The sequence below is a fragment of the Lepus europaeus genome, chromosome 7 (assembly GCF_033115175.1).
Source record: "Lepus europaeus isolate LE1 chromosome 7, mLepTim1.pri, whole genome shotgun sequence".
Taxonomy (NCBI): domain Eukaryota; kingdom Metazoa; phylum Chordata; class Mammalia; order Lagomorpha; family Leporidae; genus Lepus; species Lepus europaeus.
This window is the reverse complement of record NC_084833.1, coordinates 76,851,740-77,140,097: the sequence shown is the minus strand read 5'-3', so window position 1 is coordinate 77,140,097 and position 288,358 is coordinate 76,851,740. Positions and strand designations below refer to the sequence as shown.

General features: G+C 39.0%; 2 pseudogenes; both read right to left on the bottom strand.

Annotated features, from left to right (window-relative positions):
- Positions 1 to 46,254: 46,254 nt before the first annotated feature.
- Positions 46,255 to 46,776, bottom strand: LOC133764614 (small ribosomal subunit protein uS10-like; annotated as a pseudogene).
- A 236,729-nt stretch (positions 46,777 to 283,505) lies between these two features.
- On the bottom strand, positions 283,506 to 286,295 carry LOC133763855 (elongation factor 1-gamma-like; annotated as a pseudogene).
- Between the last annotated feature and the right edge of the window lie 2,063 nt (positions 286,296 to 288,358).

Here is a 288,358-nt window from a genome sequence, read left to right as displayed (position 1 = left end):
CTGCCCACTGCTCTCCTGCAACAAAACTAGCTCTGCTCATCTAGCTGATGGAGTCTCTTGGCAGATTCTTTTACCACCTATGACACCAACCTCAATTAATTGCTTCCCATGACATTTCGATTAACTGTTTGATCCTATGTTCAGAGACCTAAACTCCAGGAGTTGTGTTAAGGTTTATTGCCACACTACTATGGTTTACCTTAATCTAAAATTTAATATTTTGGGTTCTTGCCGTTTACTTAAATAAGAATTTTAAGCACTGGCCCACACGAGACAGACAACATGGTAAAGTTCAGGATTTATTTGGAAAGGTAGAGAAATGCACAGGAACACGAGGACCTTATTAAGGGAAAGCAGATCAAAAAGAGTAAATTGAGAGTTCCATACTGGCCTGTTCCAGGGAGCAGCCCAGAAACTGCAAGCGAGAACATTTGAGCTGGAGAGCAGGCACGAGAAGTGGCAACGTGGGCCAGCTCAGTGCGCTCCAGCCTCTTATCCACTTCCAAAAGGGTATGGTTACATAGTTTGATTGACAGGTAGATACTGGTGAGATCATGTAGAGGTCGGGGGTGTGGTCTCCAGCTCATGAGCCTACTTCTATCTCCCTGATTAGTCCCATATCAACACTAATACCACATGTAACATGCTGTCAGATGCTTCCTATGTATCTTTCTCTGCAATATTCATTCATTAATTCATTTAATATTATAATTTTATATTATTGGGTAAATACATACTGAGCATTTAATATTATCCAGCGCAGTTCCAGAAGCTGAGAATAAGGTAGTAAACAAGAGAGACAAAGATCCTTCCGATTTTAGTTCACTTGTGCTGCTAGAACAGAATAGCAGGCTTGGGTAATTTATAAATAATAGAAAGTTGTTTCTCACAGTTCAGGAGGCCAGGAAGTCGGAGATCAAGGCACTGGCAGTGGTGGTGTCTGGTGAGGGCCCTGGTCCCTGATTTCAAGATGCTGCTGTTTTGCTGACATTGTGTCCTCACATGGTAGAAGGGACAAGAACAAAGGGCCTAATTAGTTCCCACCAGACTTTTCTAAGGCATCAGCCCATTCATGAGAGCAGAGCCTTCATAAATCCCTGAAAGGCTACACATTCAACATGAATGTAAAGAACCCATTTGAACCATTGCCCCACCATTAAAATTAATATTCTGATGAAAAAAAAAACAAAAAAACACTTTGCCATGCTTATTTGAATATTTGATTAAATCTAAGTTTCCAGTGGGGCTTTTTGTTGTTGTTGTTGTTGTTAAAGATTTATTTATTTGTAAGGCAGAGTTACACAGAGAGAGAGGGAGAGAGAGAGAGAGATCATCCATCCACTGGTTCACCTCTCAAATGGCCACAAAGCCAGGGCTGGGTCAATCTGAAGCCAGGAGCCAGGGGCTTCTTCCAAGTCTTCCACATGTGTGCAGGGACACAAGCACCTGGGCTATCCTCTGCTACTTTCCCAGGAGCATTAGTAGGGAGCTGGATTGGAACTGGAGCCCATATGGGATGCCGGCGTCGCAGGCAGTGGCTTTATGTACTATGCCATAGTGCTGGGTCTGCCAGTGGTTTTAAAACACACTATTGGTTTATACATGACAACAAAAATGCTACCAATTAAAATAAGACTATATACATTGTGAGGAATTTTGAATTTTAGTATTTAAATTTAGTAGAATCTGAATTTTTGCATCTTTGAGTCAGTGAATTGAAAATTATATAATGCATATATTAACTCAGATAGTGAGAAATGCTAAGAATAAAATTAAGTTTGGAAAAACGATAAACAGAGCTGGAGATAAAGACTTCAATTTTAAACAGAGCTTTTAAGACATGTAGAAACTGTAGATATGGTATTTTAATTAACACTGAAGGAATCAAGGGAGTGAGTCTTTCAGTTCCCTAGATGTAAAGGTAGAACAACACACAGAGAAGTGAGTACAAAAGCCCTGAGGCAGGCATATTTGTTCATTCTCAAGAAACCATGAAGTGACCAGTATAGCTACAGGGGATTAAACTAGAAGATAAGTGGTACGATATAAGGTCAGGTCGAATTATGTAGAGTCCCTTAGGCTAACACAGGACTCTAACTTTTATGAATAAGATAGGAAGACATGGCAGGTTTCTTTAAAGTTATTTATTTATTTGAGAGGTAGGGAGAGATAAAGAGGAAGGAAGGAAGGAAGGAAAAAGGAAGGAAGGAAGGAAGGAGGGAGAGGAAGATTGCTCTTATCCTCTGGTTCACTCCTCAAATCTGTCATGTCTGGAGCTAGGCCAGACTGAAGACGGGGGTGAGGAGCGTCATCCAGGTCTCCCCATGGGTGACAGGACCTCCACTACCTGAGCCTTCTCTGCTGCCTTCAGGGTCTGCTTTGGCAGAGACCTAGAGTCAGGAGCAGGAGCCAGGAATTGAATCCAGATACACTGAGGTGGGGTGGGGGTGTCCCCGCCGGCACCGGCACCTTAACTGGCAGGCGAAATGCCTGCCTCTATTGTAGGGTTTTGCAGAGAGAAGCTAAATAAAGTAATTAAAAGGATGACTGTCTGCTTAGAGAAAAGAGAGAAGAGTGTAATAACAGGAGAATAGAAGCCATTTAGGAAGAGATTGCAAACATTTGGAGAATAATCTTTTTGCCTTGGACAAAAAGTGATTAAGAAGTAAGAGACTCTGAATAAATGTTGAAGATGGAACTTGCAGTATTTTCTGATGAACAAGATGAGAAACTAAGCAAGAAGCATCAAAATTGACTCATCCATTTTTGATGGAAGTGTGGTGTTACATTTTTGAGATGGATAGATAATAGGATATTAGATGGTGGGAGAAGCATGTTTGATAGGGAAGATTAGAAATTTTATCTTGGCTATGTTAAATTTGAGATTCTTTTCAGAGATCCAAGTAGTTAGAGCTCCTGACAGTGTTTACTTAGCACTGGATCTGTCATCAGATAAATCCAACCTGACATTTCCTTTTTTCTACCCAGACTTTCAAAACTGGCATTCAACCTCTAGGCTTTGCCTGTCTTGAATCACCCTAATTTTTTTCTTTTTAGTATAAAAATTAATGGCACCTTTGCTCAAAATTTCAATGCCTTCCAATTGCTAGTTTAATTTAATAAACTGTCCTTAGCCTGAATACTGATGAGTCTAAACAACTGTTAGTGCTGGCAAATGTACACAGGTGTGTAACCACTGACACAATTAACATGTTCAGTATTTCCATCATCCTAGAAAGTTCTCTCTTGTGTCAATCTCAATCTCCCACTCCAACCTCTGGCAAATACTGATCTGAATTTTGTACAAAATTTTGGCCTTTTCCAGAATGTCATACAAATAGTGTCATAGAGATATTTATGTCTGGAATTTTTCACTTAGCATTAAAGGTTTTGAGATCTACCCATTTTATTACATGTGTATAATGCAGTATCTGAACTTATTACATGCTCATCCTACCTTATTGCTGAGTAGTTAAGTGTTCCACAATTTTTATTCCTTCATAAATCAACGGATATTTGGGCTTCTACAGATCTTGGTGCTTGGAAGTTTGCTGTTTTAATGACTTTCTTTAAGGTTATGTAAGTTGTTATTTATTGATTTATTTCTATAGCTTTAGAAGAAGCTGTGTGTGTGTGTGTGTGTACTAAAGAAATAGAGAGGCTGGTTTGTGGCTGGCGCAGTGGTTTAAGCCACCACCTATGACTCTGGCATCCCATATAGAAGCACTGATTCAACTCCTGAATGCTCTGTTTCAGATACAGTTCCCTACTAATGTGGCTGAAAATGCAGTGGAAAGTGGTAGGTCCTGGGTCCCTGCCACTCATGTGGGAAACCTTGATGGAGTTCCTAGCTTCTGGCTTGGCCTGGCCTGGACCAACCCTGGCCATTGTGTCCATTTGGGTACTGAACCAGTAGATGGAAGATCTCTTTTCTGCTTTTCAAATAAATCAAAACTTTTTTGTTCAAAAGAGAAAGAAATAGTGGAATATTTAAAAAGAGTTACAGTGGTGGGGGTTTGGCCCCAGCAATTAACACACCAGTTGGAATGCTATGTCCTGTGTCTGAATGCCTGGGTTAGTGCTGTGGCTTGGCTCCTAATTTCAGATCTCCTTAATGCAGACCCTGGAAGGTGGCAGATGATGGTTCAAGTGGTAGAGTCCCTGATATTCACGTGAGAGACCTGGAATGAGTTTCCAGTTTCCATCTTCAGTATGAATACAACCCTATCTGTTGAGAGCATTTGGGGAATGAACCAGTAAATGGGAACTCTCTGTGTCTGTCTCTCTCTGTTCTTTTCAAGTAAATAAATGAGCCAATATATTTTTTAAAACTCAGAGCATATCTAGTAATATTATCCAAAGTATATATAACTCAATTACCAAGAGTATTTTACACAAACCCACACATAATTGGAATTGTGTTTACAACAAGAAAAGGGTCCACCTTCCCAGGCCGATATAATTGATCATGTGCTTTAACCACAGTTGAAATATTGAAATTTCAGCTGGCTGCGTTGTGGATTGTGGGATTTGAGTGTTTGGGAACAGGGTAATCCTAAGCATCTGCTGCTTTAAAGATTTATTTCTTTATTTATTTGAAAGACAGAGTTACAGAGAGGCAGAGGCAGAGAGAAAGCAAGAGAGAGAGGCGTTGTATCTGCTGGTTCACTCCCCTGATGGCTGCAACAGCTGGAGTTGCACCGATCCTAAGCCAGGAGCCTGGAGCTTCTTTCAGGTCTCCCAGGCAGGTGCAGGGGCCCAAGTCTTGCATCACCTTCTACTGCTTTCCCAGGACATAGCAGACAGCTGGATTGGAAGTGGAGCAGCTGCGACTCGAACTGGTACCCATATGGCTTTACCCACAGTGCCTGCCCAACATTTCCTTTTTTATTTTACTTGATGAGAAGTGGGGAGAGCATTGCCATTTGAAGTTAGTCCCAAATCTTAACTCTGATGCCCTACTTCTCTATTTTGCAGATTCCACAAAAATAAAATGTTAAAAAAAAGCATCTCTGAGGATGAAAAGAAATAACAGGCAAAAAGCAGCAAGTTTAATGTCATCCCACTTTAAGTCTCAGTATTACTTTCCCTTGTTTTACATGATTTTAATAGAGGAGTCATAATGGTATATTAGAATTAATGTAGCTCTAGAATTTGAAAGAGGCTTAAATCCCAGCTTTGTTACTCATGAGGCTATGTGATATTAGGAAGTTATTTAAATTCTCCAGAGTTGTGTTTTTTTCATTTGCTAACAGAGTGTAATATATATTTTAGAATATTATGAAAATTAAACAGTATAAATTATTTTTAATAAGATTTATTTATTTATTCAAAAGTCAGAGTTACACAGAGAGAGGAGAGGCAGAGAGAGAGAGAGAGGTCTTACATCCGATGGTTCACTCCCCAGCTGGCTGCAACGGCCGGAGCTGCGCCGATCTGAAGCCAGGAGCCAAGAGCTTCTTCTGGGTCTCCCACTCGGGTGCAGGGGCCCAAGGACTTGGGCCATCTTCTACTGCTTTCCCAGGCCATAGCAGAGAGGTGGATCGGAAGTGGAGCAGCTGGGTCTTGAACCTGCGCCCATATGGAATGCTCGCGCTTCAGGCCAGGGCGTTAACCCGTTGTGCCACAGCAACGGTCCCAACAGTATAAATTATTGGCATCAATAAGGGGCCTTCAAAAAGTTCATGGAAATGTATATTATGAAAAATTGTGCATGTATTTCATTTTATGCTCCAAAATAATGCATACTAACTTGTTACAACCTATCTAACCAGGATCTCATTTGAGGAATATAAAGGAAAAGACATCATTTGGAAAGATCAAAAAATCTGCACAAATTGAAGCAAGAACAAACAACAAGTTTATGGTGAAGTTTAGGTGGAAGAATGGAGACATTAATGCTTTATGAAGTTTATGACAACAATGCCCTCAAAGAAATCAACAGTTTACAAATGACTAACTCATTTTTAAGAAAGAATGAGACAATGTTAAAGATAAAGCATGCAATGACAGATCATTTTATTGGAACTCTAATTGAAGAGGCCCAATGATTAACCCCAGAAAAAAATAGCCATCATCAAAAACATCTGGACTGGTTCAGTTTACACAATTTTTACTGAAAAATTAAAATGGAGTAAACTGTGAAGAAGCTATAGCTTCACTACAGCATCCATCTCTACCATGATGATGCTGCTAATAACTTCTCTGAGCAAACAAAGGCAATTCTGTGAAAGTTTCAAAGCCACTTTTGATTTGTCTCCTTCTAATTTCTTTTTGTTTCTTACATTTTTAAAAAAAGAACGGGGCCATCAAAGAAGGAGGTACCTTTCTCTGAACGGAGGAGAGAACTTCCACTTTGACTATGACCCTATCGGAATAAGATCAAAGTCAGCGAACTCTAAATGCTTCCATAGCCCTGGCAACTTATGACTAGAGCCTAGGGAAATTACTGATACCATGAACAGGAGTGTCAAATTGTTAAGTCAGCAACAGAAGTCACTGTGTACTTACATCCCATGCGGGATCTGTCCTTAATGTGTTGTCTAATGTGCAGTGATGCTATAACTAGTACTGAAACATTATTTTTACACTTTGTGTTTCTGTGTGGGTACAAACTGATGAGATCTTTACTAATTATATACTGAATCGATCTTCTGTATATAAAGATAATTGGAAAGGAAAAAAAAAACCAACCTGGTGTTAAATTGGAAATGGCATAGAAAATTAATTAATTTTAAAAAAGAATTATGTAGGATCTCTGTCTTTAATGTCCTGTACACTCTTATTTAATGCTATAACTAGTACTCCAACAGTAGTTTTTTTTCACTTTGTGTTGCTATATGGGGGCAAACTGTTGAAATCTTTACCTAATATATACTAAACTGATCTTCTGTATATAAAGAGAATTGAAAATGAGTCTTGATGTGAATGGAAGGGGAGAGGGAGCGGGAAAGGGGAGGGTTATGGATGGGAGGGAAGTTTTGGGAGGGGGAAACCATTGTAACCCATAAGCTGTACTTTGGAAATTTATATTCATTAAATAAAAGTTTAATAAAAAAAAAAGAGGAACCATCTTTTTTTCATAGAATAATATGAAAAAGACTGCATTAACATTGTTAAATCCCTAGGACTCTCAATTACTTATTTTTTTAAGATCTAATTATTTGAAAGGCAGAGTTATAGGAGGAGAGAGAGACAGAGAAAGATCTTCCATCCATTGTTTCACTTTCCAAATAGCCACAGTGGCCCGGGAGCCCAGACTGAAGCCAGGAGCCTGAAGCCCCATCCAGGTTTCCCACATGCATACAGGGGCTTGAGGACTTGGGTTGTCTTCTGCTGCTTTCCTGGGAGTTGGATCAGGAGTGGCGCAGCCAAGACTTGAACCAATGCCAAAAATACTTATTAGGTATCCATTGAGCAAACATCTGAGAAAAACAGGGATGCTGGTGTTGCAGGCAGTGGCTTAACCCCTGCCCCACAATGCTGGCCCCTGACTCTCAGTTCTTTAGAGATGGACTAAATGACTAAATCATTACTTAAAAAACTGTTTTGAACTTAATGGACCTTATGCTGATAAATATAATTTGTATGTTTCATTTTTATCTTTTAGTTCTGTTTTCCCCAACTTTTTGAAGTCCCTCTTCATCAAGAAGGCATCAGTGATTGTTAAACAAAATATTCTCCTTTTAACCTTCTGCTTCTAGTTTTTCTCTTCTCATTTCTTATTTTTTATTTGCAGATAATTCTCTGTCAATTTGTGCTTTACTTCACATTCTCTTCTAGTGCTTGCTGTGCCTCTGCTCTCCCATTGGTAACTATGGAGCTAAATTAATAATAATGATTTGTATACTCTGCTGAGTACTTACCAGATACCAAGAAATATCCTAAGTATTTTAAGCACATTGCTTCACTTAAGGTCATATGTTCTTTAAAGGGAAACTAATTTTTACTAAAATAGATTAGAACAATGATTGTTTTTGGAATGAGATTGGCAAGGAATGACTGGGAAAGGGCTCCAAGGAACTTTCAGAGATCAGGAAATCTATTGTATCTTGCTTGATACAGGCTTGCAAGTATTTTAGAAATTCACTGAACTATACACACAAAATGTGGATATTTTACTGTTGATAAATTATATCTCAAGGAGGGGTTTAGAGGAAAAACTAATCTTTTTTTAATTTTTTAATTTTTTTTTTTTAATTTTTGACAGGCAGAGTGGACAGTGAGAGAGAGAGACAGAGAGAAAGGTGTTCCTTTTGCCGTTGGTTCACCCTCCAATGGCCGCCGCGGCTGGCGCGCTGCGGCCGGCGCACCACGCTGTTCCGATGGCAGGAGCCAGGTGCTTCTCCTGGTCTCCCATGGGGTGCAGAGCCCAAACACTTGGGCCATCCTCCACTGCACTCCCTGGCCACAGCAGAGAGCTGGCCTGGAAGAGGGGCAACCGGGACAGGATCGGTGCCCCGACCGGGACTAGAACCCGGTGTGCCGGCGCCGCAAGGCGGAGGATTAGCCTGTTGAGCCAGGGCGCCGGCCATGGAAAAACTAATCTTAAAAGTATTCAATGGGATGCAACGTTTTCATGTCTAATTTTAAAATCAGAAAATGAAGGACCTGGATATTTGGGTAATGTATTCAAGTTCACACTTACTGGAAGCTGTGCTAGAATCAAATCCAGTTGCATTTTAGTGTATGGCCTACTCACTTACTGGGTTCCACTGTCCCTAGTGAGACTGGTGCATCCCATGTTCTAAAATGCATATTGCGTTAGCAGGTGTCTGCTTTAATGTTTTAGATGTTGCAACCCATATCAGAATCCCTGGGTTCAAGTACCAGCTCTACTCCAATTTTAGCATTTTTCTAATGCATAAAAAATGATGGTTCAAATAGTTGGGTCCTTATGACTCTTGTGGGATACCCGGATTGAATTCCTGACTCCTGGCTTTGGCCTGACCGATCCCTGGCTGTTGTCATTTGGGGAGCGAAGTAGTGGATGGGAGAGCTTTCTCTCATACATTCTTTTTCTTCTAAAAAAACATCATTCATGTTTTTAAAAAAGTACATACTGTGTTCTTTTAGACTTAGCAACTGTATTAAACAAACTGAGGCAGGACAACATATTCTGAAATATCTTGACTTATTGATGATAGGAAGTTGCACATTTTGGACAAAATTATGTCAAAAAAATACCTGTCCAAAATATTTAGCTAGGATGATGAAACCCAGAATACATAAGTGGAATGAGTATGGATCTCTAAGAACTTTGGAAGGCTTTGAAGGTAATGTTTCTGTTATAATAACCTCAGGCAGTATATTCAAACAGCAGTTCAATAAGTCCTCTGGTAGCAAAACTGCCGCTGATGTCTGCAGTGCAGTGAACCAGCAAGGAGTCAGGAGAATCTCTAAGACAGAGATTTAGCACTCAGGTGAACCTGTTATCTACCTAACCCTTCCTTACACAGCATGTATTTAAGTTCCAAATGAAACGTGTTAGCAAAGGTCCTTTGCTGTTTTGATGATTACAAACAAAGCAGTCTGCATTCCTTTTGTAGTGATGCAGCCACTTCAGGATTATTTCTTGTTTAAATGAGGCTGCAATTTCTAAATTTAACAATGCACTTGCCCAATATGCCCAAGGTTCCATCAAATTGTTTGTATCTATACAGAAAACTGAATCTGAAATGCAAATTTTAAAAAGAACATTTGATAAAATCAAAAGGACATTTTCCTCTGCCATGATGAACATTACCGAGAAATGTCTTATTGTGCTAAAAACTATGAGTTCATTCTCTGAATTCCAATATTAATATTAAGTATTTCATTTACTCACTGAATCATCACAGCAACCTCAGGAGAATTTCTTTATGAATATACTCATTTGTAGATTCAGAAGATATGTTATCTTGGTTAATTAATTTTCCCAAGGGTATACATCACACAATTTTTAGTAGAAGAGCCAAGATTCAGGCCTCTTTAGTTATCTCTGTCCTCCTACCACCAAATACTCTATCCATTCTGCCTCAAGCAATATACTATTGCTATGCTTGATTCTGGACTTGATATAGTGAGCTGAGTCAGCCAACTTTGGAATTAGTGCTAGGCATTTTCTCTGTCCCTTTCAGTACTTTCTCACAACAGCTTTTTTTTTTTTTTAAAGGTTAGAATCTCAGGACATTGCAAACTGAAGAAAGTGTAATAAATTGGGCATAAGGCAGGAAGAGCATCAGGAATGCTTGATGCTAGGACATGCTGCCGGTGTATCATGTTCTGCATTCATCAAAGATTTGTAAGTAAAATCTTAGTTTCTAGTGAAATTGCAGAGCTTTCTCATGTGGCGTTAGAGGAGAGTCCATGTTTGTAAAGCGAGCCTAACTCTGAGCATCACACATGGCACTGGAAGAAAAGCTTGCCCTTCAGATCCTGATCTGAAAGGGAAATGCTGCAAGGCTGTTGATGGCTGGCCTTGACTGGCCCAAATAAAAATCACTGAAGAGATGGTAAACAGGAAATCAAGAATCGTGGGGTTCAGATATTGATTATATAGCATGAGGCCAGAGACTTTTTCTCAGAGACTTCAACAAATCTCTGAAAACGTTTGTTTAAAAGAACCAGAAAAATGTTCCAATGGATTGGAAGCACCAGATGGCCAGGAGCATTGTTTGTTCCCCCAAAATTGTGAGTATTAGCAAATAGCAAGAATTCAAAAATACTCATTAGGTATCCATTGAGCAAACATCTGAGAAAAACAGGGCAGGAATGTGTACAAAGAATTCTCCAATGTATGAAGTACAAAGATAATCTCAATTGTACAGTAATTTAAAATATGTGATATTTTTATGTTTTTCCTAATAAAGTCACTTGAAGTGTATACTTTCATCTCAAAAGTGAATCTAAGGTAATTAATGTTAGCTGCTTAAACAAACAGGTCTAAATATCAGTGACTTCCAGTATAAGATCTATTTCTCATGTATGTTACATTCTGATATGAGTAATAGTGCTTCTCTTTCCCAATTAGCACTAGGGATACAAACTACTTTTTTTTAAAGAAACATTTATTTATTTGAAAGTCAGAGTTACACAGAGAGAGGAGAGGCAGAGAGAGAGGTCTTACATGTGATGGTTCACTCCCCAACTGGCCGCAACAGCGGAGCTGTGCTGATCTGAAGCCAGGAGCCAGGAGCTTCTTCTGGGTCTCCCACGTGAGTGCAGGGGCCCAAGGACTTGGGCCATCTTCTACTGCTTTCCCAGACCACAGCAGAGAGCTGGAGCTGAAGTGGAGCAGCCGGGTCTCTAACTGGCGCCCATATGGGATGCGGGCACTTCAGGCCAGGGGGTTAACCTGCTGTGCCCTGCGATACAGGACTGGCCCCAGGCTACTTTTATCTTAGAGTATTATAATCCACTTGCAGTAGCAAGAGTGAATGAGAGGCTGACGCTGTGGCAAGCAGGTGGAGCCGCTGCCTGCAGTGCCGGCATCCCACATGGACACCGGTTCGAATCCTGACTGCTCCACTTCCGATCCAGCTCTCTGCTGTGGCCTGGGAAAGCAGTGGAAGATGGACCCCTGCACCCATGTGGGAGACCCAGAGGAAGCTCCTGGCTCCTGACTTCGGATCAGCACAGCTCCGGCCATTGTGGCCATCTTGGGAGTGAACCAGTAGATGGAAGACCTCTCTCTCTCTCTGCCTCTCCTTCTCTCTCTGTGTAATTCTGACTTACAAATAAATAAATAAATGTTTAAAAAACCAAATAATGAATGAGAGGACACATAGAGGCTCACATGGTAATAGCAAGCCAGTCCTGGAAAGGGCATTCAGTACTTTCTCCCATTTGCTGTTGGGCAGAGGTGGGTCACATAGTTCCAGCTTCCTAGACAAGGGATTGGTAAGGTTATCTTCCTGTTTGCTTGGTAACAAATGGAACTTGTAAACATATAGCCACTCGCTGCTACATTCCATCTTTTTGAATAGCAATTTTTTATTATAATCTTTCTCTTACACATAAAATACATTCACATATCCATAAAATGGTAACCCAAAGTCCCATTTAGTCCTTATTGTACTGTGTCCATTTCAAAGTTTAGGATCTCCATTAATGAGAGTTCTGTCTCTGGGTCCCTGGCATGGCTTCTTATAGTTTTCTGAATACCAGTACAGACATTTGCAATGGTAGAATATGCTCAGAATAAATGAAACAAACAGTCTCATTTCAAAAGGGATATAGAAGTCACTGGTCCATAGCAATCATGAAATCCCACTAGGCGTGTGTTTTGGATGGCCCCTCTCCTAGTATAGGGGAAGGTCCTGGTTTTGGCTTAGGACAGGATCTCTCTTCCATTGCCCACGAAGGGTCTCTGTGGCTCTGCTGAAGGGAGGTTCCTCTTTATACATTTTTCTCCTTGACCATTTTCAATAGAGTTTAGGAAGGGTACTCTCATTGAGGGCTGCAGAAAGTTCAAAACCATCTTTCAACCAAAATTTGGGTATCTAAGGGTAATTTCAAAGCTTAGACAGTGTTGTGTTTATGTGAGGTAGAGAGAAATAAGATTGAGAAATGGTTTCTATGTCAATACCAATACCTCAAAAACCTAGTAGGTTCCTATCTATTTGGCTCCAATATTTTCTATCTGCTTCTACACACACACACACACACACAGATAGATAGATATATGATAGATAGATATAGATAGAATGATAAAATCTGCCTATTTTTTCTTTCCACCCCCCACTATGACCTTTTCTTTTGATATAAGTGGAACCACCTTTAGGCATTGGATAAAAAGATATATCCCATGAAACAGTTTATTCGATTGAGATATTTCACCAGAAAATCATCTTTTAAAATCTTTAAAATTATAAAGGAAAATGTTCACCATATTTAAAAAGAATAGAATGCATAATTAACCTTCCTAATCGCCTTACTTATGTTCAACAATCAAGACAAACACTCACTCACTAGCCCTACAATTCAGCACTATTGTTTTGAAGGAAAGTTTATATAAAAGCTCATTTGTAGGATGCACAATTTAATCTTTAGACCTTATAAAAGAGATGGCTAACATTTTTCTGCAATAGCATAGCCAAAATAAGAAATCAAATAATAATCTCATAGCTAGATTCACTTCGCCACCAGCGAAGTATACAGTAAGTAGAAAAAACCTCCCTTTCAGACCAAAGGGAAAGAAAGTTTTAAAGTGAGAATATAATTTTCCTCATGGGCATTGTCTACCTTAGAAAAACTACTACAGAACATGCCTGTGACTATAGACTTGTAGTTCAGGCCACCGAAGATTAGAGATGGGAAACGGGCACTCCCTTGACTTGCATCCTCTGGTCTGCTTTAACACAAACCAGGAGGAAAAGAAAGCTCGGCATCAGAAGCAATGGGTGGCAGGCCTATTAATGGCTGATCTGTACAGTGATCTGCCCTCAAGGAGACCCAACAGGCCAGTCCACTGCAGTGGCTTTCAATGTGGTAAGCCTGGGCTTCAGCAGAAGTCAGCTTGTGAAGAGCCCTGGCAGCTCTGCCAAGAGTTGGATCACTGGAAATGGACCTGCCCTGGAGTCGAAGGATGCCCAGGTCAGAGCCACAGATCTTATTGGCTCTAAGCTGAAAAGCCCTTCACTCAGCCCAACTTCCAAAGTGACCACTGCAGCTGAGGGGATGGTCAAGTAGGGTCAGCAACATTGCAGGCAGAACTGTAAATTTCTTGTTAGAGATGTCACCTGCCTTTACCTGGCCAGCTCTCCTCCCAGGCCAGCCAAGTAATGAAAGTCAACAGAGTGCCTTCCCCTAGGAGGTTCACACCTCCCTTAGGATATACCCCATGTGAAGAGATAGATAGGTCTGGGCCTCTTAACTTACAAGGCCTAAAGCCCACCAGATTATTATCAAGCCCCTTCTATCAGGTTCTATTTGCCTCTCAATCAGAAAACTTAATTGTAGCTTAGACAGCACCTTTCTTAGCTCCTCTAATAATGACTCTGTCCTTTGTTCTAGGCCCTGTCTAGTGCACTTGGGCCTCATTCCTTTGTAATCATAACCTCTACTCTACCACCAATGGCTCTACTCCCAACATGTGTGTACTGATGGTCCTCTTCCCCACTTAATGCTGTATAATTGTTCAAACCTGGTAAATGCCACTCTTAGGATCATTGGTTACTATCCTCACTCTGTCTTTTATGACCTTGTCTAAATATGATCAGAGTCGGCAAACTTGGAAGGCTTCCATAGCCTTGGCAACTCATGACGACAGCCTAGGATGGTTACTGGCGCCATAAACTAGAGTGTCAATTTGTTGGGTCAACAACAGGAGCCACTGTGCACTTGCTCCTCATGTGGGATCTCTGTCCTTAATGTGCTGTACATTGTGATTTAATGCTATAACTAGTACTCCAACAGTATGTTTCACTTTGTGTTTCTATGTGGGTGCAAACTGTTGAAATCTTTATACTAAATTGATCTTCTGTATATAAAGAGAATTGAAAATGAATCTTGATGCAAATGGAAGGGGAGAGGGAGCGGGAGAGGGGAGGGTTGCGGGTGGGAGGGAAGTTATGGGGGGGGGAGCCATTGTAATCCATAAGCTGTACACTGGAAATTTATATTCATTAAATAAAAGTTAAAAAAAAAAAAAGAAAAAAAAAAGAAAAAAAAAAAAAAAAAAAAGCTCATTTGTCCACAGGTATTTCCAGATGCATCATGAAGAGAACAATCCTTTAAAAAGTACAACCAAAGACATTCTATGTATTTTAAAAGCAGCTTCTTCTTGATCTTATCAAATACCCGATTAAGTGGAATTGTTTTTCCATTCGTTTAATTCAAGATCTAAATGAAGTCTATTCATTGTAACTGGTTAATATGACTCTTGAGACTGTTCTCCGACCTTTCATTTTCCTTTTACTCTGCGCAATTAATTGAGAACAAAAGGCAATTGGTTCTGTAGAGTTTCTTAAATAGTCAAAAGTTTGCTGTTTGCAAAACATTTTTTTATTTTATTTTTTTAAATTTTATTTAAGTTATACAAATGTCATGTATTTTGTATATACAGATTTAGGAACATAGTGATATTTCCTACATTTTTTAATATGCTTTCCTGTTACCTGCATGTCTGTAATTGGTAATTGTAGATCTAGAGAACTGATCAAGTTCTAGTTCTCTGGAAGGAACACACAGTGGAAAATCCCTAAAGTGATCCCCAATAATTCTCACCTCTTAAGTATATGCAGGGTTTGTAATCTGCTTCAAATCAATAGAATGTAACAGAGGTGACGAGAAGTCATTTGTGTAATCAGGTGACATTGTGTACAAATCTGTTTTGTAACCAACTGGAGTGAATTAAGCACACATGTAGAGAAAGTTTGTGTTGCAATAAATGACAAGTGGCTTCCAGTTGGCTATAGCTAGCCTGTAGGTTCCCAAAGGCAAACTCCACTCAAAAGCTGATCCATACGGCCACAGGAAAATAAATTTGTCAGCAATCTGAATGATCTTGGAAGTGAATGCTTTCCAAATCAAAACCTCCAGATAAAAATACAATGCAGTTGACATTAGGATCATAGTGTTGTGAGGAACTGAGCAGAGGATTTAACGAAGCCACATGTGATCCTGAATCCCAGAAGTGGTTAGACAATGAAATATGCATTGTTTTAAGCCACTATGATGCAGAATTCTTTTATACAGCATAGAAAACTAGTACAGGGTATTTCACAGGGTGTACTGTTTACTATCACCAGAAGTAAAAACTGTCTGGTTGTCTTGATATAGAACACCCCTAAAATTGGTTAAAGAAGTTATTATAGAACCTCCAAAACTGGGTCGATTTCTCTGACATGCAGAAAACCAGTCATTGATATCAGGGTGGTTGAAGGAAGGTTATGTTTCCTGCAGAGCACAGAACAAGGAGTCAGACAGCTGAAGCTTGATTGCCAGGCTCTCTGAGGGGTTAGGGCTGAAGTGTCTCATAGATGAGTGCTGGGGCTGTGGAGTACAGGCCAGGTCATGTCCAAGCTCCTGGCTGGTCAGTGGTGCTGCTTGTGGCCTTCCTTTGATTAGTTAGCGATGCCATGCTTTTCTGGGAATTTTTATCATGGCTAAGTGGGCTTCAGTCAGCCAGGGGCTATATGCAAGTGGAAGCTACTTACTGCCCAGGACCTGAAATCCCCCTAAACAAAATCCTTTGAGATAATACTGGTCATGAAGATGCTGTCTGTTGAAGAATAAATGATTTCATGAGTCCAGTGATTAGGACCTGGAAGGCCCATCTGTGCCACTCCATCAATTCAGTGAGTTAATTTTAGTGCTATCAAAAGGCAAGGAAAGGACACTTCACGCTAAGGCGGGAGGGCAGTAGACTGGTGGTCTGATGGTATCCAGCACATCTGCATTCAAGGCCCTGCATAGCAGTTTGGTGTCAGCCTCCCTTTCCATGAAGCCAGTAGCCAGAAACAGTTTTGAATAATAAAATGAAATGTACTTTAAAGAGTCTAAGACGATCTCTGGTTACTTTTTCAGAAATGTGTGCTCATAACAACATTATTGATATCAAGGAAAAATAACAGATCTACATCATTCTCCAAAGCATTTCTTTCCAATAAATGAATTTCCAACAAATTATTGAAATTGATGCACTCTTAATTTCCTTATCTATTTCCTCTCACTCTCCTCACCAGAAGCACTGAGATATTAATGAATCACTAATAATCATTAATTTAAATTTTCTACCCCAGAGACTCCACTAACAGCTTACTTCTCCCTAGAATGCTAAACTTCAGGTATGATAATAATGCAAACTCTAAAAAAAAAAACCCTGAAGAAAAATGTACTGTTTTCAGATGTTCTAGGAGTCTAAATGGAAATATATTTAAAATTAATGAAAAATTTAATCTTCAAAGAATTCGTGGATAATGCGTTTCATTTTAAATTTTGCATGGATTCCTAAAAAAAAATCTTTGCACCACAATAAACATTTAAAAAATTTTAGATTATGGAAATGAGAGAGAGAGAGATGGTTTTTCCATTTGTCAGTTTGCTGCCTAAATACTCGCAGTGGCTGAATCTAGGAGCCAGGTACACAGTCCACATGGATGACAGCAACCAACAATTTGAGCCATCATCACTGCCTCCCAGAGTTTGCATTAGCAGGAAGCTGGAATCAGGAGCCAGAGCTGGGAGCAAATCTAGGCACTCTGAATCAGGTTACAGGTGTCCTACCAGCATCTTAACTGATGGGCCAAATGCTGGACTCCAAACCTATCTTTTAATTCCATCTCTTCAGCACTGATGGTGAGGCCAAGGCAACTTCGGCTGGCTGACAAGGTCATAGCAGAAGGTCTGTCTCAGCAAGGCTTGAGAAAGACAGCTGAGGGTCTCTTGGTGGTTTTAGGTTTGTTGGTAACTACACTCTGCATAACAAAGCCGGAGCTTCCTGGTGGTCCCCCTAATGATTGCTGTATTCCTAATTTTAGGGAAGAACAACGCTTAGTCTCATTATCCCCCAAATGTCCATTACTTTGTAAAATTCTAATCAAAGCAAATGTTAGTGTAGGAGAAAGGGTTAGTGCTTTATGCAAGGTTGAGCTGTTTGTGGAAAAGAATTAAAAAGCAACAGGCTCCCTGGTATATACTTCCCACCAAAATAAAGACACATGTTAATAAAGCTTCAATTCAATATATGCTACAAATACTACAATGGTTAGGATGTCAAAACTGTAGAATAGATCTAAGTGAACCTCTAAAGAAGAACAATAAAGAAATTAAAGAATTACAGAAAGAACTACAAAGAGAGGATACATTTTAAAAAGGGTCTGCTTTGACCTTGGGGCTTCTAGTAAAGATTAGATAAGGAAGGTACAATTCTAGCTTGTGTAGCCAATTTCTACATAGTTAGCAGCATGCCAGGCCTTGGCTTGTGTGGGCAGCCCGTTATCTCACACCTGTCTGTGATTGTAACCCATGCTCTGAATATGCCCTTGAAAATCAAAGAAATTGTAATTAGAAAAAATGGACAACAGATTTGTTATTGTGAAGAAAAAAAAAAGAATCATTATCTGACTTATGATATAAAAATAAAGTCTGGTGCTCTAGAGCCAGAGTATTCCATCAGCCTTGCTGTGAGTGTGTCTCTCATTTCTTCGAGTGCCAACACCTTTCACACCTTGGGGCCCCTGGACTGGCTGGAGCTTGTCTCCGACAGGGTTACAGGTGTCCTAACCAGCGTCTTAACTGATGGGCCAAGTGCTGGACCCCAAACCTATCTTTTAATTCCATTTTCCAGCACTGATTTGACGTCCCTTCATACTAGATGGGAAGTTTGCCACCCACAAACTTTTCAATAATACTATTGGCACTGCTGCTGCTATCAGAACACTTGTTGGACATATTATATGTAAAATATTTAAGCCATATGGCGATGCTATGAGGTACGAGTTATTATTCTCACTGGATAGCAGTTGAGAAAACTGAAGTTATTCGAGTTTCAATAAAGTTCAACAGCTATGATTTGATCAAACTTAGTGACTACCTGGTGCTTACACTACTGTTGACTTAGGGAGAATAGATTGTGCATGGGGTTGTGAATTGAGGAGGATGTGATAGAGAGAAGCTGAGTGACTTGCTGAAGAGTACAAAAATAGTCTGTCAGAAGCCTGGAACTAAAAACTGTAGTCTCTAGATTTGTGGTCTAATATTTCTTTCACATTTTTTTTTTTTTGCATCATTCAGGTTAATTAAGGGGAGGGAGAATACTTTAAGCAGCTACTTTAAGTTTACCAATTATTAAGTGTTACCTTCCATATGGAGCTTCTAGAGTAATGAGACTTACAAAACAGAAATAATTACAAACTAGATAAGTTACAGAACTTCAGAATTAGCATATTATTATCAAATTGATTCTTACAAATTTTTTTTTATTTAACTTCTCTCCCCTTATGTGTTATGTTTAGAAAGGGAAAAATGTCCTCAAAAAGTTCATGGGGGCAGATTTTGTGACTCAGTGGGTTAAAACACTGCTTGGGAAGCTTTTGAGAGTGCCTTGTTAAAATCCTGGATACTCTGCACTTCTGATCCAGCTTCCTGCTAATGTGCCTGGGAGGCAGTAGATGAGGACTCAAGTACTTGGGTGCCTGCCACCCATGTAGGAGACCCATAATAAGTTTCAGACTCCTGGCTTCATCCTTACCTAGCCCTGGCTCTTGCAGGCACTTGGGAAGTGACACAGTAGGTGGAAGATACCTCTCCCTCTCTCTCTCTTTCTTTTTCTCTCTTTCTCTATCTCTCCCTTTCTCTCTCTTCCCCCTTCTCTGCCACCCTGTCTTTTAAATAAATAAACCTTTTAGAAATCTTTTGAAAATGTAAGTTATTGGGAGGGGCTTCTGGTAAATTTCTTTAAAAAAGAAAACAATTCATGGAGAATGCAGTTAGATGATAAATTTATTTTGTTGTAAAAGGTCTTTGAAATCCATACATAGAATTTTCATAATATGTACTTTCCATGAACATTTTGAAGACCTCTTATTTATCTGAAAATTTCAAGGAGGTTTCAGTCTGAAATGAAAAATAATTTCCAGAATAGCAAAATCAAAGATTGCATTAAAGAGAACAAAAGACTTTGTTTACAGGGTGGATTGAACCAAGTCTTCTTGCATACAGTCAAGTAAAGACTTGCAGCCATTTGAAGATAATGGCAACATAGGCCTGATCATATAATCTGCTAGTGACACCTCTGCTTGGTGTCATATGGGCTCCCAGAGAGGCAGATTGGCCCATCTTGTTGGCCTGCTGCGAGCTGATCTCATAAGAGGAAATCAGGTTTCATACTAGTTCTAAATCATATTCCAGGCAATTCTCTGGGGCCTATGGGGAAAAATATATATGTCATTTGAGTTTCTTTTCCTATGGACAATTAAGGTTACGACATGTTTTTTTTTTTTTTTGTTTTTTTTTTGTTTTTTTTTTGTTTTTTTTTTTTGCAATGTCTCAATATTCTTAATATTCTCTAGTATATGTCACTGGTTAGAATAAACCCTTTGTTCTTGAGGCAAATGCATACTGCAGTTTGATTCTTAAATGATCATTAAACAAAGTGATGTGCTCATTTATGATATATAAACAGGCTAATGTCTCCAGACATCTGGGAGGCCTTTTCCAAATATGTATGATTAATTTTCTCATTTCGCTCAGCACTGAAACTCATGCCTAATTTGCTATTTCACTTTATTTCTGAGGCTTTTGCCAACTGCTTACTCTTGGGTCTTTTGCAACATATGTGACCATCCACCATTTGTTATACCCTGAATACTGGTTGGAACAAGACAGAAATAAATGCCTATCTTGGCCTTTTCTCTTCACAGCTATATCATTTTAGGAAGACTATTTCTCTCAGATGCAATTTGCTCTTTGTAAAATCAGAAAAATAGCGTCAATCTTGTAACATTTTTGTTGGGGCTGGCAATGTGGGGTAGTAGGCTAAGCCTCTGCCTGCTGCATCGGCATCCCGTACGGGTGCCAGTTCATGTCTTGGCTGTTACTGTTCCAATCCAGCTTTCTGCTAATGGCCTGGGAAAGCAGTGGAGGATGGCCCAAATGCTTGGGTCCTTGCATCAGCGTGAGAGACCTGGAAGAAGCTCCTGGCTTCTGGCTTTGGATTGGCTCAGCTCTGGTCAATAAGGCCATTTTGGGAGCCAACCAGAGGGTGGAACACCTCTTTTTCTGTCTCCCCATCTCTTTGCCTGTAGCTCTACCTCTCAAATAAATAAATAAAAATCTTTAAAAATATTGTTTTCAAAACTGTGATGATTACTAGTCACATTATCATCACATCATTATAAAGGATTCACAATGTTGGTCAGATCAGTGTACTGACAATAGTTCTTTAATAGTTATCTACCTTGATAAAGTAAATTATTGTCCCTACAAGTAATCTCAATGTCTTTTTCCTCACTGCAGTCTTTTTATTATGTTTCTATTTTTTAAATATTTATTTAGTTAGTTAGTTAGTTGAAAGGCTCAGTTACACAAAGAGAAGGTTAGATAAAGAAAGGGAACAAGATCGTCCACCTGCTGGTTCTTCCCCCCAAATGGCTATAATGGTGGGGGCTGGGCCAGCATGAAGCCAAAAACCTGGAACTCTATTGAGATCTCCCACATTGGTGCCCAAGAACTTGGGCCATCTTCTGCTGTTTTCCCTGGGTCATTAGCAGGGAATTGGTCAGAAGTGGGGCAGCTGGGACTTGAACTAGTGCTCAAATAGGACGCTGGAGTAATAGGTGATGGCTTAATGAGCTGCACCACAATGTCAGCTCATTCATTAAGCAAGTTTCTAAAGGTAGACTGTTTCATATACCTTTGCATCAACACTGTCTCTAACATATTGTCTTAAACAATTCGATATTCCCATAATTTTTCAGAATGATTGACTACTTTAGTAATCTGAGAGATGATTCCCACCAGTCTGGCAGAGAGCAGTAATTTTTAATGGAGGGGCTTTTGGAAACATCTGATGAAAATTTTACCTGTCACAACTTGGAAATGGTGCTGACATATGGTTGGAATAGATCAGGGATACTGTGAAACATGCTAATATGTGTGACATATAGAAACAACAATGAATCATCTGATCTGATCTGTTAGTAGTGATGAGACTCAATAACTCTAGCATAGGGGAAACTGTGGATCTGAAGTCATGCTGAAATTCTACCCTTAACACAATTGTTCACTTGCTTTGTGATCTTGAGCAATGTCTTGAGTTTTCTATATCTCAGTTTTCACCTGTATAAAATAAAGCTATTTCTTCCTTTATTTTTAGAATTAAATCAAATAATCATACAATAGTTCACTGCTTGATCCCTAGAAGGTACTCAAATATATATGGATTTTCCTTGTACTCCCAAAGTTCTGTCAGACATAATATATTACAAGAATCTAGACACACAGAAGTAGATGAAAGCAGGGATTCTTGTCTTCATTAGACCAAAGGATCATGGATTTTAATAAGATTCACACTGTTCTCTGGAGATACTGAGGGATAGGGCCTGACCGAAACTGTGCCTACAAAGTAAAAGCAAAAATAAATCTGTGCCTTCTCCTATTTCTAGCCACCCTGAGCCACTTTTGTCTCCCAAACACAAACCACATTAAGAAAAACTGAAGCATGCCCAAGCACTAACAGAGATGTCAATTGCATTTACTTTCTGAGCTCAGTAAAATTGAATGTTTGCTTAATCGATTTCATAGAATCGCAAAGGCTTACTTTTACCAAGATTGTTGGGTGAGGCCAGAGACTTCTGTGAGCATCCAGAGAATTGAGAGCCCTCAGAAAATTATGAAAAACACACAGTAGGTGGACAAGCATGTCTGCACCCACTGCAGCTAACAGATCCATCTTCAGCCTTAGCCCAGGGCTGAAAAGGAGCTAGACTAGGATCTTGGGATACTAAGATTGTTGACACTCCTTGTTGAAGGGTCTGATAGATAGGAGCCCCAGGAGCTCAGGGTTGGGGAGCTATCCTGAGGCTGTGCAAGCAGATATGGTCTTGTTTATTATAACAGGTACAGGACAAAACACAGTGATTACTGAATAGTTACACCGATATCCTGAAACAGAATCCAAGAAGCACTTGGGTAACATGTGAATCTGATTCTCGAGGGAAGTCCTCTGGGCAGTCTCAGCTCCTGCAACAGACATGAGGCATGTGTGGTGGTCTTTAAGTTGCATGAGTCATAACGATTTTAGAAGCACTCCTGGAGGATAACGCCTTCTCTAAGGAGTGAGGCCAGTCACCTTACACAAAAAGAGTTATCAATCTGGAATCAAAGTGGACTCCATCCCTCGAGGTATAGCAGAAGAACTGAAGGAAACCCCTTGTAGGAGATGTATGCAGATTTCAAGCCAGAGTGAAGTATAACCACAATGAATTGAATGAAATAACTACTTAGTTATTTCCCTTTAAAAATCTATGATAATAACTAATATTTACTACTTGTTTTAGCATGTCCCTCACACTAAGCTAAGTACTTCCACACCTTTTCTCATTTTATGCTCACAACACCTATGATATAAATCCTAATGTTATTACCATTCTATAGAGCAGAAAATTGAAGCTTAGAGAGGTTAAGTGATTTTCCCAAGGTCACAGAATTAATAGCAGTTATGTCCATTTGACTCCAGAACCTGGATCCTTAATCACGAAGCAATATTGCTGGTATGCAGCTCAGTCAGACACAGATGCTTGGTACATATCAAATGACTCCCAGAAAACAATATTTGTGAACAGTTGTCTGAAGATTATGCTGTCCATTTCTTCCTCTAGGTGCTACAAAATCTGTCTGTAGATTGCAAATGACCAGCAGGAATGTTTCGAGATTTTATGGTTATGGCCTTTTCGCTGTATGCTGTATTTACAGCAAGGATGCTCTTGCAGGCATTGTTAATTAAATTAAACAGTGTCCTCTGTGTTAGGCCCCAGAGAAATAATTCTTTGGTTTTAATACCAGAGATAATTGTCCTTCCCTAATGCCTTTTGTTTGCCTTTTTCTATTATACCCTGAATCATGTAAACATTCACATTGCCTTCTTTATTTTGGCTGCCAAAATATATGACCATTCACTTGCAAATTTATTGGACCTGGCATTGAAGGTGAGCACTTCTGGCAGAGGAAGAAATTTGCTAAGCAATATTTTTCATTTGAGAGGATGCTCCAAGGAATTCCCTCAGGCTGCTGCTGTGGCATAGCAAGTTAAGCTGCCATCTGCAGCACCAGCATCACATATTGGCGCTGGTTCGAGTCCCAGCTGCTCTGCTTCTGATCTAGCTCCCTGCTAATGTGCCTAAGAAAGAAGTAGAAGATGGCCCAAAGGTTGGACCCTTGCTGCAAGGTGGGAGATGCAGAAGAAGCTCCAGGCTCCTAGCTTTGGAATGGCCCAGCTCTGGCCATTGAGACCATTTGGGAGTGAACCAGAAGATAGAAGACTTCACTCTTTCTGCCTCTGTCTCTCCCTTTCTGTAATTTTGCCTTTTGAATAGATGAATAAATCTTTTTTTAAAGTAATTCCCTAACCTATTGTTTTCATCTCCTGCTAACAAGAAATTCTCTAAAATCCGGTTGTTCCAATATGATGTTTGGATGCAAGGCTTTTGAGGAAGTAATTAGATTGGGTTAGGTTATTACGGTGGGGTCCTATGGTTGACATCATTGTGCCTTTCTAAGGACAGACAGAGACATGTGCTCCCTCTTGCCATGTGCAATTCTGTGCTACAACAGGACATGGCCAACAAGAACACCATTACCAGATGCTGAGCCAGTGGAGTCTGCTGATCTTCGGCTGTGAACCTCTGAGATTGTGAGCAAAAATGGACCTCTCTTTCCTTCATAAGTATCTTAGGTATTTCATTACAGGGATGAGAAGCTGACTAAAACCATGTTCATCAAATATTTTGAATGAAAAAATCATATCCACCATTTAGAAATGTATTTAGTTAAAGAAAATTTCCCTGAGAATCCTCACGCTGACCGACTCTCGCTTCAAATCAAACACAAAATTTCTGCCACATAATCCTTAAAATATCCTACATTTCCTAACAGAGCAGCTATTAACATTCCTGGAATTGCCTCCCCAGCTGGTAACTTCCCTAGCTCCTCTGTGAGCATCCTGAAGACAGAGGGTATGACTTTCTCAGTCACTCTTGTGTGTCAATAGCACCTAGCCTGAAATAAACTAGGGTTGATTGGCAAATGGAGCAAAGACTTGATTTATCAACTAATAAAATATTTTAGTTGTCCTTGATCATCTTTTTTAATCAGTTGATTTGTAAGTGTTTGCAGGGGAATCATAATCTATAAGAGAACCAAGAATATACTTGGAAATATTCTTAAAGAAAATTATTACATAAAAGCTGCCCAACCCCATACACACACACATACACACACAGAAAAGAAAATAACAAGAGTTCTTTTTTTTTTTTTTTTTGACAGGCAGAGTGGACAGTGAGAGAGAGAGACAGAGAGAAAGGTGTTCCTTTTGCCGTTGGTTCACCCTCCAATGGCCGCCGCAGTGGCAGGAGCCAGGTGCTTCTCCTGGTCTCCCATGGGGTGCAGGGCCCAAGCACTTGGGCCATCCTCCACTGCACTCCCTGGCCACAGCAGAGAGCTGGCCTGGAAGAGGGGCAACCGGGACAGGATCGGTGCCCCGACCGGGACTAGAACCCGGTGTGCCTGCGCCGCAAGGCTGAGGATTAGCCTAGTGAGCCGCGGCGCCGGCCTATAACAAGAGTTCTAATGTGTTACCTATGCAGCAGGATGGGGGCTGTCACTAGGAAAACAAAACAAAAAAGTTTTGCACTCTCATCAGGAACTCCTTCAATTGTCACGATGAATTAACTTCTTTCTGAACTTCTGGAGCTTCCTGCTCAGAGCTCTTGTAGTCTAAATGTTGAATTCCTCATGCTGAAGATGTTCTACCTTGTTAAGCTTTCACTTTTCTTCATTCTTCTTGGGAAGGTGAAGGATTTTTACCTCTTATCATTCATAATCCTTTGGCCCATTTCCACCCACCCCTACAATTTGTGGTGTATGTCAATCCAAACTTTAATTTTTTTAAAGTAAACCACTTATTCACTCTCTTAATCTTTTTTGCATTTTCTATCATAATACCTCTTTTGTACTGGAATTTTTACCCCATATTTTGAAGATTGAAAACCATAAGATAATTGCTTTTCTCTTCTTAGTCACTAAACATTCTGGAAATGATTCAATAATCTTTAGTCTTTTCATACTTATATCAGCTTCTAGAACATTTTAGTAGTAGACATATGTTGCATACTAACATATTCCAGGGAACTGTGTAACTATTGCTTTATAAATATTGTTATTTAAGATTGATCTAAATTGATGATTTATAAATTATCATATTTAAAATAACATCTATAATGATGATTAACATCCATAAAGGTTTACAGTTTAAAGAATATTTTCATATAAGTAAATCCTCACAACAGCCATGTGAAATTGTGTTGATCTTTAACCATCTCATAGACAAGGAAATCAATGTTCAGAGTGGTTCATCCAGAATCCAGCAATAAGCATAGGAATTTTGTCTACACATTATTCCCTATAATATACCACCTTGGTGAAATTTAGAACCAGATAATCCTGACTTCAGAAAAAAATGATTCTTGCCCAAGTGTTTGTTCTGGGACTAGGGTACGCTTAAGGAGATCTCTTGATAACATAATGTAATTACTTAGTTCTGTCCAAGTATACATTATTCTTATTTTCTGGAAAAATCTGTTCCCACCTACTATCTGCAAAACCCTGTATATCTTTGTGTTAAGACTCCACTTTTCTTTTTGTTTATCCTGAGCAAACTTAATAACTTCATTAATATTCCTGACATTTTTGCATATATTTTCATTACTGGATTTCTCACACTGTTGGGATGGTGGGGTGACCACGTTCTTTGACAAGAAGCACCAGAGAAAAGTTTTGGTGAACTTGTCCATTTATTAACAGTTAGGCACAGACTTTTAAAGGGTAGGCAAGGAGGAGTAGCTAGTTCATGGTGGCAACATTAATTCTAGAATAAAGCAGATACTGGTGCCCTCAATCAGCTTGAAGGTCATGTAGCCTACATAGCCTTATGGCCTGGGCCACACCCGGGAACGTTTACCTAACTGGCAATTACAAGGCCCTTCAACAGGAATCGGGGGTGGGGCCTGTGTCTCCTGCCACCTGCCAGCATTAAGGTCATGTGTGGCTCAGTGTGCTGAACCCCCTGACCAGGGTCCCGGGAGGCAAGGTGTGCCATGCCCTCTTAACCTCCTGAATGGGCTAGGCAGGCAGTCTCCCAGCCAGGCACAGGATCACCCACAACTGGAATGTCCAGTGATGCTTCCGTCTCCACTGATATGCTTAACATAGATGCCAGATATCATGTCATGTCCAATAGATGCTCAGTAAATCCTAGCTGAGTTGACTTTTCCATGGGGATTTTAGTATTAATATCAAGTTTGGAACACTTGTAGATAATATTTAACATCCCCTTTTGCTTTATTCTACAATTAACACTGATGCTCTAGGTTATCTAATTGCTTCACTAGGGTGTTTGAAAGCTAGGAGTTTGAATGAAGTATTATGTTTCATGTTTCCATTTTAAAGATTAATCTTAAATACCTGAAAGGTAGAGTTACAGAGAGAGGAAAAGACACAGAGATAGGGATCTTCCATCCGCTGGTTCACTCCTCAAACTGCTGCGATGGCTGCAATTGCCAAGGCTGGGCCAGGCCAAAGCCAGGAGCCTGGAGCTTCTTCCAGCTCTCCCATGTGGGTGATGGTGTTCAAGGACTTCAGTCATCTTCCACTGCTTTCCCAGGCACATTAACAGGGAACTGGATTGGAAGTGGAACATTTGGGACTTGAACTGGCATCCATATGGGATGCTGTTTTCGCAGGTGGCTACTTAACCCACTCTACCACAATGTTAGGCTCACATTTCTCCATGTAACACATAAAGCTCAAGGCTGCAGAAAGTTACACAGATATGTGACCAACTCAAAGAGCCCTGAGTTCATCTTAACCTGGTTCTTCAAGCATCACAACTAAAAATTAAGATGGAAATCCTTTAAATGAGAGGACAATTACTCCATGTGCAGGAAACATGGGTATGTGTTTTAAATGCATTTGTCCATACCATAGTCATATAATGCAGGCATGGTATGTTCATTCTTGATGTTTATGAAAGTGAGATGAAGACAGGTTTAGTGACTTACCAGTTGATGTGAGATTTGTAAAGAATTCTGATTTTTGAGTTGGTGCTCTTTATTCTATATCCTCTTTATTCTCTATCATATGATAATTTTTATTGAATGACATAAATTACAATGCATCCCTTCCTCAGCTTTGTGTTTCTCTCTCTCTGTCTCTGTCTCTCTCTCTCTCTCTCTCTCTCTCTCTGTCTCTGTGTGTGTGTGTGTGTGTGTATTGTTCTTACCAGTAGCTTTGTGGAAAGAAAATGCTTAAATCCTCTTCTCTAATAGTGCACCTTGATGAAAACTAAAGTGATTATTTGTTCTTGGCAAACCTCTATGTAGTTAAGACTTTTGATAAAACTAATTTAAATTCTCCACCTTGATCTCATGGCTGTAACTTCTAGATAGCATTTGATTTTAACTTTTTTTCCCTATTTGTAAGTGAAACTCCTACTGTTTTTTATAAGTGCATCTTTGTCACTGAATACACAACTTTCTGATGACTTTCCAGTTTGTTTGATGGTCTTTGAAGGACAGGAATAGATTATGTGTGTGTATATATATATATATATATATCACATACATATATATGCACAGTATATATATATAGATAGATAGATAGATAGATAGATAGATAGATATAGATACACACATTTGTAATTTTTTCTCCAGTCCTTTGAAGAAGTAATGAGAGTTATATAAAATTCACATTAACCTCTGTCCCACTATTTCTTTTCAGCCAAATAATCAGTAGAAAAGAGACCCTACAAACTGAAAAACTCCATGCTTATTTTGAAAGATGGCCTCAATTTCTTCTAGGTCACTGGAGGTTTTCATCTACTAAAAAATATGACTTTGGGGGAAATTTACAGGAACTTAGCATGTCACATGTATAGTTCAGTGACAAAAACTTTTGGGAATAGAGGAAATTATGGAGCCAAATAACACACTTGACATTTAAAAACAAAAAATATCTGTCTGGTAAGATTCAAATGCAGACCTAGGGAAGCATATGAACAGGCCTTAAATAACTTTTGAATAAAAAAATACCTAGAATTGAAATCTGGCTCTGTTGTCACTCATTTTTAATGGTGGTTATATAATTCAGTACATGCATTAAAATTCATAGAACTGTACACTGTGTAATTTGGAAAAATTTCAGCCTTTATTTCTTCAACATTTTTTTCTTAGTACCAAAGACTTTCTGACATTTTCTGGTCACTCTAACAGCACAAATACTAGACTTCGTTTATTTCCTACTGGTCTGAGAGTTTTTTTTTCCAATCTCACTGTTCAGACTGGATAATTTCAATGCATATGTACACAAGTTTCCTGAAATTTTCTCCATTCATCTCGGTTCCATCATTAAACCTAACCAGTGAGTTCTTTATATTAGTATTTGCATTTTTAGATACCAGATGTCCACTTGAGTCCTCCTTTTTAAAAAATGTTATTTATTTATTTGATTGAGAGAGAGAGGGAGAGGGAGAGGGAGGGAGGGAGAGAGAGGGAGGGGGAGAGAGAGAGAGAGAGAGAGAGAGAGAGAGAGAGAGAGAGAGAATCTTCTATTTGCTAGTTCATTCCCCAAATGGCCAAAATGTCCAGAGCTGGTCGAGACTGAAGCCAGGAGCCTGGAATTCCAATGGGTCTCCCACCTGGGTGTCAGGGTGTCAGGGACCCAAGAACTTGGGTCATCTTCGGCTTCCTTTTCATGCACATTAGCAAGGAGCTGGAATAGAATTGGAGCAGCCAGGACTTGAAAAAGTACCAGATATGGGATGCTGTCGTGGCAGGAGACAGCTGAGCTTGTGCCAAAATGATGGCCCCTATTTCAGTATTCCTTACGTCTTTCAGTTATTTGTTTTAACTTCCTATTTTTTTAAGAGTGCCAAAAATTACTTCGTGCAGTAAAATTTCAGTAGTCACTTTCAAGATTTTGTCAGGTATTCACCACATCAGTGTCATCTTGATCTTGGCATCGACTGATTGTCTTTTCCCATGTGATTTGAGGTGTTTCTTCTGACTAATTTTGAATTGCATACTGCTTAAATACCAGGTAAAACACTCGTGTTTGTTTTTTTGTTAGGTTAAAATGTAAATTTAATGTCATCTCCTATGATATTGCATTTGGTTCCCATGTCAGTTCAGCTCTCAAAGCCTTCCCTTATACTTGTGCTCCACTAAGATCCAGTCTATAACATAGGTGGTGGTGTACCTATTGACTCCGTTGTCAGAGATTTGAGATTGCTGATTAAAATCAGATTCATGTATGTGTAGTTCAGAGATTATTGTATAATTTTCAAAGAGTCATGTCTGCAAACTGCACTCTAACCATAGAAGACTGTTCTTAAATTGCTAAGGAGGGGCCGGTGCTGTGGTGCAGCGGGTTAAAGTACTGGCCTGCAGTGCCAGCATCCCATATGGGCGCCGGTTCTAGTCCCAGCTACTCCACTTCCAATCCAGCTCTCTGCTATGACCTGGGAAAACAGTAGAAGATGGCCCAAGTCCTTGGGCCCCTGCACCCACGTGGGAGACCCAGAAGAAGTTCCTGGCTCCTGGCTTCAGATCGGCACAGCTTTGGCCATTGCAGCCATCTGGGGAGTGAACCAGTGGATGGAAAACCTGTATCTCTCTATCTCTACCTCTCTCTGTAACTCTGACTTTCAAATAAATAAAATAAATCTTTAAAAAAAGGATTTTTAAAAAATGTTGCTAAGGAAGTAGATGAGAAATGAGAGATTGGCAAGGAAAGTGAATTCTAGGAAAACAAATAAACTGCATACAAAAATATTCTGTCACATTTTTCTTCATTTCAAACCTTTGTATCCTTGAAAATAAAATTCACTGTTCAAGAATTATACAATATATTTCTTTCCTTCATATTCTAGGAAAAAGTGCATGTGTAGGCATGTTGGGGGAGGGGGAGCACAGTTGAGCACTCATGACCCAGAGGCACAGAGGCAGGAAGAAGGGGCTTATATAATGATGTTGGAGTCTTAGATAAGTAGGGGTTCTCTCATGTCTTCAAAATTAGTGAAACAAAAAGATATTATAATTGTGGACTTATGAGTTCCCATGCTGGCTTTCTTCTTTCTTACTTGTTTTGGGGAAATTATGACTGGAAAATATCAGTGGTACAGTACTTGCTAGCACTGACCATGTCACAGTTTTTCCTATCTATAGAGAAGAAATATGTGTACACCAGGGATAGATGATTGTCATTAACTAAAGTGGTTCAAGTTCAGTGCTCCAATCCTTTAACTATCTGCACAGCTACTTTGGAAATGACTGAAAAACATATTTGAATGGTCTATTTAAAGACTTTGTTTGAGATTTCTGCTCCTTTGTTTCTAGGTCCAGAAAAATTTTTTTTAATTTGAACATAGCCAACTTTAGCCAGAAGGTTGTAAAAAGCAGGGCAGAATACATCTAAATACTGTTTGACTATTGGATATGATGGGAGAATAAGAGTTGCGGACAGAAATAATTGACTACTTTTCAGCTTGTGGTCCTTGAACCTTTGTATTCATCACAAAGAAAAAAATAAATTAACCTATATTTTGGCCTAAAGAGTGAACTTCTTTATAATTCTGGAAACTCTTAAAATATCCCTTATCTACTCTTCCTCCCTATCACTTTCTCTGCCTCCTTCCTGTCATTGTCTCTGCCCCTTATTTCTTTCCTTTCCAGAAACACTAAATTAGCACCTTCCTCTACCTACCACTTTGCTGGATCCCACTGACCATACAGAATAAGATGGGATAAATAATGACTCAGCTGGGATCAGTGTCCTCTATTTGAGAAAATGGTCATGATCACATGGAAGGGTTGAAACAAGCCCGGGACAATGTTCATTGAAGGGTCGAAATATCTCAGAGAGTTGGTCCTTCTATTATTTCTAATCTCTTTAGAGCTAGTCAGCATTTAAAAAGAAATAACGTATATCCCAGTATGTGTGTGTGTGTGAGAAAAGGGGTCTTTTATTTAAATTGTATATGTAACATGGGTGTCAAGTGCATGTTGATATCTGCAAACTTAGGTGTTGCTTTATTTAAAGTAGGGGGGCTCTTGTCACACCACTACCTTCTTTTCCTTATTAGAATGTAATTATTTTATTTATTTGTTTATTTAAAAAGCAGAGTGATAGAAAGACAGAGACAGACAGACATACATACTCAGACAAAAACACACACAGAGATACGGAGAGAGAGGAAAATTTTTCATCTGCTCTTCAGCTCCCAGTCAAGACTGGGCCAAACATAAGCCAGGAGCCAAAAACTCCATCCTAGTTTCTCACATGGGTGGCAGGGGCCCATACAGGTGGTTATCATTCACTGCATTCCCAGGCATTCCCTTCTGATGTGGAACGCTGGCATTGCAAGTGGAGGCTCAACACACTACAACACAATGCCAGCCCTTCAGCTATGGCTTTAACAATTTGAATTTTCTCAGATTACTCTTTGTAAAGACATTTCTGTTATTAGTGTCTGAGCCAAGTCAAGTGCCAACTACTGAACGTTTGCTAAGTCTTGAGCTCTGTGTCAAACATTCCGAGAGCCGCAGAAGACGGCTAAATCAGTGTTTTAGTTTTCTGAGTGCTTGCTTCCTCCCAGGCAAAGCTTACCAGTGGGTTCAGTGCTTTCCTCCAGCTTTATCTCCAGAGGTAATGCTGTAGGCAACCCTCAGTCCCTCAGGTCTGCCAATTTGGACAGCTTCTGTCCACTTGCTGGGACCACAGAGCTGCTGTAGATCTACCTAGGAATTGCCAGTCTCCATTGCACTCTCCCTGACTCCCTCAGGCACTGTGCCTAGGAATTTGCCACCCATTTTATCATCCAGCAGGGAGAGTGTCCCAGGATGCCATCCTCTGGCATGACTGAGTTGGGGTCCTTGAAGAGACCTGGAGGCAGACAGTGCCAGAGAGAATGAGCACAGGAAGACAGCCCCCAGGAGTCAACTGAAATGCTGCCAGACTTCTCCCAGCACAGCTTCTAAACACATCCCAGGGAAGCAATTAAAACTGGGAGGTGGTACTGGAGAAAGGCTGTGCAAAGAAACTGGTGCCCAAGTTAGTGGGGGAGATATCTGGGGGCTATCTCCTAAGCTGAGCTAGCTATAACTGGGAGAATATTTTTGCCTAGGGAAAAATTGGCTTCTGCTTTCTTTGTTAGAGACAACTTTTTTTCCTGTGAGAAGAGAGAGTTTAGTTAATCACAGATTTTGAGAAGGTGTATAATGAAATGGACTTAAAAATTTGACAAGCTGGCTTGACCTTTCAGTTTGTATGAAGGGGTTTATCTCATATCTCCCTAAAGCATCCCTTCTTTCCTTGAGTTAGGGGTTTTGTGGTTTTGGCTTTCAGAGCCCAGTTCCCCCACATTCAATAGGAAAGAATGAAAGCCCCTGGCACCCTGTGGCTTGTAATAACTTCCTGCAGCATCAGGGAGAGCCAGAGCTGTCAGGTGTCCACTGAAGGCTGTGCTCATGTGCCCTGGAGCCTGTCAGCTGCAGAAGAAAGGCAGAGGCATCACAAAAGTCTCAGTAGGAGAAATAGTTTTCAGAAAACACACACCTTCCCCTTATCTACATGTTGCTTCTGTGCCTGAAACAGGGCTCAGAAATATATCATTTTCAGAGTCATTCAATAGCAATTTTTTCTCAATTTCATGGGATAAGCATGTGTGGCCAAGCAGTGTTTTCACCAATCCAATAATCCACACATTAATCATTCATCTTATAAAACTAACTTGAGCTAATATCATTCTATATGCCAAGCTCTAGACACTGAATCCTCAAAGGTTCATACTTGATATGTAAGGTATTCTGGATCCTTTGTGTAAAACAGCAAATATAAACTATAATTTTAATGTGATATAGGGTGGGTTGTATCAGAGGCATTATTCAATGATGCATGAATATAAATGAGGGATCACAAGCCAGATGGTAGAAGGCAAGGCCATTGTAGGCAAAGAGAGGAGCACCTGGGAGGGAAAAGAGATGTGTGAGTTCAAATGACACACACAGATCACTATTGCGAAAGACCAGGGCAGCAAGTGGAACTAGAAAGGCCGGTAAGGGAAGATAATCAAGGAATATGTCATATGAGGGATGTGCACTTCATTTTGAAGCTGACATTCATATAACACTGCTAAGCACCTGTAAATGGTGTGATTTACTTTGTCAGCTTGGGACGCAGGCAAAAGTATAAGACAAGAATAAAAAACGTTTATAGCAACATTTGTAGAATAAACGCTGATAACTTCTGTGGAGGGACAGACATGGGTGGAAATGCAGAGGGGTGCATAGGGACCATCAACGGTGTCTGCTCTACTTATTACTCTTTATCTGTAGGAAGTTGGCATAGCATCAGATTTGATGCAACTGGTGATGGGTTAAGATTTGACAATAATATCACCTTTATGTATAGTAAGGTCTATATCTTTTCAGTGTTTAAATCCCCAAAATCTTCATTTGTGCAACATAGTGCTAGCTATGGGCTAATTTTTTTCTCCCCATCCAAAATTCAATTTTTGAATTCCTAACCCCTACTATCTCAAAGTGAGATGGTATTTAGAGATAGGCTCTCATTTATAATGAAGTTGAAATGAATTCATTAGAATGAGCCTTAATCCAGTATGACTTATGTCCTTATAGGGAGAGGAGATGAGAATACATACCATGCCGCTTGTGTTTTCCCTTCCTTCTTGGAATCTACCCCTCAGGTCACTTCTCACTCAATGGGTTTGTGGAACCTACAGGGAGCAGGTGGTTATCTACCAGTGAAGGAGAGAGGCTGCAGAGTAAAGTCTGATCCCAGTCTTCCAGCTCCTAGAACTGAGAGAAAATAAATCCCTATTGTTTAAGACATGCAGTCAATGGACTTTGTTATGGTAATGGTAATCTTAGCAAACACAAGAAAAAATTTTGAGTCTTCTGACAGTTAAAAAAAAAAAAAATCCAGGGGAATTACTCAGTATAGAGCAGCCAGAACTGCTTCTAGGTTAAGAACTCAAGAACATCAGATCTGGCCACAAGCAGGTGCTAATTTTTTGACTACCTTGCTCCTTTTACTGCCAAGAGATATAATTTTGGGCTGGTGCTACACTGTTGAATTCATCATGATGGATCACAGAAAAGATAGCTTTGTTGTGCTGGGTTCACACTCATGAACATTCTTTTCATTGAAAGATGTCCAAGGTTGGATAAGGAGAGGTTTTCAGTCACAGGCCCATTCTCATTTTTATTTAAGTTTACTGTTTGGTCTAGCATGGCAGTAAGATCTTTCCCTTTCCATTTGGTACTTCCCTGTCAGATCCTTCCTCAGTCAGTAGGTCTTTGTGGCACTCAGTCAATTCACAAGTAAAACAGAGATAGCTTTGAACCCCTAAGAAAGGATTTGATATATTAATCCTTTTCCCTCCAGGGACCCTTAAATCTTTGTGCACATTTTTCCACATTCTCCACATGCCACAGTTCTACTTTTCTAGGTTATTAAGGTGCCTATTTGATTTATATTTGCCTAAGGGATCTGTTAAGTAAGTCTCTACAGAATAAAGAGACCTGATTTATGATGTTTTTCTGTCCCACCCTAAAAAAGAAGCTGAAATTTTTCCAATGGCAACTTTTCTTGCTTCTATGCCAAATAATCAGTATAATCACAGAGGAAATAGCAAAGTGATAGAGACTTTCTTGTTGCAAGCAGACTCTAAAGCACTAACATTATCTTTTAAAAATAAAAATAATGGCCAACTCTCTCTCCCATGGCCCACAGGAAATAATTCAAAGTATTCCTCAACCTAGCTCCAACCAAAAACAAAGGAGACACAATAAATAAACAAATTTCTACTCCTCCTTCAAGGCTCAGATCAAATACTCACTATCATTTATGCTTTCCCATATAAATTGATGATTGTTTCTTTTATTCCTTATTATTTTTCTTAAGTTTGTCTATACTACTTATAAAAGAAGAACCATAGGCTCTTTGTTTTTCATTTTAACAATCACAAAGCAAAACAGATTTCCAGTACATAGTAAATAAATAAATAAGAAAACAAACAAATGGAACAGATTTTTTGAAAGCATTACTGATTACAATGTAGAGTATGTCTTAGAAGTGCTTAAAAATTTCACCTCTTCAAAAGCAGATAAACAAAGCAAAAATAATGAATAATTCAAGAAATAAATGGTATGTCTGCACTAAATAAATAATAAGAAGGGATAAATACAGATTTTAGGGATAAAGAAAGGGCTTGTTTTTGATTGTTTTAATGCATAGGAGAGGAAACTGATTCCCAAAATGTTTACAGGAAAAATTGATTAGTGTCTTATAATTTAGAGTGCTCAGATTTTTTTCATACCTACTAAGTGTGAGGAAATATGTTTTGCCAACAGAATTCCCAAGTGAGTTGAGAATCAAAACACACATCTAAATTGACAAAGAAAATTGTGAAATGATTTAGAAAAAGATATCAAATCCATAAACAATGATAGATGAATATTATAGGGAAAAATATACCACATACTTCTAGGAAGAAAATAAGAATCAACATTGTAATTGCTTTGAGGTCTGGAACCAACTACTCCACTGCTTTGAACTTGGGGTCCAAACTAGCTACAGATATTTTTGTTGAGTTGACATCTTGACACCAGGAAAGGAGTTAATAGATATACTTAAGCTCACCAGGCACTATCCAGGATTATTTCTTCAAGACAAAATCTCAGACCATACTGGTTTTTGCATAGGGAGAAATTTCTTGAGTCATGTAAATAAAAAAGACCAGAAGTAGTGAGAGATTTTGTGTATTTTTATGATTTTTTATTTTTGTGAATGAAGTATTCTTACAATATGATAAAAAGACAATTAAGGGGCCAGTGGTGTTGTGTAGCCAGAAAAGTCACTGCCTGCAGTGCTGACACCCCAGATGGGCGCCGGTTTGAGTTCTGGCTGCTCCCCTTCCCATCCAGCTCTCTGCTATGGCCTGGGAAAGCAATAGAGAATGACCCAAGTCCTTGGGTCACTGTACCTGCATGGGAGACCTGGAAGAAGTTCCTGGCTCCTGGCTTAGGATTGGTGCAGCTCTGGCCATTGCGGCCAGTTGGGGGGAGTGAACCAGCGGATGGAAGTGCTCTCTTTCTCTGCCTCTCCTGCTCTCTCAGTGTAACTCTGACTTTCAAATAAATAAGTAAATAAATCTTTTTTTTTTTAAAAGACAATCAAGCAACAAGAGCAAAATACATTTTTAAATGTCAACTTAGTCATTTTATTTATTTGAAGGAGAAAGAGAGATCTTCCATTCACTATTGACTCCTCAAATACCTGCAAATGCTGAGGCAGGGCCAAGCCCAAGCCAGGAGCCAACAGCTTCATACAGGTCTCCTATATGGGTGGCAGGCAATCCTGTTCTTGAGCCATCCCCAGAGGCGGGACTCCATCTCAGGCACCCAATATGGGATGGAGGTGGTCCAAGTGACAGCCTAACCCACTGCCCCACACTAACCCCAAGAGCAAAATATTGAAATGAGCACTTGAGAGAGAAAATACATATGACATAATGACAAGAACATATACAAATTATTTCATCTCTACAATGGAATACAGAGAAACAACAAGAAATGAAGTACTTAAAGAAACAAGAATTTAGACAACTATCAGAATAATACAATGTCTTTAAATAAAAAAAGGCAGATAAATAAGACTATAGACTGTATGATTTTATTTGTATGACATTCTAAGATAGGCAAAACTAGCTTGTAGTGATGAGTGCAGATTATTGCTTTCCTGTGGACAGGAGTGGTGATAAGGTTTTATTGCAAGCATGCATAAAAGAGTTTTTGTGGAGGTGAAAATGCTTTTTATCTTAATTATGATGCAGTTTCAAAATTACGTTCTCAATGGTCTCAAACTGTACATTAGAATATATGTTCTGGGGCCAGCGCTGTGGCTTAGTAGGTAATGTTGTCTCCTGTGGCACCAGCATCCCATATGGGCACCCAGCTGCTCCATTTCAATCCAGCTCCCTGCTAGTGTGCCTGGGAAAGCAGCAGAAGATAGCCCAAATGCTTGGGCCCCTGCACTGAAGTGAAAGACCTAGATGAAGCTCCTAGATCCTGCCTTTGGGTTGCCCTAGTTCTAGTCATTGCGGCCATTTGGAGAGTGAACCAGCAGATGGAAGATCTCTCTCTCGCTCACTCTGTCTCACCCTCTATCTCTGTAACTCTGCCTCTCAAATAAATAAATAAACCTTTTCTTTAAAAAATACCTCTGTCTCTCCTTCTCTTTCTCTTTAACTCTGCCTTTCAAGTAAATAAATAAATATTAAAAACAATTGGTATTCTTTATTGTATTTACATTATTAATCAAAAAAGTCATATTTAAAAGTCAAAGTAATAAAATTATTTTTCTTTGGGAAAACTACAAAATAATAAAACCACTATTATGTAACTATTCAAAGCATAAAGGGTGAAAGCATATCTAAATATATACAAAATGAGAAACTATAGATAGGGAGCAATCTATAGTTTTTAAAAAGGCTGAATGAGCAATAAAATCATGACTTTTTTTCCAAATCAAAACACAATTTATCATAATTGACCCTAGGTGTCATAGAATACTTAATTAGATTGCTTACCATATAAAAAGATAAATAACTTAAAGAGTAACCTGCTCAGCCGGCGCCGGGGCTCAACAGGCTAATCCTCCACCTAGCTGTGCCAGCACACCGGGTTCTAGTCCCGGTCGGGGTGCCGGATTCTGTCCTGGTTGCCCCTCTTCCAGGCCAGCTCTCTGCTATGGCCAGGGAGTGCAGTGGAGGATGGCCCAAGTCCTTGGGCCCTGCACCCGCATGGGAGACCAGGAGAAGCACCTGGCTCCTGCCTTTGGATCAGCGGGGTGCGCTGGCCGCAGCGGCCATTGGAGGGTGAACCAATGGCAAAGGAAGACCTTTCTCTCTCTCTCTCTCTCTCTCTCTCTCTCTCACTGTCCACTCTGCCTGTCAAAAAAAAAAAGAGTAACCTGCTCAAAAATCACCCTGTGGGGAAATTCAGCACACGAGGCAATTCAAAGATGGCACCCAGAGGAAGTAAGGTGGGTGGAATCCAATGTTGTTTACCACCAAAGCTAACTGGCCACACAACATCAGGGGAAGTGAGGACAACTGATGACGAGTGTATAGACATATGGCTAGTCCTATAAAAATCGCCCCTTAAAATGACCTTTTCAATGATTGGTTGGTCTTTATGCACTGCCCCAATGACCCTGCAGTTTTGTACTTTAAAAGGCTTTGCTACACGCGAAATAAATGAGTTCTTGCTTGACTTGGCTCCCCGCTGCATCTGATTGTCTCCGGGATCCGGAGGCGAGCAGCGCGCTTATCTTTCTTGGGCCCAGTCCATCCTCATACAGGTGGACTAAGACCCTGCATCACCCAAACTAAGTGCTTGAATAGAGAATTCTATGAATTTTTTAAGGGCTATTCCTACCTAAATTGTTTCAGAACACAGAGCAAAATGAATTTTTCTTAAAAGCTGTATTTCTCTGAATCAGAAGGAATATTTAAAATCCAACATGATAAAGGTGATAAAAAAATAGGAGTCGGAAAACATTTTCCCTTAAGAATATTGATTCAAGAATCCTACTAAAGTATTTGCAAACTCATTAGCAACAAATTTAGGTGGATCTAGACTCCATCTCAATTGTATACCAATTGTCCAAATTTGGATTGATTTGCTGATTAAATAACAGTGCTTTTGGCTTTAGGCTATGAAGCAGTAATTTTATTTTTCTTTATTTTGGTCTTTATTTATTTATCTATTTATTTGAAAGGGAGAGAGAGAGAGAGAGAGATGCTCCATCCACTGGTTCACTCTCTAAATGCCGTCCAAAGCCGGCAACCCAAAACTGAATCCAGTTCTCCGATGTAGGCAGCAGGGACACAAGTATACGAGCTTTCCAGGGCTCATTAGCAGGGAGCTCGGATCAGAAGTGAAGCTGGGACTGAAACCCATGCACTCCAGTATGGGATGTGGGTGTCCCAAACAGCACTTTAACTGACCCTAACATCTACCCTGATGGAGTAGTTTTACTTCTGGTTAGTTTTCCAACTGAAAGCAAGTATAAGACCTAGACTTTAAAAAAAAAAAAAAAAATAGTGGTTTGAGATGATCAGAGAGAAATCAGGGAAAATAGAATTTGAGGAGTCACACCTAACAAAACAAAATATGCATTGAGATGAGTCCTGGATCATCATCATTACCATTTTTCCCTTGAGAAATTTGCCATTTTGCCTCTTAACGCGTAAAACAGCAACGAAAGTTGCAGCAGTCTTGCTAGATTGGGACAAAAATAACCATGGAGTTCAGGACTCCTTGTCAGACAAGATCAAGGTGTCACTATCCTGGAAAAAGAAAATTACAAAAAATGAACACAGGAAAGTATCCACATTCATTTATAGGCATTTTCTGAATGCTGGTCCATGTGTACATTCTCAGTGGGAAAAACCAAGAAACCAAGCAAAAAGCAGATGTCAAGGGACATAAATATGATCAGAAATGTCTGCCATCTCACAAAATTTGGAAGACAAAATTGGAATTCAGAGAACACCCAATATGAGAAGCCCTAGAAAAATCCCTGGCGTTCATTTAAGATCTCTAAAACCTATGTTTTGGGTATAAATGCAAACCATAAATAGACCAACTGAAAAAAACAAAAACAAAAACTCTGAGACCAAAACAAATTTAATGTACGATTTCATCAGGGTTATATGAACATATTCTAACTGCCTATTATAAAGAAATTAACTTTTTTTCTCACAAAATAAAACATAATCCAGAACCTTTCACATTTTTTTTTTTTCTGAACAATATGTGATATTCAGTCAAAAGCTACCAGGTTTGCCAGCAAACAAGACCAGTGGATGAATACCCTGGACAAAGACAAATTATTAGAAATTTTCTCAGAAGTTATTCAGATATCAGACAAAATTTTTCAATAAAAATTGCTTTATTTATTTGTGAGATAGAGATAGAGACGATAGAGATAGAGACAGAGATAGAGATAGAGATGAGAGAGAGAGAGAAAGAGAGAGAGAGAGAGACAGAGAGAGAGAGATCATGATGCCATCCACTGGTTTACTCCTAAATGTCTGTAACCTCTGGTGTTAGGCCATACCAAAGCCAGGATATGGGAACTGAGAACCCATCCAGGTTTCCCATGTGGGTGGCAGGGACCCAACTGCTTGAGTCATCACCAGCGAACTCCCAGGGTGCACATTAGTAAGGAAGCTGTCATCAGGAGTGGAGCCAGAACTCAAACGCAGACACTCTGATGTGGGATGCAGGCGTCCCAATCAGCACCTTGACCACTAGGCCAAACACTGACCTCTGGATAGGATTTTAATAGATCACGATTAATTTATTTAAAATTGTAAAAAGTGTTGGAAACATCATCAGATTATTGAAGTTTTTATAAAAGAATCAAATGAAAATTCTAGAAATATAATCTAAGATTAAAAATGCAGTGAATATGTTTAATAATAGATTAAATGCAGAAGAGAAAGGGTTATTAAAATTGAAAAATAGGTCATTAAAATATAGATTAGAACACTGAAATAAAAATGAATGAAAATGCAGAGAAGATAGTTAAGGACATTGTATAAGTGATGCAAAAGTTCTAAAATATATGAAGCTGGAATCGTGAGAGGTGAGAATAAAATGAAAAATATTTGAGGCACAGTAACTGAGAAATTCCCGAAGCTAGCAATCTGTATCAAGTGACAGATTCTATAAACATTACAAACCTTAAGTAGAAAAAGTAAAAAGAAAAAAATACCTCAGCACATCACACTAAAAATGCTGGAAACCAATGGGGAAAAGAAAATGTTAATGATTGTCAGAGTAAAAACTCATAAATTTCAAAGAAGCAAAAATAGGACTGACTGCACAGAAAACACATTAATGATATAAAAAGAGATTAATAAATTTTTCTTCCTTAAAATTTAAATAAATTGTTTATTTAAAGACATTCTGAAAAGTACAAAGAGGCAAGCCAGAGAATGGAAAAAATATTCACATTTTTTAATGAAATTGGACAAAAGATTTTAAGAAGCAATTTAAAAGAGGCCGTCCGATTGGCCAAACAAGATGAAAATGTCCTCAATGTTATTTATCATTGGAGAAATGAAAATTAAAACTTAATGAGATACCATTGCACTTCTATTGTGCCACATTTTACAAAGATGATGTTAACTAGTGTTTTCAAGTTTTCATATGCGCTGATAAAAGCACAAAGTTGGTAAACCACTTTGAAAGTATTTTTTAATATTTATGAATGCTAAAACATCTGCATGTCTATGACTCACAATCATACTCTTAGATGTATACTAAGAAATTGTAAACTTATACACATCAGGGACATGAATAAGAACATTCATAGCAGGTTCTGGCGCTGTGGCGTAGTAGGTAAAGCTGCTGCCTGCAGTGCTGGCATCCAATGTGGGCGCCGGTTTGAGACTCCACTGCTCCACTTCCGATCCAGAGCTCTGCTATGGCCTGGGAAAGCAGTAGAAGATGGCCCAAGTCCTTGGGCCCCTGTACCCAAATGGGAGACCAAGAAGAAGCTCCTGGCTCCTGGCTTTGGATCAGCGCAGCTCTGGACGTTGCCGCCATCTGGGGAGTGAACCAGTGGAGGAAGACTTCTCTCTCTCTCTCTCTCTCTCTCTCTCTCTCTCTCTCTCTCTCTCCTCTCTCTAACTGTGACTTTCAAGCAAAATAAATAAATATTTTTTTAAAAAAAGTACATTCATAGCAGTTTGAGGAAAAATTTTCTCACACCAGAAATAACCTAACACTGTAAAACAGACAAATCATTTCTTGTGTGAAAGATAATCATATAATGCTACAGTTAGTGACATGGATGAAACTCGGAGCCTTGCTTTAATGATTAAGTTCAGACACAAAACAATAGATATTTTATTACTCTACCACATTAAAAATGAGCAGAAATAATTTATTCTGATAGAAATCAGGATAGTGGTTACCTTTTGTTGCAGGGATGATGGAGCAGTAAAGAATGGGTAACGACAAGCTCTCTGGAGGGCTGATAATAATATTATCATTATTTAGATTATTTAGATTATTTATATAATTTAGATGGTAATTACTGGGCTGTGCATAATTCGTAAAATATTCTTTACCTTATAAACTTGTCTTCTAACTCCATTTCCCATGAACTTTATGAAGCACTCTCAAATGTTATTGTATTTGATTTGCAGTTGTAAGAATAATACAAGGATCTTGTGTATATTTTTCCCAGCTTCCCTTGATGGGAAATTGACATTAATATAATTCTTCAATTTTATTCTGTTTTCCAGTTTTATATATACTGAGGTGTATGTGTGTGTGTGTGTTTGCCTTTAGTGCTATGCAATTTTAGCAATTTGCGTTTGTATATTCATCATTACAGTGAAGACAGTTCTATTACCACAAGGCTCTCTTGTGTTGCTTTTTCTAATCCTGGAAGCCTCCCCCATCCCCTAACTCCTGGCAACCACTGTAACTATGGTCCCTCCTAGTTCTATTTTTGCCATTTCAATAACATTATAAAATTGGAATCATACCACATGTAACATTTTGGGATAAGGTTTTTCACAGAGTATGTTTTCCTTTCCATTGCTGAGTGACAGTCCATGATAAGAATGTTATCATTTTCTATTTAGCTATTGTCTGTTACTGGGTTGAGCCAGTTTTTAGCTATTACACCTAAGTGTTATGAATATTTATGTCTGAGTTTTTGTGTAAACAAAAATTTTCAACCTAAGGGATGAATTCCCAGGAGTGCAGTTGCTGGACTATATAGCAGTTGTTTGTTTGATCTTAAAAGAAATTACCAAACTGGTTTCAAGGAAGGTTGTAACATTTCACACTCTCAACAGCACAGTTTGAGTAATTCAAATTTTTCTACATTCTTGTATACTTAATGGTATTATTTGAAAATTTTAAGCCATTATGGTGGATATGCAGTGATACTTTATTGTGGTTTCATTTGCATTCGCTAATGGCTAATGATGTTGAACAGTCTCATGTGCTCAGTTGCCATATGGATATCCTCTTTGGTGTAATGTCTCTGTTAATGTCTTTTTGTTGTTGTTGTTGTTGAGTTTTGGGAGTTTTAGATACATGTCTGTTCTTACATCTGTGTGGTTTGTAAATATTTTCTCCCAGTATGTGGCTTTTCTTTTCATCCTCTAAACTATGTGAATCCTGACATCATTTTTTTTTCATTTTTATGAATCATGCTCTTGGTGTCAGGTAGAAAAGTGGTTGAAAACTCTATGTACGTGTATCCTGGAATGATTGAGAATAATGATTATAAAGAACCTAGCTCATGCTTGGAATGGAATAGACACTCAGAAAATATCAAGTTTTCTTGTAAGATCATTATAATTGAGTAACAATAAGATCAAGCAAATAACCACTATGCAGCCTAGCAACTGCACTCTTGGGAATTCATAGGTTTGAATTGTGGGCCCTTCTTCTAAAGAAGCTGAATAAGCTGGAGAAGGTGAAATAAAGAAAGGAAATAGAAAACAAGTGCCTAGTAAGGAAGGAGGCACCCTGGAGCAATGTATTGTCCCTCTAGAAGTGAAAGTGTCTGACAACTGGGAATCACCGGTTATGAACATTTTGCTTTTCAGTGAAATAATATAGGAGTGATAATTCACTCCCGTGCCTGGTTTCTGCTGGGGAGAGAGGCCTGCCTGGGGTAGCAGCAAATGAGGAATGAAAGTGAAGAAATGGAGGCAACGAATGTCCACAACTCTTTCTGGAAAATTTGTTTAAATGGGAATAGAGAAATGGGGTGGTTAGAGAAGAGAGGTGTGAGGATAGAGAGAAGTTTTCTTTTACCACCAGAGATGTTTCACTTTGTTTGAATGGTAGTGGGAGAGATCCAGTATAAAGAGAAAAAACATGATGATATGGGTAAAAGAATGGACAATGCAAGAGCAATATTTGAAAGTGTGTGTGGTGGGGATAGGACATGGTTTCCAGTGCTAAGATGTAAGAATTACCTGTAGATAATAACAAGAAGGCTGGCAGAGTTAATGTGTCCAGATGCAAGTAGGCTAAGGGCATATGGAGGAAAAGATTGGAAAATTCTCTTCTGAGTGCCTGCATTTTCTCAGTGAAATAAGCAGCAAGACTATCAACTGAGAATGGTGAAGGTTTGTGAAAGAGGAAACATGTGGGGTTGTCATCTTCCTGTTATTTACACACAATTAAAAATTATCAGATAATTTGCTTTAATATAGAAATAAAAAAAATAGAGAGAGACACAGTTGAAACTGCTGAAAACATTTGGAAACAGAGATCATGGAACAAATGCAGATTTCAAGATTTACAAGGGAGCCAACATAAATGAGAATATGTAATAGTTAATAGATTATGAATAACTCCATAATAAGAAAAGGATTGAAGGCAGATACTCTTGAGACACATATACAGTAGTTGTACATTTATTATATTACACATTTTATATGAAAAATAATAAATTTTTAAAAATCACAGGTAAATACCATGGAGTGACAGAGTTGGTTATAAGAACTAGGAGATTACATAGCACCCTTGTCTCACATGTTTCACCCTTACAGTAAATAATTTAAGAATATGATGCAATTAATGAGTGGATTTTCTCCACAAAAGAATGCATATATGGACAAATGTACAATACTATCTATCAACACTCCTACCCCCAAATATATCCTGAGCTGTCTGACCTTTCCTCTCTTACGTCCCCAGTTGTGTATTTTATCCTCTGCCTGCAATGCCTATCTTTGTTTTTCATCTACACAGCTGCTGCTGGCCCTTCAAATTAGAGCTTAAGCTTTGCCTTGCCTGGGAAGCTTTTCTGATTCTTAAACCTTAAGGACAACTTCCTCCAAGCTCCTGTACATTCCATAGTGTAACTTGGTTTGCAAATCTGCTAACACATCATGCTGTGGATCCTTTGAAGAAAGGGAATTATCTTTTCAGTTCTCATCTTCATTACTTAGACTAGTGCCCGCCAAGTTTAGACTAAGTTTTACAACTAATTGAAAATGAGATCTAGAAGTAGTAAGGTGATTTACTCCAGCAGGTTAGTGGCCGTGCAAAGACAAGCCCACGGTGTTTTTCCTGCTCAGTTGACATTTCTCTTTATTCATCTGGCGTCTATCTGCTTTTAGAGAAGAAAGCATTCTTTCACCACCAGAAGGTTGGCAGGGCAGGAAGGGAGCTCCAGTGCACGTCCAGTGCATGTCCCAAGGCCCTCCATAAGGGTGAAGGCTCCCCCTTGTGGTATCCCTGGGAAGTGTAGGTGAAAATGACCACATCAACAGCAAGGCCTGTTAGAAAGCAAGATCATCTTATTCCGATAGGCTCATAGTCAAAGTGGAAGTTCTCTCCTCCCTTCAGAGAAAGGTACCTCCATCTTTGCTGGCCCCATTCTTTCCACTGGGATCTCACTCGCAGAGAATTTTTTTTTTTTTTTTTTTTTTTTTTTTTTTTTTTTAACAAGTGGTAGTCAATTTATTAAGACAGTCGGTTGGCTTAGGCATCTGCAGTGGTGACTTCAACTTCTACTCCCGGCTCAATGCTGATGGAAGTGATCTGTTTCACAATCTCAGAAGGGCTGTGCAGGTCAATGAGCCGTTTGTGGATTCTCATCTGGAACCGGTCCCATGTCTCAGAACCTTCACCACAGGGGGTTTTTCTTGTAGTGATTCGCAGTGTCTTGGTAGCATCCGAACAGGTCCTTTCACTTTCAGATTCTTCTCCTTTGCTCCTCTGATCAAGGCAGCACACACCTTCTCCAGGGACTTGACGTTGCGCTGGTCAGGGTGATCCTAATTTGGTGAATGGCCGCCTCTGGTTCCACGGGCGTCTTTCCGGTGTCTTTAAAAGCCATGGCTGCGGCGCGGCTTCCTGACCGACTTGTTCCTCGGCGAGAGCGAACAGTGGTGAGTCAGGAGCAGGAGCAGGCGCAAACACGCTCCACACCTAGGGCTACCACGTCATCTTCAGAAAGATCGAAGTCGGCGAACCCTAAAGCCTTCCATAGCCTTGGCAACTCATGACTGGAGCCTAGGGAGATTTCTGACGCCATAAACAAGAGTGTCAAATTGTTAAGTCAACAACAGGAGTCACTGTGTACTTACATCCCATGTGGTATCTGTCCTTAATGTGTTGTCCAATGTGCAGTGATGCTATAACTAGTACTAAAACAGTATTTTTACACTTTGTGTTTCTGTGTGGGTGCAAACTGATGAAATCTTTACTTAGTATGACTGAATTGATCTTCTGTATATAAAGATAATTGAAAATGAGAAAAAAAACCTGGTGTTAAATTGGAAATTGCATAGAAAATTAATTTTTAAAAAATATCATGTAGGATCTCTGTCTTTAATGTGCTGTACACTGTTATTTAATGCTATAACTAGTACTCCAACAGTATTTTTCACTTTGTGTTGCTATGTGGGAGCAAACTGTTGAAATCTTTGCTTAATATATACTGAACTGATCTTCTGTATATAAAGAGAATTGAAAATGAATCTTGATGTGAATGGAAGGGGAGAGGGAGCGGGAAAGGGGAGGATTGCGGTGGGGAGGGAAGTTATGGGGGGGAAGCCATTGTAACCCATAAGCTGTACTTTGGAAATTTATATTCATTAAATAAAAGTTAAAAAAAAAAGAAAGCAAGATCATCAGCCTTTGGCTGGGATGAACAATTGTGCCCAGAATTGTGTTACTGCAGGAGCAAGTTAATGAAAACATGTCTCTTTTCACTATGAACAAAAATATCTTCATATATAATCTTTAAGCATGTAATTAGATTTCATAGGCATCTGAGTGGGTTTTTTTGGCAAATATACTCACTAGTGTTATTCAACATAAGCCTTCACTGCAGCCTTGTTGAAACAGCTTTTCTCATCCTAATATTACAGATGAGACAACGGAGGTTCCTAAAGTAGGTTATCTCTGGAGTGCACAACCTGGATCACTGGTCTTTGAACAGCTGTTTGTGTGTACTTTCCATTACATTCTGCTGCCCAATTAGACGGTGAAAGTTTGGGTAGCTGCCTGTTAGCTACTTCATAAGCCAAAGAAGCTGGCACTAGCTGACAGCACAGGTGCAGAAATAAATGCTGCTTTCCCCTTTATAGATATTCCAAGGGGTCAAAATATAAGTTCAATCATAGCAGGTACATGGAAAGGAGGGCTGAAATTTATAAGGATTTTTCTCTCTGACCTACAAGCCCAGACCTCCTAAATATTAGCCAGAATAGTACTAATACTTGGCTTAGAATAGAGATTGCAGAGAGAGAAGTCCTTCAGTCACACACAATAGCCCCAAAGCCTGACCTGAAGACTTTCTTCTCCAAGAATCCAGACATTCTTTTATAGAAGCCAATAACTTGAGAAAAGGCAGCCGCTCATAAGGGACCTTTTAGGAGTACTGGATAATACCATCTACACTGGAAGAAACAGTGCTAGTTTCAATTTGACTAATGCTTTTCCCTTATTCTCCCTATATAGATCTAATAAACATCCAAATCACCACATGATTAAAATTTCCATGTCCTGATCCTCCTGGAAGGCAATAATCAAAATAACAGCCGATACCTGTATACCTGTTGGCCAGTTATTATGTGATAAGTGCCTTATCTGTGAGATCATCTCACTTAATCCTCATAGCAAACCAGTGAGTATTGTATTGACCAAAAGAGGCTCAGAAAGTTTGATTGACCTTCCCAAGGCCACAGAATGAAAAAAATAAAAAAGTGATGTTCCTAAGTTTCTAAGGAACTAAGTCTCTGCTCACATGGCCTTCCCCTACTCAGCACGTAGCAAAAATGCAGTAGAAAGAAAAAAGCTGAAGCTTCCCTTACCTCATCTTATATAACTCGTGGGGTGGCTCAGGACTGCCCATGATCAAACCAATTATATGTTCTGTCAGAAAATAATGACCATTGAAATTCCCATGAAAAGCTGACAGTGTAGAGATATTTTATATCTTATATAATTTGTAAAGAAATACAGGTAACTGTGTACAGCTTGGTATTTTAATTTTTTTTTATTTGATAGGTAGATATATAGATAGTGAGAGAGAAAGTCAGCGAGAAAGGTCTTCCTTTCTTAGTTCACACCCCAAATGGCCTCTATGGCCGGCGCTGCACCGATCTGAAGCCAGGAGCCAGATACTTCTTCCTGGTCTCCCATGCGGGTGCAGGGGCCATCCTCCACTGCCCTCCCGGGCCACAACAGAGAGCTGGACTGCAAGAAGAGCAACTGGGACTAGAACCCAGTGCTTATATGGGATGCTGGCGCCACAGGCAGAGGATTAACAAAGTGAGCCACAGCGCCGGCCCCCTGTATTTTAATTTTAAGGTTGATCTATTATTATTGATTAATAATTTACATTGATTTTCAATTCCACCTTCAGGAATCCCTGAATGTTGCCTCTCCAGAATTTTCTAGTGATTGCCATACCTGTCTTCATTCCCACATAATACCAACTTCTTTACTAATCATTGCTAGCTCTGACAATATTTGCCAAGTTGGCCCAAAGGGCTGTGTCCTGGTCTCTGGATCCTGGCTCCATCTGTTGTGGATAGAGTAGGAGAGGCTCCCAATTGTCCCTGTTACCCTCACTCCAGCCAATATGTATGCAACAAGGGCCAATAGGAAGAAGGATTGAACTGGCGTCCTTCCTGAGCCGGGAGACTGTCAGGCTACAAAACAAACTTTGCCAGAAGGCTAGGCAAGAATGGTAGAAAACAGTGGGTTTGACCACCAATGCTGACAGAGCTTGTTAGAACCAGAAGGTGGATATTGTGAATACCATTGAGAACAGCTTTGAGGTTTTTGAAGACAGCTTTGTCCTCCCATCAGATCTGCCACTTCTAAAATGTGTGGACTTGCACATTTTCTGAAATGAGCAGAACTTAAACTTCTGAGGATAATAATACCCACCAAATAGCATGGTATATGGTAAAACAAGTAATGGACTGGCATCATTCCAATTCGTGTGATTTTTAGGATGTAAAAATTAAGGATGCAGGAGGCATATTGGTGGGGTAAGGCATACCTGGTTTTGCATTCTAATTTGCACCACTTAGCAATGGTGTACTTGCAGATGATTCTCAACTCCCTGACCCTCAGTCTCCTCATCTGCAGCATGGAGTAGAAGCTGTCCACCACATGGAATATCAGGATAAGACAGCATGGATAAGCCACTGTTGTGGGGCCTGCTATGCATATTCTAAATCTCTTCTTTTCTCCTACTAAATCTCCCATTATTTTTGACTATTTGATTTGGAAAGCAAGATGGGGAAAGGAGATTATCTCTAGTAGTTTGCTGTCTTCTATCTCCCACTCAATAATAAGGTAACAAAGCAACTACTATTACAATTGCCACTCCTGATTGTTTTTACTGCAGCAGATGCTGCTATTCTTATATTACTTGTTATGCATTAACTATGTAGTGATATGTAAAGGGTACTGTGATATACACTTTCCCAGCATTATTGATTTCACTCTCAATATGCCTGTTTTCAATCAAGTTTTTATTGAATGACCTTGGAAACTAGCTTTTGCACTTCAGCCCAGTTTCTTTCAGGCCAGTGTTACTGCATGAGGCCCTCATTAGTAAACCATACACTCTGGGGCTCATGCTCTCTCTCTGATTTCACATTCTGCCACCATAACTGTTCTGGGCTCCTTCCTTAGTTTTTCACTGCAGCATTTTGCAGGTAGATGTAAATCTCCAAATCTCCAGGTTTTGAATCAGGTAGAAAAAAATCTCAGCATTGCTTTTCATACTGCTAGTCATTCTCAAACGGTTCTGTTCCTTTTGTTCCAGTCATCACAATGCTGAAAAAAAAAAAAAAGAAACAAACAAAAAAGTAATCATAAGGCTACATCCCTTAGAGTTATTAGTAGAAAAATAAAGCAACATTCATTTTTATTCTATAGAACAAGTACTCTCTCTAAACAAAAGAAATTAATGAATTAAAGCAAATAAAGTACATTTTTCTCAACCCTGCTTTAGACAGATAAGCAAGGAGAATGAACATCAACACTGTTATTTCCTGGTTCTAATTTTCTATCCCAGATCCTAATTGACATTTTCTCAGGTATATAAGATTGGATGACTATCTATGGTTCTCTTCTCGATATTTTTTGTTTTTAACAAAAGTTGATTACCCACAGGTGAATGAACTCCAAAGACAGTAGCCTGTTTTATTCTGTTAGTACTCTTATTCCAATAATATTTCCCAAGCAAATCAACAGAATCATGAAAACCCTCCCAACATCATTTCTCACATAGTCCAACTCCTCAAGTAACCTCTTACTGAATTTTGTATTCTAATGTCATAAACTGTATCAGTTGCCATCTATGCCTTCCATATAGCTTCTATGCAGGAGAAGTGGGAAACTCACCCTGGCACTTCTCTCCAACATCATCTTTGTGTCTACTTAGAAATTGCTCTGTAAATAATCATGGAATTTCTGAATAAAGACAACTATTTTACTTCTTACATTTTTCTTTGTTTTTTTCTTCCTTCAAGTACTGTTGAGTAGAAAGGGGAGTGAAAACAAAAGTTGCTTTTTTCATGCTCTTTGGTGGACAACGTTCAATATTTTACCATTAAGTATGATATTCCTTGTAGATTTTTAATACTTGTACTTTATCATATTGAATAAATTTTCTCATATTTCTAGTTTTCTGATTTTTTTCTCATGGATTTCATCCATAAAAAGCTTTTCTGTGTGCGCTCACTTGCTCTCCTTTATTCTGTTAATGTGGTGAATGACATCGACTGACTCAGTATCAAACTCGTGTTTTTAGGAAAAATCTCACATGGTCATGGTATAGCATTCTTTTTTAATCTTGCTATACTCAATTTGGTATTTTAATAAAGACTTTCTTCATCTATAGTCATAAAGGATGCATGTTTCTAATTTTTTGTAAAATCTAAATCAGGCAACTGCTTTATAAGAAATGTCTGTATAGTTGATAAATAAAGGTTTTGCTAGCTTCATAGAATAAATAGAAAACTTTTTCCATTCTTTATTTTCTGAGAGAGGTTATATACATGTGATGTTTGTTTTCTTCTTTAAATGTTTGATACGGGGGCATGTGTTGTGACACAATGGGTTATGCTGCCACTTGGGGAACCCATATGTAACATCAGAGTGCCTGGTTTGAGACCCGGGTGCTCTGTGCTTTTGATCTAGTTTCCTGCTAATGTGCCTGACAGATAGGGGTGCTGGTTCAAATGCTTGAATTCCTGATATCCAGGTTGGAGACTCAGATGTTGTTCCTGGCTCCTGGCTTCTGCCTGGTCCAGCTCCAGCTGTTTGTGCATCTGAGGAATGAACCAGTGGATGGTAGATTCTCTCTCTCTCTCTCTCCTCTCCCCTCCATTTCTCTCTCTCTCTTTCAAATAAAAATAAATGAGTTCATGAATAAAATTTAATAACAGATATTTTCCTTGCATTAATATAAGAAATATTAGCTTACTTTTATTAGGGAACTTAGCCTTTGCCATAACTAATAGAGGGGTTACAAGCTTGGAGAACAGTGTTCTAGGAAGTAAGTAGGAGATGGAACTAGGGTTTCCTCACTACTTGAATGCAAACTTCCACTAGTTTTCTCCTTTTTTTTCTTTTTCTTTTTTTGAAGATTTATTCACCTATTTGAAAGGCAGAGTTATAGGAAGGCAGAGGCCGAGAGAGAGAGAGATAGAGTGAAAGAGAGAGGTCTTCCATCAGCTAGTTCACTCCCCCAGTGGCCACAGTCCTAAGCCAGGAGCCAGGAGGTTCCTCTGGGTCTCCCATGCTGGTGCAGGGGCCCAAGGACTTGGGCTATCTTCCACTGCTTTCGCAGGCCACAGCAGAGGGCTGGATCTGAATTGGAGCAGCCAGGACCCGAACCGGTGCCCACAGGGGCCCACATGGGATGCTGGTCCCACCCACTATGCCACAGTGCTGGCCCCTTCCTCCTTTTCAATACCATGTTCAACTTTGAAACCAGCTGTGACTGGTAGATTCTCTTGGGTTCAAAGTCTCCAGAGGTCAAGCTCCCTGCATCTGGCAAATGTAGAGGAGGTATATGTGTGGATATTTGTAGGGAAGGCAAATATCTGAGGTGAGAAAGGAGGTTTAGGGTGCAGGGCACCTTAAACCGTTCCTTTGTTTTCATCGCTACCGTATTCCCTGGCCATCACAGACACCTGCCTCTGCCTATCACAATGGCACTGTGCAGCACTGGGATGAAGATCATCCTTATGGAGCTCCGCTGAAGGAAAGTTTCTGCTTCTGTGTGCTGCTAGGTCAACACCTAATTTTTAAAAATATTTACTTTTTTTTTTTTTGACAGGCAGAGTGGACAGTGAGAGAGAGAGACAGAGAGAAAGGTCTTCCTTTTGCCGTTGGTTCACCCTCCAATGGCCGCCGCGGTTGGCGCGCTGCGGCCGGCGCACTGCGCTGATCCGATGGCAGGAGCCAGGGGCTTATCCTGGTCTCCCATGGGGTGCAGGACCCAAACACTTGGGCCATCCTCCACTGCACTCCCTGGCCACAGCAGAGAGCTGGCCTGGAAGAGGAGCATCCGGGACAGGACCGGTGCCCCGACCGGGACTAGAACCCGGTGTGCCAGCGCCGCAAGACGGAGGATTAGCCTAGTGAGCCGCAAAAATATTTACTTTATTTATTTCAAAGTTAGAGTTACCAGGTGGGAGCTGGGGGTATACAGAGATCTTCTATCTGCTGATTCACCTCCAAATGACCACAACAGCCAGGGCTGGGCCAGGCCAATGCCAGGAGCCAAGAGCTTCTTCTGGATCCCCCATGTGGGTGCAGAGGCCCAAAAGCTTGGACCATCTTCCACTGCTTTCTCAAATGCATTTGTAGGGAGATGGATCAGAAGTGGAAAAGCCAGGACTCATGCTAGTGCTGCTGGTGGCAGCTTTACCTGCTGGGCCACAATGTGGGCCCCAGTCAACTATTCATTTAGCTACATTCTGCCAAAATCATGGGGTCAGTTCCGGTGGATCATTGCCTCCTTTTAAAATAGCTTTTCAGGAACATTTTACAGATATTGTAGTGTGATTTCAAGAGGACATGGCAATAAACTTGTGTTTCAGTTTATCATGTTCAGCCAGAATAATGCCATTTTTGAACAGAGTGAAAATAATGCTATTAGAGATAATAAAGGGAGGCTATCATAGGGTGGGCATTTGAAATTTTAAGTTCATTCTTCAACAGCATAATGTTTCCATCCTTTCTCCTTTGCCACTTAGAACCTGGTTGTGGCTCTGTTTTGTTTCACCCTCCCTTACCATCCATTCTTTGTCTTCTGAACATAAATAAGAAGCCAGCACCACCAATGGTGTTACATAAAAACAAAACAAAACAAAACAAAACAAAAAAACATTGTGTCCATGTTACTTGGTCATAAGGCCACAGTGGAAGCAGAAGGAGAGAAAAAGTACATAGGTGTGAAAAGAACACTGGTCACTTTCCCTGCACCTTCCCACCTGCATGTTAGTCCAGCCTGCCTCAATTTGAACAGACGCATTAGTGGCAGTCCTGTCATTTCCAAACCCGATTTGCAGGGCTCTCTCCTGCCTTTCCTGACTTTATTTCAACAAAATAAACCCATCTGGAAACACCCTTGAAGCAATGTTCTTCCTGCCTCATTACAGCTACACCAGCATATCAGCATTCTGGGAATGCCTGGGCCGCCTCTCCCTTCTCTGCAGGGGCATCACATAGCCAATTAAATCCACTATAGCTCAGCTCTGAGGCTAGTCCTTGCTCCCTTACTGCTTCTCAATAGCTTGAAATCTAGTCAGCTGCAGAGCCAAACCAATAACCAGACAGGAATCATCACTGGAGTGAGAAATTATTGAAGGACTTGGTGCAACGTTGAGGACTGCCCCCAGTGAAATAGCTCTACAAGTAAAATGAACCTTTTAAACACCACCAGAGAGCAGTCATGACTTCTTTCCCCGGGGTGCTTTGTTTATGTTTCAAATACTAGGGCTCACTAGTGACATTTAGCTGCTGTTTGGGGACACGTTCTATCCTTGCCATCACACACCAGAATTGTTTAAATGTTTTCTTCAGTGTCCAAAAGGAAAGGGAACCACCAAAGCCTACCATGTTGGGAGCTCGACGGTGGAATGTGCAGTTAGCTGACAAGTTTTGAGCCCCTTACTCTTCACTGGTCCAAGCTCTGCCTCCTCTGCAAGTTCCAGGTTGATTAACACGTGTAACCATGAAATGTCCCACCTGTCCCAGGCTCTGTCACCCCAGAGTCCTCTAACCACACTGTTCAGAGAGTGAATTTCAAAGGTGGAAAGAATGCCGGTGATCATAAATTCTGTCTTCCTTTTACAGAATTAAATAAAGAACAAGAAATGACTCCTACAAGATAGCTCTAGCTTAGGTAGGGATTTGAAGGAATTGGGCACAGCAAGGACTAGAGTGAGGTGAGTGAAGAACTCAGGCGCCAATATAAAAGAACTACATAATAAACCCAGTGGTCCTGAAAACCAGTGTTTTATCTATTTTTATAATTTATGTATGTATGTATGTATGTCTGACAAACACATTGATATGTGGACCACATTAGAGGATAGAACTTTCTCACAAACTTATTCATTTGAATGTATAAATATAAAATTATGCTTTCCATGTTTGTAATGTGAGAGATACTCCCCTCTGCATAATAACTTTTTGTAACAGGGCTTCAATAAAACTGCACAGAAAAACCTGAAGAACTCTTGATATACATATGTGAACAGATAGGCACATATATGTGTGTGTATTTATATGTATGTGTGTGCATGTTTATATGTGTGTGTGTGTGTTCTCATCAGTTTCATATTCAAGTATGAAAAAAGGGCAAGTTCAGCCATAGTGTTAGAGAAACTCGTTTAGATACACTTATGTCTACATGCAACACTTAGACTTGCATCCTCTTACATTCTGAGGTTAAAACACATCATGAAGTGTTTATGAGCTAATTCACATTACTGAAGAGAAGGTTCACAGATTCCACAGGTTGGTACAGTGTATGCAGAAAAAGTAGTGGAGAGCATCGCATGGAGGCTCTGGAAATTTTGTCTCTCAGTACCCACTACCCTCCCCCCAACCATGTCTCTGACTCCCAGAAATGAAACTCTGTGACACAGCACATTCTGATTATTTTTCCTTTTTTAACTTTTATTTAATAAATATAAATTTATAAAGTACAACTTTTGAATTATAGTGGCTTTCTCCCCCCATAACCTCCCTCCCACCAACAACCATCCCATCTCCCACTCCCTCTCCCATCCCATTCTTCATCAAGATTCATTTTCAATTATCTTTATATACAGAAGATAAACTTAGTATATACTAAGCAAAGGTTTCTACAGACTGCGCCCACACAACCGCACAAGATATAGAGTACTGTTCGACTAGTAGTGTTATCCTTAACTCTCATAGTAAAACATATTAAAGACAGAGATCCTACATGGCAAGTAAGTGCACAGTGACACCTGTTGTTGATTTAACAATTGACACTCTTATTTATGGTGTTAGTAATCACCCAAGGCTCTAGTCATGAGCTGCCAAGGCTATGGGAGCCTCCTGAGTTCACAAACTCCAACCTTGTTTAGACAAGGTCATAGTGGAAGTTCTTTCCTTTCAGAGAAAGGTACCTCCTTCTTTGATGGCCCATTCTTTCCAATGGGATCTCACTCACAAGGATCTTAAATTTAGGTCTTCTTCTTCTTCTTTTTTTTTTTTCCAGAGTGTCTTGGCTTTCCATTCCTGCAAAACTCTCATGGGCTTTTTAGTCAGATTCAAATGTCTTAAGGGCTGATTCTGAGGCCAGAGTGCTGTTTAGAGCATTTGTCATTCTATGAGTCTGCTGTGTATCCCGCTTCCTATGTAGGATCATTCTCTCTTCTTTAATCCTATAAGTTATTATTAGCAGACACTAGTCTTGTTTATGTGATCCCTTGACACTTAATCCTATCATTATGGTTAATTATGAACTAAAACTGATCACTTTGAATAGTGAAATGGCATTGGTACATGACACCTTAATGGGATTGAATTGGAATCCCCTGGCACGTTTCTAACTCCACCATTTGGGGCAAGTCAGCTTGAGCATGTCCCAAATTGTACATCTCCTCCCTCTCTTATTCCCACTCTTATATTTAACAGGGATCACTTTTCAGTGTGTGTTAATTAAAGAGTTCAACAAATGGTATTAAGTAGAACAAAATCTACTAAAAGGGATAAAATAGTAAGTTGTCCCTCAACAGTCAGGACAAAGGCTGATCAAGTCATTGTTTCACATAGTGTCCATTTCACTTCAAGAGGATTCCCTTTAGGTGCTCAGTTAGTTGTCACCGATTAGGGAAAACAAATGATATTTGTCCCTTTGGGACTGGCTTATTTCACTCAGCATGATGTGTTCCCGATTCTTCCATTTTGTTGCAAATAACCAGATTCATTTTTACTGCTGTATAGTATTCTATAGAGCACATATCCCATAATTTCTTTATCCACTCTTCTGTTGATGGAAATTTAGGTTGATTCCAGGTCTTAGCTATTGTGAATTGAGCTGCAATGTACATTGAGGTGCAGACAGCTCTTTTATTTGCCAGTTTAACTTCCTTTGGGTAAATTCCAAGGAGTGAGATGGCTGGGTTGTATGGTAGGGTTATGTTCAGGTTTCTGAGGAATCTCCAGACTGACTTCCATAGCGGCCTTACAAGTTTGCATTCCCACCAACAGTGGATTAGTGTCCCTTTTCCCCCACATCCTCACCAACATCTGTTGTTAGTTGATTTCTGTATGTAAGCCATTCTCACCGGGGTGAGGTGAAACCTCATTGTGGTTTTGATTTGCATTTCCCTGATTGTTAGTTATCCTGAACATTTTTTCATGTGTCTGATGGCCATTTGGATTTCCTCTTTTGAAAAGTGTCTATTGAGGTCCTTGGCCCATCTCTTAAGTGGTTTGTTTGTTCTGTTGTTGTGGAGTTTCTTGATCTCTTTGTTGATTCTGGCTTAATGCTTTATTGGTTACATAATTTGAAAATATTTTTTCCCATTCTGTTGGTTGCCTCTTTACTTTCCTGGCCATTTCTTTTGCAGTACAGAGACTTCTCAATTTGATGTAATCCCAGTTGTTAATTTGCCTTTGCCTGTTTCTCCAGGGTCTTTTTCAAGAAGTCTTTGCCTGTGCCTATATCTTGCAGGGTTTCTCCGATGTTCTCTAATAATTTGATGGTGTAGGGTCATAGATTTAGGTCTTTAATCCATGTTGAGTGGATTTTTGTGTAAGGTGTAACTTAAGGGTCTTCCTTCACGCTTCTACATGTGGAAATCCAGTTTTCCCAGCAGCATTTGTTCAATAGACTGTCCTTGCTACAGGAATTGGTTTTAGATCTTTGATCAAATATAAGTTGGCTGTAGATGTTTGGATTGCTTTCTGGTGTTTCTATTCTGTTCTATTGGTCTATCCATCTATTTCTGGACCAGTACCAGGCTGTTATGATTATAACTGCCCTGTAGTATGTCCTGAAATATGGTATTGCGATGTGTCCGGCTTTGTTTTTGTTGTACAATATTGCTTTAGCTATTCGAGGTCTCCTGTGTCTCCATATGAATTTCAGCATCATTTTTTTCAGATCTGAGAAGAATGTCTTTGGTATTTTGATTGGTATCACATTGAATCTATAAATTGCTTTTGGGAGAATGGACATTTTGATGATATTGATTCTTCCAATCCATGAGCATGGAAGATGTTGCCATTTTTGGTATCCACTTATATTTCTTTCTTTAAATTATTTTTCTTTTTTTTTGACAGGCAGAGTGGATAGTGAGAGAGAGACAGAGAGAAAGGTCTTCCTTTTTGCCGTTGGTTCACCCTCCCATGGCCGCTGCAGCCAGCGCATTGTGCTGATCTGAAGCAAGGAGCCAGGTGCTTCTCCTGGTCTCCCATGCGGGTGCAGGGCCCAAGCACTTGGGCCATCCTCCACTGCCTTCCCAGGCCAGAGCAGAGAGCTGGCCTGGAAGAGGGGCAACCGGGACAGAATCTGGGGCCCCAACCGGGACTAGAACCTGGTGTGCCGGAGCCGCAAGGTGGAGGATTAGCCTGTTAAGCCACGGCGCCGGACAATTTCTTTCTTTAAGATTTTGTAATTCTCAACCGACAGAATGAGAAAAAATATTTGCAAACTATACTACAGATAAAGGGTTGATAAACAGAATCTACAAAGAAATCAAGAAAATCCACAACAACAAAACAAACAACCCACTTAAGAGATGGGTCAAGGACCTCAATTGACACTTTTCAAAAGAGGAAATCCAAATGGCCAACAGACACATGAAAAAATGTTCAAGATCACTAGCAATCAGAGAAATGCAAATCAAAACCACAATGAGGTTTCACCTCACCCCGGTGAGAATGGCTCACATTCAGAAATCTACCAACAATAGATGCTGGAGAGGATGTGGGGAAAAAGGGACACTAACCCACTGTTGGTGGGAATGCAAACTGGTTAAGCCACTATGGAAGTCAGTCTGGAGATTCCTCAGAAACCTGAATATAACCCTACCATACAACCCAGCCATCCCACTCCTTGGAATTTACCCAAAGGAAATTAATTTGGCAAATAAAAAAGCCATCTGCACATTAATGTTTATTGCAGCTCAATTCACAATAGCTAAGACCTGGAACCAACCCAAATGCCCATCAACAGTAGACTGGATAAAGAAATTATGGGACATGTACTCCATGGAATACTATACAGCAGTAAGAAACAATGAAACCCAGTCATTTGCAACAAGATGGAGGAATCTGGAAAACATCATGCTGAGTGAATTAAGCCAGTCCCAAAGAGACAAATATCACTTGTTTTCCCTGATCGGTGACAACTGAGCACCAAAGGGGAAACCTGTTGAAGTGAAATGGACACTATAAGAAACAATGACTTGATCAGCTCTTTTCCTGACTCTAGATGTACAATGTAATACTTTATCCTTTTTAGTATTTTTTTTTGTTGTTGTTGTTGTTCTAGTACTAGTGGTTGAACTCTGTAATTAACACACAATTATTCTTAGGTGTTTAAATTTTAACTGAAAAGTGATCCCTGTTAAATATAAAAGTGGAAAAAGAGAGGGAGGAGATGTACAATTTGGGACATGCTCAATTGGACTTGCCCCAAATGGGGGAGTTAGAAATGTGCCAGGGGATTCCAATACAATCCCATCAAGGTGGCATGTACCAATGCCATCGCACTAGTCAAAGTGATCAATTTCAGTTAACAATTGATTGCTCTGATAGGTCTAAGAGTCAAAGGGATCACACAAACAAGACTAGTGTCTGCTAATACTAACTGATAGAATCAAAAAGGGAGAGAAGGATCCAACATGGGAAGCGGGATACACAGCAGACTCATAGAATGGCAGATGTCTTAAACAACACTCTGGCCTCAGAATCAGCCCTTAAGGCATTTGGATATGGCTGAAGAGCCCATGAGAGTATTGTAGGCATGGAAAGCCAAGACACCATAGAAACGAAAAAAAAGAAGAAGACCTAAATGAAAGATCTCTGTGAGTGATATCCCAGTGGAAAGAATGGGGCCATCAAAGAAGGAGGTACCTTTCTCTGAAGGGAGGAGAGAACTTCCACTTTGACTATGACCCTATCGGAATAAGATCAAAGTCAGCGAACTCTAAAGGCTTACATAGCCCTGGCAACTCATGACTAGAGCCTAGGGAGATTACTGACGCCATAAACAAGAGTGTCAAATTGTTAAGTCAGCAACAGAAGTCACTGTGTACTTACATCCCATGTGGGATCTGTCCTTAATGTGTTGTCTAATGTGAAGTGATGCTATAACTAGTACTGAAACAGTATTTTTATACTTTGTGTTTCTGTGTGGGTACAAACTGATGAAATCTTTACTAATTATATACTGAATCAATATTCTGTATATATATAATTGGAAATAAAAAAAAAACAACCTGGTGTTTAATTGGAAATGGCATAGAAAATTAATTAATTTTTTAAAAAAATATTATGTGGGATCTCTGTCTTTAATGTGCTGTACACTCTTATTTAATGCTATAACTAGTACTCCAACAGTATTTTTTTCACTTTATTTTGCTATATGGTGGCAAACTGTTGAAATCTTTACCTAATATATACTAAACTGATCTTCTGTATATAAAGAGAATTGAAAATGAATCTTGATGTGAATGGAAGGGGAGAGGGAGCGGGAAAGGGGAGGGTTGCGGGTGGGAGGGAAGTTATGCGAGGGGGGAAGCCATTGTAACCCATAAACTGTACTTTGGAAATTTATATTCATTAAATAATAGTTTAATAAATGAAAAAAAAGATTTTGTAATTCTCATCGTACAGATCTTTGACGTTCTTGGTTAAGTTTAATCCAAGGTATTTGACTGTTTTTTTGTAGCTATTGTGAATGGGATTGATCTTAGGAGTTCTTTCTCAGCCATGGCATTGCCTGTGTATACAAAGGCTGTTCATTTTCATGCACTGATTTTATATCCTGCTACTTTGCCAAGCTCTACCATGAGTTCCAATAGTCTCTTAGTAGAGTTCTTTGGATCCCATAAATAATCATATCATCTATAAAGAGGGAGAGTTTGAATTCTTCCTTCCCAATTTGTATTCCTTTAATTTCTTTTTCTTACCTAATGGCTCTGGCTAAAACTTCCAGTACTATATGGAATAACAATGGTGAGAGTGGGCATCCCTGTCTGGTACCAGATCTCATTGGAAATGCTTCTAACATTTCCCCATTCAATAGGATGCTGGCTGTGGATTTTTCATAAATTGCTTAGATTGTATTGAGTAATGTTCCTTCTATACCCAATTTGATTAGAGTTTTCAGCATGAATGGGTGTTGTATTTTATCGAATGCTTTCTCTGCATCTATTGAGATAATCATATGGTTTTTCTGCTGCAGTTTGTTAATGTGGTGTATCACATTGATTGGTTTGCAAACTTTGAACCATCCCTGTATACCTGGGATAAATCCCACTTGGTCGGGTGGATGATCTTTCTGATGTGTTGTTGCATTCTATTGGCCAGAATTTTATTGAGGATTTTTGCATCTATGTTGATCAGGGAATCTGGTCTGTAAATCTCTTTCTCTGAGGCATCTTTTTCAGGTTTAAGAATTAAGGTGATGGTGGCTTCATAGAAAGAATTTTGGAGGATTCCCTCTTTTTGATTGTTCTAATAGCTTGAGAAGAATTGGAGTTAGCTCTTCTTTAAATGTCTGCTAGAATTCAGCAGTGAATCCATCCTGTTCTGGGCTTTTCTTTGTTGGGAGGGCCTTTATTACTGATTCAAATTCTGACTCTGTTATGGATCTGTTTAGGTTTTCTATGTCTTCATGGTTCAAGTTATGTAGGTTGCATGTGTCCAGGAATCTATCCATTTCTGACAGATTTCCCTGTTTGCTTGTATACAATTCTTTGTAGTAATTTCTGATGACTCTTTTTATTTCTATGGAGTCTGTTGTTACATTGCCCTTTTCATCTCTGATTTTAGTGATTCGGGTCTTCTCTCTTCTTTTTTTAGTTAACTGGGCCAATGGGGTGTCAATTTTGTTTATTTTTAAAAAACACAGCTCTTTGTCTCTTCTTTTGTAATGATTTTTGGATTCAATTCTGTTGATTTCTTCTCTTATTTTAATTATTTCTCTTCTTCTACTAGATTTGGGTCTGGTTTGCTGCAGTTTTTCTAGATCCTTGAGATGCATTGGTAGCTCATTTATTTGGTGGCTTTCCAATTTCTTGATGTAGGCACCTGTTGCTATAAACTTTCCTCTTAACTCTGCTTTTGCTATATCCCAAAAGTTTTGATATGTTGTGTTGTTATCCTTATTTACTTTCAGAAAATTTTGCATTCTCTTTTGATTTCTTCTATGACCCAGTGTTCATTCAGGAGCATGTTGTTCAATCTCCATTTGTTGCATATGCTCTAGAGATTCCTGAGTTGCTAATTTCCAGCTTCATCCCACTGCGGTCTGAGAGGATGCATGGTATGATTTTGATTCTTTTGAATTTGCTGAGATTTGCTTTATGGCCTAGTATGTGGTCAATCCTAGAGTAGGTTCCATGTACTGTTGAGAAGAATGTATATTCTTTAAATGTAGGATGAAAAGTTCTGTAGATATCTATTAGATCTATTTGGTCTATAGTGTCGATTAAATCTGCTGTTTCCTTGTTGATCTCAGAGGATCTCCAATTAGACTCAAAGCAGACTTCTCATCATAAACCCTACAGGCTAGGAGGGAATGGCGAGATATAGCTGAAAGACTTATCTATACCCCCATGTTTGTTGAAGCTCAATTCACAATAGCTAAGATATGGAATCAACCCTGATGTCCATCAACTGATATTGTATATATAGAATACAGAATACTACTCAACCATAAAATGAGTGAAATTTTGTTATTTTTGCCACAAAAAATGGATGCAATTGGAAATCATTAGGCTTAATGAAATAAACTAGTCTCAAGAAGACAAATATCATTTGTTCTCTCTGATATGTGGCAGTTAGTATAGAATACAAAAAATTAAGGGGAATGAGATGGACACTTTGTGATTGATCGTGGTTTTTAGTCATTGTTTTTACTCCTGTGGAACTGTGGTCTTCCTACTTCTTACTTGTTGAGCATTATGATTAGTGGTGAATTAAGCCTATGATTATAGGGTAGATTCAATTGTATCTTTACACAAATTAATGAAGAGAGAGAAAGAGAGAGGTTGGGAGAGGGAGTGGGGGATGGAGAAAAGTATGGTTATCTCAATAAAACTGTACCTATGAGATAAATGAAATCTACCCTTTTCATATTAATAATAATAAAAAAAGAAGTGGAGCCACTTGGCCTCAACCTGGCATTTATGTGGGATACTGGCATCACACACAGTGGCTTAACCCACAGAACTACAATTCCAGACCCAAAGTTCGAAGAATTTTCTCTAAATTGAACCCTGTAAATTAATAAGAATATGCTCAAGCTGACTTGCCCCAAATGGGGGAGTTAGAAATGTGCCAGGGGATTCCAATTCAATCCCATCAAGGTGGCATGTATCAATGCCATCTCACTAGTCAAAGTGATCAATTTCAGTTCACTATTGATCATACTGAGAGGTCTAAGAGTCTAGTGTCTGCTAATACTAACTGATAGAATAAAAAAGGGAGAGAACCATCCAACATGGGAAGCGGGAGACACAGTAGACTCATAGAATGGCAGTTGTCCTAAACAGCACTCTGGCCTCAGAATCAGCCCTTAATGGCCAGCGCTGCGGCTCACTAGGCTAATCCTCCACCTTGCGGCACCGGCACACCAGGTTCTAGTCCTGGTCGGGGCGCCGGTTCTGTCCCGGCTGCCCCTCTTCCAGGCCAGCTCTCTGCTGTGGCCAGGGAGTGCAGTGGAGGATGGCCCAAGTGCTTAGGCCCTGCACCCCATGGGAGACCAGGAGAAGCACCTGGCTCCTGCCATCGGATCAGCGCAGTGCGCCGGCCGCAGCGCGCCAGCCGGGGCGGCCATTGGAGGGTGAACCAACGGCAAAGGAAGACCTTTCTTTCTGTCTCTCTCTCTCACTGTCCACTCTGCCTGTCAAAAAAAAAAAAACTAAAAAAAAAAAAAAAAAAAAAAGAATCAGCCCTTAAGGAATTTGGATATGGCTGAAGAGCCCATGAGAGTATTTTAGGCATGAAAAGCCAAGACACTCTGGAAAAAAAAAAAAGGAAAAAAGGACCTAAATGAAAGTTCTCTGTGAGTGATATCCCAGTAGAAAGAATGGGCCATCAAAGGAGGAGGTACCTTTCTCTGAAGGGAGGCGAGAACTTCCACTTTGACTTTGACCTTGTTTAGATAAGATTGAAGTCAGCGAACTCAAAAGGCTTCCATAACCTTGGCAACTCATGACAAGAGCCTAAGGAGATTACTGACACCATAAACAAGAATGTCAATTTGTTAAGTCAACAACAGGAGTCACTGTGTACTTACTCCTCATGTAGGATCTCTGTCCTTAATGTGTCGTTCAATGTGAATTTTTAATGCTATAACTAGTACTCAAACAGTATTTTGCACTTTGTGTTTCTGTGTGGGTGCAAACTGTTGAAATCTTTACTTAATATATACTAAATTGATCTTCTATATATAAAGATAATTGAAAATGAATCTCGATGTGAATGAAATGGGAGAAGGAGTGGGAGATGGGAGGGTTGCTGGTAGGAGGGAAGTTATGAGGGGGGAAGCCATTGTAATCCATAAACTGTACTTTGGAAATTTATATTTACTAAATAAAAGTTAAAAAATATGCTACTACTTCTCTGATTGTCTCTCCCTCTCTATCATTCTGCCTTTCAAATAAATAAATATAAGAAAAAAAATGAGACCTGTGGTGTGGTACAATGATGTGAGCCACCACCTGCAAGTCCTGATTGCTCGACTTCCATTCCGGCTCCCTGCTAATGTGTCTGCCAAAGCAGTGGACAATGACTCTAGTATCTGGGCCCCTGCCATCACATGGGTGACCCAGATCATTGATATCCTGGCCTCAGGATCACTCCTGGCCCAGCCCCAGGTATTTTAGCCATTTGGGGAATCAATCAGTGGATGGAAGATAGATATCTCTCCTCTCTTCCTCTTTCCTCCCTGTCATTCTGCTTTTCAAAATAAATAAATAAATAAATAAATAAATAAATAAATAAATAAATCTTTTACAAAAATAATCTGCAAGTAGGTTGGGCATTGTGGTGTGGCAGTTTAGGCCACCACTGGCCTTACCAGCATTTGCTACCACAGTGTCTGTTAGAGTGCTGGCTATTCCACTTCTGATCCAGCTTCTTGCTAATACACCTGGGAAGGAAAAAGATGGACCAAGTACTTGAGCCCCTGCCACCAGTGTGGGAGTCCCAGATTGAGTTTCTGGTTCCTGGCTTCAGCCAGGCCCAGCCCCAGCTGCTGCAGGCATTTGGAGAGTGAATCAGTGGATAGAAGATCTGTGCGTGTGTGTGTATGTGTGAGTGTGTCCTTCCTTGTCATTCTGCTTTTCAAATAAATAGCATATTGGGGCCGGCACTGTGGCGCAGTGGGTTAATGCCCTGGTCTGAAGTGCTGGCATACCATATGGGCACCGGTTCTAGTCCCAGCTGCTCCTCTTCTGATCCAGCTCTCTGCTGTGGCCTGGGATAGCAGTAGAAGATGGCCCAAGTCCTTGGGCCCCTGAACCCATGTGGGAGACCCAGAAGAAGCTCCTGGCTCCTGGCTTCGGATAGGCACAGCTCCAGCTGTTGCGGCCATCTGGGGAGTGAACCAGCGGATAGAAGACCCTTCTCTCTGTCTCTACCTCTCTCTGTAACTCTGTCTTTCAAATAAATAAAATAAATCTTTAAAAAAATAGTGTAAGTTTTTTTTTTTATTCATTTGACAGAGTTAGACAGTGAGAGAGACACACACAGAGAGAAAGGTCTTCCTTCTATTGGTTCAACCCATAAAAATGACCGCTATGGCCGGAGCTATGCCAATATGAAGCCAGGAGCCAAGCACTTCCTCCTGGTCTCCCATGTGGGTGCAGGGGTCCAAGCACTTGGGTCATCCTCCACTGCCCTCCCAGGCCAGCAGAGAGGTGGACTGGAAGAGGAGCAACTGGGACTAGAATCTGGTGCCCACATGGGATGCTGGCGCTGCAGGTAGAGGATTAACCAAGTGAGCCATGGCGCAGGCCCCAGTATAAGTATTTTTTTTAAACTTTTATTTAATAAATATAAATTTCCAGTGTACAGCTTATGGATTACAATGGCTTCCCCCTCCCATAACTTCCCTCCCACCCGCAACCCTCCCCTCTCCCGCTCCCTCTCCCCTTCCATTTGCATCAAGATTCATTTTCAATTCTCTTTATATACAGAAGATTAATTTAGTATAAAGATTTCAACAGTTTGCACCCACATAGAAAAACAAAGTGAAAAATACTGTTTGAGTACTAGTTATAGCATTAAATCAAAATGTACACCACATTAAGGACAGACATCCCACATGAGGAGCAAGTGCACAGTGGCTCCTGTTGTTGACCCAACAAATTGACACTCTAGTTTATGGTGCCAGTAACCACCCTAGGCTGTCGTCATGAGTTGCCAAGGCTATGGAGGCCTTCCAAGTTTGCCAACTCTGATCATATTTAGACAAGGTCATAAAAGACAGGGTGAGGATAGTAACCAATGATCCTAAGAGTGGCATTTACCAGGTTTGAACAATTATACAGCATTAAGTGGGGAAGAGGACCATCAGTACACACAGGTTGGGAGTAGAGCCATTGGTGGTAGAGTAGAGGTTATGATTACAAAGGAATGAGGCCCAAGTACGCTAGACAGGGTCTAGAAAAAAGGACAGAGTCATTATTAGAGGTGCTAATAAAGGTGATGTCTAAGCTACAAGTAATTTTTCTGATTGAGAGGCAAATAGAACCTGACAGAAGGGGCTCGATAATAATCTGGTGGGCTTTAGGCCTTGTAAGTTAAGAGGCCCAGACCTATCTATCTCTTCACATGGGGTATATCCTAAGGGAGGTGTGAACCTCCTAGGGGAAGGCACTCTGTTGACTTTCATTACTTGGCTGGCCTGGGAGGAGAGCTGGCCAGGTAAAGGCAGGGGGCATCTCTAACAAGAAATTTACAGTTCTGCCTGCAATGTTGCTGACCCTACTTGACCATCCCCTCAGCTGCAGTGGTCACTTTGGAAGTTGGGCTGAGTGAAGGGCTTTTCAGCTTAGAGCCAATAAGATCTGTGGCTCTGACCTGGGCATCCTTCGACTCCAGGGCAGGTCCATTACCAGTGATCCAACTCTTGGCAGAGCTGCCAGGGCTCTTCACAAGCTGACTTCTGCTGAAGCCCAGGCTTACCACATTGAAAGCCACTGCAGTGGACTGGCCTGTTGGGTCTCCTTGAGGGCAGATCACTGTACAGATCAGCCATTAATAGGCCTGCCACCCATTGCTTCTGATGCCGAGCTTTCTTTTCCTCCTGGTTTGTGTTAAAGCAGACCAGAGGATGCAAGTCAAGGGAGTGCCCGTGTCCCATCTCTAATCTTCGGTGGCCTGAACTACAAGTCTATAGTCACAGGCATGTTCTGTAGTAGTTTTTCTAAGGTAGACAATGCCCATGAGGAAAATTATATTATCACTTTAAAACTTTCTTTCCCTTTGGTCTGAAAGGGATGTTTTTTTCTACTTACTGTATACTTCGCTGATGGCGAAGTGAATCTAGCTATGAGATTATTATTTAAGTTCTTATTTTGACTATGCTATTACAGAAAAATGTTAGCCATCTCTTTTATAAGGTCTAAAGATTAAATTGTGCATCCTACAGATTCCCTCATAATAGAATTAGTTTCCTACCTTGAAGAGAATAGAGAAATGAAAGAATAAGTTGGGCTTAGAATAGCGAAATGAGGGAGCAAGTCGTAAATTGCTTGCTGACAATAGCAATATCACATGAATACTTAGCAAACCGTTTCAACCATTAGATAACAACTTAAGAAAACATTTACCAGAAGGTCCAATGCCTTCTATAAATTTTAAGAATCGTGTATTTGGAAACCCCTCTTAAATATCTAACATGGTGTAGTTTGTTTAACCAGTAAACTTAAGCACAACCATATAAAATGTTTTTAGTTTCTTTCTACCAACAAGTCTAAAACATATGATACACAGGTTCAGGTCCCACAAATTAAAATGTATCTTTGATTGATTTTAGCAGCTTAAATTTATGGACAATCTTATCTATAAGCCATTTAAAATAAAATTTCCCCATGTGGACATACAATATGTTCACACATATAACATAGCATAGTAGACCAATATAGCAATTTTAATAATAGCTTTTAAAATCTTTAACTCTTTTTGTAGATTGCCAATTGATTTGAATTGCTTTTTGTTTTTAGTAATCTCAGTTAACCATACTTTCTCTCAGTTGGTACTGTTAATACATTATTGGCTTCATCTGTTTACAGAGCCATCCCAAAGTACTGAATACAATAGAAGTAGCTGGAAAAAGTCCATAGGAACCTAGAGGAGGACAGCTAAACACAGAGCCAACAACGCTTTAGTTTTATGAGCAGCAAATCATATATAACTGTGGATGACAAAAGACTTTAAGTCACCATGTTTAAAATTATAAACTCATCAACCAACAAGAGGCACTTGCTTACTTCACAGTATTTTTGAAAGCACATGTAGGATTTTACAAGTATTTAACCCTTTAGGCCTCTGGGGCTTTCTCATTAAGATAACTATCATGTCTAGTAACACAAGATCATTAGACTTTTTAATTCTCAAACATTTGTATTAATAGCATTTTCCATTATAGAAACGTAAAGTTTGGTACCACATCACATCTTGACAGTACTTCTAATATTTTGAATGCCTGTCAAGAATGCCAAGAAGGCACAAAATCCAAAATATCTGGTTGAAATAAGATTCCTTAAAATCATGACATAATATAGACCAAATTTGATCATTGTTACAGGTGATTATTCAAATCTTTGAAAATAAGCACCTATTTAAATAACCCATAGCTCTTAATAAAAATTCAGCTGTTTTTGAACAATTAGAATTTAACAGATATCAAGAGAACATAATAGATTACTTTAACACATTGCTTTAACAGAGCATCAGAGTTTAATTCTATGTCAAAGAGAAATTGAGCTTCCTGTGATCTTTTGCTGTGAGGTTTCCTTCCTTTACCTTCTTTCATATTGGTGACCATGTTTCTGTGCTTCTGTGTGTAACACATCTTTAAGCATCTTTTGCAGGGCTGGATGAGTGGCAACAAATTCTTTCAGTTTCTGTTTGTTATGAAAAGTCTTAATTTCATCTTCATTCACAAATGAGAGCTTTGCAGGATATAATATTCTGGGCTGGCAGTTTTTCTCTCTTAGTACTTGGGCTATGTCTCGCCATTCCCTTCTAGCTTGTAGGGTTTCTGATGAGAAGTCAGCTGTGAGTCTAATTGGAGATCCTCTGAGAGTAATCTGACGTTTCTCTCTTGCACATTTTAGGATCTTTTCTTTATGTTTCACTGTGGTGAGTTTGATTACAACATGTCGTGGTGAGGCTCTCTTTTGGTCATATTTATTAGGGGTTCTATAAGCTTCCTGTACTAAGATGCCTCTGTCCTTCTCCAAACCTGGGAAATTTTCTGCTAGTATCTCACTGAAAATGCCTTCTAAACCTTTCTCCCTCTCCATGCCTTCAGGAACTCCTAGAACCCGAATGTTGGGTTTTTTAATAGTATCCTGTAGATTCCCGACAATATTTTTTAGATTTCTAATTTCTTCTTCTTTTCTTTGGTTTGCCTGTTTCCTTTCCTGTTCTCTGTCTTCTAAGTCTGATATTCTCTCTTCTGCTTCACCCATTCTGTTTTTAAGGCTCTCTAATGTGTTTGTCATTTGATCTATTGAATTCTTCATTTCATTATGATTTCTCGTCACTATCACAGTTTCTTGTTCTACTAGTTGTTTCATTTCATTTTGATTCCTCCTTAATATTTCATTTTCATGAGAGAGATTTTCTATCTTGTCCATTAAGGATTTCTGTAGTTCAAGAATTTGTTTTTGAGAACTTCTTAATGTTCTTATCAATTTTTTGAGATCCGCTTCTTGCATTTCTTCGATCTCATCATCTTCATAATCTTTAATTGGGGTGTCTTTTTCATTTGGGGGTGTCATAGTGTCTTCCTTGTTCTTGTTAGCTTGGTTTTTGCGTTTGTTGTTTGGCATGTTGGAGATATTTGGTTTCTTCACTGTGGTGTTTTTTCTTGTTACACTATGGCTCTATATTAAGTGGACTGTCTGCTTTCGGTGGAGCCTTAGAGGCTTGAAATGAGTGTGGACTGAGAGCTGTGTTTGGTTCCTCAGGGTTTAGGGTGTGTGAAAAATGACACTCCCAGGTTAGGTGTGGTAAATCTCTCTTTCTTTCTTTCTTTTTTTGATTCAAAAGGGAAGTAATTCCGCACAGCTGAACTTAATTGGAGGTAGTTAGACAAATGATATAGCCACAGGAGCCAGAGATTGGAAGCTCTCTCCCAAGGACCACACAGGGAATCTGTGCTGCCCTCAGTGTGGGCTCCAATTCTCCTGCAGTCTCCCACTGGGTTGCCAAGTTAGATGCTAATCTCCTGTTATTTCACCCCTCCCCCCAGAGTCAGGTTTTTCTGCTAGGCTCAGGGCCAGTGCAGACCTGAGGTCGCCCTGCTTATGACGTATGTCCAAAATGGCGCCTGCTCTTTGTCTTGCTTGCCTTTGTGGGGTGAGCGGAGAGAGAGAAACTCGTGTCCGTATCGGTCACTTTTTTTTTTCCTCTCTCTCTTCTAGTTAGCCTGGTGAACTTTTCCCCATGGAGTTCAAGCCTCGTTCCCTCTAGTCTCCTCTTTCCACTTGCCCGCTGGTGTCTTGGGCTATTGAGGTTCGGCTCACCTTGCGTTCCAGCGCTGGTGTGTTGAGTCTTCCGCTGGTGTCCCGAACTTGGGCTCCCACACTCTCCACGCAGGTCCACTGTGAATCACTAGTTCCGGAAGAGTTTCCTATGCTGTTTCTTCCCCTACTCTTCCTTGACCCTGCAGTATCTCCACTTTTATTAACCTGTCTCTCTCCCGGACTAATAGTGTGCTGCATTCCTATTCCGCCATCTTGCCGCTCTAGTCAGTATAAGTATTTTTTTAAGATTTATTTATTTAGGCCGGCACCGCGGCTCACTAGGCTAATCCTCCGCCTTGCGGCGCAGGCACACCTGGTTCTAGTCCCGGTCGGGGCACCGATCCTATCCCGGTTGCCCCTCTTCCAGGCCAGCTCTCTGCTGTGGCTAGGGAGTGCAGTGGAGGATGGCCCAAGTGCTTGGTCCCTGCACCCCATGGGAGACCAGGAGAAGCACCTGGCTTCTGCCATCGGAACAGCGCGGTGCGCTGGCCGCAGCACACTACCGCGGCGGCCATTGGAGGGTGAACCAACGGCAAAGGAAGACCTTTCTTTCTGTCTCTCTCTCTCACTGTCCACTCTGTCTGTCAAAAATTTAAAAAAAAAAGATTTATTTATTTATTTGAAACTCAGAGTTACACAGAGAGAGGAGAGGCAGAAAGAGAGAGAGAGAGAGAGAGAGAGAGAGAGAGAGAGAGAGAGAGAGCGCAACGTCTTCCATCTGCTGGTTTACTCCCCAAATGGCCACAATGGTCAGAGCTGCGCCCATCCAAAGCCAGGAGACAGGAACTTCTTCCAGGTGTCCCACGTGTGTGCAGGGGCCCAAGAACCTGGGCTATCTTCTACTGCTTTCCCTGGCCAAAGCAGAGAGTTGGATGGGAAGTGGAGCAGCCGGGATTCAAATTGGCGCTCATATGTGATGCTGGCACTGCAGACAGCGGTTTTATCCGCTATGCCACAGCGCCGTCCCCAAGTATTTTTCATAAAGGAAAAAAAAGACTGCTCCCCAAAATGTGTGAGTTTTTTTTTTAATTTTGAAATATGTTTTATATGTTTTTGTATTTTAGTTCACCTTCTCTTTTGGCAGAGAAAGAAAACAAACATATTGCAATATTAAAGTATTGCTTACTTTCCAACACCTTCTTGTGCTAGACTGGACTAAACTGATCTCTCTTGTTTTCTGCATTAGGGTAAGAGTGGGAAACCAGTCAGTCACGTCTCCCTTCTGGGTGCTTGCCTGCATCCTGTCCTTGTCCTCTACCCTCTGCCCCCTGTTTTAATTCAATATTTTTAAAAAGCAAAAATTAATATAAAATATCTCATGATGGACAAAATGTCATGATGGACAAAATGCCAAATTTTAAATAAAGAGAGGATCCAGCAGGGTCAGGATTGAAGTGAGCCAATTTAGGCAGAGACATTCAAATGCAGATTTGCACGCCGACTTTACTTAAATTTTTTGACACTGATCATCATGGGCTTATGATTTTTATTTAAAAAATATTATGTTACAGTATGATTTGTCTAGATTACAGACAATTTCTGCAACACCTTCAATTTCAGTCCCTTGTTGAATGCTTTGCTCCTTTGCCTTAGTCACATCACTGTCCCCGATCCTCAAACCTGTTCTCTCAATGAATCTGTATTACTTGCCTCTTCCTTGTCAATCTTCTCACATTGAATTACTTCACCTTCATTGGTCTGGAGCATCCAATCTTTCCATTGAACTCTGAATTGTTTGCTCATTTGAATAGATTTCTACATGCATTGACCATTGGCTTACTAAATCCTGGCTCTCCTGAGATCAAGGACTGTTTCTGCCTCCCTGAGCTTGACTGTATATGAGGTTGAAATTTCCAGCTCCACTGCAATGTTTCCATGGAAAGAAAATTTCCAGTTCTAAAAACAATCACCTTTCTGGCTGGATTGTGATAACTAATGGGATGGGCTAAAAACAAACAAAAAAAAAATGTAAAAAAAAGTGTGAGAAATGCATCTGTTCTTCACAAATATTCCAGTCTATTTTGGATAAATGTAATTTCCAGCATGGATTTGAAAATTTGAAGCTCTGAGGCCTTTCTCTAGGTCCAATGATCTTTGTTTGCATTATTTAACTTGCCTTTTAAGATGAGGGAATAGGCCGGCGCTGTGGCTTAACAGGCTAATCCTCCGCCTTGCGGCGCCAGCACACCGGGTTCTAGTCCCGGTTGGGGCGCTGGATTCTATCCCGGTTGCCCCTCTTCCAGGCCAGCTCTCTGCTATGGCCCGGGAAGGCAGTGGAGGATGGCCCAAGTCCTTGGGCCCTGCACCTGCATGGGAGACCAGGAGAAGCACCTGGCTCCTGGCTTCGGATCAGCGAGATGTGCTGGCCGCAGCGGCCATTGGTGGGTGAACCAACGGCAAAAGGAAGACCTTTCTCTCTGTCTCTCTCTCTCACTATACACTCTGCCTGTAAAAAAAAAAAAGATGAGGGAATAATGATAGCTTACTTATGAATTCAAGACTTTTTGAAATCATTTTTAATTGACTCTGAACCCTACCCTCCATGCCTACCATTATTTCAGATAGTTTAGCCATATGTCATGTGGCATTTGAAGAATAATTTTTATCTTATTTTTAATTTTTTTATTTTTGGATAACATATTTTCAATTTACATTATAGTCAAAGGCTTAATGCTCCTAAAAATGAAGAGCTCAACAAATAAAAAGAAAAAAGGCCATAGATGATCAGGAACATAGGCAATGGCCATAACCAATAATCAAAGGAAAAGATTTCAACTTTACCAAAATAAAGGAAATTTCAACATAGTCACAGATCATCAAAACTATAGTAGTATATAACACCTAACAATTTGCCTGACAAGGATTCAAAGCAAAGTTTGACAAAGCACAATATTTGCAGCAGAATTCACACACACAGGCATTTCTTTCTTCTTCTTGTTTTGCATTTTTAGAAATTCTAAGCTTCTATAATTAAGGGAAAACATGCAGAATTAGTCTCTCTGTGTCCAGCTTATTTCACTCAACTTGAAGTCTTCCAATTGTAACCACTTTGATGAAAATGATAGAATTTCATTATTCTTTTTAACAAAAAAATAAACCATTGTGTAAATGTGCCACATATTCTTCTCCCATTCATTTGATGATAGGCACCCTAGTTGGTTCCCTATTTTGGCTATTGTGTACAGTGCTGCTATAAACATCCTGCTGTAGGAATCTCTTTGACACAATGCATTCATGTCTTTTGGGTATATACCCCAAAATGGGATTGCTGGATCATAATGCGAGTCTTTTTCTATTATTTTAAGAAATATTGTAATGTTTTCCACAGTGAGTGCACTAATTTACATTCCCACCAGCAGTGTATAAGAGTTCCCTTTTCATGGCCAGTGTAATTTTATGTTGTGGCATAATACGTTAAACCAATGTCTGCAATGCTGGCATCCCACATGGGCACCAGTTAGAGTCCCAGCTGCTAACGTGCTTGGTAAAGTAGAAGAATATGGCCCAAGTACTTGGGCTCCTGCACTCATGTGGAAGACCTGGATGAAGCTTCTGGTTCCTGGTTTCTGCCTGGTCTTGCTGTTGCAGCCTTTTGGAGAGTGAACCAGCAGATGTAAGATCTCTCTCTTCCTCTCTTTGTATCTCTCTGCAACTCCATCTTTCAAATAAATAAAATAAATCTTTAAAAACAAAAAAGAGTTCCCCTTTCTCAACATCCTCATCAGTATTTGTTACTCTCTGTCTTTTGGATAATACCTTTGACAGGCATGAGGTAATATCTCGTTATAGTTTTCATTTGTATTTCCCTGATGGCTAGTTGGTCATTTGTACTTCTTGTTTTGGGAACTGTCCATCGAGGTCCTTTGTCCATTTATTAACTAGATTGATCTTTTTGTTGTTGTTGAATTTTGAGTGGTGGATATATTCTGGTTGTTAATTCTTTGTTGGATAGGTGGCACACATATTTTTTCCCATTCTTCTTGGATGTTTCTTCACTCCATTGGTTGTTTCTTTGCTGTGCAGAAGCTTCTGAGTTTGACATAATCCCATTTGTTTAGTTTTGCTTTGGTTTCCTGTGCTTTGAGGGGTCTTCTCCAGGAAGTCATCACTTATACCAATGCCTTGATGTGTTTCACCTACATTTCCTTCCAACAACTTCGGATATTATCTCAGGCCTTAAGTTGAGGTCTTTGATTCATCTTGAGTTGATTTTTGTATATGGTGAGAGGTTAGGATATAATTTAATTTTTCTACATATATCAATCATGTTTTGCCAGCACAATTTGTTTAACAGATTATCCTTTTCCAATGAATAATTTGGGTATTTTTGTCAGAAATCAGCTGACTGTATGTACATGAACATATTTCTGGGCTCTCTAGTATTTTCCAGTTGTGTTCCATTAATATGTGTGTCAGTTTTTATGCCAGTACCATGCTGTTTTAATTACTATAGCTTTGAAGAATGCTTTGAAATCAGGTATGGTGATGTCTCTAGCTTGAATCCCCCCCCCCACCCCTGCCATGATCACTTTGGCTATTATGGGTCTTTTGTGATTCCATATAAATTTTAGGATTGTTTTTCTAAGAATAAAATTTTTAGATTAAAGATTTTACTTTGAAAATTTCTGTTTTCATGAATGTTTGCCTTAGGGAGTGGCAGTTTCTCTTCACACACACACAGTGTGTGTTTGTGCATGTGTGTTAGAAACACAGAGAGAGGGAGAGAGAGAGCAGCTGTGCCAAAGGATGATGATGGATATGTAAGATTAGGATATTTTACTGCAACTGAATAATAACAAATAGAAAAGGCTTTCTCATCATAATTTTATATTGCTAATGTAGTCTGAATTTTGATCTTTATTTTGCAACAACTCATATCAAAGTTTATAGGAGAAAGAAAAATGAGAAGAAAATAGGGACTTAAATTACCTCTTCAGCACATTCTCTGAAATGCTGATGAAACACAGTCAGGTTTGTGGCTAACTTAGGAACAAAGTACAAAGTGTTGGGTTAATGGAAGAAGTGTGCTTTCCAGGAAGTACTGGTCAGGATATTTGTTCAGCTGCTTTAACAGAACTAAGTAACAGAGGGTTAAGCAAGTGAAAATGTACCCCACGTGCCTGTATTCTCCGGGAATTGGGTGCCTCTACCCTGTATGTTCTTCAGGGGACTCAGATTTCTTTAGTTTTGTTGCAATGCCATCTCCTCAGGCAATTCTTTGTTAGTGGCCTGCAATGGGGGTAAAGAACTTGCATTTATATGTAAACATACTAAGCACACTGCTTTGTCCAGCTGATAACTTTTCTTAGATGATCTCTCAACAAAGATAGCAATATTTTGAATGGCATTATGGTTCAAGCTCGTTATCTCCTTAGGCTTTGCAACTCTGAATAATGTTGCTGGAAGTATCTTTACCCCCATGCTTCAAGCTGGTTCATGACCACTATTTCTGTGTTTTGGTATACAGAAAAAAAGGAAGGAGATATTTATGGCAAACAGCTTCCTTCTAACGATATGCCCCAATGTTCCATATTAGCTTGCTCATATAGATCAAAATTTAATCACATTAGAACCAAGGGTGGTGTGGCCGGCGCCACAGCTCACTAGGCTAATCCTCTGCCTGTGGCGCCAGCACACCGGGTTCTAGTCCCGGTTGGGACGCTGGATTCTGTCCTGGTTGCTCTTCTTCCAGGCCAGCTCTCTGCTGTGGCCCAGGAGTGCAGTGGAGGATGGCCCAGGTCCTTGGGCCCTGCACCTGCATAGGAGACCAGGAGGAAGCACCTGGCTCCTGGCTTCGGATTGGCACAGCACGCTGGCTGCAACACGCCAGCCGTAGTGGCCATTTGGGGGGTAAACCAATGGAAAAGGAAGACCTTTCTGTCTGTCTCTCTCTCTCACTGTCTAACTATGCCTGTCAAAAAAAAAAAAAAAAAAAAGCAAGCAGCAAGGGTGGTAGGACAATATAGTCACGAGTTAGGTACCAGCCAAACCTGAAGAGCTCTAGTATTGAGGAAAGAGAATTGGATATTGGGAACAATCAATCATTTCTGACATACTACATTTCACACCTTTACTAGTAAGACATGGAATGGCTAAAATCAGCAAGGATCTGGGAGCCCCATTTATAATATTAAAAAATGAAGGGTGTCAGCCGGCGCCACAGCTCACTAGGCTAATCCTCCGCCTTGCGGCGCCGGCACACCGGGTTCTAGTCCCAGTCAGGGCACCGATCCTGTCCCGGTTGCCCCTCTTCCAGGCCAGCTCTCTGCTGTGGCCAGGGAGTGCAGTGGAGGATGGCCCAGGTGCTTGGGTCCTGCACCCCATGGGAGACCAGGATAAGCACCTGGCTCCTGCCATCGGATCTGCGCAGTGCGCTGGCCGCAGCGCGCCTACTGCAGCGGCCATTGGAGGGTGAACCAACGGCAAAAGGAAGACCTTTCTCTCTGTCTCTCTCTCACTGTCCACTCTGCCTGTCAAAAATAAAAAAAAAAAATGAAGGGTGTAAATGGGAAAAAGCAATGTTAGTTTTGGAAATATTAAGAAGATTCAGCAAATAGCATCTTTCTTTACATGTTTAAGTCTAGGCCATTGAAAAATAAGTTGTATTCAGGCAACCGTTAGATTATATATTTGCTTCACCAGTAAAAAAAAAAAAAAAAAAAGAAAAGAAAAAGAAAAAAAAAAACCTAGAAAATGTGCTTCAATTTCCAGTAAATGTGTTTTAAATTTAAAAACCTCAGGACTGGGCCGGCGCCGTGGCTCAACAGGCTAATCCTCCACCTTGCGGCGCCGGCACACTGGGTTCTAGTCCCGGTTGGGGCGCTGGATTCTATCCCGGTTGCCCCTCTTCCAGGCCAGCTCTCTGCTGTGGCCCAGGAGTGCAGTGGAGGATGGCCCAAGTGCTTGGGCCCTGCACCCGCATGAGAGACCAGGAGAAGCACCTGGCTCCTGGCTTTGGATCAGCGCGGTGCGCCGACCACAGCGGCCATTGGAGAGTGAACCAACAGCAAAAAGGAAGACCTTTCTCTCTGTCTCTCTCTCTCACTGTCCACTCTGCCTGTCAAAAAAATAAATAAAAATAATGACCAAAGGCGGCAAGATGGCGGAATAGGCAGGGAGCACACTTAGTCCGGGGCGAGAGAAAGTTTAATATAAGTGGAGATACTGCAGGGTCAAGGAAGAGTAGGGGATGAAACAGCAGAGGAAACTCTTCCGGAACTAGTGATTCACAGTGGACCTGCGTGGAGAGCGTGGGAGCCCAAGTTCGGGACACCAGCGGCAGACTCAACGCACCAGCGCTGGAACGCGAGGTGAGCCAAACCTCCATAGCCCGAGATACCAGCAGGCAAGCGGAAAGAGGAGGCTAGAGGGAACGAGGCTTGAAACTCCGTGGGGAAAAGTTCACCAGGCTAACTAGAAGAGAGAGAAAAAAAAATAAAAAAAGTGACTGATACGGACACAAGTTTCTCTCTCTCCACTCACCCCTCAAAGGCGAGCAAGACAAAGAGCAGGCGCCATTTTGGACATACGTCATAAGCAGGGCGACCTCAGGTCTGCACCAGCCCTGAGCCTAGCAGAAAAACCTGACTCTGGGGGGAGGGGTGAAATAACAGGAGATTAGCATCTAACTTGGCAACCCAGTGGGAGACTGCAGGAGAATTGGAGCTCACACTGAGGGCAGCAGAGATTCCCTGTGTGGTCCTTGGGAAAGAACTTCCGATCTCTGGCTCCTGTGGCTATATCATTTGCCTGCTAACTACCTCCAATTACGTTCAGCTGTGCGGAATTACTTCCCTTTTAAATCAAAAAAAGAAAGATTTACCACACCTAACCTGGGAGTGTCATCTTTGACACACCCTCAACCCCGAGGAACCAAACACAGCTCTCAGTCCACACTCATCTCAAGCCTCTAAGGCTCCACTGAAAGCAGACAGTCCACTTAATATAGAGCCATAGTGTAACAAGAAAAAGCACCACAGTGAAGAAACCAAATATCTCCAACATGCCAAACAACAAACGCAAAAACCGAGGTAACAAGAACAAGGAAGACACTATGACGCCCCCAAATGAAAAAGACACCCCAATTCAAGATTATGAAGATGATGAGATCGAAGAAATGCAAGAAGCGGATCTCAAAAAATTGATAAGAACATTAAGAAGTTCTCAAAAACAAATTCTTGAACTACAGAAATCCTTCATGGACAAGATAGAAAATCTCTCTCGTGAAAGTGAAATATTAAGGAGGAATCAAAATGAAATGAAACAACTAGTGGAACAAGAAACTCTGATAGTGACTAGAAATCATAATGAAATGAAGAGTTCAATAGATCAAATGACAAACACATTAGAGAGCCTTAAAAACAGAATGGGCGAAGCAGAAGAGAGAATATCAGACTTAGAAGACAGAGAACAGGAAAGGAAACAATCAAATCAAAGAAAAGAAGAAGAAATCAGAAATCTAAAAAATACTGTCAGGAATCTACAGGATACTCTTAAAAAACCCAACATTCGGGTTCTAGGAGTTCCTGAAGGCATGGAGAGGGAGAAAGGATTAGAAGGCATTTTCAGTGAGATACTAGCAGAAAATTTCCCAGGTTTGGAGAAGGACAGAGGCATCTTAGTACAGGAAGCTTATAGAACCCCTAATAAACATGACCAAAAGAGATCCTCACCACGACATGTTGTAATCAAACTCACCACAGTGAAACATAAAGAAAAGATCCTAAAATGTGCAAGAGAGAAACGTCAGATCACTCTTAGAGGATCTCCAATTAGACTCACAGCAGACTTCTCATCAGAAACCCTACAAGCTAGAAGGGAATGGCGAGACATAGCCCAGGTACTAAGAGAGAAAAACTGCCAGCCCAGAATACTATATCCTGCAAAGCTCTCATTTATGAATGAAGGTGAAATTAAGACTTTTCATAGCAAACAGAAACTGAAAGAATTTGTTGCCACTCATCCTGCCCTGCAAAAGATGCTTAAAGATGTCTTACACACAGAAACACAGAAACATGGTCACCAATATGGAAGAAGGTAAAGAAAGGAAACCTCACAGCAAAAGATCACAGGAAGCTCAATTTCTCTTTGACATAGAATTAAACTCTGATGCTCTGTTAAAGCAATGTGTTAAAGTAATCTATTATGTTCTCTTGATATCTGTTAAATTCTAATTGTTCAAAAACAGCTGAACTTTTATTAAGAGCTATGGGTTATTTAAATATGTGCTTTTTTCAAAAATTTGAATAATCACCTTGTAACAATGATCAAATTTGGTCTATGTTATGTCATGATTTTAAGAAATCTTATTTCAACCAGATATTTTGGATTTTGAGCCTTCTTGGCATTCTTGACAGGCATTCAAAAAATCAAAGTTTCAAACAATCTGGTCTCTAAAATTTCCAGTAAATCCTGGAATTTGGTTTTTCCAGTTTGGGCCCAACTGAAAAAATCGAAGGACCTATGTCTCTCATCTTATAGAGACACCAACTAATCAGTCTATTTGGAGTATATTAGAAGGACTGTCAAGATGTGATGTGGTACCAGACTTTAAGTTTCTATAATGGAAAATGCTATTAATACAAATGTTTGAGAATTAAAAAGTCTAATGATCTTGTGTTACTAGACATGATAGTTATCTTAATGAGAAAGCCCCAGAGGCTTAAAGGGTTAAATACTTGTAAAATCCTACAGGTGCTTTCAAAAATACTGTGAAGTAAGCAAGTGTCTCTTGTTGGTTGATGAGTTTATAATTTTAAACATGGCGACTTAAAGTCTTTTGTCATCCACAGTTATATATGATCTGCTGCTCATAAAACTAAAGCGGTGTTGGTTCTGTGTTTAGCTGTCCTCCTCTAGGTTCCTATGGACTTTTTCCAGCCACTTTTATTGTATTCAGTACTTTGGGATGGCTCTGTAAACAGATGAAGCCAATAATGTATTAACAGTACCAACTGAGAGAAAGTATGGTTAACTGAGGTTACTAAGAAGAAAAAGCAATTCAAATCAATTGGCAATCTACAAAAAGAGTTAAAGATTTTAAAAGCTATTATTAAAATTGCTATATTGGTCTATTATGCTATATTATATGTGTGTACATATTGTATGTCCACATGGGGAAATTTTATTAAGAGTTTTATTTTAAATGGCTTATAGATAAGATTGTCCACAAATTTAAGCTGCTAAAATCAATCAAAGATACATTTTAATTTGTGGGACCTGAATCTGTGTATCATATGTTTTAGACTTGTTGGTAGAAAGAAACTAAAAACATTTTAGATGGTTGTGCTTAAGTTTACTGGCTAAACAAACTACACCATGTTAGATATTTAAGAGGGGTTTCCAAATACATGATTCTTAAAATTTATAGAAGGCATTGGACCTTCTGGTAAATGTTTTCTTAAGTTGTTATCTAATGGTTGAAACGGTTTGCTAAGTATTCATGTGATATTGCTATTGTCAGCAAGCGATCTAGGACTTGCTCCCTCATTTCTCTATTCTAAGCCCAACTTGTTCTTTCATTTCTCTATTCTCTTCAAGGTAGGAAACTAATTCTATTATGAAGGAATCTGTAGGATGCACAATTTAATCTTTAGACCTTATAAAAGAGATGGCTAACATTTTTCTGCAATAGCATAGCCAAAATAAGAACTTAAATAATAATCTCATAGCTAGATTCACTTCACCATCAGCAAAGTATACAGTAAGTAGAAAAAACCTCCCTTTCAGACCAAAGGGAAAGAAAGTTTTAAAGTGAGAATATAATTTTCCTCATGGGCATTGTCTACCTTAGAAAAACTACTACAGAACATGCCTGTGACTATAGACTTGTAGTTCAGGCCACCAAAGATTAGAGATGGGAAACGGGCACTCCCTTGACTTGCATCCTCTGGTCTGCTTTAACACAAACCAGGAGGAAAAGAAAGCTCAGCATCAGAAGCAATGGGTGGCAGGCCTATTAATGGCTGATCTGTACAGTGATCTGCCCTCAAGGAGACCCAACAGGCCAGTACACTGCAGTGGCTTTCAATGTGGTAAGCCTGGGCTTCAGCAGAAGTCAGCTTATGAAGAGCCCTGGCAGCTCTGCCAAGAGTTGGATCACTGGAAATGGACCTGCCCTGGAGTCGAAGGATGCCCAGGTCAGAGCCACAGATCTTATTGGCTCTAAGCTGAAAAGCCCTTCACTCAGCCCAACTTCCAAAGTGACCACTGCAGCTGAGGGGATGGTCAAGTAGGGTCAGCAACATTGCAGGCAGAACTGTAAATTTCTTGTTAGAGATGCCCCCTGCCTTTACCTGGCCAGCTCTCCTCCCAGGCCAGCCAAGTAATGAAAGTCAACAGAGTGCCTTCCCCTAGGAGGTTCACACCTCCCTTAGGATATACCCCATGTGAAGAGATAGATAGGTCTGGGCCTCTGAATTTACAAGGCCTAAAGCCCACCAGATTATTATCAAGCCCCTTCTATCAGGTTCTATTTGCCTCTCAATCAGAAAACTTCATTGTAGCTTAGACAGCACCTTTCTTGGCTCCTCTAATGGTGACTCTGTCCTTTGTTCTAGGCCCTGTCTAGTGCACTTGGGCCTCATTTCTTTGTAATCATAACCTCTACTCTACCACCAATGGCTCTACTCCCAACCTGTGTGTACTGATGGTCCTCTTCCCCACTTAATGCTGTATAATTGTTCAAACCTGGTAAATGCCACTCTTAGGATCATTGGTTACTATCCTCACTCTGTCTTTTATGACCTTGTCTAAATATGATCAGAGTCGGCAAACTTGGAAGGCTTCCATAGCCTTGGCAACTCATGACGACAGCCTAGGATGGTTACTGGCGCCATAAACTAGAGTGTCAATTTGTTGGGTCAACAACAGGAGCCACTGTGCACTTGCTCCTCATGTGGGATCTCTGTCCTTAATGTGCTGTCCATTGTGATTTAATGCTATAACTAGTACTCAAACAGTATGTTTCACTTTGTGTTTCTATGTGGGTTGTTGAAATCTTTATACTAAATTGATCTTCTGTATATAAAGAGAATTGAAAATGAATCTTGATGCAAATGGAAGGGGAGAGGGAGCGGGAGAGGGGAGGGTTGCGGGTGGGAGGGAAGTTATGGGGGGGGGGGAAGCCATTGTAGTCCATAAGCTGTACACTGGAAATTTATATTCATTAAATAAAAGTTAAAAAAATAAATAAATAAAAAAAATAAAAAAAATAAAAAAAATAAAAAAAGAATACAACATAAAAAAAAATAAAAATAAAAAAAATAAAAACCTCAGGATAAGAAAAACCACTAATCCAATGAAAGGTGTGGTTGAACTGCCCATGCACCTTCTTTTCCCTCCCCCAAAAATTCTTCCTACCAGTGCTTTTCCAGTTTTTCCTGTTGAATGATTAAGATCACATCTGAAGATGTGATCATTCCCAAAGAGTAAGTGAAGTGAAAAGACTCACCTTTTCTTTGTGGAGGGCTGCTTGAGAGGAAGGAAGGCATCAGTAGTGTTACTTGAAGAGAACTCATCTCTACCTGAAAGGAATATCAGAAATGGAAAGGAGTATTCCACAGTCCTCACATTCCATGGGTTTTTGTTCTTTCAGTGTGTTAGGCTTAAGCTTTAAGCTGATGATCAACCTGTAGTATCACTGTATTCCTCTTGCATGCAGATCTGCCATCTCTCAAATCTCTCTCAGGGTTCTTATTTTCACTGTCATAAATATATCTTCAAATTAACAACCACTGATTCTTTGGAGGTCATCCTGGCACCAGTAGTGGACAATGTATCTTTTGACCCCATAAAGCTCTGACATTGGCCCAAACAAACACTGATTAATTTCATATCAAAGCACTTATTTCTCACTCCAATTTATTTGGGCATTTTGCCTACGATAATCAATCATAGTTTTTCTTTAAAATAAATGAGATAACAATATTATAATACCATAACAATAAAATGACAAGATAGCATTGGCACAAATTTAGTTAGAAATGATTCTTAAAAGACATGGGGATATTAAGAAGATTCAGTAAATAGCATCTTTTTTTACATGTTTAAGTCTAAGCCATTGAAAACTAAGTTGTATTCAGGCAAACGTTAGATTATATATTTGCTTCACCACTAAAAAAAAAAAAAGAAAAATAAAAGGAAAAGAAAAAAAAAACCTAGAAAATGTGCTTCAATAGGAAAATGAAGTTCAAAGCATAAATCTATTTGTAGTTTAAAGTTCAATGAATTCAATTTGAAAATCAGATTCTCTGGCCCACATCATTTCCTCTCGAGGTTCACAGAGGGGGCTTCAAGAAGTTCATGGAAATGGAATTAAAGATCATGTGATTTTCCCATGAACTTTTTGAAGCCCTTCATAGTGAACTTAACCTCAGCCAGGGAGTATTACCCATGCCTGGCTGGTAATAGGATTTCTTTAGTGGATAAGGCCCAAGTGGTCTTCTACTGGAATGGTTATGAGTCCTCAGGACAACAGAAAATTGTTCAATAAAAACTTCTGCTCCTACATGTTGAGAAATCTAAAGAGGTAACAGAACACATATGATCACCACAGCACTGCCCACCACCCAAAAAGTTTGAAATTGATCCAATACCTAGACTCCAGAGAAGTTATCCAAGATTAAATTATGCATTTAATGTTGCCAAAGATGCAGGGATGTGGTGGAATCTTTGTGAAAAAGGGAATATGAAGAAAAGTTTTTGTTTGCTTTAGCATGGACATAATGCCATTTTTCTGATTCTTTGTTCAGAATTCATGACCTGTGTTTTATAAATTCATCTGGGAAGTGAATGTTGGCATAATTAGGAAAGAGAAGGAACACCAGGACAAATTATGTCCCATTTATGTGTGGCATTGCTGCATTATTGCAAATTGAGAAATATGCATGCACAGGCACACCTGCCATAAAGGAAATGTCCTTCCCTCCCACCTGGCACCTGGAGAAACTCACTGCAGTTTCTCCTTCCACTCTAAGCCCTTTATTCCCACTTCGCAGTGCTGAAATGAGTATAGCTTATATTTAGTGTCACGGAATCAGTATATCTCCACATGCAATCACTCCTGGCAAGCCACGAATTCATAGTATAAAATTGCTTTGACCTAAAATCAAAAAATCACTTCTTCTAAGGAGGAGAGTTTTCCTTCGAGGTGTGACCTCCTTGCAGGGGCACACAGCTCACACCGTCATTAAATACTTGCTTTTCCTTAAAATGAGCAGGCCAATGCACTATTTCCTTACACTACATTTAATTGCCCATATAAAAGGATAGGCTGCTTGCTTGAAGTTAAAGCTATAATCTCCCATAATGGACAAAACCCCACTTTTATCTTCCTTAGGCGTAAGGTTTCTCTGGTTAAAGCAATTAAAAGTTAGACAAACAACTATAAAAATCAGCTGCATTCATCTCTGTAGCCCATTAAGTCATGTACTTTGGGCATATCAAAATGCCCAAGTACCCTCATTCCCAGTTCATTGCAGCACTATTCACAGTACCCAAGATATAAAATCAGCTGAGGTATCCATCAGTGGTTGAATGAATAAAAATAATGTGGTAAAAACACACACACATACACATACACATACACAAATATTATAGTCATAAAGGAAAAAAAATAGTCATAAAAGGAAGAAATTGTATCATTTGTGAAAAAATGGATGGAATTGGGAAACATTATATTAAGTAAAATAGGTATGATAGGCACAGAAAGGCAAATACTGCATGTCTTCTCTCTTATGTAGAAGATAAAAAGGTTGATCTCAGAAAAAGAATGTAGAGTAATGACTACTAGATGCTAGAAAGTGTAGCATGGAAGGGCATAGAGGAATGCTGGATAATAAGAACCAACATAGTTAGACAGAGGAACAAATTTTCATGTTCTACAGCACAGTAGCTCACTACAGTTTACAACTTCTTATGTATTCTATGAAGAAATGAAAGATGAGTTCACAGTTTCCCAACACAAAGAAATGAAAAATGTTTAAAGAGATGGATATGCTAATTATCCTGATATGTTCATTATATACATGTATCAAATGATCACTCTTTACCCCGTAAGTATATTACAATTATTGATTGTTAATGAAAAATTAATTTTTAAAACTGTTCAGGTAGTTTGCAAGTATTTTCCCCAAAACCAAATTTCACTTTCTATAACCCAATTTTCCTGGCCAGTGTCCTAGATTATAACAGTCCTTTATATTAACTTTCTCTACCCCTACCCTGCTCCACAGTGGTAGAATCTGACCCCATAAACCTTGAAAAGTGTGGTGGAGGAACGAATCAGAACACAAACAGTTTTCCCTTGAGGGACATATAAGTGGATAGGAGCCTGGGACACATGATCAGTCCTGCTCTCCAATTCAATCACTGTTGAAGAGCAATTGTGTGGGGAAAGGCCAAGGGAATCAAGGGCATTCCTTTTACATGCAAGGTAATATCCAGAGTGGAGAATTATCATCCTCAGCTTCTCAAGCAGTTATCATCTATTATCTTTATCATGAAACATCAACATATGATGTTGACATGAAATCTTGAAATTGACTAATAGCTGTGGCATAGATACAACAGGTAGTGGGTTCTATGCACTTTGGACCCTCTACGCTGGTGGATCTCAATTGGGATGACTGTACCTCCCCCAGGGGACACTGGCTTTTTGATTGTTACAAACTGGGGCAGGAGGTAGGTGGTGGGTGGTAGTGGTAGAGACAGGGATGCTGCTAAATATTCTACAATATTCAGTATAATTCCATGCAACAAAGAAATATTGGCTCCAAATGTAACTTCACCTATTTGTTTCTAAGCCAATAAAACATTGAAATGCAAGTGACAGGGATAGCTGTTAATATATGAAAATCTTCAAGCTTCCATGGAGATTTTCAGTAAAATAAATCATTTGGACATTTATAATATATAAATCCTTTCTAAATATTCTGCCACAACATATGTTTTTATAATCTGAATTAGTCCATGTGTTATTGTAAACAGAGGAATGATGCCAGGAAGATGAGGAAGAAATATTCTTTACATAAGTAATATTTTTCACATAGCCTGTTAGTATTTTATACCACCAAGTGGCCATAGTAGAATCAAGAAGGAGTAGGAATACAATAAAATACACAGGACCTATTTCTTAATGATATATTGGTTGCAAAGGAACCTATCCTCCATCACTTCTGATCCTGTATCCAAATCTTTTGCAAAGTTGCTTTGTATTTTGTAATGTCAGACATCATGAATGATCTGTAACCACACCCCTTGGATCTTGCATGGCTATGTGATTTATCTTGGACCATCAGTGGTGGCAGAAGTAATGGTGTGCCAGATCCAAATCTAGGCCCAAGATACCTTGCACAATTCTATTGTTTTCTTGGAACAATGTGACCATCATATGATAAGCTCCTGCAGAGAAACAAAAAAAAAAAAATCACCTGAATTAAAGATCTCATCTCAGGGGTGGTGCTGTGATGCAAGGGGTTAAATCTATGACCTGTAGCACAGGCATTCCATATGGGTACTGGTTTTGGTCCTGGCTGTTCCACTTCTGATCCAACTCTCTGTTAATGCACCTGGGAAAGCAGCAGAGGCTAGCCCAAATCATTGGACCCCTATACCCAGGAGAGAGATCAGGAAAAAGCTCCTGGCTTCTGGCTTCAGCTTGGCCCTGCCTGGTTATTGTGGCCATGTGAGAAGTAAACTATCATATGCAAGATCTTTCTGTACATGTCTCTTTCTCTCTCTGTAACTCCACCTTTCAAATAAATCTTTATTTTAAAAAATAAATATGTCATCTGAATTCTTTCTAGATTAGCCAGGCTACCACTGGCTGCCAACTGAACACTTATGCAAGAGTCCAGCAGAGATCAGTCAAGTCCAGACAAGGTCAGAGGTCAGGAAAACCCCACAGCTGACCTGAAGACACGCTAAAAATAAATGATTGTGGGAATCCCAAGATTCTGGAAGAGGGAATATTGAGCTAGGCTACAGATAAATACTTACAAAAAAATGGAGGAAGTACATTCTCAGGGGAGAGTTAGAAAACTGCAATGGGAATTCTATTGAAGGGAGAGGAACACTGTGGACCTGGTGCAAGGTGCAGATGTGCAGCACAAACATGGACACAACACATGACTTCAGCAGCTGAGAGTAGAGAAGGCACCAGCTTTGGAGACTGAGGTGAGACCAAACTGCAGCCCCCACCGCTGATACAGCCAGAGTGTGCTGTGAGTCCAGCCTGGAGCCCTAAGGGGAGAGGGTACTGCAAACCCAGTAAAACAAGGAGGTACCATTCTCTCACCCCATCTCCTCCCCCCACCAACAGTGGCCAGCAACCAGCTGAGAGAGGGCAGGAGCCATTTGTGTCATAAGCAGAAGCCACAGAAGCCCTTGTGTGTGTCCACAGCAACTGCTGAGACAAGACTCCATCTTCTCAGCATACTGCCAGCAGCAGCTCTGGGGCAACCAGCGGGGAGAAAGCAACATTCACCCAGTGGCTCTAGGGTACACCTGTGACCAGAAATTCCAGCAGAGGGAAAAAACCATGTTCCCCATTGACGTTGAGTCTGGCTAGGAAGATTGACAGGGGCTGGGCACCCACATAGGACTGTGAGGCACCGCCAGCCTCCCACCATGCCACAGGCTCCAGCGCTCAAATTGCCTAGGCGGGCACCCACAGGCGGGTTGCTCTGGAAATGTCTGCCTCTCTGTGGACCAGACAAGTTAGTGGGGCAGAGCAGATCTGTACCCTGTGACTGTGGGAACCTTGTGTAGAAGACTGTGGGGTCTCTGACTGCATGACAGGATGCAGGGTGTAGCTAGGTCTCTGGGCATGTACTACGTGGGGCTCCACATGCTTAGAGCTCTCGGATTACCTGGTGTGCATCATTGCAGAGGGATCCATGCTCACAGTGAGGACTGCATAGATCCTTCATTGTGTTCATACAGCTGTGTAGATGAGTATTGCATTCATTGAGGGCTAAGACCTGGACATTCATGATCTTGGAAGAGAGAAAGTGAAGGTGTGACCATACCAACAAAGGTGACCATACCCACCCTCTATTAACAAGAGAATATCTACCACACCCAACATGGGTGACATCTGGATAACCAGCCACTCCCAGCACATATCTCTGGGTGTTCACTGAAAGTGCAGACATTCCACTAAACCAAGAGGCATAGTCCAAGGAAAAAAGCCATCAGAGGAAAGACCAATTGTCTCCACAACTGTCTAAAAATAAATTCAGAAATTTAAGTAACAAAAATAAGGAAGACAACATGACACCCCCAAAATAATACAACACTTCAATATTAGAATGGGAAGATGAAGAAATTGATGAAATACCTGAAATGGAATTCAAAGGATTAATCATGGGGCCGATGCTGTGGCGCAGCGGGTAAAGCTGCCGCTTGCAGTGCCAGCATTCCATATGGGTGTCGGTTTGAGTCCCGGCACCTCCACTTCTGATCCAGCTCTCTGCTATGACCTGGGAAAGCAGTAGAAGATTGCCCAAGTCCTTGGGCCCCTGCACCCACCTGGGAGACCTGGAAGAAGCTCTTGGCTCCTGGCTCCTGGCTCCTGGCTTCAGATTGATGCAGCACCAGCCATTGCAGCCATGTGGGGAGTGAGCCAGAAGATGGAAGACCTCTCTCTCCCTTCTCTCCCTCTCTCTCTCTCTCTCTATCTGTCTGTCTCTCTATTTCTATTCTGCTTCTCTCTGTGTGTAACTCTGATTTCCAAATAAATAAATCTTTAAAAAACCAAAAGATTAATTGTAGGATTGCTCAGAAGTAATTAAAAGCAAACCCATGAATTAAAGAAATCCATATATGACATGAATGAAATTTTTTTCCATGAAATTGAGATTTTTAAAGAGAAATCAAAATGAAATTTTAGAAATAAAGAATTCAATAATTAAGAAAAACACATGTTATGGAAAGCCTTGCCAGCAAACTCGGTAAGGCAGAAGCAAGGGTATCTGAGCTAGAAGACAAATCTTTGGAAATTTTTCAGTCAGTACAAGGAAAAAAAGCAGCAGCAGCAGAAGAAGAAATTAGAAAAATTAAATACAGTGATGGAGATTTATGGGCTACTATCAAATGACCCAATTTAACAGATCTTAGGAGTTCCTGAAGGAATGGAAAAAGAAAATGGATTAGAAAGCCTATTTAGTGAAAACATTACAGAAAACTTCACCAATTTGTAGAAAGAAAAGGACATTCAAGTATAGGAAGTACATAGAACTTCTCCCAGACAGGATCAGAGAGGTCTTCTCCAAGACATGATATAGTCAAACTTTCCACAGTAAAACATAGAAAAGATTCTAAAATGTGCACGGGAGAAGTCAGAAGCAGCCCTTAAGGCATTTGGATCCGGCTGAAAAGCCCATGAGAGTTTTGCAGGCATGGAAAGCCAAGACACTGTGGCAAAAAAAAAAAAAAAAAAAAAAAAACTAAATGAAAGATCTTTGTGAGTGAGATCCCAGTGGAAAGAAGGGACCATCAAAGAAGGAGGTACCTTTCTCTGAAGGGAGGAGAGAACTTCCACTTTGACTATGGCCTTGTCTAAATAAGGTCGGAGTTTGTGAACTTAAGAGGCTTCCAAAGCCTTTGCAGCTCATGACAAGAGCTTTGGGTGACTAAGGACATCGTAAATAAGTGTCAATTATTAAATCAACAACAGGAGTCACTGTACACTTGCTCCCCATGGTAGGATCTCTGTTTTAATGTGTTGTACTATGTGAATTAATGGTAAAACTAGCACTCAAACAGTATTTATACTTTGTGTATCTGTGTGGGTGCAAACTGTTGAAATTTTACTTAGTAAATACTAAGTAGATCTTCGTTATATAAAGATAATTGAAAATGAATCTTGATGTGAATGGGATGGGAGAAGTAGTAGGAGATGGGATGATTGTGGGTGGAAGGGAGGTTATGAGGGGGAAACCTACTACAATCCAAAAGTTGTACTTTCAAAATTTATATTTATTAAATAAAAGTTTTAAAAAAAAGAAATCAGGGGCCGGTGCTATGGCACAGTGGGTTAATCCTTCGCCTAAGGCACTGGCATCCCATATGGGTGCCATTTCTAGTCCCAGCTGCTCCTCTTCCAATCCAGCTCTCTGCCATGGCCTGAGAAAGCAGTGGAAGATGGCCCAAGTGCTTGGGCCCCTGCACCCACGTGGGAGACTGGGAGGAAGCTCTTGGTTCCTGACTTTTGATCAGTGCAGCTCCGGCCATTGCAGCCATTTGGGGAGTGAACCGATAGAGGGAGGACCTTTCTCTCTGTGTCTTCCTCTCACTGTTTGTAACTCTACCTTTCAAATAAATAAATAAAATCTTTAAAGAAAAAGAAAAAGAAAGAGAAAAAGAAATCAAAAGGATACAAATTGGGAAGCCATAAGTCAAACTATCACTATTTGCAGATAACATGATTCTATGTACAGGGGAACCAAAAGATTCCACTAATAGACCACTGGAACTCATAAAGAGTTTGGTAATGTGGCAGGATATAAAATTAACATACAGAGATCAATATCCTTTGTATATACAGGTAATGCCATGGCTGAATCTGTACTTATAAGATGAATCTCATTCACAATATCTACAAAAATATTAAATACCTTGGAATAAATTTAACCAAGGATGTCAAAGATCTCTACAAAACATTTAAGAAAGAAGATGCTCCAAGTGCTTAGGCCCCTGTACCCATGTGGGAGACCCAGAAGAAGCTCCTCGCCTCTTGGCTTTGGATCAGCCCAGCACTACCTGTTAGGGCCATTTGGGGAAGGAACCAGTAGATGGAAGATCTCTCTCTCTCTCTCTCTCTCTCTCTGCCTCTGCCTCTCTGTAACTCTGTCCTTTAAATAAATAAATAAATCTTAGAAAGAAAAGAAATTGTGGACGATACAAAGAAATGGAAAAATCTTCCATGTTCATGGATTGGAAGAATCAATATCATCAAAATGTCCATACTACCAGAAGCAGTTTACAGATTCAGTGCAATCTCAATCAAAAGACCAAGGACATTTTCAGATCTTGAAAAAATGATGCCAAAATTCATATGGAAACACAAGAGCTCCCAAATAGCTGAAGCAATCTTATGTAACAAAACAAAGAGGCATCACAATAACAATTTTTAAGACATACAACAGGGAAGTTATCAAAACAGCCTGGTACTGGCACAAAACCAGATGTGAAGACCAGTGGAACAGAATAGAAACTCCAGAAATCAATCCACACATCTAGAATAAACTTATCTTTGACAAAGGAGCTAAATAGAATGCTTCAAATAAGGACAATCTGTTCAGCAAATGGTGCTGGGAAAACTGGATCTTCACATGAAACAACACCCCTACCTTCCACCCTACATGAAAATCCACTCAAAATGGATTAAATACCTATGACATGATACCATCAAATTACTAGAAAACATTGGAGAAATTCTACAAGACATTGGCATAGGCAAAGAGTTCTTGAAAAAGACCCTAGAAGCACAGGAAATCAAAGCCAAAACTCACACATTGGATTATATCAAGCTGAAAAGCTTCTGTACTACAGAAATACTCAGCGAGGTGAAGAGGCAACTGAAATATTTGTAAACTATGCAACTGATAAAGGATTAATATCCAGAATCTACAAGGAGCTCAAGAAATTCAACAACAACAAAATAAATAATCCAATTAAGAACTGGGCAAAGGGCTTGAATGGCATTTTTCAAGAGAGGAAATTCAAATGGCCAACAGACACTTGAAAAATTTCCAAGAATCATTCGACATCAGGGAAATACAAACCACAATGAGGTTTCATCTCACCCCAGTTAGAAAGGCTCTCATCAAATATCAACAAACAACAAATGCTGGCGGCGATGTAGGGTAAAGGTACCCTAATCCACTGTTGGTGGCAATGCAATCTGGTCCAGTCATTATGGAATACAGTATGTAGATACTTAGGAATCTGAATATAGACCCACCATATGACCTAGCAATCCCACTTCTTGGAATTTCCCAAATGAAAAGACATCAGCATATGAAAGAGTGATGTGTACCCTCATTTTTATAACAGCTAAGTCATACTAGCAAAGATATGTAATCAACCCAGATGTACGTCACCTCTTGACTACATAAAGAAACTATGATATAAATACACACACACACACACACACACACTATGGAGTGGTACTCAGCTTTATGAAAACAATGACATACTTTCTTTTGCAACAAAATGGAATCAACTGGAAACCATTATACTTAGTGAAATAAGCCAGTCCACAAAAAAGATAGATATCATATATTTTCCCTATCCGGGGTAACTAATACACTATCTAAAATTAATGTATTGGGGTAAAATGGGCATTTTGAGATTTTATGATTGTTTACAGACCTTGTCTCTACTTTGAGGAATAGTGTTTTTTTTCTTTATACTCTGTTGAACTCTTAGTGTAGGGTTAGCCTTATGAGAATAAAGAATACTGAAAATAGATCTTTGTAAAAATTAAGAGTTGGTATAAGATAGGGAGGAGGAAGAGGGTTGGAACATGGGCTGGAGGAAGGGGTACAATGGAAAGTATAATCATCTTTCTAAATTTGTATATATGAAAGACATGAAACTTGTATACCTTAAATAAAATTTTAAAAAAATAAAAATAAAAATAAAAAAAGCAATAATTGATTGTGTCTTGAGATTCTACAATTTGGGAGTGATGTGATATGTAACAATAGATAACTGATAGCTGTAACTTTTGTTTCTGCCACAAAGTCTATGTTAAAAGTATGTACTTCTCATTACCTCTGATTTGTGTTTGCTTGGTCCTTATCTCCAACTCAGTAGTCTCTACCTTCAATTAAGCATGCTTTCATCAAGTTACCTTTGTTATGGAAAACTAAAGTCTTATATTTAACAGCAGGATTTCTTTGCTTGTTAGAAATTGAACATGGTATTTTATCTCTGCTCATGAGATTATTAAAATTTTTAACATTATTTTTGCTAGTTCTTTTCTAGAAATGTTACATAAATCATGAGTGCTCTGCCTTACTCCTAGATTTCCTGTTGTCCTATTATTTTAGTACCTGATTTTGCAGAATGTAAGATTTCTTAATACTGTATTTGTTGTGTTACAGGCAACAGAAATGCCCATATATTTTGAGGGGAGTCAAATCACTGTGCCTTAAGCAAAATTTATTACAAATCACGCTTGTGACAAGGTAGAGACAACTGTTCAATTCACTCTGAGATAACAAAGAAACACTCAAACTCAGGGATTTGGGGATATGTATTTCTGTTGTGGGTATGCATCAACAAGCGAGTGGAAAGGAAATTCTGAGGGTTAATCCTTGATCACATTATAGTTATTATTGCATTTATATTCTCCCATGATCTCATAGGCTGTTTATATCAAATTATTCTAAATAGGTACAATAATACTGTGATTTACAAATACTATATTTGACCATAATTTTATCTTTATTCCTCTCTGGAAAGTCCTGAGAGATATTGTTTAAATTTTAAAAATTTTATTATAAATTGACACATTATATTTTTATAGGTAAAAAGTGATGCTAACATATCCCTCACCTCAAACACATTTTTGTTTGAAATGATCAATTTCAAAATCTAAAAATGTATATTATTATTAGCTATAGTTTCCATGCTGTGCAATATAGCTAAAAACTGGGTTTCTTCTTGTATGACAATTTGTGCCCTTTAATCAAAATCTCCCCATTCAATACTCCCTCAACCTTTCGACACCTGCCTTCTATTTTTGCTTCTGAGTTCAACTATATTGAGTTCTCCTTTTAATGGCAGTCATATGGTACTTATCTTTCTGTGCTGGCTAATTTCACTTAGCATAATGCTCCTAGGGTTCATCCATGTTGTAGGAAATGGCAAATTTTCCTTCTTTGAATTCCATTTTACAGATGAAGGGAGGAAGTGTGGATGATTTTAATGCTCCAAATACCTCAAGCCAAAATAAGGACTTGAAAAATGATTTTTTCTCTCCTACTCCTTCATATCAAGATAGTCAATTTTTTGAAGAAATGGGGCACAGCAAACTGCTATTAGATCTTTTAGGTGATTACACAGAGGGGACTGATAGAAAACCAGGTGAAAATAACAACAGAAGCCTTGTAGTAGATAAATTTGAAAGATTCTGCTCCATCCCCAAGATTCTGTCCTCTGTTTATCTAATCAAACATTAATCTAGTAATTGTTATGGATAAACTTTGCAGATATAATTAAAACTATGGGTCTTAAAATAGTGAGACTTTCCAGTATTACCTGGGTGGGTCCAATGTAACCACTTGAGCCCTCTAAAGGAGAAAAATTTCCCCTACTGGAATCAGAGAAGAATGATAAAAGAAGATCAAAGGGAGATGAGGCAGAAAGATTTGAAGAGAAGGACTCAGCCCACTATTGTTGGTTTTGAAGGAGATCACATGCTAAGCTGGTAATTTCTAGAAGCTAAGAATCACTCCTGGCCTTGAAAGAAATGGGAAGCACAGTCCTAAAACACATGAAACTTAATTTTCCCAATAACCCGAATGACCTTGGAATTGAGTTCTCTCCTAGATATTCCATAAAGTAACAAAGTCCTCTCAATACTTGGATTGCAGCCTTGTGGATCCTGTAGCAGAAAAACCAGCTGGGCTGATCCAGAATTTGTGATCTACACAACTGTGGGATAATACTGTAAGCCCCTAAATTTGTGGCAATTTGCAACTGCAACAGCAAACTAACGTATTTTGTGACAGGTATGAATGAGCTGACCAACTTTTAAGTGTATGCTAAAAGACATCAGAGTTAAGTATGGATAAGTATGGAATGGAGAGTGTATTTCTAAGAAATAGTGCAGACTCACAGAACTCTTCCTAAGGAGTGGCCTCATGACATCAGTAAGAACAAAGTGGAGAGGAACCAGTGCTGTGGCATAGCAGGTAAGCGTGCTGTCTACAGTGTCATCACCCCATATGGGTGCTGCTTTGTGTCCTGGCTGTTCCACTTCCCATCCAGTTCTCTGCTATGGCCAGGGAAAGCAGTAGAAGATGGCCTTGGGTCCTTGGGCCCCTGCATGCACGTGGGAGGCCAGGAAGAAGCTCCTAACTCCTGGCTTTGGGTCTGCGCAGCACCGGTTGTTGTGGCCATTTGGGGAGTGAACCAGTAGATGGAAGACCTCTCTTTCCCTCTCTCACTCTTTCTCTCTCTCCCCACCTCTGCCTCTCTGTAACTCTACCTTTCAAATAAGTAAATAAATAAAGTGGAGAAAGTTACATGGGGTGAGTTTCTGTAAAAATAAATAGATAAAGTGGAGAAAGTTACATGGGGTGAGTTTCTGTAAAGATTCTCCCTTAACAACACTTTCTTAATTAGTTTTCACCATAGAATAAGAGATATTAATTGAAATCTTCTTTTTCAGAGGGGAGAGATGGGGATAATAAATCAATTTATAAATAATTTACCTGTACTTTGTAATGCAACCCAATGAATAAACTTGTAAGATAAGAAATTACTTAACTTCTTACAGAAAAAGTAATGGACACCCAGATACCATTCCTGGCTAAGACAACTAGGACTAATATGTAAGTTTCTACATTGAACGATTGTTCTATCCGGATCCCCAAATTAAACCTTAACATTAACAAGTGCTTTGGCTTTCTACGATAAAATCATATCTATTTAGAGTTATCTTCAGTTTCTGATTTGGGTCTCAGATGGGTCTACTAGGATAATGATTTTGGGTGATGAATGCTGATTGAACCCAGCATGCAAATCGCCATGGTGGACACTTGAGTAGCTGTAACACTTTGTAGGAAATACTGTTACATACCCATATATCATCAAGCCAGCTTAGAACACATATTAATTACTTCATTTCAACACTACATGCATCACACAATTTCTCCTTAAACTTAATGATTTCTTGCGTTGGCTGAGGTCTTGAGTATCTCTATAATTAGTTAGTTACTTAATGGTTACTTAATCAGAACACTTCAAATTATCACACAAGACAAATCATTACTAAGTGAATTCTAGCATTGACTTGAATCAAAATATTCTCTACATTAGTGCTTGAGCCTAGTTGTTGTGACCAAAAGGAGAACCAGCCACAAATTGATGCTGGATTTTATCATTGTTGTTATTACTACAATCATTATCTAGTTCTTTATACCTTTAATTTCAGACATGTCCTGGGATTGTCTTAACTTACAAGACTTCATTGTTCTAACTGAAGTCCTATCTCCCACATGTTTTTCTGTCTACCTTCTCTGTGCAAGGAGAGAGCTGTCGATGCTACTCAAAATGTGGTCCCCACATAGACCATCTTTGAAATGTATGGGAGCTTGTAACAACTGCAAATCCTTAGGGTTGGCCCAACACATCCTTAACCCAAATCTCTAGAGGATGAACCCAGGAAGATAGGTTGTAATCATCTTTCTATGTGGATTTAATGTTTGCTAAACTTTGAGAAGCACTTTTATGTCAATTGCACAGTTTGATATTTGATGAAAAAGCTCTAAAAATCAAAGGATGATTTTAGTTCAAATCCTAGTGCCGCTGCTTACTGGTAATATGAGTCTTGGCAATTTTTTTTTCTCTTTGGCTCCAGTATTTCTTTCAGATGTGTACAAAGCTCTTTGAAGTTTTATTGTTCAGGTTGCAGGCTAAGTTACACCAATGCAGAAAACCCAAAATCTAGTGATTAAGTCAAGACACAGTAGAACGGTGGTAAGAGTGAGTTAGGGCTCTGTTCCACAAGATCATCCAAGGACTCTGGATCCTTGTGTGTGGACTCTGCCCTTTCCTGTGACATTGTTTCATCCACATAATTGACCTGAGCTCTGTGATGCTATGTTAGGGAAAGAGAGGGAGGAAACCAAGCAATTTTTTCTTAAGAAATTGATGCAAAAGTTGCACAAATTACTTCTGCTCATATTCTCTTATAAGAACCTGGACTCTGGCCACACCTACTGAAAAGCTGAAAAATCTCAATGAGCTGGTGATAAAGTATCTTTCCAAATTCAGGAGTTATGAATATTCCGACCCTAATAAAATCGAGACATACGGAAACGCACAGTAGAGATCCCAGCACATACAAAGCATTCCACACAGATGGGATGGGATAGCACAGAGTTGAAGAGTCAGATAGCATGAGTATGAATTCAAGCTCTGGATCCACATGTTATGTGACCTTGGGAATAGTTTTCTTCTTTAAAGTTCAATTTCCCCATTTTCTTAAGTAGAAATTATAGTGCTTTACCCCACTGTGTTGTTCTTAGGAAGCTGGGATGTTACCCAATTTAGGCTATCTCCAATCCTGGGTCAGAATGCAACTTGATTATTTTAATCACAAAGAGACAGGGAGTTTCCAAAATTAGTTAGATTATTTCACATGTCATTAATTCCTTATCAAATACATCTGTAAGCACCATGCGTCAATTACTGTGCAGCTTTTGGCCCTCACCCTCAGCCTGAAAGTAGGAATCTAAATCTTAGGGCTCATTTGATGGTCGGTGGGGTGTGCACAACAGAGCTTTCTCCAGCTGCCTAAAGCACAGCTTTCAGGTCCAAAGGAGGAGGAGGTGCTTCTGTCTTTGTATATTCTCTGGGGCAGAAATTGTAGGCCTGTGGTTAAATATAATTACAAGTCTCTTTTGTCTTATTTGGGGTATAAACAAACAAATTTGTCTCTAATCAATTTACAGAAACAATCAAAAAGATAATAAGCAGGTTTCAGAAAAAAAAGAGAGTATTAGACAGGATTTGCATATGCCATTTACTCTGCAGAGCAGAAATACAGCCTTGTCTTTACAACCAAGGCAAATGCATGCCCAGTCCTAGAATAATGCTCTTTATGGGAGGGAGTCCCAGTTGCTTTGACATCCAAAATCCTTTTTGATACCTATTTTTCTGCCAGCAGTTTTTCCATCTCTCTAAAAAGCAGTGATTTTAATCTTTCTAAAAAGCAAGTTAATAAGGTCAAAGACATCTTTACTTTCTCTGCTCTCTACATCCTTCACAAAATATATTAGAGACTGGAAATATTAGACTACAGTATTCTAAGTGTATCACAATGTTGTTATGAGGTTAGCTCTCTGGGGCTCATCTTCACTGATTGTTAAGGAACAATTCTAGCAGTGGGAAGATGGGAATGGCTATGAATGAAGCAGATCGAAGATTGTAGATCCTGGGACTGACTACAGCTTATCTGAAAGTTATTTGGGAAGTGACTTCCGGGAAGAGGAGTGGGGGTTTGGAGCTCAGAACAAGATACCCTGAGGAATAGCACCTTGGGATGAACACTGAATTAAGGAAATTGAAATGGCCTCATATGCAAAGAATCATTGGCCTTTCCTGCAATCCTTCCCTCCTTCCTTTCAAACTATCTCATGAATTCCTAGCTCCCACTTAGGTCTTTGAAACTGGAACTCCTCTCCCTTAATGGAAGTCATAAATCCTAGAAAGGTTACTCTTTGACTTACCTCCCCTGAAAGTAGATCCTAAGACCTCATACAGAAGGGCCCAGCCCCATACCCTGAGGAAAAGGAGGTTACACAGAGACTGAAAAAAATCTCAGTTAAAAGGAAGGCCTTGCTGAGAAGCCCCTCAATTTATTCACATTAGGTTGTACTATTTTGGTCCAGTCACACTTCTTCAAAATTATTTACTTATTTCCTCAGGCATAGCATAAAAAATACCTCATGTGGCCTTGTCTAAATAAGATCAGAGTTGGTGAACTCAAGAAGTTTCCATAGCCTTGGCAACTCATGACAAGAGCCTCGGGTGATTACTGACGTCATAAACAAGAGTGTCATTTGTTAAATCAACAACAGGAGTCACTGTGCACTTACTCCCCGTGTAGGACCTCTGTCCTTAATGTGTTGTACTATGAGAATTAACGGTAAAACTACTACTCAAACAGTACTTTATACTTTGTGTATCTGTGTGGGTGCAAATAGTTGAAATCTTTACTTAGTATATACTAAATTGATCTTCTGTATATAAAGAAAATTGAAAATGAATCTTGATGAAGAATGGAATGGGAGAGGGAGTGGGAGATGGGATGGTTGTGGGTGGGAGGGAGTTTATGGGGAAAAAGGCTGCTATAATTCAAAAGTTGTACTTTGGAAATTTATACTTATTAAATAAAAGTTGAAAAAAAACTTAGTTTTTCTTGGGTGTTCATTTCCAAAGCCTCCCATGTCATGTAAACATTCATCTGTTGTGCTTTTCTCTTGTTAATCTGTCATTTGCTATAAGAGTGCCAACTCTGACCCTTGTGATGGGGGAGGGGAAGGTACTGCCTTTCCCTCCCTACAAGGGTCAGGGAAGAGAAGGAAAGAGGGTAAAACCAAAGCAAAGATGCATTGTCCAGCTGTCTACAGCTGCAGGTGAATGAAGACTGATGCAGACAATTGAAGCTGAATTGTGTAGAGCTTCTGAGGAAACCTAGGACATGATTCTTGGAACTAACCACCTATAGCATAAGAGGGAAAATCAGTTTGTAGGGTGAAAAAATTAATATTCTTACCCATTGCAAGGTCCATGGCTGATTCCCCTGAAACAGCAGACAGATTAATAAGAGGAAAAAATTAATAAAGTTTTACATGATGTGAGAACCTTCAGACATGGGACAATGAAGGTAAAGCTGTATTTTTAAGCATAGATCAGATAAAATACGGCTGTTTAGTGTATAAATGTTATTGGACAAAAACAGAGCATGGTCAAATGGTAATAAACTGGAGGAATGCAGCAAGGCCTATTTATTCAGATTCTTCTTAGTCTCTCTGTGTAGCATTTCTTCCCACAAGTATGGGGCAGAAGCCTCTGAACAACAATCTTAGATTCATTTTCAGAGGTGATGGATCAGAGAATTCATTTCTGGCCATGTTTCATAGAGAAAGGTTTGGGGAGGTGAGACTGACCTTCCTGCTTCCACAGCTTTTTTGATTGTCAATGAACTATATTTGGGGTATCATGTTCTGAGTTCGCACAAATTACGTCTCAGTTCTCAGGCCACAGTATTCAGGATTGGACCTATGTGGATTAATTCCCATGTCTTGTGGTTCCTACAGGCTATAGCATCTGAGACAACACAGGGTAAGAGTGAAAGACAGTGGTACAGTTGGTCCAGGCCTGTGCCTAACAGCTCCCTATAGCAGAGGCTAGTACAAATGTGGGGCTGAGAACTTTTTGCATACAAGAGGTCTCTAAAGCTGGTACCTAAAGAACATTGTTTTTATCCATCACAATATTTTGATTCTAGACTTATGTTCAGTGTAATTTAGTAGTTATAATAAAAATCATCATAATGGCCATACTTTATCTTCTATTTGCTGGATGGTTTTCCAGGTACTTTTCAAACATGGTCTCACTTTATTTTTTGTTACAATCCTTTATGATGACTTTGCATTGCTTATATTTTATTTGTGAATCAAGAAGATTTAAATAATGTTCTATACTCACAAGGCATATACAGAGATCCAATTGTTTAAGTCATTTCTTTAGTTCAGAAAACATATTGTTTCTATTGTAGTATACAGGCCTTTAAATACTTTTAGTCAAGCACTTATTACATTAATAGGCATATAAAACTAAAGCAAGAGTTTTATAAAATGTATTTCCTCTTTTAACATATGTTGAACTTCAGTATTCTCTATTCTGTTCCACATGCTTGTATGACTAGTTGGTGAGTACACTAAATTGATTCCATCACTCACCAATGAGTTCTGAGTTAATAACACAGTACGAAAACAGGAATACAGATAACCAATCTTTTAAATAAAATACTCATTTTCAGATGACAGAGGCCATCTGTAGCCCCACAAATCTCCTAGTTCAATAGATGATTGAAAATGTATGGATATGCATATCAATTGGTTATTTATTGATAAATATAAATAGTTAAATATTGCGCTCTTTCTACTTGTACATTTCTATCTGGCTTATAATTAACCATGCCTTTATAAAAAGTTTTCTTCAAGAAGACATTGAAGGGAAAAGAGACCCATCTAGAAGTATATTATAAACTAAGCAATGTGCTAATATTTTTAACATAAGCTATGTGAGATTTTGACAATTATCCTTGCCTTGGACTGGAGAGTAAACATTTTCTGTACAATTTTTATATTCTGGACTAAATAATAAGAAAGGAGGTGATCCAAAAGATGAAAAAAAAATCCTGAAAGTGAGGAAAACTCTCCTGATGTGATGATGACAGAGTTCCCACGGGAGCTGGATCAGGGCACCAGTGCACAGATGGACAACATAGTCTGTGGCTCAGCAGCTCGCACTCCAGTCCTGTTCTCTTTTCTGCTGTGTCCCCCTCATAGTCACTTCTGACAAAAGGTGCTTCACCACACTCATTCCAACTTGCTACATAGAATGTATGATTCAATATCAATAATTTGCAGAAAAGTTTGTGATTTGTTACATCACTTTACAAATTGGGAAGCTACAGCTGACATCCACTTCAATTTATTTTTCCAAAAACACAGAACACTGCTTCCTACTTCAGGTGAGAGTGTGAAACTTCAGTGGAATCATATATATCACACAGTAGGTTCTGACACGTTAGCTAAAAGTTGCTTAACTTTTCTGTAATACTCCACATTTACTGTCTCCTGCTATAATGGGTGCAGTCTGTTTTCTATGGGTTCTTTATTATTCATATGCCCCAAGATCCCTGAGTAGACATTCCCTCTTGTAGTGCATTTCCTGAACACAAATGATGGCATTGTCACTACTCACAAGAAATTGAGGGATTCTTGTTCAGTTAAAGGTACAGAAGATTCTCAACAAAGTTGTTGCCTCTAAAGTGTGCATTTTTTAAAACAGGAAACTTAACCTTTAAAAAAAACATTTTAAATCAGAGTAATTTTTTTTAAATTATTTAAGTTATACATGTTTCACATATTTCAAATATTCAGATTTAGGAACAGAGTGGGATTTCCTCCCCAACTCTCCTCCCCCACACACACTCCAACCCTCCCTCTCCCCCTCGGATTCCCATTCTTAGTTTTTTTTTTTTTAGATTTTATTTATTTTATTTGAGAGTTATAGCTACAGACAGTGAGAGGGAGATACAGAGAGAGGTCTTCCATCTGCTGGCTCACTCCCCAAATGGCCACAACGGCTGGAGCTGCGCCGATCCAAAGCCAGGAGTCTGTCACTTCCTCATGGTTGCAGGGGCCTAAGGACTTGGGCCATCTTCTACTGCTTTCTCAGGATATAGCAGAGAGCTGGACCAGAAGTGGAGCAGCCAAGACTAGAATTGGAGCCCATATGGGATGCTGGCGCCACAGGCAGAGGATTAACCTACTGTGCCATGGCACCAGCTCTCCAATTCTTAATTTTTACCTTGATCTATTTTCAGTATGCTTAATGACCATATAGTTAACCCTACTTTAAGTAATGGAGTTCAACAAATAGTATGAAGAAAGAGAAAAGAAAGCAAAACTAAACAAAACACTGTTCCTCAATGGAAGAGACAAAGGCTATAAACAATCATTGAAAATCAAAATGTCTGTTTCAGTCCAATACATTACATTTCAGGTATTTTATTAGTTACTTAAGATCAGGGGAAATATATCTGTCTTTTTGGGGTTGGCTTATTTCACTAAGTATAATGAATTCAGGTAGGAAATATTGTTTTATGAAAGACAGGATTTCTTTCTTTCTTTTTTTTTTTTTACAGTTGAGTAGTACTCCATAGTATGTATATACCATAATTTCTTTATCCAGTGATCAGTTGATGGACATGTAGTTTGATACCATATCTTTGCTATTGTGATTGTGCTACAATGGACATGCGGGTACAGATAACTCATATACTGATTTCTTTTGGTTTGGATAAATTTCAAGGAGTGGATGGCTGGATCATATGAGAGGTCTGTATGAAAATTTCTGGGGTATCTTGACACTGTCTTCCACGGTGGTTGCACCAGTTTACATTCCCACTAACAGTGGATTGGGGTACCTTTTTCCTCATATCCTCACCAACGTTTGTTGTTTGTTGATTTCTGTAGGTGAGCCATTCTAACTAGAGTGCGACGAAACTTCATTGTGGTTTTGATTTGCATTTCCCTGATGGCTAATGATCCTGAGCTTTTTCACAAGTGTCTGTTGGCCATTTGAATTTCCTCTCTCAAAAAATATCTGTTTAGTTTTTTGTCCATTTCTTCACTGGATCATTTGTTTTGTTGTTAAATTTCTTTAGCTCTTTATGTATTCTGGATGTGAACCCTTTATCAGTTCTGTAGCTTGCAAATATTTTCTCCCATTATGTTGGTTGTCTCTTCACTTTGCTAAGTGTTTCTTTTGCAGTGCAGAAGCTTCTCAGCTTGAAATAATCCCATTTGTTAATTTTGGTTTTTACTTTCCAAGCCTTGGGATCTTTGCCAAAATGATTTTGCCTGTGCCAATGTGTTGTAGAGTTTTTCCCATATTCTCCAACGATTTGATAGTATCCAGATGTATATTTAGGTCTTTGATCCATTTTGAGTAGATTTTTTGTAAGGTGTAAGGTAGGGGTCTAGTTTTATACCTCTGCATGTGAAGATCCAGTTTTCCCAGCACCATTTATTAAAGAGACTGTCCTTGATCCATGGGTTGATTTTAGCTCCTTTATCAACGATAAGTTGGCTGTGGATGCTTGGATTGATTTCTGGCATTTCTATTCTGTTCCATTGATCTACAAGTCTGTTTTTGTACCAGTATCAGGCTGTTTTCATTATAAATGCCCCGTAGTATGTCTTGAAATCAAATATTGTGGTGCCTACAGTTTTGTTTTTGTTGGATGATGTCGATTCTTCCAATCCACAAACATTTTAGACTTTTCCAATTTTTAAATGTCTTGTTTTATTTCTTTCTTTAGTGTTTTGTAATTTATAACATAGAGATCTTTGACATCCTTAGTTAAATTTATTTCATTAAGTCAACAACAGGAGTCACTGTGCACTTACTCCTCATGTAGGATCTCTGTCCTTAATGTGCTGTACATTGTGATTTAATGCTGTAACTAGTACTCAAACAGTATTTTATACTTTGTGTTTCTGTGTGGGTGCAAACTGTTGAAATCTTTACTTAGTATATACTAAATTGATCTTCTGTGTATAAAAATAATTGAAAATGAAAAAAAGTATTCCTACTAAATTGATCTTCTGTGTATAAAAATAATTGAAAATGAAAAAAAAAAGTATTCCAAGGTATCTGATTATTTTTGAGATATTGTGAATGGGACTGATCTTAAAAGTTCTTTCTTAGCCATGACATTGTGTATACAAAAGTTATTGATTTTTCTGTGTTGATTTTGTACCCTGCCACTTTACCAAACTCTTAAATGTTCCAATATTCTCTCAGTGGAGTCTTTTGGATCCCCTATATAGAGGATAATTTTATCTGCAAATAAGGATGGTTTGATTTCCTCCTTTCTAATTTGTATTCCTTTAATATCTTTTTCTTGACTAATGGCTCTGGCTAAAAGTTTGAGGATTATATTGATGAGCAATGGTGAAAGTGGGCATCCTTGTCTGGTTCCAGACATTAGGGAGAATGCTTCCAGGTTTTCCCCATTCAGTAGGATGCTGACTGTGGGTTTGTCACATATTGCTTTAATTATGTTGAGGAATGTTCCTTCTATACCCATTTTGCTTGAGGTTTTCATGATGAAAGGATGTTATATTGTATCAAATGCTTTTTCTGCATCTATCTTGATAATCATATGCTTTTTTCTTCTATTTGTTAATGTGATGTATCACATTGATTGATTTGCAAATGTTGAACCATCCCTGCATACCAGGAATAAATCCCACTTGGTCCAAGTGAATGATCTTTCTGATGTGTTATATTCCGTTAGCTAATATGTTGTCAAGGGTTTTTGCATCTATCTTCCTTAGGGATATTGTTTTATAGTTATCTTTCCCTGTTGCATCTTTTTCGGGTTTAGATATTAAGGTGATGAAGGATTCATAAATGGAGTTAGGGAGGGTTCCTTTCCTGTCAATTGTTTTTAATATCTTGAGCAGAATTGGAGTTAGTTCTTTAAATTGCTGGTACAATTCAGCAGTGAAGACATGTGATCCTGGGCTTTTCTTTCTTGGGAGAGTATTTATTTCTGATTCAGTTTCCATCTTGGTTATTTGTCTGTTTAGGTTCTCTGCATCTTCATGACTCAATTTTGGTAGACTGTATGTTTCTAGGAATCTGTCCATTTCTTTTAGCATATAGCTCTTTGTAGTAATTCCTGATTATTCTTTTTCATTTCTCTTATGTCTGTTGTTACATTTCTTTTTGTCTCTAATTTAATTGATTTGGGTCTTTAGGTCTTTTCTTTCCTTTTTTTTTATTAGTGTACCAATGGTGAATCAATTTTGTTAATTTCCACTGCATCCATGGGTAACTGTCAGCAACCACCAGCACCTAGAAATCCAGTTAAGACTTACACTGCGGCCAGCATCAAGGCTCAATTGGCTAATCCTCCGCCTGCAGCGCTGGCACACTGGGTTCTAGTTCCGGTTTGGGTACCGGTTCTGTCCTGGTTGCTCCTCTTCCAGGCCAGCTGTCTGCTGTGGCCTGGGAGTGCAGTGGAGGATGGCCCAAGTGCTTGGGCCCTGCACCCGCATGGGAGACCAGGAAGAAGCACCTGGCTCCTGGCTTCAGATCAGTGCGGTGCGCCGGCTGCAGCACACCAGCCGCAGTGGCCATTGGGGGGTGAACCAATGGAAAAGGAAAACCTTTCTCTCTCTCTCTCTCTCTCTCACTGTCCACTCTGCCTGTCAAAATACATAAATAATTTAAAAAAGACTCACACTGCATTCTCCCTCCAGCTCTATCACCCTCCAGTTCTATCACCACAGTTGCTGAAGCCAACCTCACCTCTGTCTCCAAACTGTAGCCCACTCTGACTTTCCACCACAGCAGCTCTGCTCCTGTTTGTACTACTCAGTATGGTTCACCTACAGGTTCACACCTTTTATCTCTTTTTGTGGGGCTATCCATGTGGCTTCCCAAATGGTTTTCTCTCTAATTTGTGCCTCCTATATATTTTCCCACTGTCTATCCTTAGCCCATGGAATCATGTTGCTCTTTAAGCTGCCATCTTTCTTCCCCCCAGAATAGTTTTAAATTTAAAAACCAAAAATTGTGAGATATCCCATACACCCTCACCCATTTCCTGTTTAACACCTCATTTACATGTATATTGAGAGTTTAATGTGTATTAATCCTTTTATACATTCCTGTAACTGCACAGCACACAATATCCCTTACAGACTGATTGGTCGCATTCACTCAGAGACTTGGATGAAAAAAAGTCTTTATCTGGAACATTTCTTTACTAGAGGCAAAGACAAAGAACAGATGGAGAGCCATATGATGGGTCTTAAAGCTCTGTTCCTTGCTTCTGACCTCATAACACTGGCAAGAGTTCACCTACTCACTCCTGAGACGTATAACCCTCCACAGTGCTGGCACCAAATGGAAAAGATTCAGAGCAGTAAGCAACCGTCAATTCATCTATTGACCTCTAGACAGAAAAACTACATTTCACCTCAAATCATGAGATAGCCACGTGCATTCCAGCCTGTGTGAGCATTTGCATCAGATATCCATGTTCAATCAGAATATCCCAAAACATGTTGAGAGGGGCCATTTCTGTGTCTTTGCCCACAATATTTCTTTTTATTGGAATATCTTCCCTTCATTCTCACCTGGCAAAATTCTGTAGATTTATATGAGAATGATAATGGGAAATTCAAAACTAAAGAGAAAACAAAGAGCTAATTAAACTGTTGAATCTCAGAAATAAGAGAAATGAAATACTACAACTAAAAGGTTTCATTTAGTGCCTAAAAAGTAGGCAAAGACTTAAAAATTGGAAGAAACATGTAAAGTTGGCCAGTATGTGAAGCAAGACAGGTGTGGTCATGAATATTGGCAGAAATATACATTCAGATACTTATTTTGACAATAAATAGTAGATGTACACAAAACAGCATCCATCAGATGTACACTTCAGCATTTTAAATTGGAGAAATATTAAAAATTTGGAAAGAATCCAAGTACTTTCTTTACTCTCTAACCCCTATTTCTCACACACATATCTGACACATACATCATTATCTAACACACACACAGACATAAACACACATGCACAGTTATTTGCTTGCTTGCTACTATCTTCCCCAGAGAAGGTAAGACCCATGAGGACAATAACTTTTTCCCTCTTATTCTCCTCCTATCTCCAGTCCCTAAAAACAATATCAATGATCACACAGTCCATACTTTTCAGAATGATCAATGAACTAATCATTAGAGGTCTTTCTTTTTTAAAAAAGAGGTCTGTTTAAATTGACAATGATGCAGCCACATAATTATGAACTTTATATATATTATGATCATGTTTGTGAAAAATATATAATACATTAGACAGTATTTATTACAGATAATAAGGGAACATAGTAATGTTTATCTCAGATCAATGAGTTCAAGATAGTTTTCATTTCCTTTTTTAAAATAGTTACCTGTATTTCCCAAACACTTATAATGAACATGTGCTATTATTATAATTAATAACATAAAATACCAAAAATCATGGATCTAAATGTAAACTCTCCCATAAAACACTTCCTAAACTCTCCAATGATTGGAAACCTTAGCCTGTGTGATCCTTAAGATACCGTGGCTATAGAACTCACTTGTGATTTTAGAACTGTTGGTATTACACATTTGTATTATTTATCTGCAATCCTCTTGGACCAGCTTTCTCCACCCCACTGTCATGTATAGTATGGATGTAAGAACACGGTGTTCTGAAGAAGGCAGTTCAATAGGAAGATGAATAGGGAAGAAGAGATAGGGAGAATGTGGAGATATCATACTATCTGAGGGATCAGCAGAAAATCAGAAATAAAGTCCTCTTTAGTTCCTCAGTTCTTTTTTTTTTTTTTTCACTAGAGAACTAAAATTCCACCTTTGCCTTCAAAGGAATCCGTTAGAATTTACTACTGTCCAAAGTTAAATGAATGATATGAATCTCCAGGGCAGGTAGTCCCAGGAATTTGCGAGATACTAAAGATGCCTACAATTTGCTGCAGGAAAGGTTACATAGATAAGGAAGTAAAGGAAAAAATAATAAGCTTAGAAACATGCAGTTATAATCCCAGCTCCCAAATGGGCTAGTTACTCCTTTACTTGTTTTCATTCTGAATTTCCCTATATGAAACATAGCATTCATGGGGTATGAGGAGGTGACATCTGGTCTAGAAGCACCTTGGATATCTTTTCAAATTGGACTTCAATCTAGATTGCTAGGTAGGCTGCACAAAATTTCAAAGATAGTGACATTCCACTGTGCAATTTTGGAATAATTATCTGATATCTGCTCACAGCCTACAGACTAGTATTTTTTTGTGTGTGCATTTAATTTGTTACAATACACAAGAAATCATTCAAAACCATATCTGTTGAAAATAATTGAGCCTTGTTACTTCAGACATTAAATAAAAGAAATTCGGAAGACTGGATATCTTGTTAAGTACATAAAGAAAGGAGCTAAAATTTGCCTGCCTTCCTTGCTATTAGATTCTTTTATAGAAGTCCTCTCAGCTAACGTCAAATAACCTTATAGGGATGACATCATTTTGTCTATTGGGAAGACACAAAAGCTAAGACTCAAAACACTGAGCAACTTTCTGAAGGCCCCACAGATATGTTCCAGGGCTGAAATTCAAAGTCCACTATTTTTTGACCAATATCTGAATATGAGTCCTAAAAAGTCATCTGTATATTCAAAAAGTCATCTGCACAAAGGGAAAGTATATACCATAGTCAGGAGAAAAAAGACACCTGGAAGCCTGGGTGTAATGGCAACATACAAAGGATTATTAGGCATAACCAGAAAAAGAGAAACTATAGTGCCAACTAATCAAGCTTCACTCATTCCTTGTGTCACAGGACAAATAATTATTGGTATTGCTTTTACCAAATTAAATAACACCCATGAATGGTAACAAAAATGTTATTATTGTTGCATCTACCTGAATTAAAACATTGTGTTGCATCTTTATTTATAAATAGGTAATTTTTGATAAAGATATAAATAATTTGTGAATTACAATTATTTTCTCCCTATAACCAACAAAGTGATGAAGAGCACATTTTCAGCCTGCCCTGGGTGTCCAGCAGACTTAGTCCAGCAAGTGGCTTGCATTATATCCAATTGGTTGGAGGTCACGCGGCATGCTGTTCCTCTTCTCTTTACATTTGTCCATTGTATTCCTATTGCAGGAAATGCCTTTTCCCATTTTAATAGTCTCCTTCTTAATTATTTGGTGTTCAAATTAGGCATTAACTTCCCCAGGCAACTTCTTCTGACTATCTTCCAGTTCAAAATTGAATCAATTTTCTTTATCTGGACTCTCCAATAACACAATATCTCAACTGCATTTACCATAAGTTTGTTGAACTATAAGTGAATGAATGAATATTCAGTGGTATACTCCCTTGTACCTCATACAATTAATTATCCTGGATCTCTGGAGAAACTTAGCCTTTTTCCTTTATGTCACTATGCAAAATAAATCTTTCTTCAGGATGCCCCAACTGCCTGTTTACTAAAACAGCACTATGCAAATGGAGTCATTTCAATGAATTAGAATTGATATTAAAGTCACAGGTCTCCCAAATGAGATTGGAGGATTCCAAATGCACAGAGATTTCATCCTCTGGAGGTCTCTAAACTGTGATTATGAACAATTAGAAGAGAATTTATTTGTGTCATTTGTCACATAGAAATAGTCTATGTTCCTTTGCATTCTAATTGGTAACTGTTTTCTCTGAAACATTCCCTTTAATTGACTCTAGCAATGGTGAAGACAGATCCAATTAAGAACTCAGTCTTTGGAATAATAAAACAATGAACAACAGAATTATCCAAAAAGCAAGGTAAATTATAGTTGATGGGATTTTACAAAGCTATTCAGTGTCTTTAATCCAGAGTGATTCAAATATGAATAAATAAAAGCATCACAAAGGTGCAATTTCTTTCTTTCTTTTTCTTTTCTTTTTTTTTTTTTTTGGACAGGCAGAGTGAACAGTGAGAGAGAGAGAGACAGAGAGAAAGGGCTTCCTTTTGCCATTGGTTCACCCTCCAATGGCTGCTGTGGCCAGCGCGCTGCAGCCAGCGCACTGCACTGATCTGAAGCCAGAAGCCAGGTGCTTCTCCTGGTGTCCCATACGGGTGCAGGGCCCAAGCACTTGGGCCATCCTCCACTGCACTCCCGGGCCCTAGCAGAGAGCTGGACTGGAAAAGGAGCAACTGGGACAGAATCCGGCGCCCTGACCGGGACTAGAATCCGGTGTGTCAGCGCTGCAGGCAGAGGATTAGCCTATTGAGCCGTGGCACCGGCCTACTAAGGTATAATTTCATAGTGATCTTGTCACATATTGTGGGATGCATGGGCGCTGGCATGCAATTCAGCCTAGCTACTGGAACTTGATGGATTGCACTTGAAAGTGTCACAGTCTTCAGGGGAGAAAAACTAAAACCTCTCTCTTAGGGATGGGTCATGATTTTACCCTATCAGCTGTATAATCTTAGATCCCCATAACTTTTCAATATTAGTTTATTCACCTGTACAACAGAGATCATGCTACCTTCCACAAATATTTATGTAAAAAGGAATGGAGACGATAAATTTATAGGCAACATCATAACACTGAGAACACAGTGCCTTACCCATTAACAGCTGAACTTCTCCAGCCTTCTTTCTGGGGTTTTCACAGACACGGCCTGGCTAAGCTGAAGCAAGATCTCAAAGTAACACCTGTTCTTCCTTCTCCTCCTCCACCTTTTCCACCTCCTCCTCATGGGTAGGTAAGAGTCCAACATATTTGTTTTTTATGGAACAAGAGGGAAGAGAAAAAGATTTTTTTCAGCAGCATTTGAAGACTGCCAAGGCCTCTACAGTTTGGAGCTTATGTTGACTCCACTCTGCATGTGTTGTTGTATGTGTACATTGTACTTATGTAGATGTGTGTGTACAAGTACATGAATGTGTACACATGCACATACACACAGGATTAGGGAGCAGTCATTGGCACATATGTGTGATATAATTGTTTTTTTCAAAGATTTATTTATTTATTTGAAAGGCAGAGTTAGAGAGAGGCAGAAGCAGAGGCAGAGAGAGAGAGAGGTCTTCCATCTGCTGGTTCACTCCCCAGATGTCTGCAATGGCCAGAGCTGAGCCGATCTGAAGGCAGGATCCAGGAGCTTCTGGGTCTCTCATGCGGGTTCAGGGGCCCAAGGACCTGGGCCATCTTCTACTGCTTCCCCAGGCCATAGCAGAGAGCTGGATCAGAAGTGGAGCAGCTGGGACTTGAGTTGGCACTCATATGGGATTCCGGCACTGGACCAGTCCCTGTGTGATATAATTGTGTGCACATCTTCCTTCAAAAAAGGTGCTGTGTTAAAAATGACTTTTTTATTTACTTATTTTCATTTTGTTCCAAAGACAGAGGGATAAAGAGATGCTAATGAGAGATCATCATCTGCTGATTCACTTCCCAAACGCCAGCCATAGCTGGAGCTGAGCCAGGCAGGCTGAAGCCAGGAGCCCAAAACTCTATCTTTGTCTCCCATGTGGGTGGTAGGGACTCAAGTATTTGAGCCATCTTCTGCTGCCTTTCTGGGTACACATCAGCAGGAAGCTGTGCTGAAAGTGTAGTAGCTTGAACTTGAATCAGCCTCTAAAATGAGGGATGTGGATGGCCCTTAGGGAGACTTATTTGTGGTGCCAAGTGCTTATCTCAAGGTGCCTTTAGTACACAGACTAATATTAGTGGAAGGTTCTGAGGGGAGAAGTGCAGTTTTCACATCAATGACTGAATTGCAAATGTTCTCAAACATCAAGAAAGACCTAAGACTGACCCGTGCAGCTTAGAGGAGACAGTGCATCATCCAAGAACTGAAGAATTGGTCCTTGCTCATCATTGTTCTTGTCACCATTATTTGTAGATATTCCTAACAATTCAAATGAATATCAGTCAAATCAGGGCTTAAATCCATGTTTGATTTTAAAGTACCCATGTGAACATTATTTAATTGGTGAGTGCCTCTATTTCCCCATGTGTGAAATAAAAATAATGTCACCTACAATGCAGGGCAGATATGAGAATCAGAAGCAATAAATATAAAGAAACCATCAGATTGCCTGCCACATCAAAGATTTTCATTAACAATTCATTCATATTTTTGTTCAAGTTGTGTTCATTATGTCAGGAAGGAACAGCTTTTGCATACATTTAGATGCAGAAAGCTTGGTTTAGGTTCAATCTTAGATGAATATTGCTTTTTTCTGCCCTGTTTCATCTGAAATATGAGCAACTGGAGCTGGCTGGTTTCTGATTTCCCTGCCAACTCTGAGAACTTCAATGAGTTATGTATGAATTTACAGGTATGGGTTTTACTAGGAGGCCCTCTTGCCTCTTTTCATGTCCCTTCATCCTCTATATCCTATTAGCCACATTCTTAACCATGGCTCTCATCATTTCTCAGGTCAGGGACTGTACTGACTTCTGTACTGTTCTCTCTCTGTTTCCTACTCTGTTCTCAAAATGAATGTTTGGAAGCCCCAGTTTGCTCGTTGTATTGCTTAGAACCTCGACTTCTTTATTCCATTTACAGACTATCATCTTCATCTAATAGTGCTATTCTAAGTTCTGCATTTGGCCTCTTCCCACTTTTCTAATATACTTCATTAAGACTCATATTTAATGTGCATAACTTTAAAAATAGCACAAGATAAAAGGGATACATATGGCCTAAAAATGCAGGTAAGAACCACAGAGTATGAAAAAAATCAGAAAATTAAAAATCATTCCTAATTCTACTCTCCAGAGAAAACTAGACAATTGGTGTGTATTATTCCTGTATTCACTACATGTTTATGTTTAAAAATCAAATTATATTGTAAATTATGGCTTTGTATTCTTCTTTATTCCAAGCTATGAAATATTATGAATACATTGTGATTTTAATATAAATATCTTTATTTTTTTCTGTTCAATTGACCCATATTGTACAAACATGAGGTATCGTGAGATAGCATGATACATGATCAAACCAAGGATTAGCATTTTTTCTCATTAAATGTTTATCCTTTCTTTGTGTTTGTAGCCCACAAACTCTTTATTAAGATTGTCCTAAAATATATAATAGCTTATTATAAACTGTAAGTACCATACTGTGAGCACTGGAATGCATTCCTCCTATGTAACTATAGTTTTAAATCTGTTATTTCCTCTTACTTTTTCCTACCCACTCCTAGCCTCTATCAATCGCTATTCTATTCTCCTTTTCTGTGAAATCGACTTTTTCAGTTTCCAAATATGAGTTAGCACATGCACATAGACCAGCTGATTCTCCTACCATGGCTTGGCCTTGTGTAACTCTCACAGAATTTACATTAAACACAGGTATACAAGAAGAGAATTTCAAAATGAGTGACATTTCCTTTCTACCAACTGACTGGGAAATATACTCAGGAAATGGATTTTTATATGGAAAAAAATGTTAAATTTTTGCATCCATGAGTGAGTGGACTGATTCATATCCTCTACCTAACCCTGAAGCACCTTCTTCTTTTCCTTAACTTTACAGTTCATTAAAGCACACATGCCTTCAATGTGGGGCCTATTGGGTAACTTTGCCTCATCCTCAATTCTCCACACATAAAAGAAAAACATTAGGGCCTGCATTGTGGCATAGTGGGTAAAACTGCAGCCTGGGATGCCAGCATCCCATGTTGGCACTGGTTTCTGTCATGGCTGCTCTGCTTCTGATCCAGCTCCTTGCTAATGTGTCTTGGAGAAGCAGTGGAAGAAGGCCCAAGTGTGTAGGTCACTGTCACCCACATGGGCGACCCAGAAGAAACTCCTGGCTGCTCCTAGCTTCGGGCTGGCCTACCTCTGGCCATTGCAGCCATTTAGGGAGTGTACCAGTACATAGGAGATTTATTCTCTCTCTCTCTCTCTCTCTCTCTCTCTCTCTCTCTTTTTCTCTCCTCCCTCACCCAGTAACTCTGCCTCTCAAGTAAATAAATAAATCTTCAAAAAATGTATCTACTCATCTTTAGGGCCTAAATCAAATGAATTTTCCTCTCATGAGACTCTCCCAATCTCCACCATATGGTTCTCTTACACAACACAAACCTTCAATATAGTCTGTAACTGATTATCTATGTGTCTCACTAGGCTGCAAGCTTGTGAAAGGCAATATTTTGCCTCTGTCCTTTGTTTCTCAGAGCTTTGCACAAAGTCTGGGCACATTAAGGACCTCATTGCATATTTGCAGAATAGAAGGATAGCATAGTGATAGACTGATACAGCAAATTTTCTTACTTTTTAAAAGACAGTCAAGCAGTCTATGATTCACTCACAAATCCAGCTATAACACCAGCAATTATCATACTTATTAGAATCTCTACTCCACCCACATATCCATTTTTTTCCTACAGGGTTGAATTTATTTTAGTCTCCATAGTGGTGGGTTGCTATTTTCATACCATGGTTTTAACAACTGCTGAGTCTAGTAAGGTACATTTAGTTGCAAGCTACAGAGATAGATTTTGACTTCTTAAGTACAAGAGAATTTATTCAAAGCAAACTGGTGTTTATAGATCTATGAGGTGACTGGAGGATCAAACTAGAAAACCAAACAAAAATCAAAGAAATTCTACAAAGCCCAGTAAAAGATCATCTTCAATGAAACAGTCTGGCTAGAGTGCTGCTTTTACCATGCTTATTTCCCGTCTCTGAAATATATATACAATTCATTGGTCTATCACATCTTGAGCAGGAGTGTGTGATTTAGCTTAGCTCCCAAAGGCAGCTTCTGGCCATTCACAACACTCCTCAAATAGGAAAAATGTTGGATCCTGCTGAGTGCCCATTATCCTTGATTCTGTCCCCATTGGTAAAGTAAATCTCCTTTATCATAATTTTTCAGATCTTGACTACTGTGAATTGATTTGACTTTTTCATAACATTCATTTCAGGGATTTCTTTTGTCTTAGGATAGTTTCTAAATTCCGATTTTCCAGATTTTTAGAGTACTGCTATTAGATTGGTCCACGGGTTCCATGTATTTAAGGAACAGAGAAAGACACAGCCAACTCAACAAGTCATGGTCCTTTCATTTGCAAAATGGATAGAAAATTTTATTTTATATGAGAATGTGAAAGGTTGTCTCAGAACTATCCGGAGGGCATATCTGACATGCAGATACATGAACATCCCTCCAAGTCAGAATTTCTGGATGAGTCTGGGGGGCGGGGTTTGTACTTTCAGCAGTTTGTCAGATGATTCTGACTTAGCTGGGTTTAAAAATCCATCCCTAATTTGATGTTCCTTCCAATTTAAAAATACTCTGATACATGGAAATATAATTAAGAGAATAAGTTATCAATGCCAGCAAGGAAATGTATTTTGAGCCAGTAGATCTTTCATTATCCCTAAGTCTTCACATTTATATTTCCACTTAAGAATGACTCTCTGTGTTGCAAATGGTTGAACCATGAAATCACAAGTATATTAAAAATACCTTAGGTTTACACAGTGAGTCTCACATTTTTTTTGAAGATTTTATTTATTTATTTGATAAGTAGAGTTACAGACTGTGAGAGGGAGAGCCAGAGAGAAAGGTCTTCCATCTGCTGGTTCACTCCCAAAATGGCTGCAACAGCAGCAGCTGGGCCAGTCTAAAGCCAGGAGCCAGGAACTTCTTCCAGGTCTCTCACGGATGCAGGGACCCAAGGACTTGGGCCATCTTCTACTGCTTTCCCAGGCCATGGCAGAGAGCTAGATTGGAAGAGGAGTAGCCAGGACTTGAACTGAAGCCCATATGGGAGGCAAGAGGTGGAAGATTAAACTACTGTGCCACAGCACAGGCCTGAGTTTCACATTCTGAAGACCTTCTATTTACATTAAAATGTCTCAGTTCTCCTTAAAACCCTGGAAGTAATTAGTGCAGGATTACTCCCCTATGTTTACAGTGAAGGATTTTGAAGCTCAAATTTGCTATGTCTTTTTTACTTACGTTTGGTGGGCAAACTTGGAAGATCAGTTAGGAACTTTTTAGAAATGCAGAAATCCAAGCCCACTTCAATATTATTAGACAAAATCTGGAATTCAGTAAGATACTTGGGTGATTCTCCTAAAAGTTTGAGAAGCAGTCTGCGGTGTGATTTCCTAATCTCCTACATCAGGCACAGCTCAAGGGAGCAAAACCATTAGTAAATGAAGAGATCATCTACAAGAAATATTACTGCAGCCAGTAACTTAACAGAGCCAGGATGAGCTCCATTTTCTTGCTGAGGAAGTTACAGGCCAAGGAATCAGGGCTGTCAGCAACCTTCCCATCAAACACCAAGGTAAGGAGCAAGGGAGAGGCAGAGGTAATGAAGCATTTCCTTCAGGGACTGTCTGGAGAGCTGGGCTTCCTTCTGCTGACAGGTAAGGAGGATTCTGTGTCCCTCAGGATATGACCTTGAGCTTTATTCCCACAGTGAAACAAGAGAAGAAGTGAAAGGCAAATTCAGGAATGTGACCTTACTCAACCTGTTGTTAATCAAGTTCTTTAGTTGGTCTTAATAAGCTACAGTGATTTACAAAAAAAGGAACACCTCATACTTCCTTACTGTTGTCCCTTATGACTTTATATGATAGCTCTGATTTATTAGAAAGATTTGGAATCAAAAGTATCCATTCCTGTATTCCCTCTTTAATTCCCACAAGTATTTACTGAGTAGTTACTAGGAGCTCAATGCTTAGGACACAAAAATGAAGGGAATGGATTCTGTCCTTATGGTGTAATGGGGGAAGGAATCAAATAAAGGGATAATTTTAATAAAATAGTACCATCTTAGTGAATTTCATGTCATGTGGAGATGTGACTAATTACTTGAAGGAGCTGAACTTTGCATTTCCTGATCAGAGAAAAAAGAAAATCTTGTTACTTCCAGCCAGATGAAACCTACTGCAGGGGTCTGAGTCCAACTCCACATGGTCTCTTCCCAATGTTCCTAAATTTTGATTACTTCAATCTCTTCCCATTGTGAAACTATTCCATAGTTGCCTCATCTTTTTCTATTGTAGCTGGTCCTATTGTAGTTTGCTGTAACTATTATCACTTTTTCTATTCTCTGATATGTTTTAAGCCAAACTCATACTATTTTTTTTCCATTGAACTGCCTTGTATGGTATACACACATGATATATTCATAAATGAAAGATTTTGATATGAGCAGATTGGGATGAGTAGAAAACTAGGAAGATGTATAGACTGAAAGGTTCACTCCCTTTGAGATTGGTAGACATCAGGCAGAACTAGGAAAGTAGTTTAACAGTGCATGGGGGTACTGCTTACTCATATCTGTAAATTTTTGTGCTAATAGGATATTTATATTTCCCCCAAAAAAGACTTAATTTGATCAGATTTATTGATTGATTGATTGCCAGGAGGTATAAAATAACACAGTGGATTTCCCACCAGGCTACATATGAAATTAGCATATAACTTACTTATTTGTCTTCTGATCTGGTCTTCTATGATGACAGAAGAAATTATTTCAGTAGCAAACTTATAATGGCTGTAACAAATGGCATGAGGCCTCAGATTGAGGCCTCAACATTATCTCATATGAGGAACAAACAGTTGCAAATCATTTCATAGGTTTTCCCTCAGTCACTGAAGTGTTTGTTCCAAACACATAGACATTCTAGTTGTAATTGAAATACACTCAGATTTAAGTCTAATTTGGGAAAACCTTTATACAAAGGCTAAGTATACTCAAGTGCTTCATTTGGTGGCCCAAGATGGGAGATGTTAGGAGGTCATTGGTGACTGATGAGTGCATTTAAAATTTAAATGAGAAGCAGAGAAGCTTGAGTGGGAAAGCGGTTTCAAGTAATATTTCCTGCATTGGAAAATGTTGATCTTGGTAGATCACCTGCTTCCTGCTGTTGGTATATTAGCTTCTGCTACAGGGAAATTTGTTGCTTTATATAAACTAAAAAATGCAGTTTAGCTCATCTCTAAATACAGCTTGATTCAGGAATCAAACAATTTTACCATGACTCCTCTGTTGCTCCTGTTTATTCAGAGCTGCCTCAGTTCTCAGTTCTGCACAGACACCAAGGAAACTTCACATTGTATCATTTCATCCCTGTTCAGCAGTTGGAAAAGTCTGAATTTGTGCTCAAATAGACACCATCAGGTTGTGTCTTCTCTGGGTAGAAGTGCCTTAGGATAAGTGCCAATTTCAAAGTTGTACTGAGGAGCAGGCCAGTGCTGTGGCATAGCAGGTAAAAGCTGCTGCCTGTAGTGCCAGCATCCCATATAGGTGCCAGTTCGAGTCCTGGCTGCTCCACTTCTGATCCAGCTCTTTGCTATGGCCTAGGAAAGCAGTGGAAGATGGCCTAATTCCTTAGGCCCCTGCACAGGCGTGGGAGACCTGGAAGAAGCTCCTGGCCAGATCAGTGCAGCTCTGGCCGTTTCAGCTATCTGGGGGTTGAACCAGTGGATAGAAGACCTCTCTCTCTCTCTCTCTCTCTCTCTCTCTCTCTCTTTTTCTCTCCCCCTCTTTACCTCTCTCTCAGATACATAAATAAATAAATAAATAAATAAATAAATCTTTAAAAAAAAAAGCCATACTGAGTCAAGCAGAACAAGATGAAATGACTAGGCTAGACTAGACCACATGTTACACTTTTGAATCCTATGTGAGCAGAAACTATTTTACCTGAAAACTATGAGATAGAAGTAGTAATGTGTGGTTTAAGGGAAAGTGCCACCAAAAGGAGGAGTGGACTTGGGACAACAACAAAAAATACCACTATATTTTGTTTCTGTTATAAGTCATGCTGAACATCTCTACCTGAATAGCATATATATATAGCCATCTCTAAGCTTCTCTGCTTTTGAAATGCCTGGCTGTTGCATGGGTAATTCTGATACTGTAGTCACTGAGGACTTGTTCTGAGATGAACCTCCCTATGTAATATTGTAGGTGGTGCATAACACACTGTGCTGCTCCCTTTTTAAAGGCATTGATGGAGCTCCTGAGGAAATATAATTTAGCAGACTATCGAGTCTGTGTTCTTATAATTGCAACCAGGATGCGTTGACTCCAATAAAAATTCGATCAGATGACCTGTCCCTAAGTCCCGTTGCTGCTGATTCCAGAGTTAGGAATGTCCCATTTAGAATATCTGAGCAGCCAGTACAGCTGGAAGCCTGAGACTCGGCTGTTCTTAAGGTGAAAGGAGAGGGGTCAGGCAGCTGTTGTCTGCATGCTGTACACTTGGTTATAGCCCTATGGACACAGACGGACCGGGAGAAGAGGGTGCCTAGACAGGAGATGTAGATGCCTCCTTTACTCTGGGGAGAACAGGCTCTGGAGAAGTTGGTCTGCTGGAGTTTTTATAGTAAACTGACCATACCAGCATCCAAGAGAGGTGTAACTTACATTTCTGGGCAAAACCTGTTAGTCAGGCTCAAGGAACTCACAGATAGATGGTTTGATGAGCTGGCGGAAGAGGCCTATGAATACAGCTTGGTCCTGATGGCAGAGAACTTATCTCTGACTTATCCTGACGGCAGAGCCACCACCCTACCCAATCAGAGTACAGATCTCTGCACAAAACCTCTCTCTAAGATGCCTCTGCCATGCTCCAATTGTCCCCCTTTCCCTTGACGGTATCAAGCATTGTTCCCAAGAACTCTAAACCGTTGCCTACCAGCCCAGATCACCTTCTTGGAAAATCTTCCCAGTCATAGACAGAGATGACAGACGATGGTGAATCCAAACTTAACAGCATAACAGCATGGAATTGGGACATGGATAGAGTGAGCAATTTAGCTTTGAGAAGCAGGGGTGAAAAGCTATGTCCACTCAGGGCTTGTTCAGATTTTCTTGAAGATCTAGTTATGTAAAATGGAAAATCAATCTCCTCTCTCTCTCTTCCTCCCTCCCAACCTCCCTCCCTCTAGATCACTCGCTCTGTCCATCTGCATTCAAATAAATAAAAATAGTAAACAAATAAAGCACAAGGCTGCAGTTCTCCCTCTCCCTTGCATCCCATATCTCAAACTCCTGTGCATTGTCAAAATGCCCTCCTTTTCAATTTTTTCCTTTGCTTTCCTGTCCATTTTTGCTATAGAAAATGGAAGTTTCTGCCTCAGAAAACACATATACATTTTATTTTGCTCTTGCCCAACAGTTAAGCACACAGAATTAGGACACAAATTATACAGGTGTTTTGTATTCTCACTAAAGATAAGATTACAGATGTCAAAAGTTTTTAATATACCTGTTAATATAACACATAAATTCCCTCTGAATCATCAAAGTTAACAGAAGGGACTGAAACTATGGCTAACCCAAATATAACTTCTGTTTGGCTTTGAAAATTGTTCCGTTCTGACATTTGAATACTGGTGTGCCTGGTGTTCAGAGAATTCACAACATGGAAGCAGCCATATGGTATCTGATGGCCAGTGGCCTCTAAAAGAGCACCTGAATTCTCAATCCTACCTCCTGTTAAATGCCTCAATCTTCTGTGTCCATACTAAGAGTGAGCAGACATGCTTCCTCATCCAGTGCAAAGCACAGCTTGAGTGGAGTGCCCATACCTTATCTTCCATGGCAGTCATTTCAAGCTCACAATAGGATAGAAGATATGAGGGGAGTGCTCAAACAGAGAGGAAATCTAAACCATCTTGCATCTTTCTCCAGCCTTCCTTTCCTTTCATAATAATATGTTAAATTCTGTTTCAAGGGGGCTGGCACTGTGGCACAGCAGGTTAAAGCCCTGGCCTGAAGCGCTGGCATCCCATATGAGCACCAGTTCTAGTCCCGGCTGCTCCTCTTCCAATCCAGCTCTGTGTTACAGCCTGGAATAGCAGTAGTGGATGGCCCAATTCCTTGGGCTCCTGCTCCCACGTGGGAGTCCTGGAAGAAGCTCCTGGCTCCTGGCTTTGGATTGGTACAGCTCCAGCCTCTGTGGCCATCTGGGGAGTGAACCAGCGATGGAAGACCTCTCTCTCTGTCTCTACCTCTCTCTGTAACTCTGTCTTTCAAATAAATAAAATAAATCTTAAAAAAAATTCTGTTTCAGGGCATGGTCTCAAGAATCTTAGAGTGCTATCCACTTCTTTGAAGGTTTTGCAGGATTTATTATTCATTTGATGGTTTTAAAAATTAAAGTTATATTTAAAATAATTTCCAAATGAATATTTGAAATGAAACCTTTCATTACCTAGACTTCAATTCCCATTCAGACTGGCCAAAATGATTAGGATATACCCACCTAAGGAGAAGCACGAAACTTTAGTAAAAATAAGATATGCATACTTATATGAAAAGATGTCTATCCTATATTTTTAAAAATACAGAGCAGGTTACAATACATTGTTTGTTGTTTTATATCTTTTATTCACTACTTAAATAAATACAACACATTTATACAAATGTAGTGGAAAAGTCCAGAAGTAAGTCTACCACACTGTACGCTGCTTACTGCTGTGGGATAGAGTTGGGTGGAGAGGAATGGGGAACTTGTACTTTTTATCTTATGCCATTCAAAGTGGTAAGGAATGGTTGCATGTTACTCATTTTTTACTTTCATACTAAGAAATTGAGTGTTTCTGTGACTCCTAGTGGTCTTATTCTTCAAAATTTGAAGATTTTTTGAAAGGAAATATTCATCTAAAATACCTACTACTTTTTTTTTTTTTTTTTTTTTTGGACAGGCAGAGTGGATAGTGAGAGAGAGAGACAGAGAGAAAGGTCTTCCTTTTTGCCGTTGGTTCACCCTCCAATGGCCGCCGCGGTTGGTGCGCTGCGGCCGGCGCACCGTGCTGTTCCGATGGCAGGAGCCAGGTGCTTCTCCTGGTCTCCCATGGGGTGCAGGACCCAAGGACTTGGGCCATCCTCCACTGCACTCCCTGGCCACAGCAGAGAGCTGGCCTGGAAGAGGGGCAACCGGGACAGGATCGGTGCCCCGACCGGGACTAGAACCCGGTGTGCCGGCGCCACAAGGCGGAGGATTAGCCTAGTGAGCCGCGGCGCCGGCCAATACCTACTACTTTTAAAGTTTCTAATAATTGTCACATTATAATGTTTTAACAAGCAGTGGTGCTGTTTTCCCACCCTTGTTTATTTGCAAATTGGTGTATTTTTGCTTACTGAAAAATTTCTGCAATTTGTTTGGACATTAACTCACAATTTAAATTTTAAAATAAGTTTAATTACTTTAAGATATCTTTTGAATTGACACTTAATAATTACACACATTTACAGGGTATAGTGTGATAATTCCATTCATGTATTCAATGTCTAATGATCAAATTAGGCTAAATAGCATTGTCATCTCCTTGAACATTTATTGTTTCTTTCTCTTGGGAAACTCTGAGTTTCTTTCTTCTAGTTCTTTATTAAATATATAATAAGTTCTTGTGAATTTTAGTTCCCTAACAAGCCATAGCATATTGGAACCTATTTCTCCTATGTGACAGTGTTTCGGTACCTGTTATTTAACCTCTTTCAAACTCCCCTCCCCTACTCTTCCCAGTCTCTAGTAATCACTCTTCTACTTCTCCTTCCATGAAATCAACTCTTCTAACTTCTCCAAATGAGAATATGCTCGCTCTCTCTCTCTCTCTACACACACACACACACACACACACACACATATATATATATATATATATATATAATAAAGGTGAATTTAGTATCAGCAGACTATAAGTGGTATGAATTACTGGAGAGGCCGGATTTGAAATTTTCAATTTGTTATTTAAACACTCATGATAGATGCTAAGACCCTCTCCAAAGGTTTTCATGTTATAGCAGTCTTAGGATGAGTTAATTTTTTTCTACAAACCAGTTTTATTAAAATGGCTTTACCAGAAATGATTTATTATCAAAAGTATAGCACAAAAAAGGGAAACATGGCACTATAAAAATAGTTACAACTTATTGAACACTTATTAATTGCCAATTAAATGTGCTAACTCATTTAGTCCCATTAAAAACTGTGATAGTTACTATTATTAAAGATTTATTTATTTATTTGAAAGGCAGAGTTTACAGAGAGAGAGAGACAGATAAGAGTGAAAGAAAGTGAGGTAGAGAGAGAGAGGTAGATAGATAGAGAGAGAGAGATCGTCCATCCACTGGTTCACTCCCCGAATGGCCACAAAGGCCTGAGCTGTTCTGAAGCCAGGAGCAAGAAGCTTCTTCCAGGTCTCCCTTGTGGGTGTAGGGATCATCTTCCCCTGTTCTCCCAGGCACATTGACAGACAGCTGGATCAGAAATGCAGCAGCCAGGTCTTGAACTGGTGCCTGTTTGGGATGCTGGTGTCACAAGGCTTAGCCCACTGCACCACAATGTTGGCCCTATTTCCTATGATTATTCCTATGTTGCAAATCAGAAAACAAATGAACAGATGCTGAAAAGTTAAGTAACTTACCCAAAGCTATACAGCAAGTAAGTAGCAGAAAAGCGAAAAGCATTTAAAGACACATTAAATTGCTTATAGATATATAAACAATGGTATGCTAGAAATTAAGGGAAAAAGAGGCTGATTTTTTAGCGATACCAGGGAGGTTTCTCAGATTGGGTGCTGTGTTCTACCATGCCCTGTATTATATCTGGATAACAGCAAGTAGAGATGGTATTTATTCCATTTAGAGAACTCCAATGCAAGGAGCTAAGATATACTACAGGAACCCCACCTCTAAATAGAAGTCCAAATGATATTAGCAGTAATTTTAGAAGGATGAATAATTATTTATAATCCAACAGTCTTAAAACACAAACACATTTCTAATTATCTTATGCTTACTAAACCTATTGTGAGCACTAGATCTTCTGGCGCTTCCCTTTGAGTGCTGGAATGAGGGAATAAATTATCCATATCCCATACCTGATGGTAGCTTACAGTCCAGGGATAGCTGGATGAGATTATTACATATGAATTATATGTCATAGACTATTACATGATCATCTGTCCATTCCTATCCCAAGTTGTACATATAGTGGGGAAACCATTTCTGAGAAATCATCACCCCTGATTGGGAGATATTTTGAAGACTCCTGGGATATATAGAAAATGTAAAGAATAACAATTAGAACAGTAGACAAACACCTGTTTTTACTGTCATTCAAACACAAATGCACATGTCATCGCATTACTTATCACCTTTCTTTTCAGTGGACTCTCTGGACTGTGGGATTAATGTCCTCTACTGCTGCTGTTCTAGAATGCATCAAAATGAACCAGGCCATCCAGGACTTCCTGGGAAAATGGGTGAGGGTGTGTAAATGAAGCCTGCTCTAAGAGCTATAGCCTAGCACCATAGTTCTCCTTGTCATTGAGGGATGAGTCCTCCTTTACAGACTGCCTGTTCTGGTCAAGCTGTGAGGAAAACTACTCCCTTGCTCATCATCAGCTGAAAAGTGCCCAACCACTGGGCAGCACCAGCCCCAGCCATCCGCTGCCAGCTCCGATTTCCTCTCCTAATCCTCATTTAGACCCTCCTACTATGACATGCATCTCCCTTGGGACTCATGCCTCCTTATATTTTTCTCACTGGATAAATTCTTTGGGACTAAGAATGTGGGAAAAATAACACTGACTTATTTGAAATTAAAGACATTAAATTCCCAAGAGACTGTTTGGGTTAGTCTTCTTACTTTGCAGACAAGGTCCAGAAAGGTGAATTGATTTTCAGAAGTCATACAACTTGTTGGTAGCTAGGTTGGAATTAATCAAATGATACCTTTGCTTCAAGACTTGAAATTTTCCACTCCATTTTAATTAACAAGTATTGTAAGATATTTTGCAGTTTTCTTATTTTATAAAACACAATATATTTTCTTAGTTTTTAAATTATCTGTTTTAAAATTTTTATTAATATAAATAAAATAGATTTCATGTACTTTATAGATACAGTTCAGAGAAGCTAACCATACTTCCCTCCCTTCCTTCCTCCCTCAATCCTCCATTCTTGATTCCTTTCTTTTTTTGCCTTTAAGTTTTGCAATAACATGATTTCAACTTACTTTATAATCACAAGCTTAATGCGCCACTAACCATAATGTTCAACAAGCAAAAAGTAGAAAAACTACTGCTGCACAGGAGTATACACAAGGGCTAAAATCTAATCAGATCATAAGATGTCAGTTTCCTTCTTGCACATTGTTTTTGTTGTATTCCATATTAACTACCACATATCAGATAAAACATATAATATTTGTCTTTTGGGGACAGGCTTATTTCACTAAACATAACAGGGGCATAGATTTGGAGCTTTTGAAACAGAGGTGGGAAGGAAAAACCAGGCTGAGAAGGACCAGCAGACATTAATGTGAATTTGATGATCATGACAGCCAAAGGTGAGAGTGAAGAGTCTTTGGTTGGACGTCTCTGTTTATTATCCATGGATGAGGAACTCTGCACTAACAGAGAAGTATGTGCCATGAACTGACAGAGTGACACCCTCTCAGTGCTACACAGAGGATCCAGAATAGAGTCTGGATGGGTAGAGATCGGATTGCATTCACACATGAACTATCCTCTCCTCGCTCATTTAAGGTTTGCTGTTTCCTCCATAAAACTTCCTAGTGATAGGATGAAGATAGCAATGCTAAAAGAGACTGTAGATGTCCATGCCCAAATAAACTTGGAAAATCCTTCTGTATGATGACATATAAACAAATGCACTAAACTTGGAATACCAGTGATAGGAAGTGTATTACCTCTAGGGACACCCCATTTTTCAACCAGCAAATTAAATAGGAAGAAAATAATACCTTCATATGTACTTTTGTACAGTCATATCTCCTATAATATTTACCTGTTGGTTTCTTCCAGAGAGTATAAAAATGACCTCTTGGGACTTACAAGCATATCAAATCAGTCTTTGATTTTCCTCATCCTGTAACCAACCATTTGTCATCTCTACTTGAAATCACTAGTCCCTTCTATGAATACCTGCATTAAACAAACTTTTATTATATACTCACTCTGTGTACAGACAGTGTTAAAGCTACAAATGGTGAGCAGATAAAGGCTGCCTTATTAGTTTGTGATACAGACGTTTAGAAAAACAATTATATTGTAACAGGATTAGTCACAAGCATTATAAAATAGAAATAAATAAGTTAACAAAGATGCTTAACACAACCTCTGGTGCATAGTAGCTGCTCAAAAATATTTACAGAAAAAATGCCTCATGTTAGCAGCGAGGGGAAGGTGATCAGAAAAGCTTTGAAGATGAGTTGGAATTCGAATTGAGTATTTGAAAACTGGGAATTTATGACCTACACCAATTAAGATTAACTAAACTCAATTTTGTCTTTAAGTATATGGGGACCTTGGCAACTATATAGCCATGTTTGCTGCATTTTCAAGGCAGGATCCACATCCCCCTTTTCTGGTATTCTCAGAGAGAGGCGAACTGCCAGCAGAAGTAGGCTTCCTGCTCTTCCCCTCCCCATCCCCACGTCCCCCTCAGGACTTAACTAGCTTCACATCCCTAGTACACCCACCTTCTTCAGTGCATAGCTACCACCAATCCAATGCATGCATGCTTGGCAAGAAACTAAGAGAAATATCTTCCTTTCAAAGACACAGTCCAAAGGTGTGATCCACAGCACCATGTCTACAATTGTGAAAGATGATACTCTTTGATGGCCCCGTTCTTTCCACTGGGATCTCACTCACAGAGATCATTCATTTAGGTCTTTTTTTTTTTTCCCATGATATCTTGGCTTTCCATGCCTGCTATACTCTCATGGGCTCTTCCGCCAGATCCGAATGCCTTGAGGGCTGATTCTGAGGCCAGAGTGTTGTTTAGGACATCTGCCATTCTATGAGTCTGCTGTGTATCCCACTTCCCATGTTGGATCTTTCTCTCCCTTTTTGATTCTATCAGTTAGTATTAGCAGATACTTGTCTTGTTTGTGTGATCTCTTTGACTCTTAGACCTATCAGAGCTATCAATTGTGAACTGAAATTGATCACTTGGACTAGTGCGATGGCATTGGTACATGCCACCTTGATGGGATTGTGTTGGAATCCCCGAGAACTTCCACTTTGACTATGACCCTACTGGAATAAGATCAAAGTCAGTGAACTCTAAAGGCTTCCATAGCCCTGGCAACTCATGACTAGAGCCTAGGGAGATTACTGACACCATGAACAGGAGTGTCAAATTGTTAACTCAGCAACAGGAGTCACTGTGTACTTACACCCCATGTGGGATCTGTCCCTAATGTGTCGTCTAAAGCGAAGTGATGCTATAACTAGTACTGAAACAGTATTTTTATACTTTGCGTTTCTGTGTGGGCACAAACTGATGAGGTCTTTACTAATTATATACTGAATTGATCTTCTGTATATAAAGAGAATTGGAAATGAAAAAAAAGAAACAACCTGGTGTTAAAATGGAAATGGCATAAAAAATTAATTAATTTGAAAAAAAATTATGTAGGATCTCTGTCTTTTTTTTTTTTTTTTTTTTGACAGGCAGAGTGGACAGTGAGAGAGAGAGACAGAGAGGAAGGTCTTCCTTTTGCCATTGGTTCACCCTCCAATGGCCGCCGCGGTTGGTGCGCTGCGGCCGGCGCACCGCGCTGATCCGATGGCAGGAGCCAGGTACTTCTCCTGGTCTCCCATGGGGTGCAGGACCCAAGGACTTGGGCCATCCTCCACTGCACTCCCTGGCCACAGCAGAGAGCTGGCCTGGAAGAGGGGCAACCGGGACAGGATCGGTGCCCGACCGGGACTAGAACCCGGTGTGCCGGCGCCGCAAGGCGGAGGATTAGCCTAGTGAGCCGCGGTGCCGGCCATGGATCTCTGTCTTTAATGTGCTGTACATTGCTATTTAATGCTATAATTAGTAATCCAATGGTAGTTTTTTCACTTTATGTTGCTATATGGGCAAAATGTTGAAATCTTCACCTAATATATACTAAACTGATCTTCTGTATATAAAGAGAATTGAAAATGAATCTTTACATGAATGGAAGGGGAAAGGGAGCGGGAAAGGGGAGGGTTGCGGGCGGGAGGGAAGTTATGGGAGGGGCGAAGCCATTGTAACCCATAAGCTATACTTTGGAAATTTATATTCATTAAATAAAAGTTTAATAAAAAAAAAAGATGATACTCTATTCCCCACACACTCTCTACAACTACAGGTAAATGCAAGATCCTGGGAGAGGACAAGGAGACAAGAAAGATAAATTTAAAATGAAGCTTCAGGAGCAACATACACAGGAATGTGCACACAGAACAGGGACAACAGAGTGCAGTGAAAAAACTGGAACTTTGGAAACAGGTGGACATTACTGTGAACCTTGCCTCTACTACTCATTACCCTTGTGACCCAAGGTGATGCCTTCTGCTTCTTAAATCTCAGTTTCCTTTTTTATACAATGGAGAAAAGAATCACCATCCATATATCTGTTACAAAGGCTACTTAAGAACATTTTTATGTGACATGCTCATTTCTCTTTAGGCACAGGAAGGTTTGCTTTTACTTTTCAAAGTCAGTGGCCTGGTGGAGTGGAGCGAATGTCCCCTGTGCTATGTCTGCATCTGGATAATTAGCTCCTCTCCCTACCACTGTGCTGTATCAGAGATTTTTTCAACAGGAAAAAGACCAGCAGTTAATGTCCCAATTTATGACCCCAAAGGATGGTTTTTAAAACCATGTCACCTTTTCTGATAAATGTTATGCCAGCTCAGATATTTTCCAAGAGTTTTCTGTTTGATTGCAGGCTGTATCTTATTTATCTTCTCATCACTTTTCATGCCCTTTCACTCAGCAGGGGAAGGTCAATGTGATGCTTCAAATAGAGATGTCCAACACATGTGGGTTCTTAATTCATGTAGATTCCATCGCTTGGCAAATCTGGGAGGAAATTAGTCTCCCAAACATTCCTTCTTTCAACAGTCAAATAAATAATACAATATCTTTTTTGCCAGTGCATTAGAGGAATAAATTAAAATGTATTAGCTATGAGCTTAACAACCAGGCTAGGCATGTGTGTGTATGTGTGTGTGTGTGCGCGCGTGCACATGCTTGCCTTTTATTTACTTTACCCTTTTTTGCTTTATCCACTGAGGTGGAAAAAGTTCTGAAGATTTTTTTTTCTTTCTGATCATCTCTCTGATCTTCAGTTGCTCTCTAGCTCGGAGGAAATGTACAGAAAAAGAGCCATCAGCTACCTCTTTGTAAAAGTTAACTTTTCTCAGAGGCTAGGAGTGCTCAACAATGTAACCACACCATGAATGCTAACTTCACAGTCTTGCCATTAGAATTAAGTATGACAGGTTCTTAATTAATGGTAGTGATGATTATTAATGTAATCATTAAATGCATCTAGGGCATCAGCTTACCTGTTCCCTGATACAATATCAGATGTAATGTTTTGCATACAAATTAATTTCACTATCTATTTAAAACTTAACTGTTTCAAGTTGAAAAAGCTAACACACAAACACACACACACAGACAAAACACAGAATTAATTAATTTTTGCTTTTTGGAGCAAGATCAAATACCTTCTAATCTCCTGTGGTGATTTTATTTATTTGTGTGTCCCATTAAAAAATTAAGTTTATGCTTAAGGACAAATTACATGAAGAAATTATTTCTTTTTTTTCTTTTTAAACTTTTATTTAGTAAATATAATTTTCCAAAGTACAGCTTAAGGATTACAATGGCTTCCCCCACCCATAACTTCCCTCCCACCTACAACCCTCCCATCTCCCGCTCCCTCTCCCATTCCATTCACATCAAGATTCATTTTCAATTATCTTTATATATAGAAGATCAATTTGGTATATATTAAGTAAAGATTTCAACAGTTTGCACCCACACAGAAACATAAAGTGTAAAATACTGTTTGAGTATTAGTTATAGCATTAATTCACATTGGACAACACATTAAGGACAGAGATTACATGAGGAGTAAGTGCACAGTGACTCCTGTTGTTGATTTAACAATTTGACACTCTTGTTTATGGCGTCAGAAATCTCCCTAGGCTCTAGTCATGAGTTTCCAAGGCTATGGAAGCTTCTTGAGTTCACTGATTTCAAACTTATTTAGACAAGATAATAGTCAAAGTGGAAGCTCTCTCCTCCCTTCAGAGAAAGGTACCTCCTTCTTTGATGGCCCGTTCTTTCTAATGGGATCTCACTCACAAAGATCTTTCATTTTGGTCATTTTTTTTTCCAGAGTGTTTTGGCTTTCCATGCCTAAAATACTCTCATGGGCTCTTCAGCCAGATCTGAATGCCTTAAGGGCTGATTCTGAGGCCAGAGTGCTGTTTAGGACATCTACCATTCTATGAGTCTGCTGTGTATCCCACTTCCCATGTTGGATCGTTCTCTCCCTTTTTTATTCTATCAGTTAGTATTCGAAGACACTAGTCTTATTTGTGTGATCCCTTTGACTCTCAGACCTATCAGTATGATCAATTGTGAATTGAAACTGATCACTTTGACTAGTGAGATGGCATTGGTACATGCAATCTTGATGGGATTATATGGGAATCCCCTGGCACATTTCTAACTCCACCACTGGGGGCAAGTCAGCTTGAGCATGTCCCAAATTGTACATCTCCTCCCTCTCTTATTCCCACTCTTATATTTAACAGGGATCACTTTTCAGTTAAATTTCAGCACCTAAGAATAAATGTGTGTTAATTACAGAGTTCAACCAATAGTATTAACTAGAACAAAAAAAAATACTAAAAGGGATAAAGTATTAAATGTACATCAACAGTCAGGACAAGGGCTGATCAAGTCACTGTTTCTCATAGTGTCCCTTTCACTTCAACAGGTTTCCTTTTAGGTGCTTATTTAGTTGTCAGCAATCAGGGAGAACATATGATATTTGTCCCTTTGGGACTGGCTTAATTCACTCAGCATGATGTTTTCCAGATTCCTCCATCTTGTTGCAAATGACCGGATTTCATTGTTTTTGACTACTGTATTGTATTCTATAGAGTACATATCCCATAATTTCTTTATTCAGTCTAGTGTTGATGGGCATTTGGGTTGATTCCAGGTCTTAGCTATTGTGAATTGAGCTGCAATAAACATTAATGTGCAGATGGCTTTTTTGTTTGCCAATTTAATTTCCTTTGGGTAAATTCCAAGGAGTGGGATGGCTAGGTTGTATGGTAGGGTTATATTCAGGTTTCTGAGGAATCTCCAGACTGACTTCCACAGTGGCTTAACCAGTTTGCATTCCCACCAACAGTGGATTAGTGTCCCTTTTTCCCACATCCTCTCCAGCATCTATTGTTGGTAGATTTCTGAATGTGAGCCATTCTAACTGGGATGAGGTGAAACCTCATTGTGGTTTTGATTTGCATTTCCCTGATTGCTAGTGATCTTGAACGTTTTTTCATGTGCCTGTTGGCCATTTGGATTTCCTCTTTTGAAAAATGTCTATTGAGGTCCTTGGCCCATCTCTTAAGTGGGTTGTTTGTTTTGTTGTTGTGGAGTTTCTTGATCCCATTGTAGATTCTGGTTATTAATCCTTTATCTGTAGCATAGTTTGCAAATATTCTTTCCCATTCTGTTGGTTGCCTCTTCACTTTCCTGACTGGTTTTTTTGCGGTACAGAAACTTCTCAATTTGATGCAATTGCAATAGTTAATTTTGGCTTTGACTCTCTCTGCCTCCGGTGTCTTTTCCAAGAAGTCTTTGCCGGTGCCGATATCTTACAGGGTTTCTCCAATGCTCTCTAATAATTTGATGGTGTTGGGTCATAGATTTAGGTCTTTAATCCATGTTGAGTGGGTTTTTCTAATTCAACCGTCAGAATTTAAGAAAATTTTAAAGTATCTACTGTTTCCTGAATAAACCCTCTGAAAAACAGAAAAAAAAGGCAATCTTCCTGATGAATGAGTCTCCTCCAGGGTTTCCACCCAACTTCAGCATTTGCGAATCTCAGCCTCTCCTCTGATTTCATTTGCAAAGACAGTAATATCACTAATGATAACAAAGTAGCAAATATCATTACTTTTACCACAGCTGAATCATGCCACGGTGTTTAAAAGTAATGTAAAATGTGTCACTTTTTAAAATTTACTTATCTTATTTGAAGGGGAACAGTTACAGCGATTAATTCAGTTCTCATAGTATACAGCTCAATAAAAATTAATAAGCCAATCATGTAATTCTCACTGTATTCCTCCCTTCCTTTCATCCTCCCTTTCTGTGTTCTTTCCTTCTTGCTTCTCTTGCTCTAGATGCTTTCACTTTATCCTCCTCCTTCTGCTCCTCCTTCTTCTCCTCCTTTCATTCCTTCATTCGTTCCTTCCTCCTCTTTCCACCTATCCCCTTTCTCTTTTTTCTTCTTTCCCTTTCTCCTGTCCATCCTGTATCCCCCCTTCCCTCCTCTATCTCTCCTGCTATTGCCTGTCTATTCTTTCAAGTCTCCTTTCCTCCTACTTTTGCTTTCAACTTCCTTTCATTTTTCGTCACTCTGTTCTTTCACGTTCTATACTGAGTGAAATCTGTGTTCCATCCATTGTACAAGGCTGTGATGACAAGATAACAAGACATAAAATCTTCACATACCATAAATTGCATATTGAAAATGTATTCAGTACTTTGCAGTGTAGAAAGAATTTTGCTTCCCTCATTTCAAGAGTGAAATAAATCTCTCCAGGGTGGACCAATTATCTTATTTTTTCAGATGTGAGAGGTGAGGTTCAGGAAGCTAGAATAACTTGTCAAATCAGAACAGTAAAGGCAATTAATTGTTGCCTTATATTAAAAGGATGGAAAGAAATAAGTGGAAATGTAGTGTATTAAAAAATTTCCATGGGGGAAAAAGATCTCTGTGCCTGAAACAAATACTTATTCCCTAGGAATTACCCTGTTCCTCAATATTTAAAATAGATCGTTTGATTTTAAAAAAGTTAGTAGGAAATGAAGATAGTCCCAGAAAGTCTCCCTCATCCTTGGAGGCTGTGCCCTGTGGGGGTGGTTGACAGGTTCACCAGTGTATTCTTTCCCCTTTTGAGGCTGCACAGTCTGTCCCCTGAATGCAATATAATTACCATCTGAACTGACACCCAGCATGAAGCATCTTGGCACAGAAGTAGAATTTATTGTATTTAGGAAATATTTATAGTTATATAAGTTAGATGCTGTCATGAAACCAGTCCAAAGCACTGTTTAAATTCCTACTTAGATGTGTTTAAAACATTTATTTCAACACAAAGGATACAGTTGTTTTTGAGAACACTTCTCCATCTACCTGACATCCATTTTTGCTCCTTCCTCATGACTGGCAGAATCCTGAATTTGCTCAGATATAATCCTAACCTCATGGCTCCCCAGTGACATAGAAGCCTAGATTATTTCTTCAATAGCTGTTATTGCATGGCTATATTTTAAAAATGGATACACGGTCAAATTTAGAGTACTCTAATACTGTAATAATGGTGTGTAAATCACTTGTGTCTTTAGTATGAAAGTTAAAAAACAAAACCATTAAATAGTAATAGCTATAGTACCATAATAATTGCTAAATTGTGACCTCGAAAACACTTAATGTACATGGGGATAGAGTATGTTTATATACATTTTATATATATGATAAAAAATAAATTCATATTAGCTTAAGATACTCTGTTGAAATATTTTTTGCAAGCTTCATGGTAAATACAAAGCAAAAACATATGGCAGATACACAAAAGACAAAAAGTAAGAAATCAAAGCATATAAAAATCATCTAACTCAAAGGAAGACAGAGAGAGAATAAAGAAACAAAATTATCAGAAAACAATGAACAAAATGGCAATAGTGGGTATCAATGATTATTTTGAATATTAATAGATTAGATTTTCCAATCAAAAACCAAGTGCTGAAAGGACACAAATCACAAGACCTAACTATTTGCTGCCTAACAGAGACTCCTTTCACCTTTAAGGATACATACTGATTGAAAGTTAATGTAAGGAAAAAGATATTCCAATCAAATGGAAACCAAAAAGACCAGGAATAGCTATACTTATAGTGAATAAACAGACTTTAAGCCAAAAACTTTACACTGAGAGAAAAAAAGTCATTATATAAAATTTGCTGTGGTTTGAATGTTTGTCTAAAACTTCTGCTGAAATGTAAGTGTACTATTATGATATTGGGAGGTAGCACATTTAAGGGGTGGGTATGGACAGAGCCAATAGTGAAAGCAGGTCTCTCATTGTGAGAGTGCTATCATGCCCTCTTGCTCCACCTTGGTCTTCCTCCACATGATGCCACAGGAAGGTCCTTGCCAGATGTAAACCCCTTAATCTTAGACTTCTGAGCCTCCAGAACTGTGGGCCGATACATTTATTTGCTCATAATAAATTACCAAATACCTGGCATTCTATTACATGAACTGAAAATATACTAAGGACATTTTAAAGGGATCATTAAATTAAAATACAATTCTAAATATATATGCACCCAACATTGGAGCACCTAAATGTATAAAGTAAATATTAACAGATCTGACTAGAGAGATAGAAAGAAATACAATGGTAGTAGAGTAATTCAATAGCTCACTTTCAACAATAGACAGACAGTCATCCAGGCAAAAAATCAAGAAAGAAACATTTGATTTGAACTATATTTTACAGCAAATAATTGTAACAGACAGATATAGAACATGATCAACAGCAACAGAATACACATTCTCCTCAGAGGCACACAGATTACTCTTCTGGATAGATCCTAATTTAAGCAGCAACACAAATTTATCAAATTTAAGAATATTGAAATCATATCAAGTATATTTTATAACCACAATGGTATAAAAATAGAAATGAATAATACAAGGAATTTCAGAAAACAGTCTAATTATTCAGCATGGCCCTAAACAAACAATAGGTCAATGAAGAAATTGAAAGGCAGACATAAAAATATCTTGAGAAAAACAAAAGTGGGGCCAGCGCAGTGGCTCACTTGGCTGATCCTCCGTCTGCAGCACTGGCACGCCGGGTTCTAGTCCCGGTCGGGGTGCCGGATTCTGTCCCGGTTGCTCCTCTTCCAGTCCAGCTCTCTGCTGTGGCCCGGGAATGCAATGGAGGATGGCCCAAGTGCTTCGGCCCTGTACCCACATGGAAGACCAGGAGGAAGCACCTGGCTCCTGGCTTCAGATCGGCGCAGCACCGGCCGTGGCTGCCATTTGGAGGGTGAACCAATGTAAAAGGAAGACCTTTCTCTCTGTCTCTCTCTCTCACTGTCTAACTCTACCTGTCAAAAAAGAAAAAAAAAAGTGGAAACACAGCTTTCCAAATTATATGAGATACAACAAAAGCAGTTCTAGTAGGGAAGAATAAAGCCAAAATCACCTACATGAAGAAAGAGTCCTTAGTAGACAACCTAGTCTTTTATCTCAAGGAACTAGAATAAAAAAAGAATGAACTGAGCCCAGATTTATTAGGAAGATGTAAACAAAAATTAAAGAGCAAAGAAGAAATAAATGAAATAAGATTAGAAAAAATAGCAGAAACTCAATGAAATTGACAGGTTGTTGAGGCGGTAAACATCAACAAACCATTTGTTAAGTTAAAAATAAAGAGAAAATTCAAATCAATAAAATCAGAAATGAAGAGAAATAATTACAGAAATACAATGTTTCTGATACATTGCAGGTGAATATTCTAAAAGAATTAAGAGATTATTAATAAGAATTAAATGCCAACAAATTGATTATCTAGATGTGGGTAAGTTCCCAGACACATACTACCACCAAGACAGAATCATGGAGAAATAGAAAATCTGAACAGAACAATAATAAGAAGACTATCTAGCAATGATTAAAAAATTCCCCCTCAAGGCGGAGAAAACTCTAGGACCTGATGGTTTCACTGTTCAATTATAAAAAATTTAAGGAGGAATTAAATACAATGTAATACTTTATCCTTTTTAGTATTTTTGCTATTGCTGTCGTCGTTGTTGTTGTTGTTCTAGTACCAGTGGTTGGACTCTGTAATTAACACACAATTATTCTTAGGTGTTTAAATTTTAACTGAAAAGTGATCCCTATTAAATATAAGAGTGGGAAAAAGAGAGGGAGGAGATGTACAATTTGGGACATGCTCAATCAGACTTGCCCCAAATAGTGGAGTTAGAAATGTGCCAGGGGATTCCAATACAATCCCATCAAGGTGGCATGTACCAATGCCATCTCACTAGTCCAAGTGATCAATACCATTCATTTTTAAACTGCTTCAGGAAATTGAGGAGAAATTACTTCCAGTCACATTTTATGGGCTATTAATATCCTAATGATGAAGTCAGATAGGAAAGAAATTAGATGCACATCCCTGAGGAAAATAGGTGTAAAAATCCTCAAAAAATATTATGAGATTGAATACAATACCTCATTAACATGATCACTTACAATGCAAATGAGATTTATACCTGTGATGCCAAGGTGTTTTAAAATAGACAAATCAATAAATGTCATATGCTACATTAACAGAATAAAAGTCAAAAGGCCCATGATCATCTCAATACATGTGGAGAAGACATTAAACAAAATTCCACATTCCTTCATGATAAAAACACAGTAAAATTGGATGTAGAAGGAATGTTTCCTTTTTTTTTTTTTTTTTTGACAGGCAGCGTGGACAGTGAGAGAGAGAGAGACAGAGAGAAAGGTCTTCCTTTGCCGTTGGTTCACCCTCCAATGGCCGCCGTGGCTGGCGCGCTGCGGCCGGCACACCGCACTGATTCGATGGCAGGAGCCAGGTACTTATCCTGGTCTCCCATGGAGTGCAGGGCCCAAGCACTTGGGCCATCCTCCACTGCACTCCCTGGCCACAGCAGAGAGCTGGCCTGGAAGAGGGGCAACCGGGACAGAATCCGGTGCCCCGACTGGGACTAGAACCCAGTGTGCTGGAGCCGCAAGGTGGAGGATTAGCCTATTGAGCTGCGGCGCCGGCCTGAAGGAATGTTTCTTAATAAAGTCTGAATATGAAAAATCTATAGCTATCATCATACTCAATGGCAGTGAAAAGTTCAAAGCTTTTCCTTTGATATCAGATACAAGACAGAATGCCTACCATTGCTACATCTATTTGACATAGTACTGGAAGATCGAGCCAGAACAAATGGGAAAATAAAACAAAGAAAAAGGCAAGTAAATTAGAAACTCAGAAGTTTGTATATTACATGATGTTCTGTGCAGAAAATTTTATAGAGGTAAAAAATGAATTTAGTAAAATTGCAGGATATAAAATAAATATATAAATTAGTAATGCTTACATACACCACCACCACCAACAACAACAAAAAAAACTACAGTACAGATAAATCAAGAAGGTAGTCAAATTTATAATACTACCAAAAATACTTACAAATAAATTTACTCAAGGAAGTGAAAGATCTGTGAGCTGAAAACTATAACACATTGATGGAACAAATTGAGATGACACATATAAATGTGTTCATGGGTTGGAAGAATTACTATTGTTAAAATGTCCATGCATCTCAAAATTATCTACAGATTCAGTGCAACCCCTATCAAAATGTCAATGACATTTTCTAGAGATATAAAAAAATCATAAAATTGTGTAGAACTAAAAAATACTCCGAATAAATATAAACAATAAACAAACAAACTTGAGCAAAAAGTACAAAGCTGGAGATGTCATACTGATTTCAAATTCTATTTCAAAGTTGTAGTAATCAAAACAGCATGATACTAGAATAAAATAGTACATAGACCAATGGTACAGGATAGAGAGCCTACCAATAAATTCACACTTTGATGGCAAATTTATTTTTATTAAATTTTTATTTAATAAATATAAATTTCTAAAGTACAGCTTATGGATTACAATGGCTTTTCCACTCCATAACCTCCCTCCCTCCTGCAGCCCTCATATCTCCCACTCCCTCTCCCATTCCATTCACATCAAGATTCATTTTCAATTATCTTTATATACAGAAGATCAATTTTGTATATATTAAGTAAAGATTTCAATAGTTTGCACCCACACAGAAACACAAAGTGTAAAATACTGTTTGAGTACTAGTTATAGCATTAATTCACATTGAACAACACATTAAGGACAGAGATCCTACATGGGGAGTAAGTGCACATTGACTCCTGTTGTTGACTTAACAAATTGACAATCTTGTTTATGGTGTCAGTAATCACTCGAGGCTCTTGTTATGAGTTGCCAAGGCTATGGAAGCTTCTTGAGTTCGCAGACATCGATCTTATTTAGACAAGGTCATAGTCAAAGTGGAAGCTCTCTCCTCCCTTCAGAGAAATGTACTTCCTTCCTTGATGGCCCGTTCTTTCTACTGGGATCTCACTCGCAGAGATCTTTCATTTAGTTTTTTTTTTTTTTTTCCCAGAGTGTTTTGGCTTTCCATGCCTAAAATACTCGCATGGGCTCTTCAGCCAGATCTGAATGCCTTAAGGGCTGATTCTGAGGCCAGAGTGCTGTTTAGGACATTTGTCATTCTATGAGTCTGCTGTGTATCCCGCTTCCCATGTTGGATCATTCTCTCTTCTTTAATCCCATCAGTTATTGTTAGTAGACACTAGTCTTGTTTATGTGATCCCTTTGACTCTTAGACCTATCATTATGATCAATTATGAACTGAAACACACTTTGAATAGTGAGATGGCATTGGTACATGCCACCTTGATGGGATTGAATTGGAATCCCCTGGCACATTTCTAATTCTACCATTAGGGGTAAGTCTGATTGAGCAAGTGCCGAACTGTACATCTCCCCGTTCTCTTATTCCCACTCATATGTTTAACAGGGATCATTTTTCAGTGTGTGTTAATTAAAGAGTTCAACCAATGGTATTAAGTAGAACAAAAAAATACTAAAAGGAATAAAATAGTAAGTTGTTCCTCAACAGTCAGGACAAGGGCTGATCAAGTAATTGTTTCACATAGTGTCCATTTCTCTGTAACAGGTTTCCTTTTTGGTGCTCAGGTAGTTGTCACCGATTAGTGAGAACATATGATATTTGTCCCTTTGGGACTGGCTTCATTCACTCAGTATGATGTTTTCCAGATTCCTCCATTTTGTTGCAAATGACCAGATTTTTTTTTTTACTGCTGTATAGTATTCTATAGAGTACATATCCCATAATTTCTTTATCCACTCTTCTGTTGATGGACATTTAGGTTGATTCCAGGTATTAGCTATTGTGAATTCAGCAGAGACCACTTTTCAGTTAAATTTAAACACTTAAGAATAATTGTGTGTTAATTACAGAGTTCAACCAATAGTATTAAGTAGAACAAAAAGAATACTAAAAGGGATAAAATATTAAGTTGTTCATCAACAGTCTGGACAAGGGCTGATCAAGTCACTGTTTCTCATTGCAGCTCTATTCACAATATATATGAGATATGTATATATCTCATGTATATTTATATACACATATATAAAGCTAGAGGAAAACATTGGCAGAAAGTTGCATGGCATTGGTCTTAGCAATGATACTTTGGACAGGACCCCAGATGCATGGGTGAAAAAGTGAAAACTGAAGACAGACAAATGGAATTACATCAGAGAGAAAAGTTTCTGCACAGACAAGGAAATGCTCAATGGATAGAAGAGACTATGTATGAAATGGGAGAATGTATTTTCAAGTCATACATCTAATCACAGCTTAATATTAAAAATTATGAGGAACTCAAACAATCGAAAACAAAGAAAATAACTTAATTTTTTTTTAAAAAAATGGACAAAATACCCAAATAGCTATTCTTAAAAGAATGCATATAAATGGCAAACAGGATAATGCTGTTCTGCATCACCAATCATAGGGGAATGTAAATCAGTACCACAATGATATATCACCTCATACTTGTTAGAAAGTCTATTCTCAAATGTGACAAAAGATAACATATGTTAGCAAGGGAATGGAGAAAGGGGAATTCATACACTGCTGATGGGAAAGCAAATTCCTACAAATCCTTATGGATGTTACTTCAAAAATTAAAAATAGAACTACCAAATGATCTATTTACCCTACTACTGGTATATGTCTAAAGGAATTTAAATTCACCTGTCAAAGAGATCTCTACAACTTCATGTTTACTACAATATTATTCATGTTAGTCAAGAATGGGAATCAACCTGTACATCCATCAACAGATGAATGAATAAAGAAATGTGGAATATACACACAATGGAATACAAACAAGCCTTCACAAGGAAGAACGTTCGGCTATTATAAGACTGAATCTGGAGGGTGTTATGTTATTGAAATAAGCCAAGCTCAGATAGACAAATACCAAAAATACTTACATGTGCAATGTAAAATAGCTGAATTTATATTATCAAGAGCACAATGGTGGTTACCAAGGACTGAAGTCAGGGAAGGTGGGGAGATGTTTGCCAGAGGACGCAAAGTCTCAGTGAGCCAGGATTTATTGTACCTTGTGGTGATATTGCTTATAACCATGTCAAGTAAAGACTTAGAAAATGATGCTCATTTTGCAACCTTTATGAATATGTATACTTTTTCTTAAGCCAGTGTTCTGCTGCGGATTGGCTATTTTGACAGAAATAAACTAGACAGCAATCAAATAAGAGTCACAGGGGTCTCTGCCAGTATGAACAAGTTTCCTGAGGTCAGACATTTAGGCATTAGGTCATCCCATAAGATAAAAAAATCACATGAAAAGCACATTATAAGTCCACAACCATCTCCCCAAGAGCCCTATCAGAGAAGGATTAGAATTTATTGCCACCCTAAAGGGACATTTTGTGATCAAGTTACAGGAAAATACAACAAAATATATTTATACTTAAAAATTGATAACAGGGTTTGGTGCTGTGGTGTAGCATGTAAACCCACCACCTGCAGTGCTGGCATTCCATATGGGCACCAGTTCAAGTCCTGGCTGCTTATTTACCATTCAGCTCTCTGGTATGGCCTGGGAAAACAGTAGAAGATGGCCCGAGTCTTTGTGCCACTGCACCCACATGGGAGACCCGGAAGAAGCTCCTGGCTCCTGGCTTTGGATTGGCACAGCTCTGGCCATTGCAGCCAAGTGGGGAGTGACCTAGTGGATGGAAGACCTCTCTCTCTTTCTCTCCCTCTCTCTCTGCCTCTCCTTCTCCCTCTGTGTAACTCTGACTTTTAAACAATATTTAAATAATATTTAAAAAATAAAATAAAAATTATATTATAAGTGTTCTTATGACACACACACAAATGATACCTATGTGAAATAATGCATGTGTTAATTAGCTTGATTTTGATATTCCACAATGTATACATGTATCAAATCATCACAATGTACATCATAAATACATACAATTTTTACTTTTCAATCAAAAAACACAGATATCAAGAAACTAGACTTAACAAAGAAAGAAATAAACCAAGATTCATCCATACATTACCTTTAAGAAACCCATTTTAACAATAAAGACAAATATAAATTAAAAATAAAAAAGAAAAATACACCATCAAACCAAGTTAGAATGATTTATTAATACAAGGCAATTCATAAAAAGCCTTATATTTCCAGAATAAATTTCATTTTTATGCCTTAACCATGTTATATATTGTTATATAAACTTTTAAAAAATATTATTCAGTGGTTTTCTACTTATTTCATGAGGAACAGTGGTCTGTAGTTTTTATTTTGTTTGATATTGGTGTCTTGTTTTGGTATCAGAGTAAAATTGACCAGTTCTAAGATGGCAGAATAGCAACAAGATAGTCTGACTTATGTTGGATGAAATTAATGTTTAAAAAGTGGAGGAAGTATACTTTTAGGAAAGAGCTCTGAGAGAACCCCAGCAGGATACCCAGTACAAGCAATTGAAATGGTCCAGACCCACGTCTAGGGAGCAAATGAACAACAGAAAACAATGGGAGTATGGCTCCAGGGAGGAAGACTCCCACCCTGGAAAACCAGGCAGGTAACTGCCACCCCACATTGAGTGCATATGCCTAACAATAAATAACAGGGGTTGCTATTTATTGGGTGTTATTTATTGGGTGGGGTTGCCCCACCCAATCACTGAGGGCTGAAACAATTCAGAATTCCTTCCCTTTCTGCCCCAGTAGCATCATGCCTTTATGGAATCAGATAAGGGTGCCCACTCTGACCATTGCTATTCAATATAGACCTGGAAGTTTTAGTCAGAGCCATTAGACAGGAAAAAGAAATCAAAGGAATACAAATTGAGAAGGAAGCAATCAAACTATCCATATTTGCAGATGACATGATTCTATATATAGGGGATCCAAAAGAGTCCACTAAGAGACTATTGGAACTCATAGAAGAGATTGAAGAGTTTGGAAATGTAGCAGAATATAAATCAACACACAAAAATCAACAGCCTTTGTATACACAGACAATGCTATGGCTGAGAAAGAACTTATAAGATCAATTCCATTCACAACAGCAACCACAAAAAATCAAATAACCTTGAAATAAATTTAACCAAGGATGTCAAAGATTTCTACAATGAGAATTAAAATACAATAAAGACAGCAATAGAAGAAGATACAAAAAAATGGAAAAATCTTCCATATTCATGGATTGGAAAAATCAATATCACAAAATGTCCATACTACGGAAAGCAATTTAGTTATTCAATGTGATCCAAATCAGAATATCAAAGAAATATTTCTCAGATATAGAAAAAAACTATGTTCAAATTCATATGGAAACGCAGGAGACCATGAATAGCTAAAGCAGTCTTATACAGCAAAAAGAAAGCTGGAGGCATCCCAATACCAGATTTCAATACATGCAACAGGACAGTTATAATCAAAACAGCTTGGTACTGATACAAAAACAGATGGATAGACCAATTGAACAGAATAGAAATACCAGAAATCAATCCAAGCATGTACAACCAACTTATCTTTGACAAAGGAACTAAAATCAATCCCTAGAGCAAGGACAGTCTCTTCAACAAATGGTGCTGGGAAAACTGGATTGCCATATGCAGAAGCATGAAGCAAAACCCCTACTTTACACGTTTCACTAAAATCCACTCAAAATGGACTGAAAACCTAATGCTACAAACTGATACTATCAAATAATTAGAGGACATTTGGGGAAACCCTACAAGACATTGTCATAGACAGAGTTCTTGGGAAAGACCACAGAGGCACAGGCAATCAAAGCCAAAATCGACAAATGGGATTACATCAAATTGAGAAGCTTCTGCACTGTAAAAAACACTCAGCAAAGTGAAAAGGCAACTGACAGAATGGGAAAATATTTGCAAACTATACAAGAGATAAAGGATTAATAACCAGAATATATAATGAGATCAAGGAACTCAACAACAACAAAATAAACCACCCAGTTAATAAATGGGGCAAAGGACATAAACAGGCATTTTTCCAAAAGAGGAAATCCAAATGGCCAATAGACTTGCAAATTGCTCAAGATTGATAGCTGTCAGAGAAATGCAAATCAAAACCACAATAAGGCTCACCTCACCCCAGTTAGAATGGCTTTCCTAGAGAAATCAACAAACAACAGATGCTGGCGAGGATATGGGGAAAAAGGCACCCTAATCCACTGTTGGTGGAATACAAGCTGGTAAAGCCACTATGGAAGACAATATGGAGATACCTCAGAAATCTGAATATAGGCCTACCATATGACCCAGCCATCCCACTCATGGGAATTTTCCCAAGGGAAATAAAATCAGCATATGAAAGAGCTATCTGTACCTCCATCTTTATTACAGCTCAAATACAATAGCAAAGACATGGAATCAACCCAAATGCCCATCAACTGAAGACTAGATAAAGAAATTATGGGATATGTAAACCATGGAATATTACACAGCATTAAAAAAAATCCAATCATTTGCAACTAAATGGATGAAAATGGAAAACATTATGCTTAGTGAAATAAGTCAGTCCGAAAGGGACAAATACTATATGTTCTCCATGACCTGTGACAACTAATAGAGCATCTAAAAGGCAATCTGTAGAATTGAAAATTGACACTTTGATAAGCAATCACTATGGTTAGCACTTGTCTTGATTGTTGAAGAACTTTTTGCTCTTGTTACTTTTTGTTTTTTACTTTTATCTTCTTTTCATTTCTTTTCTTTTTTCTTTCATACTAATTGTTGAATTCTTCACTTAACATAAAGTTAATCATATGTGTATAAAGTTAATTGAAAATAGAACTTAGTAAAAAATAACAGAATAAGTGAGGGAGGAGGAAGAAGAATCGGGGCTGGAAGGTATGGTGTGAAGAATCACCATGTTCCTAAAGTTGTAACTGTAAAACGTATGAAGTCTGTAACTGTAAAGCAGTATTGTTCTGCATACATTCCTATGTATTTACTTCTAAGGGTATAGTTTAAAAATTTCCATGGGACCCAAAATCCCCTTGAGCTGGATGGTTAAAAAAATTTTTAAGTGTTATAGTGATCATATGGCTAGGATCAAGTGTTATAGCGATCATGTAAAAAGGACTAAGTTTTTGGTAATAATAATAGATATAATTAAAAAGGAGTGAATGCTCCATCATGGGAAGCAGTCCTTATAGCAGACTTATAGAATGACAGTCGCCTTTAGTAGCACTTTGACCTCAGAATCAGCCCTTAAGACATTCTGGTCTGGCTGAAAATCCCAGAGAAGCAGGGATAGAAAGAATTTTTTTAGGTTTATAGATAACATCTTTGAAAAAATTTCCTCTAACAATATGCTTAATAATGAAAAAATAAGTGCTTTTAACTTTAAGAAGGAAAGAATGTACATTTTCATTATTTATTTTAACAACTACAATCATAGTGTTAGTACCATAAATCAAGGAAAAACATAAAAATGGCATTTATATTGGAAAGAAAGATGTAAAAATGTCTTTATTATCACATGGCATGATCATCTACATTGAAAATCCTGAGGAATTCACAAAAAGTTTTTATGCAAAATCAACTTTCTTTATATATAAAACCAATCAACAAGTGGAAACTAAAATTAAAAAAATAAAAACAGTACCACCCTAATATATATAGTGTACATGAAACTGACAAAGAATGTACAAGATGTCATTCAACAAATGATATTGGAACAATTGGATATCCACATTCCAAATAATAAAAATTGAACTTGGATTGCGTTATATAAAAATGAACTTAAATGGATCTATCTAACATTACATTTCTAGAAGAAAGCAAAGGACATAGAGTATCTAGTCTTTGGTGAAACAAATATTCCTTTAATATTACATCAAAAGCACAATCTATCAAAGAACAAATTGAGAAATTTAACTTTATCAAATGTAAGATTATTTTGTCCTCCAACACCAGTGTTAAGAGAATGAAGAGAAAAAACAGACTAAAATAATTAGTTACAAATCATATTTGAAGAAGACTCCATCCAGAATATGAAAGAAATTAGATCCAAGAAAAAAAATGACCTCAATGAAAATTGAGCAAAATATTTAAACATATATTTCACTAATAAAAGAAACACAGATGACAAAAGCTCAATAATAAAATTTCCCCAACATTGTTAGTCAATAGAGGAAAATGTAACTTAAAGCCACACTAAGATACCACTACACATCTACTAGAATATCTAAAATTAAAGTAATGAGCATACCAAATGTTGGCAAGGATGTTGAGTAAATGCAGCTTTCATGCACCTCTAGTGGAGATATAAGATAGTTTAATAGTGTTGTGAAAACACTTTTGCAGTTTCTTAAAAGCTGAATGTAGGCCTACTATATAAATTTGCCATTCTGCTACTAGATGTTTACTCAAGATATATTAATGCTTAAACCTACAGCAATATTTTTTATGACAGTTTCATGGATGCTTTATTTTTGACAACTCTAAACTGGAAACAACAAAAATGGCCATTTACAAGTAAAGAATAAAAACAATTGTGCAATATTGATACAATGGAGTATTATTTAGTAATAACACTCAATAAAACACTTGCTACAAAGAAAAACAAGGAAGCATCTAAAATAATTATGCTGAATGAAAAAAAGCCAGAGGAAATCCAGGATGATGGATTTGAGGATGAAAACATCAAATTTCACTCTTCAAATATGTGTGTGCACATATATATTGTATAACATTATTTGTATGTTAATTATACTTCAGTAAGATTATAAAAAAGAGAGTGAGAATTCTGGGGTTCTACCTAAGCCGAGCTGAGTTAGAGTGCAATGAATGTGCTTTGCAGATAAGAAACACATTTCTTAACAGTGTGGACTCTGAGAAATGTTGGTACCATGCAACACATAGGAAGGGCTCATAACAAAATTTGGGAAGTCAGAATATCATCCCAGAGAAATTGTACCTGTGTTAACTCTTAACCACTAATTGGAGTAGATATGAGACAAGAGAAATAAAAACATGGAATTTTCACAATGGCAGTCTTCGATAATCAAAGACCCTAAGGGAAAGAAGAAAATGATTGATTTAGGAACTTGAGATACAAGACGTGATTCTTAAGTAGAATAATGATAGAGCCAAGAGTAGATATGTTGAGTGCATAAATGAGTGATGCTGTTACCATAGCCCCGAGGATCTGAAATACACTACAGCATCCCCTGCCTCGATTAAGATGAAATCTTCCCATTACAGTTTTGATTTTGAACACTTTTTGATGCATTCCATTTTGTTCCAAGATGGCAATCCATACATGATAAATTTTCTGGTGAAACACACACTTCAAAATGCTCTAGTCTTAACATTTAGGACAAGAAAGGGTTCACCACCTTAATTAATGCAACAGTGGGGGCCGGTGCTGTGGTGCAGCAGGTTAATGTCCTGGCCTGAAGCGCCAGCAACCCATATGGGCGTCAGTTCTAGTCCCGGCTGCTCCTCTTCCGATCCAGCTCTCTGCTATGGCCTGGGAAAGCAGAAGATGGTCCAGGTCCTTGGGCCCCTGCACCTGCATGGGAGACCTGAAAGAAGCTCCTGACTTCATCCTGGCTTCGGATTGGCGCAGCTCTGGCCATTGCAACCATCTGGGGAGTGAACCATCGGATGGAAGACATCTCTCTCTCTCTCTGCCTCTCCTCTCTCTGTGGAACTCTGACTTTCAAATAAATAAATAAATCTTTAAAAAATTAATGCAACAGTGTTCCAAAATTTACAATTCAGTAAGGTCGGAATCTCATTATCTGCCTACATATTGTCAGTTCCAAACCTACCAAACTTTGCTGTGTAGCTGTGACTCAATAGAGGTCAAAGATCTAAAATTTAAAAGCTTCACAAACTTATTTTTTTTGAGCCTCAAAAATTATTAATTCTGAAGATTTCCATGGGGCAGGCTCAGTGTTAGATATTAAAGTTACAGAAGAGAAAAAAGAATTCTTATCATTTGTAAAAAAAGAGACTGTGATTAATTAAGAGTAAGTATGTGGGCCTGGTATTCTCTTTAGTTTCCACAAAAGTTAATGCACTCTGCCAAACGCCAATTTAATGGAATTAGAAAATCTGTTTGAAGCCTGAAATTTCCATAGAGTTACCAATTTATTCTCTGAGAAAGTGTTCATCCATGTTAAGAGAAAGTGAATGTGGCCTGAGATTGAATTTAGCATCCTGATGACATTGTCTTAAGTACAAAACCCCTTCTGTGAGGTCAAGATTAGAAAGATTAGGGGCAAAGAACAATTTCTCTTACAAGAACAAGCTCTGTGCTTTTAGGTCTGATGAATAACAGGACTTTGATCTTTCTCATTTTGCTAATCTGTAAATCCAATCACATTTGCCTTTAAGCACACAGATCTCATTTGAACAAGGCATTCCTCTGAACTGCTATACGGCCAGGGAGAGGGTCTCCCTGAGAGAATTCATGTTAAGTCTCATGACTCAGACTTTACGGTTACAAAATGAATTTTAGCCTTAAACAGAGACAGGAAGAGTAGCATAGATATCATAAATGTTGGCAACTATGTTGATTGACCATGAGAATCAGTAAATCAGACATCATTCTCTAACAGCATACCTATTCTATATATTAGAATTTTTAATAGAAGACAAGTGTTTGTAAATTTAACTCACTGTGTTAGATCTATAAAGGCTTCCAGAGTTGTAGCAGCACAGACATAATTTTGAAATGAAAAATAGATGTCATTGAGTTGAATTTTCAATGATTCACTAAGAAAATGATTTTATTCAATTAATTTTTAAAAAGGAGATAATTGTATCAATTATGCTTTTAAAATCTAGTGTTGGCATTGTGGTGCAGAGGGATAAGCTGCCAATGTTATGCCGGCATCCCATATCAGAGGTCTGGTTCAATTCCTGGCTGATTCTCTTCCGAATCTGCTTCCAGCTAATGAGCTTGGGAAGGCAGTGAATTAAGGTCCAAAAACTTGACCCCTGCCACCTATGTGGGAGACCAGGATGAAAATCTTGGATCCTAGCTTTGGCCTGGCCCCTACCCTGCTGCAGCAACCATTTGGGGAGTAAATAGGGAGATGAAAAAAAATTTCTCTATCTCTCTCTCTCTCTCTCTCTCTGTGTGTTTCCCTCTCTTTCTGTATATCTGCCTTTAAAATAAAATAGATATTTTTTGAAAAAATAAAAATCTAGTGTCTATGACTAAAATTTTAAAGTTAGAAATTTTGAAAGAATTATCAAACATATACCCAGAAGACAATTTTTAAGTAATAGTATAAAATATAAAGCATATAACAGATTAATTAAATAATGGAAATATTTTTAAATGTTGTATATGTAATTTTTAAGTCAAACAACAAACTGGAAAAAATAAATTTATCCTATGTATGAAAAAAATCATTAACATTTGCAACAAGTATCAAAGAAAGAATCCCTTAATTGTACTTTGAAATTCTTGTAGATCAGAAAAAAAAACACAAATCAATTTCAAAGAAATAATAAAAGGGTCAAACATTTATAATAAACAGTTTAGACAGAATGAAATACAAGTGTATAAAAAACAAGAGAAAATGTTTCACTTTAGTGCAAAATAAATGCAGATGAAAATATTAAAGTTCTGTGTTCCACATATCAAAATTTGCAAAGCTGATAATAGAAAGTATTGGTAGAGAGTGGAGAAATGAGTAATGTTTGTGGGCATGCAAATTGAGACTCTTTGAAAGGAAACTCAGCTAAATTGATTAAAATGCAAAACCACACATAATTATCTAATCTATTAATCTTAGTTTGAAATTTACTTAGTCAAATTCACATATACAGAAAGATACATGGCAAATGATAGTTCTTAAAGCCTTATTAACAAAAGAAAAACCTGAAAACACCTTAATACTGTCAGTTGAGGTTGATTCACAAATTATTTATGTTACATTTACACAAAGGAATACAATGCAGAATGAGGTATATTGGTATGTATTGAAATGAATAAAACTCCAGACATATTTTTGAGTGAATAAAAGAAAGGTAAAAAATCCTGTGCACATAAACCTCTTAACTGTAAATATATAAAGAAGCTACAAACACTCCTATTTATAAAGCTATGGCTATACATATGAAACTTGGTAAACACACCTGTCAGAACTAAGAATAGTACTTAAGACTAGTATGCAGGCACTTATTGTATAGATTTTTATACAATTTGCATTCCTTTTTATAATAGTAGATACTATTTTATAATAATGAAAATATTATTAAATGTAGTAGAAATTTTAACTCTCTACATCAGAATAACGATATTCATTGCTTGAGTGTTTAATATTTTAAGTACTATGTTATGTGGGCTTTATTTTAAAGATTTAATTATTTATTTGAAAGGCAGAGTTACAGGGAGAGAGGGATAGAGACAGAGAGAGAAAGGGATCTTCCATTTGCTGGGCCACAAAACAAATGCCTGCCAAACAGCCAGAGATGGGCCAGGCAGAAGCCAGAAGTCAAGAGGTTCATCTGGGTCTCTCATATGGGTTGCAGAAGTCCAGGTACTTTGGCCATCACTTGCTGCTTTCCCAGGTGCACTAGCAGGTAGCTGGTTTGAAGTGGAACAGCTACCCATATGGCATTCTGATGCTGCAGGTGGCAGCCTAACCTGTTGAGCCACAGCTCCAGCCCCTGTTTTGTGTTTTATAAACATTATTTGCAAACCTCACAGTGACTATAAGGTACTAGTGATTACTATCTCCATTTTAAAGATGAGAGAGAAAAAGCTGAGAGACAGTGAATAATTGGTAAAAATTCACATTGCTGATAAGTACTGTGTCTACTCCATCCCGTCTCATTAACCAAATAGAAGTTTGAGCTCTTAAGTACCAATGCCAGTACATTAGTGAAAATGTGATAATTTTCTGGCATCATGAAGTTTTATTTATTCATTTGATTTCTAAACTTTATTTTATTTAATTGAGCTCTTTGCTCCTGGCTTTGTTCTGCTTAGCCCTGGCCATTGCAGCCATTTTTTTTAATGCACCAGAGAATTAAAGATCTCTCTCTGTCTCTCCCTGTCTTTGTAACATTGCCTTTCAAATAAATACAAAAAAAAAAAAACAGAGATGAGATGAGATTTTTTTTAAATCCATGCATAGATTCTTTTTATAAAACACAAATCTGCATGGGTAGTGAAAAATTTTTGCACCAAAATATACTTATTTCAATTCAGTTTTCTCATTATGTAGTCTGCATAAAAAGATAATACTGTAAGAACAAGTAGGGCTTTCCCCAGGATTGTAAGTTTGATTTGCACTTTAAAAAAATCATAAGTAGAACTCAACTGAGGAGAAATTTTAAAATTATACCAAAGTAGCAAGAAGAGGCAAATTTTCAATTTCACTTATGAAAAAACCCTCTACACAGTAGAAGTAATTTATTTATTTATTTATTTAATTTATTTATTTATTTATATTACAGGCAGAGTGGATAGTGAGAGAGAGAGACAGAGAGAAAGGTCTTCCCTTTTGCCGTTGGTTCACCCTCCAATGGCCACTGCGGCCAGCGCATCGCACTGATCCGAAGCCAGGAGCCAGGTTCTTCTCCTGGTCTCCCAAGCGGGTGCAGGGCCCAAGCACTTGGGCCATCCTCCACTGCCTTCCCGGGCCATAGCAGAGAGCTGGCCTGGAAGAGGGGCAACCGGGATAGAATCTGGTGCCCCGACTGGGACTAGAACCCGGTGTGCTGGCGCCGCAAGGTGGAGGATTAGCCTGTTAAGCCACGGCGCCGGCCTGAGTAGAAGTAATTTAGCTAATGAAAGTCATCTACCAAAAGCCACAGCTAACATTATACTTCATGTTTAAGGACTTTTAATAATACTAGAAAGAAAGAAAGAATATCTGTAATTTACTATGTTTACTGAACATTGTATTAGGGATTCTAGCTAATATCATTTGGCAGGAAAAAAATGTAGGCATAATAATTAGAAAAGGATGAGTAAATCAATCTTAATTCACAAAAGACATCATTGTGTCTATAAAATATTCCAGAGAATCTGCAAAAAATTATTCCTATCAGGATTATTACAATTTTCTCAACATACATTGAGGTAAAGAAAAAACATTAGCTAAACATACTAAACTATTTGATGCAGCAAGTAACTCCAGATGCTATGTGGATGATTCTAAATTCTATATCATTAAAACACATGGTTGAAGAACTTTTCTAAGATTACTCAAGCTACTAAAGTCTGTTTTAATTGAATTATACTTCTAAGACTTGTAGTTTTTTTGTAGATCTGGTGATTCTATCATTTCAAATAATTTACTGTTTAACTCGAATGTGTGGGATTCTTTTTCTCCCTTAGAATATCTGATCTTAACTGTTCTGTTCATTATCTTTGTTGCAAGCCAGCATATCTGTTGTTCTGTGAGGGATGAGGACATGAATGAGTTAGTTTCCTTAGGAAAAACTTGTATAGTTCCATATGCTTCAGATTGATGTTCATAGGGCTATTACTGATGAAATTGAACAATGAAAAATACTGGCAAGCATGTAGGCAAAAAGGTACCCTAATACACTGTTATTGGGAATGTAAACCAGTACAACCATTATGGAAGACAGTATGAAGTTCCTCAGAAAGCTGAAAATTTATTTACCATATGACTCAGCCATCCACTCCTGCGAATTCACCCAATAGAAAGAATTGTCTGTATTCCCCATGTTTATAGCAGCTCAAATTACAGTAGGTAAGATATGGCATCAACCCAGATGTCCATCAACTGATGACTGGTTAGAGAAAATGTGGTATATATACATGATAGACACCTTCTCAGCCATAAAAAAAAAAAAATGAAGTCCTATACTTTGCAACAAAATGATGTATGTGGAGACCATTATGCTTACTGAAAAAAGCCAGTCCCAAAAAGACAAATATCATATGCCTTCCCTGATATGTGGTAACTAATATAAAGAGTTCTAAAAATATAATTTATTTGAGTGAATTTGACATCTTGAGATTTCATTATTGTTTATATCCCTTGTCTATACTCCTGAGGAACAGTGGCTTTCCTACTTACTACTTGTTGATTTATTTATTTATTTATTTATTGGAGGATTAAGTTTTTGTGATTATAAAGTAAATTGAATGTATGTCATCACAAAAATTAAAACAAAAATTAGAAAGGAAGGAGGAGTGAGCGACAGAGGGTGGAGAGAGGGATGGTAGGAAATATTATGTTCGTAAAACTGTATACGTAAGATACATAAAATCTGTTCCCTTTATATAAATTAATTAATTAAAATAGATTTTATGATTTCCTTACATGTAGCTGAGCTGTGAATTATCCAAAACACTTCTGGAAAGGGAAATGAGACCTACAAGAATTTTTGTGGAGTCAAGCAATAAAATAGGCTTTGGAGGTTGTTTATCTCAGTATTTGTTGAAACCATATTATATGCCAGCCCTGTGAAAGGATCAGAAAATCACATAGACACATAAAACAAAGACATTACTCTGGAATTAGTCTGCAGCAGTTTTAGCTCTTAGTTCTTAACAATTATGAAAGGAACACACCTGGGACTAATTAAGTCCTCATCTCAGAATAAGATTCAAGTATCTGTAATTTTAAAAACACCTCCATTGATTCTAATGTGCAAGCAAAGGAAGCTGAACCAGGCACCTCCCTAGAAAGCTGTGATTCAGTTGATGTTGGATGTAGAGAAAATGTCTACATAAAGTTTAAAGATTCAGAGGAGGTGGTTAAAATGAGATGAGAGTTCCAGAAAACACACATAGCAGAAAGGCTTTGGTTGGGCATTGATAGGGAAAGGAAATGGGGATAAGACACATGTACAAGCAAACAATATAGAAGAGGAAGGAAGGCAAAATCACAAGGCTGTTTTCTTATTTTAAAAAAATTTATTTTTTTATTTGAAATTTATTTTTTTATTTGAAAGGCGAGGGGGGAGGGAGAGAGAGAGAGAGAAAGAGAGCGAGCAAAGTGAGCCAGCAAGCAAGCGAGAGAGAGAGGATCTTCTATTTCCCCAAAAGGTTCACTCCCCAATTGACTGCAACAGCCAGATGTTGGCCAATCCAAAATCAGGAGCCAGGAACCCATCTAGGTCCCCAAATGGGTGTCAGCGGCATAGGCACTTGGCTTGTTTTCCCCTGTCTTCCCAGGAACATTAGCAGGAAACAGGATTGGAAGCAGAGCAGCTGGTACTCAAATGGCACTCCAATATAGGATGCTAGAGTAGTAATCTGCAGCTTAATCCTCTGTGCCTCAATGCCAGCCCCTTTCCTCCTTCCCTCCCTCCTTCCTTCCCTGCTTCTTTCTCTCCCTCTCTCCTTCCCTCCTCCTTTCCTTCTTTCTTTCCTTCCTTCCTTCCTCCCTCCCTTCCTTCCTTCCTTCTTTCCTTCCTTCCTTCCTTCCTTCCTTTCTTTTCTTCTTTTTTCTTTAATGACAGAGGTTAGAGGATTTAGAGGATATTACAATTATATTAATATTAGGAGTGGTGAATTTTAGTTGATATGTCTTACAGAAGATAAATTTTGGAGTAAGTTTCTAAGTGTTTAAAAAGGGAACAATAGGGGTGGGAATTGTAGCTTACAATGCTCACATCCCAAATGGAGTTCCATCTCCCTTGCTTCCAATCCAACTTCCTTTCAAGGTATCCTAAGAGGCAGTAGACAATGGCTCAAGTACTTGGACCACTGTCACCCACATGGGAGACTAAGATGGTATTCTGGGTTCTAGGTTTCAGCTTGGCATAGTCCTGGCTGTTACAGATTTTGGGGAGTGAACCAGCATATGGAATCGCAATCTCTTTTAACTCTACCTTTCAAGTAGATGAAAATAATATAAAATAAGCATTTTTTTAAAAAAAGAGAAAACTACTACCTTATGACACTTGTTAAAGTGTCATTTGTTGCTGCTGTTTCCTGAGCAAGCTTATGGGTTTATGCATTATGGCTACCAAGACAACAAATGTTCTTGTAATTCCCTTCCTTGCCCCCTGAAGGGTCTTGGAGAGCCTGTTGAGTTTCATCTCACATCTTTACATTTCTTTCCTATTGGGAGTGTTAGCTTAAAATGAAGTTTACTGCCATAGGCTTTAGGACTTTAGCATATATAGTTGCCTCTTTCTAAATATCTGTAGTTAAGTCCCTGACCCCACACCCTCTTTAAACATAAATAATTTATTCATTTTGCTTTCAGACCTCAATTCAATGTTCCTGTCTTCAGATGGACCATCCCTGATATGCCTAATCAGATAAAGCATTCTACTATGCAGTGCCAATCTCCTACATATCATTTATTTATATCTTGATCACCATTGTAATTGGACTTTATTCTTAAGATAGTTTTTTATTATTATACTTTTTTCTTTTTTTAATTTGTATTTCTTTTCATTTTATTTGAAAAGCAGAGAGAGAGAGACAAAAACAGAGCGATGAACAGAGACATCTTCCCTCCTATTTTCACTCTTGAAATGTCCACAACAACTAGGGCTGGACTAGGCAGAAGCCAAGAGCCTGGAATAAAATCTGGGTCTCCCACAGGGATGGCAGGGACTCAAGTACTTCAGCCATCATTTGCTGCTTCCCAGGTTGTGAATGAGCAGGAAGCTGAACAGAAGCAGTGGAGCAGTAACTCCAACCAGGCACTCTGATATGGGATGTGGATGTCCCCAGCAGTGACTTAATTGAAGTTTCAAATGCCTACCACCACTATACATCTTGCTACACAGGATGGTGCAAAGCCCATGGCTATTTCTTTCTAGCATGTAGCTCAGTATCTGGTTCACAGTAAAGATTTCATACACATTTATTGAATGAATGAATGAATCAATGGTGGGATTACTATGTGGGAAAGATTTTGTGTGAGAGAAGAGAGTTTTGCTTTGGCACTACTTAAAAATAATGACTGTACACAATGAGGAAGCCTGAACAAACCTTGCAATCCATTTCATGATTTTTTGGCAGTTGTGTGTTATTTCCACTGAGTAAATTTAGATAGAAAGACTATACTCCTCTCTGTAACTCTCTTTCAAATAAATAAAATAAATCTTTAAAAAAAAGCCCATGCTCTGGTACATTAAGATAGAAGCTAACACTGACTGCACGGGGAATCATCAGGCCCTGGACAATTCAGCCATATCCCTGCCTTTGGGACACTGGGCTTCCCCTTCTTTGAAATCACTTGGCCAGAAACTTTTCTTCCAACCTGAGGAAACAGCAATTAGGATATAAGAATTATTTTTCTTCACATACAAATAACAAATCAGGGGACAGCAATATGGCATAGTGGTTAAGCCATCGCCTGCAATGCTGATATCTCACACGAGTGCTGGTTCCTGTCACAGCTGCTCTACTTCCAATCCAGATTCCTGCTAATGGCCTGGGAAAGTGATGAAAGTTGGCCCAAATGCCTGGGCCCCTGCCACATACATGGGAAACGTAGAAGAAATTCCTGGCTCCTGGCTTTGGCCTGACCCAGCCCTGGCCCTTGCAGCCATTTGGGGAATGAACCTGTGGACAAAAGATCTCTCGCTCTGTGTGTCTCTCCCTCTCTCCCTGTCACTATGTATTTCAAATAAATAAATAAATCTTTAAAAAAAAGAATAGCAAAACACATGTGCTTAGTGCTATATAAATTTAGCAGCTTCTATCGCTTTTGATTGCTTCAAACCTCTTGAAAACGCCATTAGTAAGAGACAGAAACAGTTTAGGAAAGTTAAGTTTGTGTCAAAATCACTTAGTTAGCAAATGGCATTTCCCAGATTTGTACCAACATCGTCTTTCCCCCAGAGTCTTTCATCTTCATTTGAAAGGCATTCCTTTCCAGTTCATTAGAAACAGAGCATTAGAAGCTCACAGTATCTTATAGTCAGAAGGAATTTTGTGGCCACTCCTTGCATCTTTGCACCAAGTGCATTAATCCCCTCTACTACATTCTTTGTAAGGAGACATCCAGGTTTACTTGAATAGCCACAGTAACAAGCATTTTATTATTCTTTGGTCAGCCCATTCTACTGTTTAAAGTCTCTGATCATTATCTGGCCCCATTGGGGTATCTAGGAAATGCCAAGTGCATTGGTAACAAAATCTCTGCCTAGGTGACAGTGGCATCATTTTGAGAGTGCCTCCACTTTTTTTAAGGCATCTAAAAGACAAAATGCTTTTAAGGGAAGCCATCAAGCTCTCAAACTGTGATAGCATTCAATAGTGATTGCAGTGGGATCTGTGGAACCTTACTACTTGATGAACTCCTAGTAGGTCATGTGGGCAGGCACATCCTTGGTAACTTTTCCTGGCATTCCATCTTCATTATACCTTGCTCTGGCAAATTATAACAGGAACTGTGTTAAGGAGAAAAGCACCTGGAAACATAGTTGGGAGCTATTGCACAAACTGATATTCTCCACCTAACACACTAAAAACTGGGGGTAGAGAGCAAGATTCTGACAACATGCACTGTTAGAACCAGGAAAATGATATATGATATTTTATTCATTGATGTAGTCCTCCTAAAATATTCACAAAGCACCTGTTATGTACCAGGTGTTAAGCTCAGGGCTGAGAATACAATGATGAATCCAGTGGTGATGAGCAGACATGTTCCTGCTGCTGTGGGGTACACATTCTAGAAGGGGGATAGGCATTAATTTTAAAGAGCAAAAGCAGATGTGAAGTTGTACCTGAGGAAGATGAGAGGCACACAAAGCAAACAAGTAGAGGGGCAGGGGTAAGGGTAGGTTTTCTCCACCAAGGAGGAAACAGTATGTGCAAGTTCCTATGCTTCATGGAAGCATGATGCATTTGGAAAATTAAAGAACAAAAGTAGCATGTCCAAAGAGCAGAAACCAAGTGGAATACTTTTGCTGATAAGAGCTTTCCCTAGTAAAGATTTTTTGTTTGTTTTCTCTTGTTCCAATTTTTACTGTGCCTACAATGTGCTGAGTTGTTAGTTCTTGGAGCGTATTAGTTTACTCTGTGAAATGGTTGTAATATTTCCCTTTTTTTCTCTGGGGAAGATGACACAAGTCCATTGACAAAATAATGGCAAAGATCTGTCAATCCAGAGATGGAAAATGTATATTGTTTAGTGCCAGATTCATGGTGACTGTCTGTAATCTTGTGACAAGGATTGAGTCATGCCTTTGCCTAATTGTATCATGGTCACTTGTGGTCAGTCTGTAACTCAATTCTAATATTCTGATGACCCCATTTTCCTGGTTTTGTATTAGAAAGTAAAAAAAAAAAAAAGCTATTTTCCCCTGGAACTGAAATACGCTTTGAACATTAAAAATGGAAGAGAGCACTATTCACACTATTCATCTTACTTACTGTAGCATGGCAGTTTTGATTTTGAATGGATTCCAGAGTGGTTCCTTCTTTATCAGTTCTTGAAAACAGTTTCATATAGACTGGTGCTTTGCAAACACATGGTGCAAAGTTTAGGTAGATAATGTATTTTCTCTAGGAAGTCAGAGAAAGAATCTCAGTTTCATTAAAAGATGAAAAAAACACACCTATAGAGAAATTTAAAAACTAACTTTCTTAACATGATTTAATATTATCTACAGGACCATTAGTTTTTTAACATCTGAGAAATCTGGCAGCATAACCTTATTTCACATATTGCTACTCAAGAAGATGAAATATTTAGAAGCTAAAGATTGCTGAAGGGGTAAAAATACTGGTGTTTGCTAAATCTACAATAGTAAAATATTTATAGTTTTTTCCAAATGGAATATTAATAAGTGTATCAGCAGGTAGGGCTTCGGGGATAGGCTTATAGGTCTATTGATTGCTTCATCATTTTTGACATATGAGAGAGGTAACCAAGAAAGATACAATTTTTTAAGATTACTTTGCTTGAGGAGCAAGTTTCAAGAATTATTTTGAATATATATTTAGATATTTTAATCCTATTTACTTTAAAGCCATCTAACTTCCAACTGATGATAAAAATCTAAGCTATAGTCTTCCTCAGATGTGTGTACTTAAAAGGAAAAAGGAAGATCAGTAAGATCAACTTCAAGAAAAAGATATAAAAGGACTCTTTCTACAATCAAGTAAACTATTAATGAATCACTCCAGTGCTTGAAGCAACTGGAGAGGATAAAACTAACCTGAATGCACAGCAGAGGAAGTAACTAGCTTCTTTGAATGCCTGATATGCACTGGAATCTTTGTGATGCAGTTCACACATATTAGGCTTTTTATATTCACAAAAAAACAACATAGATAAGAGCAGTCTAGATTACAACCGAGGAAACTGTGGGTCAATAGAAGTAGCTTGTACAACATGCAATGTGGAATGTGAACCTACGTCTCTCAAACTTTGAGATGTCTCCTCTATTTTCCTCTGCCTGAAAATATTTGTCAAAGGACAACCAATTCTCTCTATTCGTTCTGCTCCTAGGTTCAACACTCACAGGAGATGGTTACTTTGGAAATTCTTCAGCATCTGTGTTTTCAGATTAAAGGAGAGTCAAAGTTTCAGACTCTTTTCTGTCAGAACTCTCAACCAGAGAACAGTGTGTTTGATGTAATGTGTGTGTATCTAATTTGAAGCAATTTTATTTCTCCTAGTTGTGTTGGCCTCGATGCCAGCAAACATTGACTCTCCTGACATCAAATCCAATGTTGCACCTCCCCATTTTTGGAACAGACATCTGGTGGTCTAGAATGTGAAAATTTCTTCCCACAGATGGCTGCAAAGTGGTTGCCTGTCCCCTGGGCATGTTCTCCTGCTAGTTGTCTGAGTAGAAATGGAAGATAAGGGAGCCTGTGACTTGGCTACAATCAGGTAGCAGGTGAATGGCTGAAGCAGGATTTTAATTCTGCTCTGATTTTAATCATTCTTTCCTTTTTTTTCCAATTACCAATGAGTAGCATTCAATCTTATACTTTGTTATATCTACCTCATGATCTGATATAAGCCTGATTGAATGATATTTATCCAAATGAATAATATTTTTAAAAAGGCATCTGAAGTATTAACTGACTCTCAATAGTATTCACACTTAAAACATTTTGAAGGAATGTTTTGAAGGAAGAATATTGTATGTAGGAAAGCAAAATGATGTGAGATTATATAATTTGATCCAGAAGTGTCCTTTTGAAAGCTTGGTTGGCACCCTCAAATACTGTAATCATCACAACCATCTTTTCATTTAGAACGATAAGTGCATCTTTTCAAATAGATTGACCATCCAGGAAACAAAACCTGTTGCCCATTTCTATGTGGCCCAGTGGTCAGCATAGGAAGGCCCTGAAACTGTGCCTACTGAATGGAAAGGAAATATAAACAGAAAACAGGCAGGTGCATTGAAGCCTCTGTTCTGCTTAATATATTGGTGAGGTGGAAACAATATGAGTTTTGGAGCCAAGAGATTATTGATTGTCTAGCCATGTGCCTCAGTTGCTCACCAGTAAAAGAGAGCTAATAATACTTGATGAGAAAATGGGAGAACTAAGTGAAAATACTTCATTAAATTGCTCATCACATACTTGAAATGAAACAAATTTCAGGGGTCTTTGTCATTGCCTTCTCTTTTATTCTCCAGATCAAAGAAAGGCCTAAGGATCCTGGTGATTAATGAGTCAAACTGCCTTCCCTAGTACCCATGTAAAGATCACAGCCTGATACCCTTAAAACTCCCATTCATCTCCCAATTTGTATTTGACCACAAGAAAAGTACCATTTGTAAAGTGTTAACCTCCCTCCCCCTTCATCATCTGTGCTGTGTTTGACTCACATCTGATACAGACAAGAATGTTTCAATGCCTTCAATTTAGCAACCACTCTCATAAGTTAGACAAGCTACTTTCCTTCCAAAGGCCCTGCTAGAGCAACTCACCCCATTTTATACCTGGAGTACTTTTCTTCTTCTTTTTAAACAAATTAAGGCTAGCCTCTAAGTAAGCATTTCTGCTAAACTCCAGCCATCCTATAGAATAGGGCCAGAGGGTGCTGTATAAAAAGCACATTTTTTTTTACAGAAATTGAAATCACAGAATACATTGATGACTGGTAGCTATATCAGGAGTCTCATTTTGTAATCAGAACTATTTAATCCTTGCTTTCTAAAGACAGGGAATTCAATGTATCTATGGTTGGTTCCCCCACAAGTTTGGAGTGTTTTGGATTATCACAAGTTTCAGGTGGAAGTGAATATACTAGGAGATGAAGCTAAGAAATTTTAGTCCAGCTAGATCCTGATTGCCCATGTTCTGGCTAAATAATGCTAGTAATCACTAATCCTTGAAGGGCTTTTGAGCAGAGGAATGACATATTGGATTTGCATTTTGATTAGATTACACTAGTATCATTGTGGAGGATGAATTGGAGGGGACAGGGATAAGTAAATCCAGTTGGACAGCTATTACAATAGTCCGGGAGAAAGATTAACAGTTCTACAAATAGCACAATGACAATGTAGATTAAGAAGACCCACATTCATAAAGCAGAATTTTAGGATTCACTAATAAGTTAGATGTGTGGGAAGTAGTGAGGAAGTAAAAAAGTGATGTTTCATGCTGTATCAGAGTTTGGCCAACATTCTTTTCCCTTCTCAGAGAGGGGATGTGAGACCAGACCTTGGGTCTTCTTCTCCCAGGTCAGAATTCTCAGGGAAGCCGGACTGCCCATGGTGGCTCAAGCACCTCTTACATGCCCATTTCTATTACTTTTCCTTCAGACAAGCATGTCTGGTTAAATATACCTTGAAAATCTATTGTGCCAGATTGGAGAGATAAAGGATGCACAAATTATGTCCCCTGTCTTTGAAGAGCTCATGCATGGTAGACAGGTGAGCAGACAATTATGATATCACATGACAGAGCCTGTCATTCAAATGTGTGCACAGGACTGTGGGAGGAAAAAAAGGACTGTATCATTGTATTAAAAAGACTTTAGCGATGAAAGGTTATTTGATCTCCTAGATGCTAAGCTCCAGGAGAGAGAGAATGCATTCTTTCTGATTACTTCTGAATCCCTGCTTTAGTGTTCTACTGTACACATTTCAAAATCTAAATACATATTAATGAATAGACTCGAAAATCTTAGTAAACCTGTTGAAATGAAATGGACACTATGAGAAAGAATGACTTGATTTGTCCCAGAGGGGCAAATATCATATGTTCTCCCTGATTGGTGACAACCAACCGAGCACCAAAAAGGAAACCTGGTGAAGTGAAATGGATACTATGAGAAACAGTGACTTGATCAGCCCTTGTCCTGACTGTTGATGTACAACTTAATACTTTATCCCTTTTAGTAGTTTTTTTTTTGGTTCTACTTAATACTATTGGTTGAACTCTGTAATTAACACACAATTATTCTTAGCTGTTGAAATTTAACTGAAAAGTGATCCCTGTTAAATATAAGAGTGGGAATAAGAAAGGGAGGAGATGTACAATTTGGGACATGCTCAAGCTGACTTGCACCAAATGGTAGAGATAGAAATGTGCCAGGGGATTTCAGTTCAATCTCATCAAGGTGGCATGTACCAATGCCATCTCACTAGTCAAAGTGATCAATTTCAGTTCACAATTGATTATAGTGAGAGGTCTAAGAGCCAAAGGGATCACATAAACATGAATAGTGTCTGCTAATACTAAATGATAGAATAAAAAAGGGAGAGAACGATCCAACATGGGAAGTGGGAGACACAGCAGACTCATAGAATGGCAGATGTCCTAAACAGCACTCTGGCCTCAGAATCAGCCCTTAAGGCATTCAGATCTGGCTGAAGAGCCCATGAGAGTATTTTAGGCATGGAAAGCCAAGACACTCTGGAAAAAAAAAAAACTAAATGAAAGATCTCTGTGAGTGAGAGTGGAAAGAATGGGGCCATCAAAGAAGGAGGTACCTTTCTCTGAAGGGAGGAGAGAACTTCCACTTTGACTATGACCTTGTCTAAATAAGATCAAAGTTGGTGAACTCAAAAGGCTTCCATAGCCTTGGCAACTCATGACAAGAGCCCAGGGAGATTAATGACGCCATAAACAAGAGTGTCAAATTGTTAAGTCAACAACAGGAGTCACTGTGCAATTACTCCTCATGTAGGATCTCTGTCCTTAATGTGTTGTTCAATGTGAATTAATGCTATAACTAGTACTGAAATAGTATTTTACACGTTGTGTTTCTGTGTGGGTGCAAACTGTTGAAATCTTTACTTAATATATACTAAATTGATCATCTGTATATAAAGATAATTGAAAATGAATCTTGATGTGAATGGAATGGGAGAGGGAGTGGGAGATGGGAGGGTTGCAGGTGGGAGGGAGGTTATGGGGGGAAAGCCATTGTAATCCATAAGCTGTACTTTGGAAATTTGTATTTGCTAAATAAAAGTTAAAAAAAAAATCTTAGTTTTCTTCATTTTAACTTCTGGGTGGTATATGGGCTGAGCTAATCTGAAGACCTTGGTAACCAGGAAAATGGTTATGCCCAGTCAATGATAAGGAACTAGGGCAGTCCGATCTCTAGAAGCCTGTGTTTTTCAGATAGTTCTTAAATCATGGAGTGGAGAAAAGGATGAAACTTAGTTTAGCTTGCTCATTCGTGGAGGAACAATCTAATCACATAATCTCATTGATTAATGAACAAGTGGTGAGTAATGACACAGAAGGCATTTGTCCTTCCTTTAAGCATACAATAAATATTACACCAAGATCACGAGGTTCGGGGTTAGGAACTATCCATCTATACTTTCCTTGATAACAAAAAAAAAATTACACTCTGAATTTCCTTTTGTATCTGCCTTCTTGGAGGGGTCTATTAATTGTCTGGTAATTAGCACTGATGACAGCAAGAAGTGTGTGGCACAAGATGAAACACAGTCTTGCTTATGTCACTCCAAGATAAGACCTATCTTTATTGATAGCTTTAACATTCCTGTGTAATGATTTTTCTTGCTTTCTTTTTTCTTTCTCTCTTTCTTTTTTTATTTGAAAGGCAGGGAGAGAGACAGAGAGAGAGAGAGAATGAATAAATCATCTAACTCTGCTGTTTCACTTCCCCGATGGCCACAACATCTGGACTGGGGAAAACTGAAGCCAGGAGCTAGGAACTTCATCTGGGTCTCCCACATGGGTACAGTAGCCCAGGCACTTGGGCCATCCTCCACAGCTGTCCCAGGCTCATTAGCAGGGAGCTAGATTGGAAATAGAGCAATTGGGACCAGAATTGGCATTCATATGGGATGAACACATCATATGCATGAGCTTAATCTACTGTACCCAATTTTGGCCCCAGTGATTTTTCTTTGATGATCATAAAGTTTTAGGATTTTTATTCTTTCCAATTAGATATACCATGAAGTAACAAAGTCTAGATGAGAAAAAGAAAGTAGATCAAAAAGATAGTAGATCAGAGCTGCCTTCATTAGAATGTGTCCTGTGCAACTGTAAGGGGTTCTATACTTAGAAGTGCTCACTCCTGGTTTAATGCTTTGTTGAGGCTATCTTGGCATTCTTACGATTTTTTTTTTCTCATCAAAAGGCCTGATGTTTTCATTTCACATTAGGTTTGTCCTGAAATACTAATACAATACCTGACATGTGGTGACCATAGCTCCAGTGAAGAGATTCAGGAGACAAGACAATACAGTGTTTCTGCATTGTAAAAGAAATTTAATTGAACCATGAAATTGTCTTTTTTGTGGATCAAAAATAACTAAGTATTGGTAATTTCATGTAGTTCAAGGAAATACAAGTTCTGCCCAAAGAAAATTAAATAGTCATGGGATTTTAATGTGGTGTTCCTATGTAGGGAAGTAATTATCAAAAGAAATAAAAACTAAAAATATAAATAATTACATGTGGACAGCAATGTATTTCATGCAGAAAGCATTCAATATTTTCCAGAACGAGAGCATATAAGTTAAGGATTTGGTGACCTCTTCTGTGTAGATATTCAAGTAGTTCTTTCTCAACCCTGTCCTCTGTTGAACCTGCCATCTCCACAGCTAGAAATTACTTAAGGTGTCAGCCGGGCACCATGGCCTCTTCTTGATCTGCAGCTCCTCTGTGGCTCTGTGCTTATACTTTCTAAAGTATTTTCCAGACTTCTGTGACTTTATATAGTTCTTCTGATTGTTTATGTGTAGCTTTATAAAGTTATATGGATGTAAGTCTATAATTCTACTGAACTATGAACTAGAAAGCAGAGATATGTTTTCCCTTCACTTCTGTGTATCCAATAACAAGAGTAGGGTCCTATACATCGAAAGGCTTTAGCAAACATTTGTTATAGGAGGTAATATTTAATAATTTATAATACACATATTTTATATTGTTAATATAATCGACAGAACAGTATGACTCTAATATTATAAAATTGTTTCTTCTAGTTACTGAGAATACAGAGGAAAAATGTATCTGTCCCCAGCATGGCATAGTCTAGCTACAAAAGTAACAGAAAAACAATTATGCACAAACACACACAAATGGACACCATGCCATTTATGTAGGAAATGTGCTGTAGAAAAAGGACTATGGGCTTTGGAGTCAGAAAAACCTACACCCTTCTTTTAGCTACTCTTCCAGCTCTGGAAGCTTACTTGGATTCTGCGTGCTTCTTTTCTTAAATTGGAGATAATACCTTCATTTCAGAAATGCTAGGATTATATTACATGATGTATGCAAAATACCTCATCCATTATATAGTTGCTTAAAAATTGTAGCTATCATCATACACATGAGAAAAAGGAGTCCAGTCTGAACAGGTTAAGAATAGTTTTTTGGATGAGCTTATCCTGAGCTGATTTGGAAGGATGAGAACAAAAAAATTAGGCAGATAATTTATCTTAGGCAGAGATGCAGGTTTTCTTTGAAGGTCAGGGGTATTCATTGCAAGCAATTCTCTTTACTCCAGCAGAGTGGAAGCTAAAGGTGTATTCAGTCAGAAGGTTGGAAGAGGAATGTGGGAGCTAGGGGCCCCTCACCTGGGCCCTTAGAGGGCACATGGTAGCTTCCTAACCTAATAACCAGAAGTTCTTTCATTAGAAGAAAAATATAGTCATATCTTTTTTCATTCCCACACTTTCCAACCATGAAAACTACTCCTGATAGGAGAAAAGCTAAACTATTAGTGAGGATTATATTTTGTGAACTTTTCCCTTTAGAGTCACATGATGGTTTATTAGAAAGATTCATTGGCAAAAAGTGATGTTGAGCGTTTTGCCTAGCACTGCAGCTCTCCAGATAATACTAAGAAGTCTTGTCTCCTTGGAAGCATCCGATGTCTTCATTGACCCTGTTTCCAGTGGTGCAGCACCTAATTCCACCTTTCAGGCAACCAATGTATTCAGTTCCTTATAAAAGAAGTTGGGTTTATTATAATACAACACAGATTGAATAATTCTTTAAATCCAAGTCCTACTACTACTCTTTCCATAATGGCAGTGCTAAGCCTGGTTCCTTGTGTGATGTCAGGAGTGAGGAAGAAGTATGGAGAAAGATTTCTTCTTCAAAATACCTAGTTATTTTTTTTATTTTTTTAAAGATTTGTTCATTTATTTATTTGAAAGTTAGAGTTACACAGAGAGATGAGAGGGAGAGAGAGAGAGAGAGAGAGAGAGAGAGAGAGGTTTTCCATCCAATGGTTCGCTCCCCAATTGGCCGGAATGGCTGGAGCTGTGCCGATCCAAAGACAGGAGCCAGGAGCTTCTTCTGGGTCTTCCACGTGGATGCAGGGGTCCAGGCACTTGGGCCATCTTCTACTGCTTTCCCAGACCATAACAGAGAGCTGGATTGGAAGTGGAGCAGCCAGGTCTCGAACCGGCAGCCACATGGAATGCCGGCGCTTCAGGCCAGGGCTTTAATCTGCTGTGCCACAGTGCCGGCCCCAAAATACATTTTTCTTGAAGGTTTATAAGAATGACAACTGGTGAAGACTAGTATATAAATGATGCACCTATGTAAAGAATCTGATTAGTTCCTCCTAACATCTCTTCAGGGTACATTGAGAGAACAGAGGCTCAGAGAGAGAAAGTGAGATTTTCAGTCTCACAGAGAGAATAGTAGAATTGGGATTTAGACATTTACCAAACTCCAAAACTGGTGCTCTTTTCATTTGCACAGTGCGCTTGTTTTTCTGGCTGTTCACAGAGTATGGCATTTTATCAATTCTAAGACTATTTGTTTTTTTATATTGTGAGTGTATCTGAAATAGAAATATATCTGGGATAGGAATATTACCCCAGAGAATGGAAACTATTTGTCATTGGCAGTTTGTGTGTACACAAATTTGGGTGTTATTCTTGGTTGCATGAATTGACAACTGCAGTCACATGATGTTTTCACCAACAAATCATTTAAAGAAGATTTGAACAAGGATTGTACATCCTGAAAGCTTTGTGAAAAGCATCCTCGGACATATGGTAATATCAAGAAAGAGCATCATTAAAACCCACAAAGTCACTTCAAAAATTCATTGATAAATGAAATCAAAAGATGTTTTTGTGCAAAAATTTCAAATATATACATAGTTTTTTCATAATATTCATTTTTTTCACAGGCTTTTTAAAGTACACCTGTATAGATTGATAGTGTGATTTGGAAGAAAATCTCAAAGAAAACAGAAATGCAGGGCATGTGCTGTTGCATAGTAGGTTAAGTCACTGCCTCTGGGGCTGGCATGCTGTATAGGCACCAGTTAGAGTCCAGGCTACTCCACTTCTGATGTAGCTCCCTTCTGATAGCCTGGAAAAGCAGTGGATGATGGCCCAAGTGCTTAGGCTCCTGCACCTGTGTGGGAGACTCGGAAGAAGCTTCTGGCTCCTGGCTTCAGATCAGGCCATCTCTGATTGTTGCAGCCATTTTGGGAGTAAACTAACAGGTGGATGATATCTCTCTCTATGTCTCTTGCTCTCTCGATCTGTAACTCTGCCTCTTAAATTAAATAGATAAATCTTAAAAAAAAAAAACAGAAATGCTGCATACACTTGGTAGCACAAGAGAGAATATTTTTACAGAAAAGCAACAACTAGATTTTTAAACCAACTTTTACTCATCTTTTTGCTCTATTATATTTTCTTTTATGTAAGAATGGCATATGGTAACAATTACGTTCAAATTGTTCCATATAATTCTGGGACCCATTTGTGAATTTTCTCCCTCCCTCAATCCAGTATGTGCTCCAGTGAGCAAGGGCTGGCTGCCATATTTTAGATCCTGTGGTCTTCTAAGTGCTGTGTTAGAGCATATGCTATATCTTTCATCCTAACAATAGTCTTGTCAAGTAGTTATTATTTTTCCCATCTCACATATGAATAAATGAAGCTTATGGAGGTTAGCTAATTTGCCCAAGTTCAAACTAATAGGAATGTTAGGACTTTATGTCAAGAAGGCCAGACTCAACCATCTTGGTGTGAAACATCATCCTGTATTACTGTTCAAATATTTCCTGCATATTACACCAGAGGTCCAGCTGTCTGCTCAGGATATGACAAGTACCAGTCAGTACTACTCAATGTCTCACAACTTAAGTAGGGAATAAGGGGGAAATTATGCACGGAAGAAAAATAACTTGTTAACAACTCTTCTCTTGTTCTTGGTGAGGCACAAGGGGCACAGGCTGACTTTGGAGTCAAATATACTGAGGTTTGAACTTCAACTGATCTATCCACTAGCTGCAAGAACTTGGGAAACTTACATACTTACACTCTGAGACACCCATTTTCATAGAAAATCAGGATGAGGGTCATAAACCTGTCAGGTTTTACGTTGCCATAACAAATGTGATTTTGTCATACTTCTCGTCCGTCTAGTATTTAGGATCCTTAGAAGACAGTATTGTTTTCCCAGTTCACAGGGTTAGTTGTAGGTTGAATATCTTTTCTAGTTTTACTGTCAAACCTTCTCTTCATGAAAGTTACACTGGTTAAGGAACATTATTTTCTATTTTTTCTGCTGCAAAATGGGGTGAAACACACCGTATCTAAAGTATTCAACACATATTCATTGAGGACAGTGATGTATCAGGTGATCTGCCAGTGTCAGTGTTAAAAAGAGCAGAAGCAAGCATTTCAGCATCTGGAAATCTGCGTGTGCCCCAGCCCCAGTTGGTGTCACCTTGGATTATCAACTCACATTTCTGAACCTCATCTATCACTACTTTGCAGAAAATGAATAATAGTGTATCCTTTATAGGGCAGCTCTGAGGTGTAGAGGAGATGATTAAAATGAAAGCTTTTTGTACTAGGAAAAAGTTAATTGCAATAGCTATTTCTCCTGCCCCTGATATCTTTGGGTAGAATCAGGCTATTTAACCAGCTGTGGATGAACTGATGGTATGCTAGTAAGCACTTAACCACAGGTACTATGTGAGAAAACTGTCTGATTTGCCTTTTGTTGACTTTTTGGAACAAATCCTTCCAAGGCAGCTCCAGGCAACTATTGGTAGCTATTTCTCTGGAACTAACAACAGCAGGCCCATTAGGAACAAGACCAGAGTTATAAGGAAGGTTGATTTAGTTTCTCTCTCTCTGTCTCTCTGTTCCCCTCCCCTCTTCTTTCTCTCTGTCTCTCTGTTCCCCTCCCCTCTTCTCTCTCTCTCTCTCTCTCTCTCTCTCTCTGTCTCATATCTGTCTCTCTCACAGTCACATTAATACAACATACATGGCTTTCCTTCCCAAAAACTAGAAAAAATTCCATCTTGTCCTTTATCTTGTTTCTAGGACAATGGGCCTAGAATTCTGCTGTCAGACATTATGGGGCAATACTTTCAAAGAAGATGAGAAATCATGGTGTAATTGCTAATTCCTAGTACCTCCTTTTTCTATTCTCATGCTTTCCAGAGGCCAGGATCAGATGATAACAAATCCCCAATTTTGCCCTTTAAGTGCTTTCAGAAGAAACAAAAGTTCAAATCATTATCTCAAACTCACTTGCACATGATTACAGAATAATAACTAACCTGTGTATTCCCACCAGTGAGTTTTCTATTTCTGTCATAGAAGATTCCCCACACTCAGTGGCATAGAGCAGCAACAATTTATTATCTTATCCTTCTGGAGAGCAGAGTCTGAAACAGTTCTTACTGGGATCAAGTCAAAGTTTCAGTAGGGCTGAACTCTTCTGGATAATCTAGGAGAGAGAGTCTCTTTCCTTGCCTTTTTGCAGCTTCTATAGGTCACTTGCATATTTTACTCATGATTTACCATCTTTACATTCAGCAATGTTCACCTCTCTGACACAACTTCCAATGGCACAAATATTTCTTTCTATTTTTAAAAGATTTACCTATATATTTGAAAGGCAAAGTTGGAGGGGAAAGAGAGAGCAAGAGAGAGCGAGAGAGGGTTATCTTTCACTTGCTGGTTCTCTCCCCAAAATGACCATAATGGCCAGGGCTGGGCCACGTTGAATGCAGGAACATGAAACTCCATCTGGATCTCCTACACAGGTGACAGAGATCCCAGCCCTTGGGCCCTGTTCTGCTGCTTTCCCAGGGAGCTGGTTTGGAAGTGGAGCAGCTGGACTTGAACTGGCACTCCAACATTGTATGCTGACATCATAGGCCACAGCCTAGGCTGTGCCACAATGGAGACCTTGACATAGTTCTCTTTATAATCAGAGTCTGGGAAGGGTTTCTGTTTTTAAAAATGCAAGTGATTAGATTTGATACACCTGGATGATGCAGGGTACTCATCCCATCTCATGGTCCTTAAAATCAATCCCTTTCATAAAGTTCTCTTTGCATATAAGACAACACATTCACAGGTTCCAGGAGGTAGGAATTAGACATCTTTGCAGAAACTGTTGGCTACTATTTATTATGCTTATTGTAATCACCTTATCTTCTCAACAACACCACTGTCTAAAGATTCTTATCTGCACTTTGACATAAGGAAACTGTTTTAGAGACATGAATTTACCAAGGGTAAAACTTGAGATGTGCCAAAGTTGAGGTTCAAGCTGAAATAACCAAATTCCCAAGTCTATATTCTTGTCCACTTCTTTCTGATCTCTCTTCAATGAAGGAATCAGTAAACCAATTATCAGGTTTAAAAGAGAATTTCCATGGAAACAGCTGAGTTGCTGTGATGGTGATGAACGAGTTTTTATTATCAGAGATATACAGAGAGATCTAGAGTTGATGTTGAAAATAGAAATTGCTCCAGATGATATGTACTGTAAGCAGTAACCCCTGCAATAACCACAGAAAAGTCCACCCAGAGCTAATTTTTCTATTCTTTAGCTAGACAGATGCCACAAACTTTGTCCACCACAGTCTCATACAGGATTTAAAATAATGTGTAAAAATAAATCAGGGAAAATTAAATGAATCCTCCCTAACATGGCTGTATTATAATTCAGAGATGTCTTTCAGAGTTATAAAAATAGAGAAAATAGAGTAAATTCCATTTTAATATAGCCAGACTTATTGTCATCTTGGGAATAGAGGAAAAGCTCAAGAAAGACCATGTTTCATAAAGCTACTTTCTAAAAAATAACTCAGATGCTCCTCAGGAAAGTAGGTTAACTCTGTTTCCATGGGAATGGTCCCTAATGCCAAAATTCTGCTGACAGCAAAAAAGTGACAATGACAGAGAGACCATAATGAGTGTAGCTATAGAAATGTCTTGTTTTATTATCACATCTCATATTAATTGTTTCTTTACATTTCAGAGATCACCCTTCAGTGTATTTTTGAGGACAGGAACCAACTGACACAGTTTGTATTCACATCATTTAGCACAGTGTATAACAAGAGGTAAAATATGCATAAATGTTGATAGAATGCAATTGAATATTGCACTACCCTGCTGGAGAGGATCTTAAACGCAATCTGCAGATTGATAACTCTAGGGCCAACAAAAGAGACCTGAAAAACAAATTCCCTATATTGGTCATAGATTCTCAACTTCCATGATGGATCTCAGACTGTTGCATTTCTTTAAAACCATACAGAGACTTCTGATATACCCCCGAAGTTTTAGAACCGCTACCTGACCTTATATACAACTCTATAGGCAACATGCTAATTTACACTTGCCAAAAACCAAGCTTAAACTAATAATCCTGCAAATGCATAGGCAGAACTTCTTTCCCACATTATGGAACTACTCTATGGCCAAAACCGAACCAAGGGACAGTCATGGATATGAGGATGTTGACCTCTATCCCCCCAAAATCCAAAATTATATTAAAAAACCAAGGATATCTTTAAAGTCTATGTCTTTATAGGATAATTTGAAGGACTGGTGAGGAACTGAATATACCTCTGACAAAAACTTGTGTTAGTTTTGAGGGGCACAAATTTGCATCAAGGACAATGAAAAATTATGGAAGGGAGTTTTTTTTCTGATTAGTAATGAATATGGTGCCCTCTGCCAGATACCAGCCTGACCTCTGCACATTGGACACCATTGGTCTTGGCTTATTTCCTGAGGGATGAGCAACAGCACATGTACCATTCACAGGCTTTGGCTGTTAAACTTTTAGCAGAAGCAAGAACATGGTTCTGCTTTTGGTATTGATATAGCAAGACTATGGCTAATAGAGCCAGATAAGAAAGTGAGGAAAACCTGTAAGAAAACAAAACACTTGATGTACAAAATCATTAATTTATAGAGTTCATAAGAGACAGAATTCAAGTAATTCTTAAGTAGATGGAACCATAGAAAGATCATCTTGTCATGAAAATTCTACTCTTACTAAGTGATTAGTGTAGTGTAACCAAAAACAAATTGGTACAATGAAACAAAGAGAATAATAAATGTTTATAAAGAAAAGAATAACAGAATATTACGTAACATGAAGTAGATTCTAAATTCAGTATGAGTTCATACACTGAATATATGGTAAAAATAAAATGTGAAAAGGATGAAAATAGAAATAAAAAAAACGAAACAAATAATAGACTGCTTTATTAACAGATAGACAATCATCCAATATTCTAGATTTTAGTCTGGAATCGACCTTTTCAATTAACAGCCCATCAGGAAAATATGATCCAACAAATGTTTTGAGCTCTGAACATAAGAATGGGGCAGAGTGGTTTTCCCAAACAGCCTCCATTATTCCATTCTCTGTAGCACCTTTTAACATCTTTTTAATGTGCCAGGTGCTATTAGGTATTGGGGATACCAGTAAAACAAAACAAAGTGCCTGCTTTATTTTTCACAATACAACAGTAATTGATATTTTATTGTAAATTCATTTTTAAAAGTCTGTATTATGTACTTCCCTGATGTGCATCCCATGAGTGTCTCATGAAGGAAAGGACTTGTCTTTCTTCCTCATCAGTCTTTGTAGGTCTTCACTATTTGTGGAATATGTGAGTGAATAAATGAATGATGGAAGAAGTGAATTATATTGATCATGGAGTGATTAAGCAGAAAAGTCTGAGTTTCTTTTGAACTACTATCTTGGAAGATATCTTTATCAAACTCTAGCAGAAAAAGCAATGCTGCTGAACACGTAAAATGCAGCTTTCTGCTTTCTCTTCAAACAGGAAGTGACTCTTCTCACCAAAATTGACTATAAAACAAGTTAACCTAAAATGGCATAATTGTCAGAGTGATCAATGCCACATGTGGGAAATACAAACTCCATAACTTGAGTCACTAACAATAAAATATAATGTATTTTTATCTCAAACCTCTGAATGATGTCCTTTAAGCCATTATTTGGATATCTCTAGGCTCTACACATATTTGAGACTCCACCATCTTGACATTCGTTCTCAAATCTGTCAAGTCAAGATCAAGAGAGTAGGGAAGACAGATATGAAATGAGTACTTTTTATAAAATATATTCATTCTAAGGAGGAAAATGAAATGGTTTGGTGAATATGCAGCATTATCTTGTTACATTACTAACATTGGCTTTAAAAAATAATAAGACAGTGGGTGTTTAGCCTAGCAGTTAAGAAACCCATTTTCCACACTGGAGTACCTATGTTCATTTCCTGGCTCCAGCTCCCTATTAATGCAGATCCTGGAAGGCAGTGGTGAAAGCCCAAGTAATTGGGTTTCTGCCACTCCTGTTCCTAGATCTGTTCCCAGCACAGTCCTGGCCATTGCAGGCATTTGAGGACTGAACCAGAAGGTAGCAGCTTGCTCACTTGCTATCTCTCTCTCTCTTCCTCTTTTATTCCTCTATCTCAAATACATAGTGTTTAAACTAATTTTAAAATAATACAAATAAAAAGCTATTATAAGTACAATATTATACTGTGTGTACCTGTTAAATATTTCCAATCATAGTTAACATATACACAAAATAAATTCTCTAACAATATTATATAGTAATTCTCTAACAAATATCTAATAATAAGATATTAATTATTCATTTGAAAATAGTGCATAAGAAAATATATATTTATATATGAATTACTACTGTCTGCTATGACTTTAACTCTCTTATAGCTTGTAGTCTAGAAAAAAAGACAAATGAGCCATTCTAATGATGTAAAATTAGTGCTTTTATAGGGAAAGCATAGCATGTTATGAGATACATATTCTAATATTTAAAATCATAGTTCCTAATATATTTAGCATTTATTATGCATTAGGCATTTTATAGATTATTACATTTATTTTTCACTATGCTAGAGACATACATTATTGGTTCTTATTCAAGAGGCATGGAGACACAGAAAGGGACACAGGGACACAGACACATAGAAAGACAGGCAGAGAGTATTTCAATCCAAATACCCATAATGGCCAAGACTGGACCCAGGACTGAAGCTTAGGCAGTTCTCCCATGCAAGTGACAGAAAGCCTGCTACATAAACCAGCACCTGCTACCTCCTAAGATCTGCATTTAGTTACAAGCTGAAGTTGAAAACCAGAGCAGAGAATTGAACTTGGGCATTCTGATATGGGAAGCATAACTTATAGAAAATATGCCTACCTCTAATGTTGTTTTATGAGTAAAGTAGGGCTTAAATAAAAGGAGTCACTTCCCTAAGTCTCGCAGGAATTACTATAATTTGAGTAACCAAAATATTAGCCTTGCTATTTAACGTTTCTAAAAGAAAAATTGGAAGAGTTAGGGAGAAAATGGCAGAGGAAACATCATGCAAACTAGAGGGAAACTGTGGACCTATTTGGAGGGTATGGACAACCACAAATGAGGACCTTCGCAGCGGAGAGCCTCAGCAACAGCTTTGGAGAGTGAAATGAAGCCAAACTTCAGCAACCCATGCCACTGGTAATAAAGCTGTGGGAAGATCCTGGAGTAGGCCCAGCTTGGAGCCCTGTGGGAGACAGTGTACCTGCCAAATTAGAGGAGAAAAAAAGGGAGCACATTTCTCTCTCCTCAACTACCCTGCACAGGCATCCTGTAACAAGCCGAGAGAGAGCAGGTGCCATTTTGGACATACATAACAGTTGCACCAGCTCATGCCTGTGCGCCCAGCAATCAGCTGAGTAGAGAAGCCTGACTCTGGCTGGGAGAACTGACAGGAGGCTGGGTTCTCAGGACTGTGGAAGGCTTGTGCGATGGAAGTGTGAAAACTGTGGCTGCATGGGAGGGCAAGAGTGTCTGGGATTTTGGGCAATCACTATGGGTGACTCCAAATGCTCAGGGCTCCCTGATTCCCTGGTGAGGATTATTGCTACAGAATCTTTGCTTAAACCAAGGACTGCACAGATCATTTGTGTGGTTCTTGGAGCAGCATGGATGAATATTGTACCCACTGGGTCTATTGCCCAGGCACTAGTTTCCTTTGAGGAGAGGAGGTGAGCATGACAATATGCCAATAGAGCAGAATAAATCTCCCATCTGATAAATAAAAATAGAGAAAATTTACCTTGTCCAACCTGGTGCCACTTTGGACACTCCCTTCATCCTAGAGCACTGAACAAAGCTCACTCGCCATATCCACCACAGCCTCTGGGTATTCCCTAAAAAAGCACATACTCCCCTAAGCCACAGAGGCAGAGTCCAAAGATAAAAGCCATTACAGGAAAAACAAAACAAAACAAAAAAGAAACCAACAAGTATCTCTACAAATGTCAAACAATAAATGCATCAATTCAAGAAACAAGAATAAGGAAGACAACGTGATGTGTGCAAAAGAAAACAACACTTCAGTACTAGAATGTGGGGCCAGCACTGTGGCGCAGCGGGTTAACTCCCTGGTCTGCAGCACCAGCATCCCATATGGGAAACGGTTCTAGTCCTGGCTGTTCCACTTCCCATCAAGCTCTCTGCTATGGCCTGGGAAAGCAGTAGAAGATGGCCCAAGCCCTTGGGCCCCTGCACCCTAATGGGAAACCTGGAGTAAGCTTCTGGCTCCCGGCCTCAGATCGGTGCAGTTCTGGCCATTGTGGCCAATTAGGGAGTGGACCATTGGATGGAAGACCTCTCTCCCTCTCTCTCTCTCTCTCTGCCTTTCCTTCTCTCTCTGTGTAACTCTGATTTTCAAATAAATAAATAAATAAATCTTTAAAAAAATACTAGAATGTAAAAATGAAGAATTGAAGAAATTCCAGAAATGGAATTTAAAAAATTGATTGTAGGCTTACTTGAATTAATCAGAAGCAAATCCATGAACTAATGAAATCTGTACATGACATGAAAGAAAATTTTTCCCATAAAATTGAGATCTTAAAGAGAAGTCAAAATGAAATTTTGGAAATGAAGTTTTCAATAGAACAAATAAAAAATGCTATAGAAAGCCTTAACAACAGACTCAGTGAAGCAGAAGAGAGAATATCTGAGTTAGAAGACAAATCACTCTAATTTTACAGTCAGACCAAAAAAATAAAATAAAACTAGAAGAAAATAGAAAATTAAATAGAGTATTGGAGATTTATGAGATACTATCAAACAACCCAACATACAAGTCTTATGAGTTCCAAAGTTGTAGAAGGAGAGTATAGAAGTCCTTTTTAGGGAAATAATTACATGAAACTTCCTTAATTTGGAGAAAGAAAAGGGGCATCCAAATAAAGGAAACTCATAGAACTCCTAGTAGAAATGACCAGAAGAGATCTTCACCATGACACACTATAGTCAAACTGTCCACAAAAAAGCATAAAGAAAAGATTGCAAAATGTGTACGAGAGAAATGCCAGACTACTTTCCGAGGATCTGCAATTAGACTCAAAGCTGAATTCTTGTCAGAAAACTTACAGGCTAGGAGAGAATGGCAAGATATATTCCAAGTCTTAACATAAAAACCTGTCAATCCAGAATACTGTATCCTGTAAAGCTCTCACTTATGAATGAAGTTGAAATAAAGACCTTCATAACAAACATAAATTGAAAGAATTCTTTTCCACCTCTCCAGGATTACAAAAGATACTTAAGGATGCTATGCACAGAAACACAGAAACATGGTCATCACTATGAAAGAAGGTGAAGGCTGAAAGTCTCCCAGTAAAAGTACAAAGAGAACTCAAAGTAAACAATAGGAATATTTATGGAAAAATGGCATGGCAAAGATGTTACTTATCAATAATCACCTTGAATATAAATGGTCTCAATGCTCCAGTTAAAAGACATAGACTTGATAAATGGATGAAAAAACAAAACCCATCTATTTGCTACCTACAAGAAACTCATCTCACCAACAAAGATACATGCAGACTGAAAGTCAAAGTATGTGGAAATATATTAAATGCTAGTAGAAACAAACAAAAAAACTGGTGTAGCCATCCTAATATCACACAAAAATAGAGTTTAACACAAAAAATATTAAGAGACAAAGAAGTGCACTATGTAATGATTAAAGGGTCAATTCAACAGGAAGAAGTGACTATTATAAACATATATACATACCTATTTATAGGGCACGTGGCTACTTACAAGAAATTTTTTGTGTTTTTTTTGAATATTTATTTAGTAATTTGAAAGTCAGAGTTACACAGAGAGAGAGGAGCAGAGAGAGAGAGAGGTCTTCCATCCAATAGTTCACTCCCCAACTGGCCACAATGGCTGGAGATGTGCCGATCTGAAGCCAGGAGCCAAGAGCTTCCTCCAGGTCTCCTATGCGGGTGCAGGGACCCAAGGACTTGGGCCATCTTCTACTGCTTTCCCAGGCCATAGCAGAGAGCTGGATCAGAAGAGGAGCAACTGGGACTAGAACTGGCACTGATATGGGATGCCAGCACTTCAGACCAGGGTGTTAACCCACTGTGACACAGCTTAATGTATCTAAATGGAGACATACACTCCAACACAATAGTAATGGTGGACTTCAATATCTCACTTTCAGTGATGGACAGATAACCAGACAGAAAATCACCAAGGAAACTCAGAGTTAACTGATACTATATACTCAATGGACCTAGCAGGTATTTGCAGAACTTTTCATCTTACAGTTACAGAATACATGTTCTTACCAATGCATGGAACTTTCTCTAGGATTAACCATATGGTAGAACATAAAGCAAGTCTCAGCAAATTCACAAAAAATTGATATCATACCATGAATCTTCTCTGACCACAATGGAATGAATCTGGGAATCAACAACTCAGGAATCTCTAAACATGTGCATACACAAGTAAACTGAACAACATGCTCCTGAATGAACAGTGGGTCATAGAAGACATCAAAATAGAAATAAAAAAATTCTGAAAACAAATGAAGAGAACAACACAGCATATTAAAAATTATGGGATACAGGGGCCGGCGCCATGGCTCACTTGGTTAATCCTCCGCCTGCAGCACAGGCATCCCATATGGGTGCCAGGTTCTAGTCCCAGTTGCTCCTCTCCCAGTCCAGCTCTCTGCTGTGGCCCGGGAGGGCAGTGGAGGATGGCCCAGGTGCTTGGGTGCCTGCAGCCATGTGAGAGACCAGGAAGAGGCACCTGACTCCTGGCTTTGGATCAGCATAGTTCTGGCCATAGCAGCCATTTGGGGGGTGAACAAAGGGAAGGAAGACCTTTCTCTCTGTCTCTCTCTCTCACTGTCTAACTCTGTCAAATAAAAAAAAAATATGTGATACATCAAAAGCAGTGGTAAGAGCAAAGTTTACAGCCATTGGTGCCTATATCAAGAAATTGGGAAAGCACCAAATGAATGAGCTATCAATGCATCAAATGGACCTAGAAAAACAACAGCAAACCAAACCCAAAATTAGTAGGAGAAAAGCTATTCAAAATAATTAAAAGGGATGGAATCCTTCCAAATTCTTTCTACGAAGCCAGCATCACCTTCATTCTTAAACTTGAAAAAGATACAATAGAGAAAGAGAACTACAGACCAATTTCCCTGATGAAAAATCGTCAAGAAAATAATAGCCAATTGAATGCAACGACACATCAGAAAGATCATTCATCAAGACCAAGTGGGATTTAACCCTGGTATGCAGGGATAGTTCAACATTCACAAATCAATAAATGTGATACATCACATTAACAGATTGAAGAACAAAAACTATATGATTTTCTCAATAGATTCAGAGAAAGGATTGATAATATACAACACCCATTCATGATGAAAGCCTTAAGCAAATTGGGTATAGATGGAACATTCCTCAACACAACCAAGGCAATTTATGACAAACCCATGGCCAGCATCCTATTGAGTGGAGAAATGGAAGCATTCCCATTGAGATCTGGAACCAGAAAAGTATGCTCACTCTCACCACTGCTATTAAATATAGTCCTGAAAGTTTTAGTGAGAGCCACTAGGCAAGAAAAAGAAATCAAAGGGATACAGATTGGGAAGGAGGAAGTCAAGCTATCTGTATTTGCAGATGGCAGGATTCTATATATAGGGGATCCAAAAGACTCCACTAAGAGACTATTGGAACTCATAGAAGAGTTTGGTAAAGTGGTAGGATACAAAATTAGCACACAAAAATCAATAGTCTTTGTGTATGCATCCAATACCATGGCTGAGAAAGAACTTCTAAGATCAATTCGATTCACAATAGCTACAAAAAAAATCACAAAATACCTTGCAATAAATTTAACCAAGAATGTCAAAGATCTCTATGATGAGAATTACAAAATACTAAAGAAAGAAATTGAAGAAGATACCAAAGAAATGGAAATATCTTCTGTGTTAATGGATTGGAAGAATCAATGTTATCAAAATGTCCACATCACAGCAATCAATTTATGGATTTAATATGATATGCATCAATAAACCAAGGACATTCTTCTCAAATATAGACAGTAGACCTCGAATAGCTAAAGCAACCTTATACAACAAAAACAAACGTAGAGGCATCACAATGGTAGATTTCAAGACATACTACAGACTAGTTATAAGCAAAAACAGCCTGTACTGGTACAAAAATAGATGGATAGGCCCATGGAGCTGAATAGAAACTCCAGAAATCAACCCATACATCTACAACTGACTTATCTCTGACAAATGAGCTAAAGTCAATCCCTGGAGCAAGGACAGTCTCTTCAACAAATGGTTCTGGGAAAACTGGATCTCCACATGTGGAAGTATGAAGCAAGACTCCCACCTTACACTTTTCACTAAAATACATTCAAAATGGGCTAAGGACCTAAATCAATGACCTAATACCATCAAATTAATAAAGAACATTGGAGAAACCTTGAAAGACATTGACTCAGGCAAAGAGTTCTTCGAAAAGACCACAGAGGCACAGGAACTCTAAGCCAACATTGACAACTGGGATTACATCAGATTGAGAAGTTTTTATACTGCAAAAGAAACATTCAGCAAAGCGAAGAGGCACCTGACAGAAATGGAGGAATTATTTGCAAACTTTGCAACTGATAAAGGATTAATAACCAGAATATATAAAAAGAGATCAAGAAACTCAACAATAACAAAACAAACAATCCAGTTAAGAAATGAGCAAAGGATTTAAACAGGCATTTTTCAAAAGAAGAGATCGAAACAACCAACAGACACATGAAAAAATGCTCAGGATCACTAGCCATCAGGGAAATGCAAACAAAAACCACAATGAGGTTTCACCTCACCCAGTTAGAATGGCTTTCATACACAAATCAACAAAAAACAAATGCTGGCAAGGATGAGGGGAAAAAGGTACCATAACCCACTGTTGGTGGGAATGTATACTGGTAAAGCCACTATGGAAGACAGTATGGGGATACCTCAGAAATCTGAATGTAGACCTACCATATGACCGACCCAGCCATCCCACTCTTTGGAATTTACCCAAGGGAAATGAAATCAGCATATGAAAAAGTTATCTATTTCCCCATGTTTATTGCAGCTCAATTTACAATAGCTAAGACATGGAACCAACCCATATGTCCATTAACTGAAGATAGGACAAAGAAATTATGGGATATATACAGTGTGGAATACTACATAGCGGTAAAAAAAATGAAGTCCAGTCATTTGCAACAAAATGGATGAAAGTGGAAAACATCATACTTAATGAAACAAGCAAGTCCAACCATTTGTTCTCCTTGACCTGTGATAACTAATAGAGCTCCTAAAAGGCAATCTATAAAAATAAAATTGACACTTTGAGAAGCAATGACTTTGAATAGTCTTTGTCTCGACTGTTGAGGAACAGTTTTTCCCCCCATATTATTTGTTGAACTCTTTACTTAATATAGAGTTAATAATATGTATATACAGTTAATTGAAAATAAATCTTAGTAAAAGATAAGAATGAGAATAGGAAAGGGAGGAGGAAGAGTGGTGGGAGAGTGGGTGGGAGAGTGAGTACAGTGAGATGAAACATCATGCTCCTAAAGTTGTAATTATGACATTTATGAAGTTAGTATTCCTTAAATAAAAGCTTTCTGGGGAAAAATAAATAAAGAACTCATAGGGGAAATGCCAGGTTAGGTTCCTATCAGCCCCTGTTTACATTTTAATCAGTCAATCAAAAAATAAAATAAAAATTGGATGGCTTAACCCATGTTGGATAATGTAGAATGAAAAGAATGTTAAATCCCCCAAGGAGAAGTCACATGACCCCATAAATTAGTGAAGAAGAACCAGAGTGAACAGCAAAGAAGGTGGTGCTCAAACGCCATCATCTGCTGTAGAGAGTGCCATTCCACAATATGAGTCCTACCTTTTAATCAAATCACCTCATTGTCTTTTCGTAGTTGCAATTCAAAAAATCTTAGTCACTATAGCACACAAACACATATACACACACATGCATAAATACATACATATATACGAATACACAGAAAGATTGGAGGGGAGAGATGAGGGGGAGGGAAGAAGGGAAGGGGAAGAGGAGGGGAGGGTAGAGGAAGGGGCAGGGAAGGGAAGGGAAGGGAAGGGTTGAGGAGCAGGGAGGGGAGGTGAGGAAAGGAGGAGAGAAGAAAAGAGGAGGAAGTTACTCCCTTTGTCCCTTATGACTTATGCTAGGATATATTATGCTCTGGTAATGTGGTTATATATCCACATAGACATGCCATAAATGCCTACCCAAGTAAATGAGAAATTTTGTGCAAATGCCTCAGTCATTTACTGTTTTGGTGATTGATTTGGAAATTAGTAAACCACACGATTTATATTTATGATATTCCTAACATAAAAGCCATTGACTTCCCACAATAAAAAAGCAAAGCAAGAAGGACTAAAGTTCTGTCTAGCTTTAATATGATCTGCCCCTTCCCTCAACCCTCTGCCAGCATTTAAATTCCTATGCAATATATATTTCCCACTGAAGCAAAACAAAAAGATTTAGTAATTGCTCTGCAAATTAAAGAAAACAGCTAAGATAGGGTACCCAACTTGGATATTGTCCTTAGCAACAATGTGGAAATAACAGACTTAATGAGAATGGTATAATGAGGTAGGGTAACAATTTCATCCTTGAACAAACGTCGCATTTTGTTCTCCACGGGATGGATTAAAGAGGTGGACTGAGAAAGAAACTCACCTGGTGAACACATTGCTGTTGCAGATGTAAATGGTATGCAACTGGTTTTAACTGCTATTATGTGAAATAAAGAAGAGCTGAAACTGGGGAGTGGGAGGTACAATTTTTAGCACAGCCTCACTTTCAGTAATGGGAATTGTTTTTGTCAAGCAGGAGTATCCTTGATGAACACATCCTCCAACCTGCCTGATATTGCTTTGTAGGCCTGAATTCTTCCAGAAACTATGGAACACCTCCTCTTTATCTTGTGGTTTTATGGCGTTTTATTGTCTACTTCATGTAATGTTGGAAAGTTCTTGTACTGCCCTCTGCTGTTTTCTGAACTGCATAACAAGGGTGTTCATAAGAGACTAAGTTCACTTCATTCAAAATGTTTAATATTTTATATTTTGGGAATGTGTCATGCATGAGCAATACAAGAACAACAATAAAAAACCCAGGATAATGGGCAAAGCATAGGTTTCAGAGTCAGGTGAATTGAGTCCTGATGCAACACTCCTCATTCCAGAAGTGAGTAGTGTTTGACATTTATTGTAATTCGCTCAGGCTCAGGACTCAGTTTCCCTATATGCCAAAAGGGAATTCTTGTACTTTGTTGCATCATGTTAAAAGAATCAATCATGCATGCCAAGTGCCTGGCACAGAGTAGAAACCATAGTATGCAGCTGTTATATTAAAGATTAGTCATGCATTTTGACAAAGGGTAAAACGTGGCGGGGTGGGAATCTGGCAGTTATGTAATAGGACAAGAGACTGATTAGATGGCTATTGCAGAAACCTAGATTTAAAGGAAGACATCAGGAACTGGTGCAGTGGAGAAGTGGGTAAAAGCACCACCTGCAGTGCTGGCATCCCATATGCCCACCAGTTTGAGTCCCAGTTGCTCCACTTTTGATCCAGTTCTCTTTGGCTTGGGAAAGCAGTGGAAGATGGCCCAAGTCCTTGGGCCCCTGCACTCTGGTCAGAGAACCAGAAGAAGTTCCTGGCTCCTGGCTTTGCATCCGCTCAGCTCTGGCCATTATGGCCATTTGGGAAGTGAAGTCTCTCTTTCTCTCTCATTCTCTCTCTCTCTCTGTGTGGGTGTGGGTGTGGGTGTGGGTGCCTCTCTGTAACTCTGCCTTTCAAATAAATGAATAAATCCCCCCTTTTTTTTTAAAAAGGAAGACATCAGTTATTAAAATTGTTGTCAAGGGGAGATAATTCAGGATGAGGGGAGAGACTGGAAGCAGACATACAGCTAGGGGGTTAACACTATAATGGGGATGAAAAGTGAGGAAAGCATAAGGTGGGACAAGAAGACTGGCAGAAAGGGAAGAAAAGTCAACATAGGGTTAAGGCTTAAAATGAACACACGGATAACATATTGGAAGCAGGTTAAGTGGTGGAAATAAACTAGATTCTGGATATGTTGAACATATGATGGTGGTAACATTCAGTGAGTGAATCCAAGTCCGGCTTAACAAGGAAAAAGAGTCAGCATAGGTGTAGGTAGAAGACAAAATGGGCATTTTAAGGGGGCCTCTTAAAGGAACCCAGGTTCCTTTACTCCTCACAACCATTGTGCAATGTGTGCTTTATTACTCTGGTACTGTGGTTAAGAAATTTGATCCCCAGAAAAGTGTCTTGGTAATGGCACCCAGTCGAGATTAAAGACACTGGGATTCATACTGTTTTATCTTCTTTCCAAGTTCCATGCCCCTTCCACTAGAACTAGGCCATTGCATAATTGGAGCAATAGAAGCAGTAAATAAAGATGCCTTGGTTCCATGGATGAGCATTTGTGCTTAGCCTTTGTGGTGCTCCGATGGAGGGTACTCTTTTCTTTGGGTATGAAGGACAGGAAGATGAAACCTGCCTGTCATCTTTATACACAAATCCACATGAGGTTTACTGTTGTTGGGTGTTCTACCTTTGTAGTGATGGAAATAAACCATATATTTGCTGACAGAGTTATTATTTCTTTAAATGCCTGATTTCTCTTTGGAGATTCATCACTCGCTCGCACCTCTACCAGATGTTTAATTCCTAGAGAGATGCTCATTAGAAGCACTGCAGCTGACTGAGAAAGGAAAGAATGTTCCTGGTGTCGCTGTTCTGATAGCAGTGGAGTGGCCTGAGTAAGGCTGAAGGGTACATTTCCTTCCCTCTTTCACCTGAGTCATGACAGGAGGGTAGGCACACATAGGATCCACGAGCATTACAGAATTCAAACTGTCTTCTAAGGAAAAAGCGCCAAATTGAAGGACAGTGGTAGAACAAAAAGAAAGCCAAAGACCTGCAGGATCCCAAAGAGACACCCACTCAGGAAGAAGCATTTTCAAACCAGCCTCTCACAGACTCCAGAGCCCCAGAGGCCTCCTGACACTTTCATTGTCAGAATCTCTTCATTTTAAAAATTTTATTAGATCAAAAACTAATGTGTTTATTAGATCAAAACTCTCTCAGAAGTTTGGATTTGCTCAGCAAATACCTGAGTTAGAAGTCGAAAAGATGTATTGGGAAAGGAAGCAGGAGGAAGTGGAGAGAGCAGTTTGACTGCTGTGCTGATCGGATACCTGTTGGGAGAGAGGGTGAAGGAAAGAGGCCTGGGATGGCAAAAGAGTTGATGAATAGACTTCACTATGCCAAAGTCACCCACTGGAGCTCGCTCCAGGGATGATCACTTTGTGGAGATATCAGCATGAATGGTAATTGATCAGAGGGGCACTATTTGGCATTATCTCTCCTTTACGCTCTCTGTAACTGGAGACCTTAGTACCATTTTCTTTTCTTTCTTTTTTAAAAAAAAAAGATTTTTATTTATTTGAGAGGTAGAGTTACAGACAGTGAGAGGGAGAGACAGAGAGAAAGGTCTTCCTTTTGTTAGTTCACTCCCCAAATGGTTGCAACGGCCAGAGCTGCGCTGATCTGAAGTCAGGAGCCAGGTATTTCTTCCAGGTCTCTCATGAGTATGCAGGGACCCAAGCACTTGGGCGATCCTCTGCTGTTTTCCCAGGCCATACTAGAGAGATGGATTGGAAGACGAGCAGCCAGGACCAGACTGGCGCCCATATAGGATGATGGCACCACAGGCGGAGGATCAACCCACTGTGCAATGGCACTGACCCCCTCATAGTATTTTCAAAAATTATCCCCAGAGATGAATATTAGAATATTTGATAAAATTATAGAGTGATATTGAAACATGAAGTTTGGGGACAAACTTCCTAAGTTCAACTCTTAGCTTCACCTTTTGGCTGGAACAGTACAGATTACTGATAAACCCCATTCAACAATGCAATGGAGAACTTGATCAATGCAATATATCAAGAAAAAATAAACAATTAAGAATGGGGAGGAGGTAAGAAAAACTGTCATCATTCACTGATAACAAGATTGTAGGTATAACAAACCTAAAAGAATCTACATATAATTAGAGTTCATGGGTGAATTTTAGCAGGGTTGTTGTTTAGAAGATAAATATACAAAAATCAACTTTATTGCTAGAACCAACAGGAAATAATTAGAACATAATATTTATCAAGATGCCATTTAAAGTTACATCAAAATCATAATAGTTTTACAGCTAAAAACTAACCAAAGATATTAAAGATTTAAAAATACAATGAAAATTACAAAATATTATTGGGAAAAATAAGAAGACATAAGTTGAAAAATATACTCTATCCACCATTTAGGCTAGGCACTATTATACAGATATAACTTATACCCAAATTCTATAGAATCCATAAAATTCCCATAGTTCCCTGGATATGGGTAAGTTGGTACACTGAAACTATAATTTATATGGAAACACAGAAGATAAGCAGTCAACATTTACAGTCCCTTAATTCATGGCACTTATACAAAATGAAGAAAAGATGAATTTTCAATAAACGGTACTTGAACAATTATTAATACTTTATTTCTTTACTTGTCAATAATTATAAACATTTATTTAGTACAATGTGATATTTCTGTACATGTATACAATATAGAATGATTAAATCTAGCTAATTAACATTTCCATCACCTTGGCTGTCATTTTATTGCATTAAGACATTTGAAATTTACTCTCTTAGTTATTTTGTAATATATAATACAAAAATATTCGCTATAGTCTACCTAATGTGTAATAAATCTCAAAACTGACTACTTTTATCTATTGGAAATTTTTGCTTTTGAACAGTAACTCTCTCTCCTCTCAACCTGTCCCACAGCCTCTGATAACCTATGCTCTGCTCTCTGCTCCTACAATTTCAACTTTTGTAAGTCAGATATTGTGACATTTGTCTTTCTGTGCTTGATTTGCTACATATAATATAATGTTCTCAAGGCTCACTCATGTTGTCAGAAATGACATAATTCCTTTCCTTTTTTTTAAAAACAAAATATTTATTTTATTTCTTTGAAAGAGCTCAGAGAGAGGTAGAGCCAGAGAGAGAGAGAGAGAGAGAGAGAGAGAGGTCTTCCATTCCATTGGTTCATTCCCCAATTTGCCGCCAACAGCCAGAGCTGCGCTTGATCCGAAGCCAGGAGCTAGGAGCTTCTTCCTGGTCTCCCACATGGGTAAAAGGGTCCAAGCACTTGGGCCATCTTATACTGCTTTCCCAGGCCATAGCAGAGAGCTGGATCAGAAGAGGAGCAGCCAGGACAAGAACTGGTGCCCATATGGGATGCCGACACTGCATGCCCGGGGTTTTAACCTGCTGTGCCATAGCGCAAGCTGTATGATTTCCTTCTTTCTAAAGGCTGTGTACTATTTCATTTTGTATATGTACTACATTTTCTTCAACCATTCATCTGTTGGTGGATATCTAGTTTGATTCCATATCATGGCTATTATGAATAATGTTGATATTCCTTTAATTTTTCGATTTCTTTTTTCCTATTTTAATTATTTTTATTTAAGACCTTGCATTTTTCACTTAGAATGCAATACTTACAAAGTGCAATGTTATTTCATTTCCTACTGCACATGTTTCATACTCAATATTAAAAATTACCAGTAATTTATTATAGCAGCTGAATTTCAAAACTGCTATAGAATTTACTACAAATTTGGGTCACACTGATTTGAATTCCTTTGGATATATAGTCAGAAATGCAATAACCTGATCATATGGTAGTTCTAATTTTAGTTTTTTGAGAAAACTCTGAACTGTTTCTATAGTAGTTGTTCTAATTTACATTTCCACTAACACTGTGCAAAATTCTTTTTTCTGCATCATCAACATTAGTTATTTTTATCTTTTTATAAAAGTTATTGTAACAGATTTGAGGTAATATTTCATTGCAGCTTTAATTTGCATTTCGCTGATAATTAGTAATGCTGGACATCTTTTCATACACCTGTCGAAAACTAGCTTGTTTCTGTAAAAGAAGTTTTGTTCAGGTCCTTTGACCATTTTGTAATCAAGTGCTTGAATGTGTTATATATTTGGGGATGTTGATTTCTTATCAGATATACATAGGATTTGCAAATATTTTCTCCAATTCTGTTGGTTTCTCTTCACTTTGAAAATTGCTTCCGGGGCCAGCACTGTGGCATAGTAGGCTAAGACTCTGCCTGTGGTGCCAGCATCCCATATGGGCACCAGTTCATGTCCCAACAGCTCCTCTTCTGATCCAGCTCTCTGCTATAGCCAGTGAAAGCAGTAGAAGATGGTCCAAATGCTTGGGCTCCTGCATGCTCATGGATCCTGGCTTTGGATCAGCACAGCTCTGGCTGTTGCAGCTATTTAGGGAGAGAACCTGTGGGTGGAATACATTTCTGTCTGTCTCTCCCTCTCTCTGTAACTCTCTCTCTCAAATAATAAATAAATAAAATCTTAAAAAGAAAAAAATTGATTTTTTTGGTGTGGATGTCAATATTTTAAAGTGAAAAAATTCTACCACATGAAACACAGATGATATACAATAATTCTAGGTGGAATGTGGATAGTAAAGTAAACCGTAAAATAATAAATCAGAATTAAACATAGTAAAACCTATTCATAAAATTGTTACAGTCAAAATTTCCTTTAATTGGAATCTAGATGCAATAATCATAAACAACATTGACAAAATGAACTTCATTATATTTATAACTGCTGTTCATTAAAAGGTAACATTAAGAAAATGAAACAATCAGGCATAGATGAAGAGATCTTTTTCATCTGTGTATCAGACAAAGAACTATTACCTGGAATGTATGTATACTCTGGCAGTCAATAAGTAGAAGAAAATTTAACTTTACTTAATTAAATAAATTTATAACAGAAAACCCAGAAAGCAACCCATATAAATATAGCCTATTTATCCTTAAGAAATTACAAAATTTGTCCGGCACCGTGGCTCAACAGGCTAATCCTCCACCTAGCGGCGCCGGCACACCGGGTTCTAGTCCCGGTTGGGGCGCCGGATTCTGTCCCAGTTGCCCCTCTTCCAGGCCAGCTCTCTGCTGTGGCCCGGGAGTACAGTGGAGGATGGCCCAAGTGCTTGGGCCCTGCACCCCATGGGAGACCAGGAGAAGCACCTGGCTCCTGCCTTCGGATCATCGCGGTGTGCCAGCCGCAGCGCGCAGGCCGCGGCGGCCATTGGAGGGTGAACCAACGGCACAAAGGAAGACCTTTCTCTCTGTCTCTCTCTCTCTCACTGTCTACTCTGCCTGTCAAAAAAAAAAATTACAAAATTAATTCACAGCAGAAAGTATACTCTTTTTGTTCATAATTTGCCCAATGAATTATTTGTATTTTTTAAATTTTATTTAAGTCATACAAGTTTCATATATTTCATGTATACAGCTTTAGGAATATAGTGATACTTTTCTCCACCCTACACAGGCTCCAAACTTCTTCTTATTCCCTCTCCAATTCCCACTCTTAATATTTAGAAAGATCTATTTTGAGTTCAATTAATGATAGTAAAGTTAAAAGTTAACCCTACACTACATAAATGAGTTCAACAAATAGTATGAAGAAAAAAAAAAAAAAAGACTGTCCCTCAGTGGAAGAGACAAGGCTTGTAAACAATCATTGAATTTCAAAATGTCCATTTCACTCCAATACTTTTCATTTTAGGTACTCTATTAGTTACCTCAGATCGGGGAAAACAGATGATATCTGTATTTTTGGGACTGGCTTATTTCACTAAGTATAATGGTTTCCAGTTACATCTACTTTGCTGCAAAAGATGGGATTTCATTTTTTTTTTTTACAGCTGAGTAGTACTCCATAGTGTATATATACCATAATTTCTTTATCCAGTCAACAGTTGATGGACATCTGGGTTGATTCTATATCTTGGTTACTGTGAATTGTGCTGCAATGTATGTGGGGGTACAGATAACGATTTCAGATGATGATTTCTTTTGGTTTGAATGAATTCCCAGTAGTGGGATGGCTGGATCACATGGTAGGTCTATATTCAGATTTCTGAGGTACCTCCATACTGTCTTCCACAGTGGCAGCACCCGTTTACATTCCACCAACAGTGCATTAGGGTACAATTTTCCCCACATCGTCACCAGCATTTGTTGTTTGTTGATTTCTGTATGAGAGCCATTCTAACAGCAGTGAGATGAAACCTCATTGTGGTTTTGATTTGCATTTCCCTGTATAGAGATCCTGAGAATTTTTTCCAAGTGTCTTTTGGCCACCTGAATTTCTTCTCTTAAAAAATGCCTGTTAAAGTCATTTGCCCATTTCTTGAATGAATTGTTTGTTTTGTTATTTTTGAAATTCTTGAGCTCTTTGTAGATTCTGGATGCTAACCCTTTATCATTTGTATAGTTTGCAAATATTTTCTCCCATTTGGCCAGTTGCACTTCACTTTGCTGAGTGTTTCATTTGCAGAAGTGCAGAAGCCTCTCAGCTAGATGTAATCCCATTTGTCGATTTTGGCTTTGATTGCCTGTGCTTCTGAGTTCTTTCGCAAGAAGTCTTTGCCTATGAAAATGTCTTGCAGAGTTTCCCAAATGTTCTCTAATGATTTGATGTATTAGTTCATAGATTTAGATCTTTCATGCATTTTGAATGGATTTTTGTTTAAGATGTAATGTAGGGGTCTAGTTTCATACTTCTGCCAGTGGAGATTCATTTTTCCCGGCACCATTTATTGAAGAGACTATCCTTGATTCAGGGGTTGATTTTATCCTTTGTCAAAGATAAGTTGGTTGTAGGTGTGTACACTGATTTCTGGAAATTCTATTCTGTTCCATTGGTCTTCATGTCTGTTTTTGTGCTTGTATCAGGCTGTTTTAACTACCCTGTAGTATGTATGGTTTTCTTTAGTTTGTGAGTTTGCTTCTGATTGCTTTTGAGTAATCCTATGATTAATTTTTTGAATTCCATTTCTAACATTGCATCAATCATGTCATCTTCACATTCTAGTATTGAATGTTGTATTCCTTTTTGGGGGGTGGGGTGGGTGATGTGTTCCTTATTTTTGTTTCTTTAATTTCTGCATTTATTTTTAGCCATTTGTGGAGTTAATTATTTTTTTCCTCTGATGGCTTTTATCTTTGAGCTATGACTCTGTGGCTTAGTGGAATAGCTGCACATTCAATGAATACCAAGAGGTGTGTGGTGGGCGTGGGCAGGGAACTCTGCTGAATACTCCAGGGAGGGGTGAGTTTTCAGGGTAATATTCAAGTTGGGCTTGGTAGGTCTTCTCTTGTTAACAGAAGGAGGGGAATAGTCATGTCTGTTGATGTGATCACCCCCTCACCTCCTCTCCTCCAAGCTGAGCCATGGCAGGGTGTTAGCCCACAGTGTGTTCAGCACATATCTGTGCCACCATACGTACTACACAAATGATCTGCACAATCCTCATTGTGAGCTTGGTTCCCACTGCAATGACCAACCCCAGGCAACCAAGGAGCTCCGAGTGGAGCCATACCCAGTCATTGTTCAGAAACTCAGCTACATCCTGCATCCTCTCATGTAACCACTAAGTCCCACAGTCTTAGCATACATGGCTCCCACAGACTCTGGGTGCAGAGGCTTTTCTCCTGCCAGCCTGTCCAGTCAACAGAAAGGCAGATGCTCCCAAGCCAGCTCCAGTTAGGTGTCTTGCTTCTGGGAGCCTACGATATGCTGGAGGCTAGAGGCACCTCACAGCCCTCTGAGGAAGCCCAGACACCTGTCTCTCGTCCCAGCCAGGCTCAAAGTCAGTTTGGATTGTGGATTTTTCCCTCCACTAAATTCTCTGGATCGCACGGGTACAAAAGAGCCACTGGCTGCATGTTGCTCTCTCCTTGCCACTGCCACCAGTAATGCCATGAAGATAGCATCCTGTTTCAGCCAGTTGCTGTGTGCTCACAAAAGCTTCTGCAACTGCCACCCAAACCCAGAATGGTGCCCACCCTTTCTCAGCCAGGCAGCAGGTCTTGTTGTGGGGAGGCTGGGGTGAGATAAACATGCCCCTTCTAGTTCCACTGGGTTTGCATGCAACTGCTAGCAACTGCTAGCCCCAAGGGCTCCAGTCCAGGCTCATGCCAAGATTTCCCTCTGGCTATATGACCATGGGTTGTTGCAGTCTGGTCTCACCCCCTCTCCAAGCTGCTGCCTGTTCTGGCTCTTGGCTGCTACAGTTGTGTGGTGTATCTGTGTTCGTGCTGTGCATCCACACCAGCCACACAGGTCCACAGCATTCCCCTTCCTCTTGCACGATTTCCAATGTAATTTTTTCTTCAATTCTTCCCTGAGAGTGCACTTCCTACACTTTTTTTTGAACCATTCATCCCTAGCTTAGTGCAGTATGTAGTTCCTTAACTTGCCATCTGAAAATCCCTGAAAGTATAGTCTTTAACAAATGGTGCTGGGATAACTGCTGGCCATGTGTAAAAAAATGAAGGTAGACACCAAGTTGACTCCCATCACAAAAATTAACTCAGAATGGATAACAGACCAAAATGTAAAATATAGAACTTCTAGAGCATGAAATAGGATAACATCAAGGGGACTGTGGTTTTGGTAATGACTTACAAAACAGTACTACTGGCAAAACCATCCAAGAAACCATTGTTAAATAACTAATAAATTTATCACTGCTAGTAGACCTAAAGGAGCTTTCATTTTTGTGGGTGGGTAATAAATATTGATAAATCAATACAGTGGAGTGTTATTCAGAATTTTAAGACTTGAGCTATCAAACCACAGAAAGGTATTGAGAAACCTTAAATGACTATTACTAAGTAAACAAAGTCAACCTGAAAAGAAAAGTGAAAATCGTTCAAAAAGCAAATAGAAAATGAAATTAAAAGATATGTTTATTTTGGTACAAAATTTTTTATATCTATTTATATTTTTTTCAACATGTGCCTTTACATGAAACCTCTCATATACTATTTTTTTTTCTTTGACAGGCATATTTAGACAGTGAGAGAGAGAGAGATAGAGAGAAAGGTCTTCCTTCCGTTGGTTCACCCCCAAATGGCCGCTATGGCTAGCACTGTGTCAATCCGAGCCAGGAGCCAGGTGCTTCCTCCTGGTCTCCCATGGGGGTGCAAGGGCCCAAGCACTTAGGCCATCCTCCACCGCCCTCCCGTGCCACAGTAGAGAGCTGGACTGGAAGAGGAGCAACTGGGACAGAATCCAGCGCCCCAACTGGGACTAGAACCTGGGGTGCCAGAGCCGCAGGCAGAGGATTAGCCAAGTGTGCCATGGCACCAGCCTCTCACATACTATTAAATGAAATGAAGTGAGAGAGTCCAACCATACGCTATCCTGGAAAAGGCAAAGCAGCAGGGAAACCAAAAACATCAGTCATTGCCAGCGCTTGGGTGATAGGAAATGATGAATAGAGACAGCACAAAAGATCTTTAGGAAAGGGTAATTTTCTGACACTGTAAAAATGGGAATATGTTACACACTTATCAAAATCCATAGAATGTACAAAACCAAGAGTGAACCTTAACATAAACTTTGGATTTTTCATGATAATAATACATCAGTATCAGTTATCAACTGTAACAATTGTACAGTTCAAGTGCACAATTGTGCTGATGTTGAGGCTGTGTGGGAGAGGAGGCATATGGCAATTTTTTCTATTTTCCACTCAATTTTTTTGGAGGCTAAAATTACTCTTTAAAAATTCTGTGGGAAAAAATCCAATTTAAAAATGGACAAAACTTGAGCAGCTTCTTTAGGAAAAACAAAAATGGAATAAAGGACCAATTAGCATAATAAAATATATTGCTTATCTTACCAATAAATGCTCACCAGATGGTAAGAATGAAAGCCACACAGTGAAGATATGAAGAAACTAGAACTCTCATACTCTGCTGGTGGGGATGTAAATTGATAAAAGCAATACGGTAAATTATTTAGCCCTATATTGTAAACCTGAATCCATGATTCTAGAGTTCTGTTCTTTGATATGTATTCAATAAAATCATATATACATGCTTACCAAAAGACAAGAAGCACTACTTGTAAAAGTTAAAAGCAGAAACAAAGGACACTCCTACAAACAAGAAAACATTTGATTGGGGCTATGTTCATTCAGCACAATGCAATGATAATGAACAAACAATTGCTCCATATAAGCCATGGGCAAAATTCAAAAAGCGTGGCAAAAAGTACAGTATATACTACAGAGTTCTATTTGTATGAGTTTTAAAAATAGAAAACACCAATCTAGGATGTTAGAAATCAGTATGAGGATACTCCCAAAAGTTTGTGAAAAAATATAGAATTAAAACATAAGTATTTACAGGCTAAAAGCCTTTAAAATCAAGGCATAGTTTTATAATAATATGCATTTTCATGAACTTTTGGAAGCTCACTTGTATATTTGTTACACAAAGGGAGAAAGTAGTAGCTAGGAGAGGGAATGAGATTGTTTTCTAGGACACTGGAAACACTCTGTCAAATTTAAAGTTCTTACTGAAAAGGTACAATGAATTTTAAATGTGTGGTAGTGCATTTGTATACATCACAAACTTCTGGATCAAGTTCAAATCCTATCGAGTACCACTTGTTAGGAAATTTGTTTTGAAGATGTGGTCTTTTTCACATTTAGTCTCACATCTCATCTAAGTTGAATCAGTCTAGTTCTGATCACTGCTTTATGCTGGTGGTAGACAGTAGGGAGGGGTTGTTGAGAAAGAATTGCAGAATGTGGCTCTGGAAGCTACATTTTTACAGCCTGTCGAGAGGCAATCAGACTATGCAATGACATGCTTTGACAAACAGACTAACAACAAACTTGCATCATGTTTGGACTCTCAGGTGAAATCAACTAAACATAAAAATGATTTTTTCAAAATCATTTGGCTTAATTTTTAGATAGCACATATTAAACCCAGTGTATGGTTCCAGACTAAATTTTGAACAAATGGGATAAAATGTACATAAATATGGTTATAAAAGCATTTTAACATTTTCAGGATACAAACACAACATAATGCTATGAATGGTATAAAATTCAATTGCAAAAAATGCAGGACTGAGGAATTGCATTTTGAAGGAAAGAACACAATTTTCATTTGGCCTAAACAAAAAGCACATACAGACAATGCCAGCTTTTTCATACACAAACACCAGACTGAAAAATCTCACAGTATTGTTATGCTGTTTTTCAACTTTCTTTTCCCTTACAATAACCAACTTCTGATTTGAGTCTACATCCATTTAAGAATTGGCTTCGCCAGAATACCGGGGCAACTGTGTTATGTTCTTGTTTGAGTTATCCTTTTGCTGCTGCAATTTTGTGGGCATCATTTTTTTAAAGATTTTTTTATTCATTTTCCTTGAAAGTCAGAGTTACACAGGGAGAGAAGGAGAGGCGCAGAGAGAGAGAGAGAGAGAGAGAGAGCGAGCTTCTTTCTGGTCTCCCACATGGGTGCAGGGGCCCAAGGACTTGGGTCATCTTCTACTGCTATCCCAGGCCATAGCAGAGAGCTGGATCAGAAGAGTAGCAGCTGGGACTCCAACCGGCGGTGGGTATCTTTTTAAAAATATGTGATATTAAAAAACTCAAATAAGAGTATCACAGCTCAGAAGCAGCAAGTTAGGAATAAGAATTTCTTCTTTTTTAATAAGGATTTTATTTATTTATTTTAGAGGCAGTGTTACAGAGAGAGAAAGACAGAGACAGAGAGAGAGACAGAGACAGAGAGAGAGACAGAGAGAATGGTCTTCCATTAAGGTCATTTGGGGAGTGAACCAGCAAGTAGAAGATCTCTCTCTCTCTCTCTCTCTCTCTCTCTCTCTCTCTCTCTCTCTCTTTCTCTATTTGTCTTAAAATAAAGGAAAAGGCTCTAATTTTTCCAGATATACTACCATAGGTAGTGTTAAGACAAACAATATTATATAATTTCAGGATAAGTATAATGGATAGACATTTGGAACCATTTGCTGGTTCACTCCCTAAATGGCCACAATGGTTGGAGCTGAGCTGATCCAAAGCCAGGAGCCAGGAGCTTCTCCCCGGTCTCCCACAGGTCTTCAAGCACTTGGATCATCTTGCACTGCCTTTCCAGGCCATAAGTAGAGGAGCAGCTGGGACATGAACTGCTGTCCATATGGATGCTGGCACTACAGGCAGAGGCTTAGCCTACTATGTGCAGTGCTGGCCCTAAGATTTTCTTCTTACTATTTGTTAAATTCTTTACTTAATGTAATGTTAATCTTATGATTATAAAATAGACTGTGAAAATTAAAGAAAGGAATGGGAAAGGAAGGAGAAGGGAGGGTGGGAGTTGGGCAGAAGGGAAAGTAGAGTGGGAAGTATCACTATGCTTCTAAATTTCTATCCATAAAATACACGAAATTTGTTCACCCTAAACATTTTTTTTATTAAAAATGAAACAAATTTAGTCTGGACAGAAAAGCCAGAGAAAAGTCTCAGGAAAGAAAAATAAGGGATCCCTGAGACCTGGATTATTGTTTTTAAATTTGGTAAGATATATTTTTAAATCTTTAATTTAAAATATTATACGACTAAAATTGGGCTTGACTAGCTGCATTATAAACAGAAGGCACATTTCAGTTCCGGTTTATCTGTTTAATACATCCCCGCATGGCATTTGCTTTTGAGCCATTTTCATGATGACTACAGTGATGATGTTTAAAGGTCTGACATTCTGGACGTATGATGAATTTTTTCAATAACTGTAGGAATTCTTACAAATTAGTACAGTAAATATCTCCATAGAAATGTTTTCTTTTTAATGAAGCTCTTATAGGAATATTTATTGTGAACATGTAAATAATAAAAACAATCTCAAGCAAACATTTACTCTAAAAGGCTAACTTTATTATTTGAAAAAGGTTCTGGGGCCAGTCTTGTGGTGCAGTGGATAAAGCCACCACTTGGGACAGAGCATCCCATGTGGGCACCAGATGGTTCGAGTCCCGGCTGCTCCATTTCCCATCCAGCTCCCTGTTAATGCACCTGGGAGAGCAGTTGAAGATGGCCCTAGTGTTTGGACCCCTATACTCAAAGTGGGATAGCCAGAAGCAGCTCCTGCCTCCTGGCTTCCATCTGGCCCAGCCCTGGTCATTGTGGTCATTTGGGGAGTGAACCAGCAGGTAAAAGATCTCTCTCTCTCTCTCTTTCTCTATTTGTCTTAAAATAAAGGAAAAGGCTCTAATTTTTCCAGATATACTACCACAGGTAGTGTTAAGACAAACAATATTATATAATTTCAGGATAAGTATGGACATAATTTATTTTTAAAATTAAAATAGACTTTTCTGATTTTAACACATATAGTACTCATTTTTTCAAAGTATTCAATTAGTCACTCTTGATTTTGTAACAGGCACATCCCTTTGTGAATTTAGTAATAGGAGCACATGCATCTGAGCATCTTGATCCTTATTGATATATATCAAAACTATAGCCATTTGGAAATGCAGCCCTGTGTCTGGTAGATAAGATTGCCCCCACTCAAGAAAATAACAAAACACAAATGAGCAACTACAATATTATTATGGGGATATCCCTGAAAGTATTCCAATGCTTTCTTCAGTAAAACATTTATAAATACTTGAATATAGTAAAAACAACCAAGAAGAAATACCTGAAATATGCTTTATAAATAATGTCCTCCAATACTGATATTGTGACATGCCCAGTAATTATCCAATTATAGCACTTTCCAAGTAAAATGATACTTTGGTTAACACACTTCTTTATAGGGATGGAAGGACTCTAGTGAGCACAGCCACTACTTTGGAGTGAGTGGGCTGAGCTCCGATTCAGGCTCAGAAGCTATTCTGACCACATCACTGTGATGGGTCATTTAATTCCTCCGAATTTCAGTTTTCTAATATTGAAGTTGAGGATAATACCACAAGAGCATTAAAATGATGATATGAGATAATGTCTGTAAAATGCACATCCTACTGCCTGAGGCAAAATAAATAATTTTAAAAAGTTAGTAGCTGACATTATTGTTTAGTTCGTGAGAACAAATTATCATTCAGCAAAAAAATAGAAAAGGACAGTTTGCTACAATAAAGTCAGTTACAATGAAAGTGACATTTAAAATAGTTGGTTTTATGGTGTTGCTTTCCAAGATCCTTTTTTTAACAATTTTCAAAAATTTTTATTAATATAAAGAGAACAGATTTCTAACAATTTTGTACACTTTATATGGCCTGCAGGCCTGATGACCCCCGACCACGCTAGGCAGACACTTATTGGTGGAGGTGGAAGAACTTTCTTGTCTCTGGGAGAAATCTTCCTGAGAAACAGGTAACAAAAAACATTTGGGCGGTACACCTGCCAGAAAGGGGCTGTGTTTCTTAGTAGTAGTCTGCTATGGGTACTGTCACAGTAGTATCCCATATGATTACCATCCTTCCTCAGTTAGGCCTACTCAATAGAAAATTCCTAAGCTCAGAGTGTATGGTCTAGTTGTGTACCCATTCTCTTGCTCTCTCTCTCTCTTGCTCTCTCTCTCTCTCTCTCGCTCTCTCTCTCTCTCTCTCTTTCCCTCACTCCATTCCCCATTTTAGCCCTGATCTGGATGACACCTTAATTTCTGTTGTCATATTCTTAATCCTATAATGTCTCCCATTTCAAGATATTCCATATCAGACTGGTCACTTCCAAGTATCAGTCGTAACATATCAGTTACTGAGGATTTCAAGGTCTTTGTAGCTGTTAAGGTTTCTATGTTTTAAACCAGGACATGCTGCAGATATATCAGGTAAGGCCAGGGCAGAGCAAAGTGACTTGGGTTTGAATCCTGTCTCTGCCATTCACTCACCTGAGCCAAATCAAGTGATTTAATCTGTCTGACTCAGTTTCTTCATCTGTAAAACACAAGTAACAATGTAACCTGTCCCATAAGATTCCATGACAATCCAATGAATTCATGCCATTAATCCACGTAGAACAGGATCTGAGGCAGGGAAAGCACTAGGTAAATATCAAGCGTTCATCACCTATAAAAAGTACAGAGACTGCCTTTTTCAGCATCATATTCTCAATTATGTTGCTACTTCTTTGGTTAAAACAATGTCTTCTAATTGCTATTAATTGCCCATAGCTGTGTAATTTTTGGATCACTATGAAGTTCATTTCTTCCTGAATATCAGGAAGCTTCACTGATGTCTTCTAGCTATAATTTTCAGGAAAATCTTATGAGTATTCCCTATGAATACACCAAAAGCATTGGTTTCAGCTACAATGAATGAAGTTTAGACTAAATACTGCCTAGAAGACTCTCCCCATTAAAGCAAAGCCTTTTATTTTAAATGACACAAAATGACACTTTTGTTTACTGTCTTACAGCTAATCTCTCCCAAGCTCCAAATATGAGACTAAAGTTGACTCAAGGAGGCCAAATTTTAGTCTTTTCTTTAGTCTGATACCCTCCACTGCTTGGCCAGAATGGGATATGCTTAATTCTAAAATTACTTTGAGATTTGTTGTCCTCATTATCTGGGAGCTCCCATTTCTCTGGTCTGCTCCCAAGCAGGTAGGGGGGCCGGAGCTTATGTTCAGCTGTACAAGCAGTGTTCAAGAAGATGAGTTGGACAGACACTGGAGAAGAGCAAGAGCTCATCAGCTTCATCTGCTCATTCTTATAACTGATTTCAAAACCTTCCAAGGGATCCGCGCTTTGGCATAGTAGGCTAAGTCTCTGCTTGTGTCATCCCTCATGGGGCTGGATCACGTCCTACCTGCTCCTCTTCTGATCCAGCTCTCTGCTAATGACCTGGAAATGCAGAGGAAGATAGCCCAAATACTTGGGCCCCTGCACTCATGTGGGAAACCCAGAAATTACCCTTGGCTCCTGGCTTTGGGTCTACCCAGCCCCAGCCATTGCGGCCATTTGAGGAATGAACAAGTGACTGAAAGATCTTTCTCTCTGTCTCTCCCTCTCTGTCTGTAACTCTGTCTCTCAAATAAATAAATAAAATATTTTTTAAAAACCTTCCAAAGGCAGTGGACACAGATTCACTTCTGTCATCCAGATCTTCTGCAGATCTCCCATTGACCAGCTCTAGCCTAGAATTGTACAGGGAAATGCACTCTTAAAAAAATTGTTTGCCAACTTCACCAAATCTCCAGAGTACAGTGCGCCCATCCTGGAAACATTGCTGACTCTCCATGTTAGCTGAATAGGCCTCAATGGACCCTTAATCTTTCCTGAGCATTTCACAGCCACTGGCCTCCCCCATGATTTTAGAAGATTGCTTAACTGCCTGCTATTCCTATTAGTGTAGGAGACAGGTCTTGCTCCATCCCCTTTCCCATTATAGGGCACATGGTAAGAATTCAGCACACAACTATTGAAAGAGAGGAAAAAAATAAAGGGGAGGTTTGTCAAAGAGAAAAGTTCTCAATGAGCATGAATGACAGAAAAAAAAAAAAAAACCACCAAGGATCTAGAAAGAAGCTAAAGTAAATAGTAGAATGCAGATCACTTCAGTTATTCTAGAAAGATAAAAATAGGGTCTAAGTCAGGTTGACTTTTCTGTGCCTGATGAAGACATTTATAAAGAGAAGCAAATGAAGAAGCTGTGGAAAGCAACGGTATTGGGAGTTTGGAAGTGAGTCTAAAAAGATGCTGCCTGTGAAATAGGATCAGTGCTAGCCAAACAGCCTGCCATAAATTGAAGTCATTGTACATCCACAAGGTCAGAAATTTAACTATTTTTTCAATATTCAGGAAAGCAAGTCAGTAACACACACTCTCTCTCTCCTCTCCTCTCCTGCTTTAGATCTCCTGTTCATCTTTCTACTTTCCTGTTTGCAGATACTTTAATTTGCCATTTCAGAGTCTACTTTTGAATTTTGATTCCATTGTTCTTAATATTCTGAAACACAAATTTCTCATCTATAAAATTGAGAATGGTATTTACTATCCCAAAGACTAACAACAAATTTGTGGTAACTATTTAACAAATGTAAATGTAAATAATTTTCAGTAAACCCTGTTTCCTTTTCTCTTACACTTGTAGCCATATGTTTTTCTGAGAAATGATAATAAGTACAAATTCTCATTTTTGTGTAATTTACCATAGTTTGTTGACCAAGGCCACTGACACCCAGTTCCTTAATCTCTCTTGGCTTTTCTTGCCTCCTCTTTCCTACATATCCTTCGTGCTCTCCATTTCTTGAATTCCCCTATGTTTTATTTCCCACTGTTGCTCTAACAAATTACCACAGGGTTTTTGGCTCAAGGCAACATAAATTTACTGTCTTACAGTTTTTCTTTCAGAATTCTGGCATCACTTTCACTGGTCCAAATCAAGGTGTCTTTGTTTTTCTTTGAGAGTGTCTGGGGGAGAATGTTGTCCTTGATTTTTCAAGGCTTTGGGAAATGTATGACCCACCTTCCCTCACTGTGCCCCCCTGCTCCACTTCAAGCCACAGCAAAGCATCTTCTCTACTCTCTGATCTTTGCCTCCTTCCTTGTATTTTCTGTCTCCATGTCTTCTTTCCTCTGGTAATAATCCTTGTGATTCTGTTAGGCCCATTTAGATAACAAAACATTATTTCCATATCTGAAAATCCTTATCCTTATGAAACTTGATATATCTTTAGCTGGGCTAATATAAATAAAAGAGAGAAGGTTCAAATAAAATCAGAAATGAAAAAAGGAGACAAGTACAAGTAATACTATAGAAATACAAAGGATCATCAGAGACTACTGTAAACATTTATATACTGGGCCTGTGCTGTGGTGTAGCAGGTAAAGCCGTTGCCCGCAGTGCTGCCATCCCATTTGGGTGCCAGTTTGAACCTTGGCTGTTTCACTTCTGATCCAGCTCTCTGTTGTGGCCTGGGCAAGTCCTTGGGCCTCTGCACCAGTGTGGGAGACCTGGAGGCAGCTCCTGGCTCCTGGCTTTGGATCGGCACAGCTCTGGCCGTTTCTGTCATCTAGGGAATGAACCAGCAGATGGAAGACCTCTCTCTCTGCCTCTCCTTCTCTCCCTGTGTAATTCTGACTTTCAAATAAATCTTTAAAAAAATTTTCTATACTAACAAATTGGGCAATCCAGAATAAATGGGTAATTTCTTGGACACATAGAACCTATTCTGAAAAATCTGAACAGATCAATAATGAGTAATTACCAATAAAATTCTCCCATCAAAGAAAAATCCAAAGCTTTATTGCTGAATTCTATCAAGATCCTTATCTTTTTTTTTTTTTTTTTTTTGACAGGCAGAGTGGACAGTGAGAGAGAGAGAGACAGAGAGAAAGGTCTTCCTTTGCCGTTGGTTCACCCTCTAATGGCCGCCGCGGTAGCGCGCTGCGGCCGGCGCACCGCGCTGTTCCGATGGCAGGAGCCAGGTGCTTATCCTGGTTTCCCATGGGGTGCAGGACCCAAGCACTTGGGCCATCCTCCACTGCACTCCCTGGCTACAGCAGAGAGCTGGCCTGGAAGAGGGGCAACCGGGACAGGACCGGTGCCCCGACCGGGACTAGAACCCGGTGTGCCGGCGCCGCAAGGCGGAGGATTAGCCTGTTGAGCCACGGCGCCGGCAAGATCCTTATCTTAATCATATCTGTAAGATCATTTTTACCACCCAAAGTGAAACATTCAGAAAGTCTGGGCATAGGGATGTGGACTTTGTGAGGAATATTATTCAGTCTATCACACGCCAGTTCTTCCCTTTTTTCTTCTACTTTCCTTTGCCCCTTCTTCTGTCTGGGATCTTTTTATACAGACACATATATCGCTGTTATTATTTGTGGCCAAAATAAGTGACTCATTTCGTAAAACAAACTGCGAAGCTGGGTGGCTGGTTTGCCTCTCAGTTATATCTAGAAGTCTCTTTTGATCATGACTGGCCACACTGAAACTATATATATATATATATATATATATATATATATATATATATATATATATCTGATATTACTTACGATAGATCCTATTTTTCTTGCTACCATCTAACTTTTCTTCCATGGGTAACTTTCTTCATTCTCTGACTCTCATTTGTTTCAATTTTTGTGAATATTCCATTACTTGCTCACCCACTTGGTGAAAAAGCAAACAATGTAGACAAGAATTTTAAATAAGTTGTATCCTATTCTAGCCTGAAACTCAGTAGTATGGTTTTGGGCAAATGATTGTGTTTCTTTGAGCTTCAGTTCCCTCATCTAATTGAAGAGTGAATTATGCTTACCTCACAGATAGACTGTCAAAATGAAATTAGGAAGTTCATGCAGTATCTGAAAACTGTGATATTCTAAGAAGATGTGAAATAAACACACTATATGTGAGGCTTTCTGTCAAGGTTGTTGAAAGGGTGAAATTAAATGATATGTGTAAATTATGAAGCAAACCACAGCTGCTGCTTCTACTACTGTTAATAAAAAATAAAAACACATGACATGTATTGAGTCAATCCTATATGCCTAGTGCTGTTAATGGTGCATTTTATATAAGCAGTTAATTTTCACAAATACCTTATGAGGTAGATATAGTAATAATAAATCTATCTACTGATGAAGGCTCTCTAGCTCGATATTATTTTGCTCTGTACAATGCTCAAGTCATAGATATGGCATAATATAAATGTTCTATTAAGACTAAGTATTTTACATTATGAAGAGATCTGCAATTAGACTTACTGGGGAAAATCTCTTATAATGCGTTATAAATTGTCCATATGGGAAGTATAGGAATAGGCCTATTAGAGAGAGAAAATATACTGAAGCCAGGATCCAGGAGCTTCATCCAATCTCCCATGTGGGTGGCTGGGGCCAAAAAACTTGACCATCTTCTGCTGCTTTTCCCAGGTGAATTAGCAGGGATCTGGATGAGAATTAGAGCAGCCAGAATACAAATCGGTGCCCATATGGGATGCCAGAGTCACAGGTGGCAGCTTTACCTACTATGCCACAAGCCTGGCCCCCACTGCTTTCTTTTGTTGGCTTACAATATACAAATATTTTCTTTGGAACAATGAGTGAGCTAAATGAGATGTGAGTGGGAGAAGAAAGAAACAATTTTGAAAGCACATATTTTCAGTGAGTAAATGAATTGACCACTAACTGAAATAAGAGTCACATGTCTCAGTAGCTACCTCTGTCCCCTTGCAAGAATTACTAACACAGCTTCTATAGATCCTTCAGCCCCTGGCAAAGAATCTGAGATTATTACTGTTCACAGAATTGTGTAACTGGGATTTCCCGTGGACTGTAGTATATATGTATTATTCAATAGATAGCATTCAAAATTCTTGAGAAAGCAGGATCAAACAAGACAGGGAATGTTACTGAAACAGCAACCTTAAGGTGCTGAACAAAAAGGAGGTATTAGACAAGAGACTCTGATAAACATATGTGTGATGCCAAGGTATTCATCTGTTAGTACATCTCTTACTGCAAGTAACAGAAAACTGAACTAAAATCGGCATCAACAATAAATAAAGTGAACATCTTTCAGAAATAGAACTTCTAAGGATCTGTGAGTCTCATGGTTGGCTTAATCATATTGGTTTGGATCTATTACCCTGAAGTTATCTTGGTTCATTTATATTACATGGATCAAATAGTACAAGTGGATAGTGAGGTTGCTACAGCAGTTCTCGGCCTCATAGCAACATATGATATGATTTAAAAGATAAGAACAACACTATTCTTGTAGTTCTACTTTAAAACCTAAACTATGGTTCTCAGAAACCTTGAGCAAACTTGCTTTTTATTCCTTCAGGTTGCATAGTACCATGTGCCCACACATTCCTTGAGTACTTCCTAGACTAAATTAGCTTCTCAATCAAACATTAGTGACAGGTATGGGATTACAGGGATTGTTTTTATTTTTTACTTATTTGAAAGACATACAGAGGGCGAGAGCTGGAGACACAGAGAGAGAGAGAGATCAGTCATATGTTGGTTTACTTCCCAAATGCCCAAAACAACCTAACAGAGTTTGGCCAGGCCCAAGCCATTTGGGTTTCCTACATGGGTGGCAGGTCACCAAGTACTTGACCAATTACCTGCTGCCTCCTTGGGTGCACATCAGCAGGAAACTAGTATCAGAAGCAGCACCAGGACTCAAACCCAGGCACTCCAATATGGGATGCATATAACCCAAGCAGTGTCTTAACTGCTTTGCCACATGTCTGCTCCACCAGAACTGGTTTAGAACAGTGGTTGGCAAATGCAGCCTTTACCAGGCTGCCTGTTTATGTAAGTAAAGTTTTATAAGAGCTCAACTGCATTTGTTTGTTTACTTTCTCTCTATGGCTGCTTTTGTGTTACAATGCCAGGATAGAGTAGTTTTGGCACAAGTTATAATCTCCCAAAACCCACAGCTGCTGCTACATGGAAGAGAGAAGAAAAGATTTTTGCTATATTCCACAAGTCTTCTAGGCTCTATTAGGGTTAGCTGCTCAGATATGACAGTATAAGGAGATGGTAATGAAATGCACAGGTGGGAAGCAGCAGGGAGGAGCTGAGGTTGACAGCTCTAGGCTCCATGTAGCAGCATAGGCTGCTGGCTGACAGCCACAGGGTGACCTGCTGTGCAATGGCACTGGCAACTGGCCTGCCACAGGTCAGTTTTATCTGGTACTGCTTGAGAACCTGGCCAGTCCCACATTACAACCCCTTTTGGTGCACTGTCCAAATTCCCTCCCCTTTCTCTGCACCAACAAAGCATCCCTGTCTTGCTCCATGCAGGCACATCTTCTGTGCACTCCCAAGCCTTTACCCCCTTCTTCATAGAAGAGAGCACAAGTTGTACATTCTTGTAAACTTAGAACCAGCACGAACTGGAAATATCCCATAGGCTGTAGGATTTGTCCTTCTGTTGACCTCTAACTCAATATAATAAAATTACTATGGCCAGCCCTCCCATCATGCAATTGACACCACGATACTTCTGATATTTCCAAAAACCACCACGGAAATGGGCAGCACTCAAGCCTCACTCCATGCTTCTCCTCCTTTTGAATACTCATTTAAGTTCCACTCCAGACCTCACCCCCTATGCCCTGCTCCTCATAGTATAAAAAGATGGGATGGTCCACCCATTGTTGGGAGGTTTTTCTGTTAGGGATCTTTTGCATTTTGACTTTTTGTTCATTGTCTCTCTGTCTTTCTCTCTCTCTCTCTCTCTCTCTCTCTCTCTCTCTCTCTCTCTCTCTTCCATGATCTCTCTGACCTTTTTTAAAGATTTTATTCATTTGAGAGGTAGAATTACAGACAGAAGAAAGAGAGAGAAACAGAAAGTTCTTCCATTTGTTGGTTCACTCCCCAAATAGCCTCAATGGCCAGAGCTGGGCCAATGGCAAGCCAGGAGCCAGAAGCTTCTTCTGGGTCTCCCATGCAGGTGCAGGAGCCCAAGCACTTGGGCCATCTTCTACTGCTTTCCTAGGCCATAGCAGAGAGCTGCATCAGAAGAGGAGCAGCCAGGACTCAAACCAGTATCCACATGGGTTGCCAGTACCACAGGCTGAGGTTTAGCCTCCTATGCCAAAAGTGCCGGGCCCTGACTTATTACTTGAGAGTGCACTTTTGCTTTGCTTTAAATAACTGCTGCCCTCCTTTACACCATTATGCCTCCTCCACTTTGAATTCTTTCATGCCTGGAGGGAAGAGACTGGAAGAACACCAGCCAGGGGCCATTGTCCACAACTGTTAACAGCCTTGAGCTGAGTAGAAAGGTATGTATTAGCTCACGAGGGAACAACTATCTATAGGAATAAGCACTACATTATTTGGTTCATGTGAATTGCATACTGTACTTAGATATTTTTAATAAACCCTGCAAGGACATATGATGGCTCAGTAAGTTAGATAGTTTGAAACAGGTCACACAGAAAACCATGCTTATTGAAAAATTTAAGAGTTGTACAGTCATTAGTACCTTCAGGGTAGATAAAAAGGTGTAGATAAATGGACTTATCTACAGGATCAGTATAAGTTGTCCTATAAAGCAATGAGTTATGATACCAAAATCTAGCTTTAGATTGCCAGGTTTTATTTAGAGTATAGAGGTCTTTACACTGTTGTGCAACAGGAGCATATCTTTTTTTATTGTATCTCACAATGTACTTTTATGTTATCATTGATTTCAACAAATTTTGTCCCAGTTCTTTTCCACCTGCCACTTTTGGTTACACATGCACATACACCAACAGCTGCCACCACCATCTCCAGTTTGCCCCTTACTTCATGCTTGTGTGAGGCATGTCACTCTACCTTTGCATTGTGAAAAACAGTGCAGAGGGGAGTGAGGGAACTACAAATATGATTTAGATACTTTCTAGCTATTCTACTTGACACCTTAAATATGTTTTTTTTTAATCTTTCTCTCTCCCTCACAATGGGAAGATTGTTATAATTTTATTTTAAAGACAAGGAGGTTTGAATTAGAGAAAAAACTTGCCTAGCCCACACACTTTTTACTTTTGGAGACTGATACTTGAACCCAGACCTTTTTAACATTGGAAGACTGTGTTAGTACCACTCCAGGACTACTCCTCCTTCCCTCTCTCCTATGCACCATGCATCAGCATGAAACATTGCCAGTACACCAGTTTGCGTTGAAGACACTGGTGATTTATACCCAATGACACCCAGCCTATGCCAGGAAGATTCTTTAACACTGTTATATTGGAGTTAGTGCTGCCAAAGTATGAGGCTTCCAGATAATAGCTTACTTCTTGGTCAAGAGCTTCATAATTATAAAATATCTACTCTTCACAAAGAGATTTGCACTCTAAATTAAAGCATACAGCTTCCTTCTTCAAAAAATTCCATCTTTGTGATCCCTGTACACAAATAGCTCTGACTTGTAAGACAAAATAATAAATTATCTTCTATGTTCAGAAAGTATAGAATCCAAAGGACATTTATTTAGCTCCTCTATCAAATATTTTATGGTTTTTGTTTACTTTTGTTATTTCTTTAAAATAATAAATAAGCTTAGTTTAATAATTAATCATATCAGTCAGCTGGCAGATAACTCCATATTCAATTTTAAAATGTTTTAATTTATTTTAATGTTAACACAGAATTGCATTTATATATTTCTTTCCAAAATTATGTATAACACAAAAACATAAACAACGAAAAGTCAGTTTATCTGATCCCTTCAATTTCTCACTCTCTTTCCTCAAATTAGTCAGTGTTAAGAGTTTGATACCTATTATTTCATAAATGTTATACATATTGCATATAAATGTAAGTTTTGGTATTATTTAATTTTTAACAAAATAAGATCATGCTATTCATGTTTTTTTTTTTTTTTTTTGGATTATGCCCTTTGTGTTAGTTATATGTCTTGGAACTCTTCCATAAGTTCATAGGATCTGCCTTCATTTTGGTTGAACTAGAGTCATTTAAATCACTTAACTACTGCTTCACTGATGCATATTTACTATTGTTTTATATTATTGCCATTATAATTCTTTGAAGAACGATTTTATGATTCTTTCCTCTACTATGGTAAGCACTTTGAGGCTTGATCCACCCAGAATCCAAAATATATATTTAATTGCAGATTCTAGATGACCTTTGTTGAAATCTCTCCACCCTGTGTAATTCAGGGAAGATCCAATCCCAAATAAAATTGAAAATGTGGCCTAGGAAGATGCCCGGAGCGTATTCCACACCACCACACAGAGTTGATTTAATGATGGGAACTGCCCTTCACTACTTTTTGGGTCATGAGCATTAAGGCTTTCACTTTATTTTAAAAGGAAGAGGAAATTTATTTTCTACTGAATTTAAGTTTGATACAATCTGATGTTGAAAGTTGTACAATTTTCTGTACCTGCCACGAATGAACCTGTCTTTGATTGAAGACACAACAGAGGAAATAGAGAGAGAAGTCCTGTTGACCTAATGTTAACCATTGTGATAAGGTGCTTCTGATGCCAGCCAGAACTAGGCCCAATTTGAGCCAGTGCGTTGCCTTTTCCTTACTAAGCCACTTTGGTTTAGCTTTTCTGTCAATCACAACCAAGATATATTTTACTGATGCTGATAAACATCTCAAAGTATTATTGTCAGACAATTTAAGAGCAGGTACACTTAAAATTATGAGATATTGACATGTTGCTGCTCCATAGATTCCATCAGTTTAAAATACAAACCCTCTAACCATCAAGGTGCCTTAACTGCTATTTTTCTTAGATTATTTATATGATTTTCAGATGGCCTTTACGTATATAAAATATATTCTTTGTTTAATGCATGGTGTTTAAATTTCTTGCAAGCCACTTTTTTGTTTGAAACATTTATAATGTTATCACAGATGTTTTAAAATTTTACTGGTGCCGGCGCCGCGGCTCAATAGGCTAATCCTCTGCCTGCGGCGCCAGCACCCTGGGTTCTAGTCCAGGTCAGGGCGGCAGATTCTGTCCCAGTTGCTCCTCTTCCAGTCCAGCTCTCTGCTGTGGCCCGGGAAGGCAGTGGAGGATGGCCCAAGTCCTTGGGCCCTGCACCTCATGGGAGACCAGGAGAAGCACCTGGCTCCTGGCTTCGGATCAGCGCGGTGCGCTGGCCATTGGAGGGTGAACCAACAGTAAAGGAAGACCTTTTTTTCTGTCTCTCTCTCTGTCCACTCAGCCTGTCCAAAAAAAAAATTTTTACTGGTGGCATCTCTCATTTTTTCTATAGTTGATGGATTTTTATTGTCTAGAATATCTTTCCAATATCATATAGAATTCCTTTTATTTTTTCCTTAATTTTTAAATTTTCCTTTGTTTTACCTTTTAAACAATAAGAATGTACGGGGGTGAGCAGCACTGTGGCACAATGGGTTAGCCCACAATCTGCAGTTCTGACATCTCATATTGGAACCAGTTCCAGTTTGAGTCCTAGCTGCTTGGCTTCTTCTGATCCAGCCCACCACTAATATGCATGGGAAAGCAGCAGAAGACAGCCCATACCCTTGGGCCCCAGCCCCCACAGGAAGAAGCTCCTGGCTCTTGGCTTTCATCTGGCCCAAACCAGGCCATTGTGGCCATTTGGGGAGTGAACCAGCAAATAGTAGATTGTCTTGTCTCTCTCTCTCTGTCTGTACTTCTGCCTTTTTTTTTTTTTTTTGACAGGCAGAGTGGACAGTGAGAGAGAGAGAGAAAGGTCTTCCTTTGCCGTTGGTTCACCCTCCAATGGCCGCCGCAGTTGGCGTGCTGCAGCCGGCGCACCACGCTGATCCGATGGCAGGAGCCAGGTGCTTCTCCTGGTCTCCCATGGGGTGCAGGGCCCAAGCACTTGGGTCATCCTTCACTGCACTCCCTGGCCACAGCAGAGAGCTGGCCTGGAAGAGGGGCAACCGGGACAGGATCGGTGCCCCGACCGGGACTAGAACCCGGTGTGCTGGCGCTGCAAGGCGGAGGATTAGCCTACTGAGCCGCGGCGCTGGCCTGTACTTCTGCCTGAAGGCATTGTAATCCATAAGCTGTACACTGGAAATTTATATTCATTAAATAAAAGTTAAAAAAAAAAAGAAAAAAAAGAAAATGTACATGGGTGTACCTTGTACATTAATAATTTGTTGAAATAATTTATTAAATAGTTCATTGCTCCCAATTATTCAAAATGATATTTTTATCATTTCTAGTATTCTCCTCTATTTAACTCTGCTTGACTTTATTTTGTTTCTTCGATATATTTTACTTTCTTCTTTTTGGATTTAGGTGTACATAATTGGTTAATCATATTCATTATTTTATGACATACTGTCATCCCTGGTTTATGATTGAGCTGGTTCATTTACCTGGTTGGTTTGACAATTTAATGAACATCTGCAGATATATCACTGAGAGTTAAAGGTAGCATCTTGTTGATTACTTTCATCCAACCAGATCCTTTCTCCTTATCACATTGCCCCCCTAGTCCATCTTTTGTTTGCTTGTTTTTTCATACTATAGGTACTTGGTAAATTCTATATGCATTCCTAAAATTAAACATTTTGTTTTCAATTTGTAAACTATAATGTAAACTATAATGTAGCACCTGAAATGTCCTTAGGATTTGCAGTGCCAAGGAGGAATAAGTTTTTTTTTAAACTTTTATTTAATAAATATAAATTTCCAAAGTACAGCTTATGGATTACAGTAGCTTCCCTCCCCCCCATAACTTCCCTCCCACCCGCAACCCTCCCAGCTCCCACTCCCTCTCCCATTCCATTTACATCAAGATTCATTTTCAATTATCTTTATATATAGAAGACCAATTTAGTATATATATTAAGTAAAGATTTCAACAGTTTGCACCCACACAGAAACACAAAGTGTAAAATACTGTTTGAGTAGTAGTTATACCATTAATTCTCATACTACTACACATTAAGGACAGAGATCCTACATGGGGAATAAGTGCACAGTGATTCCTGTTGTTGACTTAACAATTGACACTCTTGTTTATGGCATCAGAAATCTCCCTAGGCTATACTCGTGAGATGCCAAGGCTAAGGAAGCCTTTTGAGTTCGCTGACTCTGATCTTATTTAGACAAGGCCATAGTCAAAGTGGAAGTTCTCTCCTCCCTTCAGAGAAAAGTAAGGAGGAATAAGTTTTGTAGAGCCCCTATCTGTAATAATTCCAGTCACCTTATCTAAATATGGCAGAACCAAAAGGCTTTTTAATTTAATGTGATCTCATGAATAAAATACCTATTTGATCTGCAGGAGCAATCTGCTTGACAAGCTGCCATCCTGGAACATGGGCCCCAGGAAGAACACATATGCATGAATCTGGAGCTCAGAGCACTGGGTCAACCCCTCCAGAGCATATACTGTCAGACAGTAGCCCAAAGAGGAGAAATGATAACCCAAGCCCACATGTCTGGAACCATGGTGTTCCTCCTGGATGGCAATTTATGCCAAGGATGGATCAAGGCACAGGAGAATTTTAAAAATCTTGAAGAAATCGCTCTAAAATGTGGGGTTCCCTGAGCCATGAGGTCCAGCACAAGGGACTCATCTCTCCCAGATCAAAGGGCAATGCTAATATGTATAAATTTTTTTCTTGGACATATAGCTAAGAATAAAGTAAGTTATGTAAATATTTGAATTAGGAGATAATGCCAGATATTTTTAAAAAGATTTATTTATATATTTGAAACAGTGATGGGGAGAAAGACAGGATCTTCTATCTGCTGGTGTGCTCCCCAAATGGCTGCAACAGGCAAGGCTGGGCCTGGTTGAAATCAGGAGCCAGGTATGTGATGCTAACACAACCCCTGGTCTCAGCTGATTTATTAGCTCAGCAAGCCAGTACAAGTCTACAGGTATCTTATTGAAATAAATAGTGAATAGTTATTGAAGAAAAGATCACCTAGGAAACTATGCTTCTCTCTAAGCATTATACCCAAAGACTTTACAAGAACATGTACAAGTGGTCTTCAATAAGTTCATGGAAAATATGTAGTAAGTAAAACTATGGGGGCCAGTGCTGTGGTGCAGTAGGTTAATCCTCTGCCTGCAGCACCAGTATCTCATATGTCCTGGTTGCTCCTCTTTTTTTTTTTTTTTTTTTTGACAGGCAGAGTGGACAGTGAGAGAGAGAGAGACAGATCTTCCTTTTTCCGTTGGTTCACCCCTCAATGGCCGCGCTGATCCAAAGCCAGGAGCCAGGTGCTTCTCCTGGTCTCCCATGCGGGTGCAGGGCCCAAGCACATGGGCCATCCTCCACTGCCTTCCCGGGCCACAACAGAGAGCTAGACTGGAAGAGGAGCAACCAGGACAGAATCCAGCGCCCTGACCGGGACTAGAACCCGGTGTGCTGGTGCCACAGGCGGAGGATTAGCCTATTGAGCCGCATTGCCGGCCCGCTCCTCTTCTAATCCAGCTCTCTGCTATATCCTGGGAAAGCAGTAGAAGATAGCCCAAGTGCTTGGGCCCCTGCACCCATGTGGAAGACCAGGAAGAGGCTCCTGGCTCCTGGCTTTGGATCGGCGCAGCTCCAGCCATTGAGGTCAATTGGGGAGTGAACCAGCAGATGGAAGACCTTTCTCTCTGTCTCTTCCTCTCACTGTCTGTAACTCTGTCTCTCAAATAAATAAAAAAAAAAAACTTTCAAAAAAGAAAAATTATGCATGTATTTCAAATGTTTCTGCATAAAAATAAAGTCATCTTTTAATTCCATTTTCCATGAACTTTTGAAGTCTCTTCAATACTGAATAAATCATAAATTTGAGACCCAAGGCCTTTTATTTTGATTAAATCTGAGAGTCCTTGCAGAAACAGAACGATATAAAATTCCTCTGTTTACTAATAGAAAATTTTCTTAAGAACAGTAAAGAGACTCTTTGATCCAAACATCAATAGGCTCATATTTTTTAGAATCATGGATAATTTAACAAATGCATAATATGCCCATGGAAAGAGCTTACTCTATAGCTCTCTGTATTAACCATTTGGCATTTGGCATTTACATAATTAAGGAATATCTGCTTTTAAAGAAGTGTTTCATTTTTAATTAATTTTTTAACAATTTTGCTGTTTTTATAGCAGAAAATTTATTTTATGAAAAAAAATTCCAATTTCAAAACCTTGCTTCTAGGAAGAGATCATTTCACTTATGTTGTTACCCAAGGGTAAAGTAAAGATATCAAATAAACGTAAATGGTTTCCCACCAGATATTTGGTTCTCTCAAAATCCATGTTGCAAAATTCAGCAAAAACAAAAACTTTCCTATTTCAGTAGCAACTTTACATGCTGAGCATGTATCATGTCCCTATTCACTCTTATACATTGTTTGTCTGATGAATAGAAGAGTATAAAACTTGAGAAAAGAAAAATAAACATTCTGCAAAGTTTCATAGCCAGCATTATACATGCACAATTAAAAAATTAGGCTTGGATATTAATGACACCATGCTTTCAGTCAGGTTGTGTAGAATGTCACATGATTTATCTGGTGTCACATCAACTGAAATTGTAAATTAATCAGGTATAGTAGGCAGAAAAATGGATTTCCAAAATTTCTACATCTTAACCCCTAGATTTTGTGAATTTGAGGGGTCTTTAAGAATTTCATGGGAAAGTCATACTATGGAATTTCCAGGCATAAATTTCAAAATTGAGTTGTACAAAAATAAGCTTATGACCTAATTTAATATTTCCATGAAATTTTTGACATTTCCCTGTTTGTTACATTATATGGCAAAAGAAATTTTGCAGTGTGATACAAGCTAGAGACTTTGACATGGGGTAAGTATCCTTAGTTGTCCAGGTGGGCCCAGTCTAACACATAAACCCTATGCAGCACCAAACTTTTCCTAGCTGTGGAGAGGGATGGAATAGTAGGACTCAACTTGCCATTGCTGATTTGAAGGTAGAGGTGGGAGATATGAGCTTGGTTTCCTGATTACTTGGAAAGACCCTCTGCTGGCAGCCAGTAGCCTAACTGATCATAATAAGTCCTTCACTTAGCCTCTTGAAAAAAGCATGAATTCTTGCCAGTGCCCTAATGATAGTTTCTGAGACCCATGTCAGACTCATGGCCTATTGAAATTTAAGATAAGAATACATAGTACCTTAAGCCACTAATTTGTGCTGATTCATTACAACAGTAACAGAAAAATTAATACACAGTATTTCTACCCAATTCCAGCCTTTTTTTTTATTGAAAGCATTGAATTTTGATTTTCTCTATACCTCAGCTCCCACTACTCCTAGATTAGAAATGTCTTCTGTTCCAATCAAATTTCCATGCCCCAGAACATAGCATTGGTTTTTTTTTGTTTGTTTGTTTTTTGTTTTTTTTTTTTTTTTTTTACATTTCTGTAGAAATTTAGACTGCCTAACCAAATGCCATAGACCATGTGGCTTAAGTAACAGACATTTCTCATGGTTCTAGAGGTTGGAATGTTTAAGGTGCTAGCAGATTGGTCCCCAGTGAAGGCTCTCTTCCTCGGCTGTAGAAAGACGCTTTCTCAGTGTGTCCTCACATGAGGTGGGGAGAGAGAGAGAAAAAAACAGAGAGAGAGAATGGAAATAAAATCAATTTGGTAAGAGAGAATGTATCTCTCTTCTTAAAAGTACATTAATGTCACCATGGATTCATGGAATCCCATCATGGAATTGCCTTGCTTTAAGCCACTATGATCTGGGTTTCACTTGTGTCACAGGTTTACAGGAAGGAAAAGGCTTATTTGCATGATGGAATTAACATTATGAAAATATCAAGAAGAGTTTATGAAAAAGAGAGTGAAGAGGAGGAAATAGGAGGAGAGTGGAACAAGAAAGATGGTGGGTTGTGCTATTGTATTCTAGTCCTCTTCACTCTCAGTGGTTTCAAACTGAAAAGCATCCTATTTCCAGCATCATTAAGTTTTAGCCATGTGTACAAAATAAAAATCATATTTAATGCATATATAGGGAAGTACCATCTTATTGTTATGATGAAATTTACTGTTTCATCATATTGTTTTATCTTATTGTTATGATGAAACTTAGCACTAAAGTTGGAACTTGTTGCCTAGCCTAATAACAATAATATGGTATTGGCCTCTTAATCTGGAAATTTTATTTGACCAATATTAATAAAGATACATTATGGTCTAAAATAAATAATGTTTTCCAAAGCATCTTTTGCTCAAGATATTTTCAAACAAAATTTATTAGCAGCACCCAAATTGCCTTTAATATTGCTATTTACAACAGTTGAGTGTTGGGGGAAACAGTGTCATATAAACTTGTTAAATAAATTTGTATATTTTTATCCTATTAATCTGTCTTTGTCAGCTTGATTTTCAGGCCCCACCCAGTGAGCCTAACAGAGTCAAGGAAAATCTTTCCTCTACTATCAGGGCATCTCTGTGAATTACAGAGCTCAGCCAAGCATTTCCAGAAAAGCCCCCCAAAATCACAGGCTTGGTACAGAGCTAAAAAAGGCAGGTTTTAATCTTGGAGTTGAAGAGATACAGCAACCTCTGTCTCACGTAAGTTCTTATAGTTCAATTATCCTCCCTTCCAAGTATGCAGTATCAGGTTTTCTTACTTTTTCTTTTAATGCCATTAAGGTCAACTTGTGTAATAGCTGGGAGAAAAGTAAGACAAGCAAGATTCTCAGAAAATACAGACCGAAGCCGGCGCCGCGGCTCACTAGGCTAATCCCCCGCTTGTGGCGCCAGCACCACGGGGTTCTAGTCCCGGTCGGGGCGCCAGATTCTGTCCCGGTCGCTCCTCTTCCTGTCCAGCTCTCTGCTCTGGCCCAGGTCCTTGGGCCCTGCACCCCATGGGAGACCAGGAGAAGCACCTGGCTCCTTGCTTCAGATCAGCGTGGTGCGCTGGCTGCAGTGGCCACTGTGGGGGTGAACCAATGGAAAAAGGAAGACCTTCCTCTCTGTCTCTCTCACTGTCTACTCTGCCTGTCAAAAAATAAATAAAAAAAGAAAGAAAATACAGACCGAAGAGACAACTTTTGCTTTTAAAGTATGAAGTTATGAAATGTCATCCCAAATAATGTTTTTATCTTATCCCCTATATCAGAGCGTAAGTGTCCTGTGAATCAGGAGAAAATACCCTGTGATTTGCTTTTATTTTAAGGAGCTTTTTGTTTACTCATTTGAAAGGCAGAATGATAGAGAGGGACCTTCTCTTCTTTCTGGTTTGTTCCCCAATTTCTCACAGCAGCCAGGGTTGGGACAGGCTGAAACCAGGAGCTCATAACTCCATCTGGATCTCAAGGTTGGGGGCAGGGACCCAAGTAGTTAGACCATAACCCATTTTCATCCTAGGTACATTAGCAGGAAATTGGGTTGGAAGTAGAGTAGCTGGGGCTCAAATCAACTTTCTGATATATGATGCAAGCATTGCAAGCAACAACTTAATCCACTGCACCATGACACCACCACTCAATTTTATTTCAAATGGTGTAACTTCTATGATGTGGATACCAGTTAAATACTACTGTTAATAAAAATAATAAATGATAAAGTTACTCAAGAGAAAGTTCTGCATTCTAAAAACATCTCAGTTCATTTGGTGTTATTATAACAAAATACCTGGTGTTGGGTGATACATTAAAGAAAAGAGGCTTCAGGGACAGCGCTGTGACCTAGCAGGTTAAGCTGCAGCCTGCAGTGCTAGCATTCCATATATGTACCAGTTTGAGTTCTGACTGCTCCACTTCCTATCCAGCTTTCTGCTATGGCCTGAGAAAGTGGTGAAAGATGGCCCAAGTCCTTGGGCTCCTGCACCTGTGTGGGAGACACGGAAGAAGCTCCTAGCCCCTGGCTTCAAATCAGTGCAGCTCTAGCCACTGTGGCCAATTGGGGAGTGAACCAGCGGATGGAAGACTTCTTCTCTCTCTGTGTAACTGTGACTTTCAAATAAAATAAATAAAGAAAAGAGGCTTATTAGCTCACAATTCTGATAACTGGAGGGCCTAAACAGCATGGTACCAGTGTCCAGGCAACATCATAACGAGGTGGAAAAGCAGAAAATGCAGCATGCAGGAAGGTGTGTGTACAAGCAAGAAAGCAAGAGGCTGGGGAAGGACCATACTTGCTGTTTGTTTTTGACAATTGATTATCACAGGAACCAATCCACTCCTACCAGACCAGAGCCACTCCCATGAGATAGCATTTATCTATTCATGAGTGTGGTGCCCCATAGCTTAATTACCTTCTACTAGACCCTACCTTTTAAATGTTTTTTACCTCACTACCATCACACTGGGGACAAAATTTCTAGAATATGAACTTCTGGGGGACAACTATATTCAATTATAGCAAGGAGCTCACACTTTGAGGGAAGAACTCATTTGCAGAGAAGAAATGCAATCAAATAAATATCCTTGGGGGTTACCAGATGCTAAAATCAAGCTCAAGAAAAGATGTCTAATTATTATTCTCATCTTAAGGAAGTGTAAGGAATTCCTGAAAGATGTTGTCTATACTTTTTAGAGGAAAGGCCAAGGACCACATTTGATGTGAAAACCCTTCTGCAGAGGAGGAAGGATCACCACCATTCCTACAGTTATTGGCACAACCTGGAGACACAGTCTCTCATGGTTAGATTGGATTTAGTATGAATTTTGAATTTTATCAGTGTTGACAAATTGCCACAGAGATCAACAACAGAGAAACAAACCCTTTGATGATCTAGGACCCAAGTGGGATCACTATGTAAATGAGCTGAAAAAATATTAAGCATTGGTGTGGGTATTTGGTGTAGCAGTTAAGACAACACTTGGGATGCTCACATCTTATACTAGAGTGCCTGAAACTAAGTTACAGCTCTACTCTCAACTCCAGCTTCCTGTCCACCTGTACCCTGGGAGGCAGCTTAAGTACTTGGAGACCAAGCACCCACATTGGAGACCTGGACTGAGTTTCCAGCTCCTGGTTTTGACTCAGTCAGTCTGTTGTGCACTTGGGAAGTAAGCCAGCTATGGAAGATCTCTGTCTGTTATCTCTCTCAAAATGAATGAATGAATGAAGGAAGGAAGGAATAAGATATTTTGAAACAAGAAAGGTAAACCACCAAAGTAAAATTCATAAGATGAAGCATAAAGGATGTTTAACTCTTTGGTGTATGGGGTACAGACACTGTGTGTCTGCTAGTGTGTGTGTGTGTGGTGTGCTTAGTTGAATCCTGAAAAATGAATTCTACAGTTTGGGTCACTATATTTTGTGAGGAGGAAGATACAATCAAGAAAATACTGCTGTTTTGCCTGAAATGTTTTTTATCAGAATTCCAAAGATGGGAAAACTGAATGAGACCATGATCTGGCAAAAGGAAGCAGTTTGCAAAGGGGCTTGGTACACTCTTCACTGCCCTACAACACAAACACACACATGCATACACACACAGAGAGACTGCTTAAAGAGGAAACTTGCTGACAAAATGATAACACTGTCAGCACCACGGATGAGAGGGAAGGGAGAGTGATTTTCTAGGAAAAATCAACTAAGGTCCCTGGGAAAGAGTCTTCCCAACATTGATAGTTTTTCTGAAACAATGCTTGGTACTTTATTTATGGTTTATTTTACAAAAATTTATTATCTTTTTAGAACAAAAATCAATGCTTGATTGAATGAGTTCTTGTGCTAACTTTAAACTATTTTAATATAGTGTGTATGTATATATCTACATGTGTAAAAATATGTGCTTACAGTGATATGCACCCATATGTGTTTGTTGTTATTTTTAATCAAGAGGACAACCATTTTAAAGCTACTGGTTTCTGTTGCTGATGAGGATATAACCAACTTACCCTGGACACAAATATTACCTGTTTGTAAAGTTACCACAAGTACTCTTAGGTTGCAGAAAACAAAGTAAATACCCTGACCTTATTCTGGGAGGAGAAACAAGAGGGTTTTGGGGACACAGTGCAGACTGGGTGAACAAGATAGGCACCAAGAGTTTGTTGTTTTTGGTTTTGTTTTTTTTGTTTTTTGTTTTTTGTTTTTTGTTTTTTTTTTTGACAGGCTGAGTGGACAGTGAGAGAGAGAGACAGAGAGAAAGGTCTTCCTTTGCCGTTGGTTCACCCCCCAGTGGCGGCCTCGGCTGGCGTGCTGCAGCACCGCACTGTTCCGAAGGCGGAGCCAGGTGCTTCTCCTGGTCTCCCATGGGGTGCAGGGCCCAAGCACTTGGGCCATCTTCCACGGCACTCCCGGGCCACAGCAGAGAGCTGGCTTGGAAGAGGGGCAACCGGGACAGAATCCAGCGCCCTGACCGGGACTAGAACCTGGTGTGCCAGCACCGCAGGTGGAGGATTAGCCTATTGAGCCACGGCGCCGGCCAGCACCAAGAGTTCTAATTCTAGAGCAAGTCTTATTTTGAATGGAGTACTTCTGAATGGCATTCTCAGAGCTGTGTAAGCAGATCTTAGCTGTTGTCTCTCCATAAAAGAACCGTAAAACTCATAGTCAAAACTAGAACCAGTTTGAAAGTGCAGGGCAAGGGAAGGTGATGATTAATAATTAATCTAGGAAAATAGACATAAAGTAACATTGTCCTGAGCAAACTAGAGTACAGACCCCAGGGAACTTGAATTCCATTGGTTGGAACATTTTGTCTTGATTGCTCTAGCATATTGTATAATGCACAGATGTTTGTAACAATCAATGTCTGGACTTCTGATTTCAACAGCATGACCTTCTAGTGGCAAAAGTCATGTGTATCAGGGCCCTCTGGCTTGCTGTTAGGAAAGTATTGCGTGGACTTAGATGAGCCCTGTAAGAATGTGAAGTTTATTACTAAGTCTAGAGAGGGCAAAATTTTATAATGATTAGAGACACAGGATCATTTTTATTTCCATATACCAATGTATATTAAATGCATGGCATCAGTGTTAGAATTAATGTTTGACTACGTGACTAAAGAGTTAAATTAATATTGTTATAATTACATGTTGTAATATATTTATAAAAAGTAAAGTGATTCTTCTAAGGTATGCAATGCTTTTCTGGAAGCTTTTCTTTTTCAGATGTGGATCTGACAGATTGGTGCCTTGTCAAACTTTATTGTCCTTCCTGAAAACTCTGAGAGATAAGGGCTTAAAAGCTGTGCGTACACAAATTTTATTATGGATTAGGCATTCATTAGAATGCAAGAGGAAGAAAGTTCTAAATGTGGTGTTTCCTGACTCTTTTTGTTGACTAGATTTTGTTTTGGAAAATTCAAGCTTTTGAACATGTTTTGTGACTTTTGATAGGAGAGAAATAGAATAATAATATAAATAAAAATATAAACATGTTATCAAACATCAGTTAATTCGACTCAGTTAAGTTTAATTGCTATTGCGTTCATGCTCAAAGTATAAAAGAATATCATCTTCCAACATTCTAGGAGGAGGAACAATGTGCTTTCCCTAGTACTGTAAATCGTAACACCTCAACGGTGGAGGAAAGAGTCAAAGAGACTGTGAGTCAGTGTGGAAAGATTCATTGAATGCACAAAGCCACAAATGGCAAGCAGCTTCTGGCAGATGAATACGGATGCTGGCTGTCCTTTGAATCCTTTCTGTCCTTGTTTCTCTGAAGCGTGCTCCTTCAGTTGGTAAAATAATTTTCTGGAAGCCACAAATCAAAGATGTGGTAGGAAAGTACTGAGTTGAAATAAGATCAAATGTACAAGTAGCTATAGCAAAATGAGAAGAAGTAATTGTTTATCTCGTTTTTTTTTTTTAAACAGATTATTGGAATGATTTCTTCCCTCAGGGATTCCAAGATGGCAGATAAGAGAGCTATATATTGCGCTAGGTTATGGATAAACAGTAATGAAAGAACTGTAGGAAGTGCACTATCAAGGAAGAATTGGAGAAATTGGAGATAAAACCACACTGGAGGTACTACAACAGGAAGAGGAAAGCCGTGCACCTGTGTGGAGGGTGCAGATGCAGAGTATGAAACGAACATAGCTGCAGCATCCAAGAGCCAGAGCTGGTGGCAGATTAGAGACAGAGGTGAGGCTGGACTGCAGCAACCCATAGTGATATAGCTGGAGAGAGAGTGTGGTATGAGTCCAGACTGGAGTCCTGGGGGTTGGCTGTTGCTAGCAGTTACCTGTGGATCAAGTGGAAATAGAGAAGGCATGTTTATCTTGCCCCAGCTTCCCCACAACAGTGCCAACTGCATGGCTGAGAAAGGGTGGCATGAATTTGGGTTTGAGCTGCAGCTGCAGAAACCTTTGTGCATGCACAGCAACTGGCTGAGACAAGATGCCTTCTTGAAGTACAGGCAGCTGTGATGGGCAGAGAGCAACATTCAGCTGGTGGCTCTTTTATATGCCTATGACCAGGTGAGTCTAGCAGTGTGAAAAATCCACAGCCCCTGCTGACTTTGAGCCTGGCTGGGAAATAGCTGGGCAGCCATGTGGGATGGTGAGATACCTGCAGCTCCCAGGATCAAGAAACCTAGGTGGAGCTGTTTTGGGTAAAATCTGCCTCTCTGTTGACTAGACAGGCTGGCAGGACAAAGAGAAACCTCTGGATCCAGTGACTGTGGGAGCCTTCTGTATTGAGACCATGAGGACTCAGTAGATACATGAGAAGGTGCAGGGTGCAGCTGCGTATTGAGATTAACATGCCCAACTTGGTTGTTACCCAGGGTGGTAGCCCCACCCTGGAGCACTGACCAGAGCTCCCTGGCCAAACCTGCCACATACCTCTTGGTATTCACTGAGAGTATAGACATTCTACTAAGTCACAGAGGCATAGCTCAAAGATAAAAGCCATCAAAGAAAAAAAAAATCAAGTCCAAAGATGCCTAAAAACAAATACAAAAATTCAAGAAACAAGAATGAGGAAGGCACCATGAATCCCCCAAAGGAACACAACAACATTTCAATATTAGAATGTGAAGATGAAGAGATTGAGATAATGCTGGAAATAGAATTCAAAAAATTGGTCATAGAATTACTCAAAAGCAATAAGAAGCATCCCCATGAACTAAAGAAAACCATACATGACATGAATGAAAATTTTTCCCATGAAACTGAGATTTAAAAAAAAAACAATATGAAATATTAGAAATGAAGAATCCAATAGATCCATTGAAAAAGGTGGTGGAAAGTCTTAACAGCAGATTGGTGAGGCAGAAAAAAAATATCTGAACTAGAAGACAAATCTTTGGAAATCTTACAGTTAGACCAAAAAAAAAAAAAAACCAGAAAACTTAAATATAGTGTTGGAGATTTATGGGATATTATCAAATTACTCAACATACAGGTCTTAGGAGTTCCTGAAAGTGTGGAAAGAGAAAATGGACTAGAAGGCCTGTTGAGTGAAACAATTACAGAAAACTTTCCCAGTTTGGAGGAAGAAAGGGATTTATAAGTAAAGGAAGAACATAAAATTTCTAACAAACATGATCAGAAAAGATCTACATAATAACACATTGTAGTCAAACTTTCCACAGTAAAGCTTAAAGAAAAGATTCTAAAATGTGCATGAGAGAAAAACACCAGATTACTTTCAGGGGATCTCTGATTAGACTTACCATTAGCTTCTCATCAGAAACCCTATAGGCTAAAGTGAATGGCGAGATATAGTTGAAGTAGTAAAAGATAAAAACTGTCAACCCAGGCCGGCGCCGTGGCTCAATAGGCTAATCCTCCACCTGCGGCGCTGGAACCCCAGGTTCTAGTCCTGATCGGAACACCGGATTCTGTCCTGGTTGCTCCTCTTGCAGTCCAGCTCTCTGCTATGGCCCAGGAGTGCAGTGGAGGATGGCCCAAGTGCTTGGGCCCTGCACCCGCATGGGAGACCAGGGGAAGCACCTGGCTCCTAGCTTCGGATCAACGCCGTGCGCTGGCCGCAGCACACTGGTCGCAGTGGCCATTAGGGGGTGAACCAACGGAAAAAGGAAGACCTTTCTCTGTCTCTATCTCACTGTCCACTCTGCCTGTCAAAAAAACAAAAAACAAAAAAAACTGTCAACCCAGAATACTGTACCCTAAAATGCTCTCATTTATAAATGAAGGTAAAATAAAAATAAAGACCTTCCATTACAAACAGTCATTGAAAGAATGTGTCACCACACATCCAGCCTTATAAAAGATGCTTAAGGATGTGTTACACACAGAAACGCAGAAGGATTGCTACCATTATGAAAGAATGTGAATGCAGAAAATCCTCCAGTAAAAGTACAAAAGAAATCCAAAGTAAACAATAGGAATATTTATGAGAAAATCGCAGGGCCAAATCATTACTTCTCAATAGTGAATTTGAACATAAATGGCCTCAACTCCCCAGTTAAAATATACAGACTGGATTAATGATTTAAAAATTAAGACCAATCTATTTGCTGTTTGCAAGAAACATGTCCCTCAACATAGATACACACAGACTGAAAGTGAAAGGATGGAAAAAGATATTCTATGCTAATAGAAACCAAAAAAGAGCTGGTGTTGCCATCCTAATCTCATACAAAATAGACTTTAACACAAAAATTGTTAAAAGAGACGAAGAAGGGCACTACGTAATGGTTAAGGATCATTTTAACATGTGCCTATAATAAATGTATATGTACCCAATTTACAAGGCACTTGACTTTTTAAAGAAATGTTAATGGACCTAAAGGGAGAAATAGACTCTAATGCATTAGTAATGGGGCACATCAATACCCCACTTTCAGCAATGGACAGATCAACCAGACAGGAAATCAGCAAGGAAACAACAGAGCTATTCAACACTATGGACTAAAAGGACCTAACAGACATCTACAGAAGTTTTCACTGCACAGTGGCAGAATACACATTCTACTCATTGATATATGGGATATTCTCTAGGATAGGCCATATGCTAGGCCTAAAGCTAAATTCAGTAAATTCAAAAAAATCAAAATTATACTCTGCATCTTCTTTGACCAAAATGGAATAAAGCTGTAAATCAACAATTTAAGAATCTTTAGAAAACAAGCAAACATATGGAGAATGAATAGCATGCTCCTGAATGAACAGGAGGTTATAGAAGAAATCAAAAGACAAATAAAAAAAATTCTTGGAACAAATGAAGGTGTAAATACATCATATCAAAACTTATGTGATACAGCAAAAGCAGTTTTAAGAGGGAAGTTTTATAGCAATTTGTGCCTACATGAAGAAATTGGAAAGGTACCAAATAAATAAGCTATCAATGCATCTCAAGGACCTAGAGAAACAACAAACCAAACCCAAAATTAGTAGGAGGAAAGAAGTAATTAACATTAGAGAAGAAATAAGCAAAATTGAAACAAAAAATACGAAAGATCAGCAAAACAAAGAGCTGTTTTTTGAAAAAAATAAACAAAATTCACATAAAATTGGCATAACTATTCAAAAAAAAAAAAAAAGAGGGAGAGGACCCAAATCAATAAAATCAGAAATGAAAAAGGAAATGTCACAACATTTACCACAGAAATTAAACAAATTGTCAGGAATTACTACAAAGAGCTATATGCCAATAAATTGGAAATTTAGAAGAAATATAGATTCTGAGACATATACAATCTACCAAAATTGAGTCATGAAGACATGGAAAACCTAAACAGATCAATATCCAAGGTGGAAATTGAATTAATAATAGTCTCCCAAAGAAGAAAAGCCCAGGACCAGATGTCTTCACTGATTAATTCTATCAGACATTTAAAGAAGAACTAATTCCAGTTCTTCTCAACGTATACAAAACAATTGAAAGGGAGAGAATCCTCCCAAACTCCTTCTTGAGGCCTGTATCACCTCAATTGCTAAGCCAGAAAAAGATGCAGCAGAGAAAGAGAACTAACTACCAATATCTGTGATGAACACAGATACAAAAATCCTCAAGAAAATATTAGCTAATCAAATCCAACAACACATCAAAAAGATGATTCACCTGGACCAAGTGGGATTTAACCCTGGTATGCAGGGATGGTTCAACAATTGTAAATCAACAAATATGATACATTATGTTAACAAACTGAACAATAAAAACCATGTGGTCATCTCAATAGGTGTATGAAACACATTTGATAAATTACAACATCCTTTCATGATGAAAACCTTAAGCAAATTGGGTATAGAAAGAACATTCCTCAACACAATAAAGGCAATTTATGACAATATCATGGCCAGCATCCTATTTAATGGGGAAATCTGGAAGCATCCCTCCCTAAGATCTGGAACCAGATAAGGATGAACTTGATAAATACAGGTCAAAGCTGAAATCCAGACAGACCAATATTGGCCAGAATAATGAGTTTCTACCATATTGCTTATCATTTATTTTAATTAACAAAGTGGCTACTGTGTTTCTTCAATTGCAAAGAATTATATCACCTAATTGGGAGCATCAACAAAATACCAGAGATGGTCTCTGATCAAAGGACATGAGATATAAGCCTATTAAATATATTGGATAACAGTAGAGTTATGGACAATAAAACCAACAGGAACTTACTTTCTAATAATAAAATATATAAAAGATATTAAATAGAGGATCTTTCTCAAGATTGTTGGCTATTACAGTTATTCCAATCTAACATCTCTCTACTATCCATGGGCAGTAGCAAAATTAACTAAAGCAATGTAGAATACTGATTAGGATCATGGACTTTGAAGTGATGCAGCCTGGATTGGGGTCTCAGTCATGTGTCTTTTTGATTGAAGGAGTTTGAACAAGATATCTACAAAATGGAGAAAACATTCAAATTTACCAGGATTGTTATGAGTATTAGCTAAGATGATGACAATAATGAATTTTACAAAATGTCAGCATATAGTAAGCACTCAGTAAATGTTAGATACTTTTAGAGTTAACAGAGAATGAGCTGGCAGAACTATTTCAGGATATCATCTGTTGTTTCCAAAGTGTAGGATTTGAATTGAAATAGAGAAATGTTAAGTAATGAATACCCACCACGAGGTTCAGATGCACCCACATCACTGGTATTTTCTTCATCTCAGAAGAGGTCTATATAAGCAGGGATGCTTCTCCTTGACAAAAACAGCAAGAACACTAAGTGTCATTAGGATAACTTGATTTGTATTAGGTATCTTCTCCAAAAAAGGGATATCTCACAAAGTCACATCAGTGGCAACTGGGAACAGATATTTAATATGTGTGAATTCAGGAATAAAAGATGGCATCTGTAAGTACGTATCTACCGATTGTTCAATCTGGATGTTGTATAAAAATGAATGTAAGCATCTTTCCCTATATTTGGTTAACTAGACACATATTATAAGATATTAAACAATATATTTAGAAGAAACTTCATATAGAAGTTTCACCAACTATTTATTGAGAACTTTTGAAGTGCCAAATTAGGATTGCTTAAGAGCAGATAATTTTCAGAAAGATCAATTCACAAGAGAGAAGAAACCACTAATTTATCATCCTATATGTTAAGATGATCTGCAAATAATATTTCATATTATCATCACTGATTTGCCGTGAAGGGAGTGACTATCAAGCATGAAATGAAAACTGCAGAGGCTTTAGTCAAAAACTAGTGTCAAAATAAGTATTAGCCCAATTTGAGTGAACTTAAGCAAAAGTCCATGTTTACTTGGTTCTCAGTTGTCTCATCTATAAAGTAGGGGAAATAATGTTTGAGTTATTTACGGTTGCACAGTTTGGATGACAATAATTAGATAACACCAATTTGACCCTCGGTAAATATTGGTTCAATTTGGGCATATGTTCAGCTATTCTATCTTCCATGGCACTTATACCATGCCAATGCAATATTCCTCTGGTTATTTACTTCTTATTTATATGTATATGGGTCTAGAATCTCTGAAAGACATTCTAAAGCTCTAGATGGTGCATACTAGGGTGAATTCTAGATCAAACTTTGTACCTTTGCTGGGAAAATTGATGATAGAAAAATATCTTATCCAAGAAAAATCTTAGTTACCTACATTTTCTGAGCATTTGGGATACAAATGAACTGTCATGGAATTCACAGACAGAGACAATATGGCAAACAGGTGTATATACTATCACATGGGAAACACAGGGTGATATGGAGATACAGAAGAGGCCTTCCAAACTCAGTTTTGCTTGTTTTTGTTTTAAAGATTTACTTATTTATTTAAAAGAGAGAGAGAAAGAATCTTCCACTGGTTCACTCCACTTATGGTTGCAATGGCCAGGCCAAAGCCAAGAACCTGAAACTCCATCTGGATCTCCCACATGGATGACAGGGCCCAAGCACTTGAGTCATCTTCTACTACTTTCTCAGCTGCCTTAGCAAGGAGCTAGATGGGAAGTGGAGCATCTGGGAATCCAACCAGTGCCCATATGGGATGCCAACATTGCAGATGGATGTGCCACAACCCAAACTCTCTTTTGAGCTCAAGAATGGGGTGATAATAAAATCTTACAAATAAAAACAATAATCAGAATAGTAATGACTATCAATCCTTGAATGACTGCCATTCTCACTCATTATTTTAAGTATCTTATAAAACTTAACTCATTCTGCATAATAATGGTGAAAAGAATTCTATTATATCCCCATTTATGGATGAGGAAACAAGTATAAAGACTAAGAAATTTGCATAATGGCTCACGGAGTAAATGAGGTGCTAAGATTTGATATCTAAATGGGAATTTTTAGTTAAAAGGGGAATTCTTGAAGGAAATACAGAACAACAGCTTCCAGTCAGAGGGAATTTCAAGTGCAAAGTCCTAGAGACAGAATACAAAAAAGAAACTAAGTACTTTTTTTTTTTTATGTCCAGAGCTAGGAGTAAGATTGAGGAATTGAGAAGAGATAAGATCACAGAGGCAAAAATCAGATATGTAAGAACCGAATAAACTATGTGAAGAAATCCCCATGCTTTATCCTGAGGGCCATGGAAAGACATGGAGGATTGAAATGTGTGTCAGAACCAACTAGCAGTGTGAAAGAAGGACACTGGCCAGCATATGGAGGAAAGATTGGAGGAATGGGATATGGAGTAAAACAGAAAAAATAGGATATGGAGTTGGTAATCAGGGGGAGAGATGATGATGATATATGCTGGACTAACAGAGTAGCAGAAGGGATGAGAAAACTGTATAGGATAGGCAACTATTCTAGGTAGTTGATTCAATAGCAGATGGTAATTAATGAACAGTGAAGTTGAATCAAAGAGTAGCAACAACAACAACAAAAACAAAACACTAAGATTTCTGAACTGAAAAACCAGATGAAAAGAATTTCCATTTGCCACAAAAGGAAATGCCAGAGCAAGAATGGATTATGGAGAAATGTATTTAGTTACCTATGTGCATTCCTTTTATAAGGAGAACTGCATTATTTTAAAAGCTTTCCGTAAATTGTCATGGCTGTACATTGCATGGATGTTTTGAGATTTCTTGAAGGAAAAGGACAAGGTAAAGTTGTAGGTGGTATCCTGGACCTTATTCTAAAATGAGAAGAAAAGATACCCAAATGTCAGTAGAGGAAAACTGAAGTGTCTGACAAAACAGTGCATTGCTATCCGAATTCCATTTGTATCTATTTGTTTGCTATAATAGCTGCCATGGCAAATACCATCTCTTGGATGGCTTAATCAACAGAAATTTATCTTTTTCTGAGTTCTAGAAGCAGAAAATCCTAGATCAAGGCACTGAGAGAGTTAGTTTGTTTCCATCTGAGGCCTATGAGAGAACAATCAGTTCCACGGGTATCTCTTGGTTTGTAGGCAATTTCTTTCTCTGTGACTTCAAATAGTCTTCCTGCTGTGTGCGACTATCACCAAATTTCCTTTCTTAAAAGGATAGCAGCCATATTTGATAAGGTCCTACCCTATGGCCGCATTGTTAGCTAATTACTTTTGTTAAAGATCCTATTTCTAAACCAGATTACACTCTGAGATACTAGAGGTTAGGACGTCAACATACACATTGGAGTAGGGAGGTTAGGGGGAATCACAGTTTAGACAAAAAGAGTATCTTTGCTAAGATACCTAAAATAAGACTTACTATGATGGAAGGAAATAAAACAGCTGGGTATTCATTCCAAAAGAGACACCTGGGGATTCATTCAAATGCTAGTCATAACATCTAGTATCCAGACCAATTGCACTCACCAGTATACCTAGCATCTGGTGACTTTTGGGGTACCAGTATCTCTCAGATGACCCAGTTCCAGTTGGTGCAGAGTTGTGCTCATCCAGTAATTACTCTGTGTGGTGTCTGCTGCTTTGTCTCCCATGGTTTCTGTTCATTTTCTTCACTTAGTTTGCCAGATTTTCTAGGGGTCTATGAGGCACCCAAGGCATTAGTCTAAGTCAAATATGGTTCCTCATGTTTTAACCAACAGTTTTGACAACCAAAGGAAACATCTGGCAGTTCTTTCAAATATTTGAATTAGGATTTACTATATATTATGGTGCAGGAGAAAGAAAGCGGACTGCAGAGAAGACAGATCTGTGTTTAAATCTTGGCTCCACTATTTTTTCTAGGCACATTGGCAAGTTTATGATCCTCTCATCAGTTTCCTCAATGTAAATTTGGAATCATAACATATAATATCAAACATTTTGAGGCACTGATCAGGTTCCAGACCATGTCCTTGTGTTGAATAGACTTCATGCTATTTGCTTCTCAAGATAACCCTTTGCTATAACTAGAACTATTTATACCAGTTTTTTTAGTGAAAAAACTGCTGCATGTCAATGACTTCAAACTGGTTGTTGAATACCCAAGATCTATTGTTGAGCTCTATACTGATATATCCAACTACCAATTTGACATATTTCAAACTTAATATATCTAGAAAATGGATGCTTGAGCTCTAATGCCTTCCCTCAGCTAAGTTACTCTCTCCTATCCACCCATCCCCATTTCCAATTCCCTAACTAAATGATGACATACAATTTTCCCAATTATCAAAATTATATTGCTGATATTCCCCATTATTCATCTCCTCCACTTCTTATCATAATCAAGCTCTAGTCATGCAGCCTCTGTATTCATTTTCTACTGCTACATCACAAAGTACCACAAGTTAAACAGGTTAAACTCATTAAGCAGATAATACTCATTTATTGCCTCACAGTTCTAAAGGTGAGAAGTCCTAGTACCAAAATCAAGGTGTTGGCAGGCATGTGTTTTCTTCTGAACTCTGAGGATGAATCCTTTTCCAAACTCATTGAAACTATCGCCTAAGTTCCGTTCCAGGTGGTTATAGGAATGAGTCCAAGTTTCCTTGTTAACTGTCGGTTGGGGGCTGTTCTTTGCTTTGGGAAACTGACAACATTCCTTCTAATGTTATCCAAGTTACCTCTCCAGCAACAGTGACCCCAATACCCATCGTCTTTTGAATCTCTCTGACTTCTCTTCTGCTTTATCTTTCCAGCTGGAGAGATTTCTCTGCTTTGAAGTGCTTGTTTGGTTAGATTGGGCCCGCCTGAATAATCCAAGACAAGGTTACCTTAAGCAATTCAAAAATAGAATCAAAAGAGCAGCTTATTTGGGTGCAAAAAAAAAAATCCATGCATACTACTTTCTTTTATTTATTTATTTTTGACAGGCAGAGTGGACAGTGAGAGAGAGAGAGAGAGACAGACAGAGAGAAAGGTCTTCCTTTGCCGTTGGTTCACTCTCCAATGGCCGCCGCAGCCGGTGCACTGCAGCTGGCGCACTGTGCTGATCCGAAGGCAGGAGCCAGGTGCTTACCCTGGTCTCCCATGGGGTGCAGGGCCCAAGCACTTGGGCCATCCTCCACTGTGCTCCCGGGCCACAGCAGAGAGCTGGCCTGGAAGACGGGCAACCGGGACAGAATCCGGTGCCCCGACCAGGACTAGAACCCGGTGTGCTGGCGCCACAAGGTGGAGGATTAGCCTATTGAGCCACGGTGCTGGCACATACTACTTTCAATATACACACTTTTCAAGAGCTTTCTGGAGACCTCTCATATGCATGTATTTCAGTTTTTTTACACAAAATATACTTATCTTAATTCCTTTTCAACAAACTTTTCAGAGTTCCTTTACACAGGCTTCCACTTTAATAATCTTAAATGCATCTGAAAAATCCATTTTGCCATGTAATACAACATGTTTACAATCTGGGATTAAAAAATGGACCTCTTTGTGAGAAAGTTGTTCTGCTTCATCTAGTAAGCAAACATATACAACCCTCACTAGATAGAGACAATAGCAATGTTATATATTGGTTAAGGGCATAGACTATGGAGCCAGACATTTTGGGTTCTTCCATTTATTGAATATCAAATGGATCAAGATTAAATAATGTACCTTAATGTCTATCTTACTGTGAGCTTCATAAGTACAGGGACCATGTCCATTTACTTTTCCATTCTATCCTGAGATATAGTCTAATATTGGCATATGATAGGTGTTAAACAAGTATTTTGTTAAAAAATGAGGCATTGGCCGGCGCTGTGGCTTAATAGGCTAATTCTCCGCCTTGCGGCGCCAGCACACCAGGTTCTTATCTCGGTTGGGGCGCCGGATTCTATCCTGGTTGCCCCTCTTCCAGGCCAGCTCTCTGGTATGGCCTGGGAAGGCAGTGGAGGTTGGCCCAAGTCCTTGGGCCTTGCACCCCATGGGAGACCAGGAGAGGCACCTGGCTCCTGGCTTCGGATCAGCATGATGCGCCGGCCACAGCGGCCATTGGAGGGTGAACCAACGGCAAAAAAAGGAAGACCTTTCTCTCTGTCTCTCTCTCACTAACCACTCTGCCTCTCCAAAAAAAAAAAAAAAAAAAAAAAAAAAGAGGCATTGGATGTTTAAATAACTTGCCTAATGTCACCCAATTAATAAGTGTTTGAATCAGGTCTTGAACTCATGTCAGAGTACCACATATAGCATGTAATTCTTTTGGCACATAGAGACTTTTGATAGCTATAATGTCTTCCATTTCCCCTTAATTATCCTCACCCTGGTTCAATATCCTCATTGCACTTCTGACTAATAGTATTGTCCTAATGGGCCCACTGAATTGAAGTGCTCTCTAATCTATGTCCTGACAGATGAACATTCTACAAGCACATGCATTAAGTGAGATACCATCTTTGACAGCCAAGTTTAAAACCAGTGTACTATTATTGTTGTCATTATTACCATAACTCTTAGTGTTTTACCACATTACAACTAAACTGGTGAGCCATACTTCCAAGGCACTGCCCTCAGGGCTACTTGCCTGTCCTCTAGCTTATTTCTAATAGTTTCTCAGCATGTGCACGCTATGTAAACTAAACTATTTCCTTTTTGTTGGAGAAACACCTACATCTCAGTCATTGTAGGACTTTCCTCCTTAAATATCACCTCTCATAAGCCTCCCTTAACCATGCTAACCTTCACTGACCTCTGAATTCTAACATTGTGAAGACCCTGATCCAGGCTCTTTTGCATTTGTTTATTTAGTCTAAACATAAAGTTTACCTTACCCCAATACAATTTTGGACGGCTTTTAGTTGGAAGTGGGAGTGTCTTGCCTCTCCAGCTATACAATAAACCCACCATAGAGCCACCTAAGAGATTAAAGTCAGGCTCTCGAGTCAGGCTGGATTCACTTCAATTCAACATTAGATAGCTTCCTTTATATCTCTAAAACTTAATTTTTGTCAATAAAATGATTTATAATACACAATGCACTTTATTATTAAGGAATATGCTTACAATTTATCATTACATTAAATGTTATCTTGTAGAGTATATTATATTATAAAGAGTATAAAATATATAGTGGTGGATAATACTAGTTTCCTTCATTGGGTTCTTGTGGGATATAAAAGAGATAATTCATATAAAGCTTTTAGGATACTCTCTGGCCCATATATGCTCTGTATACATTATCAATTGTTGTTTTTTATGTCTACCATTATTCTGTACCCTCTACAATGTCTTATACAATGCTGAGCACAAACTTAGCATTTGAATAATACTTTTGATTTAATAATTATTGACAAAGAAGCTATATTATATAGCTAATCTAGCAGAGGAAATCAGAAAATTGCTTCTGAGAGTATTGACTTCTTTGAACTGAGTATTCTATTCACAGATAATAGGAAATAATTGGTTAAGTGAAGATTCCTGTAAATTATTTTATTATATATGGATCAAGCAACATGAGAAACAGGAAAGCCACATTCTACTTTCCTTTGTAAAATTTAATTATTAAATAAACATGTGAAATTTGTAAAAATGAGATTGCAAGAATAGAGAAAGGAGGTTATATCACTTCTGTTCTACTCTTTCCAATCCCCAGGCCCACAAGCACCTCCAATGGAAGACTCTTATCTTGTCTTCCCTAAATTTTCTGTTAGTTGCTTTTCCAGTCCTCTATTCCCTCCTATTGAGAATGAGTCAAATACTGAATCCTTTACAGGAGGGTTCTAAAACTTAGAAATCCTTCAATAACATTTTGTCCCAGATTGATTCGAAAATGCTGTATTCAGGAAAGAACACTTTCCAAGTGAATCAGATTAGTTCTCTTGAAGTTTTTACATCCCATTTAAATTTGTCCATAACTGAAGATTATTGTGGAGTGTGCTGTTTCCTAAATCCATTTAAATAATTGCATTGTTCACATAGGAAATTGTAGATAAATTAACTTTCAAAAATGTTTAAGAAAGTAAATATGTGCATTTATAAGCATTAACCTCAGAATCAGCTTCACAAACTTAAAGCATGCTGTTAGGAATCAGAAAAGCTGATGAACAAATTGAAGAAAAATTATAGAATAAGTCAATGAATGAGTAGTTACTAGAGAATGGATCACAAAAAAAGCAGAGTAGGAAGTAGAGCAGGAAGTCATATCTGTATGCAGCAAACGGGCCTCTGCAGTGTCTTTGTCCCACACTTGCCCTCTAGTATTCTCCCCCATCCCACCTCCTTGTTCACTGGCAATAACAGCAGATTACAGAATAGAATAGATTTCCAGAGATTTTATTTTACACCACACATTTCACCTGTTCTTGCCCTATTTTACTTTCTGAACTTCTGATTTGCCTATCAATCTTATGTGATGGCAATGGTTTAACTTATGGGTATCACTGTTGGCCCAGAAGTACATATGTGAAAAATATGTGCCTTTATTTTTCTACAGCTAAGCAGAATTTATGTCAGTCTCCAATTCCTACAAGGCAATACGAAATTTTCCCAAATTCTTTCCCCAAGGAGGTTTCTATATTATCAAATACTGACAGGCAGTTGGGTGTAGCAGAGATAAACTTTGGTACACATCATTCTTTTAACCAAACTTTTTTTTTCTTTTCTTTTTTATAATTTTTACTAATGTAAAGAGACTTCATGTGTTTCATAGGTACAATTCTAAGAAGACAATCGTACTTCCCTCCTTCCTTCCCTCAATCCACCTCCTTCCTTCCTTTTTTTTTTTTTTCCTCTTTAATTTTCTATTCCTTTCTATGAATCACAGACTCTAGGTAAGAGCTAGGTAACCTGGGGCTACTACAGAGACTATCTCTTACCTTCACCATTTACATGCCATTCTTGGGCACATAGTTGACTTCTGTGTCAGCCCACATTGGGGCACTTGGAACTCTGTGAGCTACATTAAACCCCTCAGCTTAGGCACAGCCTGTGCTGGGCTCAGGACATAGCAGTGGCATGATCAAAACCTTCTCAGACTTGGAATGTCTGACCTCTCCTGTGTCACCCCTCTCTGATACCATCTGCTGCTGCAGTTCTCTCTTTGTCAGGATTCATGTAATCAGGTTGAATCTATCTAGATATTCTGAAATTCTCTCTCCAGTTTAAGGTCAATTACCTTAGTTGCCTTTGGGAACTCTTTAATATTGGAACATAACATAGTCTACAAATTCCATAGATTGGGGTGTCAGTGAGCCTACCACAGCCCTAAAAATAAATCTGAAACAATTTCAGTTCTCTTTATCTACAGTTCTCTGAAACAGGCTTTCATTTGGACTATTCTATGGATGTTTAACTAGTTTCCCTGTCAGTTTTTTGCCCTTTCTGATCTCTTCCCACATAGCAACCAGAGTGATCCTCTAAATTGTGTTACCATGTCTTGTCACTCTATGGCTTCCACTGTTCTGATAGCTAAGCTCCTCATTCTGACAACAAGGACTTATAGGACCAAACATCGTTATCTTCTCTATCTGCATTGCCTCACTCTACTCTCAACTCTCCCCGACAGTCACAATGACCAACTTGTAGTCTCTAGACTATACCAGAGTCCTCGCCCTTGCAGATTCTTCTTGGGAAACTTCCTCCACTGCTCTATACTTAACTGTCTCCTTTTTTTCCCCTTGCAGTTCTGAGCTTAATGAGTTTTTTATGGACCCCTCACTAGAAAAGCAGTGCCTACCTGATTCTTACTGTTTCTGTCTGGGGTTTTTACAGTTTTCTACTATTTGGACTGTGTCCAAGGGCAGCATAAAAATTCTCCATGATCAAGGACTCAATATCCACTCTACCTTTTCTTGAGGCTGCCCCCTTTTTTCCTGCATCAGGATGTGTCTAATCTCCATGGTGTGGTGTACATCTCTGAGTCTCCTTGTGCATTCTGTGTTCTACTGTTCTACATTTCTACAGACTTAGGCTTTTGAAATAAAAAGTTCTTTTCTCATATTTTACTAAAGGCCCTTCTCTGATGCAAAGTTACACATGGACTTAATTAGTGAATATTGAGTAAGATATAGGGTCACAAGTTAGAGGACAGAATAAATTAGTTGATTATATTTAATATCATTTCAGTATAACGATAAAGGTAAAAACATGAAAAATAATGACCATTTTCTTAATACTTACTGCATACCCATAACTGTGCCATTAAGTGCTATAATTGTGTGTTAACGGTGATGAGAGAGTGGATATTAAATTAAATTTCAGTGGCTGAAGTAGGACCTTTGGGGAGCGATTAGATTAGATTAGGTTGTCATGGTGGGGCCTATGATTGAATCGATGCAGCTTCATAATGAGACACCAAATGAATGAACATATTCTCTCTCTCCCTCCCTCTCTCTCTCCCTCTCCCTCCCTCTCCTCTCTCTCTCTCTCTCTCTCTCTCTCTCTCTCTCTCTCTCTCTCTCCTTCCTGGATTGTCTTGTGACCCCTTTTCTGTATTCATTCCATCACTTGCCATCTGCCCAACACACGAGAACAATGGTGCTGCCCAGCTTTGGGCTGTGACTGGGAACTTTCAAAGCTTTCAGCCTTCTCCCTGACTTAAGTAGTTCCTTGAAAATGTTATAGTGAGGGGCCAGCATTGAGACTTAGTGGGTAAAGCTTCTTCCTGTGATGCCAGCATCCCATATGGGTGCCAGTTTGTGTCTCAGGTGCTCTACTTCCACAGGGAGTGAACCCACAGATGGAAGATCTGTGTGTGTGTGTATGTGTCCATTTCCCTCCATATCTCTGACTTACAAAATAAATTAATAATCTTAAAAAAGAGAAAATGTTATAGTGAAAAAAAAGCTAACACACTATCCCCATTTAACTGATGAGTAATCAATTATTTCAAAATGATAATATAATGCTATATTCAAGGGTTTTTTTAAACAAAATGGGTCATTAGCTTCTCTTTGTAAGTGATGCTGTTTTTATATCTATTTGAGGTAATTCTCTTTCTTGAATATTATAGGCCTTGGAAGCATTTTACCCACAAATGACTTAACCCTTGGTGTTCATGGAAGCATCCTGAATGCCTACAACTTTTTCAACAATAGTAATTGTGTGTATGGTGCAGAAATTACATGTGTTCAATAAAACTGCAGTTTCTCATCAAATGCATGAGAACAAGTATGTTCATTAGGTAAAGTTTGTTGGCTGCCATTTGTCTCAAAGCAGCTCTAAACAATTAAAACTAATGTATATTTTGATACCATTTTTAGTAAAAAATTTGTTAAATACATTTCTAAAATAATCACCTAGGAACAAGCTTTATGGCACAATGTTTTAAGCTTTCTCTTTTTAACATCAGCATCCCTTATTAGAATGCTGGTTCAACTCCTGGTTCCTGCACTTCTGATCTATCTCTCTGCTAATGCACCTGGGAAGGCTGCAGAAGATGTTCTGAATGCTTGGGGCCTTGCCACACCTGTGGGAGGCTCAGGTAGTGTTCTTGGCTCCTGGCTTCAGCCTGGCCTAGCTCTGGCTGTTATGGCTAGTTGGGGAGTGAACAAGCAGATGGAAGATTCTCTCTCTCTCTGTAACTATGCCTTTCAAATAAATAAAATGCATCCTGAAAATTATTTTAAAATAATCTAAAGCTAAACAGATAGACGTAATTTGGGAAATTGTCTGGTTGATTCATGATTCCCTGCAAAGCACATTTTATTCAGTTTTCTTTTGTTTTTTTGAAAGATATTTATTTATTTATCTGAAAGGCAGAGCTACAGAGAGAAAGGGGGGGGGGGAGAGAGAGAGAATCTTCCATCCACTAGTTTGCTCCCCAAATGGCCACAACATCCTGGGCTGGACTAAGCTAAAAGCAGGAACAAGGAGCTTTTTCTAGATCTCCCATGTGGATGCAGGGGCCCAAACACTAGGGCCATCTTCTGCTGCTTTCCCAGGTGCATTAGCAGAGAGCTGGATGGTAAGTGGAGCAACCATGATGCTAACTGGTGCCCATATAGGATGCCAGTATTGTAGGTGGTGGCTTAACCAGCTGTACCACAGTCCTAGCTAGCCCCAAGTCACTTTTCAAAGCCAACTCAACTACTATGTCAGACTTTTCTTAGGTGAGTTAGTGTTGTCCTTACCCATCCTTCTTCATAACTCTATAAATAATACTCAGTAAATCGTGTTATAATCTCTCTTTGTCTGTCCTTCCAAGTAGCTGACAGTTAAGAGCAGATTCCATGCCCCTTGTTCCTAGCACAGTGTCTGCCATGTTGCAGGTACCAAGTTATTTCTGAAAGAATCAGTTTTTACAATGACAACCATTTATATAACACAGGAATAAGCATAAACACAAAGGAGGATGAATGAGGTTAAGTAACATCAATACCTAATTGAAGGCATTTTCTCCTAGGGATTTCAATGGAGCAATGTGAAGCACAATTTTTGGACCCCAAAGTAACTGCACTTCTCTATAAATGAGCATAGAATTTTAGGTAAATGAGTTCATTTTAAAAGAAAGAAAGAGTAAGAAAGAAAGAGGGAATATCATTATAATTTCAGAATATATCTATTAATTATATTGAATTTATTAAAAACTAAAAAATTAATAAATAAATAACCTGAGGATACTCTCATTTCAACCTATTATTTTACTTATTCAATAAATGGCATGGATAAAACGTGGCTATTTCTAAGATGTCTAATAGCTATTTGGCATTGTAATGGTTGTGTGAGATACAGACATTAAGAATAACATTTAAATCCTCAAAAAAACCATGCTTTACTGGGTAGACGTAAAACTTGGTAATTAGCTGCTTATGAGATATCATATGAGCATAGCAAGGGACCTCGTGGCCCAATTTGGCCAGGTTCAGAAACAATATTTTGGAAACAAATGACAACTAAGTTGATTCTTAAACCTGAAAATGAGAAAAAACAAACAAACAAACAAAAAACAGGATGGATGTATCTATCAGGCAGGGAGAAATTTTACAACTGAATAAAGTGAGGTCAGAAGAAGTGTTCAAAGTCATATAATTTAGTTGCCTCCTTAAGTCTGGGACTACCTCTTTCAATTTGTGTTCACAAAGGAGACATCTACTAGATTTAATCTGTATATGCTAACGCTGGACTTCAGAAGTCTGGTTGATGAGTTTACTGGTCCCAGCTATATGAGAGTCTGGAAAGGAGAAACAGAAATGGGTCAAGGGGTTAATACCAGGCCCAGAAGCTTCAAGGAAGCAAAGATTATTGCTGGAACCACATCTAGAGAGGAGTAGGAAATGCAGTCATGTGAGTGAGACTTCTGCATCTTTTTCTAACAGACTGTCTAAGGGTCCTATCATCATAAGCTTAGAACACCAAATTCAAGAATAGGAAGCTTTGATAAAGAGGTGACGACTGAGCAGCCAATTCTCCAAAAAAGGGAAGTTATGTCCAAAGCTAGGAATCTTCAAACAGCTAGAAGAAATACTAATTTAAAAAAGCCAAAGAAATAAGATGTTAAAAACACAATGAGGCAATGACTTGTAGTTGTAGGGGGTCTTTGAAAAGATGATTCAATGCATCCCTCTTTTCATTAACCAGTCCTTTAAGATGCACAAAAAAAACAACCAGACTGAATTCTCTGGTCAAACTGCAGAGTCCAGACTTAAGTGACTCACAAGAAGAAGCTATAGAGTTTAAAGAAACAGTCACCAAAATAGACAACATTTTTTTCATTCTTTTTCTATCATATTTGTATTATATTTAATGGAAGCAGAGAGGGAAGGAAACCCATTGTAAGAAGCAGATATGAGAGATAATGTTACATCTTAAACATTTTTATCTGTGAAGCACAATCGTGTTGAGAATGGAAAAAAAATGGATATTTGACTTAAAATACCCAGATGGAACTAGATCAAATATCCAATAAATACACAAGCTATTAATGATGAATTAACAAATCATTCTGAATAGTTTAAGCAAGGAGATAACAATTTTGGAAACCCTATTCATGACTTAACAGTTTAGAAATTCTTCAGGAACATATATTTCTGTTTTCATAATGTTGAAGACAATGGTTTTAAAATATTTTAATGAATGTTTTACTTTAGAATTTTACTTTACAAAAATGTTACAAAGAGCACAGAGTTTCATTTACCTTCCACTTGCTTTCCTCTAACACAAATCTTATATTACCATGATCATTACTCAACGCTAAGAAGTCAATGCTGATCAATTAGTACTTGCTAAACTCCAGATTGTATTTGACTTTCACCAGTTTTTTCCATTAATGTTTTTTTCTGTTTTAGATCCAATTCAGATACCACATTGCATTTCGATGCTGTCAAGTTTTAATCTCATATTTTCCTCTACCAATCTACTGCAGACAATTTCTCTATTTTGTAAAGTGCAGTTTATAGAAATTTCTACATATTGCCAGAATTTCTGTTTGACAAGAGATAAATTCAGTCTGCTGATGGGTTTTGTCTGAATTTCTCCAAATAACACTTGTCTCCAGGTGAACTGATTATTTTGGCACTGGAAAGAGACTAACAGGGCCAAGAAATATTTTGAAACAGGTCAGTATGCAGCAGTAATATAGATCCAGAAATTTTTATTTCTGGATTTGAACTATGACTTCTGACTATTGATATTCTTGTTATTGGTAAAACTCAATTTCTTTGTTTAGGATCAGTAGAAGAAAGAAAAAGCCATGACTACATTTTTTATTTGGTTTTGTGTTCTGTTTCCTTAGGGGTAAATATCATTTTAAACAAATATGATAAATCATGCCATTCTCAATTAGATTCATATTTTTAGAGAGCAACATTTTGACTGAAGAGCTTTTAAGGAGAGCCAATCAAACTGAGACGCTTGAGATTTGGGAGCTTTTCTTAAGAGCCTGCCAAAAGCAAAAGATCCCAAAAACAAACTTTTAAGTCTTCAGCTTTGAGTTAAAAATATATGTAAGTTTTGCATTTTATTTCATGACATAAGAGTGTTTGCGAGTGTTTTCATATAAAATTGTTTTATTTTGTTCTAAGCACTTAGAGCTGAAGAGACTTGTTAATGCTTTTTTTTTTTTTTTTTTTTTTTTTTTTTTTTTCATTAGCTTCCTTTTTCACTAATGGTCAGCAGGGGGAGGGATGTTCCTGTTTGAAAATTGGAGGACTATGATGAAGTCTATGCTAGTCAAGGTGCTTTTTGCCCCCATTAAGCTCTTCAACAAATTACCTTTACACTACAGAAAAATACTATCAGTCAGACTCAAACCAGGCCTAAAATTCTGCTTATGGACTACTAAATATATAGTTCTTTTTTTTTTTCTTTTTTTTTAACTTTTATTTAATGAATATAAATTTCCAGTGTACAGCTTATGGATTACAATGGCTTCCCCCTCCCATAACTTCCCTCCCACCCACAACCCTCCCCTCTCCCGCTCCCTCTCCCCTTCCATTCACATCAAGATTCATTTTCAATTCTCTTTATATACAGAAGATCAATTTAGTATAAAGATTTCAACAGTTTGCACCCACATAGAAACACAAAGTGAAACATACTGTTTGAGTACTAGTTATAGCATTAAATCAAAATGTACAGCACATTTGGACAGAGATCCTACATGAGGAGCAAGTGCACAGTGGCTCCTGTTGTTGACCCAACAAATTGACACTCTAGTTTATGGCGCCAGTAACCACCCTAGGCTGTCGTCATGAGTTGCCAAGGCGATGGAAGCCTTCCAAGTTTGCCGACTCTGCTCATGTTTAGACAAGGTCATAAAAGACAGAGTGAGGATAGTAACCAATGATCCTAAGAGTGGCATTTACCAGGTTTGAACAATTATACAGCATTAAGTGGGGAAGAGGACCATCAGTACACACAGGTTGGGAGTAGAGCCATTGGTGGTAGAGTAGAGGTAATGATTACAAAGGAATGAGGCCCAAGTGTGCTAGACAGGGTCTAGAACAAAGGACAGAGTCATTATTAGATGTGCTAAGAAAGGTGCTGTCTAAGCTACAAGTAATTTTTCTGATTGAGAGGCAAATAGAACCTGATAGAAGGGGCTTGATAATAATCTGGTGGGCTTTAGGCCTTGTAAGTTAAGAGGCCTAGACCTATCTATCTCTTTACATGGGGTATATCCTAAGGGAGGTGTGAACCTCCTAGGGGAAGGCACTCTGTTGACTTTCATTACTTGTCTGGCCTGGGAGGAGAGCTGGCCAGGTAAAGGCAGGTGGCATCTCTAACAAGAAATTTACAGTTCTGCCTGCAATGTTGCTGACCCTATGTGGCCGTCCCCTCAGCTGCAGTGGTCACTTTGGAAGTTGGGCTGAGTGAAGGGCTTTTCAGCTTAGAGCCAATAAGATCTGTGGCTCTGACCTGGGCATCCTTCGACTCCAGGGCAGGTCCATTTCCAGTGATCCAACTCTTGGCTGGCAGAGCTGCCAGGGCTCTTCACAAGCTGACTTCTGCTGAAGCCCAGGCTTACCACATTGAAAGCCACTGCAGTGGACTGGCCTGTTGGGTCTCCTTGAGGGCAGATCACTGTACAGATCAGCCATTAATAGGCCTGCCACCCATTGCTTCTGATGCCTAGCTTTCTTTTCCTCCTGGTTTGTGTTAAAGCAGACCAGAGGATGCAAGTCAAGGGAGTGCCCATATCCCATCTCTAATCTTCGGTGGCCTGAACTACAAGTCTATAGTCACAGGCATGTTCTGTAGTAGTTTTTCTAAGGTAGACAATGCCCATGAGGAAAATTATATTCTCACTTTAAAACTTCCTTTCCCTTTGGTCTGAGAGGGAGGATTTTTCTACTTACTGTATACTTCACTGATGGCGAAGTGAATCTAGCTATGAGATTATTATTTAAGTTCACAGGAAGCTCAATTTCTCTTTGACATAGAATTAAACTCTGATGCTCTGTTAAAGCAATGTGTTAAAGTAATCTAAAAACAAAAAGCAATTCAAATCAATTGGCAATCTACAAAAAGAGTTAAAGATTTTAAAAGCTATTATTAAAATTGCTATATTGGTCTATTATGCTATGTTATATGTGTGTACATATTGTATGTCCACATAGGAAATTTTATTAAGAGTTTTATTTTAAATGGCTTATAGATAAGATTGTCCATAAATTTAAGCTGCTAAAATCAATCAAAGATACATTTTAATTTGTGTGACCTGAATCTGTGTATCATATGTTTTAAACTGGTTGGTAGAAAGAAACTAAAAACATTTTATATGGTTGTGCTTAAGTTTACTGGTTAAACAAACTACACCAGGTTAGATATTTAAGAGGTGTTTTCAAATACATGATTCTTAAAATTTATAGAAGGCATTGGACCTTCTGGTAAATGTTTTCTTAAGTTGTTATCTAATGGTTGAAACGGTTTGCTAAGTATTCATGTAATATTGCTATTGTCAGCAAGCGATCTAGGACTTGCTCCCTCATTTCTCTATTCTAAGCCCAACTTATTCTTTCATTTCTCTATTCTCTTCAAGGTAGGAAACTAATTCTATTATGAAGGAATCTGTAGGACGCACAATTTAATCTTTAGCCTTATAAAAGAGATGGCTAACATTTTTCTGTAATAGCATAGCCAAAATAAATATATAGTTCTTCTATTTATGATGTTGTCTCCACTTTCTTCACTTAACTAGTCCTGGATATGGAGAAGAGGTTAATGACACAGGCTTGGGAGTCAGGGACACTGCCATCTGGCCTGTTTTAGAACAATCTCCGTGACACTGTTTACTCAGTGGTTGTAGTATTTAAGTTGTAGCTCTGCTATATATTAACCAATTGACCTTGAGCAAAATTCTGGTTAAGCCTTAGTTTCCAGCTCTGGGCAATTGAGATTTATCATACTAGCTATTTCTCACATTTATTATGAGCATTAAATATCAAGATGCATGGAAAGCAGTTAAGTAACTGACCCACAGTAAGAGCTCAATTGTTTTGTTGCATTTTAAGATCCTGTTCAAGTGTCACATCTTCTCTTTCCCATGGAGGGTTTTTGTTTTTTCTTTTGGATTTCCTAGGTTTTTTTTTGTTTTGTTTTGTTTTTTTTAATACATAAAAGCAATGACATGGGAAAATCACTGTGTGCTTTTAAGTAATAAAAGATTATAAAGCAGCAGGCATAGCCTGTGCGTACATTAACCATATTAACAATGGAATATTAGGCAATGGCATTATGGCACAGTAGGTTAAGCCACCCTGAGTTAAGCCTCTAGCTGCAACACCAACAGCCCACATGAGCACTGGTTTAGGATTGACTGTGCCACTTCTTAGCCACCTCTCTGTTAATGTGCCTGGGAAGGCAGCAATAAATGGTCCAAGCACTTGGGCCCCTGCCACCCTCATCACACACCTAAATCAGTTTCCAAGCTCCTAGCTTTTGTCTGTACCAGCTCCAGCTATTACAGCCATTTTTGGAGCAATTCAGTGAATGGAATGTCTTTGTCTCTCCCTCTTATTTCTTTAACTCTGTCTTTCAAATAAATAAAAACCTTTTTTTTAAGCAAAGGATTATTTTAGTATCTATTTTTTCAGATTTCACGCAAGATATACATTAATTTTAAAATCAGAAATAAACAATTTTATATTGTTGTAGCTGTTAGTAAAATCAGCATCATGTAATCTGAGGTGCCATCTTAAGCCTCGGGCACCCCTTAGATTCTGGCCCAGTTGCCAACTTGTACAATAAGTTTAAGTTTCAATTTTCTAAGCCCAGCATTGTTTACCAGAAATCAGGTGACCAAATGACCCAACCATACACATTGCCGTCACCCCACCAAATAAAATTTGCTGCACTTACTTTCTTATCTCTGCCAAGCTATAAGAAGACATGTCTTCCTAGTGCAGGCTTCTGTTCTCTCACGTATGGAGAGGCAGCCACAGCTCTCGACAATTAATCTTTTCTCTTACTACGGTGTATGGTGTATTTTGTGGTGGCCTTTCAGTAGCCATTCACACTAAATTTATTTTATCAAAGAAATATATGCGCATAACCTTTTTCCTATCACTCCACTACTGAATTCTGATAGCCAGATACTATCATTTAAAACATTTTGTTGTTTTTCTCATTAGATACTATCATAGTTCTAAACAACATTCATGTTATTAATCAATTTTACCATTTTTAAAGTTTTATTTAATGAATATAAATTTCAAAAGTGTAACTTTTTGATTATAGCAGCTTTTGCCCCCATAATCTCCCTCTCATCCACAACCATCCCATCTCCTACTCCCTCTCCCATCCCATTCTTCATCAAGATTCATTTTCAATTATCTTTATATACAGAAGATCAACTTAGTATATACTAAGTAAAGATTTCAACAGTCTGCACCCACATAGGTACAAAAACTATAAAGTAAACATCTTTCATCTTTCTACTATGGATGATAAAAGCTTCTGCCCTCACTACTGCCCAATTTCACAATATTTTTCTCCATCTTCCCAATAGAATCATATCACAGATTTTTCCATTAAATAATTATCTACAGTTTGTTATAATGATTATTTTGGACAACTTTGATTCCCTAGAGTTACTAATTGCATCATGATTTCTTTGTTTAAAGATTATGACTTATGACTTTTATCAAAACTCTCCCATAAAAGAATCAGTCACTTCTCAATAGTAAATGCAACCAAGACCTTCTCAGTTTTTTTTTTTTTTCTTGGAAACATTCTGATCTTGGATTTCCAGGCTCCTGAACTGTGAGAAGATAAATTTCTACTGTTTAAGTCACCTCATCTGTGATACTCCATTCTGTCAGCCCTTGGAAACAAATACAACTTCCCACACAATCAATGAGGATGCTCATTTTCTGTTTTGGGAGGTGGGTTGGGGACTTAAGCAGTATACATTTATTTTTCACAGTTCTGGAGGGAATAAAATCCAACACCAAGGTGCTAGCATTTTCAGTTTCTGGTGAGGACCTTGGAATCACTCATAAATTCATGTTTCCTATGAGTACCTCCTTGGCTATTTTTGATTTTTAATTATAGATATGTATATTATACATGTGTGGGATTTTTTGACTGTAGATTTGTATTTAAAAGAAAGGCCTTAAATAGTTGAATGCATTTAGTGTATGTGTATATGGGGCGATAATGGGGGGATATAGGTTTTTCTTGGAAGCATCCAAATGTCAGCATCTGTAGACATTTTCTTCTATGCTAATCTACTTTACTGTTCATATGCAGGGGGAAAAGGAAGAAAGCGGTGTGTGGTCATTCTCTACTCAGCATGTGGACATTCTTGTTCCTAGTGCAATGATTCACCTCAGTCAAAGCAGATATATACACTAGAGTGGAATGGGAAGTGTAATTTTGGGGGCTCAGAGGTAGTGAAGAAGTTCTTGAAGGCAAAATAATCTTTTTGCAAACTTTCAAGTAATCCTCATCTTTCAATATAAAGTTTAACACTGCTTTCTAGAAAACAACAAAAAACTGCAAACTTTAATTCTACCATATCATGAAAAGAAAATTTCCAGCTGAGAGAGCAAGGGCAGGCCCTATATTTGCTTCTAAAATACTATACATATGGAAATGCAATGGACACTTGGGCCATGGTATTTTCACGCATATAGTATGTCAGAAATAACACTTCTTACCAAAAAAAGCTGCAAGAATTTTAATTGAACTGCTACTTAATCTAAAAGTACGCTTTGAGAAACATTCTTTTAACAATATTGAATCTCTCAAACTATGATCCTGGTACTTCTCTCCATAGATTTACATTTTTCAAAAACTTGATTTACCAAGGTTTTGTGGTTTTCAATACACAGGTTTCACTTATATTTTGAAAATATTTCACATGAGTTTTAGATAATTACTTATAGTTTTCTAGCAATGTTTTATATATCAGTTAATCAAAGTTTTTCTTTGTAATTCAAATCTTACATATATTATCTACTATGATTGAGAATTTTTCACACTATAGATTCATCAAATTCTACATCAAATACCTTGAGACTGTGATGCTAGTTAACAATATTCAATATTTATCATCTTCGTATTAAACATTTTATTATGAAGTAATTCTAGAATTTTAGTAATTCTATTTATATTCATGTCTATTTTTCCTAATATTATTATAATTACACTAGCTTTCTTTCTGACTTATCTTTTCCATCTCATTAGTAGTTCCTCCTTATGTCTTAGGTGTATCTTTTTTTAAAAATTCATTTTATTGGCAACGTCCACTGAATCCTGTCTCCTGATATTCTTGACCTTGTGTAACCTTCTCCCCTTTTGTGTGGACTGCAATTGTTAACTTGCTTATAGTGAATAGAATGTGACTGAACTGACTGGGTCATAAAAAGTCTGGTTTATGCCTTAGGTTTTCTCTCTTGCTTTCTCTGGGATTTCTTGATCTGAGAAAAGCCAGCTGTCTCTAGTAAGTCAGCTCTCCAAGAGGATTACATGAATGAATTTGGGAGATCTCCTGAGGCCTTTGAAAAAGCACACAACTGGACTAGGAGTGAGATTTTTACCCTTCCAAAAGCAACACGAGTGGAACCCTGAGACAAAATACTGGTTAGTCTCATACAAGACCTTGACCCATAACTATGCGGTAGCTAGTCCCAGATTATTTACCCATAGAAATTAAATACATGCTTGCTGTTTTCAGCCTTTAAATTTTTGTGTAATTTTTAGCTAGCAATAAATAACTAATAGATGCGTATATTTGAATTTTTCAATCCAGTCTGAAAATTTTTGTCTTCGAACTGAAACATTTCTGTCAATTATAAGGAAAACATTCATTTACTTATTTTGGATATATTTCCATTATTCTATTTTGTGATTTTTTTCTGTGTGTCACCTAGACTGCATCTGTTTTTTTATAGTCTTTTTTCTTTTTCTGGATCATTTTGGTATTTTTTTCTTATTTTAGTCCCTTTGTTAATTTCAAAGTTATAGACTTCATTTCTACTTTTGTTGGAAATGGTTATCTTAGTAATTAGAACATGTATGCTTCTCAAAGTTTAAAATTAATCAGTTTCTTTTTTCTTCTAAGCAGTACAAGATTTATAAAACACTTCAACTTTATTTACAAAATTTCTTAGTTTGTATGCTATCGTTATTATGTATTTCACCTTCTTTCATATTTTGAATCCCCAATATTTTATTATGCTTTGTAGTCAATGATTGTTTAGATTCAGTCACTTATTTACTGCTTTGTCCTGTTGTACTGCTTCTTGCAATTACATCTGGGAGAAATTTCTTTTTGTGTTGACTATATCCTTAAGAATATTTTTGTGTATATGAGCTATTATTGGCAAACACTTAAGTTTTTGTTTGTCTAAAAAATCCAATTTTGATTTTCAGAGACAATATGCTATTAAATCTGCATGTCTTAGTTAAACTGTTTTCAACCTCATCATTGACTCTACTTCCTCACTTGCTATACATAGTACCAAGCCTATCTTTTATATATTCAAGCAAAATAAAGTTATTTTGTAAAATCTTTGGTTCCTTGATGATTGTTAAGATATTACCTGCCACTTCTTAATGTCAGTGCTGATCCATGATACCTGGTTTCCTTATGAACTTCATTTATTTTTCCATGAGTTAATTCCTTTAAGTTTTATTTGTGGGCATAATCTGAGGTATAGAATAAAGGTGAGGATTACACAGAGGCTGCCTTTGCTTTCACCAAATGGTGCTAATACTGAACCTTTCTAATTTAAATGTATATCTAGGTTCCTTTTGAAATAGATAGTGAGCTTATCGATTGGAAACCTGAGTAAGGACTATATTGTGGTTCTCTATTCTTATGCTGTTATTTTTCACTTAGAGACTTATTCCATCACTATTGAAAGAAAATTGATCTTTCCGTCCATTAAGAAAGACTCTATTGGTTTTGTTGTTGGCTCTAAGTCAGCTTTATCCTGAAGATATCCTTATAGTCCAAAGGCCTTGGCTATAGCAAAGAAGTCTACTTGGCTCTATGATTTTACAAGTATTGAACTTTATTTTCTGTCTCTTTCACTCCATGAGTCTATGAAAACCTAAACTCAAGTTCGTGTAGTATGGTATTGATCTTTGTATTTGATATTTGATCTTTGAATGCCAGCTGCAGAACTCTTAGTTCTTTGAATTGCTAATTTTTAACAGAGCCTTCCCTGAAAATTTTTACTTTCCAGAGAGGTTATTAATGCTTCAAATTTACTTTTAATACTTATCCATGACATTTAAGAAGTTTCAGCAGGTGATTCAGGAAACTGGCCTCTGTATAACAACCAACAAGAGCAGTCTTGCTGCTACCCATAACACAGAATCTATTATAATGTGTTGAATATATTTGCTTGTGCTTCTTTCTTCTTTGCTAGTCTTGGAGTTTCTCAAAGTCAGAAGCTTTTTGATTTCAGTGCCTCACTCAGAATAGGAACCATATATGTATGCGTGTGTGTGTGTGTGTGTATGTGTACAGATGAATGTCAGTAGGTTCTATAATAAACACATTTTCGCTTTTCTTCATTATTTTTGAAGCACATTTCTGGACTTGTAATTAGGTCAGAACAAAGAGGTTTTAATTTGAAATTTGATGACCAAAAGTTCAGGTACTTTTCAGTGTTTGTGTCCCTATTTTGTGGTATAACCTAAAGGGCAAGCTTATTACCAATGTGATTATTAAATGCAGTATGTTACTGTATTAAAATCCTGAATAAATAAAAACTAATTGCCCCTTCAACAAAAGAATAAAAACAAAACAAATCTTATTATATAACATTGGCTTTTCATTTTCTCCTTCTTTGTATGTGTGGTCTGTTGCTATGGCAACCTCCCCATACTATCTGCAGACATGAATCACATACTTGGATGTACTGCATCTGCAGCACTGCAGTTTACCATACGGAAAATTTACTGAAGCCATAGGAAGCAAATAAAACTCCCTACACAGATGGATCCAGTATTGCAAGGATTGAGGCAACTGCTCAACGGCTAAAGTACCTGTTTCTTGGCAACACAAAAATTCAAAAAGGCATTTGTCCCAAAAGCTGAATACACAGGTGCTGAGCTGGCAGATAGAAAGAATAGGCAGTAGGGACTGCCATAAAGACAGCTCCACTAGGAATCCTTGAACTTGAATTGGCCCCATCTCTATCCACCAGAGTTGTTTGGTCTCTATTCTGAGCCCAGTTCATCATTTGTGTTTATATGATGCTACTAGTCAAAAAAATTTTCTTTCCATTTGCTCTGGAAAATATCACAGTGATGTTTCATAATTGTTTGAAAAAGGATAGTTGGATGGATGGATAGTAGGTCATCAGTTGAGACCCTAATTCTATTTCTTTTTAATTAATTAATTTATTTGAAAGGAAGAGTTACAGAGAGAGAGAGAGGGAGAGACAGAGTGAGAGATAGTGAAAAAGAAACCCTGGAAATGAAGCACCCAGCAATCTGTGTTTTAACAGAAACTCCAGAAAATCAATATACATGAAAGTGTGAGAAACACTAGTTTTGGAAGGCAGATTTTGTGGCACAGTGGATTAAACCCCTGCTTGAGCACCTACATCCCACAACTGGAGAGTCTAGAATCAAGTTTCCTCCACTCTTCCAATTCATTTGCCTACTTAAGTGCCTGAGTGGCAGCAGATGATAGTCCAAGCACCTGCTACCCATTCAGGAAACCAAGATAGAGTTGCTGGCTCCAGTTTTGCACTGACCCAGCATTAGTTGTTGAAGCATTTGAGGAATGAATCAAAGGGTGGAATATCTCTCCTCTGCATCTCTCTGTCACTGCCTTCTAAATAAATTTTTTTAAAAAAAGCTAATCTGGGAGAAAAAGATTTGTGTTTTTCCTACTTTTTCCTAGGTCAATTCTGTCCACAGCATGTTTTTGGAACCAATCCTGGGATGCTGCGATTTTTTTCTAGAATCAATTCCCACTCCTTCAAATGAATGCTGCAATCATTTGGCTCCTTTGAACACATTTAATCGTGAAGATTTTTGATTAATAGTTAATAATTTTTTCTGGACTGCATTTGAGATGATCCATTATTTTACAATGATTTCCTCTTGCATGGAATGACATGTAACACTATGATTATCACAGTCATTAGAAGACACTGCTGGAATTTCTCCAGAGTTGAATCAGGCAGAACATTTGTGTGCCCTTAAAAGGAGACTAACCTATATTACCATAAAACCATAAAACATTAACATTTGATTAACTTTTTCTGACTGGACAATATCTGAGTCAACTTTTTAAGGCTTTTTCTAGACCAAATTTTACATTGTTAAGATTCATAAATAGAAAATGACATACCAGCAAACGTTCACAGTAAACCTGCTGAATGGAGGAGCAAAGCCCATAGCAGCCTAATGTATTTAAGCTTCAGTAGGATTAACACCATTCCCCAAACTGAAAATTAAATTGTTTCAAATGAAGAAATTTTAAAAAATCATTTTATCTGCTTACTTTTTAAACTTCTATTATTAACAGAACAGATTTCATGTATCTGGTAAGTACAATTCTAAAAAGATAACCATACTTCCCTCTCGCCCCCTCTGCCTTCCTCAACTCCCTTCTTCCTTCCTTTTTTCCTGTAATATTTGCAAAAACATAATTTCTATCACTCTATAATCACAGGCTTAATGCACCACTAACCATAATATTCAACAAGTAAAACATAGAAAGACCACTGTTCTACAAGATTATAAACTTTAAAGATTTAAGTGGGTTTCATCATCTTTTAGTTTCTTAAGCCGATTGAAACTTTCTAAGTCTCTTAATCTATAAAACTGAGCAGTTGTTTCAATTGTTGTCTTAGTTTGTGTCTTTGAGTAAGAAAAGAAATATAGGTGACATGCTGAAAAGTGTAATTTACATTGAAGAATAAAATGCCTAAATCCTTTAGGAGTCTTTCTGGAGTGGTTCCAGTTTTAAGTAGGTAAAAATTTTAAGTTTTGTCTTTTGAGAGTTCCACACAATCCTGTGTGGACTTTATAGCAGTTCCTGGGACTGCTGTCAACCATTCATTATGCAGAAGCAGTTGGAAAATCCTAACTAGGTTTTAAGATGTTAATCTATCTACCCATCTGATCCTTCAATATCTTCATCTGATTTATAGGTATATTAATATTACCTAATTCATAAAATTAATGTAAGAATTGTATAAGGTTATAAATGATGATAAGCCTAATGCTAGATTCACATATAGGAGGAGCTCAAACACATATTTTTAGCATTCATGCAAAGTGATTTCCAAGCTTTACTCCATGTTATAAGCACTAGGGAAGGGACTCTGTGAAAAGTAAAGATTCTGAGGTTCCATCACAGAAACCAAGTGGATCCACCAATCTGAAAATAGAAACTTACTGTGCATCTCTCACATATGTATACATGAATATGAATCTTCATTTTCTGGGTTAGGGAAAATGAACTAAGAACTTATCTGATTTTTCTCTCTACTTTCTCTTTCTTCATTACCTGTGCCTGAAAAGTAAAGAATGGCAATCTTAATTGAAATGTTTAACTGATATTCCCTGTTCATGCACAGTTCTCCATTTAATACTGTGTTAACTTACGCCTGAAAAGAATATGAAAATGACTTGGGAAATTTATTTATCTTCATCACCAAGTGGAATTCATCACTTAAAATCAACTCTTGTGAGGTTTCTCAAGTTGTTATCTCTACTGTTCTTATCAGACTGAAAATTATAAGCTATCTGCATTCTTTTAGAATTAGGGTACCAGGGTGAGTGGCATAGCAATTAAACACTGCTTGGGACGTCTGCTTCCTATATTGGAGTACAAGAGTTCAAGTCTTAGCTCCATTTCTGATTCCAGCTTCCCGCTAATGCACAACCTGTGAGGCAGCAGGTGATAACTAAAGCAGTTGAGTCATTGCCACCCACATCAGATACCTTAAGTTCCCAGCTCCTGATTTCAACCTGGCCTAGTGCTGGCCTAGTCTGGCTGTTGTGGGTGTTAGAAGAGTGACCCATTAATGAAAGAGTTTCTTTGTCTCTCTGTCTCTCTCTCCCTACCTCCCTCTTACTCGCTCTCTCTCTCTCTCTCTCTCTTCCTCTCTCTCTCACTCTCTCGTGCACGTGCCTCTCTGTGTGTGTTTTCTCTTTCAAATAAACTTTAAAAATTTAAAGAATTAGTGTACCTCACAGAGACACAATTTTACTCCTTCTACCCACTCCCTGCTCTATATTACTGATTTGAGGTGAAAAACAACTATTTGTATGTAAGTTCTAAGAAGCATTGGATTTTCTATACTTTTCAAAATGGCATTCTTGCTCTAAAACGATGATGCTAATTTTCAGACAATTTCTGTGGACTGTTGCCTTTTAATTCGTTTCTCATCTGCAAGTAAATGTGGAAAATCAGCCTTCTCATCTTCAGTGGGTCCATTCTGAATCCATGATTGTCCATGTTTCTCTAATGTTCACTGCTGACCTAAATTCCTTCACAGTGGCGAAATGAGAATTGTTTCCAAGCAACAAGAAATTACTGACATGAGGATTGAATCTTTTAGCACTTTGCACAAAGCCAAGATGTCTATTCTGCTGATTAGGTGAATGGAAGATACATGATGAGAAGCCTGGGACCTCTACAAGACTCACAGAGCTACTTAAGAGCCCAGCATACACCTCATGCCTGCATAATGGGAAAATTCTACCTTTACTAAGAAATATCAAAGATCTTTTATGTTATTCTGATTGAATATGAATAACAAGTATACATCAAATGTTTCCCCAATGAAACATATGGCTAAATGTCTTCCTTAGTGTTAGGAATTGAAAGTGTGTCCACTGTTTTTTATAGCCTGAATTTTCACATTTGTAGAACTGATTAAAGGAGCTAAAATGAGTGCATTCCAATGCATTTTGGTTGCTGGAAAACACTTTTATCTAACTGCACTTTCGTACTAAAATCCAACTAAAATAAAACTGATAGATAACATCTCTGGTGACTTGTCCTTTCTCCTGAAATTTAAAAAGCAACCAAATAAAGGAAAAATAATGGCCAACTTAGAATGGTCAGGATTTGGGGAAAAGTATAAGTAGTGCTAGAGAATAGGAAAAAGTAATATTTCACAATGGAGGTGAAACCAAAAGCCTCTAAGAAATTCTGCAGCACAGAAAGCTAAACATGGGGTAAGCATTCCAAACAGAAGAGGCAAAAACCATAAAAGGTATTTTTAATTTTACGTTGCTCTAATATTTTATTTTTCCTTTCAATATTTGTTTTAAAAGATCTAAAATTTTAGATAATTGTTTGTAACATAAGTGTTAATCTCTGGAGACAACCATAAAATCACTTAAAAGGACGTGAACACATGTGTGTGTGTGTACATGTGTGTGTGAATAAGACTGAGGTTCCTACAGCCTATGCATGCCTCTTTAGAGAAAAAAAAAATACATTGACAACCATACAATTTTAACTTTTAAAAATCAATTATTGGTTTCCTTACCAAATATTAATGTCTATCACGTGTGAGAGCAATGAACTCAAGTCAGGTGAGGCACAAAAGAGCTACTGCTCCCAGCAAGCACAGTCAGCTGGGACTTTTCCTATATCTCATAGTACTCCAGGCAAATCTCGATATCTAGAAAGACCCTCCACCTTCCAGCATAGACTCAAAATACTCCTTATTCCTAATCAGAGGAAAGGTAACATTCTTCCTAAGGTACAGAAGGAAACAAACATTTGTTAAGAATTTTCTGAGGGGCGGTGCTGTGGTGCAGCGGGTTAAGGCGCTTGCCTGAAGTGCTGGCATCCCATATGGGCACTGGTTCGAGACCCGTCTTCTCCTCTTCTAATGCAGCTCTCTGCTGTGGCCTGGGAAAGCAGAAGATGGCCCAAGACCTTGGGCCCCTGCACCCATATGAGTGCACATGAAAGTCATCTTCTGAAAGACGAAGTGTTTTTTTTGTTTGTTTTTTTTTTTTTTTGTTTTTTTAAATTAAACTTTTTTTTAAGATTTATTTATTTATTTAAAAGAGTTACACAAAGAGAGAAGGAGAGGCAGAGAGAGAGAGATAGAGAGAGAGAGAAAGAGAGAGAGAGAGAGTCTTCTATCCACTGGTTCCCAATTGGCAGCAACAGTCGGAACTGAGCCGATCTGAAGCCAGGAGCCAGGAGTTTCTCCTGGGTCTTCCACATAGGTGCAGGGGCCCAAGGACTTGGGCCATCCTCCACTGCTATCTCAGACCACAGCACAAAGCTGGATTGGAAGTGGAGCAGCCAGGACTCAAACCGGTGCCCATATGGGATGCCGGCACTGCAGGCGGCAGCTTTACACCACAGTGCCAGCTCCCAAACTGGGCCTTTGTTCAAAGCTGTCATCGTGTAACTTTACAAAATTCTTTCCCTCAATAAAGTCTGACACTAATCTTGATGCTTACAAAATATGATGTGAGATGATAACTTTTCAATAGTCAGAAATTTAGGAGATGATCCCAATGCCCATCTTCAGCATCCATCATCTGAGGACTGATCATCATCTTCCTCCCTTACTTCCCAGTATTGCCTTGAAGACTACCTTTCTGGATTCTAACTCTGCACTTTAATATTCAGTTTTCAGCTAATTTTTGAGCTGTAAGCTTTGCTTGTAACTCCTCGTAATTCTTTTTCTGCTGTTTCTGAAGTGCCAAAGATGTCTCTATAGAGAGCATCTGTGTAGGCAGATGGTGAAGTAGGAGAAGCCAAGCTGCTGTGATGTCATCAAGATGCTGCTTGTGCCTGCATCGTAAAGGTTTTTCTTTTTTTTTTTTTTTAAACAAGGGTTGAAATATTCATGGTGAGATAAAGAGGCCAAAGATTTAGGTATTCCATTAATTTATTCCAATTTTCTGTATTCAGTGATGTACTGTTAAAAACTTTAAGCAAGTGGATTTATAATCCATTTCAGAAATAAATCTTTAAGAACAGACCTACTAGCGGCTGGTGTTGTGGTGCAGTGGGTTAAGCTGCAGCCTGCGGCTTTGCATCCCATGTGGGTGCCTCAAGACTTCTGACCAGATCCACAGTAATGTGCCTGGGAGAGCAGTGGAAGATGGCCCAAGTGCTTGGGCCCTGCCACATACGTGGGAGACCCAGGATAAGTTCTTGATCCCTGGATTTGGCCTGGTCCAACCCTGGCCATTGCAGCCATTTGGGAAGTGAATCAGTGGATGGAGGATTCTCTCTCTCTCTCTCTCTCTCTCTCTCTCTCTTCTCTCTTCTCTCTTCTCTCTTCTCTCTTCTCTCTTCTCTCTCCCTCCCTCTCCTTCTCTCCTTTCTCCCTCTTTCCCTCTCTCCTCTCTTTCTGTCTGTTCCTCTCTCTGTGTGGCTCTGACTTTCAAATGAAAAAACAAATCTTAAAAAAAGAGTAGACCCTACTTAAAAAAGAAAGAATATTCCCAACTTACTGTCTCTACGTGTGCTAGTGAAGCTTTGTCTTTCCCACTGTAAAAAGGGAAAGAATATACTCAATGTGTTACAGAATCATTCACAGCAATAACATCACTGTGATGACCAGTTATCCTCCAACTTTATGATTGCTAGCTGACTTAAAATATAAAGTCTATTTTCATCCTTTCTTTTTTATTACTGCATATTCCATTTATCTGACATTTTATCATTTATTTGAAAGGTAGAAATACAAAGACAGAAGGGGAGAGAGAGAGAGAGAGAGAGAGAGAGAGAGAGAGAGAGAGAGAGAAGAAAGAGTGCTCTTCCACCTGTTGGTTCACTCCCCAAATGGATGCCATAGCCAGAGCTGGATCAAGGTGAAGCCAGGAGGCAAGAGCTTCTTCTGGGTCTCCCACAGGCTGCAGGAGTCCAAGCACTTGGGCCATCTTCCACTGCTTTCCCAAGTTCATTACCAGGGAGCTGGACTGGAACTGGAGCAGCAGAGACTCAAGCCAGCACCTATATGGGACACCAGCACTGCAGTTGGAGGCTTAACCTTTCTATACCATAGCTTTAGCTCCTTATTTGACATTTTAAATTAATACAAAATAATAGAGATTGTTATACACAACATAAATGAATCTCCAAATAATTATATTTAATGAAAGAAGCCAAAAACTGCTATACACTGTATGATACCATTTATATAAAAATTCTAGTAATTTAAATTAATTTATATTGACAGGAAACAAAGCAGTGGGAATATTTTCAACTTAAAATATAAAAGTCTATTTTCTAATTAAATCTCCACTGTGCCTATATTACAATAGATAATAAAATCTTTAGAAATTTTGGAGTGTTGATGAAAAAATATTTTTCTACATTTTTATATGTGTGAGAACTGATAGAAATTGGGAAGCAATTGAAATTCATACAATTTTTTAAAATTAGCTTTCAGCATAGCTGTTACAATGTCTATGTCCTATATCACAGTACCTAAATTTCTGCAGCTCCAGCTCCTGCCTGCAACTTCCTATTACTGCATGACCTGAGAAGCAGTGGTGATGATGATGGTGCAAGTAATTAAGTTCCCTCTCTCTTACATGCAAAATCTGCCTTTCATTCCAAGTAGATGAATATAAATAAGTAAACATTTTTTAGAACTTGATAAAAAGAAACTCTCACAGGCAATAAAAGAAAAAATAGCTAAATGGGATTACAACAAACTAAGAAGCTTCTGCACACCAAAGGCAACAATTAATCAGGTGAAGAGCTAACCAATGGAATGGGAGAAAATACTTGCAAACTGTGCATCTCATAAATGGTTAATATCCAAAATCTATAAGGAACTTAGTAAACTCTCAACAACAACAAAACAAGCAATCCAACAAACAAGCAATCCAGTTTAAGAAATGGGCAACAGTTGTGAACAGGAATTTTTCAAAGGATGAAATATAGATAGCCAATAGACACATGAAAAAATACTCAGAATCACTAGCTATCACAAAAATTAAAATAAAAACACAATGAGGTGTCACCTCCTTACAGTTAGAATGGTTGTTATCTAAAAATAAAAAAAAATAACAAATGCTGGAGAGGGTATGGAGAAAAAAGTACCTTAATATACTGGTGGCTGGAATACAAATTGGAGCAACCAATATGGAAAACAATATGGAGATTCCTCATAAAACTAAAAGCAAACATACCATATGACCTATCTTAATCTTGGGTATATACCCAAAGGAAATGAAATCAGAAAATGAAACAGATACCTGCAGTCCCATGTTTACAGCAGCTCAGTTCACAATAGCTAAGATAAGAAATCAAACCAAATTTCCATTAACTGATGATTGGATGGAGTAACTGGTATATGTACATGATGGAACATTACTCAGTCATAAAAATAAGAAACCATGACATTTGCAACAAAATAGCTAAAACCAGAGATCATTATTCTAAATGAAATAAGCCAGACACAGGAAGACAAATTTCATATTTCTTATTTTTTGGAACTTAATATAGATAGTATAAAAATTGTGTGAATGTCAGATCATTTGGTATTTAAATACTGCTTCACTGAATCATGTCATGTAAATGACATTATACTCTTATTTTCCATGCTAAAAGAAAAAAAATAGAAATGGAGAAAGAGGGGAATAATCAGCACTCTTAGGGTACAAGTAATGTTTGTTCTTAATCTGAGTGTTTATTATGAGTATACTCAGAGGGCAAAATTTCATTTATCTGTATACTTCTGTGCATTTCTTGGCATATATATTTCAATAAAATATTTTTTAAAAAAGAAACTATCAGCATTGTAATCAAAACTATCATATTTTTTGCATTTAATGTTCTCTGTATTGTTAAATAAAAAACAAGAAAATTCAACATTAAAAAATGGAAAATAAAGGTATTTTGGGAAATAGACTATCTTCTTGAAACTTTTTTTCAGAGATTTCATAATAAATGGTTTTTGCTTTTTCTGATAAATCTTTGAAAAACAAAAATGCTATCTTTAGGCTTCTGAAAATGGAAAGGTTGCACCAGTGGACATGATATTTTCTGCTTCTCTCACGTGAATAGATGTCTTGATTTAGTATCATAAGTCCAAGGTCACTCAGTGCTTCCTCAGGCTGCACAGAGATGATAAGCAGGAGTCAGAGACTATGACGTGGCCTTGTGCTGCTGGAAGTACAGCTTGGCAGCACTGCAAACTGCAGCTCTAGCCCAGGACCAATAAAAGGCTTAGGGTATACTACCCTAAGGACTGAGTGTGTAGATTCTTTTGTGGTTTAAGTAAAATAGTAGTTGTGCTATCCTTTGTTAGGATTATTTAGCAAATCTTTTAAATTTTTACTTTCAAAATTTCTGTATCCTTATGTTTCAAGTGTGGCTCTGTGAACAACACACAACTGAATTCATTCTTATTCTATCTAATCTGGTGATGTTTTGTTTTAATGTAGATAATGTACCTCATTTATATTAAATGAAATCATTCTCATCTGTGGGTTTAAACTTCTATCTTACTACATGATTTGTTATTAAATTCTAAAATTATTTTGTATATTATTTTCGCCTATGAAAATACAAAGAACATAGAACACTTCAACTTCATCATCCTTCCTGATGAACAAGGGGACTTTGGTTGTTGGAAAAATGGAATTAAAAGATAAAATTTATCCATATGATCACTTTAACACTTACACTAATTCACTAATTTCCCATGCAGGCTCTCTGTCCTAAAAGAATTGTATTATAACTCCCAAAATTTGTATCAACCTTGGGTGCTTCTTTAAAGTTAAGTTTCAAAAAAAGAAGTGAAATAACTTCAAGATGCAATGACTTTGCCTCAACTCTTCAGGAACAGTTTTGGTTGTTTTATTTTGTTTTTGTTTTTGTTCGTTTCCATGCAAATTGTTGAACACTTTACTTGGTATAGAATTGGTCTTCTGTGTATAAAATTAATCAAAAATGGACCGAAATGGAGAATGAGACTGGGAATGGGAGAGGGAGGTGGAGAAGGGGTGGGAAAGTGGATGGTAAGGCAAATATAGTGGGAAGAATAACTATATTCCTAAAGTTGTACTTATGAAATGTATGTAGTTTGTGTTCCTTAAATAAAAGGTTTCTTTGTGGGGAAAATAAGTTTAAAAATTTTTAAAAAGATAAAATTTAAAAAACATAAACTTTAGTTCTCAACATTCAGTCCATTAAGTTCAAGAAACTTTGTAAGTGGTGATACCAACTAATTAGTCCATCCCTAAAGAACTACAGGTGCTGGAAATTTAACCGTGTCAAGACAGTCTTTCTTACATTATGAACTTATGAAAAGCAGGTGTTCTTTCAATATTTTTTACAACTAGGAAATGAAAACAACTCAGAAGTAGCCACATCAGGACTGGAAAGTGGGTGCCTAATGAGTTCCAACTGAAACTCTCACAAAATTGCTCTTGTTTAATGAGAGAAAGGAGCAGGAAGGATTATTGTCATGGTGGCAAGCAAGTCTCAGGTAAATGTCCTTTGCCATGTCCTTTGCTCTTGACCAATAGGCTTTGGCTTTGACTGAACCACTATCACCATTGGGTTGTCAATTGTTTTGATTTTGCATTGACTTCAGGATCATATTGGTAAATCCATGTTTCATGTTGAATTAAACAATTCTACAAGATCAAAGAAATGATTTTGGAAACTGATTCCACTTGTCTAAAATTTCCATTGAAAGTTCTGCTCTTACCTGCAGCTGTATTGAATGCAGCAGTTTTGGAACTGAATGAGTGGAAAATGTGCTTTAATTTTCCATAGAATTAAGTTAAGATAAACAGATTGAGATGTCTATGCTCTTTAATGGGAACACTAACAAAATTTTTCCTCAACTGATATGGATGGTCTGCTCTTGTAGCTATCATTTTCAACACTGTTTTATTCCTTCCTAAAATGAATCATCTATTTGTAAACTGATTATTTCTTTGGTGGCATTTTCGCATGTATTTTTTATAAGCCATCAGTGATTTCACCATTCTTTCCCAATATTTACCACCAATTTACCATTTGATCTTGCATGAATTTTAGTAAAATTCATGGTGCTCTGACAGGAGTTCTTTTCAGATTGATGTCTTATCTTTCTTACTGCTTCATACTAGATCCTATTCACACTTGCTATAACAAATTTATTTTGGTGAAAAAGCTTTGATTACATGCTTAGCTTTTTTTAGTAATAGGCATTTCCCAGGCATTCATATTTACAGAGTTTCCAAGAAATTTAAGAAATCCTATTGTGAAGAAACTTCAAGTATCCATAAGTTTCAAAAATGTTTGAACCAAAACAAAGTTATCTTTTAACTCATTTTAGATAACTTTTTGGTAATAGCCTTGTGTGTGTGTGTGTGTGTGTGTTACATTACATATATGGGGCAGGGTATTTGCATACAGGAGAGATATTCAAAATGTTCATGGAAAATCCATATTATAAATAACTATGTGTGCATTTAAAATTTTTGTACCAAAATAAATTTATCTTTTCATTCTTTTTTCCATGAACTTTTTGAAGTACCCTCATATACACCCTTAATAAAATGCTTGCCAATCACTTCTGTCTGCGACTAGACTGTGATGTGTTTGAAGGTAAAGAAAATATCCTTTTTCTTGTGTTTCAGCTACAATAATGACATCTAACGAGACCTTAACACACATTTGTCAAACAAATTATTGAATGATAGTTATTAAGATGCAGAACATTTAACCACCAAGAAAAGCAGACAGAAACATAGAAATGGTTCCAAGAATAAATAAAAAATATACCATTCTATGTGACATTCATGAATTACCTGTGACTATATGCATGCAAGCCTATGTATTTTTGAGTACATATATAACATAAACATCCACAGATGGATGGATAGAGAGATACATGAAATAATGATAAGAGAAAGGGAGAAAGCAAAGAAGAATAAGGTATACATGAAAAGTAGAATATTTACTGCCTTCTGGGTGAGGGCATATACTACTTACAATTCAGTCAAAATGTTGACACTGAGATCCAAACAAGGCTCTTAAAACTTATTTTTATTTATATTTTTTGACAGGAAGAGTTAGACAGTGAGAGAGAGAGAGAGAAAGGTCTTCCTTCCGTTGGTTCACCCCCCAAATGGCTGCTACAGCCAGCGCATTGCACCGATCACAAAGCCAGGAGCCATGTTCTTCCTCCTGGTCTCCCATGCAGGTTCAGGGCCCAAGCACTTGGGCCATCCTCCACTGACTTCCTGGGCCACAGCAGAGAGCTGGACTGGAAGAGGAGCAACGGGGACAGAACCGGCACCAACCAGGAATAGAACCGGGAGTGCTGGTGCCGCAGGTGGAGGATTAGCCTAGTGAGCCCCGTACCGGCCTCTTAAAACTTATTGACAAAGCAGCAACCTTGAAAGCAAGTTTTGACTGAAGGCTGAGATGTCTGATAAAGAGATTTTTCTGTTGAAAATGAAAGAAAAATGTTGAAAATAAAAAATAAAAGTAAGGAAAATAATGAAGATTGTAGGAAGAGCTTTCTTAACATGGAATGGGGAGGCAAAATAATTTCCTTATTGGAGGAAGACTATGGAGAAAGTTCACTGCCAGCAACTTGTATGTGTAGATGAGATCTTAGCAAAGGTAAAGGATAGAATCCTCAGGTAAGTGTCACAGGGCATGTTAAGTGGTGCATTTCTTGTGTTTATTCTCAGACTGAAAGCCCTCTTTAGAGAAGCTATTTGTTTGGTGTGATTATGTACAGGGAAACAGGAAAGTATGTTTTTCAAATAAAAATAAATCTTTTAAAAAAAAAGGTTGAAAGCATGAGATACAGGGAACATTTAGATGGAATCATTGAGAGAAGGGGCTTCTACAGTACACTGGATTTAAATGAGGGCACAAGTGGTTCTGCAGAGGTGAAGCATGGCAAAGATGTTTTAAGCACTGTTAGAAATCTTCTCAGGAGTATTTTTTACTCCAGTCATAGAGGCTTCAGCCAGCTTGGCACCAGAGCCAATCAGCCTCAAAGAGCTGCAAATAGACTCACCAGGCTCATGTTACTGACCTCTTTCCTTGCTCTGTAGCTTCTCTTTTGAAAAGAGGAAGTAGGTCACCTGTAGGAGCCCCTTGTTGCCTACACCTGCACAAATCAGAAATACGAACCCACAGGGCAAATAGTTTGCCAATAGGGACTAGAATTCAATGGCCAAATGTTTTCCTCTTTGCCTCAGTGATAAGCAGTTCTGAGACCCTAACTCTTCTCAGACGACCTTTTTTAGTATAGCAACAAATTGATGACACATTTCTCCCCTGGTTCTTGCTCCTTTCTTTCTTTGCTCCCCTGTCTTTCACGTCTGCTGCGGTAGTCACCTTCCCTGTATTGCACAGAACACTTTGTCTTGGGCTCTGCCCCAGGCTGAGTTGCTCAGTGAGAAAGCTGGTGGTAGACCTACAGTACAGATTCAAATTTACCTAGAATCAAATAGATGATGACGATCTGAACCATCGTCTTAATTACATTTTTTGAAAAACAACAGTGTATTCTCTACACTGGATCATTTTTTAATGAAGCTGGTAAATCCATTGACTATTAAAGCTAACCAGTAGCTTGGATACTGTCAATTCTAGTGATCATGAAACTTTTCTTTAAAGCAAAATCTTCTTTTCTTCCTCTTCTATTAAAATCCAAGGCAAAAGATTAAAAAATGACAGATTGCTCCTCTTTAAACAATTTATGCTGGAATTACTTTAGGCAGCTCTTCTTTTCCCAGTAATGCTGAGGGGGTGCACATAGACCCAGTGTATCACAGTGGCCTAGTTTTCAAAAGAATGATGCATTCCCAGCTCTACTATTAAAATAAGACATCAATACCTGAACAGATTAAGTTACCTGTCCAATTTTGCAAAAACATTGTAGCAAAAATTTAAGTTGCGACTAGATAATCTAAAGGATAGTGTCATTATTTTTGGTAAGTTTAAGTACAGATCTACGGGAAGAATCTTTGAATTTCTGCCAAGGCCCCTTGAGAACCCTTCTAATACTGTATTTCTATAATCCTAAGTAATCATCACATCCAGTGAATTAATTACACCATATGATATTTTCCCAATGCAATACAGATGGCTTTAACATGTAATTTTAGGCTGTCGTTGGAGATTATTCAATACGGTTGCAAACATTCCTCAGAAGAAATTCAAAGAGGATGCTTTTCATTGAAAATATATCACTTATCTAATGATGACTCACATTGCACCTGAAAGGGTCCAGGTGCACTGGAATTTTGGTAAGCTGGGACAATGACTCCAAAGACAGAGCTGTGATAGAGGCGGTTTCTTGCTAGAAATCCCTGAGGAAAGGCGTGAAAGCTCTGAATCAGTGGACAGCTGGACAGCCAGACATCATGAGACACAAGACAACCCACATTTAAAGTTTCATCCTTACATCTTTTCCACAACCTCCCTGGACCCATCTGCTCACTGAACCTTTGTCATCCAGATTAAAATGGACCTCCTTCACCTGCTGAACATCAGCTGTGGTAACAGCATTATCTTTGACATCCAACCCATTCAACAAATGTCTATTGAATGCAATATACTTTGGGCTTCTGTTAGCATGGGTATGCATACTTTGCCTTGTTGCACACATATGTGAGTCCTATGGAACTAAATAACATAAATATCTTCCTCGAAGAACTCTCAATATGGAATGGTGAACCACATGGAAATCAAAAATTACTATAAATGTTATGACAGAAGAGGGGGCAGCTTAGCTAGCTGTGTGATCAAGGAAGATTCCTTGGAGATGGCATGCATACATCGAGTACCAAAAGATGAATATGAATTATCTGGATAATAAAGTACAACATGTGCTAGGTGGAGCGGGCTTGACATAGTTAAGAAACAGCAACCAAACCAGAAAGACACAAAGATGCCTATGAAAGAAATGCAGATGAGAAGGGAATACAGGTAAGGTCAAGTCTCAGAATATCCTGCTAGAATCTTAAACTTTATCGTAAAATCTATGAGGAGTAATAGAGGGAGTTTAAGAAGGGCAGCAATATGTTGAGACAGATCATTGAACAGGAGTTAGGCAGATTAATCATTGTAACATTTTTGTAAACTGGCTTATAACTTCTGCAGGTCACCCCATATAAATGCTATGAGTTAATAGAACAACTGAAACATTTCCCTTCTGCAGAGCTAAAGAGAAATCCATATGGGCTATAGCTCTCTGTTAAGTCTTCCTGCTACATCAGAGACAATTTCTATTACTTCAGACAGGAAGGAGAGGTTAAATAATAAGCAATTACAGTTATAGCACTTTCCACAGATGGTTATATCCTTTCCAGGTTTCCAGCATCTATGTGCTACCTGGGGTATCTGACTGACTCCTATACACCCTGTCTACATTTCCCAAACCAAACATCAGTCATCTCCCTCTGTCCCTCCCCTACTCCTCCCCTCCCCCTCCCTCTCCCCCAACCTATCTGTCTCTCTCTTATCAGAACTCCCTATGAGAAGTTTTAGCACCATTCCCTTTGCTAGGGCTGGCTTGGCAACTCTTCAAGCTCCTGGAAAAACGAGTTGGTTGTTGTAGATTATTGTTCCAAAATATGGATGCCTGGTTTTGCTATGTACTATAATTTAAAACTAGTCTTTGGGAAAATGGAGGAAAAAATATGACAAGGGATTTGTGGTTGTTGTGTTGCCTTTGCATTTGGATCTCAAGTGACAAAAAAGAATTGAGAATAATTCTTGGTTTCAAATATAGTCCCATCATTGCTCTGGGCATAACTCTTATTTGTTTGAAACAATTGAATGTAATAAACAATAAAAGGCTATATATCTGGAAGTTAACACAGAAAACAGGCTATTGTTCACAATTTAAATCTATATATTGAGTTCCTCTTCATTTCATTCTCATGTCTTCCTTACCTGAGGTATCGCTTATACTAAATTTTCCATTACCCCCATCTTTGCAAAATTTGAACTCACAGATACCTGTCAGTACACATGGAAATATTTCTAAAAGGTATATAATAAAGTTTTTACTTTGTAAACCATATATTTTGTTGTATATTATCTTCTCAGAATTTTTACCCATCTTTTATTAAAATTGATATTTTTGCATGTAGCTGTGGTTTACTTATGTATATTATTTCAGTATGTAAACATACCATGTATTTAATCCATTCTTATCATGCAGATGGTCATTTTGATTTTTCCTAGTTACTTCTGTTATGACAGGGATATTATGAACACCTTTGTATAAGTGTCCTGATATACATTGACAAAAGCTACTTCAAATAAAAACTTAGATTGAATTGCTTCATGGTAATATATGCAAGTTTTGGCCAGCGCCACAGCTCAATAGGCTAATCCTGCACCTACCGCGCCGGCACACCGTGTTCTAGTCCTGGTAGGGGCGCCAGATTCTGTCCCAGTTGCTCTCCTTCCAGTCCAGCTCTCTGCTGTGGCCTAGAGTGCAGTGGAGGATGGCCCAAGCGCTTGGGCCCTGCACCCCATGGGAGACCAGGAGAAGCACCTGGCTCCTGGCTTCGGATCAGCACAGTGCGCTGGCTGCAGCAGCCATTAGGGGGTGAACCAATGGAAAAAGGAAGACCTTTCTCTCTGTCTCTCTCTCTCACTGTCCACCCTGCCTGTCAAAAAAAAAAACATATATATATGCAAGTTTTTCATGCAGATGAATGGATTAAATTTAAGGACTCCCTTTAGTCAATTTTTTGTTAGTAAGCTTCTTTTAATTTATTAATGATAATGTCCTTTTATTAAAATATCCTTTTATTTATTAATTAGAGGAAAATTACTTCTTTATAAAAATTATCTGTTGTCAGTAAAATTAAAATCCTCAAATTTTGTTGAAACATTTTGCTACTATATGGGATTTTAAATTTTGGATGTGTTAAGTCTAGATCACAAATGACAAAGGTTAAATTCAATCTGTACATGCAGAGGAATTTCCATAATAATGCTTACCTCTGTAAAAAGAATTAATGAGATAAAGAATTATATGTATTAGCATATAGTAATTGTTCAATAAACTGCAGTTCCCTGTGTGTGTGTGGTTTTTTTGCTTGTTTGTTTGTTTGTTTTTTACAGGCAGAGTGGACAGTGAGAGAGAGAGACAGAGAGAAAGGTCTTCCTTTTCCTTTGGTTCATCCCCCAATGGGTGCTGCAGCCACTGTGCTGCGGCCGGCGCACCACGCTGATCCGAAGCCAGGAGCCAGGTGCCAGGTCTCCCATGCAGGCGCAGGGCCCAAGGGCTTGGACCATCCTCCACTGCACTCCCGGGCCACAGCAGAGAGCTGGAAAGGAAGAGGAGCAACTAGGAGACAATCTGGCGCCCCCCACCAGGACTAGAACTCGGGGTGCCGGCGCCACAGGCAGAGGATTAGCCTATTGAGCCACAGCGCCGGCCATCCTTGTGTTTTTCAATGATAGCTGTCTAAATGCCATAGCAGGTTTGCTGCACTCACTGCAGCAGTCAGAAGACTTTCTGAAGGTGACAACCCAGCCTTTAAGGAAATGTCCATTACTTTCCCTTGTTTCTCTTAGGGAACAACTGTGGTGCTTGGGAGGTAGAGTTAACTCTTGCTTGTAGTGATGTTCTTCATTTAGAGGTAAATCAGTTTTACTTCTTTTGAAAATATGAAGGAAGCAGGTGATAGCACAGAGAATCCTGCAGTTGAATTGCCTCTGACCCTGCGTCTGGTTTGCCTCAGTTTCCTTTCCTGACATGGTGAACACAGAACTAGTCAAATGGGAGGGAGGCACCCAAGTCTGAGGGAGAGTCTGGGTGAAGAGAAGACAGACAGTGCCACTTTCTCACCCCAAGACCAAGATGCAAATCCATCGTGAGCTCTGTGGTGGGTTTTCTAGGCTGGGCACTGGAATCTGCTGGGGAATGAGACCAATTTAAACACTTACTAAGTGATAAGCACAACGTTGTGCTATGAGGGAGGGTGAAATGATGATCATCACCATGAACTTATAAGGCTGGTTGTGGGGAAATTAGGCACACAAGGCAATTCAAAGATGGCGCCCAAAGGAAGTAAGGTGGGCGGTACCCAGCGTCGTTTACCAACAAAGCTGATTGGCCTCACAGCATCAGGGGAGGTGACGACAACTGATGATGAGTGTACAGACATATGGCTGGTCCTGTAGAGAATCGCCCCATAAAATGACCTTTTAAGTAATTGGTTGGTCCTTATGCCCTGCCCCAGTAATTCTGCGGTTTTGTGCTTTAAAAGACTTTGCTACACGCACAATAAACGGAGCTCTTGCTTGCTTGACTTGACTCCCTGCTGTGTCTGACTGTCTCCGGGATCAGGAGGCTGGGGAACGGGTGCACTTACCTTTCTTTGGACCCAGTCCATCCTCGTTCGGGTGGACTAAGACCCTGCAGCTGGTATTCTTGTAATTACTATACCCATTTATAAATTAAATTGAATCACAAAGAGTTTAAGTTATTTATTCAAGAACAAAGATCTTTTAAATGAAAAAGACCAGGATTTGGGGTTGGACATATCTAGTTCAGGAGTTGATCTCTTGGTTTTACACTCTACTTCTATCATATTAATAACAAACATCATCCATTGAACTTAGAGTAACCAATATTTAGGTTAAAAAGCATGAAAAGTACTATTGTATTCATTTTATACATTGGATAAGTTAAACTTCAAGAAGTGACCTGTCCAGGGGAACACAGTGCTGTAATTAGAAACCAGCCCAAGTCTGCAACTCCAAAGCTGCTGCTTTTCCTGTTACTCCACACAGTTTTTCATACTGGATCCATGGTAAGTTTTCTGGGGTTGTCCAAAATCAAAGAACGACTTTCAGAATCCTCCAAGTACAAATGCCCCAAACCTGGGTATTTTACATGTCCTAATTCATATATCCACAGTTTCTGCGTGTATTCCAAGGATGGCAAGGAAATAACATCCCTTGCTGAGGCATCACTGGACACAGATATTTCCCTGTTGCCCAGGCCAAGAGGGCCTGGAAACTGTCTTCACTTCACTTAGGACAAGGATCTCAGGCCAAGGCTTTAAGGCTAAATGATGTTCTTAGTAGTGACATTTATTTCTTTACCTTTCTAACCAGTATTTCAATTCTAAAGAGTAATCATTAGATAACACTGCTTCATTTTTTAAAGCTTATCTCCTGCTTACTAAATCCCAAATATTGAATTTAAGAATCAGGCTGAGAAAACCCAACCCTGCAAACAATCTCCCAAAGGCCAGGCCTTCAGTTGTTTCAGTTTAATTGGGAAGGGAGGAGACAAATTTATATAGGATAAAGTCTTCCATTTTACATGTCTTAGGGAACTTGGGGCTCTTTTTAAGTCTGCCATTGGGTATGACTCAAATCTAAGAGGAAGTAGTTTAAGACAATAACTGCCTAAATCAGGAAGCCCTGATCCCAGTCTATAATCATAATGAATTTTAGAATTAATTTCTACTTCCCTCAGCTGTGCTGTGTGAGCACAGCGTTGACACCATGGCCCCAGTTTAGCACAGCCTAATGTGTTATAATTATTCTGCAGATCATTAGGCTGTGTACTTATGTGCACACACATCCATTCAGTGGAAGTTCTGGGGTCCAGTATGCATCTCATCTTGTGAACAACCTAAGGATAAGAACAATGTTTTATTCATGTTTGATCATGACAACATCAAAAAAAATTAAGCCTCAGAAATTTCAAGAACTATTTGTTCAATTAACATAACCGAGATGTGAAGTAATTCACTTCCCAGCGGAAGAAAAGACACATGTCAAAATAAGAGTTCTTTTAGATTTTCATTAAAACTCTGACAGAAAATTACCACAAATCTAGCACTTCCCAATGTTACTACCTCAATATTTACCAAACATTCCCTAAACAGTGACTGAACACTACTGTGACTCAAGCATGTTGCAAATGTGACTTAGAGCTGCTTAATACATACAAGGAGTCTTCAAAATGTCCATGGAAAATAAGCGTTATGAAAAATATATGAAGGACCCTTATGGGGGAGAGGGACAGGAAACTAGGCCTGGGCAAATATCAGGGGCTTCTTAAGAGGTTAGATGCTACCCAGAGCAGAACTGCCCTTCCCCTCCAGGAAACCTCTGGGCGCGCCCCAGAGCAGAGCTGCCCCTCCCTTCGGAGGGTCTCTAGGCGCACACTTATGATGTCACTGCGACCGGCCAATCCTGTAACACCTTAGCACTCTCCCTCAGCATTCTCCGGTATGCTAATTGTCCCTCCGAACCAACCAATCCCGTGCCACCTCTGCATTTTATACCAGCACTCTCCACCAGCATTCTTCGCCAGCATTCTCCCATATGCTAACGGTCCCTCTGAACTGACCAATCCTATGCATGCGTTAGGAATATGCTAATTCGTTGTCTATATAACCTGTGTAAAACTGCCGCTCAAGGCTCCTCACTGCCTGAGGTGAGGGGCCCGTTTGCGCAAACGTACAATAAATACCTCATGCTTTTTGCATCAGCTGGTTTGGAGTCTGGATTTTAGGGCGTCCTCTCGAGCAAGTGGGCATCTCTACTACTGAGGGGCCCAACATTTGGCGCCCAACGTGGGGCTCGAGGTCGCCCTCAGACCCATTCTCTGCGGACCAGTTGGAGGTATAATTAAGTGTTTTCTGTCTGTTGTTGTCTTCGTCTTGAGTATTCTGACTGGCCAGTATCTGACCTGACTCTGTGGGACCAGTGGGGGAGGCAGGCGTGCCCAGCAACCCCTGGCCCGTTACCCGGAGGACGCTCCGGGTTATGAGGGGAAACCCTCGGTCTGTTCCCCCGGAAGACGCACTCGGGGTGGTCTGGAGGTGGGTCGGAGACTAAGTCTCCCTCCTTCCCGGGGAGGGCTGGTCAGGCAGCCGCTCCCAAAAATAGCGCAATAGCGTTCGATTTGTCCTAGCCATGTGTTTTGTCTTGCTTACTGTATATGTCTGTGCATTGGCTGTTCTTTTTGTTTGGGCTGAAATCCTTACACGCAAGGGTCAACAAATAACCACCCCTTTAAGTCTCACTCTAGATCACTGGAAGGACGTTCGAGAACGCGCGCGATTCCACGAGGGCAGGGGAAGAAGTCTCAGCGCCTTCCCCGCCCTCCAGCCGCCTGCGCCTCCGTCGGGGGCAGGCAGGGGGCTCGGGAAGCGTCTGGACTTCGCAGGCTTTTCCTCTTCGCTCGGTGGCTGGCCAGATGCAGTACTGGCCATTCTCTGCTTCCGATCTTTACAATTGGAAAACCCATAACCCCTCTTTCTCTCAAGACCCCTAGGCTCTGACTGGGCTGATCGAGTCAATTTTATTGACTCATCAGCCCACCTGGGATGATTGTCAGCAGCTTCTGCAGACCCTCCTCACTACTGAGGAAAAGCAGCGCGTCTACCTCGAGGCACGGAAAAACGTCCCTGGAGCAGATGGCCGACCGACCCTACTGCCAAACGAAATCGAGGAGGCGTTTCCCTTAACCCGTCCTGATTGGGACTACACCACCGTTGCTGGTAGGGAGCGACTTCGTCTTTACCGCCAGGTTCTCCTTGCGGGTCTCAGAGGGGCTGGAAAGCGCCCCACCAATTTGGCCAAGGTACGTGCAGTAGTGCAGGGGGCTGAGGAAACGCCGGCAGGCTTCCTAGAAAGATTAATGGAAGCCTACCGTATGTACACCCCGTTTGACCCCCTGGCAGAGGACCGGCAGGGAGATGTAATCATGTCCTTTATAGGACAGTCAGCGCCGGACATCCGCAATAAATTGCAGCGGCTAGAGGGGCTTCAGGGATATACTATACAAGATTTAATGAAGGAGGCAGAAAGGATTTACAACAAAAAGGATCCACAAGGAGCAGGAGGAAAGGGAAGGCCTGCACTGGCCTGAGGGAGGCTCGTAAATCCCCAGAGGCAGTTAAAACTAAGGTGGAGCCTTCAGGTGTGGCAGCAACCCCTAAAAGCCCAACACTGCCTCAAGGCACTGCGCCTCCAATTCCGCCCATGTGGCCACCCCTTTTTGGTTATTCCCCTCCCTTAAATCACCCGCCGCCATCTTGTAAACAGCGTGCCTACCCAACCTCACAGCCAGTCCTACTAGGCCCCGACGTGCACAGTCTTCCCTGTAAATGGGGGACCACGGCCTTTCTCTGCACTCTCTTCCAGTCAGTGTAGCCTGTTGCACCCTTGCAGACCACAGCCAGATACTCTAGGGGAGACTAGTCCTTGGGCTGCTTTTTTCCTCTCCATTTACAATTCAATGCTGTCCTCACTAGGAAGAAAAAATGCCTTTGGCTACCACTGGCCTTACCTAAAGGAACAAAAACCTTCATCCATTAACCCTTTCCAACCTAATGAGTCTTTATTTGTAGTTAATGAAACTTTTTCTCCAGCACTACGGAAGCCTCTCATTCCCTGCCGTTTTGTTTCAGATGTGTTTCCCTGTCCTAAGCAACGGGCTTCTATGCTGATGACCAGCTCTTTTCTGTGCTGCTGTAGTTAACTTATCTAAGAGTTTGCACGTGTCTTGAAGGTTTCGTGTTTTATTGGATTTGTCTGCCTTTAATGTTTAAGTGATTACCTAACTCTGATCAGATCTACCCCACAGCTTTGGTTAAAATATTCAGGTTATACGTACTAGTTTTTGGCTAGGCGGTTGACTCTCTAACAGTTTAAATTCTCAAATGGAGTCTAACAACTTTGGGACTTCCAGTAGGATCCCTGGAACTCTCAAAGGATGGGACTCTAAATTTGTTAAAGTAACAACTGTTTAAGTCTATTTAAATTATGCAGTGTGTTAAAATATTGTAGATGATGTCGGACCTATGTTGTATTCGTGTTTTTGCTTTCCAGCTAAGGTGGTCTTACAAGTTTTTATATGTCCTTAATATGCTTTAAACTTGTTTCTTTTACAGATCTGCTTTTGCAAAAACTATAGTGTCTCTCTCTAACAGTGTCTGCTTAGTGGGTTACTCTGCCATTTCTAAAGTTAGGTCATGTAAGCTCTTTTTAGCTCTGTTAAATAGTTCTAAGTTATGTGCGGATTTTGTGTGCTAACTCTTATGTTCAAGGTGTTTATTTCTGGTTTCCAAGGTAATCTAGTGTGTACTCCAAAAAAGCCTCTTTTGGATGAGCCTTAATGGACTCTTTCCCTACCTCTTCTCTCTTCTTGGACTGCTTCTTGCCCTGCTTTTAATCCTTGCCATTGGCCCATGCATAACGAATAGGCTTATACAGTTTATACAACAGCGCATAGAGGCAACTAGGGTAAGACAGGTTGAGGTTCATTACCAGAGGCTGCTAGCCACAGAGGGCTATGATCCCCTGAACTGGAGAAGTGTCCCCGGTACTCTCCACATTGCCAACGACGGGTAAGATTCCGGATGGACCGGAACAACCTAAGACAGGCGGTGGAGAAAGCTCACCACGCCCCCATAATTACAAGTCACGCGACACCCCAAGACGGGTAAAGCACCCAGCGTCCTGCACCAACCTAAGACAGGGCTCATGGCCAAGCTGCCTGGGTTACCAATGACGGGTAAGGGCAAGGACGGCTGGGGGCAACCTAAGACAGGGATCGCGTGCTAAAACAAAAAGGGGGAATCTGTGGGGCATGAGCCTGGCCAGGCCAGGCCAGGCCCGGGTGCCCCCGCCTGAGCTGGAGCCAAGTAAGATGGGCGGAATCCAAAGTTGTTTACCACTAAAACTAATTGGCTGCGCAACAACAAGGGAGGTAACAAAACTAGTAACAAGTGTATAGACATAGGGCTAGTCCTATAGAAATCCCCCCCCAAGGTGTTTTTTAAGTGATTGGTTGGTCCTTAGCCCTGCCCCAATGACTCTGCAGTTTTGTGTTATAAAAGGTACTATTATGCAGAAGGTGACTGAGTCCTTGCTAGACTTGGCTCCCCGCTGCGTCTGATTGTCTCCGGGACCAGGAGGCTGGGGAACGGGCGAGCGGCGCGCTTACCTTTCCTCGGACCCAGTCCATCCTTGTACGGGTGGACTAAGACCCAACATCTGGCGCCTTGACCAAATTAGCGTTGGAGACTGGCATTAAAGACTGGGTCCAACTCCTCCCTATGGTGTTGTTCCGGGTCCGAAACACGCCCTCTCATTGCGGACTGACACCATGCGAGGTCCTTTGTGGAGGGCCCCCACCAATAGCAGGCTTGCTTGACCTTGCCAGTGACTCCGTTGCCGATGCCCCTAGGTTACAGGCCCGGATGAGAGCGCTCCAGATCATCCAGAACCAGGTCTGGAAACCTCTTGCAGCAGCCTACCAACCCAAGACGACAACTATCCCACATCCTTTCCAAATCGGTGATGCCGTGTATGTCCGAATCTAAAACTCTAGAGCCCCGGTGGCAAGGCCCTTTCACTGTGCTGTTGACAACTCCCACCGCTCTCAAGGTCGACGGAATCGCTGCGTGGGTCCACGCCTCACACGTGAAGCGAGCACCACCTCCCCAGGGCCCCGAGGATCCGGATAGACCAGCCAAATGGAAGCTCCAGCGCACTCAGAACCCGCTCAAGCTAAGACTTTCAAAAACTGTTTAATATTTGTGATGTTCCTGGCCTTTCCCCATTGTTTTTCCAATCCCCATGCTCCACAATTGTTAACGTGGGAAGTAATTTCCCCCACAGGACGGGTGGCCTGGTCTGTTAGTGGTTACATACCCCCAGGGCATGGTGGCCCACCTTATACCCGAACGTATGTCAACTGGTTACTGGGTTAGATACCTGGGATGTACCTGACCAGAATAATTTGACAAAAATCCCTAAAAATAGTCTTAACTATTGGGGCGTGTATGGCTCCCAGTCCCCAGTCAGTGGGACTCAACCCAGTCCAGCAAGAACAGAGTTCCCTCCCTCCAGTGAGGCAGGCTCTCCCCAGACCACCCCTCTTGCCAGCCACCCTTTCGCCTAGCTTGGCAAGTTTAACTCCAAACCCGGGTGCTGACTCAACAGTACCAGTGTCAAGCTTCAAAGATCTCCGAGGTCCAATAGATTTTAGGATTAAAATCTGTGCAAAGAGAAAAGGAGGGAATGAAGGACCCTTATGGGGGAGAGGGACAGGAAACTAGGCCTGGGCAAATATCAGGGGCTTCTTAAGAGGTTAGATGCTACCCAGAGCAGAACTGCCCTTCCCCTCCAGGAAACCTCTGGGCGCGCCCCAGAGCAGAGCTGCCCCTCCCTTCGGAGGGTCTCTAGGCGCACACTTATGATGTCACTGCGACCGGCCAATCCTGTAACACCTTAGCACTCTCCCTCAGCATTCTCCGGTATGCTAATTGTCCCTCCGAACCAACCAATCCCGTGCCACCTCTGCATTTTATACCAGCACTCTCCACCAGCATTCTTCGCCAGCATTCTCCCATATGCTAACGGTCCCTCTGAACTGACCAATCCTATGCATGCGTTAGGAATATGCTAATTCGTTGTCTATATAACCTGTGTAAAACTGCCGCTCAAGGCTCCTCACTGCCTGAGGTGAGGGGCCCGTTTGCGCAAACGTACAATAAATACCTCATGCTTTTTGCATCAGCTGGTTTGGAGTCTGGATTTTAGGGCGTCCTCTCGAGCAAGTGGGCATCTCTACTACTGAGGGGCCCAACAATATGCAGCGATTTCAAAAAAATTCCATGTATCCCATAACTTTTTGAAGTAACCTCGTAAGTCTTATAAGGAAGGCATGTGTTGCAGTTAGAGGTGTGTGAAGATGTTTGTACGAGGGCACTCTGCTGGCAAATCAGAGAGCATTGTTCAGGGGCCGGCGCTGTGACGCAGTGGGTTAACTCCCTGGCCTGAAGAACCAGCATCCCATATGGGCACCGGTTCAAGACCCGGCTGCTCCATTTCCAACCCAGCTCTCTGCTATCCTTGGAAAGCAGTAGAAGATGGCCCAGGTCCTTGGGCCCCTGCAACCACATGGGAGACCCGGAGGAGGCTCCTGGCTCTTGGCTTCAGATCAGCGCACCTCTGGCCGTTCCGGCCAATTGAGGTGTGAACCATTGGATGGAAGACCTCTCTCTCTTTCTCTCTCTCTCTGCCTCTCCTCTCTCTGTGTAACTCTGACTTTCAAACAAATAAATAAATCTTAAAAAAAGAAAAGAAAGCATTTCAGAGAGCAGGAAGGTGCAGCAAAAGCAGCAAGGGTAACACAGGATGAAATGTTGAAAGAATGGCAAACCTTAAGTGTCTCTTGGACAGCGAGATTTGTAAGAAAAAGAATGTAGTGACCGGGCTGTAAAGATTTTGAATATCATTAAAGGAGTATATTCTTGTAGCGAGTGATTATTGTTTATTTTTCAACGGAAGTCATTGCATTTCCCCCTTCCTCCAGTGAGCATAGCCAGGATGAGGCAAATCCTCATGCCTTGGCATTCTGCACCCTTCCTTCATACTAAAGATGTCACAGGATAACATGATTGGTAGTGTTATCATAGTTAAAGTGTACCCTCTTTTTAAAATTCTTTAATTTTTTTTTTATTTAAAAGGCAGAGAGACATGCAGAGACAGACTGTGAGAGATCTTCCAGTTTCTGGTTCACTTCACAAATGCCCATAATAGTAGGGACTTATCCAGGCTGAAGTCAAGGGCCATACAACTCAATCCAGGTCTCCCAAACAAGTGGCAGGGACCCAAGTAAGTCAGCTATTATTTGCTACTTCCCACAGTGTGCATTAAGAGGAAGCTGGAGCCAGCATTTTAGCCCAGGAGCTCTGATATGGGATGCAGGTGTCCCAGGTTGAGTTTTAACCCTTGTGTCAAGTATAATCTTAAATCAGCTATAAGAAAAAAATAAGAGAAGTAGCATCAGGCTTCCATTCTTAACTCTTTAACAACAATGATTTGTGACAGTCCTTAATACTCCCTGTTCCTCAAATTGTTAAGTTCCAATTTTATGGTTGAAGTTCAGCTCTGCAGAGTTTATGATTAAGAAATATCTCCAGTAGTGAAGTCACATAGTTATGTATTTCAGGACCAAGGTAAAAGTTAGTAATTACCTCTCCCCCAATGCCCCAAAATAGGGAATGTTCCAACCATTGGAAATGTAAGATTATTTACATCATGGATTGTTGTTTCATGCCTAAGAACTTGGGAACTGTTGTTTAAAAAAATAACTTCCTATTGCATAAGGTTTGTATTTTATAGACTTCCCCTTGGCCAGATTGCCTTTGGAGAATTATCTGCCACAGAATACATCCTGTTTTTGTTGTTGTTATTTCAAATTGATCTCCCCACCTTAGTAAAAAGTCTCCAGTCAAGCAATTAGGAACTGCTGTGCTCACTTGTTTTTAGCTGAAGTCACATACTGAGAAAATTGCATTTTACTTGGCTTGAGTTCTATTCTTGAGTGATGCTCAAGTAAAGAAGCAGGTGCGCCTGGTAGTATTTAATGCCTTCAGTGGATAAAGTGCTGCAAATGAGATGGCCCGTGTAAACTGAACGCCAGTGAGGACAGAAATATTAATTTTAGTTCCCTCTATCTTTCAATGGACCCATGGTTTAAACCTGTATGATCTCTTACATACTGTATGTTGTGGCTTCTTAGCTGGTCTCCCTGACCCAACTCAAGTGCATTTCCTGGCAACATTTCAGTACTGCAGGAGTGGATCTCCAAGAGATAGAATCTTCTTAAAATTTTATCAATTTATATAATGGCAAAAAATTTCATGTATTTCATATATTCAGTTTTAAGCACATGATGATGCTTCTCACCCACTTTCCTTCCTTCTCTCACTCTCACCTTCCCTCCTCCTTCTTTACTTATTTTTCTTTTAGCTCTTGCAATGACATACATTCAATTTACTTTATAATCACAAGCTTAATCCTCCACTAAAAAAGAATTTAATAAGTAGTAATTACAAGAATCACTGTTCCTTAAGATTATAGACTGGACTATAAACAATAATCAGATCTCAAATGCCAATATCATATATTTACTTCATATTTGTTGTACTCTTTATATTAGCAACCCCTCTTTTATAAAACTCTTGATGGGAAATCCTGTTTTGAGAGATTAAAATTAAAAGTTCATGAATCAATCCCAAGAAACCTGTGAAGTCTCATCATTCCTTCACATACTCTTGGTTTCTGCTAACTAAACTATTACTCGGTGTTCCATCAACAAATTAAATGTTCTTTATGCCATGTTTTTGCATAAAATATGTTGCTACATGAAATGCCCTTTTATCAGTAATAAACCTCAATCTTTTAAACAAAAGCTGAGGTTTAAGATGCAATTCAATCATCTCTTTGTCCCTGAAACCATCTTAAGAATTTCTAGGTAAGACTCATTTCTCATTCACTCAGTCAGTCAGTCAGTCAGTCTGTATCTACTGAGTGTCTTCTGTGTTTCAGGAACTGTTCACATTGCTAGGAATACAGATGAACCAGACAAGTTTCTTGCTCCATTTTTCTTTTTAACATAGGTCACATATCAAAAATAAGATTTAAATAAACATAATGTATACTATATAATTCCAAATAACTAAAATCGCATTAGGAATAAATCTTAGAGTCCAGGGTTGTGGCATTGCCAGCTAAGCCATCCCTTGTGATTCTGACATCGTTTATCAGAATGCCAATTCAAAGTCCCTGTCACTCTGTGTCTTATCTAGCTTCCTGATAATGGATGTGGGAAGGCAGAAGAAGACAGCCCAAGTAGCTGGGCCATGGTCACCCATGTTAGAGACCAAGATGGAGTTTCAGGCTCTTAGTTTTAGCCGGGACAAGCCCTGATTATTGCAGGCATCTTGGGAGTGAACAAGTATATGTATCTGTCTGTCTGTCTCTCTCTCTCTAATCTTCTCTGTTACTCTGCCTTTCAAATAAATAAAAAGAAAATTTTAAAAATTACTCAGAATATGTAGTCAGAGCTATTTTTAAAATTTGCATTTGTTTAAGAAGGAGAGAGGGGAGGGGAGGGAAGGAGAGGAGAGCAGAGGAGAGCAGAGGAGGGGAGGGAAGAGGGGAGGGGAGGGGAAGAGGAGAGGAGGGGAGGGGAGAGGAAGAGGAGAGGAGAGGAGGGGAGGGGAGAGGAAGAGGAAAGGAGAGGAGGAAGGGGAGAGGAAGATGAGAGGAGAGGAGGGGAGGGGAGGGGAGGGGAGGGGAGGGGAGGGGAGGGGAGGGATCTCATCCTTTAGTTTTCTTTCTGAATGACCACAAGAGCAGGGGCTGGGTTGCAGCAGGGTCAAAAGGAGAGCTGGTAATGCAATACAAGTCTCATGCGTGGGTGGCATGGAACCATTTACTTCAGCCACCGCTGCTGCTTCCCAGGGTCTGCATTAGAAGGAAGCTGAAGTCAAGAACAGAGCCAGGTATTCAACCCAGGTACTTTCACATGGGATGCTGAAGCCTTAACTGCTAGGCTAAACACCCAATTCTGTGGGGTGGATTTTTGCAGGTTCCTGGACTACAGCAATATATATTACTCTGGGTAGTTCATGATTTCTCTATTATGGCTCCTTGAGGCAATAAATACTATTTGCTGTTGTCATTTTTAATACCTACTGCAAATATGAATGGGTGAACAAATGCATTCTACTCTGTGTTTTTTATTTTCAGTTCATTAGAGTATAAGTCCTCTGTGAAATAATAAGTGAAAACTCCCAAAATAAGGAACCAATACCTTAAGCTTGTGGACTATTATCCTGACCTGTTCCTTAGAACCAGGCATCTGGGTGTTTTAATGCTGAAGGTATCTTTGATAGAGTTGTTTCTACTGGATCTTTGTTCTAAAAGTTCACAAAGGAAGAGATTCCCCAGATTCCTAAAACAAAATCAACAAAACAACTGTACCAATTTTATGAATTAGTTTTTAAATAAAATTTTGTTGCAAAACAATTTGCTGGGAGAAGTAAAACGAATTTTTCCTAAAGTTTGGGAGTTGTTATATTGTAAAGAAACATTTACAATTGTGATATGACCATATGGTCAAAGCACTTATCAAATTCCTTCCTTATAGTGGATGGCTAATTCCCAGTTCCCTCTTGTCCATGAATTCATCCTGAAAGTCTGGTCAAATCTTTCACTCATCTAGTTTCCAGATTTAGTATCTGCATAATGGGCTTCCATAAACCTGCAATGTGTTAGAGCCTCCATGACTATCTTTAAGTCTTGATGTGAACATGTTGAAGCCCCCAAACCCTCTTTAGTGTTTTGTTTTAAAACAAGAAAGATTGGAGGAAGGGTACAGTATAAAACAAAGTAATTGTCCCTATGGGGATTAGTTAATAATATTTTGCTTTTAAAAGATGAAGCACAGGACATGACTATGCTTGTTGTGGTTCTTTAGTTGCAATAAACAGATATCTGCTATTAAACTCTTTTCAATTCATGCCCCCAAATTAACTTACCAGAAAGCTGTGGTATATTTCGCTGAATTAAAGAAAACCTGAATAATGAGGCTCCAAGTACTGGAGCTAAAGGCAGCTCTGAGATTTACACAACAGAGAGAATGACAGTTTACTCAGGACATTGTCACCACAATGAACAGATACTGCTCAAAATTCAAAAAACACTGGAAACAGAACATTTAAGTGGCCTGATTTGGGTCACCTCTATATCAAGATCACTGATGGTGAACTCTTGGCAGCTTCACTATGGACATTTCTAATGGGAAATATATGACTGCCCAATAGGAAATCAGACGGTTCTACTCAAAGAAATGAGATTAGATGTTCACAAGCAGGGTTAGGGATGAGGACATGAACAAGAGATTTAGCAAAATGGAAAGAACAAAGATTTTTAGCATCATATGGCCTCAAGTTCAAATGCAAAAATTTTGACACTAAATGACTCGGCCCCCTACTTTGTTGCTATTATATGGAAATTATTTTGATTTCCCAGAGGGTTACTCTTAGGATAAATGAGGTAAACTATACAAATAAATATCTAATTCAGTGAGTACTTAATAAATTGTATCTATCGTTCTTAGAGACAAGAATACACATATAATGGTGTGTTGTGGAGGGCCCCTAAGAGGACACAGCTGAGAAGCAATCAGCATATAGCTCCAGGATGTGTGCATGTTTCTGGATATCTGATTGCAAAAGTTACCATATTAAATTAATCTCAGAATCACCAACTGCTGTGCCCTCGCTGTAGAACCAGCTTCTTTTCTAAATCTTTGGACCAAAGATAAAATGTTCAAAAACAGTATGGAGTAAACTGAAACTAGATCATTGTAAAAACGGAATACGTGGGAATAAGAGAGGAAGAAGGAGGAGTGGTGGAGCATAGCCAGGAGGGAGGGTATGGTGGGAAGAATCACTATGTTCTTAAATCTGTATATATGAAATACATGAAATTTGTGTCCCTTAAATAACTTTTTTTGATAAAGAACCAACCTCAAAAAGAAGAAAATGGTGAAGGGGAAATTGTGATGTTTATTAAGATGAGGGTTTTATTTGTCCACTCTGGCTGTACTCATTTGATACTTACCAAACACTACCTACTATAATCAATATTATTATATATGCAGAACATAGAGTATACGATGGGCTTGAGCAGTTTAAACAGGTGTGGACAACAGTGCATATATTGCTCACAGAAAATTTAAAAAAAAACTAAACAATGCAGCCAATCAGATTATTTTCTTTCGATTATGATAATATGCTATCCTGAACAATGTCAGAGATAAAAATACTACTACCTCAGTAGAAAGCTCCAGCTCCTTCTTTCCTTGATTCATCACCTTATACATGCCTTTTTTTATCTTTCTTTCCTATAATTCACTATTAGAAAACAACCTTCACATCTTGTTCTATTGACAGTGATCTTATGAATAGGTGAAGGAAACGGATCTAGGGTTTTACTCTCCTTAATTAAGGCTTTTAATTAATAACTTAGAGTCAATAAGCTGAAACACCAGCTTCCTTACCTGTAAAATGGGATAATAATGCTTGCCTGTGAAACTCAGAGCTATGATGTGGATTAGAAACAAAATGGATAGACTCTTTGGCACAATGCTTGCCCCTTAGGCTATCAAAAATGCTACTTATTATTATGTAGCCAACCAGTCAGTCAACAGATACATAATAAAAGGTTTACATATCAGGAAGCAAAATGAATGAGATGCAGTTCTTGCCTTGGAGCACCTCACCAATAAACATACACAAGGAGGCATAGGGTCTTTCAGTGTCTATGTGATAAGCCAGTGAGGAATATGGGACATGGCACAAGGTGACAACCTTCAATCATACTGGCAAGAGGGACACAGATATTTAGAAAAACTTTCTATGGAGAGATAACAGATGAGAAATACTTGGATATAAGCTAGGTGGAGCTACTACTCAAGGGAAATTAATTATTCAGAAGTCCAAAGATAATATCAGAGGAGAATGCTTCTATAAAGAAAACAAAACACAAAACTGCAAGTGCAGTTTCTTTTTTTAAAATGATGATTTATGTCAGAGGCGAAGTTACAGAAAGAGAGAGAGGGAGGAAGGGAGGGAGGGAGGGAGGAAGACAGAGAGAGAGAGAGAGAGCTCTTCCACCTGCAAGTGCAATTTCAATAAGAAGAAAGATACACCTAAACACAGAATAGAAGAGACTGCTCGAACTGCTAAAAGTGGCCACCTCTGGGTGCCAAGACTATAGGTGCATTTTATTTTCTTCTCTATACTCATATGTATGCCAAAAATATGACCATAAAATGACTTCAAAAACCAACAAGAAAACTACAAAATTAGAAATAATATACTTTTTTTAAAGGTGAGCAAATTGCATTTAAAAAATTTGAGTTAGTGCATTCTTTTTTGTTTTATTTTGTTTTTCAACATTCACTTTCGTTTAATAAACTCATCTTTCTGTAGGGCAGGTATGGGCAGCTAGGCAATGGCAAGAGATATTCACTTGAAAGTATTGTCCAGGCTGAAGACTTTGGCCCACATGTTGGAAGGGCCCCTCACAGGAAAAGTACATTTCAATGAGCGATTGGGTCTCTTCACTGCCAGGATCCAGTTTCTAGCAAGTATATGACTTGTGGTCCACCTGTCAAGGTTAACTCAGAAGAATGGAAAGCTCTTGGCCCAAAAAGACCCACATTCCAGAAGTGGAGCTACTATTGCAAAGGCATTCTTCCTCACTTCATCCAATTTCTGGAACACTCCGGTGATCAGGTTGTCTGTTATTCAGCATATCACAGGAACCAGCCATCCTTACTAAAGTGCTCCCAAAAATATAGCAGCATCATAGAGAGTGTGTCTTCACTTGAATATTGCACTTCAATTCATTCAACACAAAGGTGCCCTTGGGTAGAAGAGCAAAAGTGTCCTTTGCCTTGGATTCACAGTTAGTGTCTCCTTACATTTGTCTATCACTCCTTTCAAAGCTGGGGAAGGTGTCTTTATCTCCTTTTTTTCATTCAACCTGGAGTTTCTACATCTCTTCCCATAGCGTGTTCTTTTAAGGTTGGCTCTCTGTGAACTTTTCAGCAATAAACTGGGCCATCTTCTCACACAGTTTTACCTCCCTAAGACAGCCCAAACTGGGATTGATTAATGCAGATAAGGAAAAGCGGTGGGTATTTTGAAAAGCCTGGCAGAACAAAGGCTCCCAGACTTGTGTAAGCAAACACAACAGAGCACAGACAACTGTGATGTCAGCCAGTATCACATGCTTGCCCACAAAGAAGTCCTCATCTTCAAGAGACCATTTATCTGTCACAGAATTCAGTTCACCTCCTTAACATTCTTAGTGGCCTACTTGTTGTGGTTCATGATGTACTATATGACTATCAGCAAAGCTCACCACTGCATCACCTGGGCTGCTGTATATGGAGTATTTCCCCACAGATCCAAAATCACAGCCAGCATGGTGATTCTGCAGAGTACAGAGCATTATTTCCCAAGCTCAAAATGCTGCTTCCTGAGATGTAAAAGTCTAAAGGCTACATTTGTTAGAAATAAAATTTTATTTATCAGCCTCTAGAGCAATAAACTTTGAAGAATTCCTCACCTCTTGCTCACTCTCACTCTCTCTTGCATTATATGTAACTTGAGTGATTTGATTCGAGAGAAAATGACACTGAGGTTGATCCTGCAGAAGCAAGGGAGGCAAATTACAAAGTCATGACTGTCTTGTCTTGCTCAAAGTTGAGAATGTGCCTTAGGTAGTCATTGCCATTCTTTTTTTTTTTTTTAAAAAAAAGATTTATTTATTTTATTTGAAAGTCAGAGTTAACACACACACAGAGAAGAAGAGGTAGAGAGAGAGAGAGTCTTCCATCCGCTGGTTTACTTCCCAGTTGGCTGCAATGGCTGGAGCTGAGCCAATCAGAAGCCAGGAGCCAGGGCTTCTTCCGGTTCTCCCAGGAGGGTGCAGGGGCTCAAGGACTTGGGTCATCTTCCACTGCTTTCCCAGGCCATAGCAGAGCACTGGGTCAGAAGTAGAGCAGCTGGGACTTGAACTAGCACCCCCATATGGGATTCCAGCACTACAGGCAGCAGCCTTATCCACTACACCACAGCACTAGCTCTGCCATTCTTTTAAAAGATTTATTTATTCAGAGAGCAAGCGAGAGAGAGAGAGAGAGAGAGAGAAGGAGAGAGAGAGAGAGAGATCTTTCATCTGCAGGTTCACTCCCCAAAATTGTGGCAATGGACGGAGCTGGGCTGTTCCAAAGCTAGAAGTCAGGAGCTTCTTCCAGATCTCCATGTGGGTACCGGGGCCCAAGCACTTGAGCCATCTTACACTGCTTTTCCAGTTGCCATAGCAGGGAGCTGGATTGGAAGTGGAGCACCCGGGATTCCAACTGGCACCCATATGGGATGCTGACATGGCAAGTGGAGAGCTAACCCTCTATGCCACAATGCTGGCTCCATCACTGCCATTCTTTCCACAGTAAATGGAGAGTCTTTGATTTTGAAACAGGCCTTTTCATACCTCTGATCCTTCCATGAATGCTTTTCTTCTTTGCTCCTGGAGAAAGCTTATTCACTCTCCACCAAGTCTTTTCCATCTATTGGTTGCTCCCAAAGAGTGGGATTGGCTCATCAACATCTACTATCCCCAACTCAGCTTTCTTCCAACATTGTGCGTGCACCTTCACCAAATCTCTGAAGTTAAGGTAAGACAGGACTTAGCATTATTCCGTCTTAAATAATCTATTCCTCACAGAAAGCTTTGAGCATAAGAATGGTGAATAACTTTTAGGTTCTTACCTCTTTTAACTTACTTGCAATACTTATCTTGCGGAACAACTAATGCTGTTGCCTGCTATTCTTTTGCAAATTTTCACCCTCTTCAGCCTTCAGCTCTGATGACTCATCCTCAGTCTCTTTCACTCTGTGCCTTATGTGTGAGTCTACTCCAGACTTTTTTCCATTATCCCTCCTCTTTTGACCAAGGACTCTCCTTGAAGCTCATCTCCTTCTCTACATTTGTCTCCACACATAGGATGATGATAGCCACATTTCTTTTCCCAACTATTGAAATCCAGACCCATTCACAATGCCCTGGCCATCTTTACCAGAGATATCCTGCAAGAATTCACCCTCAAAATGACAATCTGGATTTCCTTTTTCCTATATACCTCTCTTGCCCAATAAATCCTGTTATCACTGAGTTCATGAGCTCAATGGACCCCATTCCTTTTTCCATTTATTTTATCTCTTTCTCTATGAAATATCTATGATGAGTTCTTCCCTAATTGCATATCTATAGCATCATTTCTACTTCTCCCCTCTCTACTCCCATTTTATTCTCTCAAACTTCAGGTCCTTATAATCTCTTGTCTAGACCACAACAGTGGCCCAGAACTGATCTATTAAATATTATCTCTAAGCTATTACAAAATTGATCTTCCTAAAGCACAGTTTTCACGATGTTACTCTCTTGTTTCATTTCTCTTCATTATCTAAAGAAGATATCCTGAATTAGAAAGCTGTCTTCTCACTAAAGCAGACTCTGAGATGGAGTTAAGCAAACAGTACCTAATACTGTGAAAACTCAGAAGAAAGGATGGACAATATAGTCCAAAGGAGAAGGCAGGGAAGTTGGAAATGAGCTAAGGAGGAATTCCAGATAAATAATATGGTTGGAGGTTAGAGCACTCAGGAAAGGAAATGCCCCAAAGCTGCTCCTAGGCCCACATCATAGCTCAGCCTTTCATCTGCCCACTCTTGCTTCCTTCTTCCCCTTTTAATGAGTGTTGACATTGAAATCACTCCTTAATAAGTGTACTACGTGCTTAACTACATCTCGGAACTCAGATGTCCATCCAGCCATTTGTCCATAAGCTCATTAATGATATTAATCATGCATTCAATTTTCATTTGCAATTAATGAGAACATACAATGTTTAGATACTCTGCTAGTCACTGAGAATACAAATCTGAATGTCACATGTTCTTTTCCACTAAGTATCTTACAATGTGCTAGTAAAGAAGGCAGTATAGGGGGTTCCAAGATGGCGGAATAGCAAAAGGATGGTCTGATTTACATGGGGTAAAATTAATATTTTTTAAAAGGGAAGAAAGTACACTCTTAGGATAAAACTGCAGAAGAACCACAGAAGGAAACCCTGTGAAAGCAATAGAAATAGTCCAGACATGTGGGGAAAGAGCAAATACACAACAAAAGACAACAAAAGCTTGTATCCAGGGAGGAAGATGCCTGCTCCAGCAAACCAGGTGAGAGGGGAATCCACAGGCCAATGGCACTGCTGATACAGCAGGCAGGAGAGCTTGGGGAATTGCTTTTAGAGTTCCATGAGGAATCCCTAGACAGCAGGTTGAGCACCCAAAGGCATGCTCCCTCCCTGCAACAGCAGCAAGCCAGGGAGAGGGCTCACACCATTTTTGGACACAGGCAGTTAGCTGCTGCTCCACCTCTCTTGCACATGCCCAGCAATAACAGGGGTCACCCTTCACCCAATCAGCAAGGGCCACAACAATACAGAATTCTTTCCTCTTCCACACATGCTGCACCAGCCATTAACCCAGCAATGGGAGGGGTTGGGGAGCCACACCTATGGAGGGGAAACACTGCATATAGGACTCTCCTATCCTCCCAGCACTAAGTGAGTGGGGCTGCAGTAGGTGGATACTTCACCTGCCTGCGAACCACAGACCTAATAACCCACCTTCTCCATGACACAAAATCTGGTTGGGAGGACCACATACAGATAGTGGTTCTGGAAACACTTTATAGTTTCCTTATAGACAGGACTGGCTAGTAGGGCAGAGTGGCCCCACTAAAAATCCACTACCCAGAGAGCCCTGGGAGCTGAATCTGAGGAAACAGCAACTGCATAGGAAGAGACAGAGTGTGGCTAAGACCTGGACAACCACAGAGCACTTTTCTGTACTCTCTGAGCTCTTCAGTTGCCTATAGCAGCTCATAGCAGAGGGAACTGTGCTCACAGGAAATACTCCACAGATCAAATTTGCAGTTAGTAAAGCAGTGTGGATGAGTGTTGAGCACACTGGGGACTAACACCAAGGCATCCCTCAGCTGTGAGGAGAAGGGCTAGTCACAGCTACAGAAGTAACCATTCCTCTTCATCCAGTTAACCAGAGGAGAGCTACCATGCCCACCTGGGGTCTTAACCAGGATATGCACCCCACCCTGGAATCCTGAACAGAGTACCATGGTCATAACCAGCACAACCTCTTGGGATTCACTGAAAGTGTAGATAATCCACTAAGTCA